Here is a 222,854-nt window from a genome sequence, read left to right as displayed (position 1 = left end):
TGATGCAGCTTCAGGCCATTCCCTGGGTCCTGTCACTGGTCACCACAGAGATGAGATCATTGCCTGCCCATCCTCTTCCCCTCATGAGGAAGTTGTAAACTGCAATGAGGGAACTTTGTTCTTAAATGGTGCAGAGTAACAAACCCTGATGAAGATTGCTGAGCAGAACACTCCTTTTCAGGCCTGCATGTGTTTTGCAAAAAAAAAAAAAAAAAAAAAAAAAAAAAGCCAATTCCCTTCCCTGGGAGCACAGGCAGTTTATCAGTTAAAGCTGAGGAGACAGGAGCAGATCCTGTGACTGCCAAGAGCACTGGACAAGGGGCCCAACACTGGAATTTTCAGGGTGCTTTCCGTGAAATGTGTTTTAAGTGCTGCTGATGCTGGCTTCAGGAGCAGCTCTGATCCTCTATCTCCAGTTATCAGAAAGGAGGAACACTATGACAAGTGTGTTTACACTGTGTTACGTGTCTACTATGCAATGTAAGCTGGCTTTTCTGATAAGCCTCAACAAGGATGAAGTATCACATACTTGGTACTGGACCAAGTCTAGGCCTATTCCAAAGATGCATGTTTTCTGGCCTATGAAAAGACAAAAAAAAAAATTATTTACTTTTACAATGAAGGAATGGCCTTTGGGGAAAGGACTGTAGGAATTTTAACCGGAGGAGAGAAAAAGTTGTTCTTTTTTGGGTGAACTTCCAAAAAGCTGATCTGAAGCAAGTAAATAACAAAGGTTAAAATGATGTCTCTTATTAATGAAAAGATGGCTACTATGTTTTACTCCCGGGGTGGGGAGGGAAAGCTCTCAAAGTAGAATTTTTAGCAACACTAACAGATTTAATGAGCTGCTCATGCTACTTAGGAGGCCAGATTCTGTGATTTTCATCTTTATAATAAGATTGGCATGGTCCTTCAGGTACAATATCAATTTAACTCCAATTGCAGTCTCTCTCTAGACAGTATTGGTCAGAAGAATGTCTTTTAGTCTTATTCTGGATAGTAAAAGCCTAAGAACTAATATGCTTCACATGCCATTCAAAGAAAGGTTCAGTGTTTCTTTTAACTCTGAAGGAGCTCCCTGGAATAACATGCTTGACCTCAGCCTTGGCAGACATGGTGTCTGCTTCTGCACAAGTGTGGGAATGGAATTTGGATACTCTCAAGCCTAAACTTCATATGCTTTTCTTTAACATTTGGGGGAGGACCTTTTTGGGGGAGAAACCAGAGAAGTTACAGATGCATCAGCAGGGAGTATTCCTCTCCAAAATTACTGAACTCATGACCCACTGAAACTTTAGAAGAAAGGGAAGACAACCCATGACTAGGAGACACAGACCATCCAGGAGAAAAGCAGCCAGTAAATACCCTGGGCTGGCTATGAACAATCTTGGTCATAATCAGACTTGGAGAAAGTAGGACAAAGCTGCTGAATAGGTTGCACACATTAATCAGTCGAAATAATGTAGATTAACAAATTCAAATATCCCTATAATGAAAAACACTCTTTGTAAGAAGCAGCCCATGCAAACCTTATTTTCAATGCAGAAGCAGCGTCCTGCTTCCCAAGGTTTAGGGGAGAGCTTAATATGGTACAGTGAAAAACCACAGATACTTCTTGGTCTGGAATTTTTGGAAGTTCCATTCTGAAAAATAACTTCCAGTAGAAATAAGCCTGCAAAGTGAAAGAGGAGGAAAGTGTGGAGGAAACAGTGAATTACAAAGCCAGGAAATGGTTTAAACAGGCAGCTCTACTGTGGGAACAGCACAGTAAACAATTGCTATTCTTAATCTTGCAGTCCTAAATGCTGAGAAGTTATGAGACTTCTGCATACCTTATCTAAAACAAGGGCAGTGGGATAATGCAAAAGTAATAAAACCACCCCATCTTAACTGTTCACAAAATCAAAGGCTTTTACAGGGCAGCACTGACTTGCTTCTGCTCCAGAGCAAGGACAGTAACTTTGAACAGTTTTTTTAAAGCAACCTCACATCATTACTGTTTTCTTAATTCTAAAATACCTATAGTAATCCTGAGAGCAGTTCTATGGTAACATTAGTGTGATAAATATGGAGGTGCTTTATGAAACATGCACACATACAAACAGGATGCAAATACTTATCTAATATTTGATTCATTTGATACTTGCAATTTATAGAAAGTTTTGTTATGGAAATTAAACAGTTACAACAAAGCAATTCAATGTTAGAATCAGTTCAGATTTTCAGGTAATAAATAATCTATCTGGTTTGGCTGCTTTATTCACTTCCTCTGGTACTTTCTTGATAATAATCTATTTTGCACTGCCCTACATGGACTTGCTGACATCCAAAATGCCAGTGGGCATGAAGATTTATCTAGGAACTGAATGTTAACGGGGCGACAGCTCATTATAATTTATACTGGAATAAAAGTCTTTATTAATTGCCTGCACTGTCTCTGTCAGGGAACTTGCTGGTGGAGAAAAATATCTGCAGGGAGGGAGAGAAGCCCTGGCTTATTGAACACCTGCTAAGCTGTCATGGCCAAAGCCAGTGCTCCCCTCAGGTTCTTGTGCAGTAGTACAGAGCCAGAAAGGATTTCTCTTGGTGCATGCAAGGGAGCAGCAATCTTTGCCACAGGAAAATGGAAAAGATTCGGGTTAGTTCTAGCTTTTATTAACATAGTAATTTAAATTTAATTTTCTGAAGCCCCATTTCCTGCAGTTTTTTCACCTTTTGGAGCTTGAAAATGTCACATAAACATATTAGATATGGATTTTTAAAAAGGAGAGAGAGAGGCAGAATAGTTCACTTTGGTGCCTCAGTACAATTTCAAAGCTATGCTACACTGCTAACTTATGCAAATCTGATTAATTAAATGGCAATAATTTGAAATGCTGCAATTAAAGGTTACTTTCCTGCTTCTAATTGAAAAAAAACCCTCCCGATTTGCATTCCCTCAGAGAAAGTGAATGCCCAACTTAAAAGGTTTTTGCTGCAATGTTAAAATACTTAACTTCAGGCTATAAGAAATGAATTGGATTTATTTTTTAACTACTAAAATCTCAGAAGTTGTTATTTCTGAGGCAGGGAGAAGTAGGTCATGCAGTTCCGTGTTGTAATATATTTATGACTTTTGTTTCCAGACTTTAGTTTAATCAGGGAGGTTATCCTCCACTGCCTGATTTTGAATTTCAGTCCTAAATTGCTTGGCTTGAATGTCTTGATGTTGACACAGATTAATACCAGAAAGCAGAACACCAGAAGGCATTCTTCTGGATCGCATCAGCCGATTAGTAATAGCTGTTGTGAAATAACAACTTCCAGCACACGGGGTCACTTGAGGTAAGTTTGTCTGATTTGAGTTTGGGCTATCACAAGTAAAGAAAGAGAGGTAAAATCACATGACCCGTAGCTGGTTCTGGGGGAGCAAGGAGAATGTAAGCCATCTAAGGATGTCCCAAATTTGTGTCCTTCCTTTAAGGGAGACAGGCTGCTATGCCTTGCCTTTGCAGTTACAGCCTAGCTGCTACAGGTTGCCTGTTAATTAGTTTTGGTCTGTTCATAATGTTCAAGATCAGAAGCAGCATTTAACCTGAATTTTCAGCTTGCCGTTCCTGTAGCTCTTACTCTCTTGTCACTTATAAATGTATCAGTGAAGTTTCAGGAGGTGTCTTAGGGTTACTTCAAACATAAAAACGCACTAGGTATCCAAAGCATATCATGCTGTCCTGACCAAGGCTGCTGTGGTAGATTGTCTGCCCAAAACTTTCAGTGCTTCAGTTCCCTTGAGGCACCTAAAGCCTGCATGGTATGATAAGTTCAAGCTGAAAGTGGTCCAACTGCTGTCAGGAAGGGCTGGAAGATATACCGAGTCCTAGCCTTCCAAGAGATAAACACAGTTTCTTGTGTACAAGAAACTGGATGCTGCTGCACCAAATGTCTTTAACATTGTTGAAGTAATTGCTGTAAGCAGAGTTTAGTAGAACTGGAATATAGTACTGTATCCCTTGACATATCCTCTTTGTTGTGTTGACAGCTACAGGACAACTGCCCTTTCAATATTTGCACTTGAAGCAGTGAGGATGTAAGGAGAACAGCAACTCTCTGCAATACCAGGGCTGGTTTCTTGGTCTTCAGCACACCAATGTGTGCAGGTCTCTGAGTCCCAGTTTGGGAGCTCAGTATCCTAAGGAGGTTAAATAGCAAGGAATGATCATTTAAATATAAGTGGGTGGGGAGGAAAGAGAAAGCAAAATATTGTGAAACCTCTCCATATTGTAGGGAATAGTAGCAGTGGAGGATGGGGAATAAACACCTGCTGGGCTTTCTGCCACTGGTTGGCTTGTGTACAAGCTTGGCTAAACTTTCATTCATGTGTACAAGATACTGCAGTAACTTCAGCTTTGTGTCTCTTGATTGAGGCTTCATCCAAGAACTCTCTTCTCAAGAGAAGAAATGCTAATGCTGCTTGGAAATCCTGCTCAACAACAAGTTTCAGGTTAGGTACGAAGATGGTGTTAGTGTTCTAGGTCAGCATTTCTCATTACTTCCTTACCTCAAATAGACCTTGAAGTACACAAATAGACACTGGGAAGTAGCAAGGTACAAGGTGGTGGTAGCTTTTGTGGCATTCATGATTTGACACTGAGTTACACCATTGGCTGCACTAGAAAAAATAATCATAGTTGTCATTTGTAGTCAAGTCAGAAATATGTTTTCCCTTCTTATTTGGCTGATAGTAATGCAGAACTTACTGTGGCTTGACACATTTGTGACACACATGAACTTTGTATTTTATCTCCAAAGTGAAAAAGGCTGATACTGTCAGGTCTTTCCTCAAGGCAAAGCCAGCAACTCAGCTCTCTTCTCACAGTACAGAACTGATTTGGAGAACCATTCCTTAAAATCTAATTAATGGTTTCCACCTTGGAGCACCCACCAGTTGCTTTGATACCCTTGTCTTTTAGGAAGGGTTGCAAGGTACAACAAAAAGTAAACATTATTATGTAGAGAAATAAAATACAGATTTACATCAACATGGCTGGGATAGAGAGGTGTTATAACTTCTAAATCTGTTGTTAGAAAGAGTGAATGATCATGCAGACAAAGGAGGTCTGGATGATATACTTCATTTTATAACATATTTGGAAAGTCCTTTCTCAAGAAGCCTTGGCTAATGCTGTCATAGTCACTGAAGGAAGATGAATCTATGAGGATTAATAACTCACCATTTATTTTCTGTTCTGTTTCTTATCTTTTCACCAGTTTTCACAATGGAAAGAAGTTACTAACACTTATCTAGAGATTTGTAGGGCTGGATCTGGAGAAGGGAATCATAGGAAAGTGAAAAACGTGGGGCATATTCAGTTAATTTTGGAATCTAAGGTTGATTGTAAAATGGAGTGTTGCACTTAGTGAAAAGCATCTCCAGTGTTTATGTGCCTACAAGGGCAACGTCCTATAAAATAGCTGCTTGTCTGTCAGAAAGAGCTTGGAATCACCCTGGTCAGTGCTCAGAAGACAGCAGGAGTGATTAAAAAGACAATGCTGAGAGCTGAAGCCAAACTCACAAACCATCTGTTGCACTATAAATCCCAGTGCAGACGCTGCTTGCTGGTGCTGTCCAGAGCAGTGATGTGTGGGTGGCTTTGCCAGTCCTCTGAGAGGACATGAGGCACAGCCTTGGCAGAGACACCAGAGGAGAGTCTGTTTTGTCTTGCATTATCCTATCATATATAGTCAGTAAATTTTCAGTATGCTAACATCAGCTGAATATTTGAACTGGCTCAAACAAAGGAGGAGTGGAAACTAACAAAAAGAGATGGTGATCAGAATTTCACTCTATGTGAAGAGCTACAGACATTCTGCACACTGACTTTCTTTCCCCAGCCATTCTGGATTTCTTAAACATACTTAAAAACCGATATTTTTCAATCTAACATTGCTTCTGTTCTGAGACTAGGGTGCCTCTGCCACGATTGAGTTCAATATTCTCAAAGGAACTGAATTTTTAAATCCAGGTATCTATTATTTTTCCTAACCAGGAGTTCACCAAGTAAAAACTATCCCTGCTAAACTAATCCATGGACCAAGACAAAGTGATTTCCGATAAGAACTTTAAGTAAAACAAGCCATGTGTGTTTTGAAGTTAGGAGCTGTTTTCTTTTTCTTTTAAGAAGAATAAAAAGTGACAGCTTACATTCATTTTTTGTGTAGGGTAATGCTCGAAAATGTGATTATTTCTATATACACTATGTGTCCTGAGACATTTATCAAGGAAATAAAATTATCAAATCCATCCCTATTAAAAGTCATAAACAAAACCACGTCTGCTCTCTTGTTATGGGACAAGAAATCAAAATTAAATACTAAATGATTACATACAATCTGAAAAAGAGAATTATAACCTGAGGTAAATGTACGGCTATCTTGAAAGCACCTTTTGTTCAAGAAAGGATGAGTAATTAAACACATGCCTCGGCTATAGAGAGAAACTTGGTTTATGGCATGAAATTTTCTATAACAAGTGCACTACTGAAATGCACCTCTCTTTTGCTGGAACTGCCAGTCTTGTCTGCTCAGCAGGGCTTTTACTTTTTACACTACAATGAGGAGAAAGTGCTTCTCCATGGTTTCCTATGCCCCACTTTCTCTGTACATTGGTCATCCTGTGCAGAAAATTGTTTCTGTGCTATTACAGCAGTGGTAGGTTTTAAAACACCAATCAGAAGTTGCACTCAGTAGGAAGCAGAGCTTTCCTGCTGTTCTCCACTGTGTGGGAGGCAGCCAGCTCCCAGCCATTGGACCAGATGCTGTGGGGTTGGATGTGGCTCTGGAGCTCCAGCCACCTGCTCCCATCCAGGTCTCTCGGTACCAAGACCTTGACAGACCAAGTGCCAGCTGGGTGAACTGAACAGTGGGATTTGAACTGTATCCATGGTCAGTGGTGTGGTTTAACCCCAGCCAGCAACTAAGGGCATGCAGCCACCTGCTCACTTGCCACCAGTGGGATGGGAGAGGAATCACAAGGACAAAAAGGAGAAAACTTGTGGATTGAGATGAAGATGCACACAAGCAGAGTAAATGAAGGAATTCACTCACTGCTTCCCATGGACAGGCAGGTGTTCAGCCTCTCCAGGAGAGCAGGGCTCCATCTCACACAACTTGGGAAGACAAACACCATCACCCCAAATGTCTCCTGTTTCTTTCTTCTGCCCCCAGTTCTACATGCCGAGCACAAGGCCACATCTTCTGGGGTACCTCTGTGGCCAGCTAGGGTCAGCTGTCCTGGCTGTTTCACCTCCCAACTCCTTGTTCAACCCCAGTCTCCTCACTGTTGGGTGAAGAGCAGAAAAGGCCTTGATTCTGTGCAAGCACTGCTCAGCAATAAGGAAAATATACTTGGGTTATCAACACTGTCTGCAGCACAAATCCAAAACACAGCCCCACACAGGCTGCTCTGAAAAAAACTTCCCCAGCTGAAACCAGCTCAGTTGGGCTTTTCAGCCAACAGCAGGAATTTGGGGTTAGACCCCAGAGAGGCAACGGTGTTGAGCAGCTTCAGGCAGTGAAAGAGAGGAGATCCCAAAGTGCATAGTGCACTTTCATTGAATGGATCATGGGAGAAAGTCTCTTCAAGCACAAGAAACACCCATGTTGGTACAGCCTTACTGGAAAAATAAACAGGGCAAGATGTGGTTTAGCCTGGACATTGGTATTTAGAAGGGGAGAAGGGAATTGCATCAAATTTCCACAGATTTCCTTTCATTAGGAGGGAGTTAATTGTTACAACGCTATGGTCAAATGCAAATAGAACTACCCTCTCAGGTTATTATAAGCTATCCATAGCTGCATGCTTCAGTACAGATGCTAGGTCTGTGTGGGGGCACGGCAGCAGTAAGTTAAAAAAAAAAAAAAAATCCAAAAAGCTTCTAAAAAGGAAGGTGGTCCATACTGGGCCTTCAGCTAACAAAATCTGCAAAGATGGATGTGCAGTTTTTCTGGTAGAATTTCACACTTTATTTGGAGAATAATACTATGCTTGTATAAAGCACTTGGTTACAAAAATTAACCTGATTTTACCTTTTAGCAGTTATTCCAAAGCTTGACTGTCAAGTCAGGATGTAAAGGATTTTAAAGGATGCAAGCATCACTCTGTATTAATTGTACTTATGATATATAGTATTCAAATTATTGCTTACAGTTAGATATGTCTAATACTACAGTTGGTTTGGATTAAGGAGTAACTATCACCTTCCCTGCACGCTTTTTTCCTTCACTAGTTTAAAACCTCTCAATATTGGAATGAACTTCTCATGGGTAGAGCAGTGACGAAGCCCTGCAGGCATTCAGAAATAAGTCCCAGGAATTATTCTGTAGGGCCCTAGACTACTTATGCATTCCCCAGATCAAAGCTTCATTAGAAGATGAAAAAGTTTTATTAATTAAATGTCTAGCTCAAAATTATTCTAGCTATTCTGTAACAGATCACAAGAGACTTCTCTCCCACTTATCTCTGGACCTTTTCTTTCATGCAATAGTAAAGATTTTTAAAATAATGTTTATTAAAGGCACAGCCTAACTCTTCTGAAGGACAGGGTTTTTCCTATGAGGATTGGGGCATCACTCACCTGCTCAGCAGCCAGTAAAGGAGTTTTACTCTCTGCATACTGAGGAGTGCTCCAAGGCCAGCCCTCAGGAGTTCAGTATCTCAGAATCCCTCCTGGCAGGAATCTGTGAAGCTCTAAGTACAGGCATGATCAGACACACTTTGACAGCTCCAAGCAACCTGAAACTCAGTTTAGAAATAAGCCAAGTTTATGCAGTCTTAAAATTGCTGACTAACTGCTTCCTTCGGGGGTAGCATTACCAATTTACAAGCAACATGTTAACCCACAGTAGAGAGCTAAAAGCAGCAGGAGGGCCACTTTCCAGGGCAGAACTACCATGGCATATCAACACATATCCTATACTGCTTGTCAAGAATTTAACTCCTTTCCTATTAAGGAACAAAATTTTAGAAATAGCAGCTAGTTTATTATTATCATCCAATCTGAATGCATCTGCTTTGATTGTAAGTTCTTAGAAGAGTCAACTAGCAAATTTTTTAATAAGAATTTATAGAGAGTCAATAGGAAGATACGGCTTCCAATTTGCAATTAAAGGATGCAAAATTAAATTTATGCTAAAGCAACTCATTTGCTGCAGCAGCTTGAGGCTGGGTCCTGCTTTCTATCAGTTTCCACATTTTAGACATTAAAAACCTTGTGAACAGACAAAACCAATTTTCAGGTGAGCAAAAGCACCTCTTGTCACAGAAGAAATTGATGTTATGTAAATGACTGAAACATTTATCTGGTTATCTACTTTGGGGGCATGAAGGCAGGACTGGGACTTGAGTATGGAAGTTGATCAAGGGGCAAGGATGAACAAACCAAAGTGCTGTATTGAAATAAAATCTGTAAAATGGAGAACTGAAGGGGAAATGAATAAGCTTGAGAGCTGAGTATTTGGGGGAGGGTTGTTGTTGCTGTGTAAAAAAATAATTCCATAGTTACATGCTTGTGACTAGAACAAGTTAGCACAGAGCAATGGTAGCAGGCTGTTTTCTACATCCAGAAAGAGAAGTAATAGGCTTAAACTGAATCAAGAACGATTCAAACAGATGACCAAGAACAGTTTTTAACAGTGGGCATACAGACATAATGGAGTATAAGACTGCTGTCTTTGTCCTTAATGATTTTAAAACCAGCTCGCAACAGATAATAAATGTCCCACCCTCTCATCTCTAAATCTATTTGAGAAAGAGTAAAGTATCACTAAATGTTCATAAACTGGTTTTATAAAAAAAGGGAAAAATAAGAAAGGAGAGTGCATACTCACAACAATTCAGTCAAGTCACCCCTGCTCAAGCAGCAGCTGAAATGACTGTGAAAAGCCAAGGTAAGGTTTTCAAATCTTCCATCAGAGAGGCCTCTGCTGTACTTGGATTGATCTCCCACAGCCTTTTCTGATTATTTTAACAAGTGCTGCACTTCAGATTCTATCCAGAGCCCACCTGAAACTAGTTTCATGCCTGTGCATAAATAAACAAGGGACTAATCATTTCACAGCTGTATGGCAAAGCATTAAAGACAGCTCAACCACAGCGAGGGCAGTGCTAGGGGATTGGGTGGTCCCACATCCTGCACTTGCTGGCACAGCTGGGATTTCTACCCATGGCAAGTGAACGACCATGCAGCCTTTGTTACACAAACACACCCTACCTTTCCTTTCCCTTCAGCTCCTCTCATCTCAAGAAAAAAAGGGGCAAAAACTACTGGGTTAATGATGTGGGCTTTGTGCTTCTCTTGATTGACAACTCCAATATATTTTATTCAAACACCGGCAGAGGCACAATTACCAGATTTCCTCATAGGAAATGTTATGAGACACTAACCGATTGCAGAGTACTCCAGAACAAACTGGAGTCTGGAGTTAACATTTCCATGAAAGTCAGCATTCCTTCCTTTTCACAGACCACAAACAAAATGTACAAATCATCTTTAAACTAGGGCTCTGGGGTTTTTTTGTGCATTAAAGGTGATTTTTCAGAAGACTTCAGCACTCTATATAGTACTTCCTATGGACCACAGGGCTTCTGGACCACCAGCTTTATATCTAGTCATAACATGGTACTCTACTATATCAGTTCCTTTCTATTTCTAAATTACAGGAGTTGTCTTTTAAAATTAGTTGTCTCTTCCATCCCTTCCTCCCATGCTGTTCTTGTGGTTAATAAAACCCCACCTTCCTCCAACTTCCAGGTTGAAATGATTCACTGCTGATGTGTAAAATAACTGGTCTTATGCCAGTATTGTTCATAGCTTGATTACCTCTCTTCCACACTGCTGTTCATGCTGCTGTGCACTGCTGTCCTCTTTCAATGTTGACTTTGAGACTAAAAAAACCACACAGCTTGGTCCTCTACAAGAAGTTATTTCACCTGACATTTCTCTGTATCTATTAAAAATGTTAATTCACCCCCTTGGGGCTCAAGTGCCTATGACAACATGTTAATACCACCCTACATCTGCCCTTTTCATGACTAGCTCACTCAGGGGTTCCAAGTCACCCCCTGAGCCACCAGTGGCCCCTGACCTGAACAATGACTGCTGCTAGAGCAGCTCTGCAAAGCCAGTTCCAGCATACCAAAGGCATCACTCAGCTTCTGCTTGATTTGGACTTGGCCTCTTCAAAAAATCTAACTTACTTGTCTAACATCTCACAGACACTGTGGCACCAGGGACTGAGTCCAGTTCTTTTGAGAGCTTTTAAATACCTCAGCCATGAGATACTGCCTCTATCAGTCTCCTTCAGTTTTTACCTCCTTCAGTCTCTTACCAGATTCCTGCACACCACCTAACCTCTGGCACAGACCAAGCTCGTGGTGCCAGATGAGCTGCACAATCCATTCCTGCCCCAGGTGCGTCCAACCTTGAGTGTTGATCAAGTGCTGCACTGGAGAAAAAAACAACCACTTGTGGTACATGACTGATAAGGACCATGAAAGGAGAGGCAGCAGACACTGGATCTGACTCCTTCAGTGCTTGACTTTGCAGCACAGACATTGAATGCCTCTGTAACAGTGTGCATAGACAAGAGGTTTCCTGGCATTTTTAAAAAAGCTTATACTGAAAACAATAGATATCAGTGATACGCATGTGAGTCACTGCTAGAACTGGGACTTTTAAACCCAGCGCACAAATGTCTGTCACTTGAACCATGCACATGGACAAGGACCTTCCCCAGGCTCCCCTGTGTTGGTGACTGGTGGCAATGCCCACAGCAGAAATGACTGCAAAGACACTTCCAAATGGAGCTCAGACAAAGGGAGCTGTGTGGAACAGCCCTCACAACATCTCTTGTAGGCTGAGCCAAACAGTAGCAGAAGGTGGGAAAAGACTTTACTTTTATAATTTGAGCTTTAAAACTTCAGTTTTGCAGGAGAGCACTTCATCCCATGCATCCCACCCCAATGCTGCTAGGAGAGCAGAGGGGCAGTTAATAAATTCCTTACACAGAAGGAAAGAGGGGAGTCTGGTTTGCAGGAGAAATGTGTTTATGTGGCCTGGGAAAGGTATAGGGGAAGGCAAGGTACCACCTGTGGACCAGCTTTCCACCTGGGGGCTGGTCCACTGCCTGTTGTCTGCACAGCTGTTTGAACTGAGACATGGCAAGAGCTGCTGTTGAAGGGTTACCAGTTTCCCCCTGCAATCTGGACTCAGACTCACCCTGCTCTCCATCTTCCCCCACTTCCTGTCCTCAGCTTTCCTCCTCTATCTCCTCCAAACAATACACTTGGGACAATTCCCAGTTCCTGGTCCCTACTTCTCCTAGCTTGCTCTCTCATGTTCCTTCCTTCCCTCACACACTCCTAGCCAACTTCTCCAATTAAAGCAGTCACTACTTCCTGTTTCTCCTCATCAAATCCCAGTCCCTCTTTCTTCTCACACCCAAGTCCTTTGCCCAATAAATCCCACTATCCTCAACTAAAAGTGAATTCCTTTTCCCATTCCCTCATGTTTACCTGTCATCAATATCTTCTCCCTCTCACCTATAATCCTTTCCATTATTAAGCACTAGAAAGCTGAACACTGGATTTGGGGGTCTTCCTGCAACAGGGAAAGAAGGAATAGGAAAGAAGGCATCAGTGGGAACCAGGAATGGCAGACTCCTCCCTGCTCAGCCCAATGATGCAACCCCTGCCATAGTTATATGGTTTTGTTCCCACTGCACCACATTGAGTTTTCCATGGGAAAGAAAGAGGTTTGCACATGCTCACTGAAGATAAGACCAATGCAGATTTTATTTGGTATAAAATAAACATACACACACATACCAAAACCACTTTTACTGAGCACGTGCTATCCATTTTATACAAACATTAATATATTTGGCCAAATCAGAATAGAAAGCAGAGGTAAGAATAAAAATACAGGGGACATCCTCTACAAAGAGATAATTTCCCCAACACAAACTGGAGTTCCTGTCCCAAAACACTGAATTGACAAATGATTTCAAAGAAATATCTTTGAGAATATTTGAACACAGGCAAAAGACCACCACAACCTAAGTTAGAAAGAATATGCAACTGTTTTGACTGAAATTCCAAGAGCCTTAAACCTTACGGCCATGACAAAAAGCTTCAGTCTATATACAGTTGAAGTTTGGCAAAGCTGGACTTTTAGAAACAGGGCAACAAATTTGGAAGCTCCAGGGAAGGACTGAATTCCCACTTAACAGCAACAACAAATGGCACTGCAGGTGCCCCAGGTTAGCAGCAGAGCTTAACATCTAAGTGCTGGAAGCAAGAATTTCACAGTACTCAATATGCAGACTGCAAGTCCTAAAACTTTAATCAGCTTCCAGCCTGTTGTTCAGAGCTGAGATATACGTCTCACCAACAAACAACAGGCCCCCTCATCATTGAAACCCACTGCCTCAGTGTGTTTGCATCCAGCATTCATCTCTTTGAAACACAGGCAAGAGAAAGATGGTCTGGACCTGGCCCCTCAATCACACACACACACATTGCCAGCAGGGTGTTGAAAACTGCTAGTGCAAGGTTTGACAAATTGTGTTTCTCCCATGTCATTCTCCATGGTGGTAGGTGTCACAGCAAGTTAAACAGGAAAGACAAAACAACATCTCAGGTAGTCCCAGTGCATCACAGATTGCATGGTGACTCTGAGAAACGACATGCACCATCAGAGAGTCTCAGTGACAGCTCTCTGTGTTCAAGAAAGGAACAGAACATGCTGTCGGGCTTGTTGGCTCTGAGGGTTTCTGTTGTTTAATTGCGTTACCATAACAAACCCAGAAACTCTGCAGAATTTTTGTCGTTGAGCTTTACAGAAAGTGGTGATATTGAGAACTTAATGCAGAAACTCAGGACTTTCCTTGATGCCCAGACTGATGGGGGAGGAGGGGCTAAAATGACTCATTCAGTCCTGAAGTTGTTAAATAGGTAATTCCACAACCATTCTAACACTTCTGTTAGGTACTGCAACTGATACCAAACTATTTCTGTTGTCCCTGCAGTATGCAAGTACATACTGTGGATATCTACAAGGACTCCATCAGTAATATTCTAAGGAGTAGAAATAAGGTGGGGCCCAAGTACTTCCTGGCCCTGGACTTAAATAATTTCCCACAAGTATGTAATTAATTTGCCTCCCCAAAAGAAACAATTTAAATAGAGATATGATGTTGTAAAAGAGCAGTTAACAATTATGACATGGAAATATCCCAGCCTTTTATGAATAATTACAGTACTCAAGTTTCTACCTCCCTCAATTCGGATGTGTGAAAACCAGAAGTAAAGTAAAAACAGACGACAGAAATGTCTGTGAGTGTTTGTCAGTTTTGTACCCATTTCCCATTGTGACTTTTCAATAACTTAAAATTGTAAATTCATTGTATGTAATGTAGCACAAGTAGGTCATTTTCATCAATCTCAATCTGAAATATTAAAACTTTATGGCTGAGTCTTGCACTCTGATCCTTCCAAGTTCAGGTTGGCTATAAAATGTGTTTTCTCTTGCTTCTCATGCCATGCTCTGCTCTAAACGAGCAGTTACGGTTCAATTTTCTATACAATCAGTAGCACTGTGACTTCAAACTGCCCAAGCCATAAATGTCCAGTTGCTCTCAAAATGCAGTCTAACTATGGATGTCCTGCTTTCAGCAAGTTCTGGTTGGTTCCGAAGATCTCTGCCACTGAAACTCCACTACCTAATCAAGCCTGTTTCTGTCTTTTCAGGGAAATACCAATGCTAACATTTGACAGTACGTTTGCTTTTCCTTCAAGGCCTGAGTTTCAAGACCAAGTACAAGCTGTAGGCACCCTCAATGATGCTGTACAATGCCATCAAAACACTCTGAAGAGAAAAACGAGATGCACTTGTTGGTGAGCCTTATTTGTCCTCCTTGGGCAGGAGAATTTTAGAAAACCTTCTAGTGACTGAAGTGAACAAGTCACACCACCAGTCATTATGCAATTGTCATCCATATACTGTTCTAAGATGTCATTCTGGCCTACTTTCCCTTCTCGGTTTTGGATATTCCCTATGGATTTTTAAGGTGAATTTTCTAATGAATTCAGGTGTACTGAATACAATCCAAAAATTGCACTTGCTAGATTTTGTACCCTTTGCCCAATGGAGCCCTTTACATGTTATACAAAAATTAAAAAAAATAAAATAATCACTCATGGAGAGCAACCAGGCTAGTGAACAACTTTTGCTGCCAGAAATAATTATTGATACAGAAAATGCATCTATCATAGAATATTCTGAGTTGGAAGAGATCCACAAGGATGAGCAAAGTCCAACTCCAGGCCCTCCATAGGAAAGCCCCAACAGTCACATCATGTGCCTGACTGTAGTCCAAATGCTTCTTGAACTCTGTCAGGCTTGGTGCTGTGACCACTTCCCTGGGGAGCCTGTTCAGTGCCCAAACACCCTCTGGGTGAGGAACATTTTTCTAATATCCAACCTAAATCTCCCCTGACACAGCTTCAGGCCATTCCCTGGGTCCTGTCACTGGTCAGCAGAGAGAAGATATCAGTGCCTGCCCCTCCACTCCCCGTCATGAGGAAGCTGTGGGCTGCAATGAGGTCTCCTCAGTCTCCTCCAGGCTGAACAGACCAAGGGTCCTCAGATGCTCCTCACATGGCTTCCCCTCAAGGCCCTTTCACCACCTCCACAGCTCAAACATGGAAACAGTTTCAGAAAATACCAAATAATTTCCAATAAGTGGATTTCCTCCCAGCTATAAGAATCAAGTTAAGCAAGATGTAACACTTTTTTGATGAACCAATTCAAGTGAAATTAGGTGTGAATTTTGAAAGACTTATGGAAGATATTTACCACCTGAAAGAGCATGATGAGATTCCCTGTCAAGGTGAGAAAAATGCTTAACTGTTGCATCACATAATTCTGTGACTGCAACTTGCTAAGAAAAAATCAGCGGGATATACTAGATTTTAATCTCCCATCCAATTTAAGAAAATGAGTACCGTATCATCTCTTGGTATGCCCAAAAATCTTAATTTCTTTCCAAACCTGTCAGTACAAGCCAGGCTGGATGTAGTCCCAGAAAAGCCTTCCAAAATAGGTTACCTGACGTAGGTTATCAAGGCATTGTACAGGTATTGTCTATCTATGCAAATACCATTACTAAATGCCACTGGAACACCCAGAGACAAATTTTAGTGTCACAGGCACAGTGAGAGAATGCAGAAACATCCCTCAGATAATACACAAGGTTTTCCAGCACAAAACGAGACCCTGTAATTCCTACTTCAAGCAGAAGCCCAAGGTTGCAAAACTGTATGAAGTATGCTACAGGGAAACAGATACATTTGTTCAAAAATATTTTTATGACTACATTTTCCTGTCAGATAATGAAAGAAACCTGTTTCTTGTGCCAACATACACTCAGATGGGAAGATCAAGAGAAAAAAGAGCTAAAATAAATGAAGGTTCATCCCAACTTCGTGACAGGCTGTACAGCTTAACACTCAGAGCACAAAAATGTACAGGGCAATTCAAACACCTCCTCCACGATAACATATCTTTGAAGTGCCTTTATTTTCAGCACTTTATATAAATACTGCTTTCTTCCTGATCCTGGATTATCCTCAATATTTGAAACTCATATTCCGGGTTCGTATTTGAGGACTGCATGTAAACATCCCTATAATCCTGTACACTCTTGTGGGGCCATTTAAAGACTAACAGACTGTAATAGATTCAAAAGCAGTCTCTATGAAGTCTCTATGTAATTTATCCCTAAATTACAACTGAACCTTCTATCCCCACATCAAGAAATTAAGAAACAAAGGTATACACCTTTTATTGCAGACACACTTAAATTGCAGACACACACACCCTCTTCTTACACAAGCTGCAGGATATCTGCAGGAACATGCCATTTTAAAATCCAAAATAAAACTTCAGGGGTTCTTTCTTTGTTTCTTTCATTTGTTTGTCTGGTTTTTTTTTTTTTTTTTTTAATGTAAGATTTTATTTGGGAACTTCATGATTAATTTGTCTTAGCCTCTTAGGAAACATTTGCTTTTGTCCAGGAGTTGCCAGCTGAGAGGATGTTATTGTTTGGAAGGGATGTGATCAGGAGGACCCTGAGCATGGCACAATGTGTCAGCCCGGAAGCAAGGGAAGAAAAGTGATTCTCTCATCTGACAGAGAAAAAAAACCCCGGAAATGTCAAGCATTTGCCTTCCAGTTTCATTCACCCTTACACGTGTTCCAAAGAAACACATTAGTCACCTGTATCTCACACGAGTATCACCAAACTATATCAATATACGTATACTTTTAAAAATCCTACTTTCAAAACAATTACAGGTTTCTTTAGAAAAACAAAAACTTCTGCCACAAACATCTTCAAAATACATAAGCAAGCGAATGCTTACCCTCTCTGCACGACTGCTTTCCCTGCTACTCAGAACGATGGACAGAGTTGGACACAGTTCCCCTTCCCTCAGCCCCCTCCCTACAGCACCAGCAATGTACAGAGGCAGAGACCATCCCTGCAGAGCAGGTCTGGAGCAGGAGAGCTGAGTCCTACCCTGCAGCAGGCACTCTCCTGGCTGCCCAGGCCCCTGCCCACCTCTGCAGCGACTTCACAGAAGCCTCTTGTGTTTCAGTAGCAGTAGGACAGAGGCCAGTGTGATTCAGAGCTCCAAAAGGCAATGCTCTCACAGGAGCACTTTTCAGGCCCTCTGGTTCCTTGCTGAGAGTCTTCACCTGGGGGATTTTTAAATTTTCATGCAGTTTGTTCGTAGCATACCCGTGCTTTGTACACAATCAGGGTTTCACGCTAAAAGGCTCCAAGAGTGATGCCATACTCGGAGGACACCTCTTACCAAACCCTTCTCGTAAACAAAACACCCCCCCCCCTTGCCCTCTCCACGCAGCCCAGAAGGAACACAGCCACAACGCAGCCACAGCGGCACGGGGGGCCCGGACCCTGCGGCGCTGCCCGTGCCCGAGGCGAGGCAGGTGTCCCTCAGCCGGGGCTGTCCCCGAGGGAGCGCCCGGCCCGCCAGGTGGGCGCCTACCATGCCAGCGGTGACCCCCGCGCTCAGCTCTGCCCGAGGGCGCCCGTCCGTCCGTCCGTCCGTCCGCCCTCGGGCCGGTCCGAGACGTGGGGCTCGGGCGCTACCGGGCGTCGGCGGCGCTGAGGGGGTAGGCGAGGATGCTCATGGCCTCCCCGCACGCCGCCTCCACCTGCCGCACCTGCTGGCGGCTGAGGCGCTCCCGCCAGGCGTGCACGGCCTCCCGCGCGTCGCGGGCGGAGATGAGGAAGGGCCGGTCGGAGGAGTAGGCGGCGCCGCGGGTCATGTTGAGCACGAAGTCCTCCAGGGCCGGCGGCACCGTCAGCCCGGCGAAGCGCAGCAGGCGGCGCAGCTCGGCGCGGGGCTCCCGCACCAGGTCCTCGTAGCGGAGCTGCGTGTAGCGCCGGCGGAGCCAGTCCGGGGCGCGCCGGGCCAGGAGGAGATCGCGGAGCCAGGACTGGCAGATCACCTCCAGCGCTCCGCCGAGGAAGAACTCGGCGCGGTGCTGCGGCTGCGGCGGCCGCCCGCCCCCCAGCAGCCCGGGCGGCAGCAGGAGATGCTGCTGCTGCTGCTGCTGGTGGCGGGCCGGGCCCCGCGGCTCGGCGCGGTGGCGGCTGCGCAGCACCTGGACGCTCTCCCGCAGCAGCGCCTGCCGCGCCTTCAGGCGGGAGTTGTGGACGGCGCGGGGGTCGCGGAAGAGCTGCACCACCCGCAGGTTGAGGCCGGGCTCCCGCAGCAGCGGCAGCAGCGCGCCCAGCTCCAGCAGCCGCACGTCCTTGATGACCACCACCGGGTACTTGCGGCACTCGGCCTCCAGCTCCCGCAGCGCCCGCGGCCGACACGTCTCCTCGCAGGTGGCGCCGTCGACGAGGCCGATCTCCTGGCGGGGCCGCGGGGCGGCGGGGCAGAGCGGCGGCGAGCAGATCACCTTGTTGGTCCGCCAGCCGAAGATGCTGGCCGTGGTGAGGTTGTCGGCGGCGGGCGGGGCGGGGGCCAGCGGGTCGCGGGGGCCGGACGGGGCGGTGTAGAGGCGCAGGACGGAGAAGTCGCAGCGGAAGAGGGCGCGCAGCATGTCGCGGAGGGCTCCCTGCAGGCTCAGCGCGTCCCCCGGGTAGAGCGCCTGCCAAAGGTGCCACATGGGCTCGTACAGGTAGAAGACGTCGGGGTGCTGGTTGAAGAGCTCCCCGAGGAAAGAGGACCCCGTTCGCCAAGTGGCGTGCAGGTAGATGTGCCGCTTCCCCGCGCTGCCGTTACCCGCCGTGCCCGCCTCATCCTCCTCCTCTTCTTCGTCCAGCGGCGGCCGCTGCTCCCAGCCCCACTCGCTCAGCGCCTCCTCCAGGCTTGGGCAGCGCCGCAGCAGCGGCTCCTCGTCCGCTCGCCCGCGCCTGGCCCCGTAGTCCAGCGCGTAGGGCACCAGCAGGAGCAGCAGCAGCGTGTACAGCACCAGCACCGCGGCGAAGCGGCGATGTTCGCCTCGCCACCGCCGCCGGCCCTTCATCGCTGGGGCCGGCTCAGACCCCGGCTCCGCCGACCCTCTGTGTGCCGGAGGGCGGCTCTCCGCGGAGAAGCAAAGTTAGCGGCGGCGGCGGCGGCGATGTGGGCGGCGGGCGGTCCTCCCCGCCGGGGAGCACGCCCACGGGCACGCCGGCCCGGCTCCGGGCCGCCCGCCGCTCTCGCCGCCGCCTCCTCCTCCTCGTCCTGCTCCTCCTCGCAGCGCGGCGCGGAAGCGCCCGCACCTGCCCCCGCTGCCCTGAGAAGTCGCCGGCGGGCGCGGGCTGCTGCTGCCGCTCCCGGTGCCTCTGCGCCGGGCTCCGGGCCGCCCCTCGCCCAGCCTCCCTCCCTCTCTCCCTCCCTCCCCCGGGCAGGGCCGGAGGGGCGGGCTCGGCACGGCGGGACTCGCCCCTGCCCGGGAAGGGGCGCACCGAATGGGAGGTGTGTTAGCCGGGACAGGTACCGAGCAGCCCAGGGCGTCCCGAGGAGGAGTGGATGGTCCTGCTATTCACCAGAGCTCCGGAGAAAGAACACGCGAGACGCTACGGGAAGGAGAAGAGGTGCAAATGTATTTTTAGGGTGGACGACAGTTATTAAAATCTGCAGTGAGTTTCAGAAATGCTGCAGTTCGGCGCTTTAGAGAGCTGCGGGGTTTCTCAGCCGCACTTTTGTCTACGTGTGTGTGCTGACGGGATGCGGACATCTCCATCGTGAGTCATTGCTCCAGTTTTTCACACCTGTAAGTTCCATCACTGTCTGAGCGGGTCACCCTTTGCAGCTGGAAGGAAGAAATGAGCACCCACAGAGGGACATTCAACATCGTGGATGTCTTCCTAAAAGCCCTCTTTATTAACTACAGTAGGAGCATAAAGTTACCATTTCAAATGTAGACTTCTAGTTTTTAGACATCTAAGATTAGTTGAAATCTCCTGGGAGATGGAAAGTCAACAAGATGTTGACTTCAGGTGTTTAAATTAAAATGTGTAGTCTCAGAATCTCCAGCCCCTGCCTGACCTTGGAGGATGCTCACATAAGGAGATGGACCATGAGCTCATGTTCCTGGTTAAGGCATCCAGCTGTCAGGAAAGTGAGGTGCCTGTCCTGCTGATGGTATAGTGGGAGCTGCTGACAGTTCTGACCTCTAGGCAATAGGTGGCATCCTCTGTAGAACACTACTAATATTTAAGTATGCTGTGCAGGGTGAAATTCAGAGAGGGTAACAGAGTTCTTGTCCTCGGTGTATGATGCTTTGGCTCCCAGAAGAGTCTTTGTGGTGTATAAGCACCTGTGGTTAGACACATGACACAGCCCTTGCCAGTGACACCACATGCAACAGAGAGCAGAAACAACCCCTTAATTTCATGGGTTCTAAAAATGCTCCATCTGTAGTAGATACACAGATATACAGCCTGAAGATGCTGGATATAGTATGAATGTCTAGTTATTAAGTAATAATCTAATTTTGAATTTATCAGGCAAAGCACAAGGACCAGAAATCAATGCAAGGGAGAAGAAGCATGCATCTCTTCTGTCCAGGTGGTGAGCCAGTAGTCTTCCTGCTAATGCTTTACTTGCCCCATGTTAATAAGTGTTAAAGACTGGGCTTCCTGCCCTTTATAGCATGCTGAGTGAGTAGATGGTGCCAAACAAGATTTGTGAGCTCCTTAGCAGAAGAATGCCAAAATCATAGCATTGGAAAGGAAATTCTGCCTCAACATACATTTCACTGTTTATATCTTTAAACACCAAGATAGGCCAGTATCTTACACTTAACAGTGTGAGTTTCACCTCTGACTCAATTACTAGGATTTCATCCAGATTCTGAAACAACGAAAGGAGGACAACAGAATAAAAACACAGTTGCCAAAATCAGGTTACAGTCTTGCCAAATAAAACCTTTCCCTATCCAAAACCCATGCATACTTAGTATTTGAGAGTCTCCAGTGTAGCTGACTTTTGTGGCATCATGCAAAATAGTAATTTGGATAGATGTACCAAGATGGGATCCTGAGAAGTGCTGATGAGGATGGATAACTCTGAGATGCCAGGATTTCCCCTTTGTAAGACAAAATACTGGGTTGGCAGTAGCATCAGTACCACTGATGGCCAGTGAGCCATGCTGCAAGACATGTTACTTTAAACTAATTTTGTACGGGTTTCTATGACACATACTTAGACCTAAGAACTAAAATCAAGGTTTTAAACCTGCCTAACTGAAGTAAAGCTGTCTTGCAAAGAATCAAACATCTCACAGAGTAAGACAACCCATCAGAAAAATGCAAAACCATAGAAATAAGACTAAGTACATCTTATGCTGATCTTTTTCAGACAGTAGAGCTACAAACTTTTGTGGCAACTGTTCTAGAAAAAATGAAATATACAAATAACTTTACCACAAGCAACATATTTTAGTAAAGATAAAACCATAGTTGTTAAAAGATTACCAGATCAAAAAAAAGAATGACAGTAAGTGTTTTGTTCTGCATCTTCACAACAGTTCCTCTACTGCAAGAGGATTAGGCTGTTTACTTCAGTTGTTTTGGGTTAGAGCTTTCTTTGGCATAGGAAGATTCCAGCAAAGCCAGTATTTATTTTGCCACCCAGCAGGTGCCTGAACTAGGCTTGTAATCCTTGAGCTCCAGCCTTCCTGAAGAAAGTGCCTACTTCACAAGAAGCACCTAATTTGAGCACTGGGGAGTGGACTGCTGGTCTGAATAAAGTGGGAAAGAAATCAGCCCTTTTCTCGATTTTCAGTTCCGTACTGTGTTCTCTCTTCAATGCAGATAAGAGAGATGATTTTCCCTATTTAGGTTTTTTCTATAAACCACAAAGACACTATTTACATATACAAATGATCTGCATCTCCTTCTAAGATCAAAACAGTTCTGTACCCAAGGGAGATGGCCAGCTTCTTCTTCACTGATCTGTGAAGCCGTCTGCCCATTTGGCATCTAGCTCCTGCCATTTTTTGGTGATAATTCTGTGCTTGATACTATTTTGTAAAGAGAGGGGGAAAGAATATAGGCATAACATGTTCTGCATACTTTAGTATTGCAGTATTTCCTTTCTAGTTTCCAAGCTTGTCACTGTAAGTACTGGCTGTTTTTAGTATAACATAACATTGGCTTCCTGTGTATTATCTCTCTAACTTAATTTTTGCTCTTCTGTCTCCCACGGTGCTTCTACTGTCAAGAGAGACAGTAAATGCTGGAATGCAGCATTTCAGCCTCAATAATTTTTATCTTCTCAGCAGAGGCTTCAAAATAGAAATAGTTGCCTCTATATCTCACAATCTTTCAGCTCTTGTCATTTTCACAGAGCACTTTGTGAGTAAAAATAGCTTGATTTGCTGATAAAATTAAACATGCTTTGCACACGGAGCACCGCCCTCAAACATCCTGACTGTTAATGAGCTCTTTGCTTGCACATGTTGTCACTCACAGGCTTCAGCCAAGAGGAAGTCCGTGGTTAGTAGCAGCTTAAAAACCTTCAAGAAGCCAACAAGCTAGGACAAATGTCCTTATTTTTGAAGTTACTTTGTTATCAGATGTTCCAACATGTGCAATGCCACATGTTTCGCATAGGGAACCAGACTTAGTAGCTCACATTTTAGAAAGGACATGTTAAGAATAGTCGGAAGGAGAAGCTGGTCCAGACGAGATGATTGGTGCAGAAGGGACTTTTCGCAATGTAGTTTTCCCTGAAAGTGGAACAGAGATTGAGGATCTGCAAAAGGTCAAAAATGTCACAGAAATTCTGTGACGCAATGGAAATTCAGAGGATCTGAAGAAAGTGAAAAGTAAGACAAAGGCAGAGTAGACTTCTAATCTGGGGCTGGTAAGCAGTTGGGTGGAAGTGGCTTCAGATGCAAAGCCACATTCAGAAGGTAGCAATTCAACTTTCTGCATGTACACCTGATGTCACTCTTGAGCATCTGGAAGGAAGACAAGGGAATGATGCAGGAAAACTAGCATTCTTAACTACCTCAGTCTTGTGTTCTCCTGATCATTACACTGGCACAAGTCCAGACCTCTGAGTTGCTCTGTGGGCTGATTTGAGAGAAGCCAGGTGTACAGTTACTGGTCACAGCCAGCATGGCTTCTTGAGAGGAAAGTCTTGCTTATCAAACTTGATTTCCTTTTATGACAAAGTAACCCACTCAGGTGATCAAGGGCTTGGATTTCAGTAAAGCTTTCAATACTGTTTCTCACAGTATCCTTCTGGACAAAATGTCTAGCACACAGCTGGATAAACACATGGGTGAGCAGCTGGCTCACAGGTCAGGCATAAAGGATTACAGTGAATATGGACATCAGACTAATGACCTGTCACTAGTGGGGCTCTGCAGGGCTCTATCTGTCTTGTGCTCTTACACATCTTCATAAAGGCTTTGGATGCAGGACTGGAAGGGATACTAAGCAGGTTTGCAGACAATACAAAACTGGAAGGAGCTGTTGCCTCCCTTGAAGGCAGGAAGGGCCTGCAGAGAGACTTCAACACATTAGAGGTCTGGGCAATCACCAATGGTATGAAGTTCAACAAAGGAAAGAGCTGTATTCTGCACCTGGGATGGGGCAAAATGCATGGACAGACTGGGAAATGAGATCTGGAAAGCAGCACCATGGAAAGGAACATGGGGGTCCTGATCAAGGTGAACATGAGTCACCAGTATGCCCTGGCAGCCAGAAGGGCCAACCACGCCTTGGGGTGCATCAGGCACAGCATCATCAAACAGGCAAGGGAGGGAATTGTCCCACTCTGGTTGGCAGTGGGGCAGCCTCACCTTGAATATTGTGTGCAGTTTTGGGTGCTGCAATATAAGGAAAAAAATAAAACTATTAGAGAGTGTCCAAAGGAGGGCAACAAATATGGTGAAGGGCCTTGAGGGGATGCTGTAGGAGGAGGAGCAGCTGAGGGCATTTGGTCTGTTCAGACCTCATTGTTGCAGTCTACAACTTCCTCATGAGGGGAAAAGGAGGGACAGGGACAGATCTCTTCTCTGTGGTGAACAGTGACAGGACCCGAAGGAATGGCCTGAAGTTGTGCTGGGGGGGTTAGTTTAGGTATTAGAAAAAGGTTCTTCACCCTGAGGGTGTTTGGGCACTGGAACAGGCTGCTCAGGGAAGGGGTCACAGCACCAAACCTGACAAAGTTCAGGAAGCATTTGGACTACAGTCAGGCACATGATGAGACTCTTGGGGATGGTTTTGTACAGGGCCAGGAGCTGGATTTCAATGATCCTTGAGAGTTCCTTCCAGCTCAGCATATTCTGTGACTCTGTACAGTTTCAGGTTTTGGATAATACAATCACACAGTCACCATGCAACTCTTCTGCAAAAGAGCCAGAAAGAAAGGCATGAGACTCCTCTGTACCCCTCAGACTGAGGGAAGCTGGCAGTTGAGTTTGGAGACCAACAACATGTGTGGAGTTGGAAGAGAGGGGATGCATTGCTCCCTTCTCTCCCAAATTTCTCCAGTTATTCCTAAGAACTGCTAAATTTGTAAAGTTAGGCTTGCTGCTGCTCTCTTGCTTCCTGACATAAGAGCTGGGTACAGAGAGTGAGCTGAGGTGTTCAGATTAAGCCAAATTCAGCACCGCAGCCTGTGTTTGGGCTAAGGGATGCTTGATAGTCCAGTGCAGCATTGCTGAACCAGCTACAGCGTCCTGCAGGTACCTAGTTAGGGGAACTCTTCTATGCCCAAGAGAAACAGAGATGTTTTATTTCTGCTTTTGATTTATTTAAAAATAAGGATATAACTAATATACTACACTGTAATTGTCAGAGTAAAGATTGTGTCTCGCATTCCAAGAATGTGAGATCTGAGTATTGAAAGGGCAAAAAACAAAACAAAAAGAAGCAGAAGGTTTGAGGTTTTTCAGCTTAAAACATGGTTATGCTGCCAGTGATCTTGTGAGCTCCTCTAACTTCCTCTAAGAAAGGAAGCTAATAACATCATTGAAGATGATAGAAAATGCAACCAGGAAATGTAATAAGAGAAAATGCAGAAGGTGGAAGGCAGAGCAAAGCAAGCTTATATATTTGTTGAGGTTCATAAGGAAGCTCAGAAGGAAGTCTGTTAGTATTTATAACAGTGTAAATTCAGATAAATCATCAACAATGGAAAAAAAAAGAGCATCTATTCCATAATCCAATTCAATGCTAATGTAACTTGAGTTTTCCTAAATTCCACCAAGGGTGACTCTAATCTGAAAGCTTTAAACGTCTTCCCTCTGTTGTCCTGTTAGCAGAAGGGCAGTTCTCTCATAGCCCAGAAACACTTGCCAATAGCCAGCACCTCCATCACAATGCCTGGCAATTAAAAGTAGCTGCCACAGTAAAATTATTCCTCTGGTAATGTGTTTGGGGTGTCACAGCTTTGAGTACATGAACTGCTTCTAAACTGAAGTGTGTGGGAAATAATAGTTTTTAATGGCAGAAACTGTGAATCTTTTTCTGCTTTCTCTCATTGTCACAGACTTAACTATTACTGAATTAGAGATGCTGATTAACAGTAAGCTTTTGCAACTCAACAACTTAAGCCATTGTGTTTGCATAATTAGGGAACTAATTCTTTCACAGTTCACTCAAGCGAAGAAATTAACTACAAAATTTAAGACCTATTTTTAATAGAGGATTTTTTTTTCCTCCCAAAGTAACCCCTCTGACAGCTATTGTAACAAAATACTTTCAATTCTCCTACACTTTCCTAAGGCAACACTTTCATGTGCAGAATATAGTTTTTTGGATTGAGCATCTATCTGTCTTTTTATTCACTTCAGTCATATGTGCAAATCTGTACTGGCATATATGCAAATGAAAATGCTGAGTGCTCAATCACTGCACCTACTTTATAAATATGTCCCATCAAATTTTCTAAAGATAATTTTGCAAATTTGGAACTTTTGAATAATTTCTGCAAATTATTCCTATGAGATATGGCTGTATGGAAGAAAGACAAATGTCAGAATGTATAATTCACTTGAAAATTAATCTTGTATATGCTTGTGCCAGATTATTTAACTTTCATGAGGAAAATGTTAGCAGGCAAAAAGATATTGATTCTGGGAAATTCCTGGGTGCGTGGAACCTCTGGGAACCAGTTTAACTCCCTGCCTGTCATTACTGGTTATTAATGAGGAAGTCTTCTCTGGGCTTGTTATGCTGTTAATTGGGGGGTTCTGACTGGAATGGTAGTCAGCAGTCCACAATTTTTTTTTTTTTCAGCTGTCTAATGAGTGCAGCAGATTTGAAAATTGCTGTTAGTCTCTTGCTTTGGGCCTTCACTACAAGCTTTGCAAAATCCGTCCAAAGCAATAATAGCACAGCTCTGCATCTGCAGCACATTTATTTAGTGAGGCATCCCCTATGCCTGTATGCATTAAACACGGGATGAAAACCATTTTGGTTTTACTGTAAACTTCTGTAAACAAAGACCTTGTACACTGCTTTCTGTAAAGAGACTGCTTAAGTTTTCTCTGGCAGTTTTTGTTATGCAAATGTTAATTGTCAGGCTTTGTTACTTTAGCTACATAGACAATTTAATGTGGTTTCAGGTTTTATGTGACTGTGAAAATTACCTCACAAAATTTACTAAAGTTTTAGCATAGAAATCATCTTGTCTTCAGTAGCTTCACTTTTATTATATCTATTAGAAAAATGAAGAGAAAATGCACAAGCCTAGCTCATGAAACAAGCAGGTGAACAGGAAAAAAACAGAGTAAAAGGTCATTACAGGATATAGAAGCTGATTTTCTAAGGAGAGATAACTTGTTCTAGCTGAACAACAATTTAAAAAGTTACATGCAGTTGCTGAGATGCTGCAAAAATATATTTCAACCATGGAGCTCAAAGAGAAAATATTCAAATACATACTGAAAACTTCAGGCTGATCCCAGCACAGTTTCTGCAATACTCCTCAGGTTCTCTCAGAAGAATTGGACTGACTATGGAAATGTTCTGGGAAAACCTGATCCTCTGTCCAGGCAGATTTCACACATTATTTATTAGCTGCTGGACACTGCTGTATGCAGAGGAGCATGTAGGCAATCCTGGTGTTCAAATCAGGCTGCTCCAGCTTGCTGGCCATGAGGAATGGCCAAGGCTGGAGTGTGTATTTGAAGTCACACTACTTCTGCTCTGCTTACAGGAAAATTTATTCTGGTTTCTTTTGCTGTATTTCTTGTCAGTGGCAGTTAATTTTTCCTTTGTCCTTCCTTCATTGTCTTCGGTCCTCTTATCTATGGGCTTTTTTAATGTTTATCCTCTTGCTGGATGGTCCTGTCACTCAGCCTCCAATGAAAAGTATTGATCCATTTGAAGCTAAAGCAGCTGCCCAGGCAGGAGCTGCAGAGGACTGTTCATGTTTGGTTTGGTACTGTGGTGAAATGCTCCTATTTTACATCTTGTTTTGAGAAATAGTCATACTTTGTGGTTTTACTGGGTGGAGATTTTTATTTGTGATTTCTTCTCCAACCTACCATTGGGAAATACCCCCTGAAAACATTGCAAGACTACTAGCAAAGCAGGAAGAAAGTTTTACTAAATTTTCTAATACTTTAAGTATTTGAAATTGTTGTCACAGCTGCTTCCATCTGAGTTCTGAGGGAAGTAAGTTACCTCAAGCAAGATAACTCTAATTGGGACCTTACCTGACTGATGGGTACAGGCTGGGCTGAGATGGGATTCTTGACCATGGGAGAGGGGGGAGCGCCATGGAATTTGGCAGGGACAGTGGGTGCCCTCAGGGACTCAGCATTTTGTAACTGACAATTTTCTGCACCTTTGGCTTTCACTTCTGCTGAGAGTCACTTTGTTGACACCCACCTACATCTGAGCTGAGCTGCTGCTGAAAAGGACCAGGCTTTCCCACTTGTACTCACTCAGAGTTGCTAAAAAACTTCTAGTGTGTTATTGTTTGTATATCCCCTTGAAAACATAACACAAACATGGCAAGGGTCTGTCTTCTCTGAGCCTCCTTAATGCACACACAGCTGTTTTGCAAAGGGGGTGGGATGTCCTCTTGAGTGTGGGGACTGAGTCAAATAACTTCACCATGAAGAGTCATGCCTGCTCCCAAACTTAGCCAAAGTAGGGAGCTAAACATTTGCTTTACATTTTAGTTACTTGGGGGTTTTATCTACTTGGTGTTGGTGATAAGCTTCCAAACAAGTTTCACCCAATTTCATGGTCTTGGAATGTCTTGAAATAGAGGCATTTCTTAGCAGTGATATGACCTTGTCTCCTGAGTAACTCAGCCATAGCAGACTTTCATCTGTGGAACACTGAGGACCTTCCTTGAGGCTCTGGTTTAAGTCATATCATGAGAGACACCTCCTAAAAACATAGACTTGGTCAGGAGTACATGGCTGTCATCCAGCTGTCCTGGACCCTGGCATTGTGACTTACTGATAGTTATCGAGGATATGAGTCAATTTAGCCATGCCTGGTACTTTGAAAAACTCTTTAATGTCAGTTCCTTCATTCTTGATCCATTTTGTTTCTTGGTCTTAGAAACCTGGGGTTTGTTTTTTCTTTTCAGTATGAACTGCCTTTATTCAAGAGTATCTTGGGCTTTGATGTACTGCTCCTTACAGTACCATCAAAAGGGTTTTGTAGGGAAATATAAATCACCTCTTTTCACAGTGGGTTGGCTTTACAGGCTTGAAGGGTTCAGATGAAGCCTAGGGATTTCTCAGTGCCATCCCTCTTCATCTGGGGAATACTGACAGTTATTCTGCAAGGAAGTCAAATAGATCTCTTTGCTTAAATGTTTTGTCTGGGATCTAAGATGTTCTGTGTCTATTTACTTCATTAACTTACCTTTATCCTGTGGGAGTCTGAAAAAATTGAATTTCTCTTTAAAGGGCTCCTGCAAAAACAATTAAAGTAATTAAAATTATCTCTGTTTGTGTTAAGAGACCTGTTTTCCTTCCTTACATGGCCCAAATAAGAGCTTCCTGTGATCTGAGTTCCAGCCAGGCATGTTGTAGGATAGAGTTTTACTGCCTCAGTCACAATTCCTTCTGTCCAACAACAAGCTCTAGTAAAAAACATTTAATGTCTTTTCTGATTTAATTAGTGATGCCCCCAAATGTCTCCTGATTAAAGTAAAACTGATGTCAACACCAAAGTTGTGGCTTTGCTGAATGCTGTCTCAATTTCTGCTGCTATTGAATGGGAAGACTGTCAAGAAATTTAAAATAACTTAATGTGTTTAGTAATTATAATGACAAATTTTCAAATTATGCATATTTGTCAGTCATCAGTACCTTCAGCAGTCAGTAGGTAAATAAGTATCTTCTCAGCTGCAAAAATACAAAGGTTTTCACTGTTATCGAAAACACCTTGAACAGTATTTATAGGAAACGAAAAGCAGAAAAGGATTGTAAAATTACAAAATGTCTTTATCTATTTCCATTTGGAAAAGAAAAAAAAATCCAAATGAAAGTGCATATGGCTAATATTTCAGTCCAAATTAATTTCCGAACAAACTGAACTGGTGTCTTTCAATTATTGTTTTAAGATGCATAATTTTTAAGTTCAGGAATCAAAAAGGATTCATTTTCTCTGTCTCTTTGAACAATATAAGTTTTATAACAAACGGAACCAAATTACTTACAACCAGAAAGTGTATTTCCTGTCTGCACCTTGCAGTTCTTCTGCTTTAATTAACTCTGTCTGCTCTTTTCCCTTTCTGTGTCAGCTTGCAGCAGTCCAGAAGGAACATCTTTGGAAGGATGTGTGTCTGGATCCAAAGCCTGGATGTGGCTGCAAGAGCCATAAGCTTAATAAAAGGAAATGGCTAAAGTCTCATTTTGATAGAGTGGTGTACTAATCTGTGTTACCTCTTGACAGAAATGCAATTTTTCATGTATTTCTGATGTAAAAAGATGTATTTCATGGTTGAAACGCAATAAAATTAAATCAGTTACAGATCTCCCTTTAGCTTTTGTTATGCACATGGGATTATTCCTGTTGGTCTCACATTATTCTCACAGAGCCTTTATAATATGAACATGAGAAAAATAGTTTCAGTAGGTCTTGTAACAAACCCTAATCAAACAAGAGCACGCAACAGTCTCAAATCTCTAGGGTATTTTAGATGCAAAGAGTTGTTAACAGATTCTCTTGATGAAAATATTTAGGATCTTGTTAAATCTTGGGAAAATTTTCACACCTACACTCTCCTGCCTTACTGACAGCTTTTTTTTCCCTCCCCCAGTCATACAGCATTAAACTCTAAAAATCCCTCAGTGCAGCTGGGGACCTCTCTGCAGCTCTGGCTGAAGTGCTGCTGATATACTCTGAGCCTCTGCAGTCTTAACTTCTGGTGCCCAAGACTGCCTTTCCAGCCATCCTGGACAAACTTAACATGGTTAGTTGGACAAACTCAGACCAATTGCAGGAGCCCAGCTGATCAGCATATTCACAGCAAATCTGACATGTTTGAAAGATGCTGAGACTTTAGGGCTGATCTTTTTGGCTGTGTCTTTTTGGTTCCCGATGTAGGCTGGGCTGTGTATAGACATGGGCCTCTTACACCTGGCATGTGCAAAGCTGTCAGTGCCCTTGTTGCAACAACAACAACAAAAAAGATTAAGAACATGGCTATGTATGATAAATGGCTGAAAAAGAAAGGTGGGAAAAGCTGGGCTTACTGACTCTTTCCCCAGCGCCTGGGATTCTGGAAGGGCAGAGTCTGGCACTGCAGTCAATGAGCTCATCACATAAAATGATGTTTTTTCGCTGCTTCAAGGTGAACTGGAGAGCATCTGGGAGGCTTAGCTGTTGACATTGGGATGTTTTCCCCATGAATTTCTGTTTTGAGGAGTCTGGAAAGTCAGTCTCTCCTTAAATATTGGATGTCTCAGACTCACTCGATTATTTTTTAGGGGTTTTGCACAATCCAAACTCCCAAGATTTACAGATCCATCAGGTAACAGAACTGTGGCCACCTGGGTCTGAAGCAGAGCACTGAAATGCAGTCATTTTTATGCAAGCAACTGAAAAAGCATTCACAATTTTCAACATTTTGACTGCTATTCTGATTTATTTCTTCAGAAAAGTAGCATGACACACAAGCAGGTCCTTAATTTTTCAGCACAGCCTTATCACACTGAACAGTTTTAAAACCACATTGTCTTTGTTTTAGTAGAAGTCACTACAGAAATTACTGTTAGGAGAAAACCTCTAACACAACAAAGCTTGCTGCTCAAACATCAATTCATTGAAAACTTAAAACAAAGAACTAATGATTTATTTAATCAACTCTTCTTTTCTTTAGATGTACTTAAAATCAGAAGACTACACATGCCCACAGTAGCATAGCAAGCTGGGGTAACCTTCCTGTTCAAAACTGGGTCATTTATCACCTGACTCATTTCTGAAATCTGGATAGAGTAAAACTACATGAAACCTTACCAAAATGAAAAAAATATCACAGGTAAATCTATTCCTAGGATACCTTTTCTCTTCTGACATGAGTCTGTGCCTCAGCAGCTGCAGGTGACATACCACCACCCTGCAGTGGTACTCACTAGCCCACAGCTTTTACAGCTGATGCGGGCTGATTGTCATTGGGATTTTGTACCTGAGGCAAGTCTGACTTGGCTATGTAGCTTGTAAGTCCACATAGGGGTTTAAGGGTGTTATGTTTAAGACAATTACTAAATTAAAATCCCACTCTTCAATTTGAAAAATCCTCTGTGCCAGCAGGTTTCTAATTTGTCCAGGCACTTTGGCAGAAAACATCTGCTGGAAGTTGTTGGAGTCCAGGGCATCCCTCTGGGCGCCCTGAGAAGTCACAGACCTCGGTAGAGAGGCCTGGGACCCAAAAAAGAGGGTCTGGGGTCTGTGCAGGGGGGTTTGCCTGGCACAGAGCCCAGGAAGACACAGTCTTTGATTTTGGTCCATGAGAAAAACATCTAACAGAGAGAAGAATTGCAAGTCACAAAGGTGTTACAGAGAGTAGTGTAGTTATCACTGTGCAGAAGATTTTGTAGTTTTGGGTTTTTAGAATGTAGATGCAAAGGGACAAGATGGAGATTTTAGGGCGGTGCCCTGGGTTCTTCTACTTCTCCCTTGGCATCCATCTCCTGCAGTGACGTGGGCACAAAGTAGTTTCAGTGGATTGGATCAAAGTAGAAATGACCCTGTTAGTATAGGTGATAGACATTGGCATAGAATTGTAAACAATGGGTACGTAGTTATCTGTATAAGAGGTAGCGACCTCCCATCACAGGGGGGAGTCGCCTTGTGTCCGAGCTGTTGAGAACATCTTGGCCGGACACAGGGGAAGGGGAGTCGCCTTGTGTCCGAGCTGCAGTGGACATCATGGCAGGACACAGGGGAAGGGGAGTCATCTCATGTCCAGGCTGCTGTGAACACCATGGCCGGACACAGAGAATTGTAAGATAAGAACTAATAAACAACGCGAGAAACCAGAAAAGCAAGACCTTGAGACTGCTCATCATTCTCGCGCCGAACACCGAGCACTGAGCTCAGCACAGACCACAGAGACACAGAGTCAGACAGCAGATCCTAAATCCTTCAGAGGTCAAGAGGGAAAATCACTCCCTTCGTGCCCACACGAACCACCAGCCAGCCTTGGAATCTCGGGTGGAAACAACCGGATTAAAACCCTGAGAGGAAGTAGCTGGCATGGTTGAAGGAAGCTATCAGAGAAGACTGCAAAATATCACCTGGTACAGCAGGGTAGTCTTTTTCATATTTAAAAATACATGAATATGCCAGTGCCTCTCATTGCTATTCTGATATGTCCCTATATTTAAGTGAGTTTCAGCTATGAAATGCAAATTACGACAACAATTTTCTGGTTATTTAAGTGCCAGAGGCTTTGCAGTGGTATTCCAGGCCCAGGTGCCTGGAATATTTCTAATATTCTAATATTCTGATATTTCTTATTGAGACCTGAGGGTGGCCTCAATGTGTGCCTGATTCTCTTTGTCCTTGGTGCTATGTCCTTGCATTTGTAATATTGCAAATGGTTTTGTCCTGCACAAGGCTGAGTCCTCTCACCTCTCTGTTTCTGCTGAAAGTGAAACATGGTCCTGCCATGCCATAAGAATTTAAATTATATTCTGTTGTATTGAGCTTTATATCAATCTACTTTAGTTGCTTTTATTTTAAGTGCAGTGGTGTAGTCATACAGCTATGCAGCCTTATAAAAAAATTAAAGTAGGCTCCATTTAAGAGAATAAAAGCTTGGAATGCTGGCTTTGTTAATTAATTGAAGCTCATCGTGAGGAATACTTAGGATTTAAATGTCCTAATATAAAGTGCTAATTTAAAGGATGGTAAGTGACATCCACATAGCAGATAGTGTGTTTTTACAGAGAAGGCATGGAGGTAGGATTTGGGCTATCTGGATGCCATTGCCTTTTCTTTTTTATTGAATTACTTCATAGCTTGAGACCAATTTTAACCCCTCAGCATTTGCTTGTGTTTATCTTGACTGGGAATACTACTGCAATGAGTGAAATACAGACAAATACATAGCTTTTTGCAAGAATTGAAAACACTGTTATCATTAAAAGAACACAACACAAATATCCAGGTTTCAGAGTAAATTGGAAATTCAGTGCTCCTTTAGCCACACCATCTGCTCAGGCCTACAGGCAGAGCAGACTGGTGTAGTGTCTAGAGATAAAACAATTTGTAGCACAGGGGAATAAAAGTATCTCTGCAGTGGACATATTAAGCTGCTTTTTTTCACATTCTAATCTGTTAATCATGCACAGGGCTTAAGTACAGCTCAAGGCAGACCAGATCTTGAATGATTTAATTTTGTGCTATTTATTGAACTGGATTTAATTTGAAGATATGTTGTTACTCACTGCTCAGCAGTTCTTAAAAAAAATGAATGTCCATAATGAGATTTCTGCCATGAATCAGGGATTGTGTGTTTAAAATGGGTCATGGGGGCTGGTCTTTCCAGGCTCCTGCCTCAGCAGCTGCACTTACAACAGTCATGCAGGTTGACCTTTGCAGGACTCACTTGAAGGGCAGATTTGAGGGCACTCCATTTAAAGCAGCACCTACCACCCTTGTTTTTTTTCATTTTTCATTTGCTTAAAGCAACTGCAGCCAGCAGAGAAAACAGAAAATAAAAATTAAAATAGAGAGTCATGTTTAGAGGTGAGGGCATGGAGTAGTAAATCTGAACTAGGCCCCTGAAGATGGAAGCTAGTAGCTCTGCCAGTCAAGGACAGACTCCACAGAAAATCCTGATGAGAAGGGGCAGGCTCCAATTTCAGAAGCTAAAAAGGGTTAAATGTGGTCTAGCATTTGTAATGTTTTTTTGGCTGAGCATTTGTAACTGCTGATGGCATCATAGCAAATCTGAGAGGGAAAGAAACAATCAAGTATGTAAATATGCTTTGGGATGAGATGAAAAACCAGCAAAATAATGGAGACTATTAAAGTGTGCTGAAAATAAGTATCTATTAATTTAAAAAAAAAATTGCTTTTCTCATTTCTGGAGGGCTGTGGGCTCCTCCAGCAACGCTTTTACCTGAAAAGCATTACTTGAAGATTTTTTTCCTCCTTGTACATTTGTGTGAGTGACTTTAGAGTTGAATGCATCAAATACCAGAAAATTCACTGGCCAGGCCTAGAGATGCTGTGCTTGTTCAAGGTAGAGTCAGATAGACTGGAGGCATTGGAAGATCTGGGACAAAGTGATTTCTAAGTGATTGGTGTCCACACCACATCCCTGCTGATGTAGTGTGCAGGAGTTCATGTTTATAAGATTTACTCCTAGTTTGCATCGATCATGCTGTGACATCTGCTGCTGTTCCTTATCTCACACAGGGGACTTGGAGGTGCTGACCAGCAGCAAAGACTGTTTGCTCCTTCAGTACAGCAAGTGTTGGCCATTGTGAGCATGGCATGTTCCTTTGGCTAGGAAAAAGAGGAAATACTTCTGTAAGGAACTAAAAAACTAAGCAGCACTATACTAAAATATTAAATACACCTGTTAGATCATCTCCTTCCTTGCCACATTAGCCAGTTTGCTTAATTTAGCACAGTAAAAGATTCTTTCAGGATTACCTGATTTCAAACTGGACAGCAAAGTGGGGAATCAGATCCCTCATTAACTAACTGTATCAGGAAAGTAATAAAGAAGTTGAATATAAAATTGCCAATGACAACCTAATGCATTCCTTTTCCTCTCTCTATCTGTTTTGGAGTCAGACAAGGAATAGTTTCAATAGTCATCAAGAATTCTGACATTTAATTTTTCTTTCTTCTCCTTCTCTCCTTAATTTTCTCTTTGTCATGATCCTGGCTTGCTTAACAAAATGTATTTGTCTAGTAAATGTACATTTTTAATATTGTCACTGTACACCCAAGTATTTTCCTTGGATTTATTTGTAAAATCCTTCAGACTGAAAGTGCTGAAAGGAGAAAGGTCACATAAAGCACATAAAGTAAAATCAACCTTTTCTTCTGAGCAGCCATTAGTCCAATACAGCTGCCATGGAGGTCCACCTGTCCAAGCTACCTGCTATTACTCAGTAATCTGTTTGTTGTTGTTGTTTTTTTTTTTTTTTTTTTTTTGTGTGTTGGTTTTTTGTGTGTGTGTGTATTTTGTTTGTTTGTTTGTTTGTGTGTGTGTTTGTGGGGATTTTGGTGTGGGGTTTTTTTTGGGTTGTTTGGTTTTTCTTTCCTAAATTCACTAAAAGTAGGGAGGAATTTTTAAGCGTTTTTTTGGGGGGGTGGGAATTATGGCCATCACAGGTCAAGATGCTCCTGGAGGGCCTAGACAATTGCATTAAAACACAAATCTAAAGAATACTGAAAAACAAATCCTGTGATGATCACAAAATGTATTATGTTCCCTCTGTAATGCAATCAGCCTATGGGCAGTTGGATGCTGTATCTGACGGCAGTTGGAGAGGATCATTTTCTTTTCCTCACACCTCCATATTTTTTCACACTCCACCAGCCCACTTTAATCTCAGACTCATAAATGGCTTGGAGATGATTATACTTAGTCCTCTGAGTTTATCTATTTCCAGAAATTAGTGGCAGAATGAGGCTTTCAGGCAAATAAGGTGATCTTTTTCTAGTTTGTTGCTTCTTTGGTCATCATAGCCTCTTTGGAAAATTCCATTTTTGTTGCCTTTTTCCTATGGCAGCTGCACATTTATTCCCTCTAACCCGAGGCACTTTATATTCCTCAGTGGTTTGGATATCAGTTCAGCACCTATTTCTCTATCCACAAGGGATAAAAAACATTACTTAGTAGTTGGTTAAGTCTCAGAATATAAAAAGTTGTATATTCTGTTCCCAAGAGTCACAGTTTCAGCTGATCTCTTCTTAAAAATAGTAAGTGGTACACAGATCAATATCTTAACAAAATTAAGGCTTTCAGTAACAAGACAGACAATTTGCTTTATTGACAATCACTTAATGATCCTCTGCACAAACTCTATTGTCAAAGTTTGCATTTTTCTACCCAGATGAGTAAATTAAGGGATAATATCACTGACCCTTCACGCCCATCCTGCTTTAATTTAAAATGCTGTGACAAACTGGACTCATAGCTGGTTTGGGTGATCTGAGGGGCAGCTGCCTTCAGCTGCTCCAATTTTACTCGTTGGCACTTGGCTTGAACTTCACAGAATGGTTGAGGCTGGAATGGACCTCTGTAAGTCTTCTGGCCCAACACTCACTTGATCTTCTGATTTGTTTTTGTGCATCTATGTAGGAAGCATTTGCAGCTGAACTGATCACCCTGTCTACCCTCCTCAGTCACTGGAGAGAGAGTGACAATCTCATGGTGCACTTTGTTTGCACAAGTACCAGGTTTCAAACGGGATGTTTCATGCCCAGAAACATCTGCTGCTCTCAGTTGACCTCAGAGAGAGCCCAATGCCAAAACAGATGTCTGCACTGGGAATGTTGGAGCAGATTTATCCTCTCTCATCTTTGTATTTACCTTTTAAACTCTCCTGACACAGCTCCATGAACTCTTTGTGTTCAGCTTACTGCTGAACTAGAATTTTCACCTGTGAAGATGATACTGAATCTGCATTGCTCTGTCTAGTTGACATTTTATAAATGTTTTGAAATTCCAGCTAAGTGATGATGGCAGACTTTGGCAAAGCATCTTCAGATCTGGTGCTTTCTTACTAGGAGTCCTTAAAGAAATCAAAAAGGCTTCTGTGTATTGTCCATATATGTCAGAGAGGACAAATACAGCCCAAGAAATCACTTGGTGGGTAAAGTGGAAATGGGATACTATCACACTTTAGGTATGTCCACTCCTACTTACACTCAGGCATACCTTTAGTAACTTACTTGCCTCTTTCATCCAAGTCATTTTTTTCTGACTCATAAAAGACAGAGTCCAGTGTGTCTTCCTTTTTTACCACCCTTTAAATAAGAGCAATGTGTTTCTATTTGTATTACCTTGAAATAACTTAATTTGCTAAATACACTGAGCAATATCTCCATCCCAAATGTAGCTTGTGCACTTAACCTGAGTAATTGCTTTCTGGCAGCCTTCTCTAAGAATCTGGTCTCTCTTTGCCAAAGAGAGAGTGTATTTCCTGTTCATGTAAGGAAGTTTTCAGTATTTTTAACTAAAACTGTCCAATAGAGTTCGTACCCTTAGACTGAAGGAGGCAAGATCCTCTCCTGCCCCTAGGCAGGCTCTCTCTGACTCCTGCTTACAAGTAGATCAGATTCAAAATATGAGAAGTGCATGTCTCAGCCTGTGCAGTGTGAGCTGGGCTGCTGCTGGTTTATGCTCGAAACCGACTTCCAGCAGAGCAAAGCACTCCTCAGCCTCTCTGTGCTTTTTCCACCCTCTTCTGTTGTTGTAGTATCAACTTCATGGTGTTTTGTATGCAAGAATTCCATTTCTGCATTTGTTTAAATGACCAACTTGAGTTTGTTCCATAAGAACATCTTTCAAGTACCTGAATATCTGCCTGTCCTCATGTATCAGATCATCATATTTCACAGTGCTGAGCTTCCTTACCTTAGTTCTAGGATTCTCAGAAGCTGCTCCAATTTATTGCCATCTGCTTCTCAGTTGACAACTTCATTGCATTGTTGACTGATTTTCCTGCTCTTTGTTATAGTTTTTCTATTTCTATTACTCTTTTTTTTTTATTATTTTTTTTTTTTATTTTTTTTTAAATTGACATTTCATGTTTTATTTAGCCAGCATTAAGCTGGCTTCTCTCCTAGTCTGAGTTGCTTAGAAAACATCACTTCTGTCGTAGCTTCTCCTTGCACAACTTCCTTCCAGAAGGTAGCAGAAGAGTCTAATTTAAGCATGTGTGGCTTAATGCCTAGGTGCAATCTAGTGGATATTTGTTATATTGCTCTCCTTTGAAGTCAGGCCACCTGAACTATTGCCAGCTTCTGCTGAAAGTATTTACCAAGCCAGGTGACAGCTGCCAGATGACCGGATGAAAAGCAAAATAAATTAGGAAACTAGAAAGTAGATACAAAAACCAAACAAAATAAACAGAGCAACCACAAACTTTACTGGCTATCGGTGTCTAAGGAGATTCCCAAGGTCTTCTCTTTGTTTTGCTCAGCCAGGAGCTGCCAGGACATGTCTGCAGCTGGCTGGAGTCAGGAGCTGATTCCCTTGACAAGCCGTGTGCTCTGGCATTATCCCCTGAGCTACAACCTGCTGTTTACAGCAAAGCTTGTCCAATGAATTTCTTTGGCACACTGGTGATTCAGCTGAATATAAACACACTTCTGGAGACATCCTGTATCCCACGGTCACGACACTTCAGTTCTAAACACAGTCCTAATTTATGACTGCCCAATTTGTGAAACAGTGTCTCAGCATTAGCTTGTGATCTGCCATTGTGCTTTGGAGAGTCCAGGCTGGCCACCTGGCCTGCCCTCTCTTAGTATCAACTTACTAATAAAGGGGTCAATTACCTTGTGCAAATGTCTCTCTTTTGACAAAGAGGCTGAACAGGACCTGAATTTACAAGAATTTAAGCACATAAATTATCTATATTGCAGGCCTCAACAGCTACTTATTTCACAGCGGTTTCAATGAGAATAAGGAATAGAGCTTGTAACTGGCTTTAGACAATGAGTAATTACTGTAAGTTGGGGATTGTTACCACTACAGCTTGCAGGGTCCCTTTTTTGCTAACAGGAAGATGACAAGTTTGAAGGGGCTTGTGAATTTGAAAGTGATAAAATGAGGTGCTCTTCCTTAAAAGGATTAGAGTTCCATCTTAGTGTTATAAAAAAGAACTAATTAAATTACCAATTAGGCGTGCCAGCTTCAGAAGGAAATTAATGCATATACAACCAGGCAGGGCAGGAATGGCTTGTCTTCTTACAACTTAAGTACTTGTGGAGCCTACAGGAGTTGAAGTTACTAAAGTATACCTGATCATAAGAACAACCTACAATATACTCTGGAACACACAACCCTTTTACAGCTTTTCTGCTGTTCGTGGCAGTGAAAAACGTGTTTCAAAATTGTTAAGACACAATGATGGCAAATGATGGCAATTCCAGCCGGATTAAAATCTTTCTCTGAAACCTTGCAGAACTAAGCATTTGCTCCCCCAAAGCCCTTAACTCTCAGAACTTTTCCACTCATAAGCATGCTAAGATTATGAGGATTTTTATTGTGTAAAAAATAATCACAGCTAGGAACTTGCATAAAAAGTAGCAGAAAAAAATAGAGAATAACTTGACAGAAGCTCATCCATATCCAACTCCTTTTCTGTGTTTTCCAGATGGCATCCATATTATCACTTGTTATGGAAGTCATATTGATGATGTCCTAAATCTGTCTTTCAATTGTCTTGCTGTGCTTGATGCTGATGTGAGCTTGTCCTAGTTAGAATTCTTGATATTGTAAGAAGAGTCTTCTCTGAGGATTTCCTAGGATCATTTACTTTGGAATAAATCAGTCTTTCTTAATAGATACCCTAGCAGTTTTCCATGTCCCCTCACCAAAAAAGTATGAAGTCTGAACTGAAAGCCTATATTTCTGAGAGAGACATTCTTAATTTATGAAGGTGATTTGTTGCTTAGACATTCATTGCTCATTGATAGCACTTATATAGATAAGTGAAACTATTTTTTTCTTGCTGTTCCCATAATACTATGCATTCAGGTGTTTCAGAATGCATCTAGCAATACATTTTGATTTATTTTCTTGAAGTAAATATTTTTTTTTCACAATGAGTAATATTTTTGACAGATCAAGGCATTCATGATAATTAAGATAATCCAAAGGAATCCATCTGCTCACTACAGCCACCCTCTTCATGGCTGACAGGGCAGAAACAATACTGCAGTTAGGGTAAGGTGCATCACACTTCTAATCCTGGAAAAGTTATCACTGGCAGGTGCCATGCTCTGTGAGTACAACCTGTGCCCAAGCTAGTAAGACCCACCAGCACCTAAACTGCACACAGAGCTCACTAGCTTAGTCCATATGGAGGCAGTCCATAAGTGGAAGGGATCGTGGAATCATGCATGCCATCTCTATGAAGAAGCACTTCAGTGTTGTATTTCTGGGCTCCTTACAGCCCTGTGCTCCTCAGTGCAGCTAGAGTGTGGTCTAGACACATTTGGGTGAGTTATGTATAGGAACCTATTTGAACTATTTGATAGGTTCCTATCATTCAGTTGGGTTCAGAGTCATGGGAAAGTGTCTGTGTTGTCTCTGGACTTTGATCCCCAGAGCAATGGAGCTACATCCCTGCCTGGTTCCAACCTGCACATCCTCGTCCCTGCAGAACTCTTCTGTGTCAGACCAGGAGAAAGTGGCAAGCAGACCATGGACCTTGCAGCCACTCCCAGCAGCATGCTTAGCTGCTCTGTACAGAGCTCAGGACATTTTATAGAAACTGCTTCTCTTCATTTGTTTTGCTTTTATGAAGCTTGCTTCAGTCTTCTTTCTTCTGCTGCTTCCTGTTAAGCTGCTTTGCTCTTGCTGTTATTCTCCCAGCTTTATCAGTAGTTCTCTCGTGTTTTTACATATTTTCATTTTCACAGCTGCTGTTATGAAACTGAAGCAGTTCTTCAGATGCTGAAACACTGAGTGTTTCTGTCTTTTATGCTGAAACATTGAGTGTTTCTTTCTTTTACTAGTGTGCTATTGAAGAGGTGTCTATTGGCCCTCTCTATTTCAGTGAGTTTCCACTAACATGGCAGTGTGATGACTATGTTTGGCAGCCAATGGGGCATGTACATTTGCCAGTAATTGTTAGATTTTCCTCAAGCGTCTTTTTGCAGTGCACTCTGCAGTTTCAAGGCATTTTATGTATCTGTAAGTAGAGCTCCATGAACCAACAGTGTATTCATACAGCAACATCTGACTTCATCATTCACCATTTTGATTAGACTCAGAACCAGTCCAAACGTGCCCAAGAGTTTAACATCATTGTTATTTTGGATTAGAATTGCTACCTAGGCACTATATGTCATCCCTAAAGACCTCAAGGAACTCATGCTGTAGCAAGCTATAACAAGAATCTTACCTTTACTACTTTAAAAATAACTTTTAATTACTGTATGTTTGTTTTTTATTTTTCTGCTGTAGAAATAAACTCTAGTAGTTCTTACACTGAGTGGTTTTCCCTGCATCAGTTATTCTTCTGTTTCCAACAGCACTGAGACAGCCCTGCCAGATTTCTGTCACAAAAATTTTGGAAGTTGATGACAGTGATTTTTTGATACATAATTTGCTCAAACTGGGCCACCTGCTAACATTGATTTTAAAGATATTAAAATTTCTCTATTTTACCAGAAATTTTGCCAGTTTCTCTCATTAATATCTCTCATTGTTCAATTCCATTTTCATTACTGGTGTGATCTACAAGACTTTTTTAGGGCCTTGTTTACTTCTGTATTTTGTAAGAGGCCATTGCATTCTCTTGCTGAGGCTAGCTTGGCTTCCAATAGTTTTTTTTTCCTCAGTGAGACTTCTTTTATTCAATGGGGCATTCTCTGAGCATATAGGTAGTTTGGTGCAGATGAAAATATAATCCTTCTCTAGCCACAGAGCTACCTGGGGTTTATCTCTTGGGAATGATACGCTAAAAAACATTAGCTTCAATCCCCAAATCCTCTCTCATTGATTGTGTCTTTTTTAGGAATGCCGTAAGAGGCCATGGTGGGTAAATTCTGGTCTCATAACCCTAGTCTCATAACTCTTATCGGAAAATGTTTAAGTAACTAAATAAACATTCCTCCCCAGCTGCTCCCCAAGCTCTATACTTTATATACTTTATACTCAGTCATAGATCAGCTGGATTGTGCTGGGTTTAGCTGGGACGGAGTTAATTTGCTTCAGAGCAGCCAGCTTGGGGCTGTGTTTTGGAATTGTACAGGAAACAGTGCTGATTACACAGGGATATTTTCCTTCTCTCTGAGCAGTGCTTACCCAAAGCCAAGGTCTTTTCTGCCATCCCACCGCACCAATGAGGAGTATGAGGATGCAAAAGCAGTTGGAGGAGACACCAGGACAACTGACCCTAAGTGACTACAGGGATATCCCATATCATATGGAGACATGCTCAGCATATAAAGCTGGAGGAAGAAGAGGAAGTTGTTTGGAGCAATGGGGCTTGTTATCCCAAATCACTGTTATGTGTGATGGAGCCCAGCTTTTCTGGGAGATGGCTGAACACCTGCCTGATGATGGGAACCAGTGAATTAATTCTTTGTATTACTTTGTGTGTGTGGCTTTCACTTTCCCTAATAAGCTCTGTTCATCCCAACCTACACGTTTTCTCACTTTTACACTTCCAATTCTCTCCTCCATCCCACCAGGGGAAAGAAGTGAGCAAGTAGCTAAGTGGGGCTTAGCTGCTGGGTAGAATAAAACCATGACATAGAGGAAGATTCCTAGCTCCCTGATAATCTAGAAAAATAGGCTAGTAAAACCTTCATAATTTATAGATTTTATCCTAATTTAGCCTCTCCAGAGGGATGTATTTGCTAAATTCAGCAAAAGGCAAGGCAGCTGTACTGTAAGGCATAAAGCAAATGCTAATTAGTCTGTGAAACTGCAGTCATGATCTAATGCAAATACTGTTTTTCTGTAGTGATGTGCTACCTGCACAAGTTGTGTGACTAAACGGCATACAGGCATCAATTTCATTCTCACTCTGGCAAAAGGTTTGGACAATATATGAGTGTGGGATTTATTGCAGATTATTTGATCTTAAAAGGACAAATTGGGATGGATCTTAGTCTTCAGCACTGTTCTTTGTATCAAAAAGAAAGCTCAGAACTCTGCTTTCTTGAACATACAACAAATCAGAAAAATTGACAATTTTCATCACCAAGCTACTTCTCACCAAGCACCCAACAAATATCTCTTCTCAGAGTTGTATTGCTAAGACTGTTTAGATTGTTCTGAGGTCTGTCTACCGTTTTCATCACCTGAACTATCTCTCATCCCTCCAAATGTCACTGGATCAAAACAGTTCTTAGATGTCCATGGTAGTTCCTGAGAAGCTTCTGAGCATTTGTCATTTTTCTTCCTTTTAGGCAGAAATATTTACCAGGGGTAGAAAGCTGCCTTAATCTCTGCTGCCAGCACAGGTAAAAGAACTTGAAATTTTCTTGAAATTACCTCGAAGGAGAAATGAAGGATTCTTCCAATTATTTCAACTTGTTTTCATGGAATCACAGGATATACTGAGCTGGAAGGGACCATCAAGTCCAACTCCTGGCCCTGCACAGAACCATCTCCAACAGTTAAACCATGTGCCTGAGAGTGCTGTCCAAAAGCTTCTTTGGACTCTGTCAGGCTGGTGCTGTGACCACTGCCCTGGGGATTCGTTCCAGTGCCCAATCATCCTCCAGGTGAAGAATCTTTTTCTAATATCCAGCCTAAAGCTCTGACACAATTTCAGTCCATCCCCTTGGGTCCTGTCACTGGGCACTTCTAATCATATTAAATTACCAGGTTTCCAACAAGTTAGCCTATTATTTAGCAATTACATCACTTGCTCTATGGTCATTAGAAATTTGCAGCTCAAGGACAAGCTAAATTAATCTCTTGTACTTAGTTTCTTCTTTTTCTTTTTTTTTCAATGTCATCCGTACAGTTTTATGTTTCTATGTCTGTATATCAGTGCAGCTGACAAAACCAAGCAACCATACCACTACACAAGTCATAACATTTCTGCAAACGGGAACAGAATAACAACACACTTCCAGTATGATCTGTCATGATCTTGTCATGGGTGGAAACTTAAGCCAGTGCAATTATACTGAAAGGAAAAAGCAAGACAGTTCTAGAAGAGCAATATATTTTTAGTTAGAAAGGGTACAATGAAAGAAGAAAGCATCTACTCTTTTTCTGGTTTTGGAAAAAGAATAAAGCAGTGTATGGTAAAACTGTCTAAGGGAGTTAAATGGGTGGGGAAAATGAAGAAATCAGAATAAGTATATGGCTGTGACAAGCTCCACAAACTGAAACACTTGCAATCATTCGTGGAGATCAAGCTTCCTTCCCATAATGGATTAAAAGAACAGTTCCCCAGCCTAATTTATAAACTGGTAAGAAAACCTGGGACCAGGGCAACTCCACTCACCTTTTGCAACAATATTATTGAGGGAAATTGTACTATATCCAATTAAAAAGTCAGAGTAAAGCATCATCATTTCAGCAAATAGGTGAAGATCCAGTTTCACTAGGCTACAGCCTGACAGTTGAAGTGTAACTATTTAGTAACACTAGAAATCATAGAATATCTTGAGTTAGAAGGCACCCATAAGAATCATCAAAATCCAACTGTTGGCCCTGCACAGGACAGCCCCAGGATGCAAATCATGTATCTGAGGGCATTGTCCAATTGCGTCTTGAACTCTGGCAGATTTCAATTCTCTCACAATTTGCTATTTGGGGGAGATAGTGATAGTTGGAATACAACAGGATTTCTATGCCCTGTGACTGACACCAAAAACAAGATTTTACAGCTACACCTACTGCCCTGATGGGATGGATCATATAAACCTGAGCTGAACCTTATACCAAATCTTTATCAGTCTCACACAAAAATGTTTTGGATTTGCAATTAATAATACTCTAAACTGAGGCCCTGAAATGTTTATTTAAACATACATGCAACTAACATGATGTGCAAACCGTAATAAAATGCAGACAACATTTGTCTCAGCATCTTTTAAAATCTGTTCTACATTCAGTTGTGAAACACTATCAGATGAAGAATTGAGTTCAAGAAGCTAGAGTGCACTTCAAAGATTCTGTAGTAGAAAGTTATCAGATGCCCTCCTTCCTGTTAAGGATAAAGATCAGGTACACCATCTTCCTGTTGCTTTTCAGAGGCAATTTTGTGCAAGTTCGAGTATAAATGATGAGCTATAGCCTCCTCTAGTATCCAGTCACCTGGATTGGTTTTTGTATGACCATAAAAAGGCAGCTCAGCACATCAGTCTCATATATCCTAAAGGTGGTGTTAAACTGAAGTAAAGCCACAACAGTGTTCTGCAACCCTCCCCCCCAGCTAATTAGTAAATGACTGTTTCTATAGATTCACTAAAAAAATTACAACCCCCATCCTTAAAATCTTAAGTACTTCTTCAAACACAGTGTTTTAAATATACTGTCCATCTGTTCTGTGGAACTCACCCAAAGCTTTGTTGGTAACAGAAATGGAAACAGTGATGCATGAAGCATGAACTCCTGTGGTTGGCTTGTTGAACGATTCCCTGCAGCCTGATGTGTTTCAACTCATGCATTCCTTCACCTGCCTTAGAACGCTGCTTAGCAAATTGGCTCATCAGTTGGGATTGAAAAGCAGGAGAGGTTGCCTGTCAGAGCAGGTTCTCTAAAAGACACAACTCACCAAAAGGTTTGCATTGTAATTCCTCCTCTAACATGTGACGAGACAAAGGTGACATTGTAATATGACATTACAAAAAGGGACACATGTCCCAAACATAATCTAATCCTATGAGAAAGGAAGATTTTAGTTGAAATACTTCTAACTCATAGCAGTGTGACATGGAAGGACAGTTGGGTGGGAAGAGACAGTTACCACATGTAAATAAAGGAACAGTAAAGTAAATTATTAAGCTTCCTAGCATTAAACCTTACTTAAAAATCTAGTCTAAATTTGCTTCTAGAGCAGCTCATCATGCCTTCTCCCTGCCCAGTGCTCCCTCCCCCACCTGAAATAAAATAGCAAGCCTTGCTACTGTAAACTGGTAAAACAAAAATAGAAATGAGGCTTGTGATGAGGGGAAAAAAGGAAAAGATTTGTAGCATTAAAGCCTTTTATGACTGAGGCAGCACAGATGTTAAACATTTGCCCCAGCCCTGGTATCCTGTTTTGAAAACCAGCAACAGATTTCTGATTCACCAGTCACAAAGAGTGTACTTTCATTGCCTGGAGGCTTTCCACTGCCTGGGAGTGTGGTTCTTCCCTCACTTCTTGACACCTCCAAAGGAATCGATCAGTGAATTGATCAGAGTTAAAACTCCTAGCAAAACAGAAACAAGATTATTATTAGCTTATTCCATGTTTGTTTCATCATGCTGCTCCACAGACAGCACAGCTGAGGGTGTAGTGTGAGGGGAAATGGACTTGTATAAGATAGTTGGGAAGCAGGAAACCTTTCAGACATTGCTGTCATTAAAGCCCATGTTTCATGATACTCAGCTTGTGACGGGGCAACTGCTAAGATCCTGAAAATATCGCTATTTACTTTGTGATGAGGTGCTGAAATAGGTGGCTGCCACACTCCTCTCACAGGGCACAGGTGACACACACATATTCTTGTGCTGCAAAGCCTGGAACCTCCCCTCTAACAGTGATTGCAGGGGTAGCACAGGTATGCTTAAATACACGAGTTAAGTGATAAGCACAGTTACGTTGCATAAAGAACACACGAAGTCTTAGTATAAAAAAAATTTGTTTAAGAGCCAATCACAGTATTCCAATTAATAATTACTACTGGACCAACCACTGGAGTGTCTACTGATTGTGCAGTCCATTAGTTAGCACATAGAACAACAAATTATGGCTGATGTTTGGCTACATCAACTGAAGAGTAAAAAGAAAAGACTGCTGCTAATCTAATGTGGAAAACACAGGCAATGTCAAGAGGAGATTGAGTAACACCAGTAAAGTTTTAGAGACTTTTCCTTTGAATGTTCATTAAGCTAAGAAAGCCCTGGGGCAGAGACCCTCTGAGCTCATGTCCATGGTGAGCATTCTGCCTGCAAGTACACTCAGGCCACTTTCTTGCAGTTCTGCATCTCAACCCTATGGTAGGATGTAGCCTACCCAGATAAAAACATATTAGTGTCTCTTAATATGCCCTTACTTATAAGAATTTCAAAGTTATTTTTTCTTAACCACTACATTTTCTACATGATTCTTCACATTATGTCGGTACATTAAATATATTTGAACTTTATTAGGGCATTTCTAAGGTCTTCTTCCTACCACTTGTCCTGATCCACTACTGGCTACTTCTTTCATTGTGCCAGTATATTTCTTAATGGAGAAGAGGAATAAAAAACTTTGGAGAGGTGTGGCTAACAACTCAATAATTGTTGATTAGATCAAAAGAGATAAAGACCAACAGTGAAGGATAGAATAACTGCAGCAATGCAGAGATTGCTACAGGAATTGAACAATACCATGTCTCACAGATTTGGCTAGTTTCTTTCCAGCAGGAATTTCATAGACAGACTGTTATCCTTGCAGTCCTATAAAACCACATGAAAAGCCAAAAGCATTTGAAGCTGATCAGCAAAGGTTGACATGGAACAGTGACGAAGTGGTTTCCCACTGCACTCCTGATGTCCCTGCTCAGGATCTGTGAACAGAACATCCACCAGCAGTGGTTTCTCCAGCTGTGCAAAATCAGGGATTCCGTCAGGGAGGGACACACGGCTTCTTATTTGGATGAGTAACCATCTATAAATAGGACACTCTTAATCTACAGGGGAAGTGTAGGGTGGACATTAAGAGGAATTTTTTCACAGAAACGATGATTAGATATTGAAACGGGCAGCCCGGGGAGGTGGTGGAGTCACCCTCCTGCAGGCATTTAAGGAAAGGCTGGACGTGGAACCTAGTGCCATGGCCTATGGACATGGTGGTGTGAGGATGGGCCTCAGAAGGCTCGTCCAACCTTAATAATTCTGTAATCAATCAGTAATTGCCAGTTACTGATCCCGGATATTATGGGGATGTTTCGGAAGACAGGTGTCATTTCCAAGACAGCGGGATGCCGAAGCAGTGGCGCTGCATAGGCAGTGCCTCTCCCGGCGAGGAAGTGTCCCGCCGGCACCTCTTCCCTCTCATTCCCTCCGGCACCCCTCCTCTCCCATTCCCGCCGGCCCCCCCTTCCCTCCCATTCCCGCCGGCTCCCCTCCCATCCCCACCGGCCACCCTTTTCCTCCCCTCCCCTCCCCTCCCATCCCCACCGGCCACCCTTTTCCTCCTCTCCCATTCCCGCCGGCTCCCCCCGGGCCGGGCCGCCCCCGCGGTACCGAGTGCCCGCCCCCGGCGCTGACAGCGCGGCCGCGCGGCGCATGCGCGGCGCAGGGAAGCCTCGCGAGAGGAGGGGCGGGAGGCGCCGGGGCTCCGTGTCCCCCTGCCCGGCCATGGCGGCGCCGCCGGCCTCGCCCGGGCCCCGCGGCCGCTTCGAGCAGGAGCAGGACCGCGCCGTCCGCGCCCTGGTGCGCTGCGTGACCGGCCTGCCCGAGGAGGAGCTGGGCGGAGAGCGCTTCCAGGGGGCGCTCAATTTCGCCTGGTCCAACTTCAGGTCAGCGGGAGCGCGGAGGGTCCCGGTGCCGGCCGGGGGGTGTGGGACGGGGCCGTGCCCGCCGTGCGCCCTGTCCGGGGGAGCGCCGGGGGCCGCGTACCAGTCTCTGCCGCAGGATCAGTGACTGCTGCTCCGGCACGCTTGAGTCTTGGTCTTAGAGGGATTTTCTCCTGCTGTTAAAAGGTGCCTTTCAGCGTGTTCATTTAGCCGCCCGAAACTTTGTTGGAGGGAGACAGGTTATGGTTGTCTATAAAGAGCAAGTGAGGAGGACTCTGCCAAATTGAGATAAACCTTCTGGCTAAGCGTGCTGTGCTGCTTGTGTGGAAGGTTATCAATCTGCAGGAAGAGAACGTGTTTGGTTTTATTTGGGCTCATCAGAAACGTGGTCTTTAACAATTTGTAATACGTAGCAGCCTTTTATACTGCAACCTAAAATGCCCTTACTCAAGTTTCACACGCGGTTTTCAGTTGTCCCAGTTACTGTTCCAGTCTGTTCTGCCAGCTTGAGTTGGACTCGATGGTCTTTGTGGGTCCCTTCCAACTCAGAATAATCTGTGAAAGCTGTGAAACTCATACATGATGTATTTTCAGTTACCCGTACTGTCACTGACTGCTGCCTTTGAAATCGTATGCAGCTAGTAGCTAATCCATATAAAATCAATGCTGCTTTACATTTTTCATGCTGATTAAATGCATTTTTGAGGGAGTAGTAGCATAACTCTCCTTAGTTTCAAGTTTGTGAAACTTGTGATTTGTATTGTTAGATTTGGTGATGTTTCTGTGCTGTAGTTCTCGGATCCACCTATTTATTTCCATGCAACATTCTAATCCTCTTCTATACATGATCTTCCCAACTTGCCAGTAAAAAATGGTGTTTTTTTTTCATGTATGTTAGACATTAATTAAAACTTTGAGTAACAGACTGAAGAATTTTCACTAATAACTTCCCTGCAGCTTATTTTTTCTTTTCAGGACAGATTATTGGTTTGATTTTTTAAATTGTCTTTTCAGCGTGATATTCTAAATCTTTCAATTCTTATACTTACCACCATTTGAATTAATGGTTTTCCATGTAAGCTATTGTGCTGTAACAAATTAGATATTTTCTTAAACCTAAATGTCACCCACTTAGTCAGTGCTCTATTTTATCATGCTCTAATTCCAAATCCTTATACACAGTTGAAATCAGACTAACATGTCTGTAGTTAACAAGTCTTTTTTTTTTTTTTTCTTTAACGTGGGACTATCTTCATCCTGCAGTGCTACTTACTAAATATCCTTGCTAACTGCCCTACAGTTTCACTTTCTAGTTCATTACTTTGGCATTGAGGTGATTTCATATTGTGTCTTGGCTTTCAGTCTGTTTAGCTTAACTGTTGCTAATGACTAAGATTCAGCAGTTTTCATTTCTGTCTGTGGTTGTGGGGATTTTACTCCTTTCTGTCACCTGTTGCTGGAAACATTGGTTTGGTTTTGAGGGCATATAGAGTGTCTTGACCTCGTGCTCAGTGTTGTCACATCTTTTTCCCTCTTTTTTAATCTCTGTATCTGAACAACCTATTATAGCCTAATTTAGTCTCCAAAGTCCATTATACCTTTCACAAGTTCTTGTTTTGTCCTTGTATGTATATATAGCTTTGTTGGTGTATCTGTCTTTATTTTTCATCAAGCTCTCTTTTCTCTTAGACACTCTCCCTTATTCCTGTATAAAAAGGAGCTTCTTTTGGGTTTAGAGGCCTTCCCTTGTGGGTGTTTGTTTTGCCTGTGCCTGTAATGCAGGTCCCAGATAATTCTGTGCATTTGACACCAATGCCTTTGACAACACAGTTCTTGATCTCCTTGCTCTACTTGACTTAGCAGACAGCATACTTTAATTGCTTACTTTACTGGTACAGTAGTAATTTTCCATTCAGCTTAGAGTGCTGGTTAGATGTAACCTGCATTCAATTTTTTTCTATCTTTCAGGCCAATTATATTTAATCCTTTTTGAGATCAGAGATGCCAAGATTGAATTTTGAATTTTGTTGAAGCGTAATGCTGTTTCTGAATTAACTGTGCATTGTTAAACTAGTCATGTTGTCTTCATATATGTAAATCAGCTTTATTTTCTTCCTTATTTCAGTTTCCTTTTAAACATATTCTAATGCAGATTTCTTACACAGATTTCACCGTTTTCTGGATGTGAACAGTCATAAAGTAGAGAGAACAATAGAAGGGTAAGTTTTACATCTATACATTAATAATGCATTGGTTATATATGTATATTTTTAAAAGCCTTCTTCATGCTATTTGTGTTATTAGAATACACGAAAAATTGGTAATTCATTCTGACCTTGGAAAAGCTGCAAGCTGGAAAAGACTAACAGAAAAATTTTTGAACTTGCCACTCCCAAGTACTGAAGAAACAAAGGTATGTACATTGCGATTTCCTTGTTCTTTTTTTCCATCCCTCTTGCATTTGCACTGACAATGGGAGCTTCAGTTGTAATGTGCTGGAAATTTCAGGTGACTTAGCAGTGGGCTTTGGAGTTACTGTTCAGGTCATGGATTTCCAGAAATGAAAATACATTTATTGTCTTCTCGGGGTTTCACTACGTGGAGTTTCATGGCTTAAAGTACATGATCTCATTGCAGAGCAGGTGTTTTAGGGTCAGCATAATACAAATGCTGTAGCTGGAATCTAGGTGAATCTAGATTCCTGCCTGTTCTAAAACAACAATGAACTGATCATTTCTTATTCTTTGCCAATTTTTTTTACCTTAAGTAATCCACCTGGGTGTTTTGGTTTTAGGGCTTCCACTTGGAGTGCTCCTTTTCTGTAGCTTCCATACTGAGACTGTGGGTGTGTTTCACCATTGATAACACTTGGTATCAAATCAGTTTAGGATGTGGAGTGAATGAATATGGCACTGTTTTCTTTCCAGTGTGGCAGTGTAATAATGAATTGGATCTTAGAAAGTTCCTGCTGTTGGGAGATTTAAGCTTCTAATTTAAGAGATGGTGCTCCATATAATGGTATTCTTTAATAGAGCCGTGTGTTCTGAGTTCTGAGTTGTAGTCTGATTTTACTTCTCATTGAACTGACATTTATCTTTCTATGGATGTTCTAGGTTCCTTTTATGTGGGGAAAACCCAGGAGCTCTTAATAGCTTACACATATTCAGCTACTATACTGTAGTCTCTAGATTTTTGAAAATGTACCTTTAGTAGTGCTTGTTTTGAGATTTGAATGAAATTAAAACCAACCAAGCCAAACACCCAAGAAAGCACTTAATACTTGAAAGTTGCAAGTATCCTGAGAATTTTTAAATTTCCTTTTCTTTTTAAAAATGCAACTGGGGGGTGGCTGGAGGTAGATTAATCTCCTATTTGGGAAGTTAAATGGCGCTTAGTTTTTAGGAGTGACACATAACTGGGAAGATTAAGTATTCATTGGTTTCCATGACTGGTAAGTGGAACACCAGCTCACACATGATTCTGTCAACAACCTACTGGTTTTCTTTGACAAAATCAGTAATGTTCAGTAGGAACACGTTATAATCCTTGTATAGTAGGTGAGTATCATGCTCCTTTATCAGGAATCTGAATTATTCTTTCTAAAATGCAAGTGGAACTCTCCAAAACAGCTTTGTGTGTTTATGAATGTGTGAAAGTGTTTAAAGATTTAGACACCAGAATCTCCATGTGTCTCAATGTGAATTGGTTGGCTAAAGATCTTTGTAATGTTACAATGAGGCCAAAGAAAAATCTTTTTATAGTCAGAAATGGTTGTACATTGGTAAACAGATTTTAAGGAATAGACAATAATACAAATCTCTGGACCATATCAGTGTTGACACAGTATTCTTACCTGATTGGAGGCCTCTTGTTTCACAACTGCAATATTAAAGATTCATCCTTAATGATTTGTGTGGATTTTTGCATCTGAAAACATGATATTAATATGTAGTGATTTTAGCTAACTCCACTTTAGCCTCTGTTTGAAATAATTTGCCATCTGAAGAGGGAAGCTAAGACTTGGTTTCCTGCAGGCCCATTACCTGTGCCATCCACCTTTATGTGGCTGTCCATTATCCCTTGTTCTGAGGTGACTTCTTACTTTCACAGTACTTGCATCTTTTCCATATTCTCTGATTGTCAGCTCAGTAAGAGGCAGCATATATTGTGGCTGCTTTTGAAGCGTTTGTATTCTGAGTGGCTGATTAATAGGCAGAAGAAAATGGGTAACATTCAATATCATGTTGCAGATGTTAGTTTTGTAATTCAGGACTGGAGGATGGGAACTAATGGGGAGCATTCCTGCAGCTAATAGGCTGACTTTCTTACTAAGCAAAATCTTTTAGACCACTTACAGACTTACTTTTTTTCTAATGTGTTTTAAAGACGGATACACACTATTCCATACTGTCTCTTCTGTTGTGTTTGTCGGATTCGCCATCCAACACCACCTATGTGGAAAAACCAAGAGTCAAAGAAGTAGGTAAGTTTACAAGATGTTTATATGGCTAATGAAAGATACAATCTGCAATGCAATCTGATAAGAAGGACATTTTTTCTTTCCATTTTATTATCTCCTTCACTTCACATTGCTTTATTGGTTGTCTTTATAATTTATACATTTAAAATAGCTTGCAAGTCTTTCCTACCCCTCTTTATGTTGCATCACTTATTTAAGTTTTCCAGCCACTGAAATACCTTGGGAACTCTCTTTGACTTGTACCACTATCACAAACAAACGTTCTCCACTTGTTCAGCAGTGCTTACATGCTCAAAGACAGACAGTGGATTTCTATCCAGAGTCTCTGTCTTGCACCTCAATATTAGATCTCTTGAAAAAGTTTTGGTGATGTAAATTCCTACATTTCCTACATAATCAAAGAAAGGGAGATACATTTGAAGGTTTCCAGAGGGAGATCCCAGCTGCCTGCTTTCTAAAGTAGGACTTTTTCACTCAGTGCCTGAAAACGAGGCTTGTGCTTAAGTTTGAGTGGATGCCATCCCCATTTGTTTAAAGTGTTGTATCATAGACTGAAAGAAGAATATTTCAGACTAACCTAAAGAAAATCTTGCATCTTAAGATTCCTTTTTGAATGATCTCTGCACATTCCCTCGGCGGTGTTTTGAATGCACTTTCAGCCCATTCCAGGAATGTGAATATGAAGAAGTTATCTCAAACAACACTAATTACAGTTGAGTAAGCTTCATGTTTAAGATATCATATGTTGTAAGTGTGATTGTTACTTTGAAAGTATCGCACATCGCATCATGGATATGTGGGGTCTTTTTTGGAGAGTAAGATGGTTTTTGGTTTGTGTTGTTTACAGTCTGGGATCCTTGTGCGTATTTACATTATACCTTTAGAATGTTTCCATTGAGCTAAATGGGACTTACTAGTCAAAATAATTGGTGTGTGGCGTTCTTGCATGTTTTTCCAGGATGGAATTGTAGGGTAGTGTAACATAATACAGTTAAATGTGCTGATGGCACGCTGTGTTGCATATTTTGAGTGTATAAGCAATAAAGTTGAGAATTAATAAGGGATATACATGGTTGATACGTCGCAATTACTGTCATGTTGAAAGCACATAGCCTTGTTCAGGAACAGTGCTGTAACCTAAAGTGGAAGGGAATGTCTTTTGTTTTAGCTATAGAAGATCAAGATAATTTTGACTTTGGAAGGGTCTTTAGAGGAAAGTCCGAGTTATTTGATACTTACTGTTTTTATGTTTATATTTCTCTTAGAAAAGGAAGAAGAATTTGATTGGGGAAAGTATTTGATGGAAGGAGAAGAAATTTACTTTGGCCCAGGCATAGATACACCAGTAAGTAATTTCTTAAGGTAAAAATCCCAACTGTATAAACTGGTTTGAAGTGTGTTAGAGACCTGATTATGTTGTCCTAGTTTGTATGCTCTGCATGTTAATTCTTGCAGGATTCCCCAGTACTCTGCTCAATACTATGAAATAACACAGACCCAAGCAGAATAACAGTAATACAAATACTTTTGTTTTTCCCAGTATTTTGACTTAGTCCTGCAAATTAACTGCCTGCTTCTGCTGACCTTTACTTCCACCTAATCAGAACTTTCTGCAGTTCTGTGATCTTTTCCAGATCTTTTGCTGGTTATTAATGTTGTCTATAACTTAAATCATTCTTTGTTAAACAGTTATGTCAGTACTAGTGTCCTGAATTTACTTTATAGTGTAAAAAAGAATAGTTAATGTTGGGCTTGAATAGGAGCTGAATATAGATGTGTCTGCTATGTTGTACTGAAGTGTCCTGGGGTTTGTTGCACTTCATAGGATTGGTCTGGAGAAAGTGAAGAAGAAGAGGACACTCAGCCCTTGAGCAGGGAGGACTCAGGTATTCAAGTCGACAGGACACCTTTGGAAGACCAAGATCCAAATAAGAAGACAGTACCTAATGCTTCCTGGAAAGGTTAGAATAAGCTGTAATTCTTCTGATATACATACTAAAATTTAGCAAGGTAATGCAGCTTTTTTTATTATTCTTTAGTGAGGTATTGTGTTACAGATCTATGATTGTAATATAAGATGGATATTTTTGTTTATTACTAATGGAGTTTTTTTTTACAGTAAAGAGACAATATGGAAAGTTTGATCTGGTTTCTGTTACTGCTAATGGAGAAAATGCTGTTCATTCCTGTGAAATTTATATGCATATTCCAATATAGAAATGAAAACTTACAGTAAAAGCAGCATGTAGTTGTATGGATATAATATAAGTTTTTATTATTAAGTATCAGAATGCTGAAACAAAATTTATTTTTCAACAGAAATAGTTGGCTTGGTTGCAGGTATGAAATGTTTCTGACAAAAAAAGGTTTATTTACTTAAAACACGAGTGGCTTTTTCCTGAATAGCTTCAGGGAGTATTAAATGTAGCTGTATTCTTTTTCATAAAATGTTGTGGGGTACAGTTTACCTGGCACATGACAACTGCACAGTATATAGTATATAAGTAGTAGCTATCTAACTACTGGTTAGGGATTAGATAAACTTCCATTGACAATCACATTTTAGAAAAAACTGAGGTAATGTACTAAATGTCTAATAAAAAGCAATGTAGTGATAATGTTGATGACAGTTGGCAGTTTATTTTTTAAGTCAGCTGTTTTTGTAAATAGCATTTGAGACTTTCCTGAGGCAGAAGCACATTTTTTGAGAAAAATTGGAAACCATGTAAATCTTCAAGCTTATAGAATCATATCCTGAGCTGGAAGGGACCCTCAAGGATCATGAGAGTCCAGCTCCTGGTCCTGCACAGGATCATCCCCAAGAGTCACACCATGTTCCTAAGAGTGTTGTCCAAACATTCCTTGAACTCTGTCAGGCTTGTTGCTGTGGCCACTTCCCTGGGAAGCTGTTCCAGTGCCAAACCACGCTCTAGGTGAAGGACCTTTTCCTAATATGCAACTCAGACATCCTCTGACACAGCTTCAGGCCATTGCCTCAGGCCCTGTCACTGGTCACCAGAGAGAAGATATCAATGTCTGTTCCTGCACTTCCCCTCATGAGGAAGCCATGGACCATAGTGAGGTCTCCCCTCACTCTTCTTCAGGATGCACAGACCAACTGACCACAGCTGCTCCTCATACAGCTTCCCCTCTAGGGCTGTCACTGTCTTTGGAGCCTTCCTTTGGACACTCTCTAATAGCTCTTTCTTATATTGTGGCACCCAAAACAGCTCACATTATGCAGATGAGACCTCACCAGTGCTGAGCAGAGCTTATTTTTTAGGACTTTTGCAACATTTGGGAAATGTGACATTTCTCTGTAAATTAATTTGCACAGTGGTATTAAATTCCCAGTGTAGTGAAATGTGAATGGTAGTAAATGGTAATTCATTTGAAAAGATCTGTGATTCTGTAGCTGAGTGAATAGGCTTATTAATAACTTCTTCCTGTGTTTTGTAAGCATTTCCTGCATAAACAAAAACACCTTGCTGCCTGTCACGTGTTTCCACAGTGGGTGAGCCCGATGCCCGCAGCTGGCTGGAGCAGCACGTGGTTTCTCAGTACTGGACAGGAAGGGCTCCTCGCTTTTCACATAGTCTGCACTTGCATTCCAACCTGGCTGCAGTCTGGTAAGAAAACAATATCACTTACACATTCCTTCCTGGCATACAATGCTAAATATTGACTTTTTTTAAGCCTCTTTACTGTTGGAAACATAAAGACAGTTATTACTATTCACTTAAGAACAGAATTAAAGGGGTACAAATTAATAAGATGAACAAATGAGCTGCTTTTTCTATTAAGAGATTCTTATCCTTTTATTTAATTTTTATTAAGTTTCTCATATCAGAGAGATGTCTTTTTCATTTTCAAAGACATGAATCTTACTGATGAATTTTGTTTGGCTTCACCCTTATGAAGGTCTCTGAGGATCTAATATAGGTGAGTTGTAAGTGGTCCTGGAAGTGGGGAGTCCCCTTAATATTTAAATTTTTAAAATGTTTTTGGTGCCTCCCCTTGCAAAGTTAAATATAAATTTTGTGTGGGGAAGGAACTTGAAGCAGTATATTGCTATAATCTGCCCTGGCCTTGGAAAAAAATGAGAATTAAAAATAAAAGGGAGTCTGATTATTTCCTGTCCCAAATTTTGATTTATCAGTAATGAAATTCATTAGATTTGCCCTTGGTTTTCTTAATTTTTATGAATTTCTTAATCAAGGAGTTATTTTAGTATAAGGTGGTTGTCTAGCCAGTTATGAACCACAATTTGCAATGAATATTAGAAAATGGGAAACATGAATAAAGCAACGCTGCTTCTGCCGCAGTGTTGTTAGGAGATGTATGTTTTACATATATGTGTGACATATCTCTAGTATTAATTTGTACTCTCTGATTTTGAGTGTGATTGCATACCTTCTGCCACTGATGATATTGAGTAAAAAAATACTAAAAATGTAAATAATCGTTCTGTACTTCATTCTATATGGTAAAATATGAAAAGGTACTGAGGAGGATTTTACAAAGAATTGCCTACGACAGGATCAGAGCAGAAAATTCTTAGGTGGTTGTGAAAGTTTCCACTTCTTAAGTAAACTTTTTAGCTAAAGGGAGGATTTTCTCATATGAGTTAGAGAAATTAGTATTTTACTTTTTAGCTTAGTATTTTTTCTTGAAAGTAATGGTAAGTTTTCACAGCACTGAATAGAAATAACTGAGTAGTTAAAAAAAAAAACAAACAACCAAACCCACAACCTCCCTCCCCCTCCCACCCCTAAAATAGTGGAAATTCAGTACTTCAGGCATTTGCTACTTAATTTCTTGTCTTGCAGTGTGAGATGATATTTGAGTGTTTTCCACGTTATCTTGCTTAACAATATGAAAATAAACTGTGCTCTTTTATATACTTAAAATGTCCTCATGAACTTTGAATCTGCTCAGAAGTGAGCAGAGCAAAACTGAACCTAAAGATTATTGCTTCATTCTTACTTTCAGGTGATTCAGCTGTTATTTCAGCCATTAAATTGTTTTAATTTCCTTTTTTTCTAAGGGACCACCATTTGTACACCAGTGATCCTTTGTACGTGCCAGAAGAGAGGACACTGGTCACAGAAACTCAGGTTATACGAGAAACTCTTTGGTAAGTGCAGCATCACAAAGCTTGCATTTTGGTTTCTAGTATTTCTCTCAAGGAAACGACAGAAAGATGTCTGAAGAAGGAATTATTACTGAGTTTTAAATTTACCCTGTTTCTGACAGTAAAGATGTTACATATGTGTGATAACCATTCACCTTTGAGGCAGTTGAACAGGTTGCTCAGAGAAGTTGTGGATGCCTCATCCCTGGCAGGTTGTGTGGAGCTCTGAGCAACCTGGTCTGGTAAGGGAGGTGTCACTTCATGGCCTGTAGGCTGGAACTAGATAATCTTTAAGGTCCCTTCCATTCTGTGATTCATGAAGAAGAAAGTAGCTTACTACTTTTTGCATTGATTTTTCAAGTCTAATTGTTATAAGGAACCAGTTTGTTCTTATTTTGTCCCTATAGATTTATAAAACAGTGCCCAGTTTTAGAAAGCAGGCTGACTCATCCTATAGCTGGAAATTATCTCAACTGTAAAGAAACTTTAGGAAATATTTACTTCATGCCAGTGTTTAATTGTTCTTGTTCTGGCAACAACTTGCAGTACCAATAACATCATACTTGATCTGTGGTCTCCTGTTACTCAAAGGAAATAAACTTTTAAGCAAGGGAGAGCGAGTTCTTTTTTTAATTATATATAATTATAAGTCCATTAAGGGGGAAAATTACTACTCTTTTTGTTTCTTTTCAAGGCTACTTTCAGGAGTGAAGAAGCTTTTTATATTTCAGCTGAATGATGGAAAAGTGACTGTGCGGAATGATATTATTGTAACTCATTTAACCCATGTAAGTTGTTGCTGAATCTCAGAGGAATAGGTCATTAGAAAGATGTAATTTGTGGGAATAGGAAACTAAACTGCTTGTGGAAATTTCTACAGTTTTTCTACATATTTCTGCAATTGTGTTTTGTCTAAATAAGAGCATCTGGCTTAATAAAACTGTTCCCCCATCTCAGAATGTGATGAAGCAATAGCATTTGCAGAATTTTATAGTATTTTAATTAATAAAAATAATATTGTAATTCAGTTCTTAGGCTTTATGAAATACAGTTTTTGTTAAATGATTCTAAAAGGTTGGTTTTTTTTTTTTTAGAATTGCCTGAGATCTGTGTTGGAGCAGATAGCAGCATATGGTCAAGTTGTGTTTAGACTACAGAAGTTTATTGATGAAGTGATGGGACACAGCCCAGAAAGCATAATGCATGGAACAGTTTCCACTCCTAAGAAAACTACTGAAGCCCCATTCAGAACCTACCAAGCTTTTATGTGGGCTTTGTATAAATATTTCATTAGCTTTAAAGAAGAACTTACTGAAATTGAAAAATGCATAATCAACAAAGGTACATTGCAAGGGAAGTTTTACGGGAGGGGGACACACAAATAATTAACACTGACAAAATTTGTTTTTCTGTTGGCTATTATTTTATGCATCTGGGGTGTTTTTGTTTTATTTTCAGATAAAACAGTCACACTTTCAATAGTAATAGATAAGTTGTCTCCCAGACTGGCACAGCTGAAGGTACTTCACAAGGTGTTCAGCACAGGCGTAGCAGAAGTGCCACCTGACACCAGAAATGTTGTACGAGCATCTCATCTGCTTAATACCCTCTACAAAGCTATTCTTGAATATGACAGTGTTGGAGAGGCATCTGAGCAAACGGTAGGGGAAATAATTCCTTCCTTTATAGAACAGCACACTAGAACTAACTAAATTAGTTACTAGATTTAGTAACTAATGCATTATTGTTTTTTGACATGAGTTCACTCATTCTGGATGAAAATGGATTAATGAGAGGGTCAAGAGTTTTTCGAGGACCGAGGGGAAGGACTGTGGAAATTCATAGGCTATGAAACTGTTTTGAAGGAGGGAACTTTGGAATAGCTTTCCCTCCTATTTCTACAACTGCATAATTCAGTTAATGCTGAGGTGTGGGGGTTTGGATTTTTTACAGAAATTTGATTATACTATTGGAAATCTAGTTGATGGCATTATATCCTTTTGTTTTCCTGATTTTGATGTTATGAAACCACAGAGTGTTTTATGACTATCCCTGACTGTTTCAGAGACGTTAGAGTGAAAAAGTGCTGCTTGGATCTGTGATGACAGTAGTAACGAGGGGAACCATGAATAGTACAGGCTTCCATTAAAAAAAAAAGCTGTAATTTTTAGTTTAACATTTTATCTTTAAAATTCTTAAGTGAAGTTATGTATATGTTACAAACTGGTTGCACAATTAAGAGATTAGACTTCACCATGATGCTTTCAATACTTGGTATAAAACATTCAGCCAGTTTTTTTTTTTCATTTTTCCTTTAAATTCAGGTATCCCTTTTGTTCTCTCTCTGGGTTGAAACAGTGAGGCCATACTTACAGACAGTGGATGAATGGATAGTCCACGGTAATTTATTTGATCCTGCAAAGGAATTTATTATTCAGAGGTAGGGTGCTTGATACTAGACACACATAATGCTATGCAAATAAACCTGTTGTAGAACCTAGGGTAAAGGGTAACAGTAAAAGCAGCTTTTCGCATTTGTTATTTTGCTTAAGAAATAATTTATTAATCATACTTCTATAACTTGTCTCAAACTTCCTATTAGAGAAATTACATAAATATGGATCTCTACCACATAGTGTTCTAGAATAGAAATCAATATTTTGGGGTTTTTTTCCATCTGTGTTAAATAATGAGCAGGCTGACTCTGAGTGTACTGACTTTTTTTAAAAGCAATTAACCATTTTTCAAATCCAAGACCTTTGCAAAAATAACAAAATTTATTTTTAAATTCTTCTACTAATCTTAAGTTATGTATCAAATGCTATTTGGAATTAAAATACTCATTGCTTCTGATTTGTAGTAAAGTTAAAATGGTGTCTTGATTTACATGCACATACCCTAGACATTACCTGAGCTGTTAATTTTTGTTCTGGTTCTGTGCTACGTTTTCTTGGTCCCTCATTTTGGGAGCTTGGAGTGGAAAGTGAATATAGAAATTAAAGTTCTGGCTTGTAATTAGAAATCCATTTTTCCCTATCTACCGAACTTAATTGAACCTGGGTCTGTTAATGTGTTGAGGTGACACGAAGTAAGACAACAGCTCTAGTAGTACTACTGTAAAAATTCCTTAGTAGCAGAGATCCTTAGCATCCTTATTGTGTCCTCTTTTTGTGGTTCTATGATTATGTTTTCAGTGCTATCAACAGGGCTGATCTTAACTTATATTTATGCTTCATTTGAATTACATAATTTTAATTATCTAATTTAGGTTTTTCCATCTGACTTCAAAGACCAACCTCTATATCTGATGTAAACAACAAAAAATCCAAAGTGAAGTACAAGTTGAGTTTCACCTACTCTAGAATTTTTCAGCTTTCCTAGTAGTAGTTACTTCAGTCTGAGATTTTTAAATAAGTCTGCAAGGCAGTCACTCATCATTTTGACACTAAGGATGCATGCCACTGTGAACAGTTAACATCCTGGACAAATTTAATTATAATTGCTCTATTTGTCTTGCTGTTGGGGTTTATTTGGTTGTACAATTGTTTTATGTCCCATGAGCTAATTGTTTATCCTTCTCTGAGTGTCTAGATAGGTTGCAGATAGGGATGAGCTAATTTTATACAGTTTTGAAAATGCTTCATGACTGTTCTAGGAGAAAGGCAAAGCATAGAATAAAGAGGATATATGTCCTCTAGTAATGGAGTTTCCTTTTGGAAAGGAAAATACTCAAGAGCTTCTTATTTCTTTGCAGAAACAAAAATGTTCCAGTTAATCACAGAGATTTTTGGTACGCTACCTACACGTTATACAGTGTGTCAGAAAAGACAGAGAATGAAGAGAAGATGAGTGATAATGCCAGTGCCAGTTCTGGCAGTGATCAGGCCCCTTCAAGCAGACAGCACACAATGGTTTCTTTTCTGAAACCTGTGCTAAAGCAAATTATCATGGCTGGAAAATCCATGCAGCTGTTGAAGAACCTTCAATGCAAAGACGGCTCTCCACAGCAGACTGCATCAAGAGGTGAGATGTCAGTTTGTACACCATTGTGCCTTAGGCTGTCTAACAGAATGGCTATATTTTTGGTTGTGGGCTTCCACTTGCTTTAGAGTCATATAATGCTGTTGAATTGCCAATATTGTGTTTGGTAACTTCTGGTGTGATGGAAAACACTCTTCCAATGCAAACAAGTGAAAAGAGGAAAGTGAATAAAGTTGAGAGTTCCATGTTGTTTTATTGCTTTAAATTTTTCTCAGACTTCTTTGCATGTGCTTACAAAATATTTTTTTTTTGTTATGAGACAAAACCAGCTTGTATGTTCTAATAGTAAAACTGGTGTTTTTTTATAAATAATTGTTTTCCATTACTCAGTGGTTGAGTAATCTGAGGTAGCATGTGGAAATTTTTTTTTAAAGCTTGCTTATAAGTAGATCAAAGATGTTTGGCTATCTAGGATATTCATTTTGAATGATTGTAAAACATAATACAACATTGTAACTAACGTTGGGTTTTTTCTTTTTTTTAAAGGAAACAATTTTTTTTTTCATTTGACTGCTTCATGTTTAAAAGTAGAGATAGTTAAATTATTTTGGAAACTCACTTCAGTAAATCCTGAAAGATTGCTAGGTGCTAAAAATCAATTGCCTTTGCACCTGAAGTAGGAAGTTCTTTAACAATCTCAAAAATATTTCATATTTCAGATACCCATTCTGCAGCACATTTGAACATATGCCTGACGTTAGGCATTGGGCTAGTCCTATAATTTTAAATATGTATTTGAGGGTGTTTTGTTTTCTGAATAGTGGTCTAAATGTAGTATTTTAAAAGTTAGCTTGTGAATGTTGGTCTGTGGAGCTCTTTGAGTTCAGACAATGTTTTCTCTGATGTGTTTCCCAATTCAGACGCTGAACGGAAGAGTTTATACACGCTGTTTTTGGAATCTGTGCAGTCTCGCCTGCGGCACGGGGAGGAGTCTGTTCCAGACATCATTACAGAACAGCAGGCCACAAAGCAGAGCCTGATAAAGATGCAGTCTATAGTAGAAAGACACTTGGAACTGGATGATGTCCATGACCCACTGCTAGCTATTAATTTTGCCAGGTAAATGAATGATCTTCCTGCTGTGTTGCTGAGACCAATATTCAACCTGATGACATTTGGTAGATCACATTTTCATTGCTGCTGTTGCCACTGAAAACAAGCAAATTCAGAATAGACAAGCACTAACAATCAGTGACAGAAGCTAAATAGACACTCCACTTGTGCATAGTTAAAGAAAAACAGTTAAAATCAGTGAAGAATGTGCTATTTGCAATTAGTAGCGTAGAAAATTGGAGTATTTATTATAGAAGGCTTTTAGCAAATAAGTGGCTTAATAATGAATGCCATTGTAAAATCTGAAATTTTCAACAAGTTTGCTTGGTTTTTGTACACAGTGTCCTTCCTTTGCACCAAGTATATTCTTAGAAGAATGTGGCTTCAGTTTTGCTGTGCTTAAATCATTTAACTGTGAAAGCCTTCCAAAATTCATGTTACATGCATAAAAATTCTTCATAGTGAGGGAAGTCCAATAGAGAGTATAAATGTCTTGGAAAATAGCAGGAAAGATAAACTCTGAAAATCTTATTATGTGATTACGAATGAGAGAATAGCTATTTATGTTTTTACTAAATACTAATTATGCATTTACATCTTTTAAAACTGACATCAAAAAAGGAAGAACTTGTTTTAAAGAAATCATAGATAGGACTTTGTTTCCCTTGTTTATTGGTACTATTCTAGTTGTCAAAATTCCTGCATTAATTCAATATCCAGCTCATTCAGTCTATCCAGGCAATAGCTGCTATCAGCTGTACTTTCTCTTAGAAACTGGCAACTGGCTTTTTACAAAGTATTACAATAATTTGATACTTTCTGTGTAAAAACAATTAACCTTATCAAATTAGACCACATTCTCTTCCCATCATATAATATTACAGGTAATATGTAGGAATCCCATCATTAAGATGCCTCAAAAGCAGTTCTCCGTGTGTGGGGTGTTTGGTTGGGTTTTTTTGGTATTTTTTGTTTTGTGGTTGTTGGTTGAGTTTTTACTTTATTTCTTTAATAAATCTGAGTGCTGCATACACACAATATAGTTCTAAAAATTCCTATCAAAGTGGGTTTGTTTAGTAAGGTGTATAATATTTGAACTTGAAAGTTTTTCAGAAGTATGCCTTAAGCAGTTACATGATTGTAGAATGCTGTCCTCTGTGATACTCTTACATCTGGTGATACACTAACAATGTGATGGATCACTTTATAGGCTGGATACATGCTCTGCTTATAATCAGCTTTTATTACCCCTGCACCATATATTTCAGAGCAGAGGACCCAAATTTGATTAAAATTTTGAAGGCATGGCATTGTTTTATACCTTGTATGAATAATGAGCCTTCTTCCCTAAGTATCTTGTTTTACTTTGAAGATTGTATTTGGAACAGAGTGACTTTCATGAGAAGTTTACTGGTGGGGATGTCTGTGTGGATCGATCCTCAGAATCTGTGACCTGCCAGACTTTTGAACTGACACTGAGGTCTTGTCTTTATCCTCACATAGACAAGCAGTACTTGGAATGCTGTGGTAATTTGATGCAAACTTTAAAGAAGGATTATAGGTAAGAAAGTAGATTTCTTTTTTCTTAAGTTTGTTTTTTTTATTATTATCAGCAGTATGTCATCACTAAAAGAAGCAATTCTATGTTGTGTTTCTACTCCAGTTTGATAAATGGCTATAAAGTCATTAGGGAGAAAAGGGGGATCTGACATGATAGACTCTTGGGTGAAAACCTGGTCTAGCTTGAATCAGCAGCAAAGCTGTCATTTGTCATCAGTAGATGTTTGGTGGGGATATTGTTGCAAACAATATTTCTTAGTGCTGTTCTTAGTGGTGTTATCATTTTACATTCATTTTAGGGAGAGGGACAGGATTTCCAGACCATGCTATTTCTGAGAATTACCTAGCCTGTAGGATAACTTCCAGTGAAGTTAGTGGAGCTCTTAAAACTTACAGGGAAAAATACCATGTTTAAAAAAAGGATTCAGTGAGACTTTGTTATGTTTATATTCAATACGGAGGTTTTACTGTGAAGAATTTTTAACGTTTCTGTTTCTGTAACAGTTGTATTCTGAATTCACTTGTATGATGAGACTCAAGAAATGTTATATGTTTCTCCGGTTCAGGCTTGTAGAATATTTGCAGGCAATGAGAAATTTTTTCTTACTTGAAGCTGGAGATACTATGTATGACTTCTATACAACTATTTTTGACAAAATTAGAGAAAAGGAAACTTGGCAGAATGTTGCTTTCTTAAATGTTCACCTACAAGAAGCAGTTGGACAACGCTATGCAGAGGACAGTGCAAGGTAAAGTGCAAAACACGCTTTAGTTAAGTTTCTTTAGCACTTAGCTGCATTAATGTACTTAACTTGCATAGCACAATGCTAATTATTGTGTACTCATTAAAATAATGTGTTTTAATGAAGTTTTGAGCTGTTGTCCTCTTTCCTACCCAAGTCCTCCAGATTAAATCAGACAGTTAGTGGTTAGCAGTGAGAAATAGAAACTAGTGAAACTAACTACTCATTTAAAACAGATTCTCACCAATTGCATCACTTGTTTCCTTGCATAGGTTGTCAATATCGTTTGAAAGTGTTGATACAGCAAAGAAGAAGCTCCCTGTCCACACCTTAGATGGTTTGACATTGAGTTACAAGGTAGTGAGTTAAAATGGCTGCAGTTCTTATTCTAGAACAGATTTAAAATGTTGTATTAAAGTGACTTATGTTTTCTATTTTTATTATGCTCTCCTCCTCCTAGGTTCCTTGGCCTGTGGATATAGTTATAAGCTTAGAATGCCAAAAAATTTACAATCAAGTTTTTCTGCTCTTGCTGCAAATAAAGTGGGCCAAGTATAGCCTGGATGTTCTACGATTTGATGGTAAGATACTTCTTCAGTACTTCTTCAGAAAAATACTCTATTTTGTGGTCTAAAGATATGATTAGTCTTCTGCTTTCTGCAGTAAATAGTATAAACTTGTTAGCATTTTGATTCATTCTATAAAATAATAATCTCTGTTAGTGTCGCGAATTACATTTATTAAGCTGGGCATGTTTTTCACTTCTTTCCAGCCTCAGGGACAGCTCCATTCATGCATTCCCTTTGTCTTTTTGATTCAAGTCTAGTTAGTTATACTGGAAACTTGTTACTTCATTCTACAGACTTTGCTGTTGAAGGAAAGTGTCTACCACACCCTAACGTTTATGTGTAGTCTTTTTATGAGTAATATCTTACAGACAAGTTAAGAAAACAAGATTAAGAAAATAGTCTATTTGAGATTGAAACCTTAAACTGCTGGGAGATTATAGAAAAGATTTTTTTAGTATTTCCTTCACCAAGTTAATGTTTATACTCTTCCTGTCTCATATAAAGTGGATGTAGACTTCATGTCCTAGAAAAATAAATTAAAAAGTTGATGGGTTCATCTATATTTTGAACATCAGCTAAGTAATTATCTTCCTAAAAGTATGTGTTTAAACTTCAAGGGGTTATGACTGTGGTTAAGTCTTTCCCAAAAAGTGCAACACTGTTGCTTTTTTTTTTTTTTTTCTTAGAACTAGTCTCTGCTGCAGAAAACTCACAGGTTAAGGAAGCAACTTCATTAGAACAAGGAACACTTCCTGTATTTGGACCACAAAAAGAAAGTATAAAACAACAAATACATCGCATGTTCCTCTTAAGAGTGAAACTTATGCATTTTGTCAACAGCCTGCACAACTACATCATGACTAGGGTTTGTCTTTTATCACAATTTCATTTATATTAGGAGCTTGTAACTGGAGATGCAGTATTCATTTTCCTTTAAAACCTAAAAAAAACCCCAAAACAGAAAGCAAAATGTAAAGAAAATGTCCTTTCTGCACATGTATCAGTTTCAGCTTGGCCATTTTAAATCAGTAATTATAAGAATGCTTTAGAAGTTCTACATGCATGTGATTGATCTTTGGGTATTACTAATTCTTTTGTCTGTTTCTCCCAGTGCTAGATGACTTAAGCGCAGTAATTAAAAAGAGGTTTCTGTGAGCTGTGAAAAGAGCTATTATACTTATAGAAGTGTTACAACAGGTATTTTAGTTAGACAGATCCTTCTCAAAAATCTCTAGTACACAGTGTATACATGACTTTCAGAATACAAAGGCAATGCCTGTAGATACATATCTGCTCTATTATTTCCTTTTATGCTTTAATAAAATTTGTATATGCTCCAGTTCAGCCTCTCTGGGGATAGTCGTTGTGCTTTCGTGTAGTGGCAGTGTATCTATTTATGTGAGGAATGTTGCTGTGTAGTTATGAGAAGAGCTTGAAATTTTTGCTATTGATGGTAATTTGGAGGCTAATCCTAAAATTTGAGAGTGAAGAGCAAATGAATTATACAGTTTTTAGGCTCTTTAAAAATATATTGGAAGAGATTCATAATCACTTGTGTGCAGCATTGAATTTAGTAACTTTGGTCTTTCTTTTAAGATTCTCCATAGTACAGGCTTGGAGTTTCAGCATCAGGTAGAAGAAGCCAAAGATTTGGATCAATTGATAAAGATTCATTACAGATATCTATCTACAATTCATGATCGCTGCTTACTGAGAGAGAAGGTGGGTAAAAAATGAGTATATTTGATGTATTGAGGTATCAGGACAAAAAAGTAGTTTTGTACTAATTATGTTTTTTTGCAGCATACATACTAAGCAATATATAGGTACTCTTGAGGAAGTGGTAGCTTTTGCACTAAGGTCCAGTTTCCCTTGCTGTTCTCAGCTCAGTTCTATCAAGGAAAGGATAAAATTAAATTTCTTATATTGGGTACTACATGATTTGTTTGTTTCTAGAAGATAGGAGGTTTTGAACTAACCGAGGCTTATTAATGTTAGGAAGATTATACATAGTGGTATGGTAGGAAATGGAGGTACCCAGATAGCTCTGTAACCTTTTATCCCACATACTGTCTGCGCAAAGTCCACGTCCAAGTAGTCAGCTGGGGAATTAGTCAGGGAACAAATACAGACATCTTCACTTTGGAAGAATCACTTCGTACATAGGACATTGTTTTTACAGGTCAGATTAAATGGCATGGGAAACCTTTGTATTGCAGCATAGTAATGAAAATTATTATACTTAACAATGAACTTCTGACTTACTCCTTGTGTTTTAATTATTTTAGGTGAGCTTTGTGAAGGAAGCTATAATGAAAGTGTTAAATTTAGTACTGATGTTTGCAGACCGTTGGCAAGCTGGTTTAGGGGCTTGGAAGTAAGTACACATACCTAAAATTCTACATGGTCATAATTTTGCAGCTCTGAGTATGATTTTGTGCCTAGAACTGCACCTCCAGGTGAGGCTGCACCAATGCTGAATAGACTGGGACAGTCACCTCCTTTGTCCATCTGGCTGTGCTGTATTTGATGCACCCCAGTACGGGGTTTGCCCTTCTGGCTGACTGTGTGTCCTCCCTGCTCACTCCTATTGAGTTCTTGCTGACCAGCACTCCAGATCCCTTTTTGCAGCCACTCCTTTCCTCATTTATACTTCTATTTGTGCAACTTTCTGCTTGAAGGATACTGGACAAGTCTCCAAGGCTTTGTCAAACATGTAGAAGTTGATGTATGGTCCTGAAGCCTGCTGGTGTGGACTGGCTGACATGAATATTACTGGCTTATTTGAATATTTTTCAGGACTAATTTTCTTTGACACAGATCTAAAACTTAGATTCCACTCTCCTGTGACATTAGGAAATTGCTGTTTTTGAAGTGTTTTTCTCATTCTGAGTGTCAGAAATAATTTGTGAATGCTGTTGATAAAGACTGGAACTCAGGGCATGTGGTTGCATGTTCTTGCACATGGCAGGAAAAAGTCATAGCTGGTGTCATCCATATCTTCTTGGGAGAGGGGAAGAAGGAAAAGAGTGACTGTTGTGAGCTATGTCTTCTCCCTTGACAAGTGAATGTTAGCTGACAGAGTCCAAAGTGGAATTCAAGAGATTGCCCGATAGTAAAGCAGTGTGGGAGTCCCTGTTTTACTGGTCATGTAGGTCACCAAGTACCTCTAAAACAGTAAGGACCAGGAAAAGCTCTCTTGCTTACAAACCTGTGTAGGAAAGACAGATGTCAGTTAGAATCACACAGCTCCTCCACATCACTGCAGAAATTTCTAAAATTATGAGGAAATTATTAATGTCCCTTTGATGGTGCTCCTGTCAAAATTGCCTTTGTTTTTTAGAAGTAGCGTATGCAGACATAACTGAAGCATGATTCTGGCATGCTTCAAAGCCAGAATTCTATGTAAAGAGTACTTTTGTCATTTACTGTGAAATTTTGGTCATATTTGGAAGATAACATAGGGTCTGGTCTGTTAAGCATTCCTCTGTTAAACTGTTTTGTAGGATGGAATCCATAGAGAAGATGGAATCTGATTTTAAAAACTGCCACATGTTTCTTGTAACTGTTCTCAACAAAGCTGTTTGTCGAGGCTCTTTTCCACATTGTAAGTACATGGGACTTTTCACAACTTGCACTTACACAAGTTTGCTAGGAACGTGTTTATGTTTTACTCTGTTCTAATGTTTGTTGGCAGATTTTAAATAATCTAATTTTGTGAGTTATGCACAGAGGGACACAAAGATTCTGACTAAGTTAAAGTTAGTACTTCTTAGAGTATTTGTGCCAAGCTTTTCTGTGACAGCTATCTTCAGTTTATCTGTTTACTTGATGAGGGGAAGGTATGTAGCCAAGCAAGTGACAAGCAGTATTCTAAACTACTGAAACTAAGTTCTAGGGGCATAGAAGAGCATTCTTTTTGTTGGTATTGGGAATGACAGCTGGGATATATCTTGAGCAGATAAGATTTTAGTGTTACGGTTCCTCAGCTGCAACTGCACTGGGTTCTTGGCTCTTCCCATCTGTTGGAAGTTACTTCCTTGGCAGTAGAAACAGCAGAGACATATCTATGCTTCTACTTACAACCTGGTATGAGCTTAAATAGTTAAATTGTTCATCAGTGCCCGTTTGAGTTGTGGGGCAACTGCTCAGTGAGGCTGTGGGGCATCAGGGTTAGTTGGAGCACACGTGGGTGTTCTCACAGGTTTCTATACCATCTGTAGAATGTGGACATGACTTAGTGGTGGACTGGGCAGTCTTAGGTTAATGTTTGGACTTCATTATTTTAAAAGTCTTCCCCAACCTAAAACCTGTGCCTGAAACAGGCAATGTCTTCCATCACTGGTACTCACATCTACAAGAGCTTCCCTGCAGAACCATCTGTGAGGATGGCTTGCTGTATATAAACCTTGGCAGCTTTGTTTTTTTGTGTACAACAATATTTCAAACAAAGGAGCCAATTTCTTACCAGTTGTTACCATGTGAAATAACTAACGGGTAGCTGATGATGAATGTGGTGAAATATTATCTAAGCTGTCAGAGACTCACAAATTGTCTTACTGTCTGAAGTCCCAAAGTATTATAATTTGAAAAGTAAACTGGTATCTTCCTATTAAAGGACAGAATTGAACATTGCAATAAATATTTGCAGGGTGCTACAAATGCAAATATTAACTATGTTTTTATGGTTTGTTTCACAGTGGAATCTTTAGCTTTGTCACTGATGGCTGGCATGGAACAAAGTTAACACTCACTTCCACTGAACTAAGGAAGAACTGATAGCAGAATTTATGTTGAAATTCCTGTGTTAAAGAACCGTAAGCATTTTGCACTCCAGTTTAAAATGTGTATATCTAAATGATGCTGGTGGTTTGGAGCTGTGTAAAATATTTTAAAATGTAAATAATGTACAGGTAAGTGTGTTGGTTGTGGCAGTGTGTGTATATGCTTCAACATCAAAAAACATGTACAGTGTAAAATTCGTTCCATGTAAACAGTCTTACTTGACAATACATTAAATGTATTTCATGCTGGAAAAAAGATTTTTTAAAAATTTAATTATGAGTAATTGATGGTTTACTTTTTCCATTAAGTTTCCAGTTGTGAATAGGTCACAGGGCAGCATGAAGTGGTGTGACTCAAATTTTGGTGTTTAGAAGGTTGGTTGAATTAATTTTTGGCCTTTTTTTCTTTGCAAAAAGGCTAAGAAGCATTCATCTTCTTTGCTTAGTGGTTCTTAAAAAAATCTTTAAGAAGACTGTTACAAGACTTATGTAAAAAATATAAGATTAATTTATCAAAATAGATTATAGCAGAACATAAAAACACAGTATTTTTTATGTTAAATGTTCAGATGGTTACTAATTTTAGTGGTAACTTTGGTCAGTTTAAGTAGGATTAAGATGGCTGTGTGTAATGTATTAGTTGCAATGATTGGATTGTTGAGATATTTCAAAGGTGGTCAGATATGACTTGACCTTTATCCTTCTTCTAAGGCTTTTGCAAGCAAACTTTTACATCTAATAGCTAATCTCCTGTAAAGTAGTAGATTGTGATACAGAAGGGTACATTTCTGGACAAGTAAATGCATGAGATGTTCTGCACGAGATGACTTGCCCTGTCACTTCCCCATTAAAGTTTCTCTGGAATTCTGGCCTGAGTACACCTGCATTAAAAAAGATAAAATCAATCATAGCTATTTACCTAATGATTTTTTGAATAAATAAAAGATTTGATAATTAGAATTTCATTGTTGTCTGTGTTTCTGCTGAAATTCAGTCAGTAACTTAGTTTGACAGGTTTTTCTTTAAGGTAAATGAAGTATACTACTACTGAGACTGTGTGGCTCATTATAAAACTATTTTTTCAGCTGTAAACTAATAATTACTTTATATGAAAGTGAATATTTGTGTTTGTGTTTGAACAGGAGATCTCAAGGTTCTTCCAAGTTACAACTATGAAATGTTTTGAGGAAATTAATTCTTTTCAAGTGTAACACTGAGAAAGTTTCTCCTGCCCTGTAACATGTTCATTTTTGTTTGACTGAGTGAAGGTTTTACTTTAGACAACAGTATGTTTGTATTGTCCTTTGCTACCACATGACACACTTTACCAAGGAGATGTTTTTTGTGGTAGGTGGACACCAATTAACAAAAGTAATTTGTAATTCTAGTTGACCATGACTGGTTCTCATTTAAGATTCCAGGTTATTTATTTACTGCTAGCAGAGGCAGTGCATTGCATAGTAACTTTCTTACCCAGAGTAAAATTGAATAGCATAGTGAGAGTTTTAAAAGACATGCTTGTGCTTGGAAGTTCAGCACTTCTGTGCACTGGTTCCTTCCTTTTGAGTGTGTCTTGTACTCTGTGCTTTTGAACTGTCTAACATAGTTGCTTTATTTGTACTTCCTATACAGTGATTACCTTCAGTGAAATGCCTACTTTTCATAACCTTACCTTGGATAATATTAGCTAGATGTGGGAGAAAAACAATCCTTCAATTCTTCATGCTTTTGAAACAATAATTCCTATCGAATCCCTTTGCCAATTTTACTTACTTTACGTGAAAAACCCTGTGCAAGTGAAGGATTTTGCTATTTCACCCCATTTCCTGCTTAGGGATTAATGTTGGATTCTGCAGAGAGGCTTCTGTGCACTTTGTAGACAAGTGATGCCTGCATGCTGTTTATTCAGCCAGCTTCCAAGATTTGCTCATTTCTCATCACAAAGGCACAGTGGAAAGTCTGGCTCTGGAAACATTTACTGATTCTAGTCACGGACAATGCTCAGTGTTTAACTTCTTGTGTGTCAGTAGTACTCAGCTGACAAATTCACTTCAGTGAGTCGTTCTTATGGCATTCCTTTTTCTTCAGAGCCACAGGAAAAAAACCCAAGTCCTGTCTTTTAGTGTGCATGCCCCGGGATGCCACCAGGACCTTTCCATCAGTCCCCTGGCAGTTGCTAAAATGGTTATTTACCTGTTTGGAAAAAAAAAAAAAAAAAGGGTTTATTTTCTTTACAGAGCAGTGCTATTACTTGGATTCTGTCCTGAATCCATTCCTTCTGAACATTTTGACCTTGTTTTCAAATTTCTGGTTTTGTCAGTTATTTCTGAATTGATTTGAATCTTAACTTTTGGATATTTTTCCTTTTTGTTAGAGGAGGACACAACATTTTAATATGCTTTACTTGCACCTCTTGAATTTCAAGTAAGCAATTTTGGAGACATTAGAAAAGGTGTGATCTGTTCCATGTGTGTGTAGATTTAAAGGACTTCTGTCATAGTCTATTGCTTTGTGAATTGTCAAGTTTAGCTAAAGGAAAGCATAAAATACCCAGCAAAGCATGTAGAAACAGAACTTTCTGGCTTCTGGGGTATAACATTCTTTGGAAAAGAACACACTCCACTATTGGATGCTGTCACAATTTCATTTCAACCTTTATTTGTTCTCATTAACTTCTAGATGCAGTCTTAGCAGAGTTGCAGCATAGAAGCCCTTATCTGACTCATCACTTCTCTTTCTTCTCCTTTATTTTTTCCTGTGCACTTCTGTTACCTCTAGGCCACATTTTAGCACTGATTTCTTAAATTCTCCAGTGCTTTTTTTGCTGTCTAGTTTTAATAACTCTCAATTAACCATTGGGTCTTTGAGGACCTTTGCGTTTGTCAAACACTTGATATAAAAAAAGTTAGCAACTTTTGATTGGATGGTTTCCATGGGAGCATGAATTAAAGACAGCAATGCTAAATTACAGACTGATTAAAAAAAAAATCCTCTGATGTGCTATTTAACCTTATTAACTAAATATCTGTAAATTTGCAAATTCAGCTTTCCTCTTGTACTACTTTGCACACTTACAGAAAAACCTTTCCTCATGGATTGCATTGGTATTTTCTGGCTGTTGTAGTGTCTTGTTGCTGCACTGTGCATTTATTGCAGGGAAGGTTGCACAGGATCGCAGGTTTGAGGCCCTAGAGAGCTAATGAAAGTATCACAGAGATAGAGGGGCTGAATTGCCTAACATACATGCCCTGATTTCTGCACTTATGTCCTGCATGAGCAAAACGAATGTAATTTGTAATAGAATCAAGAAAGGATTTCACTTATGTTAATGTCTGCCAGGGAGTTGAGTGGGCTCTGGTGTGGTTTGGCAGCACAGTGTGCAGCAGGATTGGAAAGCAGAGTGCTGGGATGTGGGCCCATTGTATGCACAAAAAGAGTTAAATCCCTATGAGTTAACAATAGAGCCTTGGTTTAGTGTTTCAGGGAGCTGGAAAGCAGAATTAGGGAACGCTGCTTGCTCAGATCCATTTCTAGGAGGGGAATTGGAACCAGAGAGCTGCAGGTGTCATCACGTGCTAGTAAGTATTTATGAATATGCAGCACACCTGCTGTTGTCAGCTGTGCTTGTGGCAGGACATGGGCACTTGGGTTAAGAATCCGGCTTTTCTTGGAACTAAAGGTAGGTATGAGTGACCAGATCATTGCACTTTTGTAAGGCCTTGTCAAGTGGAGGGCTGCTAACAGGAGTTACGTGTTTAGGTAGCTGGAATAGGCTTCCTGCCATGGGTCAGGTTGCTGCTTTGCTCATTGAGGCCTCTGAGATGCTGCTTTATGCTTGTTCTGTTCTGCTTAAGCTCTCCCAAGTGCTCTGTCCTCTCCATAGGTGCCTGTTGGGATGCAAATCCCTCTGGGCCCCATTCACACAGGCTCAGAAGTACTCAGAAATGTGAGGGCTGAATTAAAACCTTCAGAGAAACTAAAATATATAAATCCATGCAGATATAAGGTAGAAATGTAAGTTTAGTTTTAAACAAGTAGAGTATATTTCAAGTGCCTTAAGCAGAAAAGGGACTGTATTAGTAAGAAAAGCCCTAAAGCCTAGTTTAAAATTCAGTCGCATTACTTTTTACAAAGTTAGCTAAGTTCTAGACATAACAAAAACATAATGTAGCATTGCTAGCATTCCTAGATAGAACAGACAGAACTATGTAAATAGAATTTGTGTGAGAAATTACAACCACTTTCGCATATCAGTGTTAGGCCCAGATAGGTTGAAGAAGACAGCAGTAGAATGGTGTTTGTAGCTGATTGGGTAAAAAAAGAATAAAAATGCACTGCTCTGAGAATGCTTGAGATCACAGATGGATGCTGCTGCTGCTGAGAAGGCTGCTGCTGCTGCTGCATCTGCTTGGGACATGGGGAATTTATGCCAAACAACCTCGCATGCGTAACAAACTGTTATCCTTTGAACTCTGCCTTCATGAGACTGATTTAGCCATGCAATAAATGACTTTTACAACCCGGCCTCTTTAGTCTTCTATGAAGACCCCTTCAGCTCGACAGGTGCCCATCTCCTGAGAGCTGAAACAATGCATTACTGTATGCAGTGTGGAACTATATGCTTTTGTAGACTTGCTGAGCTTTAAACCTTTTGCCACATAGAATATCAAGTCTGTGCTGACTTCTGGTGTGAAAAATCTTGTCCAGTTCTTTAGAGCATGGACAGGAGATATGTTGCCAGAAGTTGGATTTAATTTTTAAACTGATTCATAGACAATTACCTGTTTCCTTGTATGATGTCCTTTTCTTGAGGTTGTCGGGACCATTGCCTGTCATGATTTTGTAAATACCTTTCTGTGTCAGGTCATGACAATTTCCTATATTTATGAGGATGAAAAATCTCTGAACTCAGCAGGTAAGAAAAATTAAACTAATAGCTAGATACGTTGTTATGCTTAAACACCAAAATATCTGCAAAACCAGAGAGTAACATCACCATCTCAGACATAGTAGACACCCAAGTGGCAGAACCACAAGATTCCTGTTGAAGTTCTCAGGCTGCTGTGGAATGAAACTCTTCTGTGTAATCCTGTGGGCTCCTGGAAAAGATTCTTTCATTGCCTTTGGAAAAATACTTAAAAGCCCAAAGAAGAAAAGTTAAAATAAAGTGAAATTAACTAGAATTCAGGAAGTAGACCTGTGGCTGTCCTGTAGCATAGTGCCTTGAACTTTATCAAGCTTTATGAAGTCTTGAGACAAGTGTATTAAGCTTGTTCCTACAATATTATCTGATACTTGTGTGGTTTAGGTACAGGGTACATGAATTGCCAGAAACATTATACATTACTGTTGCAGATCTTCCTAAAGATTGTTGACAGGCATGGGTTAAAATCAGGTTAAAATAAATTCCACCCAAGAAAGAATCTCAAACTGCCATAAGTCTGGCTTGATAAAAAAACACACCTAGTTTGCAGAGTCTAGGATGTCAGTTAGGGACTTGATTGGGAATATGTAGATTACATGTGTCTTTAGCTACACCTCGAAGGTCTGTATTCAGTGGCAGGGATAATCGAGAAGGGCGAATAGAGTAGAGGTAGAAGCAGGTTATAGAGACCCACTGAATATCTTTAATCAAGTACTGTCATTGCACTACTTAAGTTCCACTAAAGTGGAAAGCAGGGAGTTCTGGGGGCATTACAGAATTAAATCAGGCATCTGGAATGGTATTAAGTGGGCTCACTTAATATGGTTCTGATAGGCATGCCACGTGTTACATGAGACCATAGACATTCAGATGGTAAAATGTGATTGTTGTCTAATTCCTATATCAAATAACAAAAAAAATCCATCATCTACTTTTTTAATATGAAGAGTTGTTATAAACTGATGTATAGGAATGCTAATAAAAAGCAGATTGCCCCAGCAGTGGGGAAGCAGCTCCTTTGCCCACGCAGTTATTTAGATGAAGATAACAAGATCTGGGGCATCAGCCAATCCTTAGGACAAGCTGTTGTTTCCTGGACAGGATGTGCCAGTTGGCAGTCTTGCTTTCATACAAAGCAGCTGCTCCTGGCACCAGCTGGCTTTCAGCAAGTAGGGGAGCCACATTTGTGGTCATGCTTGTGACAGACTGGCAGACTATGAAGTATTGCCCATGTGGGGTCAGGCTGCTGTTGATCAGATTTCATGGGGAGTGTTTGACTTTGCTGTCCTTGCTGTGGCTCTGTAACAGATGTCTCACTGCTGATGTAGGCCAAGTGGTTGCATTAAGACAAGGCTGTTATGAATTTGCACTTGCTCAGGACAAGGAAACAAAACTAATCCTGCTTTTCAAAGGTGAGTAATTTACTTAATCAAGCTCCTTGTCCCAAGCAGAGTTTGCAGAAAAGAGCATAAGATGGATAGCACTGGAGACAATCAGGTGTCAACTCTAGAAATGGAAGCATCCAGCCCTGGTTGTATTTTACACTTTTGCTTGAGCTGGGTTAGAGCTGGTAAGGGGCTGTGATGGTTGAAAGGAATTGAAATGAATTCATTTGGTGTATGCAGTCAAAATGTTTATGAATGTATATAGACAGAAGAATAGTAGCTGTGTCCTAGAAAATTAATTGTTTCATAGAAAAGACCATGTTGCAGTAACATAAACATGGCTATGAAACTGTGTGATTTGATGAAATGGTAATGATAACATTTTGCAATGATGCATAGCTTCTCCACAAGCTGTGGAAAATCTTAATGATATGGAAAGGGTGGAGTAACTGGATTAGATCATACTTGAAATAATGAAAACTGGGGGTCTTGTCTCCACTCTTCACAGGCTTTCTTGTAGATGCTATTACAAAAAGGTTATTTAAAGAAACTTGAGGCAGTGCAAACTTTCTTGGGAAAAAAAAAAACAACCAATAAGTGAAGTAAAGCACTAATTGTTCTGTTTTTAGCACAAAAATCATTAATAGCGCAGTGTCCCCTGAACAGCTGTTGAAAACAGAGACTTAGAAATGCATGCTATGGCAACAGTATGCAGTTTGATTATGATTAGAGAGGGTTTTAAGAGTAAATAAAATATTGGATGCAACTTAAAGCAGACAAATACAAGCAAATAGGTTTTGATGAAAAATGGTTTGGAAGTTCCTATGCTCTCAGGTGACTATTCCTTACGTGGAGTAGTTTGTGGATTCTCTCTGCCATAAAATAGTGGCTGGAAATAGCAATCTTGACAAATGTCCATGAAAAAGAATGTGCAGTTTGATTTTGTGCTGCAGTATCAAGTTCATTAGATCGAATCTTGAACAAACAAGTAAAGCTGAACTTCAGTAGGAGAACACTGCATGGAAAAAATAAGAAAACTTAAAAATTATTAAGTACATGTTTGGTGTTGTTTACAGAAAAGTTAAAGTGGGAGGTTGACAATCAGCAACCTGCCTGTTTTTTATGGTTTTGATTTTAATGAAATGTTGGTTATTTGGGGTATGAACACCACAGGCATGAGCACCCTCTGCAGGATGTTTAAAGGGGTTTCCCAGGCGATCCCTTTTGATTTTTTGAAGGTTAGTTTTTTTCATCCTTACGGCTGATGTCTTTCCCTCGCCATGCTAGCGAAGTTGTGAGGTGGGAAGCCCCGCCACTGACCTGTTACTGCCGACCCCGGTGGCCCTGGGGCGCTGGTTGTCTCTGCGGTGGTGCCGGATGGCACCGCTGGGGTTTGTACGAATGGGCACGGTCGGCCAGGGCGTAGATTTGTGTTCCGAGAGACAGACTGCACCGTGTACAGGGGACAGAAAAAGTCGCTTTCAATAAAAGCGAAGGGCCAGGGACGCAGCTCTGCCACAGGCGGCAGCTCCCGGACTATTCCCGGCTCCCCAGGAGGAGGAGGAGCCGGGCCGGAGCCTGCCGGGGGCGGGAAGGGGCGGCAGGTTTGGGATGAGGCGGGAGGAGGAGGAGGAGCTGGAGCGGCAGGAAGGGTGTTTCCCTGCGCAACTCCCGGCTGAAGTGACTCAGACAGGAAACTCCCTGCCAGGCGCGGCCCAGGAGCGGAGCCGCCGGGCCGACGCGACCCTCGGCGGCCGGGCCGAGCGGACAGACAGACGGACAGACAGAAGGGCTCCTCCCGCCGCCGGGCAGCGCCGCTCCCGGGAGCCGGCGGAGAGCGGGTGAGCAGCGCTTCCCGGGGCCCGCCCGGACGCCTTTGCCCTCTCCCCCGAATTCGGGCTCTTCGTCTGCGGGGCTGGGCGGCTCCGCACCCCTCTCGCCGGTACCCGTGAGCCCCGTGTTCTCACGTGGGGTTTGTTTATCCCCGCCGCGGTATCCGGAGCCCCCGGAGCCGGGAGTGCCGGCGGCGCCGCGGGGGTCCCGCTGCCGGGCGGTGCCCGCGGCCGCGGCGGGAAGGGCCGGGCGGAGCCGTGGCCTCAGAGCGGGTTGGGGCCCTCACCGGTGGTTACCTAAAATTTTGGGGTTTATTTCTGGGTGTGAGGTTTAGCTTGTTTTCCCTTGTGCGTGGCCCGTGTGTCGGCAGCACTCGGGTGGTCAGAGTTCTGCCTCCTACGCTGTATCGGAGTGGGCTAGATGAGGGAAAAAATAAAAGCAAAAAGCTCTATGCAGGTTCATTTCACTCTTCAGAGGAAGGAGGTGATCTGTAGTGTGTCTAAGGACATGGAATAACTTCCTCATGAGGAACTTGAGTATTATCCTGTAAAAATAACTATGCTGTAATGACAGCAGCACTGCAAGCTTGAAAATCCCCAGACGGATGGTCTGCCCCCCCATCCCTCTTCTCTGATGAGCAAAGGTGAAGACAGATACGCACTTCGTCTTTCTGAGTATTCCTGTAGTTCATCAACATCTCTGCTAATTTTTGGCCTTTCAGTAGGCTCTCATTGCCTTGATTTTTTTTCCTGCGCTGTTTGATGGCAGGTTGGAGTAGCATTTAGACATGTAAATGGTTGTTTGTGCCAGGAAGGCTGTTGGAAGGAAGTTGTCTTTGTGGGATGTAGCCAGTCTGCCTGAAGTGTTGGCTGGAGAGTGTGTATTGGAAGAGGAGGAAAGCTAGCTGGAGGAATTTCTTCTTAATTAGAAGGTCATACCAGGCTTTTCTGTAAACTGTGGGAAATGGAAAGCTTAGGCTAATGAGCAACTCCAGTCCTTATTGCATTCCAGTTACTTATTTGGCATAACTTTAATATAATAAGCTTACTGAACATGTACATATGCAGTGTTGTTGGGTAGTGTTTTCTTCAAAATTGAATTTTTAATAATACTGTAATACAATTCAGCAATCTCTGAATTATATTTTTATTAATTGTACTTAAATTGTTTTATGCTCAGAGAATGTCTGAGCTATGTGATAGAAAAAGCATTGCAACTCCTTACCTAATTTCTGATTCTTGACTTAATTTAAGTCCCACTTTTACCTTTAAAAAACTTTTTTTTTTTTTTTTTTTTTTTTTTTTTTTTTTTTTTTTATTTTTACTTTTGTAAGCACGAAGTTTCTCCTGTTCTAGTGTAAAAGACTCTTTAAGCTTTCCCAGGCAACTGGTCTGAACTCTGGCTGGTGTAGGCAGCCAGTTGTTTCTGTAGCTGCCAGGAGGGAAGAAAAGGAATTTGGAATAAGTCTGTAGAGCTTTGGGTCTGTACTTAACCCCAGTATCATCAAAGCTTGCTTGGCTTGCTCCCTAAAAAGTGTACATCAGTCTTTCTTTGTAGCAGCTTAGATTTTTTTTAAATTATTTTTTTAAATTTTATTTTTATTTGTTTTGCTAGGGACTATGTACTAGATGGAATATCTCTAATGTGCTTGGGTTTTCAGGTTGTCACAGCTAATTTATGTATTCTAAGAATAAACCTCTCTGGGTCTTAGAAAAAAACCCAAATACTCTCAACCCCCAACATCCCTGCTTGAAGTGATTTTGTTTTGTTTACAGGAATGATGCCTTAAGTTTTAGCTTTCATGTTTTTCAGATTCTGTGCTGTCTAGGTGTGTAGTTCTGAGCCTCATATTAAGTGCTAGTAAGCTCTTGTCACAGAGTTAAGTAGACAAAACAAATCCTTTTCCTGCTGGAGACCAAGGACAATGAGTACAACTTTCAGGTCCAAAAGCATAAATGACAGTGGACTGAAGGGAGGAACAAGAAGGATGAGACCTCACAACCTGAAGCTGTAACTGGACAATTAAACCCCAATATGCAAATGGACCAAAACTTATAGAAGTGTAGGACCTCGTGACCAGTGGTCCATTTTGTGACCATTCTAAGTCTCCCTTGAGGGTAGCCCTGGCCAGGCTCTTGTACTGCCCGAGGTGTATCCTAAAGGCCTTTCAGTAAACACCGACTTTATTCTCTAACCCTGTCCAGTCTCTGTTTCAGGTCAGCCTTCCCAAGGCATCAGAAAGACTTTGTTTTATTTACTGGTCTTGGGTTTGTCAGTTTCTTTTGAGGGTCCTGATGCGGAGAGTGGAGTGGTGTTTGAAATATGCTCAGCTCTGCTACTTTAGAATTTCTCCCATAATAGGTATCACAGCATTCAAACTTAAATGGACCCAAATTATCTAAGTTTGTTTTGGTTTTTTTTTTAATGTATCTTATAAGAAAGGGAATGTTCCACAAACAGTTCAGACTTTTCAGTTTTTACCTTCTGAATGTGTGACTTATTAAAAAAAGCTCATAGTCCTTTAGTGATGTACCTGTAATCTTTAAAGTATTAATTAACAAAATTCTTGTTTCTTCAGTTTGCCTTAGGTGGAAATTGTCCTCTAGGCCTAAACCAACAGATTCTCTTGGTCCATTATGCTGACTTTGTATCATAATTAAGTAATTACCAAAAATCTCTTCCAGCTATGTTCCATGTTAGATGTTTGTCTGATACACACTCAGGTTTTGGTTAGTGCTTTGTTTAGTCATTCTGGGAGACAATTGTCTTGGAAGGCTTGTTCCTGAGGGTAGATTTTAAAATCTTGCAGTAACTCTCTTGTCAGAATCATCTGATTTTTATTTTTAAAATTGTTTCTCGAAGATTTCCAAGATATTCAGGTTGAGGTGGAAAATTCAGAGTGGTTGGAATTGAGCTACAAGATTGAAACAAAAATATGGAACAAAAATATCCCCACAAAGCTCTTTTTGTGTGGAAACAATTGTATTCATCCTCTGGCCTGAAAGCTGCTAGAACTGCTTACAATCCTATAGAAAAGAAAAATAATTTTAATATAATTTCCATGCTTATTTATTTGCATATCAAGGGGGTTCCCTTTTAAAGTTTTTGCCCTATGCTTACTGGGCAAGCACTTAAGGTGATTCCTTTGCTGTACCAACAAGTAAACTTTTAAAAATACTTTTAAAAAAGTTTTACCCTGCCAAGTTGGAAGTCAGCTGTATATTGACTTTACTGCTCTCGAAACAGTGACTGTGAGCTTCTGAACTTCTACTGTTTATACATTTTTAAATAACTGCAGCTACTATGGCAAGCCCCAACTTAATAAGCAATTATGCTTGAACCAAGTTAAGTGCTTGTTTACCCAGGGATGCTGCAGGAGCTCGGCACAGCCCAGGCATGAGTGGCCAGTGAACTTGTTCGAGGTGGATCCATCCATGTGCGTGGGAATGTGATTCATTTAAACATTCCTGAGCTTTCCCTGTGAAAGTGTTCTCAGGGATGAAGGCAAAAAGGGAGGAGTAAATGTAAAAGATTTGTAAATTTTTGATCTGTAGAACATATACTTTGTTACAAGTGGCCTTTGGCAGACTACTTTTGTAGAGCATCTTGCTACTTTTTGGCTACATTGTTATTTGTATATGCAACAAATAAAAGCCACCTATTCTTGTCCAGGTTTTTATGCAGATCTGAGACAGTAAAATGAAAGAAGGACAATTCAGCATCGTGAAATATGACTGTATACCTACACAAACTCACAGAGAGCTTGGTAATGGTGCTTTATATTTTAAGCTACATACGTCAGCTCAGGATTATTCTTTACTGCATGTCTGCTCTTAGAAGCTGACATTAGTAGGGCTCGGGGGCACACTTTGCTGTGTAATGCTGATAACAGAGTGCGTATTGATTTGCTTTGTTAAAACGTAATTCCATTAATCCACATCACTGCCTTTCTGGTGGTAAAATTAATGTATGATGCATTGATGGGACTTGCTACAGGAAGACAGAGGTTGCAAAATAGCAGTTTATCTTTCTGCCTCTTAGCACCAAAAATGTTGTATGATATTTTGGGTAGCTCCTCATCTCTTGTAAACACACTGGCAAAAATCTTGAAGCTTGTTTTCTTCATAAGACTGAAAAGATTTTCTCTGTGTCAGTATGCATTGTTTACTGTCTACCTGTATTATGTCTGTAAATATATGTGCGCTCTCAAGTGTGTGTATTTGTGAAGAAAATCCTGTGTTCACACACTTCAGTGTTTTGAGGGAAAAGTGTCTATCTTGGACTTAAACTGTAAAAAGTAGAGTTGTGGTAAAGGTTGGTATGGCACAAATAATCATCAGGCATTAGCCACCTCAGAAGAAACCCCCTTTCCCTCAGGCTGACCATCAGCAGACAGCAGGTGAATTTATAGCTGTGTAGCCTTTCTGCAGAAAGATCATTCTGGAAGAAGTGAATTAAAGCTGTGGAAGAAGTGATTTAAGCCAAGTTGAGCACAGATCCAGCTCAGGGTGTTGGAGAGGAAGCCTGTCTCTCCAAAACTTCCCAACTGGGAGATGGTGGTGGTCCCTGCTTCTGAGAGCAGCACTTGTGTCCTGCTGCTGTATCCCTTCCCCACATTTTCTGTAGCTGTTTTATTCTGCCAGACCTCTGCTCCTGCTGGAAGGGACCCCAGCAGGGCATCAGTCTGATGGTGAAGTCAGGGTGGAAATCCCTTCATTGCTAAATTAGCTGCCTGCTAGGCATCTGCTGTGTGGGACTTAGCTAGCTGTGGTCTGCTGTAGATTTGCAGCCCTTTTAGTCATGCTCCGAGGTCCCTGCCATACTCTTCCCAATGACTGCAGGGAAGTAAAAGAGAACATGGTAGTTCTTTAACTGAGTGGCTGTTCTGTGATTCTCTGTGTGTGTATTGCCAGGACAGGTGCTCTGGCCTAGGCAGAGCTTAAAATGAGTGCCCTCCACAGGAGTGCATGTTCCACCTGTTAACTTTACTAAAGTTTTACTTATTCAAGCAATTGGGTAAGGTGTGGAATTGGCACTTCTGTTCTTGTTTTCATCAGAGGTAAATGCCAGAGCATTTACCACCAGTCTATGGTACCCTCCTTTTCTCAGTTTGTGAATGCTCCCAGCTTACAAAGTGGTTTTTTGTGGGGTGAACTTGTATGATTTCTCTTTGCTTGAGCCAAATACTGGGAGATTTTTCTCAGTTCAACAATCTGTCTTTCAGCCTTTCACATGGCTGGTTTTTGCAGGTCAGTTTTCCAGCAGTGTTGGTCAGGAGATAATAGAGTGACAAATAAACTTTTTAAAGCTAATAATTGCTCATTTGGTGGAAAAAAATACCACCCCCCTCTACTCTCTCCACTGAAAGGCATCTTAAGAACTCAGGCAGTGTATAGACTTATGCTTACTAGATTACACTCTCTGCGAATGGTTAGCAGGCTTAAGTCTCAGTAATGTTCTTATGAATAACTATATTCTAAAGTTAAAAAAAATAATTAAATGGTGCTTTTGGTTTTAGAAACAAATAGATTTAAAAACCAGTACTATGGTTTTATGTTAGGACATGAGTCTGAAGAGTTGACATGCTAAGTAGTGATTCCAGCTGTGCAAATGACACAAGGTGCTTTTGGGACATGCTTGTTTTATGCACTACACCCATACAAGAGATTTTTTTTCCCCAGGGTTTAGATGAAAATATGTTAGTGCTGTACTTCACTTTAAAATATTTTAATTCTGATAGGGGCATGGATGCTTTGTTGGCAGGAAATAAAAATGCTGAAACTATTTATAACCTTCTTCCAGTATAACTCTAATTATTTTAAGTGGGGTCAGTGATATAAAATCAATAAGGAGAGTACACTGAATTATAGATTCTGAGTGTGACGTTCAGGCAAACTGTCATGACACATGGCTCAAGATAGATGTGAATTCTTGTCAGGTGATATCTGAAATAGAGTTTTGGTTGAATTTTCACTGAAACTGCCTATTCTTTTGCATAAAATATTACAGATGATGAGGTCTTTTTGAGGAAAAAGAGAACTTAAGAAATTAAAATTTATTTATTTTTGTCCCATACTATTTCCATAGTTTTTTTAAGAAAATAATTGAACCATGATTTACTTCTTGTCTTATTCACTCTCTTCTCACAGAAATGCACACAGTGGTGGACTTTTTAACACCTTCGGAAGCCTGTTGATTTGGTTTTTTGTTTGTTTTCTTTTTAAATACTGTAATTTTGCAAAATTGTTCATTATTATTGTACTGATTTAGATAATAAAAAGCTATGTATAACATGGATAGTACAAATTTGCCTAAAATATCTTCCAACTTACTTTTCAGATGAAGCTGTGTAATTTTTTTTAAACTGAAAGTGGAGAGTGTTGTGTTGTTGACTTACCAAGTACCTACAGGTTTAGAGACGGAGTGGGAATGACAGCAGACAGCCTCTCTTTCAAAGTCATGTTTATTGAAGCCTTTGTTCAATTTTTAAACTCAAAATAAGGCAAAACTGAAGCCAGAGCTTCAGCTGCAGGCTTGCATTGAAAAAACCTACTGGATATAATTAATGCCTGTTGTGTCATTGGGGGACATATGCTGTAAGAAGGAGCTGGATGCAAAATGCAGAGACACTGTGGAAGAGAGACCTGAGGGGCTGCCCCTGCCTGGACAGCTGCCCCCAGCAGTGGTGTGGTGGGTGTCCTTCCCACAGGCAGGGGTGCTGCCAAGCAGACTCCCCTGAGAAGCTGTAAGACTGACCCTGGAGCAACCATCTCTGTAACTGGGCTAAGGAAGAGAATGCTGTCCTCCCTCCCCCGAGAAAACAATCTTTTTCTTTATTTCATTCCAGTCTTGTGAAATAAAAGTACAGAACTCACATGCCTTATCAGGAACTGTAGTGATAGGACCAGGATTAGTGGGTTCAAACTGAAAGAGATTAAATTTAGCTAAAAGATATGGAAGAAAATCTTGACTGTGAGGGTGGTGAGGCACTGGAACAGGTTGCTCAGAGAAGCTGTGGGTGCCCCATCCCTGGAAGTGTTCAAGGCCAGGTTGGATGGGACTTTGAGGAACCTGGTCTAGTGGAAGGTGTTCCTGCCAATGGCAGGGGGGATGAACTGTATGGTCTTTAGGCTCCCTTTCAACCAAAGCCATTCTATGAGTCTAAATAAACAGTTTGTCTAAGGCTGACGGGTTGTGTTGTTGCTTAGATGGAAATCTGAAGACTCCAGACTCTTGTCTTCCTCTCCATCTTTGAGGCTCATCTCTTTTACCTGTAACATGATAGTCTTCCATCCAATGGGGTGCTCAGTTCCTCTGCCCCCCAGCTCCTTTCAGCCTATGTACACAGGTGTGCCCTTTTTGATTAAAGTACCAGCACTTTCTGCTCCAGACACACAGGGCAGCCATGAAATCCATGCTGAGCAGAGGTGAGCAATCTGTGGTGGAAGACTACATCCTGAGCCATGCCAGGCTAATTCTATGTGAACTTTCTTTTCTTTCGCCTTTCTGGAGTGGTTATTGTTTTTGCTGCTCCCTTTCTCATTCTTTGCAGAATGCTCACAGTGGAAGTGTTACCTTTGCTAAGAAGTGAGAGAGCTTTTCACAAGCACCCCAGGTGTAGTTTTCACATGCTGTAAGTGCTGTGCTTCAGTGCTTAGCTTCTGTTCTAAACTTCAGTCTTGTCCAAAGCATTGCTGTGCAGCATTGCTTCCTACCACCTGTGCAGCAGCAGGATCAGGAACAAGTACAGAAGAAATGCTTGTGGAGAACAGCTGCAGGAGAGAGCAGCGTCAGCAGAATGCAAAAATGGGTGCAGAGGAGTGAACTGGGTGAGAGAAAAAGAACACAAAAAAGAGGAGGGGAAAGAGTTCGTCAGGAAGATGAAATGGTGCAATTCAAAGGTGTAATACCAGAGAATATTAATAGGGTAAGGCAAGTAAGTGTAGCAAGACAGATCTCAGTACACCTAACCTAGAATGAAACAATGCTTAAATCTCTAATTTCACTGCAGCCTGAAGAGAGGCCAAATATTGCAGAAGGGGGTTCATTCTATACATTAGTTAGTTCACTCAGAGCTAATTCAGTTCTGTGAGAATTAATTAGTAAATCAACACAAACCCTCTCAGCCATCTAGCCCCATCAACAGCAGATTTTTTTTAAATTTTACATTTGTGACGTGTCTTGGGTTTCAGACTTACATTCACAGATGAAGCAAACCAAACAAAACGCCTCTGTGAGTTCTTGTAGCACAAGTGCCATTGCAGAGGGGGGTTGCATGCTGCAGGACAAACTTCAGAGACAGGCCTTCTCTCCTTGTTCATCTAAGTGGGATACTTTTGGAGGAAATTTTAGAGGCTTAGGCTTTTCCCTTGCCATCACAATGGGTTTTCAAATTAAATAAGTGGAACGAGCAGAATTAATTTTTCATTTTTGAAGGGTGTGTATTCTCCACTTGAGAACAGAGGGATAGCATTTCACCCTATATTTGAACATCAGGAAGTTGTATCTCTCTTCCAGAGCTTCAAGATGTGGAATGATGCTGCAGATGCTTAGTACTGGCCAGGCTGCCCTTTGAAATACCTGGTTTTTACCTGCTGCATCATGATAATCCACTGCAGATGCTGCTGCTGTAGAATTAGTATGTGCTCATCCATGTGCTCCTGCTGACTGCTAGCATGGCAGGAAAAGATAAATTCACTCTTGTGGTGCCTTGCTAGCAAAAATATAGTGATTCCAGCCTGGTGCTATGCTACAGGAGTGCTAAGGTTGCACTATGTTCTCTAGTCGTGGGAGAGTTTTCTTACCGATGCTGTAAAAAGGAGTAGTTGGTAGACATACACGTGGTGGCAGGCATCAGGAAAGGCAATTATGGACTACCATGACTCACCAGTCTTGAACTAGGCTTCATCCAAAGAGCCTGAGACTCCCCCATTCCTAACCTGCTGTAATGATGGTAGGGTGTCAGACCTTCTTTTTACTTGAAAAGTGCTTGAATTCATCCAGGATATTGAAAGGGAAGTTATTCGACAAGCATAACCAATTGTCCTTTGAGTCCTGCTGGTCGTTGTGTCAGCAAGCCCTTTTTGCTCCATGACACCATCCTTAGCACTGCTGTCCTTCTGACCTTGATTGTCCTGTGGGAGGGACAGAACTGACTCACCGAAGTGTGGCTTTTAGGTTGGATTAATGGTGCTGCTGTTGCTTACTGATATTGCCCAGAATTCAGTTTTCCAGGTGATAAGACTGGTGTATCACTGAGCACTTGGACCTTGCTTGCGGAATCATAGCACAGGCATTGTTTGTGTAAAGAGATGGAAGGGATGGGGATTGCTTGCTGGGATGTTTCCCTGCAGTGGACCGAAGCTGGACAGATATTAGTGCAGATTGCATGAAAAATTCACATGTGACTGAATGCAAAGAGCTTTTAATTTAGGAAGCTGAGATTTTCTTAAAAAAAAAATTTAAAAAAAAAATTAAAAATCATTTTAAAAATCCATGCTATAAGCCTTATGTTCTTCCCCCAGTCTGTGTCTGCTTTTGGAAGCCTGCATTTATTGTGAGCCACTTCACCCTATTGGAGTTTAATACTAAATTAATTGTCTCTATTATGTGACTGTTCTTCTGAGACTGACTGTGATATTTGGATGGGATAATACAGTGCTGGAATTTTTTTCTCTTTTTCACCTATCAAGCCTTTTTTAAAATGCGATTTGCAGATGTATTTTTGAAAGCTTAACAGTATGTCAAATCTGTTGTACAAAGGACTGTCAGCTGCTGTTTGCTTTCTTCTGTCTTTTACTTTAATCAGGCAGGCCCGTAAATGATGTGAAAAGCATTTTTCTTTGCTCCTTCAGCTTATGCAAATCTGTTGCTTAGGAACGGAAAGGAGCTCCAGTCCCAAAAGGAGCATCTTAGGCTGATCCACTTGGCAAAAAGGCAGATTGTGCTGTCCAGAGCATAGAAAAAGAGCATTCAAACAGAGAAGATCCATCGTGTTGATGTTCTCGGAAGTGCTTTAGCCATCAGGGTGTTAAAATGTTTTCTGCTCAGTCTGAATTGATAGGTAAGCGGTTGAATGGCTGAGGTGTTTGAAATCAAAAATAAAACTAAAAGGGAGTTTTTGAGAGAGATCTTGGAGGTTTGAAATAAAAATGAATATTTTTGTAATTGCTGTGCTGTTCTTGGAAGAGAAAATCTGTTCCTTTTGTTCTCTTTCCATTACAAGAACCTTTTGTGATTGGAATCTCATGGTTTAAATTGAGTAGGAACATTATGCAGAATATTGAATCAGATTTTTGTAATAGAAAAATTATTTCATTGATTTTCTGCAATCCAGTAGCATTGAAAAATGACACAATGGGACAGAAGAAACCTGAAAATGTTGTGTTGCTATAGGGATAAAACTTAACTTCTGCTGCTGTCTGACCAATTCTATTCTTGTGGGAATGTTGTCATTGGTTGCTATGGAGTTTACTGAGGTTGGTCCTGATGACCCCAGTTCAGCAGGCCAGGCAATCATCTTTTTAAATATATTTTCATTTGTATTTCTTTCCTTCAGTGTGTGGACTGTGGAATATCTTTGCTTCTCTCTCTCTCTCTTTTTTTTTTCTTTTTTTAAATAATAATATGCTTCTCTTCTCCTTCTTTAACTGCATTATGTAAAATTTTCCTGATTTTTATCACAGAATTCTCTCCTTTTAAGTAGGGTAAGCTTTGATTTATTTATTCAAAAGACATTTAAAATTATTTATTAATATTTATATTAATATATAATAATTTATTTTAAGCAAAACCACTCAAGTGGATACATATTTCAATTGATGAATTGCACAGCCATTTTAATCTTGAGTATCCCTGACACTATATTTTAATTTAAGGTTCAAAGATTCTGCTTTTGCAAACATGGGAAAGAAGAGAGGCAAAGGAAGTTGCTGTTTAAAGTGCAGACGTGCTTCCTCTTTGTCTTATTTTGAGCCTGGGAACATGTACAAGCACTCGGAGATCAAATGCATCTATTTAAAAACAAAATGTGTCCAGTAGACTGCAAAAAGGCACAGGGCATCCCCACCCGACATAATTTTTCAGTCAAATGAAACACTGTTTTCATCTGCAAAGTCAGAAAATATTCAAAAATTTCTGCAGTCTAGCAATTTTTTATCACTGAAACTCCACCTTAATTAACTCACTCTTTGGCATGATGTCTCTTCATATTTTTAATATGAGATTTTTTTTTTCCACTTAAAATTCCAGTGTTGGAGAGCTTTTTGGGTTATGTAGAGAATGCTCTTACCAAAGCTAATTCCCTGGATGTCCCAAAACACCCCTGCTTCCTTGGGCTGCATTCTTGAGCTAATATTTGCATGTGTTTTATTGCTGTTGGAGGTATGCTGGTTTCCAGGGCTTACCCTGTCCTGGGAGCAGCTGGAGGTGGGGTGTGCTGAGCACATCTGCTTGTCTCACTCACAGGTCTCCGTTCTGTGATAACTTCTGCCATGGGGAAAGAGGGAGAAACTGTGCTTGAGTGGGTCGGGTTTTGCTGATCCCAGTTCAGAGTGTGGTGTGAGGCCCCTGGCCACCAGCTGCAGCCCAGAACTGCTGATCCAACCCTTTGTGACAGGGGCCCCAAACTCTCCTCTCCAGGGCTGGGAACTTGTCCTGCATTTTGATGACGGTAGGATGTGTTTTTCCCAGACTGTTTCAGGCTGTTTGAAGTGTAACTATCTGCATTTTGAATGGATGCATGCTACATTTAAACTCAGTTTTCTGTCAGCTTTTGGTTAAATGACGTTAAAAGATGGAGAGAATTTTTTTTTTTTCTTTTTTTTTTTTTTTCCCCAGAGAGGTATATTTTAGATACTGGTGTAGTGTGTAGCATGGTATCAAGAATGGTGAGGTAAGATCAGTGCTGGTATTCCTCTGACTCTTCTCACCCTGAGATTCAGCAGTGACTCAGATCTTTGTATGTTCAGCTCTTCCCACGTGCCTGGCCAGATGCTGTTAGAGGTGCTGGGATGGATGTGTCTATTGAGGCAAGGAGGGAGAGGGTCTGTCACAAGAGACAGTAGCAGCAGTTGGGCTGCTCTGAAGAGTACAGGACTTCAGAAGAGATTGCTCTGCTGTCACTGCCTTGGGGATGTTCCTTCAGGAGCAGATGGGACATCTCTCAGTTCACCCTTTTTCAGAGTCAGTCTGAAAAGTGGGATGAATGATTCAAGGGAATTTATTTCATCCAACACATTTTCCTCTACCCTTACTAGCTTGCTGCAACACTTCATGCCTGAGCAGCATAAAGACCCAGCTGAACAAAGACACAGTCTTTGCTCTCAGACTGGTGGGGATGTTCTGGTAGTTTAGCTGAAGAAAATGTGCTCTTTTACATCACTGTCTCTTTTATGCTTTTATTTTTATTGGTGGTTAATGATAGAGGGAAATCAGCGTCCCTGAACAGCTGAGCTGTTGCTTAAATGAGATGAACCTTGTCAGCCCTGCTTGGTGAGGCTGGTTGCTGCATATCCATGTGTGATGCTGGTGTTGGGGGAAGGTATCATCCACAGCATTGACTACTAACTCAGATCTTTTCCCTGCCATTATATCAGTAAAACCCATCTTTCATTTTCCATGGAAGTTTAATTTTCAGGGCACAAGATGAGCATGTGGTAGCAATAGACGCAGCTGTGTCCACTGTCTGATCTTTCCAGTTTGCATCAGTATACCAGAAGATGTACTGTAAGGAGCTGACAGCAAAAATCACCTGGAAATCCGTTTCCAGGTTGTTACCTGCTGCAATCCACTGTGTCAAGAGGGAAGCCTACTTACTGCTTTAATGGTTGTGTGAGGATAAATCCTTAGAGATTTCAAAGTGAGGGTGCTTAGATGTCCTCAGGGTGTCAAACTTTTGAGTGAGTGATGTCAAGGAAAAAAGTGCCAGCTGTAGGATTTAGATTTTAATTATTTTTGTTAATTTCAGGGAAGTTTAACATTGTTATTTCAACTTCCATAAAGTAAAGCAATTGTCATAAAGTAAATGCCTCTGCTTGCTCTGTCTAAATCTTCTGAGGAAAAGTTGGCTTTCACTGTAGCTTGATATTCTCTACCTTTATTTTTATAACTAAAGGACTGAATTATACTGTTTATCAGTTTTCTTTGGGAATGTTCACTTGACAGTCTTAGTACAAGTGATAATGACAGTTTGCAAGTAATTTAAATGGCATATGTATTTGTATTCTCCAAGGACTTCCCATTCTTTCTCTGTGTATTTTCAGGCTACTCAATATACCTTTGGGTTTTTTAAAAATGTTTTGTGGTAACATGATACCAGCCTCATCTCTCTCTATCTTGTCTAACACAGCCATAACATTGCATCTGATAACTTCTCTGGTGAAGGGCTTTATTTCTTTATTTTTCACCAGTAAGTAGATATCATCAAACACAGTTATTTGAGGTAGAACTTTTATGTTGGGAATCAGTGTCTTTTTGAAACTCAGCTGGATAGATTCATAAGACCATTAAAGGACATTTCTGGGAAGTCTTGGCCATAGGCTAAAGAGGAACTGTGTGGTAATTTCTACACTTACAAGGAGATCTCAATAAGGTTACAGTTACCTAAGTTCATTTGCTTTACCCACATTTATTTATTTTTTGACTTGGTTGCTAGCTACAAGTTATTGTTGGATTCCATGCACTGCTACTGAACATGTGTGAGAACTATCTTTTACCATCAAGCATATTTTTTCCTGTTTTAGTTATTTATAGGCTGAGTTCTGCTTAACTCTATCACTGAAAGCTCAAAAGCTTGTTACTTAACTTTCTAGTATTTGGGGGATTTTTTTGCCTCTTAAGTTTGATAGCAAAATAGTTACAGCAATCCTTTCTCTCACAGTGATTCCGAAATTAGTGCTTTATTCTCTGTATTCTCTGCTTTCTCATTCCTTACCTCCTTCTGTAGTGTGGTGGGGTTTTTTTTGTTTGTTTGTTTGTTTTTTTGTTTTTTCCCAAAACATTTTTCCCCATAATTTGCTCCTGTTTATATTTTCTTCCAAATAATCTGAAGCTTCAGGAGGCCCAAAAGAGCATGGTTGAGAGATGCGTGCTGCCTGTTTTCTGATATACTTGGAATTAAGAATATAGATCTTCTGCAAAGACTTAGACATTATTCTGTAAGGATGGAGATGTGGAAATGGTATCTCTGCTAGGACTGACAATCATCTCTAGATACTAAAGCAATGTTATTAGTAGGGCACTGCTTACCATGCAGTTGTATGGCTGAGAGCAATGGTGCAGAATTCTGACATTTCAAAAAAGGTTGCCAATTCCTTTTTTGTGAATATTTTCAATAATAATCCAGTTCTGAAGTTAAATCAAAATGTAAACAATGCTAGAAGAGCTTCTTTTTTGGGGCCTTGATTTTTCACATGGGCAAAATGTGAGAAGCAGCTCAGTGAGCTTCTCCACAGCACAAGCTCTTCTGAGCAGGTCAGGCCCATGTGGTGCTTATCTCCTTCAGAACTGAAGAAAAAGAGGATATCCTAGTTTAAGCTAGTCTGTGGCCTTGCACTAAAATACTAAAAAACCCCCTCCAATCCTGGGACTGATATCTCTTGATCCTTGGACATGGTGGGACTTGGTACTGTGAGGCTGAAGTTTGTTTCGAGACAGGGATTTTCTTGCTCTGAAATCCAGAAAAAGGAACTGAGAATCGGGACAGGCGTTGCTCTCCCCTGCTTAGAAAGCTGTGTGTGCTCATCAAACACCAAAATTTAGCAAAACAGTTTGCTGGTGTGTATGATTCTCTTTCCTCAAGGGAGAATGTCAGTCATGAATGCTGAATGTTCACTAATTAAACTAGTGTACAACCAGGAGAACATGTTCTTGTTCATGCATTTTTACTTTAATGCTTTAAGGATGGGTCATAATCCAAAGATACCAAAAAGAAAAATGTTATTTCAGAAGTAATGCTTACATGTCTTCTGCCTGAGAAGAGCTGTCCTGGGAAATCTCATGTAGGTAGAGAACTGAAAACACAGCTTTGTAGGAATTTAGTAAGAAAAAAAATTCTCAGTTTGGGTAAATGTCCTCATATAACTATAATGATGAGTATGACTAGAGGATTTTATTCGGTTCTCATTTATGTAAACTCTTAATCAATTTTTTTTTTTTAAGTAGGTCTTTGAAGTTTCTTCTGTTCTCTGCCATAAAGGAATCTCTTAAAATATTAGCTCTCCTACCCAGTAATTTCATCTGTTGAAAACTCATGACTCTTAAGGAGGCAAAGCTATCCAATTTCGTGTCTTGGGAATTTTAGATTTTCTTAAATTACTTTTTCTGAGCTTAGGGGGAAAATAAAATCTGATTTTGCTAGCCCTTCATCATTGTACATGAGAAACAGCTGTTGTCTTTTGGAGCTTGTTTTATCAACAAAGATAAAGAAGCAGAGAAAAACCCTGAACCGGTTCCAGCTGTCGCCCTGCCATTGCTGTTGTCAAAACTCCTCTGCCTCACTTCTGGGGGGACAGAGGGGAAACGTGGATCACGCCCTCGCAACGTTTGCAAATGTGTCAAAGCTGGGCAGGAAGGAGCAGCTTCCTCTTTCATGTCTTGCTAGATACTGGAGTGCAAAGGCTGGAGAACAGGGACATTGAACTTGGCCAACAGAATGCCAGGCATGTGGATACCTTTGGCAAAATGGCAAAATCGAGCTGTCAGCAAGCAGCCTCAAAACAAGAAGACATTTACAACTGTCTGTGCCCAGTGGCTTTTGTTTTCCTGCTTTGAAAAATGCTGATCTTTGGGAAATCATGCTAAAGGACTTAAAAAAATGTTCCTTCCTGTATTACTTCTCACAACCGAGAGGGCAGCAGAAAGCTTTTGTTTCTTACAGGCCCCTGGCCTGTTAGTGAAGGTTTCCCAGACCTGTGCTGTTTAAATAGAAGGCAGTATAAATCAACTGGGATTTTGGGTTCTATTTTTAAAATGTTTTCTAAGTATTAGAAACAAATCCACATATAGTCTAAAGTCTTATAGTCTGAACATAGTTGATGCTCCTGTGAAGCTGTAAATATTGAGGCCAAAAGCATGCACGTGTGCTTTCAGCATCTGGATCATACAGGCTGCATCTTCAGAATATTTACTTGTAGTGCTGAGGAAGTGCTTGGCTCTGTTCAACAGCAGGGGCTCAAGTCATTGGTGGACCATGTTTTAGGAGGAGGAAGATATGTGGACTGGGGAGAGGGTGCTGATACTTTTCTTGCTCGCAGTGACACCTCTGCTTTACACAGATAGTTGCAGTAGTTTTTGGTTTAGAATGGCTGGCCATTTTTCACTGTGGGTTTTAGAACATCTTTTGTAGTGATTTCTTGGAGTTCAGTGCTTTGTGGCCATTTGCCTGTCCAGTGGGAGAGAGGACTATGGGCCCATTGACCCCACCCCCAGCATATCCCAGAGCAGCTGTACACTGGGCGTTTCTTCTTTGACAGGGAGGCTAAGAGGAGGAAAAGTTTCAAGTTGGAAGGAGCCTCTCAGTTAATCAGTTTTCTTTTTTAGCTAAAGCTTGATTTATAGATACCCAGACTCATATATAAAGTGCCTATAAATATAGGCTCATCTGTAGATGCTCTGACTACTTGGCAGCTCAGTTTCCTCTAGGGTGAAACTGATCAGTCTGAACTCCTCACAGGACTTTTTTCCAGCCATGGAAGTTTTTTGGCATGTGTTGATTTATTGAAGGGAGGACACCATGTTCTTTGCCTGTCTCTGATTTGAGAACAATTGTGGTTCTTGTATTGGAGCTTGATCTGGGTGTAGGCAGGTGTTGGGCAAACATCCTGGCACAGGTTTGCCAGCCAGCACTTTTGTCAGTCCTGTCCTTCATCCCTTTTCTGGCAAAGATCACAAGTTGCACAATGCGAGCACTGATTTGTTTATTTATTTATTTTAACAAAAACTGATCAGTTCAGGCTGGGAGCAAGGTTTGGGCTGGGCATTCAAAAAGAAACAGACCTATGAATCTTTCTGTTGATTATTGTTTATAAAGTTGTTGGCAAGCTCTCTCCCTATGTGGTACATTAACTTTGCAGCTATGGGTTGGTACACAGGGTTGGTCCCTGGAAAAAGACAGATAATCACTCCTGGTTGCTTTCTCTCCTTGGAGGTAAAGCTGCTGTTTCTGTGGATCTTTCTGCAGGAATCTATGATTAGGCAAGAGAAAGGGAAGAGATGTTTCTGCCAGGCCAGTAAAAGTGCAGTGAGTGGTGGGATCACCAGCCCACACCAGCTGTCTTGCAGTGAGTTTTTGTCAAAGCTGCATTGGGATCTGCTTGTACCCTTCCTGTGTGTGGGGATGGAACAGGTCCACATGGGGAGAGTCACATGCCAAGCAGGGTCCTGCTCCTCTGGGATGTGGATGCTCATGTTCCTTTCCTCCTGGTTAGAGCTGGAGGCAGTGCTCAGCTGCTCCTTGCACCATAGGTGTATGGTTTTTCTCTGGTAAATGAGGGAAAATAATCTGCAGAAAAAATGAGACATTGATTAGAGATATTACCTTAAAAATCAATATTTTTTTGACTCCACTGAGGGGAATGAGTAGATCATTATGCAGAAGTGGGTGACTTGAGTTATTCCACCCCATGTTTTCTTCCTAAATTTTTACATCATCACAGAACAGGTAAGGTTGGAAAGAACTAGAGTGGCTCATCTGGTCCAGATGACCCTGCTAAAGCAGAGTCATCCTGGAGCATGTGGCACAGGATTGCAGCCAGCCAGTTCTTCAAAAGTTCCAGTGAAGGAGACTCTACAATTTCTCTGGGCAACCTCTTCCAGTGTTTGGTCACAGATGGCCCAGATTTCTTCCCATTGCTGTTTTAGGTTCAAAACCCTGGGCAGTGGCAGCAGTCAAAGGTTTATGAAGATTGCCATGGCCCTGAGGAGTCTATCATCAACTACCCAAAGCAGATCTGGATGTCCTAAGACATGAAACACTGGAGACTGCTGGCAGCTTTTGACAGCCTGGTCTCCTGAGGATGATGTGATTGTAGAAGCTGTAATGCATAAAGTTTTGAAAGCACATTGGCTCAAAACTGAGCTTTAGAATCATCCTTTCCTCTATTTTTGATGTATTTCTGGTATCCAGCAGTGGGGGAGGAGAAACATTTTTCAAGTCCTAAAAGTAATAACAAGGGTGTTAGTCTCAAAAGTTTAAATAAAACTTGTATTTGGAAATCAACTGAGTTTCTGTTTGACTGTTTTCCTTCTGTTTTGGTTGAAGGAAAACTTCCCATTTCCCACAGTATAAACAGTTGCCTGCTCTTCATGTTATTCATTTGTTTATTGTGTATGTAGTAACACACATAAAGTTATATCTATGTGTATACATCTACATATCTATATGTATGTATGTATTTTCTAACCAGGTGCAAAATGACTGCTCAAGTAACTCTGGAAGATGCCTTGTCCAATGTGGATCTCTTGGAGGAATTACCATTGCCAGATCAGCAGCCGTGTATTGAGCCCCCACCATCATCTCTTCTTTACCAGGTACTTTCTCATTATAGGAAAAGGTTTTTCCATTTTCCAGTGTTGTTAAGAAAGAGTATGTTTTGCCCAAACCAAAGTCTGTTTACATTGGCAATATATATAAAAATTCTTTTCATACAAACATAGAATGGGTTGGAAGAGACTTGAAAGATCATCTAGTCCAACCCCTCTGTCATGGGCATGAACACCTTCCACTAGATCAGGTTGCTCAAAGCCCTATCCAGCCTGGCCTTGAAGACTTCCAGAGATGCATCAGCTACAGCTTCTCTGAGCAACCTCTTCCAGTGCCTCACCACCCTCACAATCATTTCTTGCTAATACCTAATCTAAACCTTGTATTTGAATCCATTCCCATATGTCCTGTCACTACATGCCTCTGTACAAAGCTCCTCACCAGCTCTCTTGCAGGACCCCTTTAGGTCCTGGATGTTGCCATAAGGTCTTCCAGAGCCTCCTCTTCTCCAGGTGAAAAATGTCAGGTTCTCAGTTTTCTTCCACGAGAGAGATGCTGCTATAGAAGACTTAATTCCGTGTTTTCCTTTCTCTGCAGCCAAACTTCAACACTAATTTTGAAGACAGAAATGCATTTGTCACTGGTATTGCAAGATACATTGAGCAAGCTACAGTCCATTCTAGCATGGTAAGTAGCTGTTCTGATACACACTTTTGTATTATGTAGAGTAAAAGGAGAGGAATGTGTCTTCTTGCTGTTCATTATAAGAATTATGGTCACAGAAAACAGGTTACCTACAACACTTCCAGGAGGAGGTAAGATGAAAAAAAGTGTGGCTTTTCTTTTTTTTTTTCAAACACACTTCCTAAAAAAAAAAAATTAATTGTCTTTCCTCTTTGAGCAACTAATGTTCAAAGGTTCCCTTTTTTCATGGCATTCCTGGTAAATTAGGAATAAAACATTGTATCCTTCTAGAGGCCAGTTCACAAATGGCGAATGGGCAGATAAAGCACATGCTACTGAAAATTATATATGTTTACATCAATCTACTTTTAAAATTATTTGGTTACTCTTTTACCTGTTTTGATTGTTTGGATATTGTTGTACCTCTCCTTTGCCTTGTGAAAAATTGTTCTTCATGTGCTGACTCTCATCCTTGTGCATTCCACCTGGGGTCCCCAAATTTAAAAAGAATAAACACCATCCAATCATCCTCCCTCACCCCAAGATTAGCATTTCTATTTATACTTATAGATCACAGTGTCATTAGTTTTGGGAAGAACACGTAAAGCAGTCTGATCTGGGGAGATAATAATTGATGATGCATCATTCAGCATGCAATATATGTGTTTGTACATATACATTCTGATAAGAGAAATAGGTTCATTTGGGCAAGGGCTTGGAATGACAGAGGACACATAGATATAATAATCTTGTATTGCAGTTCCTAATTATATTGAGTGTCTTCCCTACAGAATGAAATGTTAGAAGAAGGTCAGGAATATGCTATCATGTTATACACATGGAGGAGCTGCTCAAGAGCCATTCCTCAGGTAATGGACGAAAACTCTACTGTCATGCAACATGGGAACTTCTGTCTTGTTTTAGTGTGGAGTTACACCGACAGAGATTTGTCAGTGAGATCCAAGTGGAGTCTGCTTTGATTCCTGAATTGTTAAACTGGGCATGCCATAGAACAGTGTCTTTTAGCCCTTTGGGACCAGTTGCACTTTATTTTTATTTTTTTAATGAGGCATCTATAGGAATACCTCATGTGGTTTGTGTCTGTCTTACTTTTTGGTTCAAGAGTAGTATAGGAGTAATGTGCTTTAAAATGAAAACTTTTGATTGTGGAATCTGCTTGAGGTCAACATTTCACTCACGAGGATGGACTCTTCCCATTCCCCAGTTTATTACTTAAATTCAAAACAACTAGCATAGCACATAACAATTAACATTCAGGTTAAACATGTAGGTTTCTAGACACTACTGCTCCCAGGTAACCACCTTCTCTGTAGTCAGAGCTACACATTGCTTTCTTGATCCGTATACAAAAGAAACCCCTGCTGTGAATAGGGCAAAAGTCAGCTTCGAGTGTCTGGGAGTGGCTGTACAGGAGTGAAGTGGGAAGAATATTAAGAGGCGTCAGAAAACTGAACACAATTAATACCATGAGTTGACTCCTTTCTTTTTAACAAATTTGTAATGCAATTATTTTTTATACTGAAGTGCAAGGAAGGCTTATCCTGGTTTAAATTTTTAAAGTGGAAGTCAGGTAACCTGTTTTGATTTACAGTTCTGGCCCTATTGTAGTGCATGATTTTGAGCAGGTGGCTTAATGTGGAAAGGTTACACTCTACACCCTACCAGCGGTGTTTGACAACTAAATCACTTGCTGTAATGTAGTAGGAAAGTCTTAGATTGTTTTGGGGTTTTTTACACACAATTAAGCTTAGAAGATTAGCATAAGATTACCTAACCTGGAAATTTTTGTCTTTAAGTTTGTCTGTTTAGGATGATAAGGCATTTTCTCAGGATCTTAGATGCTGAGGCTTTTTCAGACAAAGTTCCAGGTATAATAACCTCTTTAATTATCCACAGGTCAAGTGCAACGAGCAGCCTAACAGAGTAGAAATTTATGAGAAAACTGTGGAAGTTCTGGAGCCAGAAGTCACAAAGCTGATGAATTTTATGTATTTTCAGGTAAAAGGAATGGAAACAAAATTTGTCAGTAGGCTTGTAATTTTATATTTCTGCTTTGTATACTTGATATTGTGTGCTCAGGTGCTGAACCTAGTCATTATATGTTAGAAAAAGCACACCATATTCTCTCACAGAAGGGCAGAATTTTTAATGCGTATTTTAAAAACTTAAGTCAGTCTCCATTAAGACTTTCAACATAAAATCAAAAGTAATTGCATATAGTCCCTATGCAGCACATGGGGACAGAGATCTGTCACTTTAGCAAGAAAAGAAATATAATGTGTTTCACAGGTATACTAAAAACATCTCAGCACAGAAACAATTTGCTGGGGAATGAGGGATCCACAAGTCTGGACAGCAGAGCAGCAGGTGCAACTTTGCTATGGCCATTCATAATTGAGGCAAGCTAACCCAGTTGTTGTGATCTGCCAGCCATCCGAGCTGGAGAATAGCAGTCTGTCTTGCTTTCTCCTCCCTCCTGGCAGCTTGCCATCTATTTCAGTGGACTGAGGATGTTTCCAGGCATTATTCAGAGACGAGGCAACTAGAGCCTGTGAGACCCAGGGCACACAGGAAGGAGGAGATTGTTGTACTCAGTAAGACCCCCGGTTGGGGAAGACAACAGGAAATGTTACATTTCATTCAATCTCCTTTCATTCAAGCAAGATTAGAGCTCTACACTCAGAACAGATTCCTTTTTACATTTGAAGTTGCTTTTTTTTTTTATTTTTATTTGTAATCTCCATCTGAAATGGCCTCGACGTGCGCTTGGAAACAAGCCCTCAAATAAACATGTGCCAGGATGACTTAAGAGAGCTGGCATGTACAGTGTGCTGCGAGTTTTTGTTTGTTTTTTTGAAGAGAGCATTCCTATTATTTGCTTTTTAATTCATATTATATTTATATTGAATTCATATTTAGTTCTTCCTCACCAAAGAGCATGAAATCCCCCTTTTCTGAGGGGTTTTAAACTTCATAGAATCACAGAGTAGTTTGAGTGGGAAAGGTTCTTGAAAACCATACAGTCCAACCCCCCTGCAGTGAAAAGGGGTATTTTCTACTAGATCAGGTTGCTCAGAGCCCCATCTAACCTGGCCTTGAACACTTCAGGAATGGGGCATCTACAGCTTTTCTGGGAAACCTGTTCTGGTGCCTCACCACCTTCACTGTAAAAACCTTCTTCCTTACATGCAATTTAAATTGACCCTCTTTTAGTTTAAAAAACATTACCCCTTGCCCTATTTTTTATTTGTACTTTTAATTAATTTATCTGCAAAGGAGAACCTTGGTTCCTATGTCAGGCAAGCTTGGTGGCAAAAATCACTGGTGGTACTTGAAGCACACATCAGGTACGCAGAGGAAGAGCTGAAAGGCCTGTACTCATGCCTTGCTAGTTTTGAATGCTTTTTAAACATTTTGCTGCTTTGCTGAAGCTTTTCACTGGACCAGCTCTAGGCACATGATGAAACTTTTTCCCTGGAAATGTCATGGCTTTTATTCTCTGTTCTTCTGTCTTTTTCCCTCCATTAGAGAAATGCAATTGAACGGTTTTGTGGGGAGGTGAGACGTTTGTGCCACGCAGAGAGAAGGAAGGACTTTGTGTCTGAAGCCTATCTGATCACACTGGGCAAATTCATCAACATGTTTGCGGTGTTGGATGAGTTGAAAAATATGAAGTGCAGTGTGAAGAATGACCACTCAGCTTACAAGAGGTGAGTGGCAAGGGGCAGCAGGACCCAGGCCTTTGCTGCCAGGATTCAGGCCTCCCACGAGATGGCAGCAGTTGCTTTTTTTCTGACAGCTTTTTCTTCAAAAATAGTCTCTTCAAGTGTGGGACAAGCTACCTTGAAACTAGGGATGGTTTGACTGCAGTTAGGCAGTTGAGTACATCCATTTTCTTTGTGCTGTTCTTCCAGCAGCAAAAGGTTTTTCTGCCTTTAATGCCAAGCTGTCAAGTACTTACGTCTTGGTGTATGCTAAATGTAATACATATTCTTTGCTCAGTAAAGCTTCTGTTTTTGAGTTTGAGAGGAAGCTGGCTTTCTGATCACTTGTGCTACTCCTATTCTGATCTATTCTATTCTTGGCATCAATTTTTGACATTTGTAGCTGAGACTTGTTATTCTTGTTCTTAAGATGTTTCAGCTTTGCTGTTCGAAATCATTGTGATTGCAGGTATAGCAGGGAAGGGAAGGGGTGAGATACCTGTGGCCAAATTTTGTACTTGAGCTACCAGGTGGTATCAGGTATCTTCTGTTGAACACGGTGGTCAGAGCAGCAGGGCAAGATGGCTTTTATGCCAGCTCTAGCATCTGTGGCCTTTAATGCACAACACTATTCAGTGAATGACTAGCCAAATTTACCTGTGTTGCTTCTACTTATGTGAGATTTGGTTTCTACCTCCACCTGTTGTAGTTGTTGTTGTGCGTGGAGACCTTTTAAACTTACTTGATTTGCCTTTCTTTTTTTTTTTTTGGAGACGTGTTTCTGGAGGCTAAACACTTGTTTTCTGCAAGACAGACTTTTCCTGGGTTGTCAAGTGGCTTGGATCTATAGAGCCACAGCTGCACTCAGTTGAAGGATATAGCCAATGTTTTTTCATTTGTGTTTTATTGGACCTTCTAAGTAGGGGTGTAGTGAGGAATTTGGGATAGTAAACCAGTTTATTTTGCATAAATTAAGTCCATCTTTCTCTTCTAGTGGACTTTTCACCTTTTTTTTTTTGAGGAGATAGATTTACTTACAAACAGTCCTGGCCAAGGGAAATATAGTTTTTCTTCTGTTTTTAAAGAGCTGCTCAGTTCCTGCGGAAAATGGCAGATCCTCAGTCTATTCAAGAATCTCAGAACCTTTCCATGTTCCTTGCCAACCACAACAAGATAACACAAGTAAGCATGAATTGTCTCCTTGCAAGTTACCTAATGCTTTGCAAAAGTATTAAAATAATTAAAAAAGCTCTTCCAGTTTGGTAGTAACTTTTTTCCCAGTCAGTGTAACTAGTTAACTAATATCCTTCTTTTTTTTTTTTTCTCTAGTCTTTGCAGCAGCAGTTGGAGGTGATTGTTGGCTATGAAGAGCTGCTTGCAGATATTGTGAATTTGTGTGTGGACTACTATGAAAACAAAATGTATCTAACACCCAGTGAGAAACATATGCTTTTGAAAGTAGGTTTCTTTTGGGTACAAAATTTAAAAAAGAATGTTGAGGCAGAGCACAGGTGTTTGAATTCCAGATTCTTTCTGGTTGTTTTTGTTTTTTTTAAAAGGAAGCAGATTAAGCAAATAATTTAAATTACTGCTTTTCCCTATCATTGTCTTTTTGTTGTATTACATGCTAAAATTATTGAAACCTTTTAATCCATTTTTGTTTTTCATAAATTGAAGTTGACCCATTTGAACTGCATCCAATTTGATGGAATTGTGTTTCTATGAAGTATAATGACAGCAGAAAGGAGCTACTGCATTTTATTTTAGATATGTGGCAAGATTGTTTAAAAAGCTTTTGGCAGTGAGGCTGTATGTCAAGTATTTCAGGGAACAGGTATCGAAATTAGGATTAGTAAATCAGTTTAGTTAGCTGGAGTATGTACCTGTAATGAGAGGTTGCTGGAGTATGAAATGTGGCTGGCATTATCAGCTACATGTCTTGCAGTGGAAGAAAAGTTGCCTCATGACAAATATTTTGTGTCACTTCAATGTTTAACTTTTGAAGAGCTCTGTTTATAAGGAGTAAACAAAAGTCTTCTGAAACCACACATGAACTCTAGAGCATTTATGTTCTATCTACAAAGGCATTCAGTGTGACTTCTGTAAGTCTCTTTGCTTGGCTCCTGTAAATACTAAATAGAATCCAAGAATATGCTGAGTTGGGAGGAACCCATGAGGATCATCGAGTCCCACTCCTGGCCCTGCACAGCACCATCCCCAAGGGTCACACCATGTGCCTGACAGGGTTGTCCAAATGCTTCTTGAACTCTGTCAGGCTGGTGCTATGACCACTGCCCTAGGGAGCCTATTCCAGTAAAGAACCTATTTCGTTGGGAATAGGTTCTTCACTGGGAATCAGGCTTCCCTGGCGCCTATTCCTCTGGGTGAAGAACCATTTCTGATAAATGTCTAACCTTATGTTAGTTAAATACCTTGGACAAAATGTAATTAGATTTTTTTTTTTATGCTTCTGAGCTCTTGTGTGTATAATTCAGACAGGCACTGAAAACCAGAAAAGCAATTGCTCAGAGATGTTAGATCTAAACTTCTGTTACCAAATCGGTTTGCATGTACAGAGTTTGAATAAAGTGGAAATAAAAAGAAAAGCTCTAAAAATAGCCAGACTCTCGTTTCAGTGAGATTTTTTTTTATGCTAAACCTTTATACAAATAAGGAGCATCTTTTAAGGGTAACTGATCAGACTAATGTGAATGTAAAAACTACTAATACAGATAAAAAAAGAATAGTACAGAAATGTATATATTTGAAAATGTATTCTGTTTGAAGGAGGTTGGATGTTTCAAGACTGGTTTTAAAATGTTACTTTTTAAATTAAATGAATAACAGACTTACAGGTTTTTACTTCTGAGGTCCTTTCATGGAAGGCTGATTTTTTTCCTTTTTCAGGTGATGGGCTTTGGATTATACCTGATGGATGGAAGTGTCAGTAACATCTATAAGTTGGATGCAAAGAAAAGGATAAATTTAGCCAAGATAGACAAGTACTTCAAGGTTGGTTAAGATGTGATTTTAAAGGTAGTTTATCTTGAATTTTAAATATATTTAAATAGAAAAAAAAGATCACTTTGGATTATAATATGGGTAAATAATGGTTTCCTTTCACTATGATTTGTGTTACTAATTTATCTAATCTGATTTGTTCCCTGTGTACAGCAGTTGCAGGTTGTCCCACTGTTTGGTGACATGCAGATTGAACTTGCAAGATACATTAAGACCAGTGCCCATTATGAGGAAAATAAATCCAGGTAGGAGGGAGAAAAAAACAGAATGGAGCATCTGGGATGGGGAAGATCTGACCCTTGGAGCATATTTTCCTACTCACCTGTTAGTTCATGGGTCTGTGGTAATTACAAGATTTTTTTGGTGTGGGTATTTCACTATTAATGTAATTTGTGTAATGGATACAACTAAAGAAACAGATGCTTTAAAACCTTCCTATGCTGCTGAGCTCGTTCTTTATGTATTTATGACATTTCTTATAACCTGGGTTGGAAGTTTTATTTATACTAATTTAGTTTTTATTTTTTCCTTTAAATATGAAACTCTTTAAAAGAAATGAAGGATTTTACTAAGCAAGGTGAGCAGTAGTAGTGCATGGGTGAATAGGCATGTGTACATTGCACATGGAGCAGCAGCTTAGCTCGTCTTCCTCCCTCTTTTTTTTTTTCTTTTTTTTTTTTTTTTTTTGGCTAGGTGTGCAGCACAGCAAAATGGTTGGAAAATGCAGCCAATTGTGGCATTAATGGATCCATGGGTTTTGGTTATTGCTTTGTTTTAGTGAACCTTTCTGTGCTCTTCCAAGACGTTGCCTCCATGCAGTTACATGAATTTAGAATATTGTGCTTTGCATTTTAATTCCTGCAGAAAAAACCACATAACTTGCATGTAATTGCTAGGAGAAAATCAATGGCAATGGGCCTACTGAGCTACTAAAAATACGAGGCTACTTAACGTGATGTTCTTGGTAGCATGTTTTTTGTGTGCCTCTTCATAACATGTTAATAGTACTTGATAATGTCTTTTTTATAGCTGGGAGCATACTATACACTCTTCAGAGTTCAACAAGAATAAACAAAAAAAATCTGCAGGTGGCTAGATGTATCTTACAGCCTATACCTGTACTTCTGCCCTACCTTTTAATCCTTTTTGGTCTTGTTCCTAAGTGCCCTTGAAGAGAAATGCTGGTTTGTATTTCATGGCAGCAGCCTTTAAAAAACAAAAACTCTCAAAACAGAAAAGAAAAACTACAGTTTTTTCTTTAGAATTGGAAGAAGTGCTATTTGAACTCAGAAGGGCAGTTCATCACTAGTGGCTTGTGCAGGAATAGAGGTAGATGCGTGAAGAGAGAAAAAGCCTCAAACAACAGAGAAGGAAAATGTGTTAAAAAAAAAAAAAAGTAATGCGTTGTGGCATTGTGGGTCTTTCTTTGTAAGTTTGCTGTTTATTGTCAGAACTGATTTAGGTCGGGATTTTTTCTCTTCTGAACCAGATGGACATGCACGTCTTCCAGCAGCAGTCCCCAGTACAATATATGTGAGCAGATGATCCAGATCAGAGAAGACCATATGCGCTTCATATCTGAACTGGCTCGTTACAGCAACAGTGAGGTGAGTGGGGTTAGAGTTACCTGTGCAAATTGCACATCACTCATTAACTTAGTTAATGAGTCACTCACTAAGTATCTGAAAAGCAGGTAAATATCTGGCTAGCTAAATAGCAAAGCTTGGCCACCTGAGTCAAGAAAATCTGTCTGCAGGTCTAATCCCCATTCTCTGAATTATATTTGCAGTATTTAAATTTAACATAATAATGACACATCATACAAACTCTAACATCCTTCTGCCTCTTTCTTTCTATGTATCTCAGATTTATCCTAGAAATTTTAGTATGTCTCATTTAGAATATATTGTCTCGTTCTTACTCCAAACAGGTGTTTTTAGCAGTTTAAATAAAACTAAGTTAAAAGATTAGTAGAATACAGAAATGCATATGTATACACACACTCATACATATATGGCATGTAGAGACAACAAATAACTATGTATGTCGTATATAATTTATATCTTGAATTCATCTGCAACAATATTGGTCATTAGGGACACCAGTGATTTCTGTCTCTTGACCAAAATCTGTGAAGTTTCATAAGTCTCTAGAAGAAAAAGCTGATGTTAGATGGTAAAGCAGGTGTTAGTATATGATGCTGTTTTAGTGCTTCAGTCAATGTAGAAATTTGTCTGTGAATACAGCATGTTCTGATGTGAATTTGAGTGTGGGTTTTTTGGGGATTTTTTATAATGTCTAGGTGGTGACGGGGTCTGGGCGACAGGAAGCTCAAAAAACAGATGCGGAATATCGGAAGCTCTTTGATCTCTCTCTCCAAGGCCTGCAGCTTCTCTCCCAGTGGAGTGCCCATGTCATGGAAGTGGTATGTAACATGGGAAGTAAAACCCGATGAAAGAGAGGTGGCTTGGTGAGGTTAGACAGAATAAAATAGCTTTGCTTTACTGGACTGAAAAATGCACGTTGTGTTTTCAAAGGATCACAGAATATTCTGAGTTGTAAGAATCTTATTCTCTTAGTTTCCCTCTTCCTTCACTTCTTTTCTCCTTCTGCTTCAAACCTCATTCTTAGAGGATGGCACATGAAGTTCTCAGAGTCTAGGAGTAATGCTGCTGCTCTGAAGATCCAGTAGCTCACACAGTACGTTCCACTTGTTCTATTTAACAGCTAGGCTGTCACCTGTGAACCTTCACCAAGTGTTTTAATGTCACTCTTGATACAAACATTTGGTAGACTAAGACTTCATCATTTCCTTTTAAACATTGTTTAAAATTATATTATTAGAAACATCTGTACTGACATGCAGTTACTGAGGAGGTGACAGAGCAGCTCCAACTGGCTTTGTTTAGACATCACCGCTGAGTAAATTGAAGCGTGTATGGTTTTAACACAAAAATGGATGGGAGGGCTCCCATTGGCTTTAGACTGAGCTTTGAGTCAAAAGGAAAGTGTTGCATCGTGTTGCAACAGTGTTTATCATGTCTAGGGAGGTTACAGCCTCCGGCAGGGAAACAGAGGAAACAAGTCTCTTTTGTTAAGCAGAAGAGTCCATTTTATTCCCCCCCCAACCCCGAGCCAGGGAGGGAGAGGAAGGCAAAGAGAGCCAAGGGCAAGAGAGAGAACCCCACCCCTGTCTCCCCTTCAGTAGAGGGGCTGGGGGCAGGGCAAAGGGCAGGTAAGGGCACTGACATGAAGCCAATGGAGACACACTGAGGGGGAAGGAACCACAACGCCAAGGTCATTGAGGGATGGGGCAGAACCGACCAAACCATTGTGTACAGAGCACACTGGAAGTATCCCCTCAGGCAGGAGGGGTAGCTGGGGTCTGTCTTGCCAAGGCCAGACCCTGGGGATTACATTGAGTCATGGAAGGGACTCCACAACAAAGTAAATGCAGGAAGAGGAAAATGTGAGAGGAGGGTGAGGGAGCAGAAATAAAGAACATGCTGAGTTGTTTTTCTATATTCTAATAATTTATTTTAAAAACAGATGCCAGTTAGAGAAGTGAGTGTGCTTTTTTCCAATAAGAAACTGCTTAAGGAGAAATTGAAGAGGAGGAGGCAGGAGCCCTTATTATACTGCAGACATTGGATAAAAGCTGTGTGCCTTAGCTGAACCAAAACATGTTCTAGGGAGGGTTGAAATGTGACTTTCTGTATGAGAGAAGTCAGACATGCTCCTCTTCTGCCTCAGTTGTCTCAGGGGGCATGAAATAATTTGCACTGTGTGCAGTCACAGTGGGCATAGCTGGAGAACCAGTTTTCTCTCTCATTTGTATTTTTAACTGCAAGTGCCTCTTTTAAAAGCCAGTAGATGAATCATGCTTTTCCCTGTATTATCGTATTCCTATTTAAATCTGCAGTGTATTTAAGGGTGAAAACCTTGTTCTCCTTTTCTCTTCTTAAGAGAGGTTGCTGTTATCTATTCTTTGCCTCTGCAGCTCCTAGACTTGCACCCTTTATTTCTGTCGTCAGAAATTACTCCATCCAGGGTCTCTTCACAGTGAAAACCTTCTTATTTTATTATATCTCTGAAGGAAGTCTCTCATTCTTATCTCTCTTTCTATCCTACTACTCATTCTAGGACAAATTTTCTCCGAGCATCACAGCAGGTTTTTTGGCTATTCTCACTGCTTTTCATTGTCGTTCTAGTTTGTATAGATTCCCATAAATACTTCTCATCTAAGTTCAAGTTTGTATTCATCTTCTTCCTGTTCCGCTGAGAATTTATTTTCATACAGAGTGTCCTAATTATTTACATGAACATAGTTACATGCATCATGTTCAGATAAAAACTTGCAGCCTATGTTTGCTGTGCATCTTAATGCACAGTCAGTTTAATGCCCCCAAAGAACTTCATCTTTGTTTAATCATTTCCCTAGTGCCCTCCTTGTAGCACTCAGGTTGCAGAGTGTGATGCTCCCCTTTGCCATAGGTGAATTGGTGCTGTTAATCCATTATAGTAGGCAAATTTGTATTGCTCTGTAATCTAATATTTATGCTAAGGTGGTGTCAACCAGATATTACTATGTGCCTAACTCAAACTGTGAGAAAATTGTGTTTAAATGTAACTAGGATTTTTCACTTGATGTACCCTGGTGGATATTAGGCTAGCCTGACATTGCTCAGGAATATTTTGAGCTGTGTTTGCAGTGATTGAAAAGGCAGTTTTTAAGAGAAGTGCATGCTGTGCAGATCATATTGTCACAGATAATACAGCTATTTCCACACATTTCAGCCTAGTAAACTTAAAAATCACACACACAGGCCCACACACACCCCCGCCAAAAAAAACCAAACAACAAAAAAAACCCAAACAACCCAACAGAAAACCCAAACCCAAACCTGGGGTTTTGTGGTTTCAGTTTTCCGGTTGTGTTTTGAAATCTAAATATGAATATTTCATCAAGAAGAAAACTCCTCTTTTTGTATGTGGGTCTGATAGATTTTTTTTTCTTATGTTCTGAAGTCTTTCTGTGTCTCTCATACTTGAAGCAGAGAAGAAACTTTTGCGTGTTAACATTTGCACAGGAAAAAACACTCTTAAGTGCAATACCTGAGTTTGAGTTGCATTTCTTGGGAATAATACAGAATTGCTGATTTTCAGCAAAAGATTTTAAGAAAAATATTGTTTAGCATTTCCAGCACATAGTTTCAGAATTTACACAAGGTTTGAACATAGTACCAAACTCTATTCTTCAAATATTCATGAAAACACTGCGGTATTTCTCAAAGCATGTTATTTGTGTCCAGCTGTGTTTTGTGTTTCTCAGGCATTTTTGTTTCTTTTTGTACCCCGATCTTTTTTTCTCCCTCTTCTACCTTGTGAACTGCAGTACTCATGGAAGCTGGTTCACCCAACTGACAAATACTCCAATAAAGATTGTCCTGACAATGCAGAAGAGTATGAAAGAGCAACAAGATACAATTACACTAGTGAGGAGAAGTTTGCTTTGGTTGAGGTAAGAGAAACGTTTTTCTATAGGGATTTTCCAAAGATTAATTCTATATAAAAGAGAACATTCTCTAAAAGCATTTTGCATACCCGATGCAAAAAGACAGCCTGCCCTGTGCTGACTCTGAAACAGTGTGTTCTTCCATTCAGCATATAGGAGGAGCACAGCAATCTATCCTTTATCATTTGTAACTTGTTAATTCCTCTTTTCTCATTTTTTGTATTTAAAAATGCACTGTTTGTACAAATATACAAACAAAATAAGAGAAATACATTTGTCTGATTTTTTTTTTTTTTTTTTTTTTGCAGGTGATTGCTATGATCAAAGGTCTTCAGGTGCTGATGGGACGAATGGAAAGTGTTTTCAATCATGCCATTCGTCATACAATCTATGCAGCTCTTCAGGACTTTGCCCAGGTCACACTTAGGGAGCCATTAAGACAAGCCATTAAAAAGAAGAAAAATGTCATTCAGAGGTAGCATTACTGTTTTCATCTTTTTCTGTATTCTTTCCTTCAGACCTTAGCAAATTAGTTGCAGAGTTGCACAGATTTTAAATTCTACCTCTCTAAGTCTGTGTTCTCAATCTGTCTGGCATTCATGGTTAACTTGGTTGGATACGAGTTGGAAGTTGAAGAAGTCTGAAGTTAAAAATTAATGGCTGCCAGCATGGCTGCAGCAGGAGTCCAAGATGTTATGAGCCTCTTAGGACTACTTTAGGAAGTTTTGTGTTCCCTGGTTTTTTTTGTGTTTGTTTTTTTTTTGGTTTTTTTTTTTTTTTTTTTTTTTTTTTTTTTTTTTTTTATTTTAAGAAAATACAAATACATTAATACTGAAATGAAGATTAGTGTTTGTATTTTGAAGGAAGATTTCACTGTCCGCTTTATGTTTCCAGTGTTTCCTTTCCTTGTGTCTCATGTTTATCTCACTCTCTCTTCTCTCTGCCTCTCTTAGCATTCTATCTTAATTCTCAGCTTCTGGTACTTTTGGCTTATTAGCCTTACACTTCTCTTCCAGTGCTCCATCTGCCCACACTGATTGGTGACGTTTCCTGACCTTATCTTTTTTTGTCACTAATTGTTTGCTTTTAATCTTGACTTGTTTATTATTTATTTACTCCCACATTTCATTGCAAAGCTCTTAGAGGTGAAAGTCCTTAGCTAATTAGGCTCTTGCTAAGTGCTCTGGCTACCACTCAAAATATCATCATAAGCTAAAAATAAATTGCTCCACATTATCAGATTTACAGGGAGAATATTTTTGTTGCAAGACTTTAATGAAATAGAAAATATTACTTTCATACCTGCTCAGATTTGGGATGAGACATTTTATTGATCATTCAGCATGCCACAGAATATGTCTGACTGTGTTCCTGGCAAGTATCTGAGTTCCAGTTCAGTATTTGGAGCTAAAAGTATAAAGCTATTTGTATGAATTTCAGCTGAATTCTGGAATCTGAATTTCTTCTGGAAACAAGAATTCTGCTTTTTTTCATTTCAAGCCACCATTGTCTCTCTTTAATTTGGTTAATAATCTGCTTCGCTTTGATTGAATATTAATTGAATTCATAGCGAATGTGTATCCATATTAGTATGAATTTGATTTGATTGATCCAGCTCTGGGGTCCTCAACACAAGAACGATGTGGACCTGTTGGAAAGCGTCCAGAGGTCATGAAGACGATCAGGGGCTAGAACACTTCTGATATGAAGACAGATTGGGAGAGCTGGGGTAGTTCAGCCTGGAGAAGAGAAGGCTCTGGGAGGTCTTATCACAGCTTTCCAGTACTTTAGAGAGGCTTATGACAGAGAGGGAGAAAGACTTTTTATACGCAGGCAGATAATGACTGGACAAGGGGCAACAGTTTTGCTGAAAGAGGAAGGCAGGTTTAGATTAAGCATTAGGAAGAAATCCTTTGTTTGGAGGGTAATGAAGCACTGTAACAGTTTGCCAAGAGAAGCTGTGGATGCTCCATCCCTGGAAATGTTCAATGCCCTGAGCAACCTGATGTAGTGAAAGGCGTCCCTGCCCTTTGCAAGGGGAAAGTTGGAACTAGATGGTCTTTAAGGGCTCTAGACTACCTTTTCTGATAAACAGCATGGAGTGGTTATTTTGTGGATTTGTCATTCCACAAGACATTGGTGAAATTCTTTGCTCTTGGTTGGAATTACCTGGAGCTCCTGAATGCTGTTGCAAAATTTCTGTGCTTCTGGAAGAATGCTTAAATGCTTAAAAAAAGTAAAGTGTTCTATCAAGGCACTTGGATGCGCTGCAGTCTGAAGTAGTGGAAATTGTGTTCAGTGTTTTGCAGGCCATAAGGAAGACAGTGTGTGACTGGGAAGCAGGTCACGAGCCATTCAATGACCCAGCTCTAAGGGGAGAAAAGGACCCTAAAAGTGGTTTTGACATCAAAGTCCCAAGACGTGCAGTTGGACCCTCCAGCACTCAGGTATTTTCCTGTCGGGTGGTTGTGATATCTGTCAACAATTATTGCATGAGGTGTTTCTTTTCTGTCCTAAACTATTTTAAAATTGCAGGTTTTATTGTGGTCTTTTTTTAGTGCTAAAAATCTACTCTGATATATATTTGCAAAATTATAAGCACTTAAACAAGATCCTCTGCCTGGATTGCTGTAATTTTCTACTCTGATACATAATTTTTCCAAGTGTTTAATCTCTTTAATTTGATTTTCTGGGAACAAATATTTTCTCATTGAGCTCCTAATATTTTTTTAAATAATATTTTTGAACTATTTGAATTATTTCTTGACTGACTTCTATCTCTGGTATGGCTGTTGAAATTTTTTTTATTAAATCACTCTATTCAGTAGATGTATAGTAGTTTTAAAATACATTTAAAATATAAATGAATGTCTGTTAAAATATGGGAAAGTATATGACTTCTGACAAAATCCCTTGCAGTATTCAGTAATGAATGATAAAGCTGATCCCTAGAATTTAATTTGTCTGCTGCTGCCACTAAAATGAGATATTTCAAATGTGTTCTGTGGTAGTGATCAAAATCCCATACATAGATGCTCATTCTTGTTACCTCCATATAGTTCTCTTTTTATTTAATTTGTGGATTTGTTTGGAGAGTGTATGGTCTGATATTCATAGCTCATCTGAGAAAATGAGGTACTGAGCACTTGGGGTGAAAAATTGAAGGCAACTGTGATTTGTGAAGACAATCTTTTAATACCTAAAATCTGTGGGAAAGAGAGCACGTATGGTTAATAATTTTGGGTAATAAAACGTTGCTTAATTTGTGATAAGATTGGTTTAATGAAGATTTTGTTTTGATAATTGCAGAAAAATAGTTTTGGTTTCTAATTTCCTGGGGTGAAAGAAAAGGTTAAATATCACCACTAGTTTGCTTCTCCTGTGCTTTAAGTGCTTTGCTTCACCTTTGCAACAGGATGTATAAAGCATGTGGTTCTATCTGCTTTTTCTGCTCTTGGGCTGGCACACTTGTCGTCTGGGTGACAGGAAGGCAAGAGATCAAATATATCCATTTTAGATAGGTTTTCCTCAGTTTCATGCAGTTCTAAAATGGCTGTGTATGAATGGGTAATTGGTGCTACCTGGAAATCTTTTCTAAATCATTTGATAAGCTAATGGCTCTCTGAGCATCACCTGAAATGAATAGGAACTTTCTCTTTGCTTGAGGGAGCCCCAGATTGCAGTGATTATTCTGAACAGCCTTTCTGTATGACCTCCTTTGCATGCTTACTGTGCTGCTTTTCATTTTTAACAAACTAACACGTTTTCTCTGCTTCTCTTTCCCGTTCCTTATTTACCCATGTGTTTTTATTAACGGATTCTCTTCCCCTGCCTGCCCCTGTCTGTTGGTTTTTAGCTCTTCATGGTTCGCACTATGACAGAGTCCTTAAACTCTGCTGAGCTGTTGAAGCAGCTCAAGTCTCTGGGATTGGAAAAGCTATTGCATGTGACACACAAGTTTCTGAGGCAGTCCTACATCTATCCGCCTCTTTTAAACTTTGGTGGTAAGACATTACTTATTCCTTTTACTTTTTGTGGTGATGTGAACTGTTCCACTGCAAATGGTCTGCTGCTGAGTGTCAGTGGAGGTCCCTTTGGCATGGATAGGCATTTGTGCTGGTGTGTAGGCCTAGTGTTGCATCTGTTCCTCTTGCCTCAAAGGCTTTTATCCACACAGTGCCAGTTTTCAGTTTGAAGTGGAGCAGTCGCTTACTGATAGTAATTCTCAGTGTTGCTCAACTAATGTACCATGTGTATTTTCCTTTTTTCCCCTCCCCTTTCCACCATAATTGTTTCCTTTAATGATACAGCTTTACATGGTGAGAACTATGTTAGAGTCCCTCATTGCTGACAAAAGTGGTTCCAAGAAAACCTTGAGAAGTAGCCTTGAGGGGCCCACCATATTGGACATAGAAAAATTCCATCGCGAGTCTTTCTTCTACACTCATTTGATAAATTTCAGTGGTAAGATATGTAGATGATCAGTGTCCAGCTTAGCATGTCCTAACACCTCTAACACGACCTGGAAAATGTTTCCGATTGCCTAAGTCAACTTAACCTTTGGTTTATTTATAAAAAGCCTTGGTCTGTCCAAACTTTTTCTGAGATGGTACTTAGTATTGTGGTGGGATTTTTATTTTGACTTGTTATACGTTTGTTTCCAATGCGTCAAATTTCATATTGTTACCTCCCTTTTCTATTTCCTTCATGTATGTACTTATATAAACTATAAGCCTATACACATTGAAATTTTTTAAAGAAAGTAGTTTTTGTGTTTTGGAAGATTTTTTGTTTTGTTTTGTTTTAAGTACAGAGGAAACAAATTCTCTGTTGTGGTAAATTTGATGTCATTTCACTACTCTTACTATTCAGTTAATTGTAATCGGAAACATGCTGTCCTAAAGAATTCACCTACTGACATTGAGTGTACCTAGTCCTTGTCATCACCATGCTGTGTTGTCTTTCATTTTTGTTTTGCTGCTGGTCTCCTTTGCCCTTGAAGAAGGGGGAGCCTGTCAATATCAGTCATAGTGCTACTGGGGAACAGCGCTGCAAAAGGTCTTCAGAAGTTCTTAGTGTAAAAACTTCATTCCTGTTTTAGTTCACAAGCCTTCAGGAAAAGAGGGATTGTACCAAGTGTTTTCTGGAGAGGTGGGAAGCACTCCTCTGGGCGCTTGACAGCATCCTTAAATTGTTGTTTTAATCCCTACTTCATGTGTCTGTCTGTCATTTCCTGCCCATCTAATCAACAGGAACATGTGGAGCAATTCAGTCCTCCATAGGGAGGGATGGTACTGGTAGTTCCAGTGCAATTTTGCCTCCTTCACTTGCTGCTTCCCAAATTCAGTGTATGGCTTTCTCAGCTCCCAACTGAGAAATTAAACTAGAAGTCCCTTTTTACTGGTATACACAGTTTTTATATTTAACTGATAGTCTTGTCCACTTCCATTCTTTTTTTTTTTTTTATAAGAAGGCACCACTTAAGGGGCCAGTGAGGAATTCAAAACTCTTATGAAAAGTCATGGGCTTTACATTTTGAATTTGCTTTAGAGTATTTGGCCTATGTACAGCTCTAGTGACTTGCACTTGCTTTTTTTGTCTTGCATTGCATCATCAGAATCACAGTTGTATTGTACCTGATGTATTTCCATAAGAAGTGTAATTCTCCCTTATTTATTCTGAAAGAAACCCTGCAGCAATGCTGTGATCTGTCCCAGCTGTGGTTCAGGGAATTTTTCTTAGAGCTGACCATGGGCAGAAGAATCCAGTTTCCCATTGAGATGTCCATGCCTTGGATTTTGACGGATCATATTTTGGAGACAAAAGAGGCATCAATGATGGAGTAAGACCCACTTGTGCTCTTCCACTGACTGATTATTCTTAATGATTGCCATTCCTTATTATAATGTTACTGATTTAATTGGTTTTAACAAGTAGTCATTGAGAAGGTATTTCTTGAACCAACTAATATTTTCTTATAGGAAAAATTGTGATCTTTTTTATATAAACTAAAAAAGAAAAAGATCTTCTTTCTGTGAACCGTTCGTTGATTACAATATTGACTGGCTTACATAATCTTGACTACACCATCCTAAAGAGTCATGACTTATATACACATGTAACTCTGGTGTTTTGTTCTTTTTCTTCCAGGTATGTTCTGTATTCTTTGGACCTTTATAATGACAGTGCTCATTATGCACTTACCAAATTTAAGAAACAGTTCCTCTATGATGAAATTGAGGCAGAGGTAAAGTAACCTTACCTACTGAACAGAAATATTCTGTACCTGAATGTGAAAATCATGCTAAAAGGTGAGGCCGTTGAAAAAGATTCAGAACTGCTGGAGATAACAGGAAAAACTGAGAAGACTGACCAGAAGATAAGTAACTGGTTGGGTGATATGTTGTGAGGAAATCTGTGCAAAAATGCCTCACATTAATGCTGAAAATTGTAGACCTGTGCAAATATCAATAATAATAATAATAATAATGAAAATTGAATGACATCTTCTCTTGTACTGGAAAATTTAGATCTATTAACTTTCTTGACTATGTTTGATAAACAGTAAAAGGTCTTAGATAGGCTCTTTTTTAATTTTAAATATCTCTAAGCATATGATATTTTTCTCCCCAAGGTAAACCTGTGTTTTGACCAATTTGTCTACAAGCTGGCAGACCAAATATTTGCATACTACAAGGCAATGGCTGGCAGGTAGCTATTTCTTGCACCATGAGAACTTTCCTTCACACTTTTCTGCTCTGCTTTGCTGTTTAGTATACCTTAAGCATTTTCTTCCTTTCTTCATAGCCTGCTTCTGGACAAACGGCTGCGTTCAGAGTGCAAGAACCAGGGGGCAACCATTCAGCTGCTGCAGTCCAACCGCTACGAGACATTGCTAAAACAGAGACATGTTCAAGTGAGTTAACTCCCACCATGTTGTATTTGAGTTGCTTGGCGACTTTCCAGCCGTGTTGATTTATGCAGGTAGACAAAACACACTTTGTGCTTCATGTTCTGTCATCTCAGTAGCGTAACTGAATATTTGAGATCTGCTTTTTTGTCACATGAAAGTGTAAATTAGGAGAAAAACCTTAAAAGATCTTGTCTTAATGCAAACGTCTGTTGCAGTTAAGAAAACAGGAGCCAAATAGGAATACCATGGGTGGTAGTGTTGTCTTCCTAGTAATGTCTTTCACCAGTGTTCAATATGTTGTTGGCACAATGTCATGGAAGCATAAAATGCTGATATAAGTACTTAAATGTAGATGTAATGTGTACTTTTACTTCTTTTTGTGAGAATTGGGATGCAAATTGTACCCCATTTGCTCATGAATTTATAAATTTTGTCCATTTGATTTGTTTCAGTGTGTTTGGGCTGCAAGTTCAGAAAGCAAGAGTCTGTTAATCTGTGGAATCTCATAGTCCTTGTACAGCTTGTCTTGTAACCTGACTGTCAGTTCAAAACCTCATAGCATGTTTTCCTTTAGCTCCTTGGCAGGTCCATAGACCTGAACCGACTGATCACTCAGCGCATTTCAGCTGCCATGTACAGGTCCATGGAACTGGCCATCGGCCGGTTTGAAAGCGAGGATTTGACTTCTATTGTGGTGAGTGTTGTGTTGCCGTTTTGCCACATCACTGACAAAGCAGTTGAGGTGAAACGACCTCAGACCTACTGCAGCTGCAGTAAAATGTAGAGAAGGCATGTACTTGGAGCCATGAAAAAACAAGGAAAGCAATCATGTTGTGATTTAAACTTTTGTAAGCGCCCACTTTTGCCCATACTTAAAGATAAATTGCAGATCAAAATCACCAGCTTTGTGCTCAGTAGAATCAAAATTCATTTATTTACCCAGCCAGCTTGGTTTTGTAGCGTGACAAAAATATTTTTTTGTGGAGGAATGAGATCTGACTTGTGCCTATGGAAGAAGAGCATCTGTGCAGTATTGAGGTGTCCTTTTGAGTTAGTTTCCTGATTAAAATGCTAAAAACTAAATTTTATTTCAAGACAGCATGAATTTGACAAGTAAACATGCAGTCAGCAAGAAAAATATCAGGCACATTCAGTTCTGCTAGAATGAAAAATAAATTAAAAGTTGTGCAAAAGAGTTTACTGTTGTTCTTTCTGTAATTAGATTTTTGCCAGTGACATTTTGTCATGCAGTTAATTAGCTTGGTTTAATTTAGTTCTTTACTGAAGAGAAACCAGATACTGAGGCCATAGAGCCTCTTGACTTCGGAATTCTTGGTTTTAAAACTTTGAATTATTGAAATGTAGTTTTTCTTTTTACGTGCAGTACACTTTTAGTGACTGAGTGAACAGAAACCATCAGTGATGTGTTCCTTAGGTCACAGGTTCTCATTCTTTGAGTAAGAAAGTGACAGAACTAAGAGTTGTCCCTTTACTATGCTTATCTATTTTTTTGTTGTTACTGTTTTGTTTTGTTTAGGTTTTTTGCTATGTTTTTTGTTTTATGCAAAATATTTTCTGTTGAAAACTCAGCAAGAAGATTAAGTAAGTCTGTAAGACTGTTACGATTAGTCTGTAATTTCTGCTCTTTTTCAAGCTAAATAAATTAAATTAAGGTATTTACAAGACTGAGCTATGTTTTCCCCCTCAAACTGGATTTAATTCTGTAATAATAATAATAGTGTGGGGTTTTTTTTCCTTGAACTAACTTGCTCACAGCTTAAAAACTCCTTTGAAATATGGAGCACCTAAATTAGAGAGTTGTCTATGGGAAGATAATAGTAGTTTGATACACAGCTAGAAAAAGCACTGGCTATTTCTTCAGTAGGCCATTGTACAATAATCTAAAAGCAGTGCTTGGATTTTCTGGAAGTAAAGGTTATGTTCTTTGTGTTTGGTGTTTTCAGTGTCTGATGTCAGTTAATGGAATTATTTTAGATACTAGGAATTTCTCGTCAAGAGGAGAAACATTATGAAATGCAGTACTCATATATAGCCATGTAGCCTGCAGCTAGTGATTTTGTGTATACCTTCACAACATTTGTAAATGTCTGATCTGTTATTTCATTGCATCTTTGTACATCCTTCACTGGAGTAGACCACGAGAAGGATTTGTGGTAAATGTGGTGTCATTCCTAACATCACCAGTACAATAGTTAGTTCACCAGTTACTCTAATGAGCAGAAATGACTTTGTGATTGCTTGTAAAATAGGAAATGCAGAAAGGTGCTTTTGGCCCATGTCTGACTCCATTTAAATGCTGGAGTTTTAAGTTTTGCTCAGTGGAGGAAGTGTTGGTGCAGATCTGTGTTTGAGACCCATCTGCATCTGAATACCCTTAAAATCTCAGAAGGTTTAAGAAACAATCCCAAGAGCAGTGATTCTTTCCAGCCCTTATTGTTAAAGTAAGAGACTGGGAGTGAGGCAATTGTTCATTTTGACTTCTTTCTAGTCTTCTCTTTCCTCAAGGTTATTTATGTACTTTGCTTCGTTTCTCCACTTTATTAAATGCATCATTCTCTTTCTTTCTCCTTGTTTTTTGTAGGAGCTGGATGGCTTGATAGAGGTAAACAAAATGACTCACAAGCTTCTGAGTAGATATATGACCTTGGACAGCTTTGATGCCATGTTCAGAGAAGCCAACCATAATGTTTCAGCCCCTTACGGCAGAATCACTCTTCATGTCTTTTGGGAACTCAATTATGATTTCCTTCCAAACTACTGCTACAATGGATCTACTAACAGGTTAGCAAGGCAGCTTTTTTATTTGCAGCTTTTTGTTTATTCTACTATCTGCAACTTCTTTCCTAGCAAGTGCTGACAAGTTCATCTCCATTCATTTAGTGTTTTCCCCTTCTAAGGCTTTATTTGAAATGAAGCAGCATGAGTCATTCTACCAAGTACTGATAAATGTATGAAAGCCTGTTATTAGTCCACAATAGAAGGCAAATGGAACCACAGCATCCAAATTCTGACATTTTGGTGACGTAGTTACGATATACTGAAAAACAGAGTGTGTCAAAACACTGCTAAGTGCATATCAGGGAGGTATTTTGAAACAGGATCCTCAAGCGTGAGATGACGGCAATACAATTATATTCCTGATTCTGTGCTAATGTAAAGAAAAAGATTGTTTCCTGGAGAAAGGAAGAGTTCAGTATTCACTTCAAACTGCAATTGCAGCCTTTAAGGAGAGTGAGTAATGGAAATAGAAAGAGGAAGGTAGGATCTAAGGTTTGAATGAGGGGGAAGCACAGTGTTCAAGATTTTGCATATCTGTGCTTCCTGCTTGTGTGCTGTTTTTAGGATTTGTGTTACTTTTAGTCTTTACTCAGGTTTTGGTTAAAGCCCCGTGAAGTGACAGTAAAGTGATACTGAATATTGAGCTGTAGGAAGAGGAGGAAGCCTATTCTCATCTCTTTCACTGTCTCCTTGGAGAGCTTTCCTTGTCTGACATGTTCTGTGATGGTTATGTTGTATTTTAGATCCAAGATTCTGTCTGCAAAGGAAAAAAAAAAAAGTGGGTTTTTTGTGGTTAGGTTTTACCCTAGGAACTTCTGTTACAGGAATCTTTTTCCACAGGAAAGTCAAATGTATTTCTGAGGTAGCTACTCTGTGGTTAATGTATCTGGAGATCAATATTGGAATATTCAGTGTGCTGTATTAAGAATCATATAAAAATCTTGATGAAATACTGCTCTTCCACCCATCAGATTTATTGAAAGACATTCAGTAGCTCCTCTTTAGTCTATGGTCATCCTGGCTACAAGGGCTAACATACTGCAGACCACAGCACTTGGGAAGTGAGTGTGAGGTGCCAAAGGACATTAGCAGGATCCTGTAGCACTGTTGCTTGTTTGTTTTGAAAATCTGTACACAAGAATTGAGTTAGGCTCAGCTTGTTGGGTAATTAATTCAGGATAATTAATTTAAGAGATGTTAAAGGGAGCCAGATCTTAGGCAGTATGTGTACCATGTGTCTGATTTCATCACAGAAGTGCTTTGGTTTCAATCAAAAGCAGCAGTGGGGAGAGAATTAATGTATGTGTTCACATGCTATACAGTGCCCTTTGATATTTTTGAGCGAGAGAACAGGAAGTTTTTAGCCTTTTTATAGTCCTTAAGCATGTTCATTGCTGTCTTGCTGTGAGCATGAACATTAAATTGATGCACTCTCTCTGTATGCAAGTGTACAGGTTATTGAGTGCAAACATGGGAGTACACAGGTGCTGTGTGAGAGCTGCTGGTTTAATGCTTGACTCATGATAGGTAATGTCATGCATGAAGGTTATGTATAAACAAGGGAAGAAAAGTAGCAATTAAAGGCTGGAAGAATGAGAAATAATCATGATGAAAAGCAGAGAGGTTACCTAGTGATGTGAGAGGCTGGAGGCAGAATTCCCAGAAAATGTGTCATACCTGTGGCCTGTCTTCTTTTAATTTGACAACTTGATATAAGGGTTCTTCTTTTGAAGTTAGTGTTCTGGTCAGATTAACTTGTTTCCAGTACCTTTTGAAGGTCTTTTCCCTAGAATGCTTGAACACGATAATTTCATATATCTGTGAAAGAGTTCAATTATTTAGAAACCCTGCAGGTTTAGTTCAAAAGGTAAAGCTCTTTATGCAGAAGTGCTGAAACACATTGCATGTTTAATTATTTGGGACTTAGGAATTTTTTTAATATCTGATAATGTACTGAGATTAAACAGTGAGGCTGCTATTAAAAGATTTAGCAATTTAATAATTGGAGTTGCCATTTGTCTGAAATTTAGTCTCATTAATGCTGGCCAGCTGCACAGACTCAGGGACAACAGTTTCTAGAGAAGGAATGGGGAGATGAGTCAGGGGACCTCGGCAGTGAAATCCAAAGGTATTTTTAATCCACCTGTTGACCATCATAAAAGAAAGAAAACAAACCCTTGGATAGTGCACAAGCATAATGAATTGCAGGTGAGGTCAAAGTTGTCTCTAGTCCAGTGTCCTGATGCTGTCAGCAGCCATAAAGGGGCTGAATATGAAAACAAGGGAGGCTTGAGGTGATATTTCTCCCAGAAAGCATGCCAGCCTCTAGCAATGATTGGATGTTTCTGTAAAATAAAAATGATGGGATGTTAGTCCATTTGTGGCCCTTTACAGGGGTATTAGTTTTTCCCCAGTTTTGTCTGTCCCTTTTATAAAGCTATGTGAGACTTTGGCATCCTCACTCCAATGAGGAGTCTGCAGTGAAGCTTGTGCTGGATCTTATTTAGATGCTCTCAAGCTATTGTCCATCAGTTCTTTTACTGAAAGTGGCCATAAACAGGTGTTTCCCACTTGTTATCTTTTCTGCGCTGCCTGGGATTGTTTTTCAAGGGCCCTCTCTCATGTTGGCCCTCAGCTGCATGTCTTTTCCAGCCAAGTCTTTCCACACCAGGAATATTTGTCACGCTTAGGCCTGCATCTGGACTTTTTTCTTGTGAAGTTAAGTTATCTAGATTCAAATGACTCAAATACAACTTCCACATTTTTGTTCTTTGTTCCTTTTCCACTGTCTGTAGTGTCCCTTTTCCTGCCTTATTTTCTTTACTGTTTCTAAGCAGGTCTTTTCCTTCCTTGACAGCTTGCTTTGTATTAAGGACTAACAGAGAAGCAAGTGCGAGACAGCCTTATATTTATTTGAATTGAAGATTTTCTGTGCTTTCTTGACACAAATGATACAAGCTTTTGGAGACAGTAGTCGAACTAGTAGCTCCATCTTCTTTAACACATTACCCAAATCTGTATTCTCTAGTATAAATAGTGTATAGCACTCTTCCAAATGCAGTATGACATGTTTCTTCCAAGGATACAGATTTGTCACAGAAGGAACAAAAAGATCAGCTTTTTATTTTTCACTTTTCCTGACTGCCTCTCCTGCTTCCTTTCACGGGCTTGCTCTCATACTGCTTTTGAGACTTCTTCACAAGAGAACAGCTGTGTCTTCTGGTGTTGCATATACTCTGACAGTCACAGTATATGCAGACAGACAGAAAAATTTTCAGCCCTTGCAGATAGTGCTGGAGCAAAGCTGAAAATTAGCAGTGAAAACCATATAGTTTCTGCTACAAAGAGCCAAATGATGCAGGGGTATAGACTCATGCAAAGTAGGGGTGACTGTAAGTCAACTACCTTTCTCCTCCTAAAAAAACCAAGCAAGCAAGCAACCAAAGTCTTTCAGCCAAAAGGAAAAGTGACAGCAATGGATTGGCAGATCTGTTACTCTCTCATGTACTATTTTCCGTGCTGTTTCCTCTGTTCTCTCCATCTTGGCATCTGTGTTTAAGAAGGGTGAGTCAGACATAGAGTTCACTGAGAGGAGGTGTTGGGCTACTGTTAGTTCTGCTAGACAGGACAAACTAATTTGAAAATGGTGAAAGCAAAAAGTGTAGCAATGAGACAGGGAGGTGCTGAGGAACACTTTCTGTAGGAGCAGGGAGGGAAGACTCTCATATCTTATTACTTCTAAGATGAAGCTGAGAAAGTTTATGAATGAGGTTTGTCTGACCTGGTGCCTGCAAGGCAGCAGGCTCATTGACCAAAGCGGTCTCTTTCAGTTATCTGCTTAAATAGATTATAGTAATTAAAATTGCAGAATCATTTAGATTAGTTTGTGAAGTGCTCACTATGAATTCCTTCCTGGTAGGTATCGTAGAAAAAACAATATTAAATTGTTTGATCCCTAAAATACTTTGGAGGCTCATGTTGTCCTCTAGCAATTCACTTGCAAAGCTTTGGTAAGCCAGAAGGCTTTTCATCTGCTTAATCTACTTTGACTGCTTACAACCTGTTCTGATTAAAATGGATAAATTGCTGTGAGATCATCAACACTGATTAAAAATGAAACTGATTATCTTGGACTATGCTGAATCCTGTATCCAGTCAGTATCCAGGGGAAAGTAAAAGTTTGCTTAGCTTTAGCTTTGATATTCCAAGAGCTTCAGTCCTTCAAAGAGATATTCTTTCTTGGAGGAGGAGCAGGAGGAAGCCAACCAGCAGAATGACAGAAAGAAAGCGCACACACACACACACACATCAAAGAAGTTTGAAGAACAGTGGATGATGCTAAACTGTAAGGTTTTCCTATAGCCCTTAGTTTTTAGGGAAGAAATTTCTAATACTTACCTGAATGATACGTTGGGATTAGTCACATACCTTCTAGGATGATGCACTCTTTAGACTGTGGAAGCCTCAATCTTAGATGTTGACTCTCTGTAACTTAACTAGTGACTGCTATCTTTTGCCCCTATTTCCTTACTCTTCTTCTTCCTCTCTTGGCCTCTTTCACCCAAGTAGAAGCAAGTGTGTTTGCTTTAAGTCTTTAAGAAAAGTTTAGGACTATTTTGCTACTACTCTGAAGCATTAGAGATGGAGAAAACCCCAAGCATGCAGAGGAACACTGGGAAACACACAAGAGTTACCTGAGCATTTTCTTGCACTGACTGGTTTGCTCTCAGACAATTGTAATTGAGATATATACACAAAATAACTTTTTGGAAAGTCTAAGAATTATAGTTACAGCTTCCAGAGTTATGGGATGCACCTACTTATATGTTCAAACACTCCTTTCCTTGTGAGCATTTTAATTTAGTGGTAACAAATCTGTTCTTGCCAAATATGTCTGCACACTGAAACCCAGTCTTATCTCAAATGACATGGTATCTCTTACGATTTCATTTTAGAGATTCTCCTAGGGCTTGAAAATTGATGTCAGTTTAAAAAGGAATGGGATTTGGAGAGAAGAAAGGGAGAATAGAGTAATCTCTGGCACTGTCATATGTTGCAGATTACTTTGAATTCCATCACATGTTTACATTATCTCTGGTAAACTCATTAATGAAGTATTTGCAGAGTACAGATTCAAATAATCTCTCTCAAAGGAGAGTTTTCAGTTTCTATGTAAGTGAGAGAGAAGGGGAGAAACTGAGGAATTATAAATGTAAGGAGAGCTAAATAACATATATAGTATCAAAAATAATGCATATAATGTATTTTTCCTCAAAAACTCTAAATGCAAACTCTCTGGACTACAGCAAGTACAAGTATTTTTGGGAAGAGTGCTAAACTATGTATGAAGAAGTAGCTGTACCTATTTTTGAGAAGGTTAAAAATGCAGAAAGTGTTGTCCTGAAGTTATAGATTCTCACAAGAATGATTCAAAAATAAAACACAGTAGAAGTAATTATAAGCAACATGCAATTTCTATTGGTCTGGGTGAAACAATTTTTGATTAGCATGGCTAGTTTTGTTTTTAGCTAGAAGATGGATATATTAAAAATAGAATGTCTCTGTTCCGTCTAGGAAGAATTAATAATGAGTAATTAATTTTGTGTGCTGATGAAATGTAAATCTGTAAACAAAAAAAGATCAAGATATAATTGTATTGTATGGTTATAATGTATGGCAAGTTTTCTTTCGTGAAACCTTTTCCTAGATACATTTGTTTTGCTCGGGTATCACTCAGACCAGCCTGATACTGTACAACCATTTGATGTACACTTCTTAAATAGCTATTTTCCCTCTTTCCTGTGCGTATACAGCTTTGCATCATTTATCAAGAAATACTTTTTAAACACGGTAAAAAATAAATTAGCCATCCAGCATGTAAACATGCCCCAGTAATTTTCCTCTGTTTAGTGCAGTTAAGCAGAATCATAATTGTAGTAGATATTGATTAACTTCTTCCTACACTAAAACTGTGGTGCTGCCAAATGTGCATTACACAGTTAACAGGGAACATCAAGGGGAAGATTTGTGCTGCTTGTTCACAGGAGGGCTGAGAATGGTCCTTCACACTCTGATGCCCTCAGTTGTGAGTGGGATGGCTGATCCCGTCTTTGGCAGTGCTCCCTATCTTGGTAGTTCTCTTGCCATCCTCTTAACACTGTATACAAAGGTAAAGCTAAGCATGATTTGTATTGGTATATGCTCACACTGAGGTATGATCAAACTTCTGAAACATTGATTTTGCCGTGAGGATTATACTCTTCCTCACGACTTTTTTAAAGGCAGTAACAATCTAACATGTTTCTCCTGATGTGAATTTTGGGGGAAAAAGCTCCGAAACATTAAACAGAAATGTCATGTTCTTCTTTGAAGGTGTACTTCTTTCTCAAGGACTTAATTTTGCAAGCACAAGGAGTTTCCTTATGCCCTGTGAGAGGCTATTGCTACTTTGTTAGTTACTTTTCTATTTGCTGGACTGGGTTAGAGTAGAGGTGAGGAATGTTTTGGGATCCTGCACACGATGGGAAGAACAGTAATTGTTGAACTGCAGTATGATTTGTGTCTGTGCTTTTGGGCAATTCAGGCTGTGTACTTCCCCAGTTCCTACTAGGGCTGAAAGACTGCTGGTCTGGCTTTGATTGTATGTGCAGACAAAAGCAGTCTTCTACTTTTAGGGTAGGGTGCATTTGGTGCAGACCTGCTCACCTAAGTATAAAAAATGAATTCTTGTTTTTATTTTTTATATAGATTCGTTCGGACTGTGCTGCCATTTTCTCAGGAGTTTCAGCGTGATAAGCAGCCTAACGCACAGCCACAGTATCTCTATGGATCAAAGGTTGGATTTAATTCCCTTTATCTTCATGGTTTGCTAATGTTTAAAGATATCTTTTTAAATAATAAAAGCTACGGTATATGAAAGTTATTAGAAATGGACTGAAACACATTTTGTGTGTATTTTAAATTGAACATAAACTTCTTTTAAGACTTTTCTGTGAAGCTCACCATATGTTTCTGCCGAAGTGCGATTGATTAGTCTGATGGTTAGTCTTATCTGGCAAAGCTGAAATAAGCTCTTCTCTCAACCACCTTGTATTGTTCAGTTGCCTATAGTGGCAGAGCAGACTCGAAGTAAAAATTAATTACTCATCTAGTGAAGAGCTCACCCAAGAGCCCGTCTTGGGTGAGCTCTCCCTTCTTCCAGTGATGAAGACTGATGACAGAAGAAAAGAGAATAGATAGGGAAAAACTGCTTCAGATGTTATCTGACTTAAAAGGAATATAGATTCTGACCACCTTAAACTATTAGATACCAAACTACTTCAGTTTTTGGGTTTTTTTTAATGTAGTGTTTCTTTGGCATCTACAACCAAAGAGCCTCACACTTATTGTGATGAATTTTGTGTCTGGGCCATCTCATCTTCTGTATTAGCATCATGTTTCTTGCTTTGCAGTTAGGTGGGCTGGGAAGGTAAATGCAAATTTTCAATAGAAGTGTATGCGTTGTGCAGTCACATACTCTGTCCCTATGGCAATCCCCAATGCTGAGGAAAGGAGCTTGTGTGAGTGACAAGTTGGAAGAGTACTTGGCACGAGAGAGCACCTATGAGCTACCCAAGTGAGGAAAGTTAGCCTGCACTCACAGGACCGATGCTATGATCATGCCTGATCACTGCAGATTTATTTTCTTATTCTTCAAAATTATGACCTGAGTCTTGATGACAGTTAGAGACATAGTGCATTAACATATATTTACATTTTTAATATCTAGTCAGAAATATTGATCTACTTCCAACAGCAGTAAAAACCAGCAGTGCTATCTTCAGCAAATCATTTGGGACTGCATGACAAAGTGTCACTCTAAATTTTGCAAGATTTTCTTGAATATCAGGGTGGCAAACTGAAGTATGGAAAAGATAAATTAAAATATAAGAATTAAATTAGAGGATGGACAATAAAAAAGCTTAAAATTGTTTATCATTACTTAAAATTATTTAAAATATGTACTCCATTATACGTCTAATTTATGCAAGTGTACTATAAGTGTTATGGGTGGTTACTCTCAATATCTACCTCCTACTTAAACATGAACATAATTAGGCCTTGTCTTAACTCTTTTTTTCTGCACATCATACCATAGTCGTATGGTGCAATTTCAACCCAGTAATCTAGGTTTTGAGATATCTCAGGAGTTACAAATTTCAGTGTTAAAATATCTGCTGCATTTGTAAAATTTCATGCCTTTAAAATGTAAAGGAGGTGGAAAAGGATTCACATGTCCTAGTGTGGAATGTAACAGCTGACTGTCTGGTCCTGTAAATAGTATTTTATGTAATTGTTCTCCAAAAAGGAACAGTAAATTATAGGAAAGTGGAATTTTCTTACATTAGAATTATTGTGTTCCTTACTATTTTAGGAACTGACCAGATGCAGTGTAGAGCAAAAACCTGAATGAATTTCATAGAGATTGCTAACTTAATTTATTTAAGTGATGATACAGTGGGGTGAGTGATAGAAGATTAACTGGGGAACACTTTTTTTTATCAGTCAGGTTGCATAATTAAAATGAGTTCAGTAATCTTCAGATGGAGAGCTATACATTTTCAGAATTCTTGAGTATTTTTCTGTGTGAGCAGCAGCAATCAAGGGGTAGGTCTTGCTTGCATTTCTGGGGCAAATTTCATCACTAGATAGGCCTATATTAGAAAATACTCATGACTCTCTGTAGTTTTAAGTTTTAACAAGAGTATATTTTTATTCTTGAATGTACTTTGAAATTGAGGATATCTGAACAGAGTTTTTAACATTTCTACTTTGTATGGCCAGTTACAGATAGGAATTCTTACATTACAGAGGCTGCACTACTACAGGAGTAACTAAAGAAGTTTTTTGTTGGTGTCTCAAAGCATTCACATATTCCCAGATATTTCTAAATGGATCAAAGCATCTGGTCTCTATTAATGCTGATTGATACTTAGCATAGAGAGTTGTAGTAACATTCTCTTTAGCACCTGAAGTTTTCTGAGTGGTATCTTCATGTAAGTAGCAAAACAAAAACCCACAGATACTTCTTCTTGGTTGATACTTGGTTGATATGGAAGCAGAGCTGTCAGGTGGGAAAGAGCCAGCTTGCAAAAGCTGGCTAGCCTTTTAAGTGAGCTGGATTATTCTGAAAGTTTGGTTCTGCATGATCACTGAAATCCCTTGACTCAGGTAAAGTATGTGTATGATTAATGATATTAATGTTAGCAGGATGGAATTCGGCTACATGGCTGAATGCATGAAATAGTTTATTTTATATATATATATTTTTATATATATAAGAAAGTATCTTTCCTGAGGACTTGAACTAACTTTTGCATGTTAATGAAATACTTGGTTTTATAGAGATTGTGTAGACCAGAATTGAAGGGCTTTCTTTATCCTATACAACATTTTCCAAATATTGTCATGTTCTTATGTCTCTGGCACTTCATAGATGCTAACTCATTTATTTTGTGCAAAAGACATGTTTGAAAGGTACTTTTCACTGTGAATACAATGGTTTTTTATTTACTACTGGTGCACGAATTAAAATCAGTTTGCACTATGTTGCAACTTGTTATCAGTTTGATAATCACTTAGAATGTTTGCCTAGTACTCAATGACTGTTAATATTGAGTGATGAATTACCAAATCTAATACAAAATTGCCTGAATGAACCTGAATTTATCTGTAACAAAACTTTCTTGGCAAGAAACAATTATGTAGCTCTGTGAGCATGTGATAACGGGAGTTTTTCAAAACTAGAGCAGAAAACAGATGACACTCTGCATGAGTTGCTCATTTGTAGCAGGTGCGAGATGGTCCATTGCTTGTGAGATGATATAAATGTTTATCTTAGTAGTGCACAGTAAGCTCTGTGGGTGGAATGGTTTTATATTTAGAGAAGGTAAATCCCTTGGGAAGCACTTCCATGGTAGCTCTTTGCCTTCTCAGTCAGATATAGGCGTGTCTTTTGGTTATATGTGTTTGTGTACAAATAACAAAACACAGTAGGTGAATTGCCTTGAAACTGCTTTAAGATGAAACTGCTCCTTGTTTTCAGTATGGCCTGTACGTGTGTATATAATATAGATGTGTGTATATATATGTATTGGGCTGCCTTAAAACCCACATAAAGAAATAGACATGTAGAGAAGTAAACAGGCTTCCAAGAGCCCAAGATGTTGGCAGAGATTGACTGTGTGTCTCTTGGCTTCCTCCCTTTAATATTAAAATAATCCTTTTTTGATGAAAACCTAATCAGAGAAGTGTTACTGTTAATTTGATTACAAGATAATTTTAAAGCATTCAGCATTCTTTCTGTCCTCACTACCCAGGCACTCCTTTTTGGCAGTAAACCCGTTGTGTTGGCTTCATGCTCTGATGAGGGTTTTTCAGTGCCTATTTCATATAATACCATCATTTGAAACAGCAAGTGAACTGTTATTCTCACAATTTATTTGAGACTGATGTGCAAGACAAAGGAAAACGTGTCAGCTGGAGGAAATGCTCTGCAGCAGGTGGAGAACACATTATTGCTAACTTCACACAAAAAAAATGCCTTTTGAAGTGTTTTCTGGAAGTCATACTCGTCCCCGTTCAGCAGACGTTTCTGTGTGTCATGCTTATCCTACTCAAAAAAAATAAGTAAAGAAGATTCATCACACTTATGCCAGCTTCTCCCTACCACTCTGAGAGTTGATGCATTTCACAAGTCGTGGGAATTGTTGTCAAAATAGAGTAGCTGAAAAGATCCACTACCTGCTGTGAAATATTCATGGGGAGCTCTCTTGCCAAAATTGTACCCCCCCGTCCCTGGCTTAGCTTCCAGGGCCTGGTGGAGAGGGATGGCAGCTTCCCAGCCAGCAGTTCTCCAGCCTTCACTGGTACAACTGAGCTGTGTCAGAGAGAGCTGACTTCACACATACATTCGTACCAAGAGCAATTAAGTGCCTGCAGTCACAGTGCGCTTTTGGTTTTTTAGGCGTAATATACAGCAATATTAAGATTTATTATGTTTTTATGGAACACAAATGCACTTAAAAGGTTTAAGACAGGGTGACTTTTACATGTAAATCTGACAACATTTGTCACATTGTGAGGGTGAACAGATTTCTCTCTGAAGGACCTTGGCACTTTGCCATGAAGCTCAAGGCAGAGTGAGATGATCAGCAGGTTTTCTTGTTACAAAAATAAAATGCATTTTGGCATGTTTTTACTATTTTGTCCCCCTTCATTACACAGAATGTACTGTGCAATTGGAAAGAAATTTGCAGCTGAATAATGTGTGTTATCATTAAAACTGAAAGGGAAAGAGAAAAGGAAGGGCCAGAAGCTGCATCTCTGAATTCCATTTTCTCTGCAAGGAGTCACTGACCCATGGAGCAGTGGTGGGAGCAGAAGAGTGCAAAATGTGATAATGATATTTCCTTAATTAGACACGTTCTTACAAAGTCAGTATCTTGCATGTATTTACACTGAGGGAAGATAAGACAGATGAGAACATACAATTAAAATCCTGTTGAGTTTAGCTTACATACTGAGACTGTCCTCAGTACAGCTGGGAGGGAGGGACAACACCCTGGGCAGTGAAGAGTGTTATCTGAGTGTAGTACTGCTTGTAGTGTGTGTTTTGGGAAGCAGCTGGGGTTGTCAGGGTAAAACTCACACTGGCAAACCACTGCACTCTGTGTGTATGTTCCAGTTGCCTATAGTCTAGCAGTCTGGGTTGCCATCAGAAAACCCCTCATCAGTTTTATTCACGCTAGTTAACAAAAATTGTTAACATGATTACTTTTTGTATTTGTTTTAATGTTTTAGACTAAAGAAAACAACAAAAAAAATTCCCTTGAAATGTTAACCAATTACTTGCCACATGCTTCATTTTTAAATAATGGTGGGTGGCTGAAGTGCTCACTTCTTGGGCATGTGAACCTTTGTGTACAAGCTGTTAGAAATGAGTGTGACATCGGAGGCACAGCCAGGAGTGCTGTAGCGAGCAGTCAGAGCTCCCTGTTGTGAGCATCAACAGTGCATGTGATGTGTTTGAAGTAGCTGGGGTACCTTACGTAGCAAAAACCTCCTGGACAAAACATTTCTAATTTGTAGCAGAGCGCTGTCCTGTTACTGGGACTCGTTCCTGACTTTTAGAAGATGGCATGATGGGCTCATTGCAAGCTGAGGGATTCTCTATGATTGTGGCCAGCTGGATGCCACCTGGGTGCTTTCCCTCAGTGTCCTGTGTCTGCTGGCTCTGTCTGCTGAACTCATGTGAGGCGTATGCCACACTTTTGGTCCATGGCTCCTCATGCTCTTGTTTGGAGGTCCTGTTGTGTTCTTGCAGGCGCTCGTGTCTCCTGCGGCACAGGAGGTGCAGGCAGCCGTAGAGCAGGACTGCAGCGATGATGAGGAGCAGGACGCTGCTGGTGAGCCAGATGCCCAGTGCCAGCTCTTTCTTGGTGTTGCTCGCTGATGCTGGGTCTCGTTCCAGTGTGTTAAACACTCTGCACTGGTCGCTGGAGGGGTTTGCGGACTGGCAGGTCACACACATGATATATGTTGTGAGAGGAGTCAGGTTTTCCACAACAAAGGAGGAGCGAGTGGTGGGCACCCTCTCTTCCTTCTGAAAGCTCTTTCTGGAGTAACTGGATAGCATGCTGTTCCAGTTAGGGTGGTACATGATGCTGTAAAAGCTGTCAACACAACTGGCCATTTTCGGCCAAATTACCATTGCTGTGTTTCCAGTGATGTTTTGGATGGTTATTCCCATCAGGATGTTGTTTGGGAGTTTTTTTTCTCTCTTGATGTGGATCTCCCTGTGGAAAGGGAAGATGCTCTTTGGAGAAACTGCAGCACTGAGGATGTTGTTTGGACCTTAATTATAGTGATCTGTAATGTAAGAATGGAGTTCGTTAGGAAAGTATGCTCTCATCTTTGGTACTGCAGTGTAAAAGTGGGAATGAAAGTTCATAAAGTTTGAGGTGTTTTAAAATGTATATTTCTCTTCCAAGTGAAAGGATAAACATAAACTTAAAGAAATTCAACCAGAGCTGCTGCCTGTACAAGTGACCAGTTTTTATCTTGAGAGATGGTGAATTTTTGCAGAATTTACAATTGGGGAATCACTTCCTTTCACTCTCTTTTTTTCCCAGGTGATTGTAAAAAAATGCAGTAGTTGTTTTTTTTTTCCTCTAGTCTGTGTATCTTGCATTTTATGTTAAGCAGCAAGAGGGGTTGGCAGGAGTGGATATTGAGGAATAAATGCCTCTACCATCCACCGGTCTTTATTTTTGCCAGTCACAATCAGTTGAGAAACAAGAGTATGTGGAAACATGATCACATATATTTTGTCTTCAATATCTTTCATTAGTTTCTTATTCACAAGTTCACATAGGAACATGTTCCCCATGAAGACAGGCTGAGAGAATTTGGGCTGTTCAGCCTAGGGAGATCTTACAGCACCTTCTGGTATCTAAATACAGCTAGATGCAGCAGTACAGCTGGAAAGGGTCCTTCTACATGGGCAGATACTGCTAGAACAAGGAGGAATGGCTTTATCTTAAAGAGGTTATGTTAAAATTAGATATTAGGAAGAAATTCTTTACTGTGAGGGCAGTGAGGCACTGGAATGGGTTGCCCAGAGAAGCTGTGGAAGGTGTCCCTGCCTGTGGCAGGGGTGTTGGTACTAGGTCATCTCTAAAGTCCCTTCCAAGGCAGACTGTTCTGTGATTCTGTGATACTGCCCATGTTTTGCTGTTAAGTTGCACATCTGTAGCCACTGCAGCTGCACTGCGGCAGTGGCTGTGAACACGGTACATTGGTGGTATTAGTATCACAATATTTAGTCTTGATGCTATTCAGCTTATTGGAAAAGCTTTGTCAAGCTTAGTGAAATACAGCTTTCACTATAGCCTACCTTTTGGATAAATAGTGGGGATTTTTAAAAATGACTAAAGCTTTTTGCTGTTCAGTCATTTTCTGTAATCCCATAGTCTATCTGCCCTGAATTTATACTCCTCCTCATCCTCAATCCAAATTAGAAAATCTGCCAGTATTTTGAGATTCTCAGGATGTGTAGCCACTGTAAATAGTGAAAGAACATCTCTTTTCTGCAATTTCTCTAAACACATCTATTAAAGAATATATAATAACAACCAGTGGGTATTTTCATTTATTTTGCTTGGGGTTTATGCTTTTACTGTTGTGATGGTAACTTTTGAAAAACTGCTTACCTTAGCAATTTAATCTGATTCCTTAGTTTGATTGTCAGTTTCCTGTGGCACTCGTGGAAGTTTTTTTCCACTTTGAAAGTTTCTGACTTTTTTTATGACTATAAATGCCCATGACAGTAACACACTATTTCATTGTTTATGATTTTGTTGTGAAAATTAAATCTAATAATTTTTTTAAGATCAGGTTTAAAATGTTACATTTCCTGGCTAAATAACAATTAATTATTGAATATTTTCCTGAGGAAGAAAGTTTGTGAGATTTCTCATAACATATTCTGAAATTACTCTGTAATACTTATATTTTATACTAGGTAGGAGACTGGGAAATGTATATTTTATGGGATATTTTTAATGGGATTTAGATAGTGATATTACATTTATAGTAAGAATTCTGTCCCTGTTTATGTCAAATTATTGGTCAAGGCTTTTGGATTATACTTACTAGGAAGTGGGAAGAAAAATACGTATGGTTATTTTCATGACTATATAAAACTACGGATAGGACTGATCTGTGTAGATGCTGCTTTTCTAGTTCTTTGGTAAATGCACCCTTTTTAATACAGCAACAATATAAAGGAACTGAGTTTGCTATCAGTTAAACTTACTGAACAGACACATTTTGGCATCTACCCAGCTACTGCAGATATTAAAATAGGGTGCATTAGTGAGATCAGAGCTTTTACTTGCTCAGTTACCTTCTCTTTAGCTAGTAGATGCTTATTACTTAAAATTATAATCTGGTTTTTTATAGAACACTTTCTAACACAGCCTAGGAACAATAGTTTCAACAGTTTAATCCTCATAGCAGTTTGTAAGTAGAATGAAGTATAATTAAATGACAATAATACATTTCTATTGTTACAGACTATCAGTTATTAGAAAACACAGAATTACTGACATGTAGATGTTTGGAAAAGCCATCTGATGTTTTATGAATCATAAAGTCAGTACTTACCGTCACTCCCTGACAGAAATTCCAGAACACAATTTCTTTATGGCGATGCTGCTGTGAAAATATTACAAACACCAATTTTTTTGTATCCCTTTCTACATGAATTATTTCCTGACTGATCTCTGTTTGCCAGTTTGCCTTTTCTTCTCCTCAGATTCTCTGGACTGAATTCTCATTGCTTGATTTCAGTTTTTTTCTCCGATGCTGCTGGGTGGCATGGTTTCTTTGTCTCTTCCACTTAAATTCCTGCAAGAGCACATCTTGTCTAAAGATGCTGTTGCCTTGCTTTTCAAAGACCACACAGGAGAAAAAAAAATAATGTCTTTTCCCCCTTCTCTTGCTTGCCTCCCCTTGGCAGTATGCTGCCTGAGCATCCCTGTTATATACTCTTGTGTGTGGACGAGTGATGCTGTGAGTGATTAATGTTAGCACTTTGATGACATCAGCAACTAAAAACTCTTCCTTTTTTTTTTTTTTTTTTTTTTTTTTTTTTTTTTTTTTTTTTTCAATTTAAGTAGGGGAGGGAGCAAGTACAGCTTAAAAAATAATGAGCAGCAACTTCCCTCTCTTTCCACCTTACCCCCCTCTAGTTAGTGGCTTCTTCCCTAAGCATTTTATGCTTTTGTGTCTCACTGGGGGGAAAGTGGTGTTAGTGTGTAATGTTTTCTCCTCAATCCCTTGTTACAGTTTAGAAAGGTCCACTAATCCAACGTTTACAAGTGGACTGTAAATTTTAGGTACTTCCCCACAGGGTTTACATGAAAGATGTATTTTTAGATTGGCTGGCTTCTTACATTATGCATTGGCAAGTTTTTTTTAAATACTGAAATAATGTTTTTAGGGCTTGCTTTTCTATGACAGATTCCTGCTGGGTGAAGAGAGGTTCCCTCCTCTTAACCTCATGGCAGTAAAGGCTTAAACTCATTAAAATAAAATTCTCCTTGTGCTGTAGCTGAAATAAATAGTTCTGACATGCTTGTTGTACATCAAAAACAAAAAATAAAATCTCATCTTTTAGGAGCAATTTTATAAATCTTTAGTTTATCAGGACATTCATCTGCACATATGTTCTTAAGGTTTTACCAGTTCTCTCCGCTGTCTTTGCCTCAGACCCCATTTTTGTATGCAAGGGCTATGGAAATGCACAGGTTGTACTAGAGGGATATGTACAGCTTCAGGCTGTCCCCTGGTGGGATACACTTGGAGTTTGGCCTTTTAGCCAGCTCTGATGTAAGAGCAGTACTGTTACATATACTAGGATTCTAATAGCTATCCAAGTGTCTATTTTAGTTTGCATCTAGAATTTTTAATATATAGAGACATACAGCATAAATGAAAATGTGCATATTCTATTCTGAGTGCTTCAAAGGATGATTTTTAAGTCCTTTTATGAGAATAAAATCCTTCAAGAGCTTGGTACAGTTTTCTGACTTGAATTCCAACTAGCTTAATGCCATGTATTTATAGTACCTGGTGTTGACTTGCATGGGTAGTTAGGGCAGGATCTGCATTGAAGGAAATGTTCTTCCTGGGAAATCTTCTGTTACAGCTGTGCGTGAAGTTGAAAGTTTAACAGTGTACTGTTTTCCATGTGTGTATTTCCATGTATCAGAGAGAATGAAACTGTGAAAATATAAAGGAAACACAACAGTCCCTTCTGTAAGAAAGGTGGCCAAGATTCCCGCTAAAATTAAATTTCAGGGTAGTAGGAGAACAACCCACTTGCAGAAATGGAGAATACTAAGTTAGCCAACCCTCTCTAATCCGCAGCTTCGGCAAACAGTTCCTAAATCCCCACATCACACCAGTCTGTACAGCTGTGTTCACTTTCACAGAAATAAACATGACTATGGCAAAGTACCTGGTCCTATTTATGCAAGTCTTGAAGAATTTCCATGGGGTACATCCCAGACTTAGATTTGCTTTGATCTTGTGTACAGCAAAGGGGTTTGAAAAAGAAAGATCCTTACTAATTAGTTGCAGAGAGCAGTAACTGCAGAAGGCTTTTTTTTGTATTGAGTACTCAGAGACTTAAAACACCTATTAGGAATACAAAATTGAAGTAATACCTTTCAAGATGTTTTGTGCATAAAATGGAAGATAAGGGAATAAGAAGCTGTGCTTTTAATTCAGGGATCTGGACATGGCATTGACTAGTTTTGCCTTTTTATACTTGTGTAAATAGAAAAATACAAAAGATAAAATGTTCATGGCTTTATAAATGATAAATAGAAGATATCTGCTTGAAAAAAAGTGCTCACAAATTTCTATTGCTAATAAAGAGATTTTTGTTGAAGTTCCTGCCTTACAAGAGAGAAACTGTGTATTTAAACTTCTTCGAGAGACAGTGAAACACAAGGGTTTTATTTCAGTTTTAATGTGCTTTAAAATTATGTTTAAATTGCATTATTATTGAGATACAGGCAGACAAAATTTTCATTAATGATATCTGTTTTCTTGTTTTAGGCGCTGAATTTGGCATATTCCAGCATTTACAGCAACTATAGGAATTTTGTTGGTCCCCCTCACTTTAAAGTCATCTGTAGACTTCTTGGATATCAGGGCATTGCTGTGGTGATGGAGGAGTTGCTAAAAGTTGTCAAGAGCCTGGTATGCTAATTGTCTTTATTTTTCTTCTAGTCCAAATGGTATATTACAGAAAATGTCTCAGGAAAAACAAAATGAAAGTGAGATCCTGGATAAAATAATTAAAATAACTTCCATTGACATTTGATACAAGCTGTGCTTGACAGTACTCTTGTGTGAGCAATAGAAGGAATAGCTTTGGTGCCCTGAGCAGTGTTTGGAAAACTTTGGATTCTTCATTGGAGATTAACTTAATTTGTAGTGACCTGAACTGTTAGGGCCTAGGTTGACTCTGGAAGAGTATGAATATTTTAAATTAGTTGATTTCAACCTGAAGACCATACATTCACTTGATATTTTTTGAGAGAAGCTGTAGTGTGCTTTCTGCCTGACACCTAACTTCAGGGCTCTCATTAATGACATCACTGATAAGTGACTCCTTAACAACAGGAGTTTAACCTCTGTACTTGATTAGCAGTGCTGCTCAGGCTGGTTTTGAAGACATTAGCCACACAGCCTGGGTATCCTGTATTGGAAAGGGCCTTCTTTGTAACTGGGAGGAGGTTGAGGCACTGGCTGTTTGCTATACTAGTAGAGTCTATATATACAGCCATAGTGCATTGCAGTTAATTTAAGCCAAAGAAATTATATTTTCCTCCCTGTTGCTTGTAGGAGCATGCTGCCAAAATAATCCAACTGTACCAGGGAAAGCTGTGGTATTCATAATCGTACTTCAGGCAGTTGACACATTTGGCAGTTTGTTTACAGTAATTCCCACAATGTTCTAAGTACATTTTTGATGCTCTAGAAAGGATGAATCCTGCTTGAAAAGGTGCTGTAATTTAATCTTCAGGGAAAGAGGAAAACACTTAGATTTTTCGGATTGGGTGTCAAGTATTGCTTTGCTGTGTTTTATGAGAGGGGGATTTTTATAACTTGTCTCAATTCATTAAAGGTGGCATTGAACACTTGGTCACTTATAAAGAAGGTTAAGAGGCCTGAAGGAGAGTATCCTGCCAATGCCTGATGCAGATGCTCAGATGTAGGGGGATAGATGAGGGAGAGGTGTCTAGTGGTAGGAATACAGGCTGACTGGATATGAATACATATCTCAACTGGTATGTCCAGAAGAACCAGTTTAGGCTGTTGCAGCCATTCCTAATCATAAGGGGGGTTTTTGTGTTGCTTTTGAACACATTCACATGCTTTTTTGAACGGTTTTGAAAGCATTCAAATGCAACTTTTTAACCAAAAACCTGAACAGTAAAGAGTCTGTAAGAGAAAAACATATTTTCTTCTTTTTTACCTTCCTGGCCTTAGCTGTTGCACCACTACTCTTGTAGCAAAGGTGGCTAATGCCATATGAACTCTTTAAATTTGAAAAAGTTGCCTTTTTAACGACGATGACTGGCAGAATTAAATGCAAGATTTTTAGAGCTGCTTCAGTTCATGTATAGTTTGAATGCAGTTTGTTGTAAAGTTTCATAGTTCAACAGCACTGACATGTTTACATACATCTGTTTTCTCTTAGTTACAAGGGACCATTCTTCAGTATGTCAAGACCCTAATGGAAGTGATGCCTAAGATCTGTAGGTTACCAAGACATGAGTATGGTTCTCCAGGTTAGTTTGTGTTCAATGTTACCTCAGCAGCCTTAATAAGATGCTACTAACCACTATCTTCTAAATCTTTTATGTCGGTCTTTCCTTCCTTCCTTTTTTTTTCTCATGATAATCAGTTTTTAGCCTGGCTGTGTGTGGGTTTTGTTGTTGTTGTTTTTTCCCATTAAAAGCATCATTGAATGCTATGTTTTCTGAAAGTACTTAAAAAGTTTTAAGACTTCTGTATGTAGGACAAAAGGATGACAACCTGTATAGATACAGCCTTATGACATAATTGATCTTGAGCTGGGATGTCCACGATAGTTTCTGTTTCTCATCTTTCTCATAAGCCTGTTGAGCTTTTGCCTCAGCAAGTTAGCCTCTCACATTTTTTCTGTTTTATGTCTAATTTAGATAATCTGGTTCTCTGGGACAGCCTCTATTCCCTTTTTCTTTGCCCTCACCAAATGCAAGATAAAAGGAGTGATACTGCTGGGAGGCAAACTGGTCCTGCCAGAATAGTTGTGTCTGAGGCTTGTGTGGGGTGCATCTTAGCCTCTCAACAGGAGGTGTGACAGTTGCAGAAGAAGAAATGGCATTGAAAGCTGCTTGCCACAATGGAGAAATAATTGGCTAATTAGTATTTATCACATTGTTCACTGAAATTCTGAATCTGCTTTCCCCTTCAAAATATTCCTCCTCCACAACTTCTAATTAACACAAATTAGTCCTTCCATGTGCCACCCACCTCCTGAGTTTATTTTTCCAGAGTCACTTAGTTCTATTAAATGCCACTCCAACTGGAATGAGGTTGGGTTTTTTTCTGCTTCCCACAGCTTGCTTGACGTTCATTACCAATGTTAAACGAAATTGAGGTCTTACTAAGTGCTTCCTTCCTGTTTTTCTCCCTGGAGCATAGAAATGGATGAATCATGGTAGTTAGCAGTATAAAAATAATCTCTCTGAGGCTCTTAGCCATTCATTCTGACCATGAAAGCGGTAGGTATTCTCAAATATAGATAATGTACCACAGGATCTGTGATGCTACAGGAGGCATTAGGAAGCTTGCCAGAAATCCTCACCTGTAAGGGCTAAATATTTGGCAGGAGATGCCCAGGGATTTTAGGAGAAACCTCTTTCTTAAGGTTGAAAGACAATCCATCCTGTAGGTAAGTCAGAACTTCACTGGTGCAATGGTAACAAACAATTTTGGCCTCATATTTACTCTTCCAAAAGAAATGCATTTGTTGAGATGCTTACCATACCAAGAGATCAAAGCAACTCTTAGTTTTACAATGGGATATCATACTTAGTTTTAGAATTGGACTGGATCTCAAAACCCCACGTGATTCCCTGCTCCTAGACTACCCCGTTCCTGTCAGATTTTGTCTTAACAGATGTAGTTTTCTTATTCTGAACTATTTCTAGCAGAGGACACATAATAACCCCCTGGAGAGTCACTTCCAAGAAATGCAGAGACAGCCTTTATAGCACTGTCATGCTATCTCCTCCTTTACTTTCCAAGTTGCCAGACAGAACAGAAGAGGCTTGTGGAAGATCAGGACACCTCCACACTCTCTCACATCAGGGAAAAACAGCCCTGTGCTCTCTGACACCTCCCCATCATGGAGCTGTCTGCCCTTAGAACAGCACTGGCTGATAAAGAAAAATGTTCTCTGTGATGAGGATGTGCTGTAGATTTTAGCCTTCCTGGGGAGAGGAGCTGCCAGACTGTAGAAGGGCAGGCTCAAAGCAGGCTTCCTTTGAGTCACTGTCCTCTCGTTTCTGTGCTAAATTCTTCTCTTTAGCAGTCTTTGCCACACCTTGTTAATGTGCTTTGTCACAGAAAATGCAAGCCAGTACACACCAATTGTTGTCTGTTCCCTCCTCTGCCTCCAAAAGCTTCCTCAGAAGTTGTCAGTTGTAAGTAGTAAGCCTGAGTGCTGTGGAGTATGTCTGTGCTACTTAAATTCTTTCATAACAAGTCATTTAATGACTTCTTTATAACTTGCACAACCTACATATGCAGACCAAAACTGTGATTCTAGTCTTTAGATGAAGTATGTAGATTCTCATCTATCTTGAGGTAATTTGCATTTATTAATTCAGAATTAATTTTCTGAGTCCATTCTCCATGTGCAAAGGGATTTAAGCACACTCAGTAAGTAAGCCTCTAGCTCTTTCATGCACTTCAGACTTTTCATTTGAAGAGTTTTGTTTGAACTTTGCTGATTGCAGTTCCTTGGCCCCTACATAATCAGCCTTTTAGACCTGTGGATTTCTAAATGGTGATTTATTGCTGCTAAAAGGAGCAGGGTACAGACAGTGGCATCAGAGTTGTTCAGGACTCCTCTTTGCCAATGGGTTTGTTTCCATAGGAACAGTCTAAAGCAGTGGGGAACTTGTTCATCTTGTAGTCATAAAAATATTTGTCTAAAAATACATTAAGCATAAGGATTTTTAAAGGGACCTTTCAAAGTTGCTAAAGCTCTTAAAGGAATATTTCCCTTGTAAGAGTTTAGGCTTGAAATTTCATCTTGGAGGTAACATTTTCTTCTATTTTTTAAGTATTTGAATGTGTCATTTCTTCTTTTGATAGATGAGTATCCTGCCGCACTGAATTGTCAGTTGTCATGAGGAAAAGTAGTTTGTCAGCTCTGCTATGATATGAAGCTTGTCACTGGTATACCACCCCTCCAAAATAAACATTTTCAAAGATCAATGTCCTTAGCAAGGTATAAACTTTATGAAAAAGTAGCCAAATTGTGTATTTTTTCCTAAGTATAACATTTCCATGTTTCTTCTTAACAGAAAAAAAACTAAACAACATAACCAAACCAAAGAAACAGAACACTCAAAGGCGGTGCAGGACAAAGCACTTGTTATCCTAGGCCATGACCTCATTGGCATGACAGTTTAGGGAAGCCCTCCAGAGCCCTGTGCTACAGGCTGCTGTGTTCCTGTCTTTCCCTGGGCTGATTGTGCTGCTGGCAACACTTTGGCAGCTGTTTCTGCACAGCAGTCTGACAAAAAAGAGTCTTCCAGCCCATCTTTTTCTGGAATATTTCAGGTCAAAGTCTAATAGGAGCTGGAGCAAGCCTGGGCTGGGAAGCATGTGGAAGGGTAGCAGTGGCTGGAGGCTGCAGGGGAAGCATCACTTGGGGCATAGCAGAAGGGTTTATAATTCTAGCTGCTATCCCAGGTTTTTGATCAAACTCGGATAAGGAGAATAATTTGAGTGAGGACACAATGATTTAAGTCCACTTTGAAGGGGATGTATTCATAGGTCTTCCTGAAACGTGTCCAGTGGAGAAAGATTTGGAAAGGCATCGCAGAATATTTGAAAGAATTTATGGGAAACCCAGATCACCTTGATAATTTTAAGAGGGCATTAAGAATTCATTAGATATACAGAAAAATGGCATATTTCTTTCCAGCAAAATAAACACAGTGCACAGGCTCCATGGTCATAATTCCTGGACACATGTATATGCTTAAACCCGATGAATATTTCCATTAAAGGGAATAAATGGCAGCACTGTTGATATGCAGAGTTAACAATGTCTCTTGTAAGCCAATGAAATATTTGGATGCAGCATTTGAAGGTCTCTATGAAAGTGAATATAAACTAAGGTCATTATAGCACCCGGTTTTTTGGGAGCAGCTTTGCTATTGCAGATTAGTAGATTTTATTTGAAAATAGTCAATACAGTTCTTTGCAGAAAATAACCCAAAACACAGCTAGACCAAGAATTATAATCAAGATCCAGTTTGTTTGTAGTCAGAAATTCAGTTCTAGAATTCATAGTTCATTTTTGTCCTAATCTTTTAGGTACCAGAGTTGCTACAAGCTCCAGAACATGTTTGATTTCAGTCTGTAGGTGTGACTTGAGAAATGAAAGGTGACCAAAGTGAAGGAATCTAACCAGCTTTGAGTTGCATGTGTTGATTTGCTCTGACTTCCTAAATTAATCAGTGTACAGAATACACAGCTGAATCTTGACATCTGCTGTTTGAGTGCTGTTGAGATAGGATTTTGGAAGCAGAGAGGGAACCTAATCCTTTACTAATCTTCTGTACTTTGCTGGATCTATTCTATATCAACAGTGTTTGCTTCTGTTGAGATCTGTGCAAATCAGAAACTGGGATTATATAATCAATTATTATGACACCTAATGTCGTCCCATCTGCAGGAATAGAGGGATTTATTTAAAACTGCTTTCTTGGAGAGGAGGAGCAAAAAACTTTGATTCATTTACCTTGCAAAATCCTGTGCATATATAACTAATTCAGTAAGTTATGAATTCCACCCTCAAACAGAATTAGAGGAAGAAGGAAAGTTGCAGGCAATTAAGAGAAATTCACTTTCCTAAGACACTTGTTCTTTTTCCAGGGCTTCAGTAGGCATGCATAGTCTTTCATAAAAATACTCTTCTGTGTACTGTGCACAGAAGTGTAATTTGGAATGGCATTGCTCAAACATTAATGAAAACATGATGATGTATTTCTGTCACAGGACTCCACTGCGGAGCAGATGGGTCTTTCATCAGAAATAGCCTGTGTAGCTCTGTAAAATTTCTTCTGTTTTGCTGGTAAAACAAGCTCTTGATCTAAAGTGAAGAAGTACACTCATGATTTGGAACACCTGCATGCTAAATACTGGCTGTCAGATTTTCAAAATAATATCACAATTTGTTCATGAATGTGTGTGGGTGTGCATATTTATATATCTGTATATGGAGACTGGGGCTTTGAGTGAAGAAATAAGGAACTTTGTTAACAACTTTGAGAGGAGCTGTGTCACCTGGAGTGACTGTAAAGTAACTTTTATGGTGTGAACCTCAAGCCTCTTTGACTTTTACTATCCTGCTGCTTTTGGGTGGACTTAATGCCTCATTTTGGTTTCAGTCACACTTTCAATATGAATATTGTTTCTGGTCACAGTTCTCTATGCTTTTCCTGGTTTCTCTCTGTGCTCCATTATATTTGCCTTAGGTGACATGGGTTATTCTCAGGATTTCACTGCCCATGAAAAAATATTTCTCATCTTTCAGAAGTCGGCCTTTTTTCTGAAAATCCCCACAAAATCCACAGTATGGGTAGAAGATTGAGAGGAGTCTGAAAACCCTAATCATTTCAATCTCTGTCATGACCAATGATTGTTTCCATATTGCATCAACAGAATCTTCCTTGCTATTCTGCTCAGCTTCTGTTTCTCAGTAAGCTGCTCCCCACCCAACATACAAGCTAAAGGGAAGAGTGTGTCCATGGCCATGCATGTCATCGATATCCTGTTTGCTCAGACAGTGCTTTCTCTCCATGGTGACCCTGTGGAGAAGTCTACAGTTCCTCGTAGTGTTTCAGGGTGTCTTCTAAGTCTTCTGTTGGTTCACCATCAATCTCTGTGTATGTGGCACAGATCATAGGACCAGAAACATTGGTAGGTGTTCTAGTTTTATTTCCTCTATGGCACAGACCATGTCCAGGATAACACATCAGACTTTTGTTTGCAGACAGTCTTGAAATGAGGAAAGTGTTTGACTTCTAGCAGTCCATCCTTAGAAGACCTTTCTTTCTAGATGTGGAAATCCTTTCATCAACAAACACAAAAGAAATACTAGGGTGTGTAACTAAAACACACTGGAGGCTTGTGATAAAGCTGATTTCAGTTCCCTAACTTCGCATTTTCTTCCTTGCATTAAAAACTTTTTTGGGAAAAATTTTCAATCTATTCAGTCTCATCTTTAAAATGGGAGTCCCAGCATTCAGCACTGCAGCATCCCATTGCCACGATAGACAGGTGTGTTTAAATGACAAACAAGTACTCACTGCTCCTCACACACCTGGGGATTGTGACTGGCTGGTGTCCTGCAGTGTTCAATGAACACTGCCAGCCTTTCCCACAGCTTTTCCATTCCACAGTCGCTGTATTGTGGGGAGGTGGGAATTGGTGATGTGCTGGCATTGTTTGGTTTTTAGCTAGTTGTAAATGTGTTACCTTGGAATAAATTAAACTCAGCAAGCACTCACTTCCTCTAACCCTTCTCCATCAGCTTTTCAGTTCTGTTTTTCTCTCAAGTCACCAAAGTACTAAAGTTAGGTCTGAAGTTCACCTCCAGTGAATACACATTAAAGTGGGAACATTAATTTACTGTTAATTTTCTATTGACAAACAGTTCTTTGAGATGTAACAGAGCCAGCCATGCACCCCCTCATCATGCACTTTACTGATGTTTTGTGTTGCTAATTTTAATTATATGAGGTTTTCTGTAGAACTGTGTGGGTTACTCTACGTAATTCTTTCCTTCACTGTATGTTTTTAAGTTCCTCTGCTGAATTTGAGGAATTTCCTTGGAAGAGATATGCTGCAGGCTGGATTTCATGTTTGTGTGCTCTCTCCAGCCATTGCCTCACTGGGTAGATAGCCAAGTATGATCTTCTGCATGGGAAGTGTTCATCAGTTGTGTCAAAGAAAGTCAAGGGAAGGTGCTGAAGGGCATCTGTGTTCTCTTTTCTTGTCTTCTCTCAATTGCTTTAGATGCAGTTGGGTGGAGATTTATCTGGCTTGACTCATTGTAATGGAAATGAACTGCCATGTGCAGCATGCAATTTGAAAGCTTTTTATGATGGACTTTCTTCTCAGTCAAGTTGTTTTGGTGGTTTTTTAGAAGGGTCAGGTTTGTGCAGAAAGATAGAGAAATGCTGCTAAGAATTAACTTGTAAAAAGCTGAAGAGCTGTCTTCAGTGGTGTAGTTCTCTGCTCTTCCTCTCTTGTCCTGCACATGGCTTTAACCTCTGAAATTTAACCAGACTGGGTCTCTGCAGAAGCTTCTGAGCCTGTGTTTCCCTGGGCTTCTCTCCATACCAAGGGCCTGTGCAGCCTTTCTGGGGCTGGAGTATGAGGAGCTGGAAGTCCACCAGCATGTTACACATCACCATTGTTTAGGAGAAGTTTGATGGAAAAGACATGTTTATATAAACTATGTGGGTTCGAAAATCGTAATTTTAGTTGGTTTTAAACAGCTTTTACAAAACTTTGACAGAAACTGTGTTCTGGTTGTGCCTTATCAGCAGGATCTGGTGTACCCTTGTCTGCAGAGCTTGACTTATATTCTCTGTATTTGCTTTGAGAGGTTGCAGATCACCTCTGGCCTCTGACAGAGTGGCACTGACAGAGTCATAGCCTAACACTACCCTCCTTCCCTGTATGTGAGCTCCTTGCTGGCTCTGGCATCCATGAAAATAGCAGCTGTGAATTGAGTGTGTCAGTGGTGCAGCAGGTTGGGGAATGGTGGCTGGAACAGGACTTAAAGCAGATGAGAGCTCTAGTCTCTCTTCCTGCTCCTGGGTATTTTTTAATTACCTCTTATACTCGCTCCTTTTTCCAGGAGTGTAAAGTTAGGCAATCCACTTGCATGATTTATCCAGTTAAAAACGTCAGTGCACTGGCTTAACACTTTGTAATCTCTGAGTTTTAATGCGTTTAAATGCTGCTCCTTTCAGTTTCCTTTAGGCTACACGTCTGGAGGTAAAATCTTATGTGCTGATACACGGATAGGGAACTCTAAACCTGCACCCTCAGTTATTTGTATTCTCAAACAGTGTATGGATGCACATTTGTGCAACCTTTGAATAGACAAATTAGCTGGTAAAGAGCTTTTGAAGCAGAAATTGAAATTAATCCTGATCTCTATGACTCTTATTCACATGGCCATCAAATAATCTTTCGTCTGCTTTCCTGAGGTGACAGTGTGCCTGCGTGGTCATCACTAGATTTTTTTCTGGCTCCTGAGATTATTTTTTTTTCCTCTTTTCTTCTGATTTCAGGTATCTTGGAGTTTTTTCACCATCAGTTGAAGGACATTGTTGAATATGCAGAACTGAAGACTGTCTGCTTCCAGAATTTACGGGAAGTGGGAAATGCTGTCCTGTTTTGCCTCCTCATTGAACAGAGTCTGGTAGGTGCCTGCTGTGCTAGTTTAAAATCCATCTGTCTCTCAAAATGTACTCTCATATTTTTGTTACTAACGTCATCAATAACAAGGTTGAAATCTGTGAGTTTGCTGTTAGTGATGGGCAGATGGGTAGAAACAGTTCCCTGCACTCATCTCTTACAGTCTTGCAGGGGCTTTCATGTCTGTTAGATACAGTGATGCCTCACTTTGCTGGGTTTTGCAAGAGACGTTGCCTCTTGAGTGGTACCTGAGGATCTGGCATTGCAATGTTCACCATAAATTATAATCACGTGGCACTCCTGGAGCCGGTCACACTGTGGCCTCTCTCTATGTCAGTAAGTTGTGCATCTGGTACTGCTGTACTCCTTTTCTGCATGTCATTCCTGTTGAGGTCTGAAACATGACAAGGTTAATGGGGACATCCCTGGACATCCTCCTTGCTGCTTGGATGGCTGACAGTGGTGCAGAAATTCACTCATCTGTCCTAGCTTGAAAGAAACTGTGAAATATGTCAGTCTTTCAGCTGCTTCTCATATATCTAGAGTCTACCTTACACTGTGTAAACCTGCCCACTGCTGAGGGCACAGTGCTACAGCTGATCTTTATCCCTACCTCCAGTTTTCTTTTCCCACCCATCTTCCATGTTATTACTATTTGCTGTTCAAACAAGATGCCCAGAACTGCAATATTTTTGTTTTCAATGCTTTTGGGTGCTTACAAAAGAAAGGTGGGCATTGATCATGGATCAGAACAGAAACAGGTGTGCTGGCTTTCCTTTCTTTACCTGCATGGTGCTGTTGAATGTTGGGTGGGGGGGCCTCCTCCTGCTGTGTGTACAGGCACCCTGCCCAGGCTGTGCAAGCTCACAGTGCTGCTGAGGCTGGGCAGCACGCAGAGATCTTTGCTGACTGCAAACCAACCACGTCATTTCCTCAGCAAGCTGGCTGAGGGCCTGCTGTTGGACAAAAATAAACCCTCATGGAAGGCTTCTCTAGGGTGTATTAAAGCTGTTGGTGTTAGATAAGGTAATGAAGACATGCTGTTCCTTAGGGTTCCTGCTCAGAGTGTTAGAGGATCCTTCCCTCACAGCAGAGAGTAATTGTTTGGCCAGGTGTAGGGCCAGAGTGACAGCAGTAAACCTGTAGTCAATAATGGCACAACTGTAACAAGTAGAGCAAGTGGATTACTTTGGATTCGGGCTGAAAGGGTGTGTGGTGAAAGGCCAGGCAGGCAAGGCCTGTCACTCCTTCCTGGGAGGATTGAGGGTGTGCCAGAGTGACACCAGCATGGAGGTACCTTCTTTGGAACACCACCAAGGTCACCCTTTCCAGTCCTATACCTGTGCTTGCTGCCTCTCCTCTTGTTTTTGTCCTCAGTCAGACCCCCATGTCCTGTCATATATTTCAGTATTTTAGATCTAATCTAGACTTCAGTGCACTTCAGAGTGTAATTCTGAGTATATCTGTGCTAGTGGATGGGTCTTATTTATCCTGACTGCCTAACACATGCATTTCCCTGGTTGCCATCGAGGAATTAGACCTGGAAAAGGCACATGAGCCTCAGCACTCTAGCCTTCCTAAGAGTATGGACGATGACTTCTCTAGTATTAGTGTAGAGGGATTACAAGTTAGTAGGGTCTCTGCTTCAAACATGAGGAGAGGGTTGTAGCAAAGCCATGCATCTGCTTCTGGTCATCTCTGCATTTTCCCTGTGTGTACGCACAGGAGCAAAAAAACAGGAGACATCTGTCTTCCTTTCTCCTGTCCTTAAAGATGGAAAATACTTCCTAAGACATGATTCTCTGCTGTTGTCACACGTCTCAGCCTGCCTGGCAGGGAGACACTCCCACCACGATAAGCTCCCATTAGGATATGGGTTGTGGCTCTGGTAAAAATAACCCAGCAGTGAGTCATTTTCTTCCCCTTTTTGTCTGTGCAGGAGCTGCCTGCCACTTTCCCACCGAAATTACTCATTCTGCATTAGTTTATTTAATAAATACCCTGTCCTTTATGAACTCCCACCCTGCTGAGGGTGGGAGGGGACTTGCTGGAGTTAATTTGGGAGTTCCGAGTAACCTGGTGAAATGAAGTGGTCTTTGGGAGTGATCCATGAGGGAGAGGCAGGGCTCGGATCGGCTCCCTGCCCTGTTGACAGAGGCTGGCTGCCCTCTGGTGTTTCTGCAGTGGCATCAGCCTGCATTTGGAATCCCGTTGTGGGGGTCTGGTGTGGCTTGGGATTGATGCTCCTGTCCTAAATGCCTCTCCTTTTCTTTTTGTCCCAGTCTCTAGAGGAAGTGTGTGACCTGTTGCATGCAGCGCCATTCCAAAACATCCTGCCCAGGGTTCACGTCAAAGGTATCGGCAAAGTGAAAATATCTTCCTTGGGTAATGCTTTCCCCTTTCCCTTCCTGCTGCTGTGGTTTCAGTAACCACCACCTCAAGGCACCCTTTACCACTGGTAATTAATTACAGGACAGAGGTATCAGATCCAGGCCTGTTTGCCTGGCTGAAAAAACAAAAGTTTCCTGGCAATGCTCTGTGCATATTACAAGAGGAAGTGGAGGAATGACAGGGAAAAGCAGGATGGATGCCTATGGCGGTATTATCCTGCTTTGTGGAAATAGTGAGAGGCTTTTTTGAAGCTGCTGTTTAGCTTACAGAATTGTCAGTTAAATGGGATGTAGGGAGTCTGTCAGCAAGTTAGTAAATAAAGATGGTTCCAGTAGATTTTTTACTTCCTTTTCACGAAACTGAGTATGCAGTAGTGAATATTTGCAGGATTGCTTCCTATGGTATCTGCTCTTCTCATCTTTCATCATCAGAAAGTTACCTGTCCCCCCTCCCCCTTGCCCTCTCTTCTTTCTGTGTTTCTCCTCTCCTTTCTTTTCCATTTCACACTGCTGGAGCAGCTGATTTGTTCTGCTTGGAGAAATCCCATCAGCTACAAAGCTCTGAGAATATTTCAAAGCTCACACTCACATCTCTGCAAAAAACTAACCAGATCATTGTAAATGGTGTTTTCCCATTTGCCAGAGAACATTTCCTACTTGCCAGTGTTGTGCTGGAAGTGCCAGCTGCTTTTTAGCCTTGCTATACACAAGATTCCATCCTCATTTTACCTCACCTTCTAGAGACAAACATTTTATGCATAAAGACAACTTAGCTGTCTTAGTACAAGTGGGGGTCAAATATCTTGGCAGCAGCAGCATAACAGAGCCTTATATTCTTCCTTGAATTTAGTTTATTAGATGTACTTTACTACAAATCCTTCTTTCTGTTTGCTCATGTAATGTAGCATTTTAAAATATGTGTGTATTTCTCTTAAAGTGCATCAAAGATTAATCAGCTATTTAATACTTAAATTGCCTAAAAAGAACACAGTTTTCTTCCTCACTGAATAGAGATTGTGTTAAAATAAGAATTCTCTTGGTTAATTGCAATTTATGATTGCTCTCTTCACTTTTTTCCTTTTCTTTCAGAGGGTGAAAGACTTGATGCTAAAATGAAGAGACTGGAATCAAAATATGCTTCACTACATTTGGTTCCTCTCATTGAAAGACTTGGCACACCCCAGGTAATCTCTCTCATTTGTGTCAGAGGCAATTCAAGAAATTCCTGAGCATCAGAAAGCCTGTCCTCATAGCTCTGTCAGAACTTCAACCTGCACATCCTGCTTGTTCACACAAATGATTTTTATTTAGATCCATGAATTTGGTAAAGCTGTTAAAGCTTAGAAGTTTAAAACATTTGAGACTGGGGCAGAAGTGAAATATTTCGGGGAAAATGTTAATTGGTACGTATGTTTACTGTGGGATACTTCCTGTAAGGTCCAGCCTGGGAGCTCCTCCTGCAAATCCCTCCAAAAACAATCAGTTTTCTTGTGCACATGTATATATATATTTTTAAAATATTTTGTCGCTCTTTCAGCCACTTAGAAACTCTTGGAAGATGAGCTGTCATTTGAGTTGAGCTCTCCTGGAAACAATGACCAAAGAAAACATTCTTGAACTGTCTTTGCAGCTTCAGCACTGTTCCCCTTTCTCCTGGTGTGAGGGTGCATTAATCCCCTGCTAACCTTAGCAGTTTACTAGTGGTCGAGATGTGAACAGTAGAAAGTCAGAGCAGAATGCCCTGAAGCAGAGTTCAGACTACTTTTGTCATCGTAGGTGCTGCAGTTCAGTAGGTGCTGCTGCATTAGGAGAGAGCTGTCTGTGTGATGGCACAAGCTGGGACAAGCAGCATTGCCTCCTCCTGTGGATTTTTCTGAGCATGTTGGTACTCCTCTTTGGAGCTTTCTCATCTCTAACAGCAGCAGCTGAGGGAGGTATGCAGGAGGGCACACGCAGGAGCTACAGCAGAGCACTGAACTCTTTGGTTTTGCTTTCTGCCTCCATTCAGACAAAGAATTCTTTAAACTCCCCTGAGATAAATCCAGGACTAGCATTACTGCAGTTAATGTTACTCACTTTATGCCTGTCTGCTTAAAAAGGATTTTACAGTTTTCTCTGAATGTTTTTCCACTGATCTGATCCCCAGGTTAGCAGTGTCTGACCTCACTTTAAGTCAGAAGACATTTCTCCTAGAATAAACCACGTGAAACTGAAAAACATGTTGTATTTATTTTTTAAAATAAATTGTTGTGGCGAAGTGGCTTTTTACCAGGATTTTATACTTTGTTTCTCTCCACTTCAGCAAATAGCAATCGCAAGGGAAGGGGACTTGCTGACCAAAGAGCGCCTCTGCTGTGGCCTGTCCATGTTTGAGGTTATCCTGACGAGGATCCGCTCCTTCCTGGACGATCCCATCTGGCGCGGGCCCCTGCCCAGCAACGGGGTGATGCACGTGGACGAGTGTGTGGAATTCCATCGCCTCTGGAGCGCGATGCAGTTCGTCTACTGCATCCCCGTGGGAACACACGAGTTCACTGTGGAGTACGTGCTGCCAGCTGCCCGCAGTGCCCTGTGGGCAACAGAGCTGGGCTTGTCCTGTCGTGGCGGTGGGGCTGGGACGGAGGCGTTTGTCTGCAAGGGCTTAGTGCAGAACCAGGGAGAAGTGCTGCCATCACCGCGAGGGGCTCAGCATCCACCAACACAGATACTATTGTATCTGTAGTGAAAATAATCCTCTATTTTAAGTATTGCCAGTGTATAATGAATGCTCCTGTGACAAACGGGCCCTAGCACGTGTCTTTCAATAGGGATCGTACCCCTATGGACACCCAGCTTAAATAGAATAGCAGAATATTTGTGCATCTAACTTTAACAAGTATTTCTTCTCTGAATTCAAAGCAGAAATGAGCACTTGGAATTTAACATGATTAACATGAGTTAACCAGGAACTGTTGTTCTTGATTTTGTTGGTTTTGAAAATGTCCTTATTTTGAAAACTTATTGAGCTGTAACATGCTTTTTACTGAGTAATTACAAAACAGCATAAAACATTTACTTCCTTTCATGCCTGCAGCCTAAAGGAGCAGAGCGGTGTTGAATTCCCGCTTTGTTTTCTTTGCAAGCGTTGTTTCCACTGAAAATGAAATGTAATGCCACAGGAATCTAACTGGGAGTAACTCTGTTATATAAAATTAAAGGAGGAGGGGAGTTCTGGTTTTTTGTTAAGCATCTATTTGAATTGCTTGTGATATCTCCAATGATATTCAATATACCAGAGCTTTTGCTTTTAGATGAATGTCTAACGTATTTATTATTTAGCGTAGTGGCTAATTATGGTGTTTGCTGTGACTGTTTTGAAGATGTAGTTGAAACCTGTTCTGTGGTGTGTTTCCTGTTCCAGGCAGTGCTTTGGGGATGGCTTGCACTGGGCTGGCTGTATGATCATTGTGCTTTTGGGACAGCAGCGGCGCTTTGATGTGTTGGATTTCTGCTACCACCTGTTGAAAGTCCAAAAGCACGACGGCAAAGATGAGGTTATCAAGAATGTGGTGAGTTGAAAACAGCTGTATTCGCTGTAATAGACAACAACAACTCAGAGCTGTTTGTACTCAGATGCAGTGTAGATGGGGCAATCCTTTTTTTAGAATGAATTGCTGAAAATGAGGGGCACTGGGATTTTCAGAAACAAAAGATTAAGGCATTAAGGCTAGAGTTTGAAGACTGGTCAAGCAGAATTCTAATGTCACAAATATATGAGATTTTCTTAATGCCTTCCATCTCATCTATGTTCATTCCCATAATGACAAGGCTGCCTTAAACTGAGCTTCTTTGTACCCAAAGCAGCACTGTCAAAAAACCAAAATGCACCTTGGATTTCCACTAGCTTAGCAGTGCAAGGGAAACATTTGTAACATTGCTGGGGGAGGTGAGGTAACAGCAATTTCTGCTTTTCTGACTAAGGCTTTTCATATCCAGAGCTAATTCCTGTGTCTGTTCTTTTATGCTTGCAGCCTTTGAAGAAAATGGTTGAGAGAATTCGCAAGTTCCAGATTCTGAATGATGAAATTATTGCTATTTTGGACAAGTATTTGAAGTCTGGCGATGGAGAGAGCACACCCGTGGAACACGTGCGCTGCTTCCAGCCACCAATTCATCAATCCCTTGCCAGCAACTAGAGTCTCACCTAACAATACTTTTTGCACCTCTTTAGGCTAAAAGTGTGAGGAAAAAGCAAGAAACAAAACCCACACCAACAGTTTTAAAGAATACTCTCATCTGCATTTTTCAGTATGCCTGTGCCATTTGAGTGGCACACTGTTTTCTCCAGTCTCCAAGCACAGTAACTGTATACAATCCATACTTATTTTTCTAGACTAAAATTTTATACACTTTGATTAAAAGCCTGTAAGATTTTTGAAATCTCTTTGCATTCCTGTCCCAAGGTGGCCATTTTAGACTGGACTGGTATAATTTTCCCCTGAAGCTATAGAAATAATGGCTGTGGAGGATAAAAAACGGTTCTGTAGAAAAAAAATTTAGAAATCAATGCTTAATTGTTTGTATTAGAGCCTTAATTGCTTAATTTGCCTTTATTAAAAAAAAAAAAGAAAAATCAACAAAACAAACTCTGCTGGTGCTTTGTGAATAATTTTCTAGTCAGTTGATTCTTTTTCCTCTTTGCAAAACTTTTCTCAGAGATCATTAATTATGGAAATGAAGGCTATTTAAAGTGTTTGTTTCAAAGTTATTTAACATGGAGGTGACTGATAGGATTCTGACCTTTTTAAAAGGTGGGAGTTTGATTCATTGGAATGGGGGCTGTTCCTAAGGAGAGCTTCTAACACAGTTTATATTTTGGTTTGCAGTACATACCTGTGTACCCAAACCAAATTACAAGTGATCAGGAATTCTTGTTTACAAGAATCTTTACTCCAGTGATCAGGTGTAATCTATCCCAGTACATAAATTCTAATGATGTTAATCATGATTTATTATAGAAAGTATTTGTTAAATTACACTTGCTGTTCAATGCAAACACTGCATCAGTAAAATTGTAAAACTTTGCAACTACAGAAGTGGAATTTTGAAGCAAACCATTCAGCCAGAAGTAACTGACTATTCAGCCAGTAACTCCTGCCTGCTTACTCCAGGATCCTATCAGTTTGTCAGCTGGCTTTGGGATCAGCCCTAACCAACATGTTGAGATAGCCAAACAGACACAGACAGATAATTACATGTTTTACCCAGGATATGGATTTATGGAGATTTAACTTGGTTAGTATAGGTTAACCTATACTGTAAAACCAAGAATGCATCTCTTTGAGAACCTGTTTTTCTTCCTTCCCTCTTACTAGTTCATGGTTAGGTTACAGCACATCTTTTCTCCTGCTCAGCTCTTTCCAGGTGCTTCACAGCCATGGAACTGACTCCAACAGTAGGTAGAAATGAGCACCTGACAGAAGAGGTACACAGGAAGTGAGGAATATATAAGTATTCGAGTGGCAGAGAACTCAATTTTGAGAAAAGAGATTAACTGAAATTTCCTCAGCAAAACAGGATGGAGATTTTCCAGGCAATCTATCAGCAAGTTTCCACAATCACAGGTTTTCCTAGGACATCTGTGCTTGAGAGCTGCCATTCTGGAGTGGTGTCTGTCATGGTGAGAGTGCACACAAGGCTGCCCGGTGCGTGGGAGACAGAAGTCAGAAGCACTTGTGCTTTGTTACACCAGCTTGTTGCAGGATTTCTTTTACAAGGTGTTTAACGGATGATTTTCTTTAGAAACAGTCTTTTAGTTCACAGAAGACTTTTCGTCAGCCAGATGCTCCCTGTTTCAGTTAAGCAAATGAACAATCCTAATTTGCTGACAACATCATACTTTATGATCACTGAGGGGAAAAGTTCAAGACAGTTGAGACATTAGTCTTAGGAGATGTTTGTTTTCCATTTTTATAATGTAAATTTTTATTATTTTTTTTAAAGGATTATAGGCTTGATAGGAGCTAAGTATTCTTTGCCTCGTATAGCCTTTCCTGCCTAGAAGGAAAAATGCAGCAAGATGCACAAAATGTGTAACTTTTTCATTTCCAATTAGTTCTTACCAAAAACCTTTTTTTTGTTTGACACCTTGACCTCTCCTGTATGACACATACCAAAGATAGGCAGCAGAATTTTGTTTCACAGGTGGTAATGGGTTTTTTCTGTCCTAGGAAAAATCTTAATTTCTCTTAAACTCTAAGCACTAAACCTGACACCATCCAGTAGTAACTATTAGTCTCTGTCCTGAGTATTTCCAACTTTCATATGCATGGTGGAAAGTTCTTGTAAAACTCTTTTCCCTAATTTTTATTTTCTGCCTTTACAAAGGTGAATTACCACCTACCTGCCTCACCCCTTCCTTTTTTTTAAAGCAATGTCATTAGTGCTTCATTTTTTTATTGCCTCTTTTTGAAAAACTCAGTGTCCCAGTCAGTGCCTGTGTTGCAGGAAACAAAATAGCAATTCTGAGTTGAAGCAATTCTGTAACATCAGGAACACAGAACAGGTCTGCAGGCACAGACAGAACCTGACCTCTGTTACAGAAGAGGGAACAGCTTCTTTGGCTACTGGTAATGATTCAGATCTTTCCTTCTGCATAAATTGTCATGGCAGGAGCTACCATCCCACCTATCCATGCAGAGCACAAGTTCCTGCCTTCCTGTTTGTGCCAGCCTGTTTCTCTGATTTGGTAAAACTGGGAGGTTTTGATGCAAATCCAGCAAGTTTGCATACAGCTTTACCTAGCCAGTATTTCCAAAGGATCAGTTGTGCTTGGTTGTAGCCTTCTCTTTTCCAAACTAGGACAGGAGTAGTTGCTGCAGCTCTCCTATTTCAATAGGGTTACACTCACTCCCTGGGCAATCAGGGCACAAGTACAAAGGATCCAGGTTCACTGCAACATTTTTACCACCAATGCAGAAATAAAGCCATTTATTTTTGATAAAATTTTAATTAGTGCAATACATCTTAAAAACAGAAGAATGAAATGAAAGTATTTACACATAACTTAAGCAACAAAACCAATTGTGGTCTGAGGTCATTTTAGTACTTTTTAAAGTAAAAATAAGGCAAATGAAAAACATTTCAGTGTTCTTATCCAAACTAATTGAACTCAAAAATTAACGATTGTCTACACATACTGTTAAAAAGTACATGAATTTCCAGACAAGCTCAGACATTTCACAGCAGAAAAAAAATATTCCAGGGTTACAGAATTGTTCTTTTCTTAAGTAACACGTAGATATTTTCAGAATGCTGACAGGCTTCCATTTCTCCTGGCTGAGAGACTCTCAGTGGATTGCATTTCACCTAGGCAGGCAGAACTTTCTTCGTCATCATTAAAGCTGTCATAGGTGCTCAGCAAAGTGCCGTTTGCTGCTCTGTCATCCTTGCGCAGAGAGAGGGGCAGGTTTGCTAGGGTGAAGTTAACATCTTTGAAGGCATGCAATAAAAAGATCCCCACAATAATAGTCAGGAAGCCACTGAGGGTGCCGATAATGTCATCAGCCGCCATGTGTTGCCATTCCTTGAAAAGGATGGCAGAACAAGTTAAAACAGATGTTGTAAAGATTACATAATATATTGGAGTCACTATTGAAGTGTTGAATATATCCAGAGCCCTGTTTAAATAGTTGATCTGCGTGCTCACACAGACAGTAAGGCTTAGCAGCAGAATCCAAGACAAGGGATGTTTCAGCACTGGTTTGCCTGCAAAAAGTTCCTTTATAGCGATGCCCAGACCTTTGACACAGGAGACTGATAAGGCTCCAATGACAGAGCAAATTGTTATGTACACGAGAATGTTGGTCTGTCCATGGCGAGGTCCCACCACGCAGATTAGAATTAAAGACACAATGACAACGAGTGTCGCGAAGACCACAAAACCTGTGTTTGGGGGAAAAAAAAATCTTGTTATTTATAGACACTAATGGTAAGTAACACACTTGTTACTTATGGACTCTATTTATCAGAAGCAGGGGTGCAGGGAAAACAGTCATTAACAATGGGACCGACTCAAACAGAAGAGTTCAGGATGTTTCTCATTGTTCCTCCAACATCACAGTTTAGATGATTTTAGAGTGAGATGGCCAAAACAAAGGATGTACCTCAGGCATGCTGTATTTTCACCAGTCTACTGGGAAGACTGCTACAGGATTAGATTGCTAAACTGCCTTACACCCAGACTCACTGAGGTGCAGATGCCACTGGACACAGGCCTGAGTCTGAACTGAGTCTTTTTTAGGAGATACATTTTGGCAGGTGGTTGTATTCATCAGCAGGTTTTCAATGATCAGGTCATTCCTTAAGAACAACTGTTTCATCTCTGTGCTGGCTATCTCCTCATGTTTAAGATGAGAATTGCCTTTGTATAAATAGTATTCTGCAGATGTGCATTTGTGAATACCTCATCTTCCACATAGGCATAGCAGCTCATCTGCAGGACTCTTCTTCTCAGCAGACACCACAACACCTACCATTTCATTTCAAGGACAGCTCAAAGTTGCACTTAGAGATGACACAATTCAATTCAAAATCAAAGAGGTTTTGTTATCCACCTGTGCTGCTGCATTTGTTTAAACAGTCACCTCAGTGGTTGCCATCAAGGCATTTTATTCAAGGCCAGACAAGTTCACTGCCATCATGCAAAGTTCCCTATGGAATTATGTTACAGAAATTCAAATCTCTACTTCATTTGGACATGTCTACATGAAGCAGACACAGGCCATCTTCCTGGAACTTGAAAGCAGCAGTAATGAAACTATAAAATGAAGAAATTATGGGCTGTGTACATATCAAGCTGGCATTTTTCTTACCTGGATCTCCTAGTTTGTGGGACATTTCATCCAAAGTTTCTACTTCTTCCTCTTGTGGAGCATGAATTACCATCACAGTTGATCCCAGTATACTTAACAAACATCCTATTTTTCCATGTAAATTAAGTTTTTCATTTAGAAAGAAGGATGACAGAATGGCACTAAGAAATAAAAAAGGCACCAACAAACATGGGATTAGTAATATTCATTTTCTCATCAAGTTACAGGTTATTTTGACTGTACAAGTCACTTGCATACACTATCTGCAGCTTAAAAATAGCTATTTTCTATCTTGAGATACTTGCTGTGGACAGAACTACCTGTTATTACCTGGCATCTCTGTCCAGAACCTGTATTTATGCTGCCTGCCAAAAAATGCTATATCTAAGAACTTGCAAAAATAATTTTAGAAAGACAAAAATCTTTACTTAGGAATAAAAATACTGCTCTGCTGTGATCACCATGTTTTTGAAATGCAGAAGACAGTAGCTTTTCAGAGATGAACATGTAGATGCATTGCTAGAACCCTTTTATCATATCACAGCCACTACATATTTGGAGAAATCTAAAAGTTACTCCTGATGTTTATAAGCACTCTATTGTGAAGAGCAGAGCCCATTTATTACAGCATAGTTCAGTGACATATTTCTAAAGAAATGTTTTATTTTTCTCTCTCAAGTCATATTGCTTTCTGTTCATGTTTCTTACCTTACAAGAACACTGAGAGCTCCTAGAGGAGTCACTAACGTAGCTGGTGCAAAAGCATAGGCAGCAAAGTTCGCTACTTCTCCAGCTCCCACTGCAGAGGAACAGGAATTAAAACCCAGGAGTTAGGCTGTCTCATGCTCTAAACCTCTGATGCAGGGCAAGTGTTCATGTAGACACAAACACGCAGCAAGGGAACAATGGAAAATTCTAATGATAGCGTTCAGCTAACAGTACTGCAGAACACACACCTGCCCCTCTTCCCCACTATTAAATTTTAAAAGCAGGCTGTGGAACTACAACAGGTATTAGAATTAATTCTACTAAATCAGAAGGTGTTTTATTTTAGTGTCTGTGCTGTGGCTCCACAGCCTGCCTGCTTGACTCATGAAGTTCTGCATGGAGAAATCTGCAACAGCAGGATACAGCACAGCACATACAGTAAGCCATAGTTACCTGAATACAGCCAGTAAATTGAGAGTTTAAGCAATCAAAAAAAAAAATCAGAAAACAGGCATAATCCCAAAATATGCTTCCTTTTAAGAAATCCTATGTTTCTAAGCACTTCTCTGCTAAGACAAAAACCAGAATGTATATGGGTAGCAAAGATGTACAAAACCAATGTCTGCCTAGTTCCACAGCACAAAGAGGGCAGTTACATTAAAGAAAGAATTTCTGGTGTGAGAAAAGTTATATTAAAATCATTAGAACTGCATCCATCAAATCATCAGGTAACAGCATCATGTATTGTAGAATTCAAATCTCATTCCGTTTCTTGTAACCCTGCTGCCATATGTGGCATAATTATTTATTAGAATTATATAATGCAGATTGTATTTTTGACACTTAGATGAATATTTTTTGATACTTACTTGAAAGAAGTCCAGCCCACCACAGCCATTCCTTAAGGTATGCATGACCACCTTGACCTAAAATTGAAAGAACATTGGCTATTTCAGTAAAAACATTGACACCCTGTCACTAATAAAACTGCCATGACATAAAATAAAATAATTTTTGCGACCCATGTCCTTAAAAACATGAGCAGCCTTTTGATGCCTAGTTTCTCTAGGAAGAAGGGTTGAAATCAAAGCATCTTCAAATTCTGATGTGCCTGTGCCTCCTACAGCCTACTTTGATAACCAGTTATTTTATTTCTTTTGTTATTAGAAATGGCACTGATGATCATATCTGCATTACCCTGAGAAACAGGTCTTTCAAATCACTGAGATTACACGAAAAGCCAAGTTATGTGTCTCTTACTAAGACTGCTGCTCTGCAAAAACTGTGCATGGTTTATATGTGGTTGATTACATGTGCAAACATCACATTTTCTCATTCCAAACCAGAGTGCATGAATTATGTATCTCAAGATCAACCATCTTTTAGAAGCAAAGATGACAGGTACTGAATAAAAATATTCAGAGTCAATCTTCTGAATCATCTGAGGATGCTGCAACTATCCTACCTAAATCTGTCTTTTTTCAATTTAAAACCATTGCCCCTTGTGCTGTCAATACAGCCCTGGTAAAAACAAACACAAAACCAAACACAAAACAATATGTCATTTTTATTTTACCCTTTAGGTACTGGAAGGTGCTATAAGGTGTACCAAGAGCCTTTTCTTCTCTAAGCTGAACAATCCCAACTCTGTCAGCCAATCCTCAGAAATGTTCTGTCCCTTTGATCATTCTCACGGCCCTTCTCTAGACTTGCTCCAACAGATCCATGTCCTTCCCATGGGATCCCCCCCCCATGCTGGGGATCCTGGAGCTGGATGCAGCACTGCAGGTGGGGTCTGAGCAGAGCAGAGCAGAGCAGAGCAGCAGCTTCCCCCCCCTTGCCCTGCAGGTCACACCTGATTTGGACATGTTTGGCTTTCTGACTGTGAGTGCACATGGCTGGGTCATGTCCAGCCTCACATGCACCAGCATCCCCAAGCCCTTCTGGGCAGGGCTGCTCCATCTGTCCATCCCCCAGCCTTGTGCTGATACTGGAGGTTGCCCCGACACAGGTGCAGCACCTTGCTCTGGTTCTTCTTGACTCTCATGAGGTGTGCACAGACCCACTGCTCAAGCCCATCCAGGTCTCTCTGGATGCCACTTCCTTTTTGCTCTAGAGCATCAGCTCGGTGTGATCCACAAACCCACTGCCACTCAGCCACTGTCTGTATCACTGATGAGGGTATTTAACAGCATAGCTTCCAGTATGAACCCTTGAGGCACACTGCTCATCACTCAGTTACTACAGGTGATTTTTAGTTTTCTAAAACAACCTCCTGACACCCAAACACATTTAACACTCTTAAATTCACTCATTCAGAGGCACAGATGTAGTTAAGAGTGCTGCTTGTGAGTTCAATTTGCAAGTACAATTTAGACTTAACTGACATACAAAGGAATCCTTTGACAAGTGTCCCCAGAGGGCATTACATATGCATTAAATAGCATGTGTCACACACAGAGTTAAGGGTATCTGACACCAGAGAAAAAACACACCAGCTCTATGTTTAAGGTTTCATATACATGTAACAAAACCCCAGGAAAGTCAAAACAAGATCATTAGTTTAATGAACAGAAGTAATCCTCTGTTAAACAGCAAAATCTAAACATCAGCGATTTATTAAAGATGTATGTATTTACCTGCTCTCATGGAGCCTTTCCTGGCTAACCGGAGGAGACCTTTCTTTTTCAGGATGAAACTTCCACCAATGAAAATGCTGGAACTCATAGCCAACACCAGACCAATACAGAAGTCATACTTCCCACGAGTTTGGCTCATCTCGTAAACTACTGAACACTGTCACATTGATCAAGGAGGAGTAGAACTTCTGTTACTCAACAAAAAATGATGCAACACTGAAACATGAGCAAAATAAACACATGAGAATTAAGCTGGTAGAAATAGGTGCTGTATAGGAAAATCCTCAACAGCTCATGACTGGTTCTCCTGAAAGTGGCATCTGCTAAGAGTGGTTAACAAAAAAACCAGGCAATCTAAAGCATGTGTAAGCTTGCACTAAGGATGAGTAACTAACAAGTTTGAACACAGAGAAGGAAGAGTTTCTGACCTGGCACATAAAAACTGAAACCCAAACAAACAAAAGTTCTTTGAGAAACTTTAGGGAAATTTTACAAGTATGTAATTTATTTTTCTTTTCACTGGGTAAGCAAATCTGTGTCTGGCACACCATGGAACTGACGACAGTGACCAAAAAATTACTTACATTGAAATCAGTCTGTAACACAGTTTGAGAACAGTCGCAGCATTTCTTCCATATGAATTCCCTAGAAAAATGAAAGAGAATATTAGAAGGATGTTTAATCATACAGCCATCTTCACAATACAATCAAACCTCACACGCATGCACAGGCAGTTACTCTTTAACAGGAAAATGTGGCAAGAAATAAGGCCTTTGTTAATTTATTTTACAGTTTCCCATATTTGTATGAAGGACCTTTCAATATTACTTTCCCCTGTATTTTTATGCTTTCATAAAAGTGATTAATTTGCTATACCTCTAGGAAAACCTAACAGAGCTACTGGTAGGTTAGCACTAAAACTGAGCACAGATCCTCTTACTTGCATCCAGCTGGGCTGTGAAAAAGTAGAGGAAAACAATAAGCATTCAACATAGCACTGCACAAAATGATGTATGAACCACAGTTCAAAATTCTCAAATCTACTTCTCTTAATCCCAGCTGGCATAGTAATTTTTAATATCTTATTTTGTAGGAGAAACTAAGTAAATGATCTACAAGAGAGTGCTTTCACTTTCTATAAAGTTTTAAAAATAAACTAGATTCTTGCACAATACAAAACTACCTATCAAACAAAACTAAGAAAGACAAATAATCAGTGCATGAGACAGACCAAACCCAGCCACTTCACCAACTGCATAAAATATCATCCTTGTTTTGAATTCAAACATAACTCTCAGTCCCTTGAAGAAGTTTTTAATGCAAGGAAAAGACTTAAGACTTTTGTGACTGTTCTCTCCACCATCTGTTCTAGCAGGTGTAAGGCACACTCTGCTCAGGTAATTGAGCTAAGAATGTTCTTCCAACTCCAGCTGGTGCAAAATGTGACACTGGTATAGCATCACCTGGGGGAGGAGGGGCTGGTTTTGCTAAACTTTATACTTGAACCTGTTTTTTCAACAGTTGCTATTTTAATTATATTACTAATAGGATTATTTTTACTTTTTTACTGGTGTAGCTTTTTACTAAAAGAGAACTCTCCATATTGGCAAAACCACTTTTTTTTCCACTTTTCTTCTCTCCCTGGCTTGCATACATTCACCTACACTGACAGAGGAAAAGAGCATCAGTTAGTCCCATCCTGACACCTTCCACCCACTGCATTCCAGAAACAAGAAGAAGCACAGGCTGCTTTTCTTTGCAGCAGAGGAAGAATCTGGGTGCAGAAGAATGAGGAAACTTGTGTGCTTACAGGTAATTTTATGAATTTAGACTTGAAAAGGATGCTACACTTCAAAACTAGTATTGCTACTTTTACCCATGTCCCAAATACACTGAAGTGCCCTGTCAACCACTTTGTTAACCTTGTAAACGACTCAAATCTCAATCACTTAAATTACATAAATTCAGATAATTACTGCTAGCTCTTCCCATCAAGTTTGTTTGTCCTCACAGACATAGCCAGTCCCATTTCTGCTTGAGCTGGACTGCCTTATCTCCACCTAAGTTTTATTCAGGTATTTACAGTTGCAGACAAATGTCACACAGTCATGGTGGACCCAGCTTCTCTCTGAAGAGATCTGGTTCCCCCTGTATACAGCACGGATATAATATGCATGTGTAGAACCGACATGTGCAAGCTCAAAGCAGTATCAGGCACTGGAAGTTTTACACTTTAGGAAAATCAGGACTTTAATTCTAATCCTAAAACTTAATAAAAAAACTAATGCATGCTCGTAAATGTAATCAAGAAAAATTATCTATGGGCAGGAGAAAAGAAAATGCCATGAAAGGAGCAGTTTCTTGAATAAGTAACGCCTCTGATGTGTCTGCCTTGGGATGTGCCAAAGCTGTTGCATTCCAGCAGCCAGGGCCACTACTAGGTTATAAACAGAAAAAAGCCAGAAAATGTAGGAGTTAAATAAAGCTGGCAGACATGTAGTTCTGCAAAGGTTCTTGAATCAACTTCACAGCTGATTTTAACACATAGAACACTTCATCCACTAAAGACCAACAGTGTCATGGAGGAGTACTAGTTTCCTGCTCTGATTTCAGAGAAGTAATGGAAGGCTGAGACTCTCCTATTCACAGAAGCTACAACATGTACCATGTCTCCAAGAGCCACTCAATAATGACCTGCCTGTGCATCTGCTGGTGTCATGAGTCATAACTCTCAGTGTGCAACAGTGCAGTGACCGACCACACAGGGAACTGGGCTTGGAGGTTATCAGACAGAGAGGGTTATCAGACAGAAACTCAGAATGAAAACAAAAACAAAAACAAAACAAAACAAAACAAAACAAAACAAAACAAAAAAAAAAAAAAAAAAAAAAAAAAAAAAACAAACAAACAAAAAACCACCCCAAAAAACAAACAAACAAAAAAAACCCCCACAAAAACAAAACAAAACAAAACAAAACAAAAAAACCCACACCCAACTGTGGGAGATAAGCAAATCCAGATTAGCCACAAAGATTTTTTCCTATTTTCAAGACTTAACCAAATGCATCACAAATGCTAGCAAGATACAGACTCTCTGGTCTAAAACACAGGATAACACTTCTTTGCCTCTTTGCTCAGAAGTCATTTTCTCTCAAAGGCAGCACAAACACAGTGCTCAAAAGATGTTACATTTACTGTAGCAAGTGAACTCTCTAAATGTCCAGAAACATTAAAAGTGATGTAATGGGAAGAAGTAATATTTTACATTTAAAAGCAGATAAGCATAAGTAAGAAACTGGGAGTTACCAGCCAAAGAAAATTAGTATCACTTCCAGGAGCTGTACATTGTATGGAAGCAATAATTAGAGCTGGGAAAGGCAGACATGGTGCATTGTTCCAGCTTTGCTTACTTGGCCAAAACCCTCTAGAGCTCAGTAGACAGTCTTAAAAGACTTACAAGAAATAATCTAAATATACGCTAGATTATTTAAATTCAAGAATCTTTTCTAAAACCTGCTCTTTTCAACCATGATCAGGATGATGCCATTAGGCAAAAAAAAAAAAAAAGACCTTAACAGGCCATTTACTTCAACCCTTTGCCATGTACTAAATAATTCACTGCTGCTCCTCATTATACATAATTCAGCCAAGCTTCTCCCACAAATTCTTGCAAAGGAAACTTCACAAACATGGCAGCCGTGCTTTGATGCCATTAGGCACTCATTATCTGATCATCTTCACTTTCACTACCAAATCCCATTGCTGGAAAATATACAAGTCCCTTAATCTTTGCATCCACATATCAACATTACTCTTCAGGTTAGGTGCTTGGCACCTCCTGCTGCGCCACTCTCTGGGTCCTTTCCCAAAATCCCTTTTCAAGTGCAATTTCCAAAGCTGCATACAGTACTTTAGCTTGAGTTATTATCACTTCTGCAATACAGTGGTAGACTGTATTTCTTTTTAAACATCCAAACCAGGTAGGTTTTTAGCCCTTTTTCTGCAGTCACCTACTGTTGACTCATTTTCAACTGCTCTACTAGTGTAACTTCCTGCACTTGTATAGCAAATTACATCTGCCTGGGTGTAATATCTTCCATTTACTCCCATTAAAAAACTTCTCTTTTTTTAGAAATGTTTCCTGAAAACATTCAACCAAGATTACATACTGGCAATCCTTCCCTGCCCAGTGTTATTGATTATTTCTTTGTCTTTTGAGCCAGATCAATAACATTAAACAGCCAAAGATTCAGACATAATGGAAGATTTTTAAACAAAAGGCTGCTTTGGCAAGACAATAATACTCTAGGTACAGCCATTCTGCATCTTTTGAACTGTTCTGTGGTGTTTTACTGTCAAGTCTGCTTATTTACAGGAGCTCCATGAGAAGTTTTATGTTTCTAACATTAGAATTTAGCACCTTTTTAATGCCCTTCTAGCCATAAAGCTTGTCGTGGGAGAAAAGGGGATTGAACCAACAAGTTGCTTTAATAAATATCATGTATAGACAAATAAATATAATAATTAAATATTATGACTATTATGTGTCATGTTGGCTATCACACGTTCCCTTATTCTTTTCCACAAGCATAGAACTACATGAAACAAACATTCCCTAACAAAACAGAAATCCAAATGTTTGGTGATGAGCCTGCAGAAGGCTCACCATACATACCAACTTTGTTCCAAGATCCAGAGGCATTCACTTCTTAAGTATTTTGAAGTTAGGTTTCTAAAACAGAAGTTAAAAGTAACATTAATTGGCATGTTAAGAATTTGGCAAAAAAAATGTCCACTATTTCAAGCCCATTTAATTTTCATGCCTGACACACAAGACTTAACAATGTCCATCTATGCTTTAAAAAGAAAGAGGATTTTTGTTTTAGAAACACTTGAATAACAAATCAGTGTGATTTTAGATTTGATCTTCCTTAGATACATCTTGCCTGACACTGTAGTTACTTCATCCCTTTGCTTTTTCACTTCACAAACTGAAGAAACTAAACTGTGATCTAAGTTATTCTTTAGAAGGTACTGTATTGAATTGAACTGAAATACTTTCCTAATTTTTTCAGTTTCATTCTGTAACTGAAGAGCTAAGGCACCTTTATTGCAAGATAACTAATATCATGGTGAGTTTTCAGAGGACGTTTATATAGAATCACAGAATACACTGAATTGAAAGGAGCCCACAAGGATCATCAAGTCCAGCTCCTGGCCCTGCACAGGACAGCCCCAAGAAACTCACCATGTGCCTGAACACACAGAGGTTTAAACTCTGTCAGGCTGATGCTGTGACCAGTGCCCTGGGGAGCCTGTTCCAGCACCATCCACCTTCTGGGTGAGGAACATTTTCCTAACACCCAACCTAAACCTCCCCTGATACAGCTTCAGGCCATTCCCTTGGGTCCTGTCACTGGCCATCAGAGAGAAGAGATCAGTGCCTCTGCTCCTCCTTATCAGGAAGCTGTACACCATGATGAGGTCTCTCCTTACTCCCCTCTTCTTCAGGCTGAACAGACCAAGTGCCCTCAGCTGCTCCTCATGCAGCTTCCCCTCTACCCCCTTCACCACTTTGCAGCTCTCCTTTGGAAATACAGAACACTGGGGCACTGGGGTGTATGAACACAGAAATATTTTTAGTTAAGACTACTAAACCCCCCCAAATATACCTAATTATTAAATCCAAGCCTTCCTCAGTCATGTTCCATCCACTCACAAACTTATCTTTTAAACGCAGATATAGAGAGAACATTGAAGGACAGACACAATGGAGTATCAGGATAGACGAGTTCAAACCTTAGTCATGTACACCTTTAAAAGGCCAAGATGTACAGTACCCACAGATTCTGTATACACTGTTTAGGAAACAATCATTCAGTTTTGTACTGCACATTTGCCCCAGTATGGGACAGTTTGCCAGCTCTGTCAAAGTTAAAGACTGCCCAAACTCATAATTATTTACATATTACACACAGACAAGCTAAAATCATATTTATGTTATATATATGCATATATATAATGTTAGAGGCACTATCATGTGCTCAGAAAGCAAAACATACCTTAGCTATCCTAAAGTTGTCTATTTTAAAAGGTTTAGATAAACTATGGGGAAAATTAATTCTTTACAGTAGATTTCTATTTATAAAGCAAAAGCAACAAGCACTCCCTTTTACGGACCTAGGAGGAAACAAAAACACCAGATTAAAAACCTATTCTCTGCATGAGCTACTTGGAATTATTCTATTAAAAAATGACCTTTAAATTAAAGCACTTTCACATGAAGCTAAAAACTATCTTCAGTAAAACAGTGTTATCCATTAACTGAATACAAACTACAGACAGTGCTTTATAACTAATACTGCATTGACTATTTTAATGGAGAGCTACAAAAATAGATTCAAGATAAGACTTGCTTCATCTCTGCTGCACCTGGCACATGAGTTCCACTCTCGTGGGGGGAATAACCAGCACAGGGTCACTGAAGTTCCCCCTTTGGTATTTAATATGGCCAGCTTCAAATTATAGATAAGCAGGAAGTAAAGTCCAATCTAAACATTAGTCACAGCTACTCCTTTGACACGACTCATAACCTGTTATAACCTGCCTTCTTGTCACCAGGATTTCATCATGAGAATTAAGTACTTTAACAAAAGCAGAACTAGTGCGACACTGAATTCTAAATGCAATGATACCAACAAAACCTTACGGAACAATTTTCTATGGATGGAAATGTTACCTTCCGGGGGAAAAGCCCTAACTGTATACAACGAGGCACATCAAAGGCATTAAAGATAGAACCACAATGACTTATATTTATCATATTTCCAGTACAAACAACGTTAAAGACACTGTAGTGAAACAGAGAAAGCTGACTGCTTGAAAACGAGAAAAAACAGGGATGAAGGAGCCAGATCCAGGCAACATCTTCCCAGGGTACAAATGAACAAAAAATCTTCAGAATCTCTCTGAACCACAGAATCAACTAGGCTGGAAAAGACATGTGAGATGGAGTCACACCCACGGCCCAACCACCACCATGTCAACAGACCTTGGCGCTGAGTGCCACGTCCAGTCTTTCCTTAAACAGCTCCGAGGACAGTGACCCCACCGGGCACCTCCCCGGTCAGCCCATTCCCACACCCATCACCCTGCCTGTGAAGAAATTCCTCCTAATGCCCAACCTAAACCTCTCCTGCAATTAACTACAAGGCAAAGCTACGACTACTCTTCCCACGTCAAAATGATGCACCAGGGCTCTGAAGTTGTGCTGGCAGTGCTCTGGAGCCAGGCTGCACAAGCCCCCGCCGGGGATAACTCCACCCTGGAGCAAACCGGGGACGGCCCGGCTGGGCTCCGGGTTAACCGCACGCCAGCGCGGGGCACGGCGGCCCCGGAGCACGGCCAGACCAGCCCACGGCACCTGGACACCTCTGCCCGGTGGGAGGACCCGCAAACATCCCGACGTAGAGCTTTAATCTGGGCCCTCTCAGACTGAAGCACGGAGAAACCACCCTTGGGCTCGCCCGGCCGGACTGAAGGCCCGCGCCCCCGGCCCCGGCCCCGGCCCGCCCGTCCTCATCGGCCCCGCTCTCCCCGGGCCGAGCCCCGCCTGCCCCCGCCCCCGGGCCGGCCCTCCCGCCTCTCCCCGCCGCTACCTGCGCTACGGCCCCTCTCACATCCCCGCCGGGAGCGCCGAACCGAGCGGAGAGGGGGGCGGGGGAGGCCGGAGCGGGCGGCGGGAGGGGCCGGTGCCTGTCCGCTCCAGCGCCATGAGGGGCCGGGCCGGGGCGGGGCGGGAGCGACCGGCGGCGGCGGCGAAAGGCCAGGCGATGTCCCGGGCCCGTCCGCCCCCTCCGCTCCGCGGTTCCGGAGCGGCCGCCGGAAGGGGCCGGCCCGGCCTGAACCCCGCCCGCCGCGGGCACCTTCCCCTTCCCGCAGCCCCGCCTGCCCTGCCCGGCTGGCGGCATTCCATTCCTGCCCCGGCTGGCTCCCGGGCACTCCCGGTGTCTCCGCGGCCGCCCTGGGGCCGGGGTAGGTCACTGCCGGCACCCGCCCCTGCCAGCAGCCAGCATCCAGCATCCCGCATCCAGCATCCCGCATCCAGCATCCCGCATCCGCGCAGATCTTACACTCCTCACAGAAAATCGCAGAATCACAGAACGGGGAAGAAAGGGTCGGAAGGGGACCTTGAAGATCATCCGGTTTCAGCCCACCCTGCCGTGGACAGTGACACCTTCGACTGGGCCGTCTCGCTCAAGCCCCATCCAGGGTCCTTGGCTTCCCGAGATGAGACATCACAGCTTCTCCGGGCAGCCTGTTTCAGCTCCTCCTCGCCCTCACAGGATGGATCTTTTTCCTAATATCTAATCTAAAACATACCTTCTGTCACTTTGGTGCCACTCCCTCCTGCCCTGTTACTACATAAACAGTCTTGCCCCATCCTTCCTGTAAGTTTTCTTCAGGTCCTGGAAGGCTGCACTTGGGTCACCCCGAGGCCGGCTCTTCTGCAGGCTGAAATAAAGCTGTTTGCCCTACGGGAGAGACATTTCACCGGGCCAGGTAAAGGTTAATGAATCGATTGAATCCAGGTCGCCCTCTCTCAGCACATGCTTTACCCAAACTGCTTTAATCTCATACAAAGTAAATGGATAAACACAGTTAGACCGATATTTGTCCTCAGCACACAGCAAGCAGTCTTTGAAGCAGTCATAACAAGCGTCAGGCTCAGAGGGTTCTTTGATTTCTCCAGCACTATCTCTGAGTGTGCTTCACACAGCTGCCTTGTAACATTGTCTGAACAACCAACACTGCCAAAGGACCTGTGGTAGCTCCACATAGAAGATGCAGCTCTGTCTCTTTAAACTCAGCATAGTTTTGTCATGTCCCTTAGTGACAGCAGTTCCTGTCTTTTTAGTCTTCTCAGGATTTGTGTTAACATTATCCCAGTCTGCACAAGCAGCTGCTTCGTTTCTGCTACACCAGGAAAGACCTGGAAACTAATCCAATCTTGGCTTTCCCTTGCAGGACACCCATAACAAAGCCACTCCTCAAAACGTTGCCCACTGTGTTATATCTCAAAAATGGTCCCTCACTGTCACAAAAATTAAATTTCTACACCACTCAAAGCATGTGGATAAATGTTAGGCTGATTTTATTCTCTTAAGGCAACATTCCATTCCCCAATATAAAACTAATCAAGTATTCTTGACATGAACTTTCCACTTACAAAATAGTGTTATATGTGTGTGTGTATAGAAAAATATACTTTAAGATAAAAAAGCTGCTAAGCAATTTACAGTCATTAACTGACAGAGTAGGACACTGGCTTTTCGGTGTTTTACCAAAAGATACCAAAACTGTGAAGTCTTTGAAAAAGTGAACAGCTGGTGAAAATGGTTTCTCAAATGGATTAAAAATTTAAAACCTGTACCACCTGAACAAGTACAGTATAAACAGAAGCATCTAAGTACTGATAGCTAGGTTCAAAGTTTAAAAGAGCTAAAGAACTTCATGTACCTGTGATCATGCCAAATGCTGATAATGTGTATGTGTACATATTCCTGAGGTAAGACTAGTGTCTAAGCAAGTCAGCTTAGTCTTCCCTTTCCACTCGTGTCTCTCTCTGCTCTCCTCCCTTCAAAAACACCTCTCAACCAAGCTAAAACAATAATGAATAAATGCCTGAAAATATTAACTGGACTCCTCTGAGCATTTTAGATGCTTCTGGAACTTCAGTGGTTCTGTTAATCTGTGATTTTTCAGCTGCTGGTTCTGCTTAACATACACCTGTTCAAAGTATGAATTCAAGTGCTTTCAATTTGGCACAAATTTTGGTACATTAAATATTTATTTCAAAGCCAAGGGTTCTGCTCAGAAATGGAAAACTCAGACTATCTCAGAGTAATTTACAACAGCACAGTATTTCAGGCATGTTTGCTGAGTATCTGGCAAGATCTCCAAGCATGAGAATGGTGGTAACCTGCCTAATTTAACCCATTCTCATAGGGCAATCCAGATGCACAAACCATCCTTGTGACCAAGGAATTTCATGAGAGTGGTCAATGTAGGTCCTTTTGCATGGCTATGGACAGGACTTTTTAGGGCTTAGTATCTACTATGTGTATAAACATCTTGTAAAGTTTAAAAGGGCAAAGAGCAAAAATACACCTGTACAACCTCAGGAAGCTCTAACAGCGTCTCTGGTGACCACTTCCATGCTGTGTTTTGTGAAGACAGCTGAGCAGAACGAAGAAAACACATCTGTGAGTTTACTTGTATGACTGTCACAAGGAACTTAAAGGACACTGCTTAAGACTTAAATTTGTAGAACAAACCTCACAAAAATCAACAGGATTTTTTTTTTTTTTACACAATGAGATTTTTGTCTTTAATGCTTTTCCAATATGAACTGTGTTGCTGAGATAAATATACTTAGGATTGATTATGTCCCAGACTTTCAACAATACCAGTGATGTAAACGACACATCTGCCTTTACCACAATGCTGCTGCCTTAGAGGCCCAGCTCCTGAGATGCACAAGACAAGAATAGATAGCTGAATTTTCTTGCTAACAACATACAGCCTCCTTACCCTACCTACTAGAAAATCAGAGATGCTGCAGAAGTGAAAGCCTTTCAAGGTTTCTGGTCTGTCTTTGTACATTGCATTAATATCATCAATATCCTAAAAAATAAAACTGCAATAAAAAATCCATGCCTATCTTTTCCACTGCATACATTTAATATTTCTGAGGAGCTAGTTTCCTTTTTTAAAGATGACTTTGAATTTTGACTGGCAATAATATCAATGCATCCCCTAAAACATAAATGCACAGAATGAAGCAGTTTTGAATCATAAACCCCACCATTAAAAAAAAAACAGCCAACCAAAATCTAACACACACGCACAGACTCTAAGTTTTATGTATTTGCTAGTACCAGATATGAGGGGCTAGGAATTTTAGATGGGCAGTCACTAATTTTCCAAGCAGTTCTTTCTACAGAGAACTATTATGTCAGACAGTAATTTAGACTGGTGACACAGACTTTACAGCTGTTGCCACTCGATGCACACCCAACTGTGGAGCAGTAAATCTTGAAATAGAAGCTCTAGCAAGTAACCAATGTACAGCAGTGCAGGAAGAGAGCACATGTTAACCCTGAATACAGAGTTCAAAGTGACTCAAGCCCCAGCAAACATTTCTGCTCACATTACCTGTGAGCAAACTTCAGTCCAATGAAGACATCAAGACTACAGCCTGCTGGTAGATACTGGTATAGGCCAACTGAGCCCTTTGTAGGCCAACTGATCCCTACCCATGCAAGAGCCTGCTATTCTGATTAAAAGCAAAGCTGCTATTTCATGAAAGAGTAATGGAAATAGTTTAGGTTTATGTATTTGAATTAGCCTGTAAAGCGGTCTGTGGGAAACTTTATTTCCCCCAACCCCATTTGCTAAAAACAAGTCACAAAAACAAGCATTGAGCTAGAAATAAATCATTTATTTTAAAACAATACAGGTTAATAAATAGATTAGTTATCAGAAAACTTAATAAATAGCCTCTTATAATTTACACAAGGCAAATACAACATGCCTATAACTATTTTTTAAAAAGCAAAGAGAGTAAGCTTGACTTGTAAGCCATTAACAAATCTATATATACATTATTTGGAAGCTAATAAAATAAACCGTTTTTATGTAATCTGTAGTAACTATATTGCAAGAGCATTGAAGCAACCAAACCTGACATCGTATTGTTGTTGCTAACTACCTTTTCCCTATATCCCATTAGAACTACTTTTTACATTCCAAGGAGGAAGAAAAAAAAAAAAAAAAAAAAAAAGAGAATGTGCCACAGTTTAAAAATAAAAAGACTTAAAAATACCCCTTTTGTGTAATATTTTCCAATATTTTCCACTCTACAGGGCAACTGTCTGGGGAGGGATGTGGACATGGAAGGACCCAACAAAACCACAAACAATAAAGAAACCCCAAACTTATGTGCAGCTTTTAAAAAGAAATTTCTTCATCAGGAACATTTCAACATTGCTGTCTGATACACTTGGGCACTAGTAATGATAACTGTTGACAACATTGGTGCCTAACACAGTAAAATTCTGCATTCTGTAAGCCCACAGACAGCACCAAAGAATTACTACAAAGATAACAGGTAACAGATACACATTTGATAATGCTTGATTTAACAGTAAAACTTCAGCAGTTACACCATCTCAAGACAACTGGGGAATACCTGTAGAACCCTTGATGTCTTATATTTTTGAAACAAGAATGTGAGGGGGCCTACAATGTGCAAACAACTTCCCAATTTAATGTACCCCCTATTTATTAACCCTCAATTTCTTCAAATACAAACCCTGTATTTTTTTTTAATTAAATGAAAGCTAAGCCTCACTTTCTGGTGTTTCAACAACTTAATCCAGTGTTTCAATTTTTCAGTGCTAGTTGCTTCAGAAAAATACGTATGTTCTGATATAAATCAGTATTATTAATAGGAAGCCTCACTTGTCAAACTGCGATAGGACAGGTTCTTATTAATGCTAGTTGCAGCTCACTAATAAATAGGCTCTATTTACACATAGAGAGTCCTGGAAAGTCAATACAGCAGATAACTTGTTTAGATATTTTTCTTTTTTATAGAAGTATTTAAGGTGTAACAAATGTGGTTTTTTGGTTGTATCAAAAAGGTTTCTATTCTCCTACTGAACATTTGAGGGATTTTTGTGTTTGACACCTAATAGAGATCGTGACTGACAAATGCAAATCCTCCATACACTGAAGGGATAATGATCAAAGAGCTATCCTCAAGTGAGTACCAAGTAAATATGTTTCACAAGTGTAATAGAAGTCAAACGGAGTGAAGTGCCTTTCATATGGATTTGAACATAATTCAAATGCATTCCACCACTTTAATGAGTCCACTTTTTGTATGTGTAGCCTCTCCCACTTCTACTTTGCAATCAGAACTGAAGTCATCTGGCTTGCAGCTATCAATGCATATAACGCAATGAGAACGTGAAAAGGGCAGAGCCATGAGGGATGCCAGAGCTCAGGAGACAACTATGCACATTTGCTCCCTGAGATGATGGAACTCAGATATCTGTCATATTCAAAGTGCTTACTTGTCACAGGGGTGGGGAAAAAAAGGGGGAACAGCTAAAATTCAACTTCAACAGTGCCTCCTTTTAAATCAGAAAAGCAATGGGACTAAAAAAGTTAGGACACCTAGAAAGAGGAGGGCGTGGGATGGAGGAGGAAAGAATCATATCAACAGTGACAACAGAAAATGCTAATACATTTCTAAAGTTAGAACTGAACCAGATTCAGGTACAGCAGAACTTGAAAGAACACTGCTACACACTGAAAAAAGTAGCAAAAATAAAATTTTCAGTTACTTAGCATTCAAGAAGTAAAAGGCTGCAGATACAAATGATGTGCAAGGCCACGAGAATTTCTTTCACCTCATGTGCTGGCTTTTGACATATTTGTTTTAAACATCAAGGTTAATTAGACATTTCTAGAAAGCTCATCACAGATGAGGAGCAGCTGGGGAAAAGAGAAGAAAACTATGCTGACATTTATCAGTGGTTACAATGGTCAGAGGACCACAGAACACGGTTGCTACTTTATTCTTCCTCTGCATAGTGATCACTTACCAAGTAAACTTTGTGTGGTGCAGGAAATGTCAAGGTTTAGACAGGGCAATCAAGTTATTTTGAATCTAATATTTACTAAGAATTTGCATATGCATCTAACATAATAGGACAGGCACTTTATAAATAATTAAGAATTAATTTTAAAACCAATCAAGACAAACAAATATGACCAAAGGAGGAATGAAACTACATTTCCATTCTGACTTAAGGATTTTCATAGAGATTAAAGGCTAATACAAAACCAACATACAACCCACAAACTCTGAAGCTGAATTTTGAAAGGATGACTGCTTCAGAAAACGTTGTTTTAAAAAGTAAGTTAGTAGAGATCTCATAACTTATGTGCAGTTCCAGATTCAAGCAAAAAAAAGGGAGTTAACATGACAAAATATAAGTGTTTGCTGAGAACCAAGATACCATCTTCCAATCAATAATGGACAGAGGCTCGTTTAACCAGATTTCATAGCCCAATTACCCTCATCTACAATTTTCAAACTTTCTAAAAACCTTGCACAATATTTGAAAATCCATGAAGATGGTCTTTTCTCTGGTAGTGCTACTCTCTTTCATTAAGATACACAGTTACTGTGTGCCAGCCTGTAACAATGCACATTTCTGCCAACTCAGAGCCATTCCCCTGCAATATGGCGTTTTAAAACAAGCTTGAAAATAACATAGTAGGGCTCTTACTCCCTCAGAACAATCCCTTCAGAAAGCTAAATCTTTTGGATTCACTTTTGCAATTATTGCTGCCATTAGTAGGGCATACAGCATTCATTTTAAATGACAATGGAGGCTGAGTTTTAAGGAAACCTCAATTCGAAGTCAACAAAAACATCACAAGAGCAGACAATCTTACTCCCCACTAATCAACGTCCATGTTCCTGTCAGGCTACATTCAATACAAAGCTACATTCATGATTTCTTGATAAAGTGTTGCTAATTTTCTCAAATCCTGCCTTGTAATCACATGGGGATTTTCTGTTTTCTTAGGAAATGTTCTCATTTAGAGATGTTGAGTTCCACTGTACTCTCCATTTTTGTACTTACGCAGAAACAAACATTCATTGCTTTTCAAGCTTTCGACTTTTTGACTCATGATGGGTTTTGCTACCAAATATAAGTAGAACATGAAATTAACTATTTCGTTCTTTAACATATCAATATTCTCTAAATGGTTTAAACTGAGCTGTTTGGAGTCATCCCCATCATAGCTTAAGCTGTCTGTACTGCTTGTCAAAATATTACATCTGAACTGTTCACACAAGTCTGTAAATTACTGATCTGAATGTGTCCCTGTCAGTTACCTAAAATTCAACTCTCTGAATGCTTTAGTTTTTTCAGTCTTTAACCTCCTTTTCCCTCATTACAAGAACATCAGACCATCTTTTTTGAGCTATGAGAAATCTCATGCTCTTCTCTCTCTTAATTTCTTTTTTTTGTGGTCCCTACGTATCAGCTGTTTCACAAAATGGTCTCCTGCATTTAGTCACTAAACCAAAATAAAGGTATGCTGGACTGATCTCAACACTCCTCTTCCCATTAGGACTACGAGTTTTTCAGAAGCTGTCAAGACATCCAGGGGTTTCAGTTCAGATTTGTAAATTCTTCCAAAGAGATATGGTCCTTCTGGATGCTTTATGTATTTAGAATTTGAATATAGTCCAATACTGTAGACAGTGAAATTGAATTATTAAGTCGACATAGGCTGTCTGAAACAAATACATTCACGATTATGCAGTTTTTTGATTGCAAAGGCACTGAAACAGTTCTGAGCTGCTTACAAATAAACCACCATTTAGGCAATGAGTCTGTGCACCATTTCCACATCCTTCACAGTCTTTCTACCTGCTCCCAATTAAAAACTCTCAAATGAATGCAGTATGTCTTAATGTATCTAAGTTACAAGAAAAATGCATACCTGGACACCACCATGAGCTGGTAAGTAATTAGTGAAAGATATTTAAGGGTCCATTGCTCTGTATAAAGAATTCAATTTAAAACTCCTGTGTCTTCACCGCATGGCAGACAAAGTTGCCAAGACAGTCACTAAAAATAACAAATCTGCAGTCCATGATCCAACCAACATTTGTCTAAGAATCCACAGCCTTGACGGTGAAGACACTGCTATACTGAGATTAACAAATCGTTCCACTTACTTTTCCCCCCTTATTTTAAGGTATACATCACTTATGATGAAAGGTATCAGATTGAGTGCATTAGAAACTGATGTCCTCTGCCCACAGAAATGGTACCTCAGAAGACAATACAAGCTTTCACACAGGTCTGTCAGAATATTCACAGAGCTTTTCTGGTGGGCTCCCTTTTACAGTGAGGAAATACATCGGTCTCTATGCTGACTCAATCAGTAGTTCCAATTAAGTTCATTTATTGTATTGACTGGGTTACATGGAGAGCTGTTCCTTTGAAACTGGATGGAGGAGTTCAATTCATTTCACATAGGCCACCAAATTGTCAGAGGGTAGTTACCAACCCGAATCCTATTTGAAACAGTGACCTAGAAATGAACAGCTCTGCATCCTTCCCTGAGCCATCCAGTTTCCCCTCAAAAATATTTTAATCTGTCTTCATGTTAGGTTTGTTTAAATCTCCAATATTGAAGTTGAATTCCTTGAAGACTTGTATAAGAACAATTCCAATAGATACTGTGGTGAATCCACAAGCCATGCCCAAAAAATCTACGACTCCTACATTACTCCATTCCCTGAAAAGGATGGCTGAAGCCAGCAGGACTAAGGTGGTAAACACAACATAGTAGATGGCACCAAACACAGAGGAGTCAAAACACTCCAGTGCCTTGTTGATGTATCTGAACTGAATGATAATGCTACATCCTAATACTGCCAGAAGTACCAGACAGAGGTACAGAGCCCTTTGACTTGATGGGTTATTGTGAAAGATATCTTGTGCAGCCAGCCCAATGCCTTTTGTGCTAGGAACAGTGAAACTGCCCAACAGAGAGCAAATACTGATGTAAACCATAATATTAGTAGGTCCATGAGCTGGAGCTATCCAGAAAATAAGCAGGAGAAGCATTAGCAGCACTATGCAGAGATAACCGACGAAAACTGGAAAACAAAAAGAAAACAAGAAAATATCAAGATGAGAACTCTCGGTTGTCTAAAGATTTTAGCAGACAAATCATGTCCTAACAGTGACTTTCAGGTATACATCACAATTAAGATTTGCTATTCAAGATAGACCCAAATCACTGAGCATTCAGAAATACTGGCATCCATGACTAACAATGTTGTCATGTTCTTTGGGAAAAACAAATAACCATGTAGAAAATTACACACTGGGGTACATTTGAGATGGCTTTTTAAAAAATCTTATTCCCTTTTCCATTAGGACTATACTCCTTAAAGTCTCCTATGACAGACAGAAGGATAACACCTCATTCCTAAACAGTTCATTAAGGCACAGTGTGTAGATCCAGCAAAGAGCTTAAACATAAAGTTAGATCTCACTAAGGTGAGCACATGAGTAGGCACACATAGAACACACATGAGGCCATATTACTTATATTTTACCATCAGTACACATATAAGATCAGTGAAAGACATTTCATGTTTTAGAGTTTTAAAGAAATACATAGGAAATGCACTTTGTTCAGATTTAAATGGTAAATTGAGACCAAGGTATTTGTTTTCTTTTCTTTGTTTGCAGATTTTTTGAATAGTTGATGTTATTAGGTTTGAGTTTCTCTCACTTAAAGCAAATACAAGAAAAACAATAGTTGGCAGTTTAGCTCTTAAGCAAGAAAAATAAAAATGGGCCTGGAACATATTAGTACCAGTGTGTACTCCTCCAGCAGCTGGTGAGAAATAACAGGCATTTCAGCATATGTCTCAACAGCCTATTTCTACATACCTTTATTGTGCAAAGAAATCTGGGAACAAAACTGGTATTTAGTATAAACTTCTAATTTAAAAAACATGGAGAAATAAAGAAGAGAAGAAAGACAGTATTTTTTTTTTGTTTTGTATAAAACAACTTAAATTGAGAGCCCAAATTTATACTTTTCATCTTTAAATAGCAAGATACAGTTTTTCATAATGTTATAAAATTACAAGTTCAGCTGGCCATTGTTCTGAGCTTGCTGTGCAGATAATGTTTTCAAAGGTATCGATGTTTTCCTTTCTGTACATATGTCCCAATAAATATGACAAGTTCTAAGAAGAGCAGGGCATAGTTTTCTTACACAAAACATGTACTGGTTTGCCTCTGTCATGTAATGATTTCTTTGTAAGTCAACATCCCTATCTGGTAGAAGTGCTAAGCCTCTGCCTCAAGCGTGCTCCTGCTCAACCTCAGAAAACCATTATGAATTAATGAAAAAACAAACTACCTGGATTTGTAAGCTTCTCTTCAAGCTCAGCCTGAGTCGTTACACTCTCGGACTTTGGGGAATGGATAATGAGAACAACAGACCCAGCACAGCTCAGCAAACATCCCAGCTTGCCAAGAATGTTCAGTTTCTCTTTCAGTAGGTAAGAAGCTAAGATAGACCTTTGAAAAGAGGAAGAAAAACGGAAGTTTGACTACATCCTGTTAATAATGTTCTAACAGTGCTATGCCATATGAATGTCCCTTTTAAAGGAATACTATAAAATGTTGATGAATTCTCAAAATGTATTTTTGACTTATCTGAGGAAAGATTCATCCATTTGCAGTTTTACTCAATCCTTGACATCTCACCTTAGAAAAACAAACAAACAAACAAAAAAAACCACCAACAAAACAAAACAACACAAACCACAACAAAACTCCTAGCCACACCTCAAAAAACAAAACCACATCATCCCCTAAACACCACCCCCAAACAACCAAAACCCCCAAACCAACATCTGATCCCTGAGGCAGACATCTACCCATTACCATTTTGGTGAGCTGTCACAAAGCCCCATTTTATAGGTGCTAAGCAGTCATGAGATAAAAGTGACCTTTGGTTACAAAGAGCGCAGGGCTCGGCTCAGACATGTAGCTGACTAAAGTAAGCAAATATATGTGGCCTAGGACAACATAATAAGTGGTACTTCGAGCACAATCAATGTGTTTCATAGTGATAGAACTAAAGACAGACATGAAGCAATGCCACTACACTCCGAAGCAGATGAATAGTGCAGTGACAATTCAGCAGGCAACAGAAAAATCTCAAGGCATTGCACAGCTTTGTTTTCAAGGAGTTGTGCTTTTTCACTGCAATTGTTCCACAACTGTAGTTCATCTATTCACAAAACATTAGTTACATACTAAACTCCTTAAACTCACTGCCTTTTCTGTGCCTCCCACAAACATAACTTCTAAGAAGCTAGGGGCATGCATATACAGGGAACTCCTTTGAGTTCTCCTCCTTGGAAAGAGGCCAGATCCAATGAAGTGAAATCAGTATCAATAAACACATGTGGGCTGTGGATAGCAGAGTAGAGAAAGACTGTAAGACAAAAGGAAAGATCTACACAGTAAGGGAACTGTGAACAAGAGAATAGGCAGAAAAATCCAGAACAACTACAGAAAAGGGAGAAAAAAAAATGTTTATCTGTTCAAAACCATAGTGAGAGCTAAAAGCAGAAGATACTCAGGAAAATCCTTCTTCACCACTGCCTTCCCCCAGCCCAGCTTTCCCAGGTGACATTATAGCACATCATGAACAGCCACAAGTCTGATGTTTCTCAGTGGACCTCCAGTGAGCACTGAGTGCATCTGACATTTTATTAAGTAGTAATGACATCCAGATAAGAACAAGAAAAGCAAACTCTTACCCAAATGGAACGCCAAGAGCTCCCAAGGGCGTCACTAGAACAGTTGGGACTGCAGTGTAGGCCAAGAAATTCCCTATTTGACCCAGTGCCACTGTCAAGAGAACCACAAATAAGCCTTTAAACTCCTTTGTAAAAATAAGTAATCAAAACTTGCCCAATACTGTTTGGGAAAGACTGACCTAACTGAAAAACAGATGTTATAATTTGCTTAGTTCTGTTAATTTTGCATGTAAACAAGATGGCTGAAATTTTTCTATCGTTTTGTATTTGTTAATACAGGATTTATATTTGCCACACAAGAGTATCCAAGAGGGCACAGTAAATAATCTCATTTGTAACTTCTCTTAATTAAATATAAATAAGACTATGAGTTAGAAACACTCATGGATTATAATCTCAGTATTAGACTCAAATATTTGTATGAGGAGGGATAAAAGTACATATAATCCATGGTTTCATCTTTAGAACATGCATTCGCATAAAAGAAATGTACTTGATTATAGTTCCTAACAGCAGTGTTACTTTTTTGGGGGGAAATAAAGACAGTGCTGAGGAATCTTCTACTCAAACACTAAGCACAAGCATAAGGGCTCTTAAATAAACTACATCAACCTTTCAAAACACTGTGTAACATCCAAAGTCATTCCTGGCAACTGTAAAAAGAACATGCCTGATAAGCCACAGTAACAGCCTCAACCTTATTTTTCTTTCCTCCAGTAAAAGCAAATTCCAAAATATACCACAGTATTGCACATCACAGCTTTGAGAACAGTTCATGTGTTCAAGTTTTCAGTTAAAAAATAAAAGCTGGATAGTTTTGCAAGTGCTGGCAAGTTTATAATAGGTCATCACACTTGCATAGTTACTGGGTCTGTGGTAACTGGCAAGAAGCTTGAGATTGAGCACAAATTACATACAGCTCAAATTTCCAGTTGCTGTTAAAAGCCATTATCAGCATTTAAAAACATTTCAAGAATCCAAGATGTCTTTATGCTCAGGCTGGCACTGCCCTCAACTATCAAATATCATTACTATCATCCAATTCTTTACATCTGCAAAGCACTCTGCAAACATTAATTAATTTACCAATTTAGCTCACATTATCAGTAGAGCTGAAGACCTGTGTAACCTACAGGAAATATGAAGGAGACAAACAAGCTTCCAAACTGCAGAGTGTGGCAAAATTATCACTGAGGATTTCTATATGTGCAGGAGTGAGACAGAGAAAGTGATGAGCAGCATTTCTAAGGCACATGAGACAGTGGTGGTCTCTGTCCGGGGAACAGAGTAACTCGGTTATCAGCCTCAGGTTGTTTGGAGATCTGTGTGGCCACTCTGGCATTATCTTCAAGGCATCTGAAGGCATTGGGGCAGATCTTGGATGGAGAATGGTCCACAGCTGGCACTCTGCATTTCTCCAGATTACACACATATATTTCTAAATAACTCTGACAAAAGATTGCTTTTTTTGGAGGTCAGATGTCTTAACTTTCTCTTGGAAGAACTCTTGACAGATGGCACCAACATCAATCCATAAAGTAGATCTCTGAAGCTTCAGTCAAATGGAACATATTGTAAGGCAATTGAACTTACTGGAAGTTTTCCATATCACCATGGAGTAGTAATAACAGTCCCTTACCACCACAAATGACAGACCAGACTACTTAATACCAACAGAAAAAAGAATCTCAGTAATTGTTACCATCTACCTGATGTTGAGGACCTTTGCTGCCAACCTATCCAGTCCTCTCTGAACTGAAATTCCTCATCGGATACATCAGCGCTGTAAGTCAAGACCTGACTTCAGTTCTTGAAGGCACACCAAGCTTTTGATATGATAAACAAGTACCAGCATCCCCAAAATTACTGTAACACAAAATTTGATGCACACTGGCATGTCTCCATTAGCAAGAAGATCAGGAGTAGACCTGTACAGCAAAAGACATCTATTCTAAGCATGTCAGGGGGTTTAACTTCAGCCTCCTCCTGCTAACTTAAAGACTATTTGCAGCTCACATGCATTAAGTATGTTCCTAGAATTCATCTTCCATCCTAGTTTCATTTTAAAGACCAGGTCAGGAGCTCCAATTCTGCTAAGAAATGTGAAATATAGATTAATCTGTGGTGACAAAGAGGAGATATATTTCACAAGTGTACTCCCCATCTCTAATACAACACTAATGCAGATGTTTTCACTGTAAGAACCAGCTGCATCTATGCTGCTATCAAAACCTGCACTGAAACTAATTAATTAGCCAATTAATTAGTTTAATGCTCATTGAAATACCTGTACACATGCTGCAATCATTCTTTTGACTATAGAGTAAGGAAAAGTCCCTTAGCAGATTCTGCAGCCCTTCCTTTGAAGTCTTCAGTAATCCAGTGGATCCCAGGGCCCTCAAACGGCTGGGCAGCATTATGCTGAGTCAGCATGCCAACACAGAAACACTTATTCACCATATGAACAAATACCATGAGAACAAGTTGATAGAGTTTATGTGGATTTTGTTAGTCACCCAAACTCCAAATTCTCTGCTTGAGAAAATGATGTCAGCAGTTATCATTTCACCCAGATAACTGGGGGTACTGCTAATTCCACAAGTAACACCTTTCCCCAAACAGCACCTTTCTCTGTATCCCATAGGTGCCTACCTGGCCCTTGCTATTGCTTTTTGTGACTGTGCTGCCATTCTGAGTCTATAATATCCACAAGCAATTCCTCTTGCTCAGTTCCTTGGTAAAGCTACTGCAGTTTTGTTTTGAAATACCTGCATCTAGCTACTGGAAAAAAAGCCAACTGATACCACTCCCTTGAGCGGTTTTGCCTTCATTCAATTCAGTCAGCTCTTTTAAGCATGAAATTGTTTTCTCTGATTCATCAAGATAAGTCCTGTAATAAACCCTCCCTTTTTTAACTTCTTCTGCTTCGAGATTACAGATGGGAGCCTCAGGAATGATAGGTGCACAGATTTATTTCTACTTAGGCAGTAGCAATCCTGTCAGGGGAGGAAACTGTCAAAGAACTACTTAAACTCAGGTTCAATCAGCTGAGGGCTTTTCTTCTGAAGCTCTGTTGGCTTCTACACTTGCTGTGAACTTTGTCCTTCAATGGGATCTATTGGTTCTCATTCCTTTTGCATTAATTTTTTAAGACAACAAAACCAAAAATCAGAGACTTACCTTGCTGCCACAAAACCAGGGGCATAACTGGACTTATATACTTCTCAGAAACAGCATCAGAACTTTCCAAATAATTCACAAAAGGCTGGATTAGAGTCTGAAAGTGGGGTATGATTCTAAACTTGTGGTGCAAGTAGGGGTGATGTGTAAGAGGAGAAAGCTAGTTGCTCCCCAGGCTCCGTATTCGCATCAGAGAATGAACTTGGTGTTAGCAGAGTTACAAAGATATTAAGGGTAAGATTACACTGATCTCATAACAGCGCCACAGAAAGCTTTGCATTGATCTTGCAGATTAAAAGCAAAACTGAAACTGTATCTGGTGAACTAGAAACCAAAAGAGGGCTTTTTTTGCTTTTTTTTTAATTGAGGCTGGTTAAATGCTGTCTGATCTAAAACATAACATGTGCTCAATGAGCCCTTTTGTGCAGAGCAACAATTTTTAATTCATCTTTGACTTTTATTAAGAACTGAGCTGGCCAGTGCAATACAGGGATACAAACCATGTAGGAACCCAGAGACAGAGCAGTGTGTGGCTGCCAAGGGCTGCAAGTACCAAATGGTTTGGAAATGTGGAAAGGCGTCTGACTCACGTTTGTCCCGGCTCTTGGCTTTTGCAAACACCACCAGGCATGGTAGCCATGGTAAGAGTTTACTAAAAGTGGGATATTTCTAGGGATAGGAATTTCATGACAAGGGAGTGTGAGATTCAAGATGAAAACCCAGATTTCCTGATGTCTCCTATCACCATCTAAGCAAAACTCTCTCTTAAAAAAAAACAACCAACCAAACAAACAAACAAAAAAAACCAAACACAACCTTTTTAAGATACTTACTTGCAATAGTGCCCGACCACCATACTATATCAGTTAAGTACGAAGTACCTGGAAGTACAAGGAAATGTATTAGAAAAATATGAAATCACAATATTGGAACGATGAAAAACAATAGTGTCAGTTATTAAGGACCTTCACCTTAAACCCATTCTTCAAAGCAACTGAATGTGAGATTAAAAAAAAAAAATAAAAAAAAAGAGAGAGAGAGAGAGAACAAGAGAGAACAATTTTGGATATGGCTTATGTTTCCAAGTAAGACCTTCTTAAGACAATGTGTTAGTCAGAAGTTCTGGAGTTCTAGTTTCCAGTTTGAAGTACCTATGTGACACAAATGCAGTATTGTGTAGAAAACCTTCCAAAATGTCACCAAATGCTTCTGAGGGTGACATTTAAACATACTTTAGAACCACTTCTAGGAGAACTGTAAACCTATAGAAACAGAACATGATTTGGCTCAGTTAGTTTGCTAATACAACCTCAGTGAAATTGTATTGGAAAAATTGTAGCTGAGAAATTGTTTTGGCACACAGGTTTGGCAGGATCATAATGTCACCCAATCCTCCTGCATTTAAGCATTGGAAAGTGCCACAACTGAAACCTCTGAATTCCTGACATAGTGCCTCATTTCAGAGAGGAGTAAAAACTCTGCATTGTCCTTAGTGCCTCCCAAATTGGAGGATGATTATTTTCACTGTCAAATTATAAGCTCTTGCCTTGAGATGGGCACAGGTGGTGCCTGTGCACCACAGAAGTTCTGCTTCTGTAGAACATCAAGGCTCACAACCACTTTCTAAAGCATGCCCTTCTCTGAGCACAGCCTTGGCACCAAGTTATGCTCCTATGGTTTGTTGCTCTTTCTAGCAATACAGCTCTGCATTCATTTGGGAAGATGCCCCCCCAAAAGCTGCTGGAGTAGTAGACAATATTGTGCCTACTCTGAAATCCCAAATGGAAGAAAAACACTTACTCTGTGATGACAAAAAGTCATCACTAACTCTGGAGACATATAAAGTATTAAGCATTTGGAAATCACACTATACAATTGAAAAGAGATGAAATATGACTAATGAAAATGGCCAGCTTTAGAGTGGGTGTAGTAATTTTTTTAGCCTTTTGTTATTGCATATAAAATAAAAACACTGTTGGGGGCAGAAATTATAGAAAATATTGACTCAAGTAAGGTAACTTCACACAGTATTTGTCACCTACTGCTGTTTTTAACTAGACAAGGATTGCTAATTACATCAATACGATATTATTGCTTCAAGAGAGAAGACAGTAGAGACTTGAAGTGCCTCCTTGTTAATTATACAACACCTGCTGAAGACAATGGAAAAAAGACATCATTTGACACTGGCCATCTCAGACTCACAGCTCCAGCTGCTAGATTCAAGGCAGATCCCTACTGCTTCATAACACAGAATAGAGAAAAACCTGGGGTATTTTCCTGGATGACACCTCACTGAGCATGCCAATAGAAAGAAATACAAAACGCTCAGCAGGATGCACAAACACCACTAATATCTTCAGAACAGGAAGTTTTACAGCTGCTAGCACTGAGAAAGCAGGCACACACCCATCACTCACTTAACCCAATGCTCCACTGAAAGCTTTTCAAGAGCAGGTACACTCAAAATGGAAACTTCCTCCAGCTGCCTTGGGATGCAAAATTATTTTTCTCTTGTATTTTCTCACTGTTTCCAAGAAAAAAAAAAGTTTGTATTTATGATGCAAACGTGATCTTTCTGTAGACAATCAAAATGAGTTACAGCCATCTTGGGAGGGAGACTATGCTTGCAAAACAAAAGTTTGTCTGATGCCCTTAAATGTAAGGTCATTGCAGAAAAAGCAAAAAAAACCCATCTTTTTACATCAAACTGCCAGGTTGTAGTAACATATTTCCAAGCTTGCTTTGCTCCACTGCATTCATGCTGAACATGCTAGATGCAGCAGGCAATGGAAATGCAAGTACATATATATATATTTATAATATTTATTTGTATATTATTTGTATGCATACATATTTGTACATATTTACAAATGTGCAGTGTATACAGAGAAAATACCTTGTCCTGGAACTAAAAGGGATTTTTCATCAAAAAGAGTTCCCAGACCTTATGGACACATGCTCATACACAGACATCATCACCTACAAAACCAAACGGCTACTGACCACAGTAGTACAATTCAAAGGCATCATGCAACCTGTGTTTACAGTCTTCCCCTTACATAAAAGCATGATACTAAAAACAAATTAATACATTTTTTGAAATTGCATTTTCCTATATTCAAAGCATGAAAATGCAACTAGCAGATGCTGTTCAGCTGCATGCTTTGGGGAGCTCCAATTTCAAAATAAAATACAGAAAATCTTCACACTTGTGAATTTACAGCTTTGTTTTGGCTAAACTGTCTAGACAGCACAGTCAGTTCTTGAATATGTTCACCTCAGGAAACAATAATGAGGCATGGGATTTCAATACGAAAAATATAAAGAAATAAATAATTTCATATTACTGATCTGTCCCTTCTCAAAAAGTGGAAACCACTACGTGACTGATGTAACTTTGTGTCTGTGGGAGAGCTGGAATAAACAAGCGACAGGATGCGCTGGTGCTGTCACGGCAAGGCAGTATCTAAGCCACAGAAACTGGTGGCAAAGTCCCACAAGTTCAGGAAAAAGAAGAAGCAGTGTAAGGACACACAACAGCCAAGTCCCCGGTGCTGTATCAGTGTGACAGACCAGCGCGCTGTCCGTACCTCAGGAGGCTGCTGCAGGTGCGCAGTGAACAGCCCCGCTGCTCCCCAGCGCCAACACACCCTGACCGGCCCCCTGCCGCCTCTCCGCTCGGCTGCCACCTCCATGCTCAGCCATGGACCTCTCTCTAATCTCACACACGCTTAGGGTGACAAACTGAGGCCGGCACGCCGGTCCGGGTTCCCCCGCACCAGGCGACACGGCCAAGCCCCGCACGGGCTCTGCCACAGCCGAGTGCCCGTGCTCCTGGCCCCGCGATGGGCCGGGGCCCGGCAGCGCCCCCGCCTCCGCCCTCCGCCCCGGCCCGGCCCGGCGCCGCAGCGGGGAAGGGCTGCGGGCCGAGGGAGGGACGGGGGGAGCGGCCCGGCCCGGCCCGGGCCCCGCACACCGGGCAGGTCACCCGGGAAGCCCCGGGAGGGGCGCTCCCACCCGCCGCCACCGCAGCGCCGGGCCCCTACCTCTCCCGCGGGCCCGCACGATCCCCTTCTTCTGCAGGACGAAGGTGGAGCCGTTCACCAGGCTGGAGACCACGGCCACGCTCAAGCCCAGCGACACGGCGGCGGGCCCGGGGCTCTGCGCCGCCCCCTCGCCCGCTGCCGCACCGACCGCCATCCGCATGGCCCCCGAGAGCTGCAGGCGGCGGCTCCCGGGCCCAGCGCTGCCGGGCGGCTCTGCGCGGGACCCGCCCTGCTCTGCGCCGCTCTGCGCCGCGCCGGGGGCGGCTCCGGGCGGGAGGGAGCGGCGGCCGCGGCTCCTGGCGCCCGTCCCGCGGGAACGGCAGCGCGGGGACGTCACGGCCGGGCGGCCCTGCCCCGACGGCCGCTCTGGCACCGACCGCTCCGCGCCGCCCTTCGCCCCCCCGGCGCCCCGGACCCCCGGTACCCCGACACCTCGGCCCCCCTGACACCCCAGTCCCCCGCTGCCGCTGCCGGCGGGGTCCCCCCCGTGGGGATCGGAGCTGCCAGCGTCCACGGGCTGGGGTGCGGGGCGACGTGTAGGGGGATGCGGAGACCAGGGGGATGAGGAGAAATGTGCCCAGGGATGTGGAAGAGAGGGGCATGACAGCAGGGCAGAAGGATGCGGAAAGACAGAGGGATGCGAGGAGGACGTGCAGGGGGGATGTTCTGCAGGGCGGACGAATCCCGCCGAGCCGGTGTCACTGGTTTGGGAGCAGAGCTCCTTTCCAGCGCCCTCGCTTTCCTGTGGGGTTTCTGAAATTCACGTCGGCTGCCCGAAAGCGTGGGGTATTGCGGCGGCACGGGCAGGCTGCGGGCAAGGCTGCCTTTACAGCCGCCGGGTCAGTGTGAGGGGCAGAGCTGGACGATCAGCCAGGCACCGGGTCCCTACACACTGGGAAAGCTCGGCCTCTGACAGGACTTAGGCACATTGCCTGGAAACTGGGGATCCATAATCACTCCTGCAGTAAATCCAAGAATCTGCTTTTATTTCCAGGTTGACTCTCTCCTAATGGCACAGAGCAAGGTCAGATGCTCACAAGTATGAACCTCCTCTCTCAGCTGTCACTCAGCATCTTCCAGGTTCTGGGGGGGCAGAACATAAGCCATCCTGCCGTTGCAGGGCAGGGCTGGAGATCCTCTGGTAGCAATACAGCTGGGCCATCACAGGGCCACACATCTCTGTTTGAGACAACTCAGTCTCCCAAAGATAAAGTGCTGAGCTGAAAGCAATCTTCCTTGCTCAGCAGAAATACTTCATAGCAGGTCTCTCACTGCAGTTCTTACCATTTCCAGATATATATTCAAATAAATCAATCCATAATGGATTCCTGTGGCAACATCCATCTAAGGAAATGAGTTATGGTATCTTGGCTTAATATAAATGAAAGTCAACATTTTTGTAATTTTTAACAATTGGGCATGGTTCTTAGCGCATATTTCGGCATTCCCAGGAAATACGAGTTAAGTGGAGAGGCATACTCCTGGAAATATTTCTCTTGACTGCATATTTATTGGTTTGCCTACACTGCTTCAAGCAACTGTCCTAGGAAGGCACAGGAACACTGTGATGATTTTCTAAGGTTTAATGCCAAGATATGTAATACTTACTGCAGTAGTGTCCCTATTTTCACCTAGGTTTTTTCATCAGGTCATTGTATCAATGCTGAATGTGATGGAAGAGAGGATTCATCCTTGTGAGACTCGCAAGACCTGCAAAATAGAGTACACAGGAGGCAGAAGAACAGTTATCCATAGCAACCCTTGGAAACAAAGATAGAGGTGAAGACAAATACGGGCTAATTATAAATATCCATTTCTGATCTATATACAGCCTAGTAACATGTACAGAAAAATTTATTACAGGAAATAATTTAGGCTTGCACAGTGAAAAAAATGATATATATTTAAAAGCCTTTGCATCTAATTATCAGGCAAGTTTCTAAACACAGCTCAAACCTGCCCAATTTTTATACTTAAAATCTCTCTCTGGTGTGGTTGAACCAAGACAAAAATACGTACCAGAGATCTCAAGGAAGCAGTTGATTTCACTCCAGCCATGTCATTTTAATATCTAACTTATAAATCTAACATCCTACTTATAAATCTTACATATGCCTTTCCAAAGTATGTATTTGGATAGGTAATTCTAAAATACTTAATCTGCCTTATTCAGTTAGTTGCTCTTGCACTTGTCATATAAAAGGTGTTGTGTTCCTAAGGATTAGTCATAGACTAAAATAATATGTGCAGCAGTGATAAATACTAAATTTACAAATATCTTGAAAAATAGCCTGAATTCATCTAATATCTGCATTATTAAGTTTACAAACAATTTGGACCAAGACATAAAAGTACCTCAATGAAAGCAGCTGTTATGATTATTTGAATGGAAATAAGATGTCCTTTTTTTAACTATTACATATATACCACATATAGACTCCTTAGGTCCATCTAGTCTTCTGGGGCTGAGTTTCATTGTGGTAGCATCATTCCTCCTCCTGCCCAGGCAGTGTCATCATGTATTGCAAAATAAAAGGCTTTGGGTTAGTTTGGCTTGCCCTTGCAAAGCTCAGTGTTACTGATGTCATATCAGGATTTCTTATGAACACACAAATTGCATAGGAGGAAGCTCAGATTTATGTGGCATTTCCTCCAAAAAACTCTGCTTCCCTCCATTAGCATGGGTCAGCCAAGAGGGAGGAGGAATATTTATTAGACCTTTGTAAGTCTCCTGTCTCCAAAGGAAGGGATGAGCGATTGAGGTAAGCTGGAGTTAGAAGGGAGTGAGCAAAGTTGGTAGATGTTATGCCTTTTTTGTTGTTGTTGTTGTTGCTGCACCAGTGGACCATTTCTGATTAGCATTTTTTTCCCCCTGATTTTAGGGGGGAGGAAAATGCTTGTGCCTGATCTAAAAGAATTTATTGTTTCCTCTGTAATGCCTTGGATTCCTCTGTTATGTTTGGTTTATGTACAATTTTTTTTTTTTTTAATTAAATCAGTTGTTGGGCTATTTTATCAAGGCTGGAGGAAAATCAGATAATTCTGTACCTGGTATAGAATGAAAATACAGTAACTGAGCCCAGAAGATAATTTGAAGCTCCGTATGAAATAGCTGGGAGAGCAGGGTGGAAGTTTACCAACAGCTCGATCAGACCCTGAAGCAACAGCAGTAAATCTCCTTGGCAGAAGAACTATAAAGATCCACTGTGCCAGCAACTGAAGCAGTAGGAACTAAACAGCAAGAAGACAACAGCAATTCTACTTTTCTAGCTCTTGAGAAGCAAAGACCAAAGTAAGGGCAGTTATATGAAGACTTGTGTGATGATCCACTGAACCTAGGCCAGAAAAAAACTCTAAAAATTCTTTATAGGCAGTCTTGATCAGTTGCTTGGTGTATAAAAAGTGGCTTTGGTATAAGTGAGACGTCACTGGTATGGGTAGTCCTGCTTTGGAAAGGAAGAGAGTTGAACCTTTGTTGCTATGATTTGCTATGGGCATCCATATTTATGTACAGGAGAATGAATGGAAGCCTGCTGAAAGGTATTGCTCTGCAAAGGTGGGTCCTGTCAGCTTTTTGGTTCTCTATTTCATTAACAAGGACTCCATTGAATCTTTGGGCCCAGATTTGGCTTTTAAAGTCCAGAGTGATCTTTGTGAAATGGCGTTGTAGTGCTGAGTTCTTCTGCACTGTTGACAATGGCCACAAGACTGGCTACTCTGCAGCTGGAACTAAAAATTAAGCTCAGCCTTGATGTCTGAATTTAACTGTCTAGGACTGCAATGAAATGTTGTCTTTTATCTGCAATATTTAGCTCACACAAGCTTCTGTGATGTCTCTGTCCTGTGGGTTACTAGAGGAAAGATAGCCCTTGGCGTGCACCAGCTCTCTTCAAGGACAGGACAGCACGCTGCAAATCAATGCAACTCTGTGCAGTCTTAAGCAGAAAAGTGAGGGGTGGTTTCATTTTTCAAAGGGTTCAAGGTTGATGCAAAGATGCTTCTTAGTGATGTGCAATTCCAGAACTCTGGTCGGAATGAGTAATGGAGGCTTGCTGCCACTTTTGCCCATGGAAAACAACTTCTCTGCTAAATGACACATAATTCTGGGGATTTGGAGAACTTCAGCATCCTTAAGAGATGGTGAAAGACTGATTTTAAGTTGACACAGGAAGTATGGCAAGACTACTGCAAACAGACCATACCATTTCAGCTTTTCTGCAAAAACAGATGTCTTCAGAGAGAACCTGTCCTTCAAGCAGCAGGCAGAAGTGCAATAGCTAGTTCTGATAAGTGTGCATGATCATGCTGCAGAGAATCCACATTAATTAACATAATGTTTGCTCACATTTGCTCTGCAGAAACTTCTGGAATCCTCTATGACTAGGGAACACAGAAGAAAGCAGAGATTTCCCAGTTAATCCTGTAGCAGGTGTTATAGTTCACCTACATTAATTGCAAACTCTGACCAAGATATTCTTTTCTATGCTGATTTCCAAAAGTTGATTACACAATCGATATATGATGAGTATAGCATATGTAGATCCAGCTCTGTTTCCTCCTGTGTAAGGACTGTGGTAAAAACCCAGCACAGTGTTTTAGCATCAACGTTTAGAACTGGACTTCCAAGGCACGGTCATCACAATCATCCTAAAGTTCCCTGTCCTGGCTTTGTTACAATCTCTCATGTGAAGAATTTGTCTGTCTTTCCCATACCTTGTCCATTAAATAGACATATTAATCTTCTGTTTGAGCTAAAGGGAGTGGGGGCCCATGATTCAGACTTAAAATGTTGTCTATATGCTATTATAAGTTTTGACATGGTGATCTTTTTTGCTTTATAAGCTGCATACCTAAATAAAGTGTAGTAATCATCGATCACCTGTAGTGGAAGTGTCTTCCTGTTAAGCTGGCCAGCTGCTGAATTCCATGAGTGAAGACTACATTTTAGGGTATACTTTGGAGTTTTGAAGAATTAAAATTCTTTCAAGTGAGGAACATTGGAGGCACTCCTATTAATTGAGTAAACTCACTTGTCAGACTTGCTGGGTAGTTCTAACAACATATATATGGATTTTCTACTACATTGTTCTTCAGCAAAACATCTTTTCTAGCAAACACCTCAAGGAATATTGCAGTCAGCTGCCTGTTCAGAGATCAATCTTTGTACCCCTGAGTGCATACTGCACTCTGAAGCTGGAATGTCATGATAAATTTTATTTTTATGTGGGTGCTTTTGAATGGGGTTTCACTATTCAATATTGTTAGAAAACTGAAAATGCATGGCAATGTATCTGAACTGGATGCTTTTTTCTTCAAATCAAATAATAGGATACCATGAAAATGGCCCCTATTTAACTACTTTCCTCTTGAAGCTTCACTTTCAACATTTGCAAACTGCAAAACCACTGCACTCCTGGGACTCAGTTATTTAGTTCCAGGTGTTTACAGTATGCCACCATAGAAATATATTCTACTTACTAAATATGTACCTTCTCAGCAGCAAAGCTACATCTGCAGCCTCACTCACTATTGCATCTGAGAGTACAGCGAAGTCTGCTCTGAGAGAACAATGCTGAGATGCTGGGATTCCCAGCTAATGGGCTAAACAGAGTTCTAGCTGAAGAAATTATGATAGGCTGATACAAACTGTTTCTAGGGAGAGTCTGCCAGACAGTGCATGATGGAAGGAGGCTTTCTGTGACCTGCTACAGATCAGGTCAGTTGCAGACACAGCTACTGCAGTAATTAATATTGGTTGTGGTTTAACCCCATCCAGCAATGAAGAACCACATAGCTGGAGTGGAAAAGAGAATCAGAAGAGTAAAAGTGAGAAAACTCATGGCTTGAGATAAGGATGGTTTAATGGGACAGAAAAGGAAGAAAATGATGATGATGATGGTGATGATGAAAATATCTAGAAGAGGGGTTGCAATTGCTCATCCCTTGCTGACCAATGCCCAGTCATGTCCAGAGCAGGGACCCTGGGCCAGCTCTCCTCAGCAGTTTATATGCTGAGCATGTTGCCCTGTGATATGGGTTATCCCTTTGGGCAGTTTAGGGCAGCTGTCCCAGCCATATCCCCACACAACTTCCGTGCCCCTCCAGCCTTCTTACTGTCAGTGCATGAGAAGCTGAAAATTCCTTGACTTAGTACCAACACTACTTAGCAAGAACTAAAAGATTTGTGTGTTATCAACCTTATTCTCATACTAAGTTCAAAACACAACACTTTACCAGCTACTTGACAATTAATTCTATCCCAAAAGAAACCAGGACAGTATTTAATATTTAAAATAGAGTTTAATATATAAAACATCTGGTTAAAGAGTTGTGATGAAAGCCAGCTGTTGTAGTTATTGACCTATGCTGGAAAGAAACCATTGGATGAGGTTAATCTCACTGTGCTCAGCAGATGTTCAGTGTTGTGCCACAATCATTGCACATGCTGATCTGCACGTTTTAATTAGAAAAGGCTGTATTTATTTGTATTAAATATGGCAGCAAGATCTCAGGCAAGGTCAGAATGGTATTGTCACCTTCTAGAGAAATTTATTTATCTTCTCTAAATCCTGTCAATGTCCATGCTGAAAAGTCATTTTTCATAGTAGTTAAAGGACCTGTTATGAAATAGGTCAGTATTAATGCCTTGTTCTACATCATGGATCCTAACATAATTGGGGTTTTAATGATGACTAAAATGTTTGGGTTGAGTTTGGTCTGACTTCACGCAAAGCAGCTGACAAGAATGCTGACTACTTAGGTGAAATTGGAAGTCATGTTTCTTGTTCTTAGCAGATAAGGAACAAGGGATGTGGGAGAACTGAATTACTGAGTTTCTTCTTATTTCAGCTATTCTACTTATGTATTTGAGGCTCTCTGACATACATATGTCTTAAGGATTCATTTGATAATGTTTTTTCCTCAAATGCTTACTCCAAAGAGTTTGGTTCCTCTCACAGTTCTACTCATAGTTGTCACAGTGTTATATTTATCCAGGACATATGGAGATTGTGATTACTGGCACTCTGACAACAACTGACTTTTGCACAAAAGGTATTAGCTGCTGAACTGTCAGAATAAGCTTGGAGAACAGGAATCCTTGTGCTTAGCTGTCACTAACTTTGAAGTGTCGAGAAATGTTTTCTGGCTGTGTGAGATGTCCAGCAAATATTGCAGGAATCTTTGGGGCAAGTCTTCCTACATATAGACTGCAGAGAGATAAAGTGGTCTTCAATATCCATCATATTGTCTCTAGTTTTACTGATTAAGAGTATTTTAATTATGATTTTAATGATAATCACTGCTGAAACGAGGTCTTGTGGTAGAGTCATGGATAACTGTAACAAATAATAATGTCTCAGGTTTAATGATCTAATCTTAAATTCAATGAAATTATGAGGCTCCTTTGTCAAATAAATGTTACTTAGAAAAGGAAGCAGAACAAAACAACACTTTTTAAAAGGAACCTGTGAACAAAAGAGTATTTTTAAATCTTTTATTTCAGGACATCTTTCCTTCAAATGAGACTGCCTGCATAATAGCTCTGTGAAAGGCAGATAAGATAATTGCTACTTCAGCAATAGAACAGCAGGAGTGCCTGAAGCTCCCTCCTGTCTGACATTTAGACAGTAGCTGGAACAGAATAATTCTCTACCTTAATGTTTCTTTTGGACTCTGTTTGGTTGACTTCAGTTTTGCCAACCCCCAGAATTAATATTTGGGAGACTTCCCTCTTTGAGACCTTAAATAAATCATTGTTTTGTCTATTTGTTTTGTTTGGTTTGTCCCTCCTCCCCCTCCCGCCATTCCTTTTAACATCTTCTCTTATACTCAGGGACAAGGACAGGTGTGGAAACATCTGCCATGTTAGAGCAGGGAAGGCTTTCAGTCTTGGCTGTTAGAATTTCCTCAAAAAGCAAAAAAACATCAACTGATCTAAATGAGAAAAACAATAATAGCAGAATCAAACCGTAGCTTGCCTTGCTGCTGGAAGGTGGGCTACCACCACACAGTGGCTCGAGGAAATGATCCCCATGTTGAGGTGCTGAGAAAAAGTGGATGGATTTTTTTTCCCTAGCAATTAAGAAAACAAACAGCTATTTGCAGTAGTGCTTAAAGCAAATGCATATGAACATTTGCTGATCTGAACTGTGAAATGAATGCATTGCAGTTAGGCTCTGAGATTCAGAACTGAGCTCTTCTCAGTATTTAAGTCTGGGCAAGTGGACCTACTAACAGCAGTGTGGTGAGAAGAAAGTGGTGCACTTAAGTGCCACCTGAGCATCTGGACTGTGAGCCTTCTTTTCCACTGGTTCACTAATGTTTGGGCGTCTTTTTCCATGTGCAGAGGATTGCAAGTAGGAGCATAAAGGTTTTTGAGTACCCAGCTATTATTCCTTGGCGAATGTGCACAGAATGGAGCTAGGTCTAACCCCTGGGGATAAATAGTCCTAACAAGTCTGGCAGGCAAGCCTCAGCACCCCAGGGCAACCTTCTTCCTGGTCACACCATTGTCAGTTATGTGGGAAACCATCAGTCCTTGTCCTCCTTGGAGCAGGATAATCCTCTGTCTTGATGAGCTCTACCTGCCTTCTGAAGTTTTTTTTCTCAGCTTTCTAACGTTCACATCAGCAATATTCTCTTGAGGCCTTGAGGTAATAACGAATATGAGTCAACACTTTTTTTTTTCCTGCGTGTGTGTTTTGTTTTATGTGTGCGTTTCTTATCCTGCCTGGTTTTCTCACTGCCTGACAACAATTTTCTTCAGTAAGGCTCCACATCTTAATTAATTAATTGGATGTTGGGCTGTGGGCTACTGTTTATGATCTTTGGAGAGGACATGGCATTTTAGCACAGCTATTTTCAAACTGATAATGTGTGCTTCATTAGGGATCTGGGGAATACATCTCCTGAGGGAAGATGGCCTGTCCCTGGGGAGCTGCTGATAGATGAGCAGGAGAGGTGGGAAAGCAGGAAAATTACCTGGGAGCAAAGTGCTTAAAAGGTTCCCTCTGGGTGAGAGACAGGCTTCACCAAAAAAGTGTGACTGAGGCAGTCTGTGGATTTTGAGAGGTGCAGGGAAAAGCCTTCTTCTTCTTCTGTTGTCTCCTTGTCCTGCTCAGGGGTACTGGTTTGGCTCTGTGGCTTGCAGCAGTTACAGCTTTCTCCTGAGTCATTTCTCAGCTTGGCTGTCAGGGGCTACTTTGTCCCCTTCTCCCTCTGCCCTCTGCTTGCCATCTTCCCTGCTACACTCCAGCCGGCACTCACCCTGCATCCATCCAAACCAAAAGCAACTCTTACGTGGGAGGAGCATCCAAAATCCAGAACACACTTATGGTGAGGGGGTTGTAGAAAAGCAATCTGAGGACTGCTGGCTTGGTGTGTATTTTTCCACACTGCAGAGGAAAAAGTGGCACTTCTCCACATTCCAAAATAGCATGACAACATTTGAATGCCCAAACCCCATATGTGCATATGCGACAGGGGTTATCCTTTGTCACAGGAAATACCTCTGTAGGGGCCATGTTGTGCTAGTACCTGTCTGGCTCCCAGGGAAAAAGCTAGGGAACCTGGGAGAACAGATGTCCACTCTGAAGAAATTACAGGTATCATGCCCCCACTTTCTCTGTCCCTTCCTGGCAGTTATCCAGCCTGTCAGACTTGCCTAGCAGTAACTTGGGTGGAAATATTGCAGTGTACTGCATTGTTAAGCTCCCACTGTCCTTTGGGATGGTGCTCGGTGGTGCTCCTTCCAACAGAGGGAGCCTTAGGTCTATCTCCTGTCATCACATGACAAGAACTACAATCTGCATCACTCACACAAAACGTAACAGCCAGGAAAACTGTGATTTTGGCTGCTGGTCTTCGCTTGTTAATCAAATTTTGACAGAGTTCATCTCCTTGTCTGAGCTTTCAGAGTTCCCTCTCTGCTGTTTTTTTACTGGATTTTTGTTCAAGGATTTGTTTTCAAACTTCAAGCTCTTCTTCTATTCTACTCCTCTAAGTATTTTTGGTTGCTTACCTGTGTTCCAATGACTAATGTTTTTGAAAGGGTGAAACTTTGTGTCTTCTTTCTCCTTTCTAGTCAGACACTTAAATATTGCTGCAATAGGTTTCCTACAGTGAAATGTAGAGGAAATGGGAGATCAATATAGATTATTGAACCTTTATGCAACAGAAATCATTATCTTTCATCCTATACCAATTTGCTAGAATTAAATGAACAAAGTCCTTGCTGTGAAACCATTTTTCTTCAGTTTAAGAAATACTTGCAAAGTGAATATGCAACTTAACAGTAGTGTGTATATTTTTTTAGTCTGTTTGAAAGTCTGTACAGTTCAGATGGCCAATGAGGGTTAAACATAAATTATGTTTGAAATGGCGTTTCAGGCAACAAATGCCCAAATTTAGCCTTTCCATGCAATTTTAATTTGACCCTCTAATGAAAGTGTGTGTTGATATAGCAATATTGCATCATGAACCTATGAATCACTGAACTGTACAAGAAAGATAGGAGTCAGGAAAGAGACTACTATGAGGCAGAGATCTTCCCTTCTTGGAGAAGCTGAAAGATGTCAGATGGCTTAGGGGTCCAGATGGATAGGACTGTAATTTTCTTCAACATCTGTGGGGTGGCTGGACTGTACTATGCTGCTGCTCAGGGCCATCAGGGCCCTGCAGGTACAGCTTGTCCTGACCAGCCCTGATGGGGACTCTGCCCACAGTCTTTGCCCTTTGACGTAGGAGCTCCCATGCGGCTTGGGCCTGTATATGAGCAGTTTCACAGCAGTGTGTGCTCCCAGCCAGCTCCCTGACATGCCTGAACTGTTTGTATTGATGCCTTAAGTTTTAGCTTTCATGTTTTTCAGATTCTGTGCTGCCTAGGTGCGTAGCTCTGAGCCTCATATTAAGTGTCAGTAAGCTCTTGTCACAAAGTAAGTAGACAAAACAAATCCTTTTCCTGCTGGAGACCAAAGACACCTGTTACAAGTTTTCAGGCCCAAAAGCATAAACAGTGATGGACTGAAGAGAGAAAACAAGAAGGATGGGACTTCATAATCTGAAGCTGTAATTGGACAATTAAACCCCAATATGCAAATAGACCAAAACTTACAGAAGTGTAAGACCTCATGACCAGTTGTCCATTTTGTGACCATTTTGGGTCCATCTTGGGTGTAGCCCTGGCCAGGCTCTTGTACTGCCTGAGGTGTATCCTTAAAGGCCTTTTAATAAATACCTGCTTTATTCTCTAGCTCTGTCCAGTCGCTGCTCCAGGTCAGTCTTCCCAAGGCATTAGTATCTCCAAGACTGAGACCTGATTTGTCACCCTGCCTTTGCCAGTCACCGCTGTGCCCTGCTTGCGCAGCTCAGGGACTGTGCCCTGCTGGAGAAGTCACTGCCTACACTGTGGTCACCCTCAGCTCCTGGCTTGTCTTCCCTGAGAGAGCAGCTCTGCTGCTGCTGCTGCTCCCTGGCAGTTAGTGCAGCTCTTCCAGAGCCTGGAGAGGAGTGCCATGCAGCCTGTTCCCCAGCAAGAAAATGTGTCAGCAATGGTGGTGAAATGGGAGAATTCTGACATTAAAAATTGCATGCCACCCGAGGGCGGCTGGGCAATGGGGTGGAGGGGGAAGAATTTGGCCTCATGAGAAAAAAATGTTACAGAGAATAGGCTGATCACTGTCACTAAAAGGTTGGAAGAATTATTTTTTTAATTGAAGTTTTTGCCAAGTATAAAATTGGCGCAACAAAATGTCACCCAATCATGGCGTACAAACAATATTTTATGGTACTGAGCCACTTCATTTTTAAAGGTCATTGCATTCTGATTCTGATATCCTGCATTTTAGATAGCCAATAGGCAGTATCTCCTTTATTAACTTTTCTTAAAAATAATAGCGGTAAACATGCAATTTACATTTTAAAGTCTAAAATTCATTGAGAAACTAAACAGGTATGAAATCACAGCATAGAAGTTTCTAATATATGCACTTTCTAAGTAAATCATTGCTTCAGCAAGATGAACACACTTACTTAAAATTTAGCTGTTTCTGGATGCTGATCTGTGCCTAAGGTTCCAAGACATCTAAACTTACCATCAGCTTAGCTGGGTTTGTATTTAAATAGTTGATTGGACTTGGATGACTCTCTATTTCCCCTCTATTAAAGTTTTTGCTTGACATTATTATTGCAAAAAACTGATTAGTGAAATAGCAGAGTAAATTTTGGGTAATGCTTTCTCTTCTCAGCATCCCTTTCTTTTTGTTGCTTCTGTGCATGTTCCTCCCACAATGTGGAGCTCTCTCACAAGGGAAATAGGTGGATGGGTTGGTAAATCCTTAAATTTGCGCTGAAGACCAGTCCTATGCTGAATTCTTGGACAGTAGGCCACCATTTTGGAAGGAAAGATGGTTCTTAAATAGGACAGCATCAGTGCTATATTTAACACCTTGTTGTAATGCCTTGAATAATTTTCTAAACACTTAGGGAAGGAAATGTAGTGTTTAGGGTAAGCCATCTGTTGCAAACCAGCAGCCAAATACTTTCAGCTCTCCAAGGGTTGCAGCCCTTGATTCCCAGGGTCCTCTTCCCTTTCTTTCCCAGCATGAATCTAAATTCTTATAAATTATGGCTCACTCAAGGGCAGGATACTGGAAAGCTCAAATACACAGGCAGCTCTTGTGAAATTGGCAAAAAAATAGGTTCTTGAATGCATATATGAAAGGAATACTTTATATTGCTTTCAGAGACATAATTAACTTAATCCTTCAGAACAAAGGCAAGAACTGGCCCCAAACCCTGACAAATCTCATTTTAAGCCACTTCAGAATAGCTTCCTTAGGCCAGCAGCTGTAGCTGTACTACATGGTTTGCTGTACCTGTATAGACTGACTACACCAGTGTGTAGGTTTCCTCCCATCCTCTATGGCAAGGGAGAGCTAAGGTGTCTGAAACATTTTGGATCATTGTACAGGTCTTGATATATTTTAATCTTGTGCTATGTGACTGAAAATTGAGAATACCACTATGAGTATGAATTAGGATCCCCATAATGGAATTATTTTTAACTTGCCTGTGCTTCAACATTGGAATACTGCATATTATATACCTATGAGAAAGTCATGTCAGTGGGCAGCAGGGAGAAAATCTGCCTGCTTACCCCCACCCCAGCTGCTGAGTTTTATCCTGCTGGTCCTTGTGACAGCAAGGCAGGAGGGACTGGCTTCTGTTCTGTACCAGCAGAACAAACTGGTAGGCAAAGTGGGCAGAAAGTGAGTCAAAGCTGAAGGAAATATGGAGAGGGGCAAGAAACTCTGGTTGAAATGAGGAGTCTGTCATCACAGAAGATAGTCCTATAACCATGCTTCAGAGGTCATGGAGGTGAGTTCCCATATATTCTTCTCTGGGTGCTCTTGCACTTGCTTAGGAAAAATCTTGACTGTGAGATGCTTTTAGACTTAAGGATATGGGAGAATCCCCACAGCTCAAAAGACACATTTTCAAGTCTTTTTAATGTGGTTCACCTGGCAGATCTGAGACTGGGCGATCACACAAGATTCACACAGAAGCCATTTGGCATGTTTACTCCAGGAATGTTCAGCCACTGGAATTGTAACTGGTGAAATGATAGTGTTGAAAACATCATTGAAGTTCAGGTGGGATAAAGCCTTAGATGTATCCATGAGAAGAGAAACATCTGAGAAGAGAAAGAGAAGAGAAAGAGAAGAGAAGAGAAGAGAAGAGAAGAGAAGAGAAGAGAAGAGAAGAGAAGAGAAGAGAAGAGAAGAGAAGAGAAGAGAAGAGAAGAGAAGAGAAAGAGAAGAGAAGAGAAGAGAAGAGAAGAGAAGAGAAGAGAAGAGAAGAGAAGAGAAGAGAAGAGAAGAGAAGAGAAGAGAAGAGAAGAGAAGAGAAGAGAAGAGAAGAGAAGAGAAGAGAAGAGAAGAGAAGAGAAGAGAAGAGAATAATAAAGGATTTACATGTTCCTTTTTTGAAAGAGCTTCAGGGCTTCATAGTGCTTGATGCCTCTGGGGCTTTTGCTTTGTTTCAAAGGATAGGCTGGGTAGGTTTTTGCTCTTAACTGGTAATTTTTGGTACTGTGTGTAAGTGCTCACTAAAGTGCAAGATGTTTATGATCTAGTCTGTGCTGAAAAAGTAATCAGCTATTCAATCTTTCATACAATTGTTTCATTTTCTTGGAACTTTGAATGATGCACTTCGGCTCAAACTTCTCAGTCTCAGCCCACGGGAGACTGAGTTAAAATTAGAAGATCTTGGTTTTTGATACTTATTTCCTGTACAGAGAATTTAACTGTCTGCAATATTGCTATTATGCTATTTCTGCCTTAACAAAAATTTTACAGAAGACCTATGTGGTTAACAAAGCTAAAACTTAAAAAAAGTGATGCATCAAATAGTGAGACAGAATCAAATACAGATGATTCTTTACAGTATTAACCTATGTGCAAATATATGTGTAGCCTGTTACTCCTAAAGCCTAAGGGGAAGAGATCTAAAGAAAGGAAGTGTCAAATGGGAATTTCCATTTGTCCAGGTTTCCTTCTGGCCCTTCCCTGAAGCCCAAAGCACAGGTTAGCAGGAAGGAGATTGGAGGCTGAAGAGAGACAGGATTAGATGACAGTTGCCCATAAATGTTAAAGTTTGCCCCTTGCTGCCCATAAATGTTAAAGCTGAATTCTCTTCTGGAGCACTCGCTTGCCTTTTGAGGAGCAAGATTTGCAGGAGATTTGCTTTTAGTAAATGGGTGGATGGTGCTGAGGAGAATGGATGTGCCTTTGAGAGGTTTTAGCTACAGCAGAAGCTAAAACCAGCACAGGCAGGTGAGTCCCTGGTAGCAAAATGTGGGAGAACAAGGGTGTCTAGAAGGGCAGCCAGGTACAGCCCTTGCTACTTCTTACTCATAGGTAAATACGTCTCTAATAGCATCTTTCTCCCTTGGAAAAATAAAGCTTGTGGATAATTGCTATTAACACAGGCAAGCATCCTTTCCCTGTTCCTCACAAATAGTCTTTCCACCTCAAAATCCAGTTCCTGTAAAATTATTATATGAGTAAATGACATGGAAATGAGACCTATTTTAAGGAAAAATGCTTTTTCCTTTTGCATAATTACTTCTTCCCCCCCTTTTTCTCCTCAAATTTCAAGTACAGACTGAAGTTGATTTTTTTCCAACTGGAATAATTATCTCCTTTTTTTGAACTAGAAAAGGATCTGATTATCTCTGAGAGGATGGAGATAAAAAAAATTAACTCATGCAACAATTTTAGTAAGACTGATGCTGACAGAAGCACCGAATCATTTGTTTTCCTGCTCATAGTAGTATCTTACATATAAATCAATAATTACTTTTCTTGGCTCAATCTTTACTGTGATGAATCAGGAGCAATATCTAAGGCTGCTGAAAATGTGCTGCAGTATAACAACTGTAGAGTGAAAGATCAAGAACTGTGTACAAGAGGTGCCCAGAGCAGCAGCTGGGCTGGGACTAAGACAGGCCATGTTCTGCTTTCTGCTCTGTGTGTCCATGAAAGGTAAGGATAAAGCTTCCTCAAGTCAGAGAACAAGGTACCTTCCATCTGAGGCATCTTCTGGGAGAAAAGTTGGCCAGTCAGCTCCAGAGTTATCTTGGGACAAATGTGTGCCACTGTTAGACCCGTCTTACACAGGCAGCCAGATTAACAGCAGATGAGATCTTGATTTTCTTTGCCTTTCATTGCCTTTTCTTTGCCAGAAGTGGATCCAGACATCTCCCAATTCAGGGACTCAAGACAATTTTGACAGTAATTAAGAATACTTCAATTAAATAAAACATGATTTTAGGCTGAGTCTAGCCTAAAATTTTAGGTTGAGGCTACTAGGGTAATGTTTAATGTGAATTTTGCAATTATAAATGGCTGGGGTTTTTTTGATTAACTCTTAAAGGTTGTTGCAGGAACACCTGCAGTTACAAGAGAAGTGAAAGATGAACAATAGCTAGATTTAAATTAAGGGAACTCTCAAAACATTCACAAATATATATCTCTGAAAAGCATGATAGAGAAATAAAAACAGGATGACAAGATATGATATGACTTAAATTCATTTCCTTAGAAAGACAGCTAGTACTGGCATTGATCCAAAAATGTAGCTTAAAGAGGCTGAAAGAAGTATTAAGAAATAAACCAGTCTGAAGCATAATTGTGTGGGAGTTTTGATGAAGTGGAAGGGATTGCAGAAAGATGATGTTTGAGGGAAATAGGCTGAGCTTCTTTATTTTAAAGAAAAATTTCAACCTATTTTTCATTATGATTGAGACCAAGAAATCTAAGTCATATTGGGCAATGGGTGTAGATAATTCTATCAGCCCTGTCTCTATCCAGTAGGTAAGGTACTTTCCTGCTATACCATGGATGAGGGGCTGGTGAAGAAGTACCATTTCCATCTTCTTTGGCACAAGGAAGAAGAAACTTTTAAGAGCTGTCCCAATAATTATTGTGTAACATACTACAGAAGCCAGTTATCCTTGTGTAAAAAGGTCATAATTTGTGTAGGAAAGGAAGGACATGCTCTGCCTATAACTTTTGAAGATTTTGTGCCCAAGCCTTGTATTGTCAACCTGTTAGTGGTGCAGACCTAGGTGTACAATGGTTATCTGAATTGTCTGACAGGCTTCATAAGGTGAGCCCTTTGGGGCTGCAGACTTAAATTCCAGTCTGTCAACGCCAACTTCTCAACTCCTTAGAGCCTGTGTGAGCAGCTCCATCTAACAGCTGTGTGTGTCCCATTGTGCTGGTTGCCTTCTCCAGTGCTCCTCTGACCTCATGGTATCATTAAAATCTCCATTCTTCTCTTAGAGGAGTCAAAAGATGTGGAATTAGGCTGTCTTTAGAATCACCTTTCCATGGATACTCTGGAATTAGCCGGTCTAAGTTAATTCTCACAAAGTTATTTGAGACAATCTCTGCATTGGTTATACAAATACATCTAGAAACACTTTGGAAATTATAGAAAGAATGGTGAGTTAACATTTGTCTGGCCTTAGGATGTCTCACCTACCCTTTTTGGATAACTAGGTGTGTTGGATTTATATCGATGCTAGGCAAAATAACAGGGAAAAAACTGCTATAGCATTACTGTAGGCCTGGTCAATTCAACAACATTCCAGCTTCATAGATTTATTGAAGCATGAGGCAGGCAAATTCAGGATTGTGGGTGATAAATGCACCAACTACAGAGTGTTCATATGTGTTGTCATAGAAAGAAAGATTAGTAAGATCTAATCATGCTTTGTATGTATAATGAACATTCCTAGCTGTGTTCCAATGCAGTTGGAGATGCAAAGCTCTCATAAAGGCATCCCTTTGGGAGAAGAGGAGATGCATGGTCTGTTGATCGACCTTGAGCAGGCAGAGATGCTTTTCCCCTTCAGCCCTTTCTGCCCTGAAGCCCCCCTTTTATACAATAACTTTTGGTCCATCCCAGTGGGATTGAACAATCACATGTTATTTGGTCATATGTGCATTACACATCCCATGTTCTCCTTCATTTGTCTCAAGGGGTGCATAAGTTGATATGTTAATGGAGCTTAATGAGGGTCTCAGTTACTTTTGGTCAAAATTTATAGTTGACAAAAGAGGGAGAATAAACACTTTGATCCTCTTCCTCCGTGTACTGATGCAACAGTAGGCCCTCTGACCTTTATCAGTGTGCATCTTTATCTCCTCAACAAATCACATTTATAACAAGTCTTGTTTTCCCAACCAGCCTCATCAATTCTTCTCCACCATAAAGCAACACTGCTATTCTGACCATTTACCACACAGGACAGCAAAATGCCCTGCTCTCATTAGGCGGAGAAACCCACACTGGTGCATAATTTGGGTTTCATCAAATTTGACCTAAGAACAAAAAAGGCAAGGAAGGGGATGGGAGCTGAGAAAGAAGAGAAAGGGTAAGTATATTGTCAAAAGCAGTTTGGTGTGAGTAGGATGGGGCACCTCAATGAACAAGTATCTGAATGTGCAATCTTGATATGGCAGAGCAAAGAGGACTTCCAGAAACAGGCAACGTGACACAGAACAGGATCTCTGTGTGATGTGCTCTATGTAACATAAAGAAATAAGAGATGCCACTCTGCTCATAATGTTTTATAAGCATGTTGGAAATCTAATGATGTAGAAAAGGGCTTGTAAATTATTTGAGAGATAAAAGGAAATCTCTGAGAACGAATGACTTCAAGAACTTCCTTTACATCCCTACAGGAAATCAAATAGCAATTTGATCAAAACATGTAATCCCTTCCTCACAGTGAGGGCCCATTGATGTTCTTCAGTTCCGCAGGAAAACCAGCAAGAATAAGTAGTTACTAGTTAAAAAGGATGTATTTCTTTGATTTTGTTTCGCAGAGGTGATGACCTGCTGGAGCAAACTCCCAAGGGAAGTAATAGAAGATCTGGCCCAACCATGAGCTGCCCAGCAGAGGAAGGGCAGCAGGGCGGGTAGGGGCAGTGACCTCACTGACAAGAGGTGAGGGATAGCCAGGTTCATCCAACAGTCTAGAGCACTGTACAAGACTGAAATGATGAATCAAGTCTGAGATCAAGCCTGGAAATCAAGGCACCAGGTCAAGGTCTGGGTCACTGGGTCACTAGGCATGGTAGAGCTGCCATGTAGCTTAGGCAGAGACCGAGGACAAGAATCTCATCTTGAAAGCATCTCTAGAGAGAAGGTCCTACCAATGAGACTTCTTACAGTTCTGGTTCAAGGCTGGACAGCTGCACAGCCTGGGGCCCAAGCAGTCAAATCCCTGGGAAATGGTGGAGGATTTACTCAGCCCCTGATACCTCTTTGATTCTAGATGGTTTCATATCTAGACTGGGTGTATTTTATGCCAACTGCTTTTGATCCCCAAAGCATAAAATTTTAAAATTCATGCTATACTGAAAAAAAATGGACAGGATGATGTAATAATTCTGGAAATAAGGTCTACAGTTGCATGCATGACACAATTACAGCAGTTAGGTTCATTTAAGATGTGGAAGGTAATAGTGTAACACTGTGGGAATTGATCAGAAAATATTTGCTGAAGAGGAACCCTCCCATCTTGCCAGCTTTTTCTTGTTCACCTCTGTAAATGGGTAGTACAGTAATTACAGCCACAGTCTTCTTTTGATTCTTAGTTGCACTGAAGTATTTTATTAATGTCATTTTAGAATCTGCAGCATTAGGCTTTTCTACTTAGAATCTTTCTGGTTCTATGGTCTGTAGTTTATTGCCATTTCTTGGTTCATGTTATTCCTTCCCACTCCACTGTTTTCAGTAGCTTTGCTCTCATGAATTGAAGCACCTGAGTCACTTGATCCCAGCTCCCAGTATTCTGGTCTGAAATGCTGGCAAGTGTCTCCCTTCTGCCCCTGCTGCAGAGAAGACCACTGTACCCCAAGCCTCTCCCTCTCTGAGAATGAACACTCAGACCCTCAAGTGTGTCTTCCAGGCTGCTTTCAGGTGACATTTATTCAGCCTGCTGGCTGTGCTCCAGGCCATTGGGTCTTTGCTCTGGACACATTCAGGTGCACCATGTGACACAGTCTCTGAGCCAGGGCTTGGGCTAGTCCAGCCCTCCTTACATTGTATAAACAGGCCTTGGACAGAGAGGCAAATGTGGCCATACTTGAACTCCAGGAAATTTATGCTGTGACCCTTTCTAATAAAAATACACAAGGTGAGCACTTCAGCTGCTCTTTTTTCATGGAGAGGCGGAAGGCCTCTTGTAAAGGCAGACATTGAATTAACCACTTGCATGGGGTTCTAGTCACCATACCTCTTAACCTTCTTGAAGTTAAGGATTGTAATTCCTTGTAATTATAGAAGGAATTTCCTTGTTGCATTCAAAGTATTCTATAAATTAACAGGTGTTTTGCAATGTATATTTATTTAGTGAATTTTTAAAAAAACTGATGCAGTGTAATTCCACCTCTAAATATAAGGGTAGAGTGCTGGCAATAAAACCCTGTTTATCTGTAAGGAATGCAGCCAGTGCCACAGCTCCTAAAATGTTTCTTCTCTCCAATAATGGTAGGGTGGGTAAAAACCACCCTCTTCTGTCCTTGATCTCCACAATGTCACCATTGTGAAGTGGATGAGTTCCAAAATTTGCAAAACTGTTAAACCTAATTGTTGTACAATTTCAAATGCAACGGCTGCATAAATATCTGGCTCTTTTCCCAGACATTGATTCTGAACTCAAATAAACCTGTTCTAGAACCAAAGAGGAGGGGATTTTCACATTCATTGAGATAATCTGAGATTTTTCTCGCAATGTTTTAACACATTGAGATTATAGGGTTTGCTTAAAATTTTGGCAGTCCAGAAGTGGTCTCAGCATCAGCCATTTGGTTGCTGCAAATCAGAAATTTTTAGTTGTTTTTTTGCAAAGTACTCTGGAGGTCATTCACCTGCTTGTGCAGTATACTGTAAATCCTGGTGATATTTTTAGCAAAGCAAGTAATTTATGAGAAGTCCTAATCAAAAGATGCAGCAATAAAATTTTTCCAGACTTATCCATGACATAGCAGTACAGTAGGACATAAAATGTTTGCAGAGTTTGAATGATGTGACTTTTGAAAGCAGAGACTATAACATCCCATCCAAGTACTTTTTCTTCTGTACAATCTCTTCTGTACTTAGCCTTGTTGGTGCTCTCTGGTAATAATTGGGTTTTGAATGTATTTCAAAAATGTATTTCAAAATTGGAGAACTCTGGGAATATAATATTAGTTAAGAATTGCACAAAATTAAAAAAAATCAAGCAAAATTTGGTTGATGTATCATTGAAGTCCATAACAAATTACTATACATCATAGTGATGAAAATAGAACTTGTGAGGTGTGTATGGCTTTCTAATAGTCTTGTGGAAAATCAGGACTGCTCAAGGATTGCAATCTTTAGTTTGATGATGAATTTTTTTAAGTACTAAAGATGTCTCTGCAAGATGCCTCCATTACAAAAGGCACTGATCAGTTAAAAAGCAGAATTTTTTTATTACTTTAGTTACCAGTTGGGTTGTTAATGGAGACTAAACTGGACACGATTTTTCATTTATTCTCATGTCCAGCATGGATGCTTCTGAGAGCTAAATTTGAATGTAATATTTGCATAACAGGCAAAAATGTCTTACAGTGCAAAATTGTATTTACTCTCTATCATCAGCACAGTATTGAAACAAGACTCTGAAAAGCTGAACAGCAAAGCTGAATTAAACATGCAAAGGAATTTTCATTTGCAGGTTTATTTATTTTGTACTTTCCCCATTATTATCATCCTTTACTTTGCTGTAGTAATATTTTAGATATACTAGAATTAGTGATGTGTTAATTGCTATTGTCCATTTTGATGGACATTAATGCATTAAGGTTCAAACTCTAACTTAATTTAGCCCAGTAGCAGCTCTTTCCAGCTAAACTAAGCTAACAAGACTGCCATATAGATTTAATAGCAGGTACCATATACCAGTGAAGTAAGGCAAAGCACCATTTAAAGTCTATCAAAATGGTCCGTCAATGTGACCTCTAATCTACAAAACATCCAATGTACCAAGCAGCTGTAAAAGCACTGGGACTGATTTAGTTTTTGAATTAGAGTAGTGAAATATTAAAGCTGTATCAGATGTCCTCATCGCTACAAATGCCACCTGACCAGAGTCAGGAGCCAGCAAGCCTTCGTTACATGCAGAGGAGTTACTGCCATGTTAGCTACTGAAGTGAGAGCTGTTTGCTTAAATGCAAAAATTCTGTCCATATGTAGTTTTTACCACCCAAAATATCATCCATAAAGCCACTTATGACAGTTATGTAAAGCAGTTGGAGATCTGTTTGTTGCTCATCTTATAAAGAACCAAGGCTTTGGCTACTTTTGCCCCTGCTGGACTCTGTCAGGGAAGCTAATATACAGCTAAGATAGTGTGAGACGCTTCCACAGGACAGCAAAAGATGCTAAAATCAGATGTAACATATGTTTTCAAAAATGTTGAAGACAATTAAAACTTACGCTAATTCCTTAGTATATGAAAATTCTTCCAGAGTACATACAGCCATGTATGTGTAGCACCTCCTATACTAGGCAGGGGATTGGCATAGTGGTGAGGATGTTACCTCAGCATTGTCTCTAATACTCTGGACAATTGCTAAAAAGTGACAAATTAAGGCATGAATGGGTTGATGTGCAGTAATATTTTTATGGGCAGGCCCTTTAAGCTCCTCCCTTTTGTTTCCAATTCAGTTTGCCTTCACTCTATGATAGCAGAGTTTTCTCTGATCTACTCTCTGAAATGTTCTTGTGACATAACTGCATTAAATGGTGGAGGAACTCCCTGAACTTCTTTTGGACTGTGGTCTGAATAACTCCAGTATCTGATACCCAAAAGGAAGGATAGAAGCAAATTACTATTAATTAACCAGTTAGTGAACAATGAAAATAAACAATACATCCTAAATTACTATTCTAAATAATTTGTAAAACAGATGTTTCTGGAGCTCTTCTTCAGGGCTGGAGCATTAGAGAAATATCTCACTGTAGAAGAGTCTTCAATAAAAAGTATCTCCTAGTGAAAACTCATGTTGGCTTGCAGGTCTCAGAAAAGAGGTGATACTGGGGCAGCAGAGGGATGGGTGATGGCCCCTCTCTGGTGACCAGTGACAGCACACAAGGAAATGGAATGAAGCACTGTCAGATTTATTTTGGACATCAGGAAAATGTTCTTCACTAGAGGTTCACCACAGGTGGTTGTTTACTGGAACGCCCTGCTCCTCAGGGGAGTGATGATGGCACCAAGCCTATCGGAGTTCAAGAAGTGTCTGGACAATGCTCTTAGTCATATGGCTAAGTTTTAGGTAATCCTGTGAGAAGCAGGGAGTTGGACTTGATTATGTATCCCTTACAACTTTAGAATCACATAAAGTATCTTGATATTCTATGATTCTACAGGCTTAAAGGATGTGTTTTTGCCTTACCAGGTTCCCAAGCAGATTCAGTAACTGTTTTGTGAAATATATTGTCATTCTATATTTTGGAATGAAACTATTTTCCTAATTTTTATGTACATTATCATAGCTTGTTATTTTACTATTAAACAATGTAAAGTTAGTATGACAAGAAGCATTGGGTTTGTAGTGATATTTTTGCTGAGGTGACTAAGGTTAATAAATTTGATTTAAATTTGGGCATAATAATTCTCTGCTAAAAAGTATTCTGATAGGGCAGAGAAGCTGTAATGACTATTTTGAACTAGCATTTTCTGAACAGAGAACTTTACAGTCAACACATGAATTGCTAACCAAATCTAGTTTGTAATTTCCTGGGCGTAAGCCAGCTGTAATGTAATGTAACAGGGGTAACTGGAGTGACTGCATTTAACTTATTATCAGAATTGATTTTAGAAATGAGAGTCCTGTGACCTCTCTTCTTAATTAAAAAAAAAAAAAAAAAAAAAAAAAAAGAGAGAGAGAGAGAGAAAAAACATTGCCTATTTTTCTTAAAGGTCACAGAAAGAACCAAGACAAGAGCTTACTCTGAGCACCATCTGTATACGTCCATTCTTTCAGCCTTACAATCTTGCTTTAGATTTCACTTCACTTCTTTCTTTCTTTCTTGTGTAGTGAGCAGAAAGATGCGTGTACTTCTCAGTGCAATTCCTCCATCTCGCTTTGGGGTAGAATGAGTTGCATTTGAGGCATCTGTCTATCCCTTGTCACTGACACTAGAAGTAGCCCAAAGGACTATCTTAGAATGGATAATGCTAGCTAAAAACAATCCTGCCTGTACTTTACAACAGTGTAAGTGGGAGGAGAATTGATGGTCACTGATTATGATAAAACTATATGTTTCCAGAGTATTATATCTGATATTTTTGTATTTTATATGCATAATCTTGGTGACATACCTCCAATTATATCTTGTTTATACCCCTGTAAATCATTTCTAACTGATTTACTCCAGGTCAAACTTTGTGTCTGCAGTTGTATTTCTCAGACAATAAGTAAATACAACTGCATATTTCAAATGGGATTTCAGCTGTTCATCCTCAAAACAAGAAGGAAGATGATCATAATTTGAGGAACTCATAAAAGTAAAGTGATCTTTTTACCTATGAAATATTGTACATTAGTAAGATATTAACAAACGTCATTAATATCAGAATCAGAACTATTTCAATATAAATGTGACAGGCTGTAAAACAAGATTTACCTTTTGGCTCTACTTTCAAATTGCAGTATGTTATCTTCAAAGCCAGTTTTGATTTTCTCAGGTTCTCTTGAGGCTATGGTAATAAATAATAGTATCAAAAAGAAAAGCAAATTATTAGGCAACTGAAAAGAATTTAAAATGCCATCAGCAATTGAAAGAGTTGATGGTATGAGTGAGGCTAAAGGCTAAAACCTAAAAATCACTCTTGTCTTTAATGGTTTATGATGAAAGATAGAGTCCCTCTGGAAAGAAGTAGGAGCAGGAATCAGACCTTTCAGGTGGTGGAAGGAAGATGAGCATTTGGTGTTTTGAAATGCATGTGTATACAGTGCCAGAAATGCACACAATTACTAGGGGTCATTTGTGTGAGTGGCAGGGAAGCTGTGGAGGAAGGGCTCTGAGGTTTGTGATAAAGCAGGAGTCCTCCCACCACAGCATGGCTATCACAGCTTTCTATCACAGAGGAGCAGTCAGTCAACCTTACAGCAAAGGTTTCATAAATGGTTTCTTCTATACTGTCTGCAAATACAGCAGTAATTTGAAATTGATACAGATGAGAAGATTCATAGCAGCATTTTCCCAGGCTCTAATTTTCTTCACAGGAATATGAATAAGGTGGAAAGGATATTGGAGGTCTGATTTTTTCAAAAATACTGATAACTGGCACGTTGATTCTGATTTTTCAAAAAACTGGCATGTTGAAATGATGTATTATAGAGACAAATCTGCAATCTGGTTGAAAGGGGATGCAAAACTATGGCTCTGAAGAAAGCATTAAATGATGGGCCCAGGTCCTGTGCAGTGTTTAGTGGTGTTAATACTCTTGTACTGAAAGCAGAAAAGATAACAGGTGCAAATGCTGTTGGCTGCAACAGTTTATTGTGCTTGCAGCCAGCATAACACAAATCAACAGAAGACCTAATGCTGGAACAAGCTGAAGCACACATTGTCCCAGCAGATCGTTTTCCTTCCTGTCTGAGCTCATTAATTTTAGATCACTAACATTGCTGGCATCCCAACCCCAAACTCTATGGGTGCAACATACATTATTAGGATATCTGAAATATGCAATTCTCCCTTGAGGATAAAACAAGTTCCTGAAATTGTAGTAAGTGGGTTTGGGCAAAACAGAAGAGCTGCAAAAAACTCCCTTTATAAAAGGGCATGCTGGAAAAGCATAGATTCTCCACAACAGTATTTACACCTCTGTAAGCAGAGCTGTGGAATCAGTTGCCTGATTCATTAAGACAAGTTATTTTGGGCTGGGATATATTTAAAATATTAAAGGATAGACCTAACTATTTGTCTTTATTCCCTTCCCTCCTCCCCCATCATGGCCATTATACCTGGGATTGTGCTTTGACCCACCTGCCCTTGAACTTTCTATTCCACTGCTAATGCCTCTCCCAACACCCTGTAGCCAGGACAATTCATGGCAAAAGATCACCTTGTTCTAACATTTTTTTGTTTAAAGTAAGTTTGCTCTTTTTTCCTTATGAAGCATTTTTGTATTCTTTTGAAAGGATACCATATGGCTCTAGGTTAACAAATCCTTTATAGAAATACTGCTTCCTTTCCTGCTTAAATGAGTAAAGGTTCCCTATCAACATTCACAAAGGATTTCCCTATATACTGAGCAATGTATAAAAGCTAAAGTGGTTTTGGCCACCTTCCAGGCATTAGGAGAAATTCAATACTCGGTAGCTTCTAAATGGAAAGAATCAAAATTAGCATCCCACTTCCTTCTCATATATTGGGAGATTTTTCTTATGCACTTATTATTGGCTAAAGGTTGCTGTTCTCATCTCTGTCTAGTAAAGTTTCCTTCTACTGCAGCTGCCCACCCTAACTAAAGGGCATGAGACTTTTTTATTTTTGAGATCAAATGGATTTAATGTTTTTTCTCATTTTAGCAAATCACTTTCATTTTGGTTCTAAGTTTTCTGCAATGACCTAGCTTTGCAGAATAACTTAGGAAAAAGTTGCAACATTCTTGTTTAAAATCAAAATCTGAAATGGCCTTGCTGCTGAAAGTGTCTACTGAACATCCCTTCAGCATTTTAAATGATTGTGAAGCACTTGTGTTGCATTGTCCATTGAAGGGTTAATTTGCAAATTTGAATACTGATATTTGAATACTGATAATCTATTTCCATGGTATTAAGACAATTCTGCCCTCAATATATATGTTAATATAAAAATGATGATACATTTCAATTTCCAGTGGAATACCATGTTGATTTTTACCACCTTTAGCATTTCCTTGTTGTTTGGGTGGATTTTTAAATTACATCTTAACCAGTTTGCAAATCTAATATTTGTAGGTGAACAGTTTTATGACTATACTTTAGCATTGTAATAAATCTTTAGATGGTATTATTAGCTAGCCTTATACAGAATGTTCCTGTAATTGAAAAGGCCTTTTAATTGCAAGCATTTCCTTCTTGGCTCTTGGTTGAGAATTGTATCTAATGTGAAAATGATAGACAGCCTATGGAAGTTGCTGTTTTCTAATACATGGAGGTTGCTATTTTTTAGTATATGGAATATATATATAATTTTTTTCCCATCTGAATTGCTGACATATCCATTACTGTATGCCAAATGTTTTTAATTTCAAAAGGTCTGTAATGGATATCTGAATATCTGTGTGGTGTATGCTTCCAAAGTCTCATGAAGATCTGTCTAGAGGGCATACTCCACTTGGCGTTTCTAAAGCTACCTGGCAAGTCAGACAACAACATACATCTCTAATATTTTATTAAGTTATTATTTTGAATTGATAATTTAAAGAAATAACACAAAAAGCCATAGAGAATTAATTATTGTTGATGAGTTTAGAGATGTAGGATGAAATCTGATCAGACTGGTTTGGGCTGTAAAACAAGACTCCCTGGATAGAAACACTGGGTCTGGCCTGGGGGAAGCAAAACAACCTTTCTTCTCTAATGGAGGACATAATCTGGAAAGCAAGCTTCTAGGCCTGTGTTTTTCTGGAAGACTAAAAACTTGTGTGGTTAGCATTGTGTGAGTAAGGCTATATGTATGAGTAAGGTTATATGAGGCTGAATTTCTTAGTTTAATGAAGTTGATGAAAACGTTACTGGTTGCTTTAACAAAGACGGGATTCAGTATAATATTAAAAATAATTAACTATGCAAAATGTAATTAACAATGAATTCTAATTAGTTACCTGTGGAAATTGTGCCTTTATTGTCACAGTTTTTCTTTTTTTTTTTTTTTTTTTCACTCCTCTGTACTCTGAATTGCTTTTCCAACACCACCTCTGCAACTGGGCTGTGTCGGCTGTGCAATATACTGTGATTCACACAACACTGTTTTCACAAAGAAAAAATGTCACAGGAGAAGAACTTGTTAAAATTTTGACTGTAAGCAATATTTGTCATTTTAAACTGGAATAATAAAAGACAGGGAGGGGTTAACCTAATTCTGTTTAATGGAGAAACAACACAGTTTCCACACTAGAACTTACATGACTGCCCAGTAAAGGTAGGAGCGAAATCACCTTGGAAGTATGGGAGAATGTAAAGGATATAGGTTGGAAGGGAGATTCATTAGAGAAATGGATGAGAAGTAGCTGGGCTGTTACCACTGAAAATGAGAAAGGAGCAGAAAACCATGCACAGAGATGGAAGATCTGGTTTCATTGTTCTGAAGAGGTGTGAGGAAAGACAGGATACTGATTGCAAGAGGCTTGGGTTTCTAATCATGGAAGCCACTTCCTTTGTTTGGTTATTCTTCTCCTTACGTAAATAATATTTATTCAGTCATGAAAATGGTTAGTAGAAAGTGCTATTGTGATTGTTTAGAAATACTAGTGAATATTGGAAAGGAGGAGAATCTTCTCATGCCCTTACTGTCCTGTTTTCCCCTTGCAGACAGCATTGGTATGGCATAATAATATGTATTGACCAGTTTGAACTGATGGCATTCTTTGCAAATAACACAGTAAAGAAATAATGGGCCTTACCATGAGCTTTTAATTGTATAAAACTGAAATTTAGGCCAACTGCTCAGTTGCCTATGCTCAGTTCAGAGAGTATTAAAATAATAAAGGCTAATTGCAGGAATTTCTCACTTTCTTTGGGAAAGCCTCCATTCTTCAGAAGTAAGCCAGGGAATTCTTTGAGACTTGTTTTAAGCCTGAAGTGGACTGGATTTTGTGTTTTCTCTACAATAATACACAAAGGCTTCCAAACTCAGTGGGACAGCTCAACACAAATGGCTCTTGACAAAAAAAATTACAAACAAAACAGGCATTGTCTCACAGTGAGCAGCCAGGCGCTGGTCTTACAGAGATGGTTTTGTGTCCCATTCACATGCAGAACACTTCTTGATATTCACTAATGAGAGACAAAACCGCCCCACATTCCTCTCCTGTTATAACTAGAATGTATTCCCTAGAGCGCACACATTTAAAATAATTATTAGTCAGCAAAGATTTCATGCTGACACTGAGAAGGCCTGAGAAGAAGGTAGGACTAGATACTATTTTTATATAAACATAAACTTGCTTATTTTTGTCCCTTTTTCATTAATTTTTTTTTCTCACCATTTGTTCATTGGCTCTTATGGTTTTGTGTTTAGTTACTTGAGAATGCGATTGTCTCAATTTTTGAGATTGATCTTATCAATACTTACGAACTCATTTTCACAACTGAAATGAAAAGAAATATGGCGCTGTCCAGATTGTCCAAAAATATTTCTCTTTCTTCTGCCAGTTCTCCTTCAGATTCTTGTGATAGATTTACTTTATTCAATTAATGTCCTTCCCCACCTCCTTAGGCTGGCCTGACAGTGTCACAAATTGGAGGTGAGTGTACTAACTGCATGGAGGTGAGAGTACCATTCCTGCTACCAAACCCTACCTTCTTCAGCCTTCCATGGTTTTCACAGCACCACCATCCATTTTTGCCCTACATCCTGCACCTCTACAGCACCTTGACTCTTGTAGAAGGCAGTGTGGCTCCTCTACCACATTTACAACAAAAGACAGGTCTCCTGCCCACAGCCTAACTTTTTTTAAAGTCCTCTGTATTGTTTACAGGTGTTCCAAGAGGTGGAACAGAAAATGTGACCCCTTGGTTTTAGTGTGCCTTTTATTTTGATGTATTTAGTTTTTGCTTTAATCTACAGTAAGACTGAATTGATCTAAATATGCCTAGAAGTGGATACAAGTAAATGTGTGACTGTGTCTGAGCATGGAAACTAGATTTTTCCATGTCCAACAATTTCTCTGGAGCAAATAAGAAAGATGGGCACAGATTTTGAGAGACCTGTAGTGAATGTAGAGAGCTGACATCCCTTCTACCTCACCAGCTTTCTGCTCTGCAGCTCCTGAGGATGTTGGTGTCATTAAGGCAAGGCCATCATAGAATCACAGAATGGTTTGTGCTGGAACAGATCTTAAAGGTCATCTCATTCTAAACCCCTTGCCATGGGCAGGGACACCTTCCACTAGAGCAGGTTGCTCAGAGCCCCATCCAACCTGGCCATAAACACTTCCAGGGATGGGGCATTCACAGCTTCTCTGGGCAACCTGTGCTAGTGCCTCAATACCCTCACAGGGAAGAATTTCTTCCTAATATCTGACTGGGGTGTGCATTTGAAAATCCATCAGATCCACTTGATCACTATCTCGGGTGTAAAGCAGGTTGCTTGAGCAAGCTGCAACACTAAGGATGATGCCTGGAGAACTAGTTTGCAGGATCATATAATCCAGCTTTAAGATGCAAATATGCTTCAGGAGAGTGAAGCACAAGGCTTGGAGTGGAAACATTTCAACAGTTTCTCTTGAACTTGCCTTCTGAAGTCTGTCAGACCTTCATTACCTTGGTCAGTCTGAAGTGATACAGCTCGCCATCATTATGTAAATAACATCAGAATAACAGCTATTGGTGGACTTAATACTGCAAATACTCTGTATAAAGACAAACTTCAAGTTCCTGAAACTTGACATTTTCTGATTATTTGAAAATAAAATTATTTTTAATAATGTTATCAAATAAATTATTCATGTAGCCAGACATACTTTCTCTCTGGAAAATGTGGCAGGTGCTTTTTTTTTTAATAATTGAGAATGCTATTTGATATTGCCCCATGCTATTACAGTGCATTTCAAATGGAAAAAAAAATGTTCATCAGAAGTGAAATCTAAATCTGGAAATACAAAAAAGTCCATAAATTCTTCATAAGTATCTCCAGCTTTGAATTTCCATGGTTACTGCACCCATATATGATTTTTATTGAAGTGCGTGTGCACCTGCTAATTGGACCAGTGTGCACCTGCTAATTGGACCAGTGATTCAAAATTAATGAGTTTGATTGTTGAGTACTTTTCAAATTCCTTACATCAGGAGTTCCAGCAAAGGCTATTGCCATTTTTTATTTAATTAAAGTAGGAAAACTTCTGGGCATCAATGTAGACTGTCTAAAGATGATCATCTTGAAAAGCCAAACCAGAACTAGCAGTGAATGTTGCATATGCAAATTATCTTATTTAGGTATGAGTTGCAAATAATTTAAACAAGCAGTAGGCAGAATCAGTGGGCACTGCAGTTTCAAGCAAGTTTTCATAATTCCTTTTAGATTGGGCACTATACAAAAAATATAGACTCATAAAATATCCTGAGTTGGAAGGGACCCATATCCATCATTGAATCCAACTCCCAGCCCTGCACAGGACACCCCCAAGAGTTACAGCCCGACACTGTTACAGCCTGACACTGCTGTCCGAACAGCACTTCCTGAACTCTGTCAGGCTTGGTGCTGTGACCACTTTCACAGGGAGCCTGTTCTGGTGTCCAGCCACCCTCTGGGTGAAAACCTTTTTCTTAATACCCAACATAAACCTCCCCTGGCAACTTCAGGCCATTTCCTTGGGTCTTGTCACTAACCAATACAAGGAACTGTGTCTGCCCCTCCTCTTCCCTTCATAAGGAAGCTGTAGACTGCAATGAAGTCTCCCCTCTGTCTCTTCTTCTCCTGGCAGAAGAGATGGAGTGACCTCAGGGCCTACTCATACAGCTTCCCCTCAAGGCCCTTCACCATCATTATGTCCCTCTTTTGGACATTCTCTAAGAGCTTTATATCTTTTGTATATTGCAGTGCCCAAAACCGCACACAATATTCAAGGTGAGGCCGCCCCAGTGCAGAGCAGAGCAGGACAATCCCCTCCTTTGCACAGCTGGCCATGCTGTGCCTGATGCACCCCAGTGCCAGGGCACTGCTGACTCATGTTCAGCTTGCCATCAACCAGGATGCTCAGATCGCCTGCTGCTCTTCAGCATCTCCTTCCCCAGTTGAGATGCACATCCAGGGATGCCCCATCTCAGGTGTAGAATCTGGTACTTGTCCTTGTTGAAATTCATGACCCAGCCCTCCAATTTGTCAAGATCTCTCTGCAAGGTCTCTCTGTCTTTGGGGGAGTCAACAACTCCTTCCAGTTTAATATCACTGGCAAACTTACTCAGTAAAAGTCATTTATGAAGATGTTGAAGAGCACTGGCCCTAAAATGGAGCCCTGCCAAACTCCACTAGTGACAGGTCATCAGCCCAATGGAACCCTACTTACTATAACCCTTTGTGTGTGACCCATGAGCCAGTTGCTCACCCATGCATGTCTTTATCCAGGTGAATGATGTGCAGGCATGGCAGTGATGTGCCTGTAGTTACCAGGGCCATCCCTCTTGCCCTTCTTGAAAATATTGAAAATTACGTATGCCGGCACCTTCAAAAGCATTTTCACAGGGGACCCTGCTAACTAGCTCCCTGACTGAGCAGCCTGAAGTCTTCTCTCCTTGTGGGGGTGCTGAAATGGTATCATAGGTTTTTTAGTTGTAGGTTTGATGTGATTTGGACTTTAACCCTAGCCAGGCAAAGTTCTTGTCTTGGAGGGTTCTTATCAGAAGTTGATAAGAGTTACTAAGGCAACCTAATCCTCTGCCCAGGGTTTCGGTCATCCTATTGTATTTTCCCCCATCCTATTGTATTCCTCTCCCCATGTCCATCATCCCCCAGGCCCCAGAACCTTCAGGAGAGGTGTCTGACAGTGATTGGTGGGTCTCCCAGGACTCCATCCCAAATTCACCTGATTTGTTAATGTTGTGTATTGCATTTTGGCCTTACCCACCTGGCTTTGTTTCATTGGTCTTGTAACTTGTGTCCGCCCCCGAGATTTTGGGGGAACAAAAACCCCCTGTAACCGAGGCCGGGGGTCACTCCCCAGAGGCACAGGCCTGGAACCAGGGGCTGCCCCTGAGTTACCCGAATAAAACCTTTCTCCCTGAGCCTGGAGTGTCCCCTCTTTCGAACCACGGCCGAGACAGCTAAGGCAAAAGCACTGCGGAGCCAAAGACCCACGCAAAGGTACTGTTGGGCGTATCACAGCTAGCAGGGTGGCCCAGCTGACGCTGAGCTGACCTGAGAGACAGATACGCGAAGCAACATCTCCTCATATCCAGAGGTAGAGTTTTGATGGCACTTTTCCTCCTGCCAACAGAGAATTTAAACTGGGTTGCTTTGGGATTGCTGTGGCAAAGACAGCCACCAATCACCACTTCACTCATGACACCCTCTCAATTAACAAACTAAAAAGTCAAGGAGGACACCTTTCCTAGTCAGCTGCCTTAACACCTGCATCAAGAAGTTACCATCTGGGTGTTTTAGGAATCTTCTGGACCTATTTATACCAGCCGTGTGGCATTCCCACGGAACATCTGGCTAGTTGAAGTTCCCCATAAGGACAAGGGTGGTTGATTTAGAGGTGTCCCTTAGTTCCTTAAAGAATAATTCATCAGTGCTGCCATCCTGCCTGGGTGACCTATATTAGACTCCCAAGACGACATCAGCTTTATTTGTTTGTCCCTTAATCCTTACGTTCCAAAGCAGTTTTTATCCCTATCTGGATTATGTCAATATCACTACTTTCTTATATTTTCAC

The 222,854-nt window shown here is 40.3% G+C and overlaps 6 protein-coding genes across 12 annotated transcripts; 2 read left to right on the top strand and 4 right to left on the bottom strand.

Moving 5' to 3' along the window:
• Positions 1-18,078: 18,078 nt before the first annotated feature.
• Positions 18,079-19,693, bottom strand: CHST7 (carbohydrate sulfotransferase 7). The gene has a single exon (XM_083854946.1). The coding sequence runs from the start codon at positions 19,602-19,604 to the stop codon at positions 18,210-18,212; it is 1,395 nt and encodes a 464-aa protein (XP_083711072.1). The 5' UTR covers positions 19,605-19,693; the 3' UTR covers positions 18,079-18,209.
• Positions 19,694-49,231: 29,538 nt separating this feature from the next.
• Positions 49,232-98,385, top strand: TUBGCP5 (tubulin gamma complex component 5; the record flags this gene model as incomplete). 3 transcript variants are annotated; one of them, XR_014589284.1, is made up of 25 exons in its annotated part: positions 49,232-49,392; positions 51,555-51,608; positions 51,694-51,802; positions 53,776-53,872; positions 54,471-54,581; positions 55,135-55,214; positions 55,695-55,830; positions 57,381-57,498; positions 58,917-59,006; positions 59,698-59,791; positions 60,098-60,344; positions 60,462-60,664; positions 61,328-61,443; positions 62,758-63,026; positions 63,905-64,103; positions 65,470-65,658; positions 66,224-66,406; positions 66,673-66,757; positions 66,861-66,981; positions 67,656-67,834; positions 68,566-68,691; positions 69,258-69,346; positions 70,476-70,576; positions 71,670-71,786; positions 98,300-98,385. XR_014589284.1 is itself a non-coding variant. In XM_083854630.1 (24 exons), 24 exons carry the CDS (start codon positions 49,232-49,234, stop codon positions 71,714-71,716), a joined length of 3,204 nt encoding a protein of 1,067 aa, XP_083710756.1. In that variant the 3' UTR covers positions 71,717-72,691. The 3 variants fall into 3 exon arrangements, 2 of the variants coding, with proteins under 2 accessions (XP_083710756.1, XP_083710757.1); XM_083854630.1 differs by lacking the exon at positions 98,300-98,385 and having other exon boundaries at positions 71,670-72,691; XM_083854631.1 differs by lacking the exons at positions 54,471-54,581; positions 98,300-98,385 and having other exon boundaries at positions 71,670-72,691.
• On the top strand, positions 71,702-155,396 carry CYFIP1 (cytoplasmic FMR1 interacting protein 1). Of its 3 annotated transcripts, none has more exons than XM_083854627.1 (31): positions 71,702-71,786; positions 98,300-98,423; positions 98,974-99,063; positions 99,852-99,929; positions 100,978-101,079; positions 102,610-102,791; positions 103,871-103,967; positions 104,115-104,243; positions 105,693-105,797; positions 105,960-106,051; positions 107,296-107,413; positions 108,109-108,231; positions 111,202-111,327; positions 111,630-111,796; positions 113,621-113,768; positions 115,632-115,785; positions 117,007-117,163; positions 117,472-117,568; positions 117,956-118,032; positions 118,129-118,237; positions 118,809-118,928; positions 120,837-121,036; positions 127,781-127,868; positions 138,704-138,847; positions 140,355-140,445; positions 148,252-148,382; positions 150,661-150,733; positions 151,858-151,952; positions 153,071-153,309; positions 154,169-154,316; positions 154,779-155,396. In XM_083854627.1, the coding sequence occupies exons 2-31, from the start codon at positions 98,307-98,309 to the stop codon at positions 154,941-154,943; spliced, it is 3,762 nt and encodes a 1,253-aa protein (XP_083710753.1). In that variant the 5' UTR covers positions 71,702-71,786; positions 98,300-98,306; the 3' UTR covers positions 154,944-155,396. The 3 variants fall into 3 exon arrangements, with proteins under 3 accessions (XP_083710753.1, XP_083710755.1, XP_083710754.1); XM_083854629.1 differs by lacking the exon at positions 71,702-71,786 and adding an exon at positions 79,785-79,903; XM_083854628.1 differs by lacking the exons at positions 71,702-71,786; positions 115,632-115,785 and adding exons at positions 79,803-79,903; positions 115,178-115,325.
• Positions 133,152-133,823, bottom strand: LOC310923894 (fibronectin type III domain-containing protein 9-like; the record flags this gene model as incomplete). Its single annotated transcript, XM_083884752.1, has 1 exon — positions 133,152-133,823. One exon carries the CDS (start codon positions 133,821-133,823, stop codon positions 133,152-133,154), a length of 672 nt encoding a protein of 223 aa, XP_083740878.1.
• Positions 155,397-157,741: 2,345 nt separating the features above from the next.
• NIPA2 (NIPA magnesium transporter 2) lies at positions 157,742-170,856 on the bottom strand. Of its 3 annotated transcripts, XM_083855913.1 has the most exons (9): positions 170,626-170,853; positions 169,030-169,147; positions 167,643-167,699; positions 163,552-163,612; positions 162,968-163,183; positions 161,198-161,254; positions 160,329-160,419; positions 159,621-159,781; positions 157,742-158,691 (listed from the first exon to the last, which is right to left on the bottom strand). In XM_083855913.1, the coding sequence occupies exons 5-9, from the start codon at positions 163,104-163,106 to the stop codon at positions 158,054-158,056; spliced, it is 1,086 nt and encodes a 361-aa protein (XP_083712039.1). In that variant the 5' UTR covers positions 163,107-163,183; positions 163,552-163,612; positions 167,643-167,699; positions 169,030-169,147; positions 170,626-170,853; the 3' UTR covers positions 157,742-158,053. The 3 variants fall into 3 exon arrangements, with proteins under 3 accessions (XP_083712039.1, XP_083712040.1, XP_083712038.1); XM_083855914.1 differs by lacking the exon at positions 169,030-169,147 and having other exon boundaries at positions 162,968-163,124; positions 170,626-170,856; XM_083855912.1 differs by lacking the exon at positions 169,030-169,147.
• Positions 170,857-174,449: 3,593 nt separating this feature from the next.
• NIPA1 (NIPA magnesium transporter 1) lies at positions 174,450-189,818 on the bottom strand (the record flags this gene model as incomplete). The annotated part of the gene is made up of 5 exons (XM_083854425.1): positions 174,450-179,732; positions 181,016-181,176; positions 182,430-182,520; positions 186,443-186,490; positions 189,659-189,818. The coding sequence occupies 5 exons, from the start codon at positions 189,816-189,818 to the stop codon at positions 179,221-179,223; spliced, it is 972 nt and encodes a 323-aa protein (XP_083710551.1). The 3' UTR covers positions 174,450-179,220.
• Between the last annotated feature and the right edge of the window lie 33,036 nt (positions 189,819-222,854).

This window comes from Zosterops lateralis (assembly GCF_965231275.1).
Source record: "Zosterops lateralis genome assembly, chromosome: 2".
Lineage (NCBI taxonomy): Eukaryota > Metazoa > Chordata > Aves > Passeriformes > Zosteropidae > Zosterops > Zosterops lateralis.
This window is presented reverse-complemented; position numbering and strand designations above follow the sequence as displayed.

Coding starts and splice junctions, on each gene's coding strand:
- CYFIP1 (XM_083854627.1), top strand. CDS start 98,307: ATGACTGCTCAAGTAACTCTGGAAGATGCCTTGTCCAATGTGGATCTC. Junction 106,052..107,295: donor TATGAGGAAAATAAATCCAG/GTAGGAGGGAGA, acceptor CTTCTGAACCAG/ATGGACATGCACGTCTTCCA. Junction 117,569..117,955: donor ATGATGAAATTGAGGCAGAG/GTAAAGTAACCT, acceptor TTTCTCCCCAAG/GTAAACCTGTGTTTTGACCA.
- NIPA2 (XM_083855914.1), bottom strand. CDS start 163,106: ATGAGCCAAACTCGTGGGAAGTATGACTTCTGTATTGGTCTGGTGTTG. Junction 161,255..162,967: donor GAAAGGCTCCATGAGAGCAG/GTAAATACATAC, acceptor TTTCAATTTTAG/GTCAAGGTGGTCATGCATAC. Junction 159,782..160,328: donor GCTCTCAGTGTTCTTGTAAG/GTAAGAAACATG, acceptor TTTATTTCTTAG/TGCCATTCTGTCATCCTTCT.
- CHST7 (XM_083854946.1), bottom strand. CDS start 19,604: ATGAAGGGCCGGCGGCGGTGGCGAGGCGAACATCGCCGCTTCGCCGCG.